Source organism: Amblyraja radiata, chromosome 7 (assembly GCF_010909765.2).
Source record: "Amblyraja radiata isolate CabotCenter1 chromosome 7, sAmbRad1.1.pri, whole genome shotgun sequence".
NCBI classification, from domain to species: Eukaryota; Metazoa; Chordata; class Chondrichthyes; order Rajiformes; family Rajidae; genus Amblyraja; species Amblyraja radiata.
The window spans coordinates 42,809,546-43,097,903 of record NC_045962.1 but is presented as its reverse complement, the minus strand read 5'-3'; the positions used below and the strand labels follow the sequence as shown (position 1 = coordinate 43,097,903).

The 288,358-nt window shown below is 44.4% G+C and overlaps 2 protein-coding genes across 2 annotated transcripts; one reads left to right on the top strand and one right to left on the bottom strand.

The window, feature by feature from the left end:
- The first annotated feature begins 126,463 nt into the window (after nucleotides 1–126,463).
- On the top strand, nucleotides 126,464–221,453 carry fn1 (fibronectin 1). The gene is made up of 48 exons (XM_033023497.1): nucleotides 126,464–126,703; nucleotides 129,007–129,135; nucleotides 130,538–130,675; nucleotides 131,749–131,880; nucleotides 133,841–133,978; nucleotides 134,903–135,040; nucleotides 135,596–135,613; nucleotides 135,677–135,694; nucleotides 138,054–138,221; nucleotides 140,653–140,832; nucleotides 141,589–141,768; nucleotides 142,713–142,865; nucleotides 144,525–144,653; nucleotides 146,809–146,946; nucleotides 158,380–158,492; nucleotides 160,937–161,105; nucleotides 161,895–162,047; nucleotides 167,455–167,580; nucleotides 167,676–167,765; nucleotides 168,592–168,786; nucleotides 173,075–173,347; nucleotides 175,604–175,870; nucleotides 176,525–176,619; nucleotides 177,412–177,580; nucleotides 178,231–178,311; nucleotides 180,383–180,574; nucleotides 181,531–181,803; nucleotides 183,090–183,269; nucleotides 184,731–184,820; nucleotides 186,350–186,616; nucleotides 187,649–187,765; nucleotides 188,771–188,935; nucleotides 192,120–192,269; nucleotides 193,515–193,628; nucleotides 197,601–197,788; nucleotides 197,902–197,989; nucleotides 198,450–198,626; nucleotides 202,608–202,697; nucleotides 204,042–204,221; nucleotides 206,743–206,832; nucleotides 209,887–209,981; nucleotides 210,069–210,389; nucleotides 211,200–211,338; nucleotides 212,824–212,991; nucleotides 214,248–214,373; nucleotides 216,371–216,477; nucleotides 218,823–218,903; nucleotides 220,748–221,453. The coding sequence occupies exons 1-48, from the start codon at nucleotides 126,622–126,624 to the stop codon at nucleotides 220,811–220,813; spliced, it is 6,936 nt and encodes a 2,311-aa protein (XP_032879388.1). The 5' UTR covers nucleotides 126,464–126,621; the 3' UTR covers nucleotides 220,814–221,453.
- Nucleotides 221,454–224,569: 3,116 nt separating this feature from the next.
- On the bottom strand, nucleotides 224,570–258,118 carry atic (5-aminoimidazole-4-carboxamide ribonucleotide formyltransferase/IMP cyclohydrolase). The gene is given in 17 exon segments (XM_033024332.1): nucleotides 224,570–224,834; nucleotides 227,062–227,217; nucleotides 228,375–228,554; nucleotides 229,280–229,372; nucleotides 230,271–230,399; nucleotides 230,881–230,970; nucleotides 232,090–232,175; nucleotides 233,303–233,410; nucleotides 236,981–237,098; nucleotides 237,100–237,107; nucleotides 238,182–238,338; nucleotides 240,847–240,998; nucleotides 243,051–243,139; nucleotides 248,321–248,387; nucleotides 248,526–248,602; nucleotides 250,048–250,174; nucleotides 258,046–258,118. Coding segments are annotated over 17 exon segments (1,776 nt in total). The 5' UTR covers nucleotides 258,065–258,118; the 3' UTR covers nucleotides 224,570–224,714.
- Between the last annotated feature and the right edge of the window lie 30,240 nt (nucleotides 258,119–288,358).

The following is a 288,358-nucleotide window of genomic DNA, read 5'->3' as shown; positions in this document are numbered from 1 at the left end:
GGGCATTGTCCAGTGTGAGGGCATAGCTTTTAGATGAGGTTGTAAGGTTTTAAAGAGAGCTATGAGGCAAGTTTTTTTACACATAGTAAGGCCTGATACACACTGTTTGGAGAACTGGAGCCAGCAGATGCAATGGCAACATTTAGACAGGCACATAAACGCTGGGAATAGAGGGATAAAGACCATGTGCAGGTTGGTTAAATTTGTATCGGGGTCACCACAGACATCATGGGCCAAAGGGTCTATTCCTGTGCTGTGTTCTATCATGTGAGGTGTGTCAGTTCCAGAACATGGTGTCAGTCTTTGAAGCTATCCCATTGCCCAGGGCTGAAAATGCCCAGATGGCCCTTTGTAACATCTGGATTGATCAGAGCCAGGTGTAGTCTGAGTCAACAGACATTAGTCATTGTTGACAGATATATGTTCTTCTCTTCTTCCCTCAGGTACAGTCTCTAATATGTGAGGTTGATAAAATCAGACTAGACAGGTTTGTTTTCCCTTTGATCCCAGATTACAGATGTTTTTTTCCCCTTTGGGCGCAGATTATAGGCATGGTTTCTTTCTGAGCACAGATTATAGTTTAATTTCCATTTGGGCCCAGATTGAGAGTCTGTTTTCCATTTTAACCAACGTTGCAGGTTTATTTTGTTTGGAACACAGTTTCCCTTTGGTCCAGATTGTTTTTTGTTTCCTTTCTTTCTGCTTTCTTCCTTTTCACGTTTGCAGGGCACCCAAAATCCCAAATCACTTCACAGCAACCAATTTGTGCCTAGTAACATTTTGCAAATTTGTTCATAGACATTGAGGATTATTTTAGCTAAACCCAGATGAATTATGTGAGGACTAAGGCAAAGATTAAATTACCCCTTCCAACTGGTTTAGTTGAGAGCAGTAAACAGTCAGCATCGTCCACAGTTGCACCTGGTAACAGGTGGCCAGTTATTATGAGTGCTTCTTTACGATGATCACACCCTTAAATGCACTAGTGTACCACGGCCAAAGGAAGTAGCAGGAGTTTTCTGAAAAGTGCATTGAACCCATGTGAGGATTAAAAGAGGGGGTACAAAGATTTCTGATAATACACAAGGTCTTAACTGGAAACAAAGACATCCTTTATCCACAAAAAGCAAGAATTAATGAATTTATATAAGGCCTCGTGAAGCTACATCAGAAGAATACCCTGGTCTTCTTATCAGAGTAATAGATGCATTTGCCATAGCGTGAGTGTAATGAAGGTTCACCAGGTAATTTCTAAGCTTGGTATATTTAAGTGGATAGCCTATTTTTTTGAAATTGGAGATGAATGAAAGGATACCGGAAGAGTCAAAAGACAAGGTTTCAGTAGCATAACAGGCCTGTAATCACAGTACTCATATACAACATAATAAAGAAAAAAAGTAGACAAATTAAAAAACCCAATATTAGTCCAAAAAGCCCAAAGTCCTTAGTGCAATCGAGACAGTTCACATTTCATAGCTTGGTTAGTGTTTTGTAGTATACCAGAGCCCAATGGTTGTTGGGAAGAAGCTGCTCTTAAATCTGGAGGGCACAGTTTTCAGTCTCCTACACCTTTTTTCCCGATGGTAGAAATGAAATGCGTGCATGGCCATGCTGATGTGAGACCTTGATGATGCTGACTGCCTTTTTAAGGCAGCGTCTCCTATAGATCCCTTCAATGGTGGGAAGGTCAGTACCCATGATGGACTGGGCAGAGTTCACCACTTTTTGTAGTCTCATTCATTTGGGGCATTCAGCTTGTGGGACCAGACCGTGGTGAACCAATCAATATGCTCTCTACCGTACACCTGTAGATGTTCATAACTATTTGTCAGCATCCAGAATCTCTTCAATCTGAAGTTCAAGTTCAAGTTAAGTTCGTTACATTTATTGTCACATGCACCAATTGGTACAGTGAGATTTGAGTTACCATACGGCCATACGAATAAAAAGAACACAATACATGATAGAATTTAACATGAACATTCCCACACAGCGGAATCAACGTTTCCCACTGTGAGGGGTGGCAATAAAGTTCAGTCATCTTCCTCTTTGTTCACCCGTGGTCGGGTGCTTTTGAGCCCTCTCCGCTACCTTCTCAGGAAATAGAGGTATTGATTGGCTTTCTTTATGATTGTATCAATGTGCTAGGCCCAGGGCAGGTCTGCAGAAATATATATGCACACCGAGGTTGAGGTTGAAACGATTAAAAGTCTTATAGGGTCAGATAGAATTGATACAGAGAGGATTTTTTCCCATGCTGAGGAATCTAGAGACGGGGATATATTTTCATAATTAAGGGTGGCTGTTTAGGGGCAAGATGAGGAAAAAAACTCCTTCATGCTGAGGGTAATGAACCTTTAGAATTCTCTGCCTTGGACAGCTTGCAAACTCAGTCATTGTGCCTTTGATGGAATTTTGATGGCTGCCTGAGTAACAGGAGCTTAAATGCTGTGCTGACATGGCAACTACACATTGAATGAGTGGAATATCTTTTGGTCCATGAAATGGCAGAATCTGCAAATACATATGCAAGGAAGGATGCCGTCTTGTATCATGTAAACTGTGCAAACATTTATTTTTGCTCTGCGGCTTCCACAAATGGAAATAAAACTGAAATGCTTCACTATGTATAGTGAGGCTCATTGACTTCCTTTTTTGGACAGAGCATTGCAACTATGAGATAATGCTTGTATTTCTTTCAATGGTTGCTCGGAAAGATCTAATCAATCATGGTCACCTTAAGAGATAAAGACATGGTAGTCCTTGTCCTGCTCTGGGGCTGGTGGTATCACAACAGTGGCCGGCAGATTGTGAGCACAGCCATACCCACAGTCATCTCACACATTTTTCCTTACTGAGGTGAAATATAGAAAAATAGTGATAGTTATATGGTGTTGATCAGGTTGCATCAAAGAATTTTTCAGCCACTGAGGAATATTTGAAGCATATTCACAATTATAATAGCTACCAGCTTGCACACAGCAAATTCCCACAAATATCAATGTAATTATGGCAAGTTCACTGTTTAAGAAATGCTGGGTGAGGGACAAATGAGCAGGACATTGGGGATAACTCAAAACAAATTAGAAAACTACTTTTCTTGGAAATTTAAAACAAAAGCAGAATGCTGAAAATTTTAGCAGGTCAGGCCACATCTGCAGAGAGAAACAGATTTAAAATTTTGGGTTGATGATATTTTTCATCAGAACTGGAATTTTTTAAATTAAAACAAGCCTTAAATTCTCTAGAAGGGGGAGAGATGGACAGAGCAAATGGAAAGTATGTGATAGGGTAGAGACGAGGTTGACACCAGTGGAACCAGCTGAGAATGCATGATAAAGGCTAGAAAATAGCAAAAATAAGAAGAGACAAACTGGAGGGAGAGAAAATACAAACGCCTTAAGTGTGAGATTGCAAAATTAGATTGTCAGGTCATCTGAAATTGCTGAATTCTTTGTTGAACCCTAAAGGCTTTAATGTGCCGTGTTGGAAAATGAGGTGTGTTCCTTGAGTTTACATTGAGTATTGATGAAGCAATGTAAAGCGGCCTTTTCACGGGGCGAGTTGACGCAAGATGTCACCAGAGTGAAGAGGTCGTGGTCCAGCACGAGTCTCGCACGATATACCGGCAGTAGATAAAGAGTTCCCACGGTACTCGGCATTTCTGCTATTTGTGCGAGTGACTTGTCCGTTTCCCGAGCTTTCCCGTTAAATCTTGAATGAACATCGTGAACTACACGTGACACAAATGATGTAACTTTTTTTTTCACACACTATATATATCCTCCCTTGGTTGAATTGGCTCATTTGGAGACATATTTTACTGTGTATGTGGGAGACACAGATGGACTGAGCACAGTACCTCGGTCTTACTGTGTGTGGGAGAGGGGGAGAAAGAGACGTACACTCACAGAGGCAGAGTCTCTCAGCCTGTGTAAGAGGGAGGGAGAGAGAGAGAGAGGCACACACAAGGTGGATGTGAAATCTCACCTGCCTGTTTCAGTGACAGACACCCGCCGTCAGTAAATGAAGACACCCCCATCTGTCTCCCCCTCCTCTCCCTCGACTCCCCCACCTTTCTCTCCCAACTCCAGTCCCGTCCCGACTCCCTGGGAAACTGAATAGAGCAACAGTCAACTGCTGCCTGTGCGCTGATATGACAATAAAGGCTACTTTACTTTACTGAGTTAAAGAGTTCCCACGGTAGACTGTAAAACTGGGACCCTGGTTCTGGACTCCGCCAACACCGGAACCCTTCTTCAGACAGCCTAATCGGAATTGAGTCTGAAGATGTGTCTCGTCCCGAAACATCAGCTTTTTTTCTCCAGAGATGCTGCTTGACTCGCTGAGTTACTCCAGCTTTTTGTGTCTGTCTTCGGTTTAAACCAGCATGTACAGTTCACTCCTTACACGGGTCTCTGTACAACATTGATTGGTAGCGTTCCTGACCCCTGGACCCGAGGACTCCGACCTGTATCTCTCAAAGAAGTACATGTGAAAATTTTCTCACGGACCAAAAAAATGCATAACCTTTCAGTAAAGTCCCTTTTAAAGTCCCTTTTAAAGATTATAGTTATTTTCTTGAATCTCATTAACATAACTCATGAATAAGTTGATGTCCATATGCGGATGCAAATCTTTATTTTTATTTATTTTTTTAATTCAATCCCACATAAGATAATTTTAACTCACCTTCTGTTCCCTCTGTCCAGCTTCCGGGTTCACCATTCGCAGGAGTTCCCACGGTACCCGCAAGAGTTATTACGGATATCGCACTGGCCACTACGTTCATATAATGTTGCAATACTCAACCACAAGTGTACAAGTCAATCTTGGAGAAATTCAAACTTTCTTGAATTTTCTCCCGAGTGACCAAGTTACACGATGACCTGCCGTTAGCGCTACGGTGGGCCACGGTGGTCCACGAATGCCGCACTGTTATCGCACGAGGTTCCCACGATGTTAAACTCCGGTTAACTCTTGCGTCAAGTCGCCCCGTGAAAAGGCCGCTTAAGGGAGCAGATTGGGAATCTAAAGTGACAGGAGACTGAAAGTTCAGGGTCACCCTTGTGGACTGAATGATGTCAATGATGTTCTGCAAAGTGGTCACTCAGTTTGTGTTTGATTTCTTTTATTGAAGGAGACCCCATCATGAATACTGATCCACAATCTAATGCAAAATATTAAATTAGGAGTGCAATTGAATCACTGCGTCATTTGGTGTGTTTATACTCCTGGATGATGAAGAGGGAGGTGGTAAAAGACTAATAATGGTTGCACATGAAGTTGCCATGAGGTGGAGAGTGAGTATAGATGGAGATAGAAAAGTGAACCATCTAGTCATGGAAGGAACTGTCCCTTTGCAATACTGAAGGTAGAGGAAGGGGAAGGAATGAGTAGACAGGAACTGCAGATGCTGGTTTATACTTAAGATAGACACAAATTGCTGGAGTAACTCAGCAGGTCAACCAGCTTCTCTAGAGAAAATGGATGGGTGACGTTTGGGTCAGAACACTTTTTCAGACTGAAAGTAGAGGGAAGGGTACTGGAGGTAATTTTCCTACCTCCAATTCCCTCCCCTCTACTTTCAGTCTAAAGAAGGGTTCCGACCCAAAACGTCACCCATCCTTTCTCTCCAGAGATGCTGCCTGACCCGCTAAGTAACACCAGCACTTTGTATCTATCTTCAGGAAGGGAAGTTACTGTATGTTGAACGGTGAAAATCCATAGCAGATGATGGAATTAATGTGACCCATTGAACATAGGAACTAGTGGGCAGGAGTTCCCTGGTTTTATTCACCAGTTAGGACAGAGGTGAGGCTTCAGTTAACCCCGTGCTTCTTTGCTGCACTGGAGGGTCAGTCTGGGTATGAGTGCTCAAATCCCAAGCATGGAACATGACTGGGCAACCTTGACTTAGAAAACTATCAGGGAGGTACAGCTGACACTGGAAGAGAATTGCTTCATAAACCGAGGGTAGGTATGGCACCCTGCTGAGAACCCTGCTCCTTCTCCATCCATTACCAACACCCCCTACCCTTTACGTTTCTAGCGCTGCAAAGCCTCTCTTTATTATCAATAGACTCCGTCACTTTAAATCCCAGAGGACGATGGATCAGGCCACCAATGTCTGGGAGTAACTTCTCTCAGCATGAGCATTTAAATGAATAGAAAAGCCCTTCAATACCAGTCAGACCACTCCTTGTGGATTACTCAAACCTTAGCCAAGTACAGCAAAGCTCCAAAAACTTATAGAATTCAATCACCAGCCAGAAAAAATAATCCATCCAGTAACTAGTTCATGATGCCCATAAATAGAGCTATGGAGGAGGTGGAGTCAGAGGTGAGGGTGCTTTTTATTTTGCTTCATGTCAAGCTCATTTGTGCAAAGTAGGATAGGCTGTGGTCAAGCGTGAGCACTGAGGAAATGACAGAATTGACATCTGTATAGTGTTGTACACTGATTTGCAGGATACCCTCGGTACAAGAACTGTTCCAGAGCCGCTGTCTGAAAAAAGCTCTGAGAATAGCTAAGGACAAACTGCACCCCTTCCACACACACCTGGATCTCCTGCCATCAGGCAAGAGATACCGTAGCATCAAAGCCCGGACTACCAGACTGCTAAACAGCTTCCTGCCACAGGCTGTGAGGCTGCTAAACAGTCACTCTGTACTCACAGTCACCTGATTCTGCGGCTTTGCACTGACATTTTAATAACTCTGGCACTGGCCACTCAAATCAGCTGCCCTGGACATTTTAATGATTGTTTTTACTGTATTTTAATGTTGCTGTTTAACCTGCTTTTAACTATTTATACTGTTTCATCAGGGACTGGATTGTTTTTACTGTTATTATGTGTGAAATTTTTTAAGTTTCATGTGCGATGCTCCAGTATTCCCTGGGAAACGTCTTCTCATTTTGCACTGTACAACTGTTGCTTTGCAAGATGACAATAAAGGTTGATTGATTGATTGATTGATTGATTGATTGATTGATTGATTGATTGATTGATTGATTGATTGATTGATTGATTGATTGATTGATTGATTGATTGATTCAGTACAAATACCTTAGAGGTATCGAGTCTATTTTCCACGAACTTTGTGTACACCCACCATGGAATCTATTTATGAAAGTTACATAGTCTCGCACCTACATAGCAGGCCTTACGCAACCAGTCCATTAATCTCTACCAGTTCTGTTGGCTGAGGCATAAACATTGGATAGGTCACTGGGAGAACTCAAAAATGGTGGAATGGGTCATTTTCTATCTTTCTGAGTGGGCCGACTGCGTGTCAGTTTAACATCTCATTTGGATAACACCTTGCCTCGGGCTTGCACTGGAATGCCAGCTGCTGATGAATGCTCATTGATCCAGTAAAGGAATCACACCCACAAATTGATGGAATATTACCAACTAAACCACAATTGATCCCTCGGTACAGCTGCTTGTGCGAATATTTCAGTACTTCTCTTCAATATTTCAAGATTCTGTCTCGCATTCACTTTACAGGATATTCCAAGAACTCACAGCTAGCAGAGCTCTGAATTCCAGATGGCCTTGTTCATTTCTTGATGATTTGGCATGTTACACTGGTTGGCTGGTTAGATGTTTCGCTGATGTACTGCTCCCTAGTGTCTTTCTGCAGATGTGCATGGATCCTGGAGCATCCATTACATTGGTGACTTATGACTGCAGCTTTTTATTATTATGACTGTCAAGTGGATAATCTTGGCACAAGGATAATCCTAGAAGGTAAGAAACTTTTCAACAAACCTGAATACTTCTTCCAAGTTTACACTTAAAAAAAATTCAACTCAGGTTCATCTTTACTGATTTTTAATGAAAAGCTTCTCTCTGCCCACATCACCCACCATTAAATTCCACAATATATCTGCTGATGGTCACTGAGCAACAGGCTCTTACCTCAATTTTGAAAGGTTGTGGGTTAATACCCAGTTCCAGTGACTGGGCATTAAGCCTAAGGCAACAGTTCACTTTAGTATTGAGAACATGCAAGGCAGTCAGCGGTACCATTTCCATAGATGAGATGTTAAACTGAGGTCCATTCTATTCTGTCTGATGGGTTGAAAAAGTTAAATGCACTATTTTAGTCCCACTATTCCCATTTTTCTGGAAAAATATTTGCCCCTCAATCGCCAACATGTTTCTTTGCTGTTAGTAAGAATTTGCCACAGAAATTGGTATGCTTCTCAACTGCAATGATTATAGTCACATTAAAGCACTTTGAGAAGTCATCAGGCTGTGGGACCTGTACAATTGCAAGTTTATTTTATTTTAATGGTCGGATATTGAGCATTTAAATAAACCAACAACATTATTTTAATTGTGGTGATGAGAGCTGCCTCTATATGTAGTTAAACTCTTTAACTGTTAATATGGCACACTCAGTATTTGTTAGTGCTCGTCTAGCACCTTCCAGTACAAATGTAACTCATTTTTCTTTAAATGTTTCACAACAGAATGACTTTTCTTTCAGTGAAAGGTTAAATTGAGCACGGGATACAAAAGACTGTGGAAATAGAACCAGGTGGGTACAAAGAGAGTGTAGAAATTGGGGGCCTGCTAAAAGCCCTGTCCCACTGTACGAGTTCATTCAAAGAGTTCTCCCGAGTTTGCCCTGATTCGAACTCGGAGATTTACGGTGATTTACATGTTGAAAAATCTTCCCGAGTCTTCCCGAGCTTACTTGCCATTAGCGAGTCTTCCCGAGTACCTGCCGTTAGCGTTACGAGCCACTAAGAGACGTCCCCGAGCTCCGACTTACCCGCTACGTTCATTCTACGTGCTTACCACGAGTTTGATTTTTGTTTAAACTCGGGAGAGCACTTGACTGAACTCGTACAGTGGGACAGGGCCAACTAATGTACGGGGCCGCAGGAGCTGGTGCCCCGGTGACTGGATGAAAAGTGTGGGAGCAAGGATCCAAGTAATTGGACTGGGACAGTTGTAAATGGCTCACTGCTGAATAAACAAAGATCACAAGAGTCAGTGAATGGAAGGAGAGCATGGAAATGCAGTGCCCTGGTGAGTTGAAAGGGAATGTGAACTCATCAAAACTACAAAACTCATCTCGTAGCCAGGTGCTGAACCATCAGGGTTTTCGAATAATCAGATTTAATAGAGTAGCTTTCACAATCTCAATCTATTCCCAAAATGGTTCACAAAGATTTGTCAATATTTCAAAAGTAAACTTAATTCATAAAAATATATTCAAGAAAACAGAAAACTGTGCATGGCTTGCGTCATTCAGTCCATAATGCGTTTGGTTCTATTCATTGATAGTGTGAGCGCAGTCTGTATACAAAGCACCATTGCCACCTATGTTGCTCTCTTTGGGCAGTTCAAAACATATCATATTTGGGAGGTTTTTAAAATTCACCCAGCTCATCATTGTCTAGTGTCAGCAGGACCTTCTACTGTAGTCCTTCCCCATGAAGCCTCTGCATTAGCTGCACCGATTTTCAGTGCATCCCTCAGCATGTATTCACATAGTGGGATGTGCTAGTCGACAGCATTCCCTGATAGTCATCTAACTATACTAGAAAACCAATGCATTTCAGGTGGAGAAAAGGGTGTCTGTCGCCGAATTGATGATCTTCTTGCAGGATTTGTTGTTTGTGGGACTCGACATCCCAGAAAACAACCCATGCATACTCTGCAACACATCTGCTCGGATGGCCCTCCACAAAAATCAACCCCCTCCCCCCCCACCACCACCACCTCACCCTCACTGCCAGACAAGAAAGGCTTTGGTACTTGTTTGAGAGTTCTGAAAACAAAATAGTTTACAAAGTCCTGAAGTGCTTTTTGACGTGAAGACACTGCTATAAAATGGAACCACTACCAGGTAATTTAGGCACAATTTTGTCCTCCTATAGTAATGTAGTAATGAATGACCAAATCATCTGCTTTAGTGAAGCTGGTTGGCATGAACAGGCTGTTTAGGAATAGCTGCCCTGTTTCTTTTCAAAATAGTGGCATAGGGAATAAGAGGACAGAGAACGTCTCATCTGAAAAGCCACACCTTCAGTAATGATGCACTTCCTTGGTACTGCACTGCAAAAGTTTTTGTGCTGAAGAGGAGAGAGTATTGAACCCACAATCTTCTGATCCAGAGATAAGAGTGATGCCCTCTACATAACAATGATGACTGAAATTCAAGGAAGAAATATAGAACAAATCTGAGAGCTCTGCTATTAAATCTGTACCACATAATAAGCACCGACCCAATGGAGATATTAATTCCCCATCCCCAATGTTGCTTCTGGTACCTGACCAAGGAAAACGTTCAATTAAAATAACAGGTAAATAGCACTTTATGTATCCCCCTTATAACATTTTGGACACGATCTTGTGTTGATTTAAAGTATAAAGTTTGCATTCTTCATATCAAATACACGAGTTCCAACCACTCAGTCCCAAATCTCATTTGCAATTCTGAGACTTGCAGTGTTTTTCTTGGAAGCTGACCCATATGTCAGACCCTGATATGCATTAATGGAGATCCTGGAGTTTGTATTCGAAGAGACATAACTTACAGCATTGCACTGAAAACTGGGAACTGGGATCAAACTTACGTCCATTTTTGATGTCATGAGCACAATTGCCTCCTGTATAATAAATTCTTTGAAATTCAAGAACTGAGCTGCAAATTAAGTGTTAGTGGGATCAGACCTCTTCAGTCATGATATGTGGCTGACTGAAGGAGAATTTATAGCCAAATGGCCTCTTTCTGTGTTTTCCCATAAGACCAATTAACACTGGCCTTGCCAGAGTGCCCAGGTCATGAAAATAAAGAAAGCTTTCATTGCAGCACAATTTGTTGCTGTCAGCTGCTCTCCAATATCCTATCCGGAGGCCAGACAGTGAAGCATCTTTGTGGTACACAAAATTGCTGGGGAAACTCAGCGGGTGCAGCAGCATCTATGGAGCGAAGGAAATAGGCGACGTTTCGGGCCGAAACCCTTCTTCAGACTGATGGGGGTATCTGGCTTGGGGGTGAGATCACATCAGCATTGTGGCTGTTTCTAACGTTACTTGATTGCCACCTAATGTACCTCTGACTCAGAAAGAAAACAAAAAGAACGCATACTCCAAAACCATGTCCTGTGTCAAGAGAATGGGTAATAGATACAGATTTAAGCTAATATGCAAAATGCAAATGACATGATTGAAAATGCATCTAGAGTAAATTGTTGTGATCTGTAATCATTGCCTCAAATGGTAACTTATGAAATGCAGAGAAACGTGAAGGAGAAAAGTTTGCACGGTTATGGGGAGAGATTTAGATTAACTTCATGAGCATGTTAATAGATAAGCTTTGACTGATTGACAATGGGAAATATCTGGGTAGCGGCCAAAAAAACTTTGTCAAAAAGGTAGTATTTAAAGGACATATTATGGAATGGGGAAATAGCAAGATTCAGGAAGGGACCTGGAGCAAGATGATTCCAGGCAAGATACTTAGCTCTGCATCAAACTAGTCTCTCTTCACAGCACTACAATGTAAACAGCACTTTTGCATTAATTATCTTCTCATCAATGTCGTTAGGGTTTCAGCTGGAGCACTTACCTCTAGACCTCATCACAGACTTGGTCCAAATCTGGGCAACTTCCAGATGTGGTGGAACAGCTTTTGACCAAATGTTGCCTCAAGGATCATTGGTAAAACTTAATTCAAATGATATCAATGGAAAACTCTCCAATGACTGGTATAAAAGTTAACCCACAGGAAGACAGTTATGCTTGGTGGAAGTGAGCTATCCTGAATGAATGAATGAATGAATGAATACGTTTATTGTCATTGCACAATACTGTGCAACGAAATTCCATTACATCTCCTCCAGTTAAAAAAATACGAACACGACAACCATTAACACATATGTACACTTATTAGTAAAAAATAAATAGGTATTTTAAAAGAATTTAAAAGAATTTAAAAGAATTTGGCGTCATTTCTTGGAATTACATTTTGCTTCCCCAGCATTCTCTGTTGGAATTTAGCTCTTTTATCGCACATGGGTAGAAACTATTTTTTAGTCTACCGGTGCGAGCCTTCAGAGTCCTGAATCGCCTCCCAGAGGGTAGCAGAGTAAAAAGGTGGTTGGCAGGGTGGGATGTGTCCTGCTTGATATTTGTGGCCCGGCGCAAGCATCGGGCCCTATATATGTAATCCAAGGAGGGCAGTTAGGCGTTTGTAATGTTCTGCGCAGTTTTTATAATTCCCTGCAACGCCCTCCTCTCAGCCACAGTACAGCTAGCAAACCACACCAGGATTCCATAGGAGAGGATACTCTCCACGGCGCATCGGTAGAAGGACAACAGCAGCGGCTGTGAGACGTTTGCTCTCCGCAAGATTTAGTGGCAGGACTTCATCAGTGGTGTCCTCGGCTCAATCCTCCACAACTACTTTCATTATGTCAGTAATGTAAATGTGCAATGGTGATTGCACAGTGTTCATACCACTGACAACTTCCCAACAAATCAAGCAGACCCAATACCTGCATGCAGCAGGACCTAAACAACATTTAGAATGGGCTCAGAAGTGATCAGTAACATTTGTGCTGCAGAAGTAGAGAAGTTGGGAGGTCATGTTGCAGTTGTATAAGACATTGGTGAGACTGCATTTAGAATATGGTGTCCAGTTCTGGTCACCATGTTATAGGAAATATATTGTCAAGCTTGAAATGGTTCAGAGGAGATTTACGAGGATGTTGCCAGGACTAGAGGGTCTGAGCTATAGGGAGAGGTTAAGTAGGCTGGGCCTCTATTCCTTGGAACACAGGAATAGAGGTGTATAAAATCATGAGAGGAATAGATCGGTTAGATGCACAGTGTCTCTTGCCTAGAGAAGGGGAATCGAGGACCAAGTCCAAGTTCAAGTTCACATTTATTGTCACATGCACCAATTGGTCCAGTGAAATTTGAGTGACCATACAGCCATATGAATAAAAAGAAGACAATACACAATTGAATGTAACATAAACATCCACCACAGCGGAATCAACGTTTCTCACTGTGATGAAAGGCAATAATGTTCAGTCATCTTCCTCTTTGTTCACCCATGGTCGGGGCCTTGAACCCTCCGCAGTCACCGCTACGGATGGCCCAATGTACAGCCCAATCATCTCTCATCAGGATGATCGAAACTCCGCCGTCGGAACGGATCGGAACACACACTACGGCTTGGAGTAGCTTCTTACCGGAGACCGCCGCTTCTTACCGGAGACCGCGGCTTCCAAAGTCCACAGGCCCCGCTGGGCGGAGCTCCAACACTGGCGAACCTCGGCAAAAAATCCCAGGTCTCCGCGATGTTAAAGTCAGCGCCGCGCCTGCGGCTAGAAGCTCCGCAGATCACAGCTCCACGGTGCTAAAGTCAGCAGGCCCTGCTGGACGGAGCTCCAACACTGGCGATCCTCGACAAGGATCCCAGGCTCCGTGATGGTAATACAGCGCTGCACCTGCTGCTGATGCTCTGGGCCGGTCTCCGGTAGGAAAGGCCGTGCCAATCCAGTTGGCAGGCCGCGAGTGGGGTACGAAGTGGCGACACGGAGAAGAGACACATCTCCGTCCAGGTAAATGACTGAAAACGGTTTCCCCCTATTCCCCCCCACCACCCTCCACATAAGACATACTGAGAAACATTAAAACATACGTTTAGACGCACTAAAAATAACAAAAAAGGCGAAAGGACTGACGAGCTGCTGGCTAGACAGCTGCTGCAGTGGTGCCCACCGATGGACCAGAAGGCATAGGTTCAAGGTGAAGGGGAAAAGATTTAATAGGAATCTGAGGGGTAACTTTTTCACACAAAGGGTGGTAGGTGTATGGAACGAGCTGCCAAATGAGGTAGTTGAGACTGGGACTATCCCACGGTTAGACAGGTACATGGATAGGACAGATTTGGAGGAGTATGGACCAAGCACATGCAGGTGGGACTAGTGTAGCTGGAACATGTCGGCGACTGCATCTATGGATAGAGTCATCTCAGCTATCAGTCCATCTCCTGTTTCATGGTAGCAACTGTGCAACATGGAAGCAGATACTGTGCCAGCAATCATGTTCCTTCTGCCTGGCCTTCAATGCTTTTCAACTGATCCCCCTTAAAATCAACTTTGCAATTTGCCTCAACTACTCCACGTGAGAGCTTGCCCCACAGAAAATCACACCTGATAACTTCCCGCTACTGCATCAGAGTTGCTTAGTGCTATTTTGGAAGAGGGGGGTTAGGCAGGAAATGGAGTGCTAACCTTGACCTCAGAACTCCCTAATGCCCTTTTCATCGTTTATTTTGTTTGCCCTGTGGTTGTGTGTTTCTGCTCGAGGAAAATGGTGTTTGAGGTTGGATACTTTAGTGACAGAGCTGGAATAGCTCTGGGAACCCAGCGAACAAATATTTTGGGTGTGAAAACAAAAAATTAAATTCCCATGTTTGTCAGAAATTTGTCCAAGATTGAACAGATCGATTCTCTTTCCCCAAGGTTATTCCTCATTTTCATTAATCCTTTTCGCTTTTTGTTCCTCTACATTCTCCCTGTTCCATACATTTGCTTTCAAATACCTAGCCTACATGGCACATGTAGATATGTACCTAACATTTAGATGCTAGCTACTAGCCCGCTATTTCTTCACTAAAGACACATAACACATGTTACATAACATATGACACATGTAGCTAACATCTAGATGCTAGGCACTAGCCAGCTATTTCTTCACAAAAGACTTCGGCATCAAACCCTGGCATGTAGTAACCTACCCCTGCCCATTTTCCGTGTTGCACTGAGTCCAGTTACAGGATATAACCAACCGTTACTTGGGATGTGATCAGGGTTGACCAATAATTAGGGCTGGAGCCATGCAACCCATGTGGGTTGATAATTGGAAGCTGTCTTTATTCAGTTATATCTTTTGGGAGAATCAGAGCGAAGCATTTTTTGAGTCTGGCAGCTACAGCAGCAACTATTTCATCCTGTTTTTCCCTCAAGAATTCTTGAGGTTAAACAATAATTTCAAGCATGATTCTGTGTAATATTTTCTGTCATTACCTCAATATATAACACTTACAGCATGTTTCTCAGGAATTACTTAACTGTTTCAATCCCCTTCATGAAACTGCAAACTGGGAAGTGTAAACTTCAGTTATATCTTCCCTTTTACATTTAACATGCATAAATTAAAAGCTAACTAATTGGCATGAATTGAACATTGGCTGGCTGACAGGAAAGAGAGCACGTACAAATAAATCTTTTTATGGCAAGACATATCGAGTGGATCTGTGCTGTGGCCTCAACTTTTTACAATCCTCCTAAGGCACTAAGGTAGGAATTGTTGCTAAATTTGCTGATAATAAATGTTAAATTATGAAGAGGATTTAAGGAAGCTACAATAAAATAGACACAAACTGCTGGAGTAACTCAACAGGTCCGGCAGCATCTCTGGAGAATAGGAATAGGTGACATTTCAGGTCAAAACCCTTCTTCAGACACTGGGTTCGAACCCAAAAATGTCACCTATTCCTTTTCTCCAGAGATGTTGCCCGACCTGCTGAGTTACTCCAGTATTTTGAGTCAATCTTCAGTATAAACCAGCATCTGCAGTTCCTTCCTATACAAAAACATATAGACAGGTTAGTGAATGGGCAATGCTCAGGCAGATGTGATATGAAATTGTCCATTTCAGAATGAAACATATTAGCATATTACCTAAATGGTGAAAGATTATGCACCTCTGAGTTTTAGAGAGATCTGGGTGTCATAGACTATGATTTGCAAAAGGCTTGTAATTACAAAAACAACAGAATGGTATTCTTTATTGAGAGGTGAATTGAAGACAAAATCAGAATCAGAATCAGAATCAGAATCAGATTCTATTCGCCAAGTAGGTTTTGCAACATACGAGGAATTTCACTGGCCAGGTCAGTCATACAATTAAAAGCAACAGACTCAAAAACACATTTTAACATGAACATCCACCACAGTGACTCCTACACATTCCTCACTGTGATGGAAGGCGAAATAAAGTTAAAGTCCTTCCTTTTGTTCTTCCTCGGTCGGGGGCCTCGAGCCCTCCATTGACAGGACGGTCTTGACTCCCGTAGCTGGCGGCGTTCGTGCCCTCCGCGCCGAGGCATTCCGCTCCTGTATCAGGGGGTTGTCAGCTCCCCCGCGCCGGGCGATCGAACTTCGCGTCGGGGCTGGTCGAACCATCTGCGGCATTGGAGCTGCCGACTAGCCTCTCCCGAGACTGCGAGCCCTTGATGGTAAGTCCGCGGTGGGAGCGATCCCAGGCAAGGGATCTGCTCCGATGTTAAGTCCGCGCCTCGCGGTGGGGCCCACGACAGTGGGGTTACGTTTGCTACCCGCCAATCCTCAGGAACTACTCCAGAATCTAAAGAGTTTTGAAAGATTATTACTAATGCATCCACTATTTCTGGAGCTACTTCCTTAAGTACTCTGGGATGCAGCCTATCTGGCCCTGGGGATTTATCTGCCTTTAATCCATTCAATTTACCCAACACCACTTCCCGGCTAACCTGGATTTCACTCAATTCCTCCAACTCCTTTGACCCGCAATCCCCTGCTATTTCCGGCAGATTATTTATGTCTTCCTTAGTGAAAACGGAACCAAAGTAGTTATTCAATTGGTCCGCCATATCCTTGTTCCCCATGATCAACTCACCTGTTTTTGACTGCAAGGGACCTACATTTGTTTTTAACTAATCTCTTTCTTTTCACATATCTATAAAAACTTTTGCAGTCACTTTTTATGTTCCCTGCCAGTTTTCTTCCATAATCTATTTTTCCTTTCCTAATAAGCCCGTTGTCCTCCTCTGCTGGTCTCTGAATTTCTCCCAGTCCTCCGGTATGCTGCTTTTTCTGGCTAATTTGTACGCATCATCCTTCGCTTTGATACTATCCCTGATTTCCCTTGTTATCCACGGATGCACTACCTTCCCTGATTTATTCTTTTGCCAAACTGGGATGAACAATTTTTGTAGTTGATCCATGCAGTCTTTAAATGTCTTCCATTGCATATCCACCGTCAACCCTTTTCGAATTAATTGCCAGTCAATCTTGGCCAATTCACGTTTCATACCCTCAAAGTTACCTTTCTTTAAGTTCAGAACCATTGTTTCTGAATTAACATGGGAGAGGGAATGGTAAAGAGATGGAACCAGATAGGAGAGAGAGAGAGAGAGAGAGAGAGAGAGAGAGAGAGAGAGAGAGAGAGAGAGAGAGAGAGAGAGAGATATGATAGAGACGATATGAGTAGAGAGATCGATCTCGACTCACTAGTCCGCGTCTATGCTCTCTCTCTTCTCTCTTCTCCTCTCTCTCGCTCTCTCAGTCTCTTCTCTATCTCCTCCCTCTCTCTCATCCTCTCTCTCCTCTCTCTCTCCCTCTCTATCCCGCTCTCTAATCTACTCTCTCTCTCTCTCTCTCTCGCTCTCGCTACTCTGCTCTCGCTCTCTCTCTCTCCTCTCTCTCTATCTCTCTCTCTCTCTCTCTCTCTCCCTCTCCTCTCTCTCTCTCTCTCTCTCTCTCTCTCTCTCTCTCTCTCTCTCTCTTCTCTCTCTCTCTCTCTCTCTCTCTCTCTCTCTCTCTCTCTCTGGGCGCTCAGAGCCTGTTGAACTTGGAAAGAACACAAAGGGTGTCAATGATCTGAAGTTGGAAAACTCAATGCTTATGGCATAGGGTTGGAGGCTACTCAAATGGAATGTGAGGTACTGTTCTTCCAGATTGTGTTTGACCTCACCGTGGCAGTGGTCTATGAGCTCCCTCATCGAGTTCCAATACGCAGACGACAACTGTGTTGCAGCTCTCTCAGAAAATCATCTGCGACAGATCCTGCCTGCCTTCGACAGTGCATACACGAAACTTGGACGTACCATCAACTCCAAGAAGACTCTGGTATCTACCAATCGTCACCAACTGAGACAAATTGGAAAGAACCGTCAATTCAACTTGGTGAAACAACCCTGGAAAATGTGGATCACTTTCTGTACCTTGGAAGTCACCTCTCCTCCAATGTCGACCTTGATGACGAGATCTAACATCGTCTTAAGTGTGCTGGAGCAGCTTTTGGACATCTACGAACGATAGTCTTTCAAAATCGTGACATCCGAACAGACACCAAAATGTTAGTGTACAAGGCCGTGTTGATTCCAACACTCCAGTATGCATCAGAAACCAGGACACCATACCGACGCCACCTGAAAACACTTGAAAAGTTCCATCAACGATGTCTTCGAAGCAGCTTAAATATCAGTTGGGAAGACAGAAGAACCAACGTCAGCATGCTGAATGAAGCAAAAACATCTAGCATCGAAGCCTTCGTCATCAAGAACCAACTAAGATGGGTCGGTCATGTTGTTGGGATGGAAGATGAGCATCTACCAATGCAAACCTTCTACTCCCAGCTTAAAGAAGGCAAACGGAAAAGAGGCTGACAAAAGAAAAGATTCAAAGACGCCTTAAAAGCCAGCATGAAGAAATGCGCAATCAACATCAACAATTGGGAAACCAATGCCAAGGACAAGAAACTCTGGCGAACCATCATCCAAGAAGGACCAGCGACCTTCGAAGCCAAGAGATGCGCATAATTAGAAGAAAAGAGAAGAAAACAGAAAGAGAGGCAGCAACAACCAAAACCCGATCTGCCATCCGGAATTATCTGTCCTGAATGTCGAAGAGCTTTCAAAGCCAGGATTGTACTCATAAGCCACCTGAGAGTCCATAAAAACAGCAGAACATCCTCAACCTCGAGGGATAGCTATGATGGCAGTGGAGAAGGCCAAGGGCGCACAGGTCTGCGTGGGAATGGGGAAAAGACATTGAAATGATATGCAATCAGAAGCTCAGGATAGCCTTTGATTTGCAAATTGGTCACCTAGTCTGCAATTGGTGTCGCCAATGAGGAGAACAGCACGTCGCAAGCACTGAATAAAATAGACCAGGTTGGAGGAGGTGCACGTGAACATCTGCCCCACCTGAAAGAGATGTTTAGATCCTTGGATAATGGTGAGAGATGAAGCGCAGGGTCACAAGTTGCATTAGCTACACATGCATGGAAAGTGCCAGGGGATAGGAGAATGGTCCCTGTGGAAGGCAGAAAGTGGAGGGGGGAGTGAGGAGGGAGGAAGGTGTGACTGAAGGTGAGATTATGCCTCCCTTTTACAGACTCACCCACAATCAGAAATATTTGCGCACTATCCAAGCTGTCAAATCCTCCAGTCATCTAAAGCACCTCAATTAGAGCAGCCTTCAATGTTCCACAGCACCTGATTTGGCTGCAGGCGACCTTGTCATTTAAACTGAAGCACCACAAGGAGGAGCTCTCGGTTTGGAGTCTGTTAACATTAACCTTTGAACTGCCTCTCTCAGCAAACCCAGTTTCAGACACATAATACGCTCACTGGCGTCTGGGTTTGACGGAAAATAAGCTCCAGCTCCTCAGTCTGAAAGGAAATGTCTCATTAGTGTTTTGGCCATGGTCTGCTTGCTCGGAGTTACAAGGGAATACACTTCACACAGAAACAACTAATATTGGCAGGGACAGAGTCTGTCAAGTCACTTTTTTTGCCAGTCAGGAAAAAACAACCTCAGAGCCGAGTCTAGCCATTTCCTCTCTCACTAAAGATCGACAAGTCCACCCAAGAGAACAGACATGCTCTCGGGTTAAATGTTAAGGGTGTAAAATGGGTTCCATCAACATGCCATTCTCCCAATGCTGAACTGAAGCTTTGGTCTTGACTGTGTGGTTAGATCTCTGGAGTGGGTCTTTGGATGATATTTTGTTTCAGCAACGTATTGTATCAAACATTGCTGTGTAACTGAAAACTTAAGAATGGAAGATTGTATTTACTGTTGGGATCTGAACATCATTGGCATGGTCAGTGTTCATTGCTCATCCTCATTTGTGGCTGATATTGGTATTGATTTGTTTTTATCACTGTGTTTTGCATGATACCAAGACAATTCATAATAAACATGAGTACAATGATACCATACATGAGTAGAACAGGTAGTGGAGAAAGTAGGTATGTTACAAAACTTACCTTCGGCGGCGCTGCAGTTCTGCCACTGGCCGTGTGCGCGACTTTGGCGCCTTTAAGGGGGGGGGAGGGCGGGGTTAAAATGCGTTTTTTCTCCTACCTGTCCTGGATATATTTTCTCGGAGTGCAAGCTTTTGCTGAAGAATTGTTCCGACGGCCGTTCTGTGAATTTTTTTTTTTAAATCGCCCGACAATTTCAGCACTGGAGTAATTTAATAATCAGCTCCTAAAGCCGCCAACGCCGACAACGGGGACGGATTTCACGTACGGGACAGGTAAAGGAAAGCTGTTTATTTTACATATAAACGTGCTTCTTAGGATGCCTTTAATCCACATTTTACGTTGCGAAACAGTAATTTAGGACCCATACGAACCGGCAGTGTTTTTCCTGGCGATATGGGGTTTAAACACTAAATTACTTCCATTTGACCTATAAATCCATGACAATGAGATTTAAAAATCATGTTATATTGTGAATTCTTGTGTGAATGTTATTTGGACACTTAGGCTATTTAAAAATGTTAATCTTTTCTTAAGAAATGGATAGATGTTTAGATCTAGTAATTGAATTTTGTAATTAGCTACAATTGGGTAACTAACTAATTATATGCTTTAATTTCAGGTCATCCAAGTAAGATTGTTTCATATTTGTTTCAGAATGCTTCAATCTAAATTAACTGAAAATTTATTTCAGTTCGCTTAATTTAAAAAAAAGTTATGGGCTTTTGACTGTCCTCGATCACAGCTTTTGTGTTAAGTAAATGGAAAAGCAATAGGGAACAAGATGCTAATTTCCGAGTATGCAAATGGCCATAACTTTCTTAATACTGAAGATATGAAAGTGAATTAGGTGTCAAATTAAACTTCTTTTTATGCTATATCTGATGGGATAAATTGCAGACTTGATTTCTAAAATCTCAAAATGTTGTAACATTGCTAGAGAAAGGGAAAGAAGTGGAGTATGTCTGTAAATATAGATACAAAAAGCTGGAGTAACTCAACGAGTCAGGCAACATCTCTGTAGAGAAGGAATGGGCAATGTTCCGGGTTGAGAACCTTCTTCAGACTTATACAGCGGCTGAGAAAGAGGCGACCTTAAAAATTCTCCCCGTTGGGTTGCAACCTTGTCGTGGTCGGGGAGCTTGTGTGTCTCAGTGACCCCTAGAGCTATGCCAGTGGGAGATTCGTCTCCTGTTAGGGCCGCCCGTGATGGACTGGTCGAAGGGTAGAGGCGAGACGAAGAGCGATCCACTGGTCCACCAGGTTGGAGGTTGAGCACAGGGCTAACAACCCGGTCTCGTAAAACAAATATGTTACGGAAACAGCAACTGAAGAAATCAACGCTACTGGGCATGATGGACTTCCAGGGATATCGACAGGTGCTAGGATGAATGTCAGTGGTGAAAGCCGAAAGGTAGCCACTGGCAGGAAGGTGGAAGTTACAGAGTGGCAGAGACCAGACAGCATCCCAAGAATAGCCCTGCATTGGACACCGGCAGGGAAAAGGACAAGAGGGAGACGCAAAACCACCTGGCTTTGAACTGTGGAGGAGGAATTGGAAACAATGGACCTGACCTGGGGTAGTGTCCAGAAGCTAGCCCAGAACAGACAGGAGCGGAGGACCTTTGTTGCTGCCCTACATGCCAGGAGGCATAATAGGCAGTAAGTAAGTAAGTAAGTAGGTTAAACATTTGCAAGAGCCACAACGAGGTAGATTGAGAGATCGGGAGCATATCATTAACATATGAGAGGTCAGTTTGAGAGAATCTGATATCTCTTCTTTTGAGAAACTGATCATGAGCTAGTTACTTAACAGAATAGCTTCTCAGGCCAATTCTGGGCAAGGCACATCTGTGTAGATCTGGAGTCAAGTGTTTACTCCAGGCCAAGTAAATTAATGGTGATCTGACAATATTAATGGTGGGGGATTTAGTCACAGCAATGGCATTATGTGCCAATGATAGATCAATGAACCCTTGGACTGGCATTTTTTGAAGTTTGAATATTACTTGCCAGTTAATAGTCAGGCATCTGGATTAGTGTTGATTTACAGTTACAGTTAATTTACTGTAATTCAAATTACAGTGGTTTATCAATTATTGAACATTGTCCTTACCCTGTGGGTTCCATTGGTTGAGTTTTGTCTGGACGATGAACTCATTGTTGAATTCACTCACCTTTAATTCCTATTGATGCTGAATTAACTCTTCTTGGTTGGGATGGTGTGAGTGTCCTGGCTATGAATAGAAATGTCAGCTACTGTTGTTACTCCGATTTCTATAAGGATGTATAGTTTAGTGATACAGCAGGGAAACAGGCCCTTCGGCCTACCTAGTCCATGCCAGCCACCGACCAGCGATCTCCACACATTAACACTATCCTGCACACACTCGGACCGATTTTCACAATTACCAAGCCAATTAACCTACATTACTGTATGTCTTTAGGATGCGGCAGGAAACAGGAAGATCTCAGAGAAAACCCACGCAGGTCACGGGGAGAACGTACAAACTCCATACAGACAGCACCCATAGTCAGGATCGAACCCAGGTCTCCGGCGCTATGATGGCATACGATAACCCTCTTTTTTGTAATTTTCTCTTTGGGATTTCCTTCATTTTGACTCATGCTTTCACAGTATATTTTACATCTACCCAAATGTCACTACAACACATAATTATGAGTAAACCAGGGTCATTTTAAGGATTAGGCTTACACAGAGTTATGCTTTTAACCAATAATTAGGTAATAGTTTGTAATAATTTACTGTCTCAGAAAAGACTACTATCATGGCAATGCAGCAGTTTACTTTTTTGAAGAGGGTGTTGCAGATTTCTGGTGAAAAAGGTGCTTCCAAGTTTCACTTTTATATGGATAACCTCTCTCTTCAACTTTCCAAATTCATGGAAATGTGAGTCAAGTTAATGTATTCTGTTCACATTATCATTCTAGTGAATTTTTCATTGTCACTAATCAAAGAACGATAATTTGATCCGAAATCTACCAGTCGGGCCAAGGGTCCATGAAACAAACATTGTAATCCGCAGTTTGAATCCCAAGTCTCTTGAGTGAAAGGCTGGCATTCGTGAGTATCTTAATTTAAAAGTATTTTTATGGTGAATTAGCTCATGACAACATGTGTACACATACACTAGCTTTCCTTAACTTACCAGGTTCAGAGATTAGAGTGAAAATTACTGTTAAAACACAAAGCAGGTGCTATATCACCAGGATAGTTGCCTTTATGGGGGCATACAAACAGTTCGAGGAGATCTATCGCAGTCGCTGCCTCAAAAAGGCTGGCAGCATCATCAAGGACCCACACCATCCTGGCCACACACTCATCTCCCCACTACCTTCAGGTAGAAGGTACAGGAACCTGAAGACTGCAACGACCAGGTTCAGGAACAGCTACTTCCCCACAGCCATCAGGCTATTAAACTCGGCTCGGACAAAACTCTGAACATTAATAGCCAATAATCTGTTTATTTGCACTTTATCAGTTTAATTATTCATGTGTGTATATATTTATGCAATGGTATATGGACACACTGATCTGTTCAGTATCCGTGCCTATTATGTTCTGGTGTGCAAAAACAAAGCAAGAATTTCATTGTCCTATCAGGGACACATGACAATAAAACTCTCCCTTGAACTCTCTTGTGAACAATGGGATTAGATGAATTACAAAGTGCAAGTTTAATACAAAAATTAATTTAAACACAGGACATGAGCCATTTAAAAATAAAATAAAAAAAACATTTAAAAACACACAAACTGTTACCCCGCAATGCTGATTACAGCAAGTTTAATACAAAAATCGATTCAAACACAGGACATGAGCCATTTAAAAAGAACATTTAAAAAAACATTTAAAACATTTAAAAACACACAAACTTCCCCCGCAATGCTGATTACACTGTGAGAGGCATTATTGAAGTTGGGTCGGGTTTACTGAAATGGCGGAAGTTACGCTCTGTAGCGTACTGCACGTCAGTCCATTGCAGGAATGGTCTATCTTGCTCCGCAATAGTATCTTTTGACTAGTATCTTTGGGCATTTTTCCAGTTCCATACATATGTCAATTAAACAGTCTGTAGAAAGGTCCCAACCCGAAATGTTGTTAACCAATGTTCTCATGAGTCGCTGAGTTACTCCAGCATTTTGAGCCTTTTTTTGTAAACCAGCATCTGCAGTTCCTTCTGTCTGCCAATTAAACTCTCTTGATTAGATCAGGATTTGGAATGTGAGAAAGTTGTTGGAATTTGGTTATTTGGGGATATTGGAATGTTTGCTTGTCCGTAATCAATAAAGTCCAGCATTCTTTTGTTTTCAACCTTTAGTTTAAATAGTCTCTTTAAAGAGTGTATAATTATATTTAATTAAATTATGTCAACTCTTTAGCCCTTAAGCGTAAGCCATTTACTAAGTTTGTTTAAAGCATGAATGGTCAATGAGATGGTGAGCAAGATCCAAGTTATTTTTGATTTGCAGAAGTAGAGAGAGAGAATGTAAGTCAATCAATCAATCAATCAGAGTCTGAAGAAGGGTTTCGGCCCGAAACGTCACCTATTTCCTTCGCTCCATAGATGCTGCTGCACCCGCTGAGTTTCTCCAGCATTTTTGTGTACCTTCGATCTTCCAGCATCTGCAGTTCCTTCTTGAACAATCAATCAATCACGTTTTATTCATCACTTGCACATTTGCCAGCAGCGGTACAATAAAAAAGAACACACAATACACAATTTAAAACAAATTTACACAGTGTGAGTCAGAGAAAAGTCTGTTAGATGCTTGTTAATCCTTTGTTAGGAAGATATTTGAACTAATCCTATGGTTCTAGTAATTAGGAGGTTACTGTGCATAAGATTCTGTTACTTAACATGAAATACATTTGCAGGACCTCTTTTATTTTCTCCTTCATCTCCTTCAGAAGCTGCATGTGTGAGTTGTCTTGGGCCCCACCCAACCATCATTTTGTCTATTCTTTGGAATGTATGTTAAAGTTTTCACTATGTTTATTCTGTGTCTATATCAGTTATTTACAAAGGCTCAGAAAGAAGAAAAGTGCAAGCAAGAATTTTGATTTTCTCCTTACCTCTGTTTTAAAGTGCATTCTTTTAGGACCGGGGTTTTATTTGCATGAGTATTGGGTATTATTAGTTTATTGAATTTTTGTTTCTTATACTTTATCTATGTGTATTGTTTTTATAGGCATGCTCTGCTGCTGCAAGTAAGAATTTTATAGTTCTGTTATTGATACATAAAACTATTAAATACTCTTGATTCTTAAGGGCCTGTCCCACTAACGTGACTTTTCAGCGACTATCTTCGACCTTCAAGCTCGAGGGCACTCGCCTGAAAAATATCGAGCTGGATCAACCGTCAGTGATGAAACCGCAAGCCGGATCGACTGTCTGCACACACACAAGCACACACACATGCACACACACACGCAAACACATCGCAAAGGCAGCCAGGGAAAGCGGGGGAGCGCTGTCTGAAATTCACACCCGTGATGAACAGAAAGGTAAAAGACGGCTGGCATAGTTACGGTAAGTCCTTTAGAGAGGGCGGCGGGGGGGGGGGGGGGGGAGAGAAGGGGAAAGAAGGGGGAGAGAGAAGGGGAGAGAAGGGGGAGAGAAGGGGGAGAGAAGGGGGGAAGGGGAGAGAAGGGGAGAGAAGGGGGAGAGAAGGGGGGAGAGAAGGGGTGGAGAGAAGGGGTGGAGACACTTTTAAGAAGCCAGACAACTTTTTATAAAGTTTAACGGGCATTTAACATTACCGGTCGGTTTAATTACCTTTTTTTTCTCAACGAGCTTTAACTTCGACTACCTTCGATTATCTTCGATTGCCTTTGATTATCGACGATAGCATTACGGCTTACTACAACCTATCTCGACTAAACCTACAAGTAAAAAATATTGATTTTTTCCATGGCGACCTTTTTTTACTTGCGGGCATTTCTAGCTTGCTGAAAAAAACGCCGTGACCTAACTGAGCCCTCAAGTACGCGGGGACTACTCTCGAGCATGAAGGAGAGTTACAAAGACCTCCTAGGACCTTGTGTCGACCATGCTGCGAGTATGCGTCTAGGGCAAACTCTTGTAAACTCGCGAATTAGGTCGCCGCAGTGGGACAGGCCCTTTATTTTATTTTTCCTTTGGAATTGATATGGGAAAGAGAGAAAGGCTTGGATTCTGCAATGGCCATGTAAAGGTGTGTGATGTAAAAATATGAGTGTCTCCAAATATAGACATATGATTTCCACATTCTGGACAGAAATTGGTATTTTGGGAAATTGGTAATTAGTGTACTGTATACATATTGTACAATTTAAATTTGATATTTTTTCAGTTTGAAATATGGATTTAATCTCAAATGTTGCTTTTCTCAACAAAATATTTTTCTAAAAAGTTAAAAGATGTAATGTATTATCATCAAATTAATTTTGAAAATCTTGGTTTTGATTACATTACTGTGCTCTATCTAGTAAAATGCAGGAGGATTAAAATAATCCTTGTCTCCTAGAATGCAAATGTGTTATTTGAATGAAGTTCAGCCTTTATCTGGTAGAATGCAATTAAGGAATCAGTTTAGATAAGAACAGGGCCAAACGGTAGCAATCCATTACTGGCCAAGAGACGCCACTGGCTGTCTTATCACAAGACACTTGCATAATGTACATTAATCTCCTGCTTCTTTCTCATCTCACTGCTCCTAATAGAAGAGGATGTATGCAAGAAAACAAGAGAATGCTAACATGAAAGACGGGTGTCAGAGGCTGTGGGGAGAAAGCAGGGGAATGGGGTTAGGAGGGAGAGATAGATCAGCCATGATTGAATGGCGGAGTAGATCGAATGGCCGAATTCTGCTCCCATCACATGATCTTATGACAATGAGAAATCGTGTTGGCACACCATGAAGGAAGTGCTAAAATGTAACTGTACTTTCAATAATTGTGTTTTGTAATGAAGTCTTGTCCTGGTTGTCAAATATTGAGTGGGACAGATAGCATTGGAAAGCATTGAAAAACAGACAAAGGCAGGGATTTAAATTTAGACAAGAGATACCAGGCTCCCCAACCTTGAGGGCCAGGCAGACTGAGCCAGGAGAGAATAGAAAGTGACTTTATGTGACTTCTGTCATAGTAGACACATTCCAATAACCAACCAAATCTAACAATACTGGAAAGTGACACATCATAGAGTGTCAGAAATCTATCGCTCCAGCTTTGATGCAAGTGAATACCAGTGGTGGGGCTATCTAGCAAGAAGACTCCCTATTTCAGGGAGTGCCATAGGGATAGCTATTCAAATATCTATTGCCTCAAACTCCCCCGTAGACAGATAAAAGGGACTAGAACACTCCCTCTATCATGGCACGCAACATGACTTAATACCTATGATCCTCAATCTGAACAATTAAGTTACTCATGTTGTGCTCCTTGAACACCAAACAGGCAAAAGAAAGAATGAGAGGTAAAGATGTAATGCATGCTGCAACAGAAAAACTGGTGAAATGAAATGAATAACATAGCAACAATCTTTAAAAAGGGCACACTAACTAGTGTATATAAAATATGTACCTTTAAAAAAAAATGTTGTTGCCATGTTTATGAATATATATAATATATATGTATGTATGTGTGTGTGTGTGTTTGTGTGATAAATACCAACATGGAAATATAGCCACACCTGAAACATGGAGAAGATGAATCACAATCATGAAGGGGTCCAGAAGAGGATGCTGTCAAACCACAGGAGAAACACACTGTCACTATCAATACTAGATTTGACTTATTCCTCCCACATTCTTATAGGTATTCAGTTTGGGATGGTAGGTAGTGTACGTGGTTCACACTGGGACATGCTTTCAGAGTAAATTATGGCATTTGTGGGATGTGGAGCTATTGAAGTCCATTGCAACCTTTTTAACCAAACACCCCAGAGTTTGCCCTCTTGAGATAGATTTTTGTCCAGGAGTTTAACAGAAGTGCATGATGAGGAGAAGCAGCTGCTGAGTATTAAATGTAAGATATAATGGCCGTTAATACAATTGAGAACAAGCTTTCATTAACTATTTTATAATGGCATAATTTGAACCACATTGGCTGGTCAAATCATATCAGACACAAATGCAAATCATGCCAAGAAGAGCCCAATTGGATTTCTGGAGTCCTGAGAGCATTTCATTTCTATCACTAACACAGTTAACTAGTGAGCATTCCCGAGGTATCATGGCCCCAAAGTGAAGGGAGGTAACCACTTGATAATCCCAATCATATACTTGCATCTGCACGATCATTTTTTACATGCTTGCTAACATGTTAACATGTAGGTCGCTGATTATTGCATATGGAGTTAGTTATTGTCCTTAGCACTAGTTTGTATAATCAGTTTAGATAGTACTTTGGCTTTGGGCTTGATTTTCTTAGTTGAGAGCTTATATATATTGTATGTGTGTGTGTGTGTGTGTGTGTGTGTGTGTGTGTGTGTGTGTGTGTGTGTGTGTGTGTGTGTGTGTGTGTGTGTGTGTGTGTGTGTGTGTGTGTGTGTGTGTGTGTGTGTGTGTGTGTGTGTGTGTGTGTGATGCATATACATATGTGTGACATATACGTACATAAATATATAACACACATATATATATATTCTCTTGTTTCTTCGCTTTTTCGCAGAGTGGACCATCTTGCTCCGCTCTAGTATCTTTGCTCTAGGCTAACAGGCCCATTAACACAAAAATAAATATGTATTTATCAATAATTCAATGAATTCAAAAAGTAATACTAGGTGGGTATGGTGGACCAAAGGAACTGCTACTATGCTGTTCTGTAACCAGAACATAATAGTGCAAAATCAAAGTCCATGTGCAACCAAAAATAGTTCATAATAGATCATATTTGCTGAGATGGTGGTCAGTGTCATGCAACGTTCAAGAGCCGGATGTTGCTGGGAAGGAGATGTTCTTTGAATCTGGAGGTCATAGTCTTCAGGCTCCAACACTTTCATTATAATGGTAGAAACGAGAGCGTGGCAATGGTGTTGTGGCTATTTGATAATATAAACTGCCTTTTTGAAGCAGTGGCTCCTGTAGATCACTATGACAGTGGGGAGGTCAGTACCTGTGATGGACTTGGCAATGTCTACCATTTTCTAAAGTCTCCTTCATTCATGCTTGTTTGAATTACCAAACAGGCTGTGATGCAACCAGTCAATATGCCCTCTACCATATACCTGTAGAAGTTCCATGGAGTACTTTAAGCCCCTGAATATTTCCACTGTCATCCTGTTGATGAAGACAGATTCATGGATCCCTGACTTTTCCTTCCTGAAATCAACAATCATCTCTTTGGTCATACAAACATTGAGACCAAGATTGTTGTTCACACACCATTCATTAGATTATCAATCTCCCTCCAGTATTCTAACTCATCATTGCATGTTATTTGTCCAACAATGGTGGTATTGTTGGTGAATTTAAAGACGGTTTTGGAGTTTGATGATAAATTTCAAGGGTATGATAGTGTTGGATGCCAAACTATAGTCAATGAACTACAGTGTAGGAGCCATTCTTGCTTAAGCTAGTTACTGTTAGCATATTATGTTATTTTGCCTAGATATTTCTTGCAGAATTATTTTGTACGCTTGGGGGTGGGCATTTGAAACGTAGATGAACGTTACATATAGCGTAGTCACAGGGAGTGGCTAGATCAGATTGAAGCGAGCATGGGAGAGGGAATATAGTTTTTTACAAGTTCAGATAGAAAGAACGGAAAGCTACAATTGTATATGAATAAAGAGGATCTGGCATGTTCACTTCTTTGTTTTTACAACAACTTCATTAAAGAATCAATTAAACAGAAATAACGCCTGGATGATTCATTTTTGTTATCGACTGCGTAAATTCGGTCACTCCTTCCTGCCTGTGTAGTAATGACAATGGAAGGATTGAAATTGCCATTACATACTGTTTAATGTACATTCTTATTGTCCATGTGGTCCAGTGCAGAGTGAAAAGTCAGCAAGGTCACATCTCCTATTGAACGGTAGTGGCAGTAGGCAAATTATAGTCCGTTCAGGCCTTTACTAAAGCAGGAGTTGATATGCATCATAACGCACTTGATCACCACGGACATTAGTGCTACCAGTTGGTCGATAGTCATTGAGGTATGTCACCTTACTCTTCATGGGCAGCAGTATTATGGACCTATGATACTCAGATTATATGACCTGTTTGTCTCACAATTTTGTGCAACATGTCCGAATTTCGAACAGTTAAAACTCCCCATTCTAGCGCAATCTTTAATTTCTGGCCCTTGCTTCCACTATGTCTGGGAAATGTGCGTAGGTTTTTGTGCCATTGTATCCTATTCGGGGCCTTTTCTCACCTGCTCACAGTCTGTTTATGTTGGGCTCATACACCTGAGAACTGCTGACATGGTGCTTAACTATTGTCTTGGCTCCATCCCTGCTGATCATCACTGCTGCAGGTAGTTCTATCGTATCGTTCTATCGTATCGTAAGTTCTATCGTATAGTATCGTAGGTATGTGAGTTCACATTGTATAGGAAGGAACTGCAGATGCTGGTTTAAACCAAAGAGAGACACAAAATGCTGGAGTGACTCAGCGGGTCAGGCAGCATCTCTGGAGAGAAGGAATGGGTGACTTGTTCCCCATTCCTACTCTGCAGAGATGCCGCCTGTCATGTTGAATTACTCCAGCATTTTGTGTCTATATGTGAGTTCACATTGTCTGCTTTGTGGTTGTATGTGTTCATTAACCCTGACATATATTTTTCTTCAGTAATAGTGCCAGCCTCTCTAAGTATTTATATTCATATGATAATACCTTCACTGTATGGGCATATCCAGAAATGCACTGGAAGACACACTCCCTCCATCTCAAGCATCTGAGACTGGTTTCTCTTTGCCCTCATTGTTTTCCCTCCTAAACTTGTTATATAGGTCAATGGCAACGGGATGGACACGTAAAAATACTTCTCCTCCTACACCAGTATTGCTTGCCATATAATAGCTTGAGAAGGTATCATGTTTGACTGCATCAAATGTCGTGACTTTGGATAAGCATAGAGAGACTAGAACTGCATATGTAAAAGCTATGTAACAAGTATTTACACAGACCCGATGAAAGAATCTCTCTTAACTCTCTGTACATCAATAGGGTTTAATAGTCTTTAAACAGGAATATAATAGCAGGCGATTTCAATTATTATAACTGCACAATTCACTGCAATATTGTGTGTATAGACAAATAATTCCCTGGAATTACATATTCACAATGGGGGCATTTCTCAACTAACAAGTACACTTCTGAATATTCAGACATCTTTATTGGGAATCCAGCACCCAAAAGAACATTTTTTTAAATAATTGCACTGCAAAATAGCTCTCAAGATACATAAGCATTTCATATATTGGCTGAATACAAATATGTTTATAACCATGTGTTAAGTGTTAGGACAGCCAGTCTGGACCTCTTCCCTGTTCTCATCCTGGGGGTTTAAATGTATTCTGATTAACATAAACATTCATCAATTGTTTCCTCATGCGTTTTGCAATAGTAAAAACCAGGATCTTACACTCCCAGTGATCTCAATGTCCTCAAAGTAAAGTTCAGCAGTAGATTATTTAGCAAAATATATTTGTACAATGACAACATAGGAGATTATCTTCTCAGTATGTGATCCCATAGTATGAGTTTGCAGCCTACAGTATTTGCATACAATGTCTGTTTGAATACTATGTAATTACAAATGAAATAGTTCATGAAGACTGGTTTGCGTTTGTATCAGTGGCTACTGGAAATTATACTTCATACTTCTGATTATGTGCTTCTCCCTAATGTTTACCCTTTCTTCCCTTTTTCCCTCTTCTGCTTCCCCTCATCCTCTATGTTGTCTCCCAGCAGACCAGATGTCGGTCAGGGAATGTTGCCGACTGGCCCATTCCAGACAGCGGGAGTACGCGCTGAGAGGCTCGCTGAAGCTTGGTGCAGCCTACAACTCTCAGAGGTGGCACGGTGGCGCAGCGGTAGAGTTACTGGCTTACAGCGCTTGCACCTGGTTTGAATCCCGACTATGGGTGCTGACTGTATTGAGTTTGTACGTTCTCCCCGTAACCCTGTGGGTTTTCTCCGATACAGTATCTTTGGTTTCCTTCCACACTCCAAAGATGTACAGGTTTGTAGGTTAATTGGCTTGGTATAAGTGTAAATTGTGCCTAGCGTGTGTAGGATAGTGTTAATGTGCAGGGATTGCTGGTCGGTATGGATTCGTTGGGCTAAAGGGCCTGTTTCCGCGCTGTATCTCGAAACTAAACTAAAGTATGGTACCAAATACAGGAAAAACTTGTACACTTATTAATATGTAGGATAAGTGGTACAAAAGGGATTTTACTTCGGAGTCACGTGAGTGACTACGTGAAGAAGACCCCGTCCAGGCGCACACTCGTCATATCGTCAGACGCATAGTGGCAGCGACCGTGTTGGGAGGAGCAGAGCCCTCCAAGCGGTGAGTGTAAAAAGCCTGAAGGTAAGTGCTTTCACTTTCGCTTTCAGGTCGCTTTCTTCCGGGAGACTTTGTGCTGTGTTCAGGCAAGTCTAATCATGGAGAAAGTGGGAAAAGGCAAAGGGAGGCGTATCGCAGGTAAACCTCAAGAGGACCTCGGGTCTGAGAGTAGCGGGCGCCCGATTAAAAAGTCAGTGACAGAAAAGCCAGCGACTACAGAAACGGCTACAAAAAGTACCGTTTCAGCACCTTTAGGGTGTAAGGCCAAAAGAAAAACTGATCGGCCAGTAGACTCGGAAGAGTCAGACCCGGAGGTCACCCCACCTCAGGAAGACGTTATGTCTACTCGGGTCGCGAACCTGGAATTCCTCATGGGGAAAATTATTTATCAGGACTCACTCCAGGAGGAGTACAGTCCGCGTTGGCCTACAGGAGAGCCAGCGCAGGGAGTGCCTGGGAAAGGCCCTGGGCAGCGTTGGCCTACAGGAGAGCCAGCATCAGAAATGTCTCATGAAAGACAATATATGTGTTGGCCTACAGGAGAGCCAGCACCAGGAATATCTGAAGAAAGACAATATAGGCGTTGGCCTACAGAAGAGCCAGCGCCAGCAGCACCTAAAAAAGGGCTGCCAATGCGTGGGCCTACGGGAGAGCCCACGAGGGGAGCACCTGCAAAAGAGTTTACCATGTGTAGGCCTATGGGAGAGCCAGCGCTGGAAACACCTGAAGCAGGGATACCAGATCAGCCCCACTATGAGGAGGAATTTCCAGGGCAGCAAGATTCGGATGACGAATCATATGAGGACCAAAGCCCAGTAACAGAGCCCAGAATACCAAGTCTGGCCCAAAAATTCTCCGGTCCCAGACTGAAAGGGGAACCGTTGGCAGATGAAATAGCAATGACAATAAATTACTTGCTTTCCCATCAGTTGGAGGAACTGACTATGGATGAGACTGTCAAAAAATATGAAACCCCGCAGAATTGTGCACTGCTAGCAGTCCCAGCAGTAAATAATGTAATATAGGGCTATTTGGGCACCGCAGTATGCGCACAAGAAATGAAATTGCAGCGGGTGTTGAGATTGCTGGGGTCAAGTATTACAGCTTTTGCCAGAGACCTGGATGAAGAACACGTGACTGCGTCACAACAGGATGTCTTAGCACTTATGTGTAAGCGCACTTTGAAATAAACTGTATTCGTAAAAGTGTTATTAGACCTAACATACATCCTAAGTTTGCAGGGCTCTGTAAACCATCTAATATACAATTGCCTAACCTGCTTTTTGGAGAAAATCTAGCCAAAAGGGTGAAAGACCTGAATGAAGAAGCGAAAACCGTGGGAATGATAAAAACACCGGTGCTTGGCAGATCGGTTCGAAGGCAATTTCCCTACCGAAGGGCGGTAACTGGGGCTGGTGAAGGAACAAATCGATCGTTCCCGTATACGCGTTATTGGCGTACTGCTCTGGGGGCACGAGGAGGTTACAGTGTTCCCACTAGGAGTAGGGGACAACATTTGACACCAGCAAACCCTGAGGTAGGTGGGTCTGGTCCTGGAAGAAACATATTAAGTGTTTCACATTTGCAAATTGGGGGAAGGTTACAATTCTTCCTAAAAGAATGGCAAAAAATAACATCTGATGCATTTATACTGTGCAGTATTATGGGGTTCCGAATTGAATTATACCCACATTTGGATCCTCCTACTCAACATGTTCCAAGTCGGACACGTATTTTCTCAAAAGAAGAGAATATGGACATTCAAGCGGAACTTGAAATATTATGTGGGAAAGGGGTTATTGAAAAGTCAGTTCACCAACACCACCAATTTGTATCAAGCATTTTTCCTAGAGCAAAAAAGGATGGTGGCTGTAGAATTATTTTTGATCTGACAAGTCTTAACCCTTTTGTACAGTATAAGCATTTTAAAATGGAGACATTTGCCAATGCTATACAGCTAATTTCAAGAAAATGCTATATGGCCAGCATAGATCTGCAAGATGCATATTACTCTGTGGCTGTGCATGGTAATGATCGAAGATACTTAAAGTTTAACTGGATGAATCAATAATGGCAGTTTAAAGCATTGCCTAATGAATTAACCTCAGCCCCTAGACTATTTACAAAATTGTTAAAACCAATCCTAGCGTTACTAAGGGCCCAGGGCCATTTGGTAATGGCTTATTTGGATGATATTTTAATTGTGGGTGACACTCGGGCTACAACAGAAGCATCGGTGTCAATAGTCAAACTCACATTTGAGAGGTTGGGATTTGTAATACATCCAGATAAATCAAAATTTTCTCCAAGCACAATAATTGATTACTTGGGGTTCACTATTAATTCAGAACACATGATAGTGACTTTACCCAAGGATAAAAGGCTGCAGTTAATTGAGGGTTGTATCAAGCTCATTACACAGCATCAACCATCAATTAGGCAAGTGGCAAGCTTACTTGGCAAACTAATCGCTTCATTTCCAGCTGTGCAGTTTGGTCCACTGCATTATCAGCAACTGCAGCGAGCAAAGGTACAAGTGTTGAGGAGACATTTGGGGCATTTTGATAGGCCCATGCAATTACCAGTAACAGCAATTGCTGATATACAATGGTGGACCAGGAGCGTCTCATATGCTTTCAGGGAAATTCTGGTCGAAACACCTGCTATCATTCTGCAGACTGATGTAAGTGCTCTAGGTTGGGGCGCTACTGATACTATTACCAGCTGTGGAGGTAGATGGAATGTGGAAGAAGTACCTTTGCTCGAAACACATGGAATCTATTATCTAGAATTGTTAGGTGCATTTTATGGGCTTAAAGCTTATTGCTCTAATGTGCAAAATCTGCATGTGCAGGTTCAGGTTGACAACACTACGGCTGTAGCATAAGTTAATCACATGGGTGGAATCAAGTCAGAATCTTGTGATAGATTGGCAAACGTTATCTGGAACTGGTGTATTAGCAGAAACATTTGGCTTTCGGCAATCTACCTACCAGGTAGATTCAACATAATTGCAGACACCAGGTCACTTAAATTCAATGACAATACTGAATGGATGTTAAATCGTGACAACTTTAATGAAATTGTGGCACAATTTGGGATGCCAGAAATTGACTTGTTTGCATCTAGACTGAACCACCAATTACCTAAATATGTTTCATGGGAGCCAGATCCAGGTGCAACAGCGGTGGATGCATTCTCGCTACATTGGGGTGGAATGTTTTTGTATGCATTTCCTCCCTTTTGTCTCATTAGTAGGTGTCTACAAAAGATCAAACAGGACTCCGCTTCAGGAGTGTTGGTGGTACCAGATTGGCCTACACAACCATGGTACCCACTAGTGTTAAAAATGGTCACAAAGCCTCTTATGGTTATTCCAAAACAAGAAAACCTACTTGTGCACCCTGTATCTGGTGATTCGCATTCTTTACATGATCGTATTGGTTTGTTGATTTGCAGATTCTAAGAAGGCCATATCTCGGAAGAGGACTATCAGATCGCACTGTGGATGTTATTGCAGCAGCCTGGAGGGATAGTACCCAGAAGCAGTACATTTCTTACATAAAGAAATGGGAGGTGTTTTGCTTGGTAGAATATGTTATACCACACTGCAGACATCCCAGATGTATTAGAGTTTCTATCAACACTCTATTTTGATTTGAAATTAAGTTACAGTGCGATCAATACTGCAAGACGTGCCCACTCTGCATATCTATGGAGAGAGTCCGAACAATATCTTGTAGGATCACACCCTTTGGTCTGTAGGTTTATGAAGGGAATTTTCAATTCCAAGCCTCCTAGACCCAGGTATACAGAAATCTGGAATGTGAGGGATGTGCTGATGTTACTTCGTGAATGGAGTCCCATTTCAGCTCTGTCTTTGGCCAGGATTACCATGAAGGTAGTTATGCTCATGGCACTAGTTTCAGCACAGAGAGTACAGACATTGCAGAAATTACGAATAGATAGGATGGTAATAGCAGCAGATGCAATGTCTATGATTTACTCAAACAGAGCAGACCTGGAGTCACGGGGTGTAAGTTGATTTTTTCAGCGTATCCTACGGATCCAAGACTATGTGTAGTGGCACATTTAAGATGTTACATTGAAGCCACCAGGAACTTAAGAGGTGCAGAATCAGCATTCTTTAGCAGCCATAAAAAAACACATAAGAAAGTGTCAGTGCAGACTATCTCTAGGTGGCTGAAGCAGGTGCTGGTTGATGCAGGGATTGATACTGACAAATTTAAATCTCATTCCACCAGGGCGGCATCAACATCGGCGGCCCAGGATTTGGACGTCGCAATAGACCATATCCTCGATGGGCAAGTGAACGGATGTTTCCCAAGTATTACCATAAAGAAATAGCAGACCCTGGGGCATTTTGTGGTGCTGTCTTGGATTCAGTATTAAGTTTCCCTTTGGGATAAAGGGGGAAAATTTTGTTATGATAAATAAACCATTAACTGATTGCATCAATGTTATGGCTGTATATTATTGATGTTTTCACTCATTCAGAGTCAATCAATGCAGTGAGACGCCTGGATTTGAATCTACGGCATGAAATCACAGAGCTTTGAAATCTTCACGTAGTTGCTCACGTGCCTCCGAAGTAAAATAGTAAGATTAAATGAGAACTTACCAGTTTGACGTTTGATCTTTATTTTATGAGGAGTTACGATGAGGGACTACGTGCCCTCCGGTCCCACCCTCATAAAGATCAGCTGGAAGTTATGTTTGTCTCATGTATCTTACTATTATGCTTCGGTAATTATTATCTGTGATTTCACACCGCTGCTTTGAAGATTGACGCGTGTGCGCCTGGACGGGGTCTTCTTCACGTAGTCCATCATCGTAACTCCTCATAAAATAAAGATCAAACTTCAAACTGGTAGGTTCTCGTTTAATCTTACTATTAATTCTTGTTAATTCAGTTTGAGCATCCAAGAATGAGACACCAGCCATCAGGATTGCCTTTCACATCTCATTACCCAAAGTCTTATCTCGCCTGTAAGTGTAACTGGGAGATGACCAGGGTTATTGTTCCCTTATGGGGCTCCTTCTGCAAACAACCTTAAAGCAAATGAGGTCAACACAAAAATCAAATTACTATGAAGCAGCGCCGCAAACCCACAGGAGCATGACAATTTATAACTTTTTTAAGTGTCTACCTTTTGCGTTTTCCAGTTTCTTAGATTCTATGCTCTGAGCAATTTTGTTTGATTTTCAAATCTGATAGCCAATGCAAACAGCTTCAGTTTGTTTAAAAACATTAAATTTAGGCTTTCCTGCATTCCATGCAATATTGCACACACACTAAAAACAAATATTAAAATTGACAGCAAATCTTGGAGAGACGGAGGAGCTCTACTCCTATGTCAGGGAGGATGGATTTCCCGTCCAAGTTTCACATCGCCCCAATATGGCCAGGTTTTGTATTGTCACTGGGTGTAAATCCCAGGGAGCACCTTCACCAGAAAGACTACAGTGATTCAAGAAAGTGAAGGGTAATTAAAGATGGATTATAATTCTGGCCCTACTAGAAATGCCTTCATCCCAAGAAAAGGTAAAGTATGTAGAGAGATTAAAGAAACTGGTATTTATTGTTTCATGGAACAGAGAAGGTAAATGGGAAGTTAAATCAAAGTCATGAGATAGTGAGAGTTTCTTCTGACAAATAGATTTGTTAACTGGTGTATATATATTGTTCATAGATATGAGTTGCTATATGCAAGATATAAAATGGTGGGTGTAGTGAATATCTTGGGATTTTGATCTTAAAAAGGAAAAAAATTGGAGGAATCTGGGGAAATATCAGGGGAGGAGAACTGATTGATATCTCTTTCCCAAGAAATGTAACAGCAGCTAAAAGTTGGCATCAAAACACATGAGGAGATTTTGGAACAGGAGATCTAAGCTTGATTAAAATAGTTGACTGGCACTTCTTAAAGGGGTAGAGATTTGAAGGCAAAAGATGAGATGTCTAAAGGCATTGTTACCAATAATGAGACAGAAATCTAGGTAGGCAAAAAAAGTCAGATTTAGGGGAACCTCAAGGTTGTTTTGTTGCACTGGAGAAAAGTGCAGAGACAGGGAGGACATTATCACAGAGGGACTTGAATGAGTTAAAGCCCACATTAGACCTGTATCCGTTACAGACCTCAAATGGACAATATAATTAAACGCAGGTGGTATCAAGGTAAAAAGCACTGAGCATAGCAAAGGACAGATTGCACCCACTCCACACACATCTAGATCTCCTGCCATCAGGAAAGAGATACCGCAGCATCAAAGCCCGGACAACCAGACTGCTAAACAGCTTCCTTCCACAGGCTGTGAGGCTGCTAAACAGTCATTCCACCTGATTCTGCTGCTTTTGCACTGACAATTTAATAACTGGCACTGAGTAATAACTCTGACACTGGCTCAGCTGCCCTGGACATTTTACGACTTTTTTAAAATTGTATTTTAATGTTGCTTTTTTACCTGCACTTTTTTAAAAAACTATTCCTACTGTTTTTATCAGGAACTGGATTGTTTTTATTTATGTGTGAAATGTTTAAGCTTTTATGTGCGATGCTCCGGTATTCCCTGAGAAACGTCTTCTCATTTTGCACTGTACAATTTGTTGCTTTGCATGATGACAATAAAGAATGATGATGATGATGATGATCAACATTACACAATTGACATCTCTGTATGTGCCCTATGAGCTATGCAATGGAATATCCTGCCTTTTGTACCTTGCCAGTGTTGTTCTTTAGCTCTGGCTCACTGCAGTTTAAGCATTTCCTCCCTGAGTGGCCATGTCTTCAGCCGTCAAGGCCCCAGACTATGGAATTGCCAGCCTAACCTTACTCCTCTTTTAAACCTTTAATAAAAGTTTCTATTATGACAAAATTAAGTTCTCCCATTCAATTTCATTGTTATATGCACGCAGATGGTGAGGTAGACTTACAATGAAAAATCTAGCTTCAAGCTGGATCATTTGGAATGGCATAGTAGAACTTTGTAAGTATATATCTCAGGAGCACAAAGAAACATAGAAACATAGAAATTAGGTGCAGGAGTAGGCCATTCGGCCCTTCGAGCCTGCACCGCCATTCAATATGATCATGGCTGATCATCCAACTCAGTATCCCGTACCTGCCTTCTCTCCATACCCTCTGATCCCATTAGCCACAAGGGCCACATCTAACTCCCTCTTAAATATAGCCAATGAACTGGCCTCGACTACCCTCTGTGGCAGAGAGTTCCAGAGATTCACCACTCTCTGTGTGAAAAAAGTTCTTCTCATCTCGGTTTTAAAGGATTTCCCCCTTATCCTTAAGCTGTGACCCCTTGTCCTGGACTTTCCCAACATCGGGAGCAATCTTCCTGCATCTAGCCTGTCCAACCCCTTAAGAATTTTGTAAGTTTCTATAAGATCCCCTCTCAATCTCCTAAATTCTAGAGAGTATAAACCAAGTCTATCCAGTCTTTCTTCATAAGACAGTCCTGACATCCCAGGAATCAGTTTGGTGAACGTTCTCTGCACTCCCTCTATGGCAATAATGTCCTTCCTCAGATTTGGAGACCAAAACTGTACGCAATACTCCAGGTGTGGTCTCACCAAGACCCTGTACAACTGCAGTAGAACCTCCCTGCTCCTATACTCAAATCCTTTTGCTATGAAAGCTAACATACCATTCGCTTTCTTCACTGCCTGCTGCACCTGCATGCCTACTTTCAATGACTGGTGTACCATGACACCCAGGTCTCGTTGCATCTCCCCTTTTCCTAATCGGCCACCATTCAGATAATAGCCTACTTTCCTGTTTTTGCCACCAAAGTGGATAACCTCACATTTATCCACATTATACTGCATCTGCCATGCATTTGCCCACTCACCCAACCTATCCAAGTCACCTTGCAGACTCCTAGCAACCTCCTCACAGCTAACACTGCCCCCCAGCTTAGTGTCATCCGCAAACTTGGAGATATTGCCTTCAATTCCCTCATCCAGATCATTAATATATATTGTAAATAGCTGGGGTCCCAGCACTGAGCCTTGCGGTACCCCACTAGTCACTGCCTGCCATTGTGAAAAGGACCCGTTTACTCCTACTCTTTGCTTCCTGTTTGCCAGCCAGTTCTCTATCCACATCAATACTGAACCCCCAATGCCGTGTGCTTTAAGTTTGTATACTAATCTCTTATGTGGGACCTTGTCGAAAGCCTTCTGGAAGTCCAGATACACCACATCCACTGGTTCTCCCCTATCCACGCTACTAGTTACATCCTCGAAAAATTCTATAAGATTCGTCAGACATGATTTACCTTTTGTAAATCCATGCTGACTTTGTCCAATGATTTCACCACTTTCCAAATGTGCTGCTATCCCATCTTTAATAACTGACTCTAGCAGTTTCTCCATTACCGATGTTAGACTAACTGGTCTGTAATTCCCCGTTTTCTCTCTCCCTCCCTTCTTAAAAAGTGGGGTTACGTTTGCTACCCGCCAATCCTCAGGAACTACTCCAGAATCTAAAGAGTTTTGAAAGATTATTACTAATACATCCACTATTTCTGGAGCTACTTCCTTAAGTACTCTGGGATGCAGCCTATCTGGCCCTGGGGATTTATCGGCCTTTAATCCATTCAATTTACCCAACACCACTTCCCGGCTAACCTGGATTTCACTCAATTCCTCCAACTCCTTTGACCCGCGGTCCCCTGCTATTTCCGGCAGATTATTTATGTCTTCCTTAGTGAAGACGGAACCAAAGTAGTTATTCAATTGGTTCGCTATATCCTTGTTCCCCATGATCAACTCACCTGTTTCTGACTGCAAGGGACCTACATTTGTTTTAACTAATCTCTTTCTTTTCACATATCTATAAAAACATTTGCAGTCAGTTTTTATGTTCCCTGCCAGTTTTCTTTCATAATCTATTTTTCCTTTCCTAATTAAGCCCTTTGTCCTCCTCTGCTGGTCTCTGAATTTCTCCCAGTCCTCCGGTATGCTGCTTTTTCTGGCTAATTTGTACGCATCATCCTTCGCTTTGATACTATCCCTGATTTCCCTTGTTATCCACGGATGCACTACCTTCCCTGATTTATTATTTTGCCAAACTGCGATGAACAATTTTTGTAGTTCATCCATGCAGTCTTTAAATGTCTTCATTGCATATCCACCGTCAACCCTTTTAGAATTAATTGCCAGTCAATCTTGGCCAATTCACGTCTCATACCCTCAAAGTTACCTTTCTTTAAGTTCAGAACCATTGTTTCTGAATTAACAATGTCACTCTCCATCCTAATGAAGAACTCAACCATATTATGGACACTCTTGCCCAAGGGGGCACGTACAACAAGACTGCTAACTAACCCTTCCTCATTACTCAATACCCAGTCTAAAATAGCCTGCTCTCTCGTTGGTTCCTCTACATGTTGATTTAGATAACTATCCTGCATACATTCCAAGAAATCCTCTTCCTCAGCACCCCTGCCAATTTGATTCACCCAATCTATATGTAGATTGAAGTCACCCATTATAACGGTTTTGCCTTTGTCGCACGCATTTCTAATTTCCTGTTTGATACCATCTCCAGCTTCACTACTACTGTTAGGTGGCCTGTACCCAACACCCACCAGCGTTTTCTGCCCCTTAGTGTTTCGCAGCTCTACCCATACCGATTCCACATCCTCCAAACTAATGTCCTTCCTTTCCATTGCGTTAATCTCCTCTCTAATCAGCAACGCTACCCCACCTCCTTTTCCTTTCTCTCTATCCCTCCTGAATATTGAATATCCCTGGATGTTCAGTTCCCAGCCTTGGTCACCCTGGAGCCATGTCTCCGTGATCCCAACTATATCATAGTCATTAATAGCTATCTGCACATTCAACTCATCCACCTTATTACGAATGCTCCTTGCATTGAGACACAAAGCCTTCAGGCTTGTTTTTACAACACTCTTACCCCTTATACAATTATGTTGAAAAGTGGCCCTTTTTGATTTTTACCCTGGTTTTGTCTGCCTGCCACTTTTACTTTTCACCTTGCTACCTATTGCTTCTACCCTCATTTTACACCCCTCTGTCTCTACGCTCACACATTTAAGAAACCCTTTCCCTTTAACTCCATCCTCCACTATCCCATTCGACACCCCACCCCCCTTATTCAGTTTAAAACCACCCGTGTAGCAGTGGCAAACCTGCCTGCCAGAATGCTGGTCCCACACCTGTTAAGATGCAATCCGTCCCTTTTGTACAGTTCCCCCTTACCCCAAAACAGATCCCAGTGATCTAAGAATCTAAATCCCTGCCCCGTGCACCAGTTCCTCAGCCACCCGTTCAGGTCCCGTATCTCCCTGTTCCTGCTCTCGCCAGCACGAGGAACTGGAAGCAAACCGGAGATAACAACCCTGGAGGTCCTGCTTTTCAGCATTTTTCCGAGCTCTCCAAAGTCACGCTGCAGAATATTCATCCCCTTCTTTCCAACATCGTTTGTGCCGACATGCACTACCTCTTCCGGATGTTCACCTTCGCCCTTGAGAATTTTCTGCACTCTGTCCATGACATCCTGGATCCTGGCACCAGGAAGGCAGCACACCATCCTCGCATCCCGTCTGTTGCCGCAGAAAACCCTGTCCGTACCTCTCACAATGGAGTCTCCCACTACAATGGCGTTGCCTGCCTTAGGCCTTTTTGGTTTTGGCTCAACAGCCCTATTCGCATCACAAGCCAGTCCGCCGCCCAGTGTAAACACCTCTTCTGTCCCGACAGCTTCTAAGTGGGTGAACCTGTTCACAAGAGGTACAACACCCGGGGACGTTGGCATTCCATGCTTCCCTCCCATTCTCACTGTCTCCCACCTTCTCTCTTCCAGTACCTTAGGTGTAACAATCGTACTGTAGGACTTGTCGAGGAACGACTCAGTTTCTCGGACGAAAACGGAGGTCATCCACTTGCTTCTCAAGTTCCCCAACACGGCCCTTCAGGAGCTCTACCTGGATGCACTTCTCGCATTTGTAGCAGCCAGAGGCACCAGCGGTGTCCTTGACCTCCCACATACTGCAAGCATCGCACTGAATCAGCTTGCCTGACATCTCCTTCTTTCGTCTCTACCTCTCAAGCGTATTGCGTGGTCTCCTCTCCGAAGACTCTTGAGCCAAAGACTCACACTTTTCTCACAGGGCCGCTCACTCACTGCCGCTCGCTAAGAGCCGTCTTGCTTAAATTGATCGATAAATTGCCTGATTTACCAATTTACAAACCAAATTCCTCAGTTTTCAACTGTTTTCCCAGTACTGACTCACTTCTCTCCTCCCACTTGGGCTAGAGCCAATCAGTCGTATCTCTTGCTAAACTCCTGCTGCTGTTGCTCCCAAAACTACAGCAGTTCTGTAGCCCTGCAAGAATAGTGCATCACCTCACAAACCAATACTAACACCCCACTCCATCTTTGGAAATGTCTATATTTCCCGCACTCATTGGGCAGCACAGTGGTGTATCTGGAATTGCTGCTGCCTCCTAGCTCCATTGACTCAGGTTCAGTCCTGACCTCTGGTGCTATCTCTAGACTTTAGGCTTTAGAGATACAGTGTGGAAGCACGCCCTTCGGACCACTGAGACCCCGGCGACCATAATCACCCGGTAAACTAAAGGGCCTGTCCCACTTATGTGTCCTTGGCACGCAAATTATGCAACCTCGTGGTCGCATTAAGGCACACGGGCATCGTATGGCCGCGCGGGGCCGGTCCCACTGTGAAGAGCGGGGAGATATGTAGTTTTGCGCGATATGGCGCGGGTCTCCGAAATTTTTGTCGTGAACGAAATCTTTGCACGCCAAAGGCCTGTCGCTGAACTGACGGCCAAAGTGGGACAGGCCCAAGACCCCGGCGCGACGCAACGTCTCACCTTCAACAGCAGCAGAAGCAGGCACAAGATCGCCAAACTCGGCCTGGGCTCACGGCCGTTGCGGTCCGGAACCGCCCCCACTTCTACGCCCAGAGCGGGGCCAAGAAAATTGAAGATAGACACAAAATGCTGGAGTAATTCAGCGAGACCGGCAGCATCTCTAGAGAGAAGCAATGGGTGACGTTTTGGGTCAAGACCCTTCTTTTCAGACTGAAGAAGAGTCTCGGCACGAAACATCACCCATTGCATCTCTCCGGAGATGCTGCCGGTTCCGCTGAGTTACTCCAGCTTTGTGTCCATCTTCAAATGTCACGCGCTCCAGACGGCTATACGTACGCATCTAATTGCGCCCGACCTTCGCGGGAACATCTCGGCTCAACGCGACCACGAGGTCGCGTAATTTGCGTGCCAAGGACACGTAAGTGGGACACGCCCTTTACACTATCCTACACACTAAGGACAATTTACAATTTTTACTGAAACCAATTAACCTACAATCCTCCCTGTGGGAGGAAATCAGGGCACACGGAGAACGCACAAACTCCACATAGACAGCACCTGTAGTCTGGAACAAATCCGAGTCTATGGTGCTCTAAGACAGCAACTCTACTGCTGCATCACTGTGCAGCCCTCAAACATCTATGTGGAATTTACAAGTTCTCCCTGTGACTGTGAATTTGAGTGCTGCGGCTTCCACCCACATCCCAAGAATGCGCTTTGGTTGATTGGTCCCTAGTGTATAACTAAGTGGTAGAATCTGGGGAGAGTTAATAAGAACGCGTGGAGGACAAAGTAGGATTAGGTTGTTGGTAGTTGCCACAGACTGAGTGGGCTTGTGCCTGTTTCCATGCTGTAGGACGCAGCTAGTACTTCTAATCTACAAAACTAGAGTAGTACTATCATCCTCAATCCCATGGGACCACCTAAGAAGACATACCACAATTTGTTATTGTTGGTGATAACGTCAATAGTCAGCATTTTATGAATGTTGATTTTGGTAATATTCTTATTTTTAACGATCTTTTTTGTTTATTTTTGTACAAACTCTGACTCAGTTCATAGCACTCTTATGTAAAAGGTTCAGGCTTGCTCCTACTGTAAAAGCCCAGCAGAAAACTAGGCTGGGCATAGTGTTTTCTCTCAGGTGGACATAATAGAGCTCTGGGATGCTCTTGTTTTAAATGCAAGAGAGAATTCACTTTTACTTTGATCAGCAGACAGCTCTGACTCAGCATTGCTAAACAAAAGCACATCATGTTGAAATTTATTGTTGGCTAGTCGTGAGGTCTTACTGTGCACATATTATCTGTCATATTTTCTACATTGTTAAAGCAATTATGCTTCAAAAATAATTAATTAACTATAAAAAACTTTTTTTACATCCGGAAAAAATGTATAATTTGCAGAATGCCGTGTTCAAGAGTTGAGAATTCTACTGAACATCTCCAGACAGCATAATACTTGATGTAAAACAGGCCACTTAAAACAAAATGTTCTTGAATCAAATGAGTTCCCTTTACTCAAAAAATAAAACATATTATAAGGTATATATCTTGAACATATATATTAAGACTCAATTACTAATAAGCAGGCATACACATAATATAACCCCCAAACTAATAATTACTGCAAAGATCTGATGGCATACAATAAACGATCTCTAATTATAAACAAACATGCAATGTCCCAGTATTACTCAAAGCACTCACAGCAAGTTACATGTACAGTAATGCCTAATAGTAAGATTAAACGAGAACTTACCAGTTTGAAGTTTGATCTGTATTTTATGAGGAGTTACGATGAGGGATTACGTGAAGAGCCCGCTCAGCACGCATGCGCGGCATACTTCAAAGCAGCGGTGTGGAATCACAGATAGACACAGTTATTGAAGTAAACATAGTAAAGAAAAGGAGACATCAGTTTATCAGTTTGACCCATATTATTGAGGGTGGGAGCGGAGGGCACGTAATCCCTCATCGTAACTCCTCATAAAATACAGATCAAACTTCAAACTGGTAAGTTCTCATTTAATCTTACTATTTTACTTCGGAGTCACGTGAGTGACTACGTGAAGATTTTAAAGCTCTGTGATTTAAAACTGTGTAACAGTTATTACTTCACTCACTGCCGAAGTCCTTGAGGGAGGAAGTGTGTTATCGTAATCAACCAATGAATCTGTTTGTAGAAAACAAAACGGTATTTATTAACAATAACAACAAAATAAATCGTTCCCCCAGGCTTAAATTAAATATTTGCAGTCTGTAAAATCTTTTCTGCAAATAAAACACGTTTTGCCAATGGCTTGTTATAAAAAGTTCTGAACGTGGTTTCCCTCGACCATCCTGCTGTAGCCAGGATGTGGTCCATCGGCACGTTCATTCTTTCAGCCGTTGATGTGGATGCTGCCCTGGTGGAGTGAGATTTGTACAAGTTAGTGTCAATCCCGGCAGCTTCTAGTACCTGCTTGAGCCATCTCGAAATGGTTTGGCTCGTCACCCGACCATGAGGTTTTTTATGACTGACCCACAAGGCTTTTTCACTCCCGCAAATATTATTAGTTGTGTCTATATAGGACAGTAGGTGGGTCATGTCACATAACCGTGGTTCTGGCGGGTAAACCCGGAATTCCACGACTGGATTGGGTGTTCCTGGCCTGCTCTGTTTGATCAGTCCCTGGATAATAAAAGAGATCTGGTCTGGAGCTGTAATCATGTTGTCCAGTCGCAATCGATGTAGAGACTGGACCCTCTGTGCAGACACAAGTGCCATTAACATGAGCGTTTTGAGTGTCAATTGTTCCAGGCAGAGGGATCTGGCTGGTGGCCATCCCCTGAGGTGTGTCAGGACCACACTGACATCCCATATATGGGTGTACCTTGGTCTAGGGGGGTTGGTATTGTAAATGCCCTTCATTAATTTGATCACCAGCGGGTGAGATCCCATGGCCTGTTGTCCTGGGCTAGTTTTAAATAGGCAGACAGGGCACTTCTTGCTGTGTTGATGGCACTGTAGCTGAGTCCTTCTTCGTAGTGAAGTTTGGCCAGGAATTCCAGTACATTGGTGATTGATGCAGTTGTGTATCCAGGCAGTACTTTTCCCATTTTTTAATACTGGTCAAGTACTGTTTTTTAGTGGATGTTCGGAGGGATGCTGACATGGTGTCGACGGTTTGTTCTGATAATCCCAGTCCCAGAAGTGGTCTGTTCAGAATCTGCAACCCAGGAGTTTGATTTTTTCATGGCACGGGTGGCTTATGCCTGACACTGGGTGTGTTAATAACTCTGGGTCACTGGAGAATACCATCGGAGTTTCAACAACCATGTCATGGAGTATTGGGAACCATGGCTGCGTAGGCCAGTCGGGTACTATCAAAATACCTGAAGCAGAGTCAATTTGTATTTTGCGTAGTACCCGACTGATGAGGCAGAAGGGAGGAAATGCATAGAAGAAGAAATTTCCCCAATCCAGCGTGAACGCATCTACCGCTGCTGCCTCAGGGTCTGGTTCCCAAGCGACATACATAGGTACCTGGTGATTTAGCCTTGATGCAAATAAATCGATATCTGGCGTGCCATATTGCTTGATAACTTTTGAAAATATTTTGGGGTTTAACATCCATTCGATGTTGTCATTAAATTTACGTGACCTGGTGTCTGCCACTGTATTTAGCTTACCTGGCAGGTAAGTTGCTGATAGCCAAATATGTCTTTCGACACACCATTGCCAAATTGTGTTGACCAACTTGTCGCATGATAACGATTTTATGCCACCCATATGGTTAATGTAGGCCACCACCGTAGTATTATCTATTTGTAACCGTACATGCAAGTGATGCATATTTGATGCATATGCTTTTAAACCATAAAAGGCACCCAACATCTCTAGATAATTAATGCCCAGTGTAAGTAGTAATGATGACTCTGGGTTAGTCCATCTACCACCTGTGCAGGATATGGAGTTAGTTGCTCCCCAGCCTTGAGCACTGGCATCTGTTTGGATAACTAACGTAGGGTTAGTGATGATAATAGGGCTGAAACTATGCCAAATGTTTTTTGCCCACCACTGTAGTTCTGTTATTGCTTCAGTGGGTAACTTCATGACACGATCATAATGACCTGCATGTCGTTTTAGTGCCTGTACCTTTGCTCTTTGTAAGTTTTGATAGTGCAAAGGTCCGAATTGTGTAGCCGGAAATGCTGCTACCATTTTCCCAATTACTCTAGCTACTTGTCGAATAGTTGGTCGTTCGTTGACCATTAAATTGTTGCATGATTGTGCCAATTCAACTGTTTTGTCTCTTGGCAATGTTACAGTCATGTGGACTGAATTAATTGTGAAGCCCAAGTAGTCCATGGTTGTGGATGGCTTCAACTTAGATTTATCTGGATGTAAGACAAATCCCAGAGTTTCGAACAACTGTTTGGTAGCTGATACAGCTGACATACTCAATTCCATGGTCTTGCCTACTATTAAGATATCATCAAGATATGCCATGACAATATGTTTTTGTCTTCTTAATATTGCCAGAGCTGGTTTTAGTATCTTGGTGAATAATCTTGGGGCTGATGTGAATGCATTGGGTAACGCTTTAAACTGCCATAGCTGCCCCATCCAGGTAAATTTCAGGTATCTGCGATGATCCTTGTGAATGAGTACTGAATAGTAAGCATCTTTGAGATCAATGCTTGCCATGAAGTATCCTTTGGAAATTAGTTGTTTGGCAGTAACAAACGTTTCCATTTTGAAATGTATATACTTAACAAACATATTTAGTTAAGTCAATGATGATGCGACATCCACCATCTTTTTTGGTTTTAGTGAATATATTTGATACGAATTCCAAGGGTTCATGTTTTGTTTTTTCAATGATACCCTTTGTAATTAGTCTCACCAGTTCAGCTTGTCCCTCTTGTTTTTCTTTAACTGAGAGGGAAAATACCCTCTGGGGTGAATGTTGAACTGGTGGCAATTTTTCTAGTATGAATTGTATTTTGTATCCACTAATGCCACTGAGTATATACTGATCACTCGTGATAGACTCCCATGCTTCTTTAAACAGGTGTAATCTCCCCCCTGTTAGTATTAAGCCCCTACTTTCTATATGCTGGTAGGAACCAGACCCACCTACCTCCATGGTTATGGGTATTTCTTATTTTTCCTCCCGGTCCAATGAGTCTTGCGTGTTGTCTGACGTGGCAGTGATGTTGGAGGGTGGCGCATTTTCCATGAGGTCCGCTCTGGGCCCTGGTCTAAAAAAGACTTCCGGTGATAGAATGCGGACCCCGAGCTTTCACCAGTCCCATATGGTAGACGTCGACTGGTGGACGCGATGGGGTGCTGCCGCTTGGGAATTATTGTTTTTGGTTTGCTCGTCCCGGGGCCTGCCCTCATGAGACCAAAAGTTTTTGAGGCCTCTTCCATATCCTTCATTTGCTTTGTGAGGTCTTTGCCAAAGAGCAGTGTGTCTGGCTCAGTGGCTGGGGTTTTGCACAACCCCGCAAATTTAGGATTTATGGCAGGTCTTATGATTTCTTTACGAAGGTTGTTGATCTCGAACTGCGTGTTGCACAACAGAGCGAGAGTATCTTGTTGATTAGTGGTCATCTCCGTATTGTCCACGGAACGAGCAAACGATGTGATGGCTGACGTCAGGAGCCTGAGGATCCGCTGCAGTTTTAGCTCCTGGTTCCGAATATTAGCCCCAACGTGCCCCCAGATTTGGCTGTTTACAGCCGGCACTTTGAGGGACTCACAGTTCTCTGGAGCTATATACGTTTCTGAGGCCTCATTGACCACCTGCTCCTGTAGGGGCCTGTTGGAGAGGTGGTTAATGCTGGCCGCTAGTTTGGCCTCTAACGGCCTTCCTGCACGTGGGGCTGCCACGTAGCGGTCCACCACACCCAGCAGCTCTTCCTGTTCCTGCACCCCTTGCATACTCCCGACATCTTCAGCCAGCGTCCCCTCTTCTTGACCAGCCCAGTCCTGGTCACCAAAGCTACCCTCGGGTAAGGAGGAAGCAATGGACAGTGCACAAGACACTGTGGAGGGAGTGCCTGAACTCCCCCTGCGAGAGCGCCCCTCACGCGGCGCGTCTCGCTGGAGCACCTGCTCCAGGAGCCACTCCATGTGGCTCATGCGGCTGTCTCTCCCCCGTGCGGGTGGAAAGACGTCCCCGTCCGACGAGTCAGAAACCTCCGGCCGGACGCTTTTCCGGGTAGCTTTACATCCAGCCCGCTGCTCAGGCGCTAGCGGGACTGGGCTCGGCACGGTGTCTGGGATTGCAGAGCGCCCGGTAAGCGGTCCTACCGCCTGTTGCTGCCCCCCCCTGATGGAACGCTCCTCCGTTGGAGTCGAACGGGGGACAGATTTCTTTGAGAGCCTCTTCTTAGTTGTACTCATTCTGAAACAGAAATCGGAAGGCTCTCATTTCGCAAGTAAAGCCGACCTCAGTTTAACTTACCTGACGGTCCGTCTTTTAAATTGCAGCGGGAGCGCCTGACTCCCGCTGCAGCCGCTGTTGCACTGCTGGCGTAATGCCGCGCATGCGTGCTGAGCGGGCTCTTCACGTAGTCACTCACGTGACTCCGAAGTAAAATTATTAACCAAAGTAATAAAATACAATGATCTCTGATTACTATTAAGCAAATGTAGATTCATACATCACCTGTATGATAATCTGGTCACTTCAACTATGACTGGATGTGCATCTTGAACTGATAACTGACCGTCATCTCCAACTGCATTTCCAAGTATTATTTTCAAAACTTTATGCCCTAAAACCTGACTATTTTTCATGTGGTATAACTTTCCTTTTAATAAGTATAAGGGATGGTGGTTGTTTTCCTCTTTTTTATGTCTTTGTCCCCTTTCCAGCTTGACAACATCTTTCCATAACATGGTGCCCAAAACAGGACACAATCGTCTAAATGTGGCCTCACCAACATCTTATGTAACTGCAACATGATCTCACAACTATATTCAATATATCAAAATATGTCAATATATATCAATTCATCAAAAGACTGATGATGGCCGATGTGCCAAAAGCCTTTTTGAACACCCTATCTACATTGATTATCATCAATGGTGCTGAATTAAAAATAGTTGAGATGCAACTGTGTAGGAAGGATCTGACCAGAAGGGCTCCACTCAACACCATCCAAGTGAGGTCCTGGTGCTTGTTGGTGAGTATTGGTTTTGCAGCATTTTTCCAGCTGATCTGGACGGTCTTTTCAAGGAACCATCCACAGGATTCATTGAGTCCTTGTTCCGCCACATCTGCAGAATATTCTGTGCAAGCCATTGCCAATGAATGTGACCATAGGTGCTGGACTGGAAGAACTTTTCCATGAAGGACAGGTGGCATGGCAATAGCAAGCTGACTGGGACATGTGCAATATTGGGATCAGGACCATCCTTCGCAACACTAGGTGCAGGTAGAGTCTCAGCAAGTGGTGATATTTGATATGGTTGAACCATGCTTCAAATGCTTTCTCATTGATAACATGGCAGGACCAGAGTTAATGAACAAAAGCGCGCCATTTAACCTTCAAGGCCGTTTCAGCCACTTGGAGAAACATGGCTGATCTGTGAACTTCATTTCAATTGCCAGATGTAGTCAATGTGCCAAAACATTCCGATTTTATTGCTTGCTATTCATCATGTTAAAGAATAAACTGTTTGACTGTCAAATATTGAAGTGATTCTACCCTGAATTAAGCAATTTGTTTCACTTGTGGTTCTGTTCAGACCACACCTGAGTTATCCGTTTAGTTCTGGCTGCCATGCCCAGGAACAGTATTTACATCTTGGCGGTTACACAGTATATATTTACTTGAATTAGGTATTGGATAGGAAGGATTAAACATTGTTCGTGTAATGTCGAATTTATTGGAATTTAGGTGAATGAATGATTTCATCAAAGTTTCCAAGTTAGTGAGGGGTTGCTGATCGGAAAAGTAAGAGAAAAACTATTTCCGCTGTTCAGGGAATCAAGGATTTGGACACACAGTCTAAAAATTAAAGATAGGTCTTAAAATGAAAATCTATATGTAAAGGCTAACTCTACTTCCCATCAGCTGTTATGAGGAATGAATTATCAATTTACATCTTAGACAGATAGATTGCTATTAACTGCTGCTTTTAGGGGATATGGGGATAAGGCAGGTATGTGGAATTAATGCATAGATCAACCTTGTTTTTAATGAATGTCAGGACAAGCTAGAAGAGCTATGTAGCCCAGTTACTGCTCCCATATTCCTCGCTACAGAAAAACAACTTGAGGTTGTGTCTTCATTGTAAAAGCATTTGAAGTGTGGTTAGAGCATAATAAAATTACCTTAATAATGATTATCTGGATAAGGAATTGCATCAGCCATTTACTGCCATCTGTATAACTAATATGTCTGAGTAAGCAAGAACCTGTGGGCTGTATTTTATTGATGTCATGTCTTTCTATATGAGACAGACGTTCTTCCTGCCTATGACTGTGAGCAAATGAACTCTCTGCTCAGTTAAGCAATAATTGTTTATGACATTGGATCAAATAAAGCCGCAGATGCTGGAAATCCCAGACAAAGATAGAAGATGCTGGTAATGTCAGCACGTCAGGCAGCAACAGTAACTTGAGAATTAGCCTTTGCTTGTAGTTTTGCAGCTTTCATTTTGAGGATCCTATCAGATAAATGTTTAATTTCCAGTGAATGCTGCTAGACTTGCTGAGAGCTTACAGCATTTTCTGTTTTAGTTAAACTGAATGAGAATAAAGTGATAAAAGCCTGTCTCTAACACATTATAAAATTCTAATTGTATTCAAATGTGTCCAGAGCCTGACTCCAGATGTTTGTAACCTCCTCCAACCCAATGACCTTCTTATGTTCTTCTCCAATTCTATTTTTTTGTGTAATCCCAATTTCTGTTTATTCATCATTATTGACAATGACTGTGTCTGCGACAGTCTAAGCTCTAAAACACTCAAATCACCTCGCTAGCACTCCATATTTCATTCCAAATTTCCTTCTGACCACGGAGTCTATGTCATCTCACAGAGCAGTTCCCATTCCCAGAACTGCATCCCCGCATGGGTTTTCTCTAGGTTTCCTCCCACATCCCCAAAATGTGCAGGTTTGTAGGTTAATTGGCTTCTGTAAATTGTTCCTAGTGTGTAGGATAAAACTAGTGTACGGATGATTGTTGGTTGGCACGGGCTCAGTGGGCCAAAGGGCTTGTTTCCACACTGTATCTCTAAACTAAACTGAAACAAACCCTGCATTACATTAAAGTCACTATATAATTCTATATGAATGCAAGTTCCAATTGTAGCAATGTAGCCTTTGACATCACATGATCTATGGATTCATTGGTGTCTAAACCATTAGAGATTGTTGGGTTTTACTTAAGATAAAATAACACCAGAAACATCTGGGCAGAGATGATTAAGCAGCTCCAATTACAACGTTTAAACATATGCTGAACTATATCATAGATCTGGCATTGTGCACGTAATAATTTCAGACAGGAGAGGGTTAATCTTTGTGCAAATTAGTTAAACATTTCCCCTTTTTGCTGTTGACCTCCTTGCTCCAGACCTCTACCCTCCAACCCCCATATATAGAAAAACATCCAGAATGTCAGCTGTGAGTATGACATCATGCTCCTCTGGCAAGATCCTAAATTGGAAACACTGGGAGAATCCTGATTGACTGAAAATGGGAATTAAAAGAAAGGAGGAAATAAATGTCAGATGAAGTAAAGGCTTGGATTTATAAGGCGAATGCTGGAGGCATGGAGCGGGTGAGTGTTGGACTGGGGACCAGGATTGGATTCTTAACTGGAAATGACATGTTAAAACTTGTACAGGGAGGAACTGCAGATGCTGGTTGACACCGAAGATGGACACAAAATGCTGGTGTAACTCAAAGGGTCAGGCAGCATCTCTGGAGAAAAGGAATAGGTAACCTGCTCTGCCATTAGCCTAAAGGAGAATCATGTCTGCCAGTATCAATAGGGTGTTTCTTTGGGATTGGTTTATTGCTGTCCCCTTTCTGTTTGGGAATAAAAGAAACCTGATGATTTTCCATTGCATGTAGCAGACCATGACTGAATGTTGGGGTCAAGGAAAGAGCGTTCACGTCGCGGCCCTGTTTCAAATAATCTTTCCACCACCACGCACAAGACGCACAAGAAGCGCAAGACAGACACCATTGTGCAGATGCCGAGAAGTGTGTTCATCTCTGGCTGAACAACTTCTAATCTTGTGTGTGGACTCGATAAGAAGAAGATAAACTGAATGTTGCAGCCTGGCGCATTTCAAGCCACAGTGCTACAAGCAGAGGGATGCACTGAAGCTGAGGTCACAAAGGACACGGTTTAAGGCCCTCCCACCATTGCGCATAGAGGGTCTGAAAATGATGGAAACACCCTTGGAGTTAGTCATATAAGAAAACTGATTCTATGCTGATGTAATGCAAATCTTATAAGCAAAAGGAATGATCTGTCCTGAGCTGTGAATGGTGACATAGTACACCCTATATTATACATCTGCAAACTTTATGTATATTTTTGAGGAAATGTTGAAAAAAATGCATATGCTCAAAAGAATGTATGTGCTGCATGAGACGACCACAGCTATTATTCATCTAGCTGTGTGGGTTATGTATAATCCTTACTTCTGCTAGTTTCTCAAAACATAATATACAAGTCTTTCCTAGATTTTGAGCCACATGTTTTATATTCCCTCTCAATCACTTCCAATTTTGGTCCTCGTGTTTCCTGTCACTCACGGAGCAGAGAGAAAAGCTCTTTTGCAGCCTCAGAGTCTATAGGTATCTGAATTCAACAATAATACAAGCACAATCTTGATGGAAGTCTGACCATGTGTTATCTCCTTATATGCCTAGGGGTGTCAAATTATGTTTAATGGTACTTCAGATGTTATACAAGCTGAAAGGACAATGTAACCTATTTTATTGTGAAAAGATCGGCAAAGCTTTTTTGCTCCTTACTGCACTGCAGGTCAATGTCACTGCCCAGTGGAGAAGAGTCACAGCACATCTACATTTATACTTGGTCCTTAAGCCGCATTTAACTGGTCAAACCTCTCAGCTTCCTGTTCCTTCCATACAAGCACTGACTAAATGCCATCAACTCCCCTGTACTTCATTCAATGATGTCTTAACTATTTGCCTGGGCATCCAGGTAACTTTGCATGGACCATTAGTATGACAAGTTGGATCAGGGGATGGAAGTCTTAGATCCATTTGAATAGAGATCCATTTGATGGAGCTAGGTGTTATGGCATAGATGTTTCCGGCATGACCCGAGTGGTGATGCTGAGGGTGAGGGCATGAATCAATAAGGTGGTTGACTCTTTATGTTGGATATCCATGATCACATGTTGGAGCATCCAAGTCTGTCATTTGTGCAATAGGTAGCCACCTTCTGCCGGTCTGACATGGATACTATCTACAGGGGATTTAGGGCCTTTTGCTGGGGAAGTGTTGAGAAAAATGCATCCTTGGTTGTATCTCGGATACGGTATTAGTTTCTGAGGTTGCTGTGGGTCTGCTTCTAATGGGTTATCAGAGATTGACTGCACATGTGGTTTCTCATGGCGGACCAATAAATTGGTAAATTTTCGAAGAGGTATAGTAAGGCTTTGTTAATTGGATGGTGAATGGGCCATTGTGAAGGCTGTTCAAAATTAACCTGATCTTGTTCTTACCTCATTTTACCTTCCCGGCCCTCCCTCAATCCCACAATAACAATATGAAGATATATTACATTAAAGTCAAATGGTCCAGCTTACAATGCAATCTAAATCAGTTAGATGAAATGCAGTATACAAGCCTCCATAGTACCTTAAACCACATCCCTTTCTCCACAATATATGCTTCATTGATAAAGTTTGCAAATATGTTATAGTACATTCATAGATCCACTCAGTATAAGGCGTATTGTTCCATTTGTTTACGAGATTCGAAACATATCAGCACAACATTATTTAATATTTCAGACAAATTCCATGAGTGATATCCAACAAGTTTTACATTGGTTCCAGCTCCTTGGTGTGTAGATTTGAGAGGGCCTTAAACTGTGACCTTTCCCAGTGGATATTTGTGGTGTCTACATTATATTTCAGTGCATGCTTCAATATGTAATCCTGTACCTTGGAATATGCCAGTCTGCAACATTTGGATGCAGAGAAACTCTTACACTCCAAGATGAGCAAGTTGTCAGGCAGACTAGGGGGATTATTCACTGAGTTTATGGTCCTCCAGCAGTAACTGATGTATTGTTATTGGTTTATTATTATCACGTGTACCGAGATATAATGAAAAACATTTTTTGTGTGCTAACAAGGCAAATCTTACCGTTTCTGAGTTCATGACAGTGCAAAAGAGAAAAGTAAACAGAGTGTAGAATATAGTTTTACAACCAAAGAGAAAAATGCAGCTAAAAATATCTGTAAGGGTCATAACAAGGTTGATTGGGAGATTGGGAAGTCATCCCTATCTTAGAAGAGGTACTGTCAAGAGTCTGATAACAGTTGGGAAGAAGTTGTTCCTGAAGCTGGTGTTACTTTCTTTCAAGTTTTTGTACAGTCTATCCAAGAGGAGAAGGGAGAAGAGAAAATGACCTAATAATAATGAAGGTACACAAAAATGCTGGAGAAACTCAGCGGGTGCAGCAGCATCTATGGAGCGAAGGAAATAGGTGACGTTTTGGGCCAAAACCCTTCTTCAGACTGATAGGGGGTGGGGTGGGGGGGGAGAAGGAAGGAAAAAGGGAGGAGGAGGAGCCCGAGGGCGGGGGGATGGAAGGAGACAGCTCGAGGGTTAAGGAAGGGGAGGAGACAGCAAGGGCTAGCAAATCCAGGCGGAATATGAGGTGTTGTTCCTCCAATTTCTGGTGTTGCTCACTCTGGCAATGGAGGAGACCCAGGACAGAGAGGTCGGATTGGGAATGGGAGGGGGAGTTGAAGTGCTGAGCCACCAGGAGTTTAGGTAGGTTCTTGCGGACTGAGCGGAGGTGTTCGGCGAAACGATCGCCCAACCTCCGCTTAGTCTCACCGATGTAAATCAGCTGGCATCTAGTAATAGTGAAGTATGAGTGGGTCTTGATTATGTTGGCTGCTTTCCAGAAGCAGAAGTGTACATGGAGTCGATGGTGGGGAGTCTGTTTTACGTGATGGACTGGGCTTGATAATCCTCCAGCAGCAATTAACGTTTGTCTCAGTGCTTGTCCCCAGGTTGCAAAGCACCCGAGTCCTGTGTTACACAGCTGTTATTTATTTATTCTGTTTATTTATTCATGTGTATATATATTTATATAATGGTATATGGACACACTGATCTGTTTTGTAGTAAATGCCTGCTATGTTCTGTTGTGCTGAAGCAAAGCAAGAATTTCATTGTCCTATCAGGGACACATGACAATAAACTCACTTGAACTTGAACTTGTTAGGAAGCAAACTCGATAAAATCTTTCGTGACCTTCTTAACAAACCCACACCCCACCAGACCACCCATCTTCTCACACCATGTATTGTGCACACAATAGTAGAACACTGAGTCTAACCTCCTGGAGTTCCAACATGGGTGGGCCCTAAACTGTGGCCTCTCCATGTTCCAACTCAGTAGCTATGGTGATTTAAGCTATTTGAAGCATATACTGGATTTTATCAGGCATCCAAACGTTAAAATCATAGGCTCCTGATGTAGATGAAGAAGGAGCGCATGAACATGGCGATGATGAGCCTATTGGGACGAGGAAACTGAAAATGCCAAAATGGCAGAGGGCATCAAAGGTTCATGATGTAAGTGGTGGAGAAAGGGTGGTCAAGGTAGGATGTATTACATAAGGCAACAGCAGACCAAGCCAACATTCTGCTTGTGAATTCTAGGGAGGAGGTAGGTAGTAGGATATGTAGATATGTGGGTTTTGCAGTTGTGAGGCTGGAGACTATGGAAGGAAGTTCTCGAGTGGACATAAGAATGGTTATTTTACTTCGGAGTCACGTGAGTGACTACGTGAAGAACCCGCTTCCAACGCATGCGTGCCATATCGCTACACGCATTGCAACGAGTCACAGCAGGGGGAACGACGTTCCCCTAGTGGAGAATTTGAAAGTCGGGAGCAGCAGGTAAGAGACTCTGCGTTCCTTCCACTTACCTTTTAGGTGGAGACATGGACCGGATCCATGAAGGCTGCGGAAAACTGGCGGGGGAGAACCGTGGAGTGCGGGCAGCCGGCAGCAGCAGCAACGGCACGCGAAACTTCCGGAGAGGAAACAGCTGTGCCCGACTTCGCTCCCGCACCGGCAAAATTCACTTCTCGGCCGGGCGGGAAGCGAAGCAAAAGACGTCCCATATGCCAGTCTCAAGCGAGTCTGGCTTGGAGCAGTCGCTAGCGGCCAGTGCCGAGATTACCGGGGCCGGTTGTAGCAGCTCGAGGACAGGGAACAACCACGAGGGACCAGTGCTGTAAGTACCGAGGTTGGTCCGAGGGGTCCTTGCGGCAGCCGGGAGCGGCCAGTGCTGAGGGCATTGGAGCCGGTTTGACCGGCTGCGGAACTACCGCGAGGGACCAGTGCCGTGAGCACCGGGGTCGGCCCGAGCGGTTGAAGCTAACGAGCATTGGAGCAGGTTTGACCGGCTGGAGAACAACCGCAAGCGACCAGTGCCCGTGAGCACCGGGGTCGGCGGTTGCTCAAGGAGATCCTCCGTGGCAGACTCCGGGAGATGGAGGCTGCCACAGTGGGCAACCAATAAGCCCCACAGCGGTACCCCTCGGGGGCTGCACAGTGTCTCTTCCTCATCAGAGGAGAACACGGAGGATCAGTTCTGGGCAGACCCTGAACGGGCCGCAGAACTACTCACCCCCAGCAGACCCTCCGTGGCAGACTCCGGGAGATGGAGGCTGCCACAGTGGGCAACTAGTAAGCCCCACAGCGGTACCCCTCGGGGGCTGCAGAGTGTCTTTTCCTCATCAGAGGAGAACACGGAGGATCAGTTCTGGGCAGACCCTGAACGGGCCGCAGAACTACTCACCTCCAGTAAGTCTGGGGTGAAAGGAAACATGTTGGAACTCCCTGAGGGATGCTCAGGCCAACGGTGTGCGGGCGGCACAGTGCCCGTGAGCACTGCACCGCGCTGGAATTGCAGTTGCAGCGCCGCAGGGAAGTACTGACGGAACAGGGGCCGTGAACACTGCACCGCGTTGGCACTGCAGGACCTACACCTGGGAGAACATACCTCGTTGGAGGGATGCAGGTCCAAGAAGAAAGCCTCTAGTGGGTAAGTCCCGTGGCAGCACCTTTTTACAGGGCTGTAGCTCACTTCTATTACTACAGGGAAGTGCTTGAGGGAATGACAGATCCAGGAGATGAAAGCAGCACCTTCTATAGGGCTATATCATGCTTTCTCCCTCCCCAGCAGACTCTTCTATCAGAAGAATGCTGGGGTCAAGTCCTGGACAGGTAATAGATATATTGCTGTAACTATGAGGTGATGCCATTCTCTAGTCACCAAGTCATAGACTGCATTATTGGTCATTTCCTGATAGAAATACAGGAATTATATGTTGAGATGAAGGATTTAGCAGGCCAAAATTGATGGCATATTCCATCCTCATCTGGCAGTCACAAGGGAGTGTCTGTTTTATGTTTCAGGGGAAATCAACAGGGATAAGTTAAAGCTAACTGGGGAAGATCTATTAACCAGATTAGAAGCTAGCATAGACCACGTGGCTTGCTATCAACTGGTGGGGCTAACATTAGCCATAGCTGTCGCTGGCCACCGAGGATTGTAAATCCATGAATGTGCTAACCATTTATTTATGCTCCTGGAACATCCAACCGGGATTGACGCGGGCCTGCGTTAACCCCAAACCTCCAAGCAAAACCCTTTATTTAGAGGTGACCCAGCTAGAAGGTCAAGGAGTTGGACGATGAAGCCAATCTGGAGCTCACCTAGACGTCCAAACATCGTCCTCAAAGGTATTGCCTTATGCTGGAAGATGTATACACCCACAACACACGGCCTTGGGGATCCAGAAGGAAACAGAAACCCACTGGTAACTAAGGAAGTCTGGTTCTTACTAAATTAAGGCAGGAAGAAGGTTGGTTCACATGGCAGTGCCTTTGCCGTAAGGAAGGGTACAGCCTTAAGGGATGCTTGCAGGGAACTAAACCATCCACCAGACTGGGAGTAGAATATTGGCATTAGGGGCTGTGTGTGCCAGCCACATGATATCGTGACCTTTACATAATCAAATTACTGAGCGCTAACACGCGTCACTCAATAATTTATGGATCATTCAGACAGTGGAGGTGGCATATATATTAATTATATGGGTGGAAATATATCGACATCTTGTGATCAATTGGCAAAATTAATTTGGCAATGGTGTATCCAAAGAAACATTTGGATATCGGCAACATACCTACCAGGGAAGCTAAATTCAGTGGCAAACACCAGGTCACGCAAATTTAACGAAAACACGGAATGGATGTTAAATAAAAAAGTATTTGCTGAAATTACAGCAAAATATGGTACGCCAGATATTGATTTTTTTGCATCCAGGTTGAATCACCAACTACCAAGGTATGTGTCCTGGGAACCAGACCCTGGGGCAGAAGCTACAGATGCTTTCTAACTGCATTGGGGGGAAATGGTATTTTTATGCATTTCCTCTGTTCTGCCTCATCAATCGGATACTAAGGAATTCAACAAGATTCGGCATCTGGGATTCTCATAGTACCCGATTGGCCTACTCAACCGTGGTTTCGGTTATACAGGGGATGGTGTTACAACCATGTTCCCTTACTGGACATAGCCAAAATTTACTAATTCATCCAGTGACTGAGGGCAGTCACCCATGCCATAAGAATATGGATTTGTTGATTTGTAGAGTCTGAAAGACCCACTACACGGCATGGGGCTGTCAGACAGGACTATGAATCCCATCACATCAGCACAAAGACTGTCAACACAAAAGCAGTACCTCGGACATATCAAGAAATGGGGCAAATACTGCTTTGACAACAACCTAGACCAAAGAGCCAAGAACATTCCGGCCGTATTGGAATTTCTAACAAGCCTCCATTGTGATAAACGATTGGGCTACAGTGCCATTAATAGTGCCAGAAGTGCACTCTCCAATTACCTATCGCAAGGAACGGAGCGGCACACGGTGGGAACGCACCCCCTGGTAACAAAACTTATGAGGGGCATATTTAATGCAAAACCCCCAAAAACCAGGTACTACAGAATCTGGGATGTGGGTGTCGTTTTGACCATGCTGAGAAGTTGGTCGCCCATAACATCATTATCACTTCGGAAACTGACCATGAAGATGGTTATGTTCATGGCGTTAGTTACCGCACAACGAGTCCAGTCATTAAACAAACTGAGGCTGGACTGCTTGATGATCTCACCCGAGAAACTGGTATTTGTCATACATGATTTAATAAAACAAAACAGACCAGGTTCATCGGGGCAAGTGATCGAATTTATGGCATATCCAAATGACGAAAGCCTGTGTATAGCCAAACATATCCTATTATACATGGAAAATACCAAGATCATTCGAGGCCAGGAAATGGCTCTGTTAATTTCTTACAAGAAACCGCACAAAAGGGTCACGACCCAAACTATCTCAAGGTAGCTGAAATATGTCCTAAAGATTGCAGGAATAGACACTAATGTTTTAAATCTCATTCCACCAGGGCTGCGGCGACGTCCGCAGCAAAAAATTCTGGAGTTGCCCACAGACCAAATCCTCAGAATAGCAGGATGGTCATCGGGAAAGACTTTCCAAAGGTTTTATAACAAACCAGTTTTGGATCCATCATCAATTTCTGAAAGCATGTTACGTTCAATAATATAATTTGCCCGAAAGGTTACAGGGCTATGATTTCAACTTAATCAATTTATTTTTCGTAATATCACACAAGTTTTTGTATGGGTGTGTTCAAAAATTGCTAACGATACCTTTCTCCCAATACTCAAGGGAGTTGTGAAGCATGGACTCGTTCCACGGCATGAGGTCACAGAGCTTTGAAATCTTCACGTAGTCACTCACGTGACTCCGAAGTAAAATAGTAAGATTAAACGAGAACTTACCAGTTTGAAGTTTGATCTGTATTTTATGAGGAGGAACGTTGAGGGAATACGTGCCCTCCGCTCCCACCCTCCTATGATCATATTAAAAACTGGTATCTCTTTGATAATCTTACTATGTTAGGTCATTATAGTTTCTGTGACCTCACACCGCTGCTTTGAAGAATGACACGCATGCGTTGGAAGCGGGTTCTTCACGTATTCCCTCAACGTTCCTCCTCATAAAATACAAATCAAACTTCAAACTGGTAAGTTCTCGTTTAATCTTACTATTCTCTGGAATACAATTGCCTTGTATTGAATAGTGGTGTCATAGTCCAGAGGGAGAGGAGGAAGTCAGAAAACAGATGTTTGACCTCTGTGATTGAAAGTCAGTTTGCCAAATCACAACAGCACTTTCCTTTGTCAACAGGTTTGATGACAACATTGAGGTTGGTTCTTAGAAAGTGGAGCATTAAAGTTCAGAAGGGACAGCAACACAAAGGTCGGATGGCTAATTTATGCTGTATGTTTCCATCACAAGCTAAAGATTAGAACTCTGTGTGGTCTGAATATGACAGCCCCATCTGATGAATTCTCATTTTCTCTTTTTTTTTAACAATCCTTTGTGATTGTTTTCAATATGTTTTCCACCTGAATCTGCCACACTTTTGGGAAGGATTAATTTTGTTCTTGCATTGGTTGATCACAGAAGAGTAAAGAATGATCAAATGGTGACCCCTTCTCCAAGAGCTTGGTAATGTGCCCAAGTCCAAATTCTTTCCATCTTGAAACCTTGAATTTAGTCAGGAGAGCACAGCAAGAATTTCATGGATAACCTCTCTTGGACTTGTATCCATTCCCCAGACTGTTATGTGAGGCCCAATTTCATAAGTCAGTAACTTTCCACCCACCATTATCCAGTCATCACAGCGTGACTAGGCGTGATATTTACTTGTTAGGTCCCATTTGTCCACCTCACAATGATCGGTCTCTTTTCCTTGGGAAATGTGTAATACTCAATGCCAGTAACAGAGGTGCTGAACAAAAATTGCACAGCAACGTTACACAATGTCTTTCTGTTAACGGTACAGGCTCTCCCTGCCAAGGAAAACCATTTGCAGTAAATAGGTGCAATCCGAATCGCATTCCCATTCAGAAGAAGAAACCGTTGCTCGTGCTGAAACAGTTGGCCACAGCTATCTACGCTATCATTAACTTGGAACATAGGAAGGCTCAAAGGAACAGAAAGAGGTCATTCAACATCACAAGTGTGTTCCAACATTGAATTAGATAGAGGCCGATCTGTGCCCTAACTCCATTTATCTGCCTTGTTCCAATCACCTACTATACTCTTTACACATTCATGACTGTGCAGCCAAATTACACTCTAACTCCGTTTACAAGTTGCAGATGACATCACCATAGTGGGCCAGATCATGAACAATGACTAGAGGAATCAGAACAAGATCATTTGGTGTCAGGACTATAACTTCTTCCTCAACATCAACAAAAGAAGGAGCTAGTTATTAATTTCAGTGTACACACCCCAGTCAGTATCAATGGGGTTTAAATGGAGATGGTGGAAAGCAAAAGGTAACCATAGGTGACAAGGACATGGGACCAACGTGCTGTGTTGGAATTAGACCTTCAACCTTTTGTAGGGTTACACTGTACAAACATAAGCCCAATTTCACTGCAACAAATGTTTCCTTCACTTCTCTTCACATTTCAACTTTCCTCTGCCTTTTTTATCTTAAGGATCCCTGTGCTGCTCAGGTAATCTGTTCCTGGTGTTATGAGTTCCACCATCCTCCAGCATTATACAACTGCAATGAGTATTCCACTCAATAGTTGTGTTACGACCTAACATGGTAAAATTCATGCAACCTCTGACTGAGTCAGTGCAATGCTTCAGTTGTTTGGCTTCAATGCATCTGGGGTTAGAAATTAACTATTGCAATGCCCAGTTTCTGGAAGTCACCAATATTTTTATCCCTGTGCTGAACCTTCGCAATTTTCTCTTCAAAAAGTCCTTTTAGTTCCAGCTCTGCAACATTGCCTCTCTACCTTCCGTACAGCCACTGGAAAACCTCCAACTAGACTAGGTCAAAGCTTTTCAAGCCAGCCTCCATCTTCCATCCTTCACAAACAACTTGTACAAACACTGCTGCCCACTTCCTTGTTCCCTCCTACTCCCAATGCCTAACTGTAGAACCAAGGAACTGCAGATGCTGGTTTACAAATAACAGTCTGAAGGGTTCCGACCCGAAATATCACCTATCCATCTTCTCCAGACTCATGCTACCTGACTCGCTGAGATACTCCGGCACTCTGAATCTTCTTTTTTCCCCATTGCCTACCTGTTAAGCAATACCTCAATTTTAAAATGCTCTCCTTTGTATTCCTCTCCTCTATTCCTTAGGTGCTTTATCCAGCCCTATTCTGTACTCCAATTCTGATGTCTTGGGCATCCACCACTTCTTTCACCCCTCCAGTACCTCTGGCCCATTACTATTCGAAGCTCTGACGTTGGTCCCTAAAATTCCCAAACTGCCTACACCTTTCTCATTCTTTTAAACATTCCTGAAAAACCTACTTTGGAGCTTTTGGTCACCTTTTCTAACACGTTTCCTTAAATAAAAACAGACATTCCAGGAAGTACTAACCAGATGTGGCAACAGCGTTAGCAAGAGAGCTAATGTTTCAGTTCAGTGATTGAAGGGCCGGGATTTTTTATTTTTGTTTCATATTTCCAGTATCTACAGGTTTCTGCATCTCAACTGTGTGGCTTAGTGTCATGTTTTGAATGATAAATGCTCCTATGAAATGCCTTTGGTCGTTCTACTATGCTGAAAGTGTTTTAGAAAAGCAGGTTGCTGTTCTGCCTGGTTTCCATGTTAATTTGCTCACTGTGACTATCTCCAGCTTAGACGAGTGCTGGAATAAAGGCCTGCTTCCTGCCAGCCAAGGTGGTTGATGAAAGAAACCAGTGAAAAAACTCTCAAGAACACACGCAGGACAACACAACAGGAAATGCACTTTGAGCCAGAACCCCTGTGTTCATGCCAGGAACACAAAGCTCATGGAAGTTCACCTCAATGAACATTTCCAAGCCCCGTCTGCCAGTGGTCAGACTAAACGTGCTGTTTCTGCTGTTTGCAGAACATTCCCCAGAATAGTCTCATCAATTGGCATCACCCATCTTTCATACTCATCAACTCTAGGTACAGATTTATCCATTAACTGCTGAGAGAACTGCAAATTTAGACAAGCTTTCACAAATTCTTGCTCTGGTCACTTCAGACTGGTGACACGCCTATCATTGTTATCAGAACTTTAAAGTTGTTTCTAATTTTCCTACATTACAAAAATACTCCTTCATTGTTCGTAAAGCACTATGGCACATCCGAATATTGTGATGGGCTGTTGTTGAGTTGGCGTCGGTTAAAAGTAGTTGTTATGATGTCCTGCTTAAAAGTAAGGTTTCATTGAAGCTACATTCACTCTAAGGGAAGAAAAGACTTGAAGAGTTATGGGTGTTGCATGTCACTGTAACTCTCTTTCCCGCTCCTGCATTGACCTGTCTGACCTCGGACATCTCTGTTGCTAAGGACAAGCAAAATGCAGATTGGAAGAGTAACATCTTTCTTCCGCTTAGAAACTATGCTGACTGACTGTGTCATAGCCTGATACACCACAGAGGAATGCAAGTTGCTGCAGTCTGTGGTGAACTGAGCCCAGTCCATCAGAGGCAGGGTTCTCCCCACCATCTAAAGTATCTACATGGGGCCCTATTTTAGGAAGACGGCATCTATCCACAAGGATCTCCACCATCCATGTCCTCTCATCACTGCTACCGTCAGGCAGGAGGTACAGAAACCAGAAGTCTCACACCATCACATTCAGGAACAACTACTTTCCTACAACTATTGGGTTCTTGAACTGACCTGCACAACCATAATCTGACCTTGACAGATCACCTCTTGCACTACATGGACTTGATTTATTCTAATTGTGTTTTGCACTAATGTCCTGATTTTTTGCATGGTTTGCAAACAAACATTGTTTTCTCGAGTGATCGATAGTCAGCAGGAATTGATAGACCGAAGGGTCTGTTTCCACGTTGTATTTTTCAGTTAATTAATTTAATTTTTGCTGGCTTGCAGAATGTATGTATAAGTTATGTTCTTGTGTGTTGTCTGTCTGTATGCTTGTGATGCTGCTGCAGATAAGATTTTCATTGCACCAGTATCTCACCGCATTTGTGCGTACGATACACTCGTCTGCCCACCTACCTGTTTCTCCAGTTGTTAATTCCTCCTGTCGCTCCTTCCACCTGGTTCTATCAACTCATTATCCCTTCCCCATCAGCCTTTGCCCAATGTCTTATCTTACTCTGGTTCCATCTGCCCAACATCTCCTCCTCATATGGGTTTACCTATCACTCACCTGTCTCTATCTTCCCCCCCCCCCCCCCCCAACCCCCTATGTACTGCTACATATTAGTCAATTTTTCCATTTCTCTCTTAGACCTGATACAGAATCTTAATCTGAAAAGTCGATATATACCTTCCCCCCACATATGGTGCTGATTTCATCCTGCATTGATTTCTTCTAGATTCCAGCACCTGCAATCTCGTTTGCCTTCTTTGTTGCCTATCGTGTTACATGGCTGTATCTTCTTGCACAACCTCAGGCGATCACAAAAATACCACCTATTACATACTTTTGAGATGTATTATCTATGTATTTAGGAAACATTGCAGACAATGTGCATTCAGCAAGCTTCCACAAACATGTTTTTTACACAAGGGTGGTGTGTATTTGAAACAAGCTGCTGGAGGAGGTAGCTGAGGCAGGCATTATCACAATGTTTAAGAAACGTTTAGACAGGTCCTTGGATAGGATAGGTTTAGAGGGATATGGGCCAAATGCAGGCGGGTGGGACTAATGTAGATGGAACATGTTGGTTGGTAAGGGCAAGTTGGGCCGAATGGCCCGTTTCCACACTCTATGGCTATGACAAACAGCAATATAAAAACATCTGATTTTGCTTTCTTTGGGAAAATCATGGATCTTTTACATGCATCCAGACAGAAATATCCAATTTTAGATTTCATACACAGTGCAGTGCATAGATTTATGCATACATTTCGTTTTCAAGTCTCTGCAATTGTCCATTTACTTTCTAACGTAAAAGTAAGAGAACCAGAACAAGTACAAAACAGCAATGGTGCAAAAGCATTATTTGCGTGTTCCAGTTAGTGCTGCAGCTAAAGTGCCAAACTCAATGGGCAGAACCACTTCATTGCACCTGGTAGATGTTTCAATCCTGTCTAGAATTTTTTTTTAATTTGCAAGTGCAGTGTGGTCGGAAAACACAATAGTCTATCAGTTATAGACAATGAGTCAGGGAATTGCTTCTCAAAGCTGCACAGAGAAAGGCAGTTCCATAGTCAGACAGCGGTCTGCTGCTAGTGGTTTGCAGACTAGAGCACAATAAACAAAGGAAAGGCAAGTACACAGATGAGCTGTGGTCAGACACGGAGCACCTGATGTTTGATCAAGCACAGAGCACCACTGTAAAGGGAAAGGGAAAGGGAAGGAAACAAGACAGATGTCTTTCTCAGTAGCTGTACTGAGGTTAGTAAGCAGTACCTGAAATATACTCCAAATGTACCCAGGAGGACGGTTTTCTCTCCACAGACTGTTTAATCTACTCATGAACATTTTTTTTCTATATTTAGACAAACTGAGTATATTTGAGAAGATAAAGAACTGCTGTTCCTCGCTGTTCTCACCTTAAGGGAATCAAGAGGAGTTTTCTTCATTAAAGGTTCTGGGTATATTTTTCTGCAGCAGCAGTTGTGGGTAGTGCAGTTTGCCCTGGTAGGGTCAAGACGAGAATGGAAGGTAGAAGATGCTCATCATAAGCATGACCAGTTTTCTAACTTCAGCTTCCTAACATCCCAGAGCAGGATTTTCATACTGGCTTAAGGGGATTACAGTCTGACTGCCGCTATAAAGGTATTTTGTTTGTACAAATAAATGAAAGACTATTTCCAGAGCAGGCCAATTTAAGGTAATAATTTTATCAAATGGACTGAGAGATTAGGCCGAATGGCCTACTTCTGCACCTATTTTCGATGTTTCTATGTTTCTATTAATAGTATTAAATCTAGAGGAACTTAGATGTGCACGGATCAGTAGCATGTTGATACAGCAAGTAATGAAGAAGACAAATGGCACAATGGTCTTTATTACAAAAGGGTTGTCATTTTAAAATCAAGAAATGTTGTAACTATTGTACAGGGTGTTGGTGAGAATGCACATGAACGTCTTTATGCAGTTTTAGATCCATTATTGAAAGAAAAGATCAACTAGCTTTGGAGACATTTCAGAAAAGATCCAGTGGGTTAATTCTTTGGATGAGAACACTTTCTCAGTAGCTGTGCTGTGTTCAATGTGCAGGACCTATCACAACTGGCTCAAAATGTTTGATTTTTGTTGTTGTTGCATTTATAAGATTGATGTATGATTTAATTGAAGCATGTAAAATCCTACGATTTTATGACAAGGTAAATGTTGAGATTAATGCACTGGTGAGATATGGTTACAAGATAAGAAGCCAATCATTTAAAATGGAGTTGCATATGAATTTCCTTCTGCAGGGGGTGTTGAATCACTGGACTCCTCTATCCTGAAAGGTTGTGGAGACTTCACAGTTGGAGGGATTTAAAAAAGAAGTAGATATATTTTTATAGATTGGGGAATTGAGGTCAATGGAGAACTGGCACAGAAGAGAAGATGCTCAGCCATAGCAGCAAGGCTTGAGTAGCTGCTCCCATTTCCCTAAGTTCTTGTCATGAGGCCAGGGCAAAATGTAATGGAAATGGACGTCTTTCAATTTTTAATCGTCTTGAATATTTAGGAGTGGAAATTTTTGCTCCATTTTCCACGTCCAGTGGTGTTGAGGTCATTCATCCCTGCCCTCATTTTTTGGATTGCATTTTCAGGCATTACTACAGCCAAAACTTTTTAAGCTGCAAAGATTCACTTTTGTGAATGGGCCTTCTTATACCAACAAGTTGTTTCTCTCTGCATCTTACCTGCATTTCAAAGAATATTTCATGTTGCTTAATCTATCACAGTTTTTTAAACATTGGCCTAAAAACTGTACGAGCCAGCAAATGAGGGCAAAGCATGAGCTTACTCATGGCCCAACTATCTCATCACCAGAGCAAGACCAACGTCCTGCAGATGCTGAAAAGCTGAAATAAAAACACCAGATCACAAGACAATTTTGTGTACAATTTTGTGAGCAACATTAGGGATTTGCCCTAAACTAATATCAAAGAAAGAGATTGTCAAGTCAAGAGTCAAGAGGATTTTATTGTCATGTGTTCCAGATAGGACAATGAAATTCTTGCTTGCTAAAGCACAACAGAATTGTATAATTGTATTTATATAGTACCTTTTTATACCTGACAATACCCCAAAGAGATTCATTGTAAAATATATACTTTAGAACATTTATAAATACAAGCAATAAGGATGGGTAGAACACCAATTTGATCTTTATAATTCAGATGTAGTGTTCATCGGATTGGTCCAGTTTCTTCATGTTCTGGTGTTTGGTCCAGTTTCCTACAACATTGAATAAAGGGGAATGGGGAGTTAAAATAGCATCATAGGCACTAGAATTCTCTAGAGAGTATATTTGTCAAGGCCAGTCCTGCCTCTCAGTCTGGATGGTACAAACTTTTGGTTTCAGTTAGACCAAGGGTCTCTTTGCTCAATCTTCATTCAAAGCACAGCTGGATCTTTCTGCATGTTTATCTGGTTCTTCCGGACGCCACCACCAATGGACTTCTGGGCCAACAGCCTCTGAACTGAAGAAGGGTCTCGACCTGAAACGTCACCCATTCCTTCTCTTCACAGATGCTGCCTGTCCTGCTAAGTTACTCCAGCTCTTTGTGTCTATCTTCGGTTTAAACCAGCATCTGCAGTTCCTTCCTACACACAACAGAGAAATTAGGTTTATTTTATGCATTCTTTATTTATTGTATAACTGGAGCTTAGCCCTGAAGAAGACAGTCAATGTCACAATTTGGCCATACATTGATTGAGCATAGTAGACCAGACACTGTTCTGCATTGAATCAGAAGAGTCTGTGTACTTGATGGACAGTATAGATATGGTTGAATGCACCTTATCTGTGCTGTGTGACTCAAAACTCAGGCTGATGCCAGTGTATTGATTGGTAGGAAAAGGAATTCTCTTTAGTCTTGCTGTGCTGCTCCCAGCAAAATGTGTCGAATATCATCAGCTCCTAATAGGCACAAAGCTCAGAGTTGTGTTGGGCTTTCCATTGTATTGGCTAATGTGGCACATCAGGCTATCAGTGCTCTTACACATAGACTTCAGTCATAAGGAACAGTGAGTCTATTTTTGTGAGGACATTCATAATGATTTGCTTCAATTGGGAATATGTGGTAAGTGGTAAACAGTGGGTGAGGTGGACAAATGTTTTACAGAGATGTAGTTTTACAGAGATGGTGAGCCTCAGCCAAGTTCTCACTGCACTGTGTTGGTGATATTACATTGACATGGTTAGGAGTCTGAATAGATTTGTGATGCATAGTCTTTTCAGACTGATAATCAGTAACTGATGGTGTACCACAGGGATCAGAATTGGAGCGTCAACTATTTTCAGTCTGTATTAATAACTTATTTTATATCTTCTGCCCTTACCAGAAATGAACTTTAACCCTTATGAGATGGTTATGTACACAGTAATTATTTTCACATAAAGAAGAGGAGAGATCTGAAATGTTTCCATATTGTATGAAATAGGGAGCTTTCAAGAGTATGTGGGATGTTTTGTTTCGAGGACACTAAGGATATGGAACAGGCCAGGTAAATTGAATGGCGGAATCCATTCACAGGGATAAATGGGATCCTCCTGTTGTCTGGCACTGTAATTATTTGTTTCATTATTGGGGTTTTTTGGTCATGATAAAAAGTTTAGCACAGGTCAGCAATGCAAATGGTACAGAGGAGACATTTGAGCAAATCATGAACTTAATCAGTTTTGCGTTAGTCCTCATACTTAATCGGGTTTAATTGTGACTTCCTTGCTGTTAGTGTGGAGTTGGTAGATACTCTGCATCTACATCTGTTTCCACTGAGTGCTCCAGTTACCTCCCATGTCCCAAAGATGTGCTATTGATAGATTAACTGCCGATTATAAATTAGTCCTGGTGTGTATGTGAGATGTTGAATGTGGGGGGAGCTGATGGGAATGTGGGGAAAATAAAAATTGGATTTGTATATGATTAACATAAATCAATGCTGAATGGTTGGTGTGGACTGAGTGGGTTGAAAGGCCTGTCCACATGCTGTATAACTCTATGTTTGCAAAAAGCTTTTGACTAATCTAGGCCGAAGACTCCCACTACCCCTTCCAACCAACTCCTCCTGCTCTTCCCACTCCCTCCTCCCCAACTGGGGGGGGAGGGGTGATCAAGGTGTCAAATGAAAACTGGAACAACCCAAAATGTCCTTCTCTTCAGAGATGCTGTCTGTCCCACTGAGTTACTCTGGCATTTTGTGTCTATCTTCGGTGTAAACCAGTATCTGCAGTTCCTTCCTACACTGATAGTTGTTTCTTGGGTGCATTTACTTAGGATATGTAACTTAAGAGAGCAAATGCACAGAGCCTTGAGAATCTAAGTTCATGCCAGTATATGTTCGGCCTGTTTCTATAGCCAGTAGTGAATTTACCTGGTGAGTGGAGTAGCTTGTAGCATGCATGAGGTCACTCAGGAGCAGGGACATGGGCTGAATGCCATTATTCTTTGTAAGGCTGATGTTTTGGCCCTGGGGTTACAGCTAAAATGCAGTCTGGCACCAGTCTGGTGCGAATCAACAGTTTTTGCTACTTGAATAGGTGTGGTAATTGAGAGCACAATTCTGTTTCAGTCTCGTCTGGCTTGATCAGCAATGGTGTTTATTCGGTCTTTCAGAGGAGAGAGAGAGAGAGAGGGTGCATGTGTGCCCCCAGAATAATCCGAGACTTTGCTAGATTCACCGTGTTCCAGTTTAAACTAAGTGTAAATATCAGGGGATGGGAACATTTTGAGGTCAGTTTGCCTCTGACACTTGGAAAACAGGGAGCTGGGCTGTTGCCAGCAAACCCTGCTTTGGATTTAAATCCAAACAACTACTTCCTCTGCAGTTTCCTGCTTTGGTTGTCGGCCTGATTTCCACCCTGTACATGATTGGAGTTTCATGTGGAATCTCTCAGACTGTATTTGTACTGCTCCCCAAAGAGCTTCCTTTCTAACGGTGAGGAAAAGCCGTCAGCCAGCATTGATCGATGTGGAATGATGATGGAATCTCGAGAAAAAAACAAAGTACTGGAGGCTCAGCAGGTCAGGCTGCGCCAGTGAAAGAAAGAACTTTCTCCTCCCTATCAGACCAGAGGGTCCCGCCCTGAAACGGCATCGTCCATTTCGCTCCACAGATGCAATTTGACTTCAGCTGTCAAATCCCAATTGATCATTGGGATTTACATGAGTAGTATTAGAGTGGAATTCCTCAACCCTACTATTGTTTGCAATAACACACCAAGCAACTCAAGAAATACCCCCAAAACCACATTCTTACCAATTTCCAAAATTACACCAACCAATACTACTGCAAATGCTACCACAACTACTATTTGGACCACAATAACCAATTCCATAATAAATAGTACAACCAAAACCAATACTGGCAAGCACTATCCATATCATAAGTATCAGAAATGAACACCTTCGCTCAGTGTGCCTGAAAGAACATCTTCACTCAGTCTGCCTGAACATACCTGATCTCCCGGTTGCTAAACACTTTAATTCTCCTTTCTATTCCCACACTGACGTTTCTGTCCTAGGTCTCCTCCATTGTCAGAGTGAGGCTAAAAGCAAATTGGAGGACAGCATCTCATATTTTGCTTGGGCAGCTTACAGCCCAGTGGTATGAATATTGAAGATAGTCACAAAAAGCAGGAGTAACTCAGCGGGACAGGCAGCATCTCTGGAGAGAAGGAATGGGTAGCAGTGGCTCGGAAAGGCAGATGACGTTGCTGGTGGTGCCTCACTTCCTATGTTTGCTGCTCAGGCCGGGAAAAGCTCATCTTTTGTCCCATTGTTGATTTGCTGATGTGCCATCAGACTGCAAACTCCATACAGTCAACAGCAAAGATCAGGATTAAACCCAGATTGCTGGATCTGTGAGGTAGAAGCACTTATTGCTGTCCACTGGCCATCACAGGTATAATGGATCACACAGAAGGCTGATTCCATACAAAATGCTAACCAATAAGTATCAATGTACCTTGTTTGGCAGCAAAGTGGACTGGATGGCCAGAGGTATTAGAAGTGATATGAGTCTTCAAGTCCAGTCTATGTTTTTTCAAATGGTGTCAAGGGCCAACCTGCAGGTGGAAATGACTAGGTATACATCCAAACAACTCTTGAGGAAGCAACTATTTCTCAGTCCCTTTGGCCTAATATAATATGCAATGTAACCTACTTTTCTTGCCTTTATCTCAGTGTCTGAAATATAAATATAAACAGCTCCTCTCCTGTTTATCCCAGATTTATAATCCTCTCCCTTATATCTCATTATCCCATCAGTGTGTAATATAACCTGTTTCAATACCCTCTATCTCACTGTCTAACCATTGTGTAATACAAACTGCGCCTCTCCATCCGAGGAGAGTGTCGAATCAGTATTCCTTACAATTTGTTCTTCTGATCAACCTGGTTCTTACTCTTCATGTCTAATCAGTCATGTTTAAACCATCTTCTCTCTATTTAATGTTCAATCAGTGTGTAATATAATTCAAGATAATCTTCTCCTATCACTTCTATTACAATATCTAAATAGTGGGCAATATAACCTGGTCCTCACCCCTTTATCCCACACCTGTCCTTACTGTTTTATGTATTAATGTCCCGCTCTGAGCTGTTTAAACTGATCCGCTGCTCATTGGTCCTTGAAAGCTGACCTCAGTGCACCATTCCCTCTTACATATCATTCTTTCCAGTTTCCCTGCTCTTTCTGCAGTTCTTCAGTTTATCGTGTACTCAGCAGCAGTGCCAACAATCTTGAACAGAATGGGCTTTGTTTGGAAACTGCTGCTTTATTTGATGATGGATTGGTTTATTAGGGATATAATTAGTTGGCCCTTCTCATTCATGACTGACCATGGGTGATGCATCCTGGTCGGATGCAAGCATGGGCAATGTCATATGGAGGACAGGCTGTTGCCCATGCAGCACGTCCCTCCTCTCCATGTCGCTGATCAATCCAAAGGAACAGCAGGGCCGTTACAGTTTGGCATCAGTGCCGTTGCAGGAGCTGCCAGAGCGAGGTTGTAGACAACGATGAACTGCCTTAGGAGCTCCGACTCCGGATTTTTTTGAGGTTTACTCCTGGAGCCTTTTTCATGACTGGATATGGCCACAAGGCAGTAGAGGTTTTAAATCAGAGTTTTCCCTCTCCTAGATGGACTGGCCTCCCAGGCTGACGAGCTCCATCTGCCCGAGGGGATATAATTATAGGCTACATTTTTAACAACTGTTCATTGGAAGCTATCAATTCTTCCCTTGTGCGATGCAACATTCCAGCATCATTTAAAGATGATCTGCTAAATATTCTGATGATATCACTGGTCCCACCCTTTGCTTTGCAGAACGTTGGACTCAGCAACTTCCAGGAGTGAATCACGATTCTTTCTTTATAGTTTGTTTAAATTGACTGACCTTCTTCCAGATCTCACCAAACCTAGACAATCACAAGCCATAGCATTTGCACGTAATCTATCACTGCTATCCTATTTTGGGAGATTGGCTGTGTTTTATTTTATAATTCTGTTTCTTTACCATCTGACTGTCAAATTGTGGGTGGAAAATTCATTTGAACCGGATGGTAAGAGAAACCTTATTTCAAGTTCAAGTTCAAGTGAGTTTATTGTCATGTGTCCCTGATAGGACAATGAAATTCTTGCTTTGCTTCAGCACAACAGAACATAGTAGGCATTGACTACAAAACACATGAATAAACACATTTCATAGAACTACATGAAGACACTGGGAGTGTACTACATTATTTCAAGAGTCAAGAGGGTATGAACATTTTATTGTCATATTCCAAAAGGGAACAATTAAGTTCTTATTTGCATAAGAAGGAACTGCAGATGCTGGTTTAAACCGAAGATAGACACAAAAAGCTGAAGTAACTCAGCGGGACCGGAGAGAAGGAATGGGTGTAGTTTTGGGTCGAAACCCTTCTTCAGACTGATTATGGATAAGGAAAACAAGAGACATAGACAGTGATGTGGAGAGATAAAGAACGATGGATGAAAGATATGCAAAAAAGTAACAATGATAAAGGAAACAGGCCATTGTAAGCAGTTTGTTTGGTGAAAATGAGAAGCTGGTGCAACTTGGGTGGGAGAGGGATAGGGAGAGAGGGAATGCTGGGGCTAGCTGAAGTGAGAGAAATCAATATTCATACCACTGGGCTGTAAGCTGCCCAAACAAAATATAAGATGCCGATTCTCCAATTTGCATTTAGCCTCAATCTGACAATGGAGGAGACCGAGGGCAGAAAGGTCTGTGTAGGAATGGGAAGGAGAATTAAAGTGATCAGCAAACAGGAGATCAGGTTGGTTCATGCAGGCTGAGCAAAGGTGTTCCGCAAAACAATTGCGCAGTCTGTGTTTGGTCTCGCCGATGTATAAGAGTCCACATCTTGAACAACGAATACAGCAGATGAGGTTGGAGGAGGTGCAAGTGAATCTCTGCCTAACCTGAAAGGACTGTCGGGGTCCCTGGATAGAGTCAAGGGAGGAAGTATAGCAACAGGTGTTGCATCTTCTGCGGTTGCGGGGGAAGGTACCTAGGGAGGGGGTGGTTAGGGTGGGAAAGGATGAGTTAACCAGGGAGTTGTGGAGGGAACGGTCTCTGCGGAAGGCGGAAAGGGAAAATGTGGCTAGTGGTGGGATCCCGTTGGAGGTGGTGGAAATTTTGGAGGATTATGTGTTGTATTCGACAGCTGATGGGATGGAAAGTAAGGACGAGGGGGACTCTGTCTCTGTTGAGTGCAGGATAAAAATTGGTGGTGAAGTTGATGAAGTTCGTGAGTTCTGCATGGGGGCAGGAGGTAGCAGTCATCAATGTATCGAAGATAGAGTTCGGGGATAGGGCCAGTGTACAGTTTGCAGCAGCATAACAGATATGTAAACACAGTACTCTGTATACATCATAATGAACACTTTGTAAAGACAATAGGTAAGATGTTTGCTCAATAAACATTCAGGATCCTTAACATTTATAAAGGCATGAAATACAGAAGCAGCTAAACTATTGAAGACTTTATAAAATGTTGTATTGTCCAAGGACTGTAATGTGTCATTTCTAGCCTGCACAGTTTACAAAGGATGTTACAATAGACAATAGACAATAGGTGCAGGAGTAGGCTATTTGGCCCTTCAAGCCAGCACCACCATATTCAATGTGATCATGGCTGATCATCCCCAATCAGTACCCCGTTCCTGCCTTCTCCCCATATCCCCTGATTCTGCTATGTTTAAAAGCCCTATTTAGCTCTTTCTTGAAAGCATCCAGAGAACCTGCCTCCACCGCCCTCTGAGGCAAAGAATTCCACAGACTCACCACTCTCTGTGAGAAAAAGTGTTTCCTCGTCTCTGTTCTAAATGGCTTACTCCTTATTCTTAAACTGTGGCCCCTGGTTCTGGACTCCCCCAACATCAGGAACATGTTTCCTGCCTCTAGCATGTCCAAACCCTTAACAATCGTATATGTTGCAATGAGATATCCTCTCATCCTTCTAAACTCCAGTGTATACAAGCCCAGCTGCTCCATTCTCTCAGCATATGACAGTCCCACCATCCCGGGAATTAACCTTGTAAACCTACGCTGCACTCCCTCAATAGCAAGAATATCCTTCCTCAAATTAAAATGTCCTTCCTCAAAACTGCAGAAGGACCTCTTTGCTCCTATATTCGATTCCTCTTGTTATAAAGGCCAACATGGCATTCGCTTTCTTCACTGCCTGCTGTACCTGCATGCATACTTTCATAGACTGATGTACAAGGACCCCCAGATCCCATTGTACTTCCCCTTTTCCCAACGATGCCATTTAGAAAGTAATCTGCCTCCCTGTTTTTGCTACCAAAGTGGATAATCTTACATTTATCTCCATTAAACTTCATCTGCCATGCATCTGCCCACTCACCCAACCTGTCCAAGTCACCCTGCATTCTCATAGCATCCTCCTTACAGTTCACACTGCCACCCAACTTTGTGTCATCTGCAAATTTGCTCATGTTACTTTGAATCCCTTCATCCAAATCATTGATGTATATTGTAAATAGCTGCGGTCCCAGCACTGAGCATTGCAGCACCCCACTAGTCACTGCCTGCCATTCTGAAAGGGACTCGTTAATCCCTACTCTTTGTTTCCTGTCTGCCAACCACTTCTCTATCCATGTCAGCACTCCATCCCCAATACCATGTGCCCTAATTTTGTCCACTAATCTCCTATGTGGGACCTTATCAAATGCTTTCTGAAGTCCAGGTACACTACATCCACTGGCTCTCCCTTGTCCATTTTCCTGGTTACATCTTCAAAAAAATTCCAGAAGATTAGTCAAGCATGATTTCCCCTTCGTATATCCATGCTGACTTGGACCAATCCTGTTACTGCTATCCAAATGTTCGGTTATCTCATCTTTTGTAATTGACTCCAGCATCTTCCCCACCACCAATGTCAGGATAACTGGTCTATAATTCCCTGTTTTCTCTCTCCCGCCTTTCTTAAAAAGTGGGATAACATTAGCTACCCTCCAATCCACAGGAACTGATCCTAAGTTTATAGAACATTGGAAAATTATCGCCAATGCATCCAGCTCCTCTTCGCTTTATCTCCGTGTCTGATCAGTGGATAGTATTTAAAATCAGACATTACATCTACATCTGTAGGTGGATAGAAATGACATTACTTCAGGGAGAAAAAAAACATTTGAGTTCTCTCAGGAACCCAAAAAGAATGTTTAATCCTCAAACCGTATCAGTTAAACTGATGCTCACATTTGTTTACTCTCTAATGGGATCTTACTTGACTTTATTGCTATTTCTTGTATTACAAAGTGGCTACACTTATGGCTACCAACAACTAGAGAGCAGGCCTGAGCTACAATCAACCTCATTGGAGACCCTTGGACTATCATTGATTAAACTTTACTGGACTAAACTTTTTACTGGACTGGCACTAAACATTATACACATTATTCTTTATCATGGGTGGCTCGATTGTATTCATGTATTCTTTCCACTGACTGGTTAGCATGCAACAAAATCTTTTCATGGTACCTTGGTGCCCATGACAATAAACTAAACTCAAACTTTAAAGTTAAAGTGTTTTGAAATGTCTCGGTGTCAAGAAAGGTAATGGATAAGCAGAAGTTTCACTGTTCCAAAATATACGGCAAAGCAAGCCGGAATCACCCAGTCATCAACTGGAAAGATGGGTAGACCATACTGCATTAACCCTGGGCCTTGTCTATAAGTGCACATACCCAGCATGGATCTTTGGACAGCTTCCAAATTGGTTGAAGAAAGAAAAGCAACTGGTGGGAAGTCAAGCAAAACTCATTTCCATGACACCAGGGTCAAACTTCTGATTGAAGAGATATGTAAAGACCAGGAAAAAATATATAAGCAATGTGTGGACACCTTCTTAAAATGGTTCCTCACACAGCTGTGAAGGAAATTGACCTGGGAAGAAACTATAGATGAAATGAAGCCAATGTGAAAGCACCATCCCGGGTCAATAGGTTGGGTGGTAAGAGTGAGAAGCAATGGAGCCCCAGACATGACTTGTCACTGAGAGGCACAGGTGGTCACTTTCCAATTGCAAGTCTGTTTGAAAGGGCCTGATGTCTTTTTTTAATCAAACATGTGATCTTTGTTAGATCTCTGCTACACAAAGATCCCTGTGGAGAATTCCCAGGCACATTTGGGAAAATGAGTTGTAATACGAGATTAAAGCAACCCATTATGCAGGGATGTCAACGAAATAGCAAGGGCATTAACTTAGGTCACCAAAAGGAAAAGAGGATTTTAAAAAGGTTATTCATGTCGCCACAATCTCACAAGGATGTTACCAGACCTGTAGAGTTTGTGTTATAAGGAGAGATCAGAGAGATTGGGGTTTTTTCCTTGGAGTGTAAGAGGTTAAGGAGTAACATATATGAAATCACGAGCAGCATTGATAGCATGAATAGTCACTTTTTTTTCAGAGGGTAAGGGCGTCTCAAATTAGATGGTGTAAATTCAACTTAAAAGGGGAAAGATTTAAAGGGGCAACAATTTTCATAAAGAGGGTGGTGGGTATATAGAACAAGCTGCCAGAAGAAGCTGTAGAGGCATATAATAGTAAGATTAAACGAGAACTTACCAGTTTGAGGTTTGATCTGTATTTTATGAGGAGTTACGATGAGGGATTACGTGAAGAACCCGCTCAGCGCGCAGGCGCGGCATACTTCCAAGCAGCGGTGTGGAATCACAGATAGACACAGTTATTTGAAGTAAACATAGTAAAGATAAGGAGACATCAGTTTATTAGTTTGATCCATATAATGAGGGTGGGAGCGGAGGGCACGTAATCCCTCATCGTAACTCCTCATAAAATACAGATCAAACCTCAAACTGGTAAGTTCTCGTTTAATCTTACTATTTTACTTCGGAGTCACGTGAGTGACTACGTGAAGATTTCAAAGCTCTGTGATTTCAAACCGTGTAACAGTTTCATTTCACTCACTGCCGAAGTTCTTGAGGGAGGAAGTGTTATCGTAATCAACCAATGAGTCTATTTGTAGAAAAACACAATGGTATTTTCTAAACAATAACAACAAAGAATTAAATTGCTCCCCTGGGCTTAAATTAAATATTTGCAGTTCGTAAATCTTTACTGCAAATAAACCAGGTTTTGCCAACGGCTTATTGTAAAATTTCTGAACGGTCCTTCCCCCCCCCCCCCCCCCCCCCCCCCCGACCATCCTGCTGTAGCCAGGATGTGGTCTATAGGCATGTCCATTCTTTAGCCGTCAACATGGATGCTGCCCTGGTGGAATAAAATTTGTACATGTTAGTGTTTATCCCAGCAGTTTCTAGCACCTGCTTGAGCCATCTCGCAATGGTTTGGCTCGTCACCCGACCATAAGGTTTTTTGTGACTGACCCACAAGGCTTTTCATCTCCCTCGATTATTTTGGTTGTGTCTATGTAGGATAGTAGGTGGGTCATGGCACATAACCGTGGTTCTGGTGGGTAAACCACGACTGGATTAGGTGTTCCTGGTCTGCTCTGTTTGATCAGTCGCTGGATAACGACAGATCTGGTCTGGAGCTGTGATCATGTTGTCCAGTCGCAATAGGTGTAGTGACTGGACCCTCTGAGCGGATACAAGTGCCATCAACATGAGCGTCTTTAGTGTAGCTTGCTCGAGGCCGAGGGATCTGGATGGTGGCCATTCCCTGAGATATGTCAGGACCACAATGATATCCCAAATATGGGTATACCTGGGCTTAGGGCTTGATATTGTAAATGCCCTTCGTCAGTTTTACCACCAGTGGATGGGATCCCATCGCCTGTTGTCCTGGCGCTGGTTTGAGATAAGCAGAAAGAGCACTCTGCGCTGTGTTGATGGCACTGTAGCTGATCCCTACATCGTGGTGTAGATAGGCCAGGAACTCCAGTATGTTTGTGGCTGTGGCTGTTGCGTATGTTGTCCCTGTTTCCTGGCAGTACTTCTCCCTTTTTTGATGCTGGTTAAGTACTGCCTCTTGGTGGATGTTCGAAGGGTTGCCGACATGGTGGTGATGGTTTGTTTGGACAATCCCAGTTCCAGGTAAGGTCTGTTCAAACTTGCAACCCAGGCGTTTAATTTTCTCATGGCATGGGTGTTTAGCTTACCTGGTAGGTAAGTAGCTGATAGCCAAATATGTCTTTCGACACACCATTGCCAAATCATGTTGACCAATTTGTCGCATGATAATGATTTTATGCCACCCATATGGTTAATATAAGCCATCACCGTAGTATTTATCAATTTGTAACCGAACATGCAAGTGCTGCATATTAGATACATATGCTTTTAAACCATAAAAGGCGCCCAACATCTCTAGATAGTTAATGCCCAGTGTAAGTAGTAATGATGACTCTAGGTTAGTCCATCTACCACCTGTGCTGGATATGGAGTTAGTCGCTCCCCAGCCTTGAGCACTGGCATCTGCTTGAATAACTAAAGTAGGGTTAGTGATAAAGATAGGGCTGAAACTATGCCAAACGTTTTCTGCCCACCACTGTAGCTCTGATATTGCTTCAGTGGGTAATTTCATGACACGATCATAGTGACCTGAATGTCGTTTTATTGCCTATACCTTTGCTCTCTATAAATTTTTGATAGTGCAAAGGTCCGAATTGTGTAGCCGGAAATGCTGCTACCATTTCCCCAATTACTCTTGCTACTTGTCGAATAGTTGGTCGCTCGTTGACCATTAAATTGTTGCATGATTGTGCTAATTCAACCATTTTTGCCTTTGGCAAGGTAACAGTCATATGGACTGAGTTAATTGTGAAGCCCAGGTAGTCCATGATAGTGGATGGCTTCAACTTAGATTTATCTGGATGTAGGACGAACCCCAGAGTTTCGAGGAGCTGTTTTGTAGCTGATACTGCTGCCACAGCCAATTCCATCGTTTTCCCTACTATCAGAATATCATCCAGATATGCCATGACAATATGTTTTTGTTTTCTTAGTATTGCCATGGCTGGGTTCAATATTTTGGTGAATAATCTTGGGGCTGAAGTTAGCCCATAGGGCAATGCTTTGTACCATCCAGATAAATTTTAGGTATCTGCGATGATCCTTGTATATGGGTACTAGATAGTAAGCATCTTTAAGATCAATGCTTGCCATGAAGTGTCCTTTGGAATTCAGTTGTTTGGCAGTAACAAATGTCTCCATTTTGAAATGTATATACTTAACAAATTTGTTTAGTGATGTTAAGTCAATGATGATGCGACAGCCACCATCTTTTTTGGTTTTAGTGAATATATTCGATACAAATTCCAAAGGTTCACGTTTGGTCTTTTCGATGACCCCCTTTGTGATAAGTCTCACCAGTTCAGCTTGTCCCTCACGTTTCTCTTTGATGGAGGGAGAAATACCCTTTGGGGCCAATGTTGAACTGGCGGCATTTTTTCTGACATGAATTGTATTTTATATCCACTAATGCTGTTGAGTATATACTTGTCACTCGTGACCATACCCCATGCTTCTTTAAACAAGTGTAATCTCCCCCCTGTTAATAAAGCACCCTTATTCTCTATATGCTGGTAGGAACCAGACCCACCTACCTCCATGGTTATTGGCGATTCTGTTTCTTCATTTTCCTGAAGGTTCTGTTCTGAAGTGCTGGCGATGTTGGGGGGAGGCGCATTTTCCAGGGGGTCCGCTGCGGGCCCTGATCTAAAAAAGATCTTTGGGGATAATGTGTGGACCCCAAGCGTTCACCAGTCCCATATTGCGGACGTCGACTGGTGGATGCCGTGGGGTGCTGCCGCTTGGGTATCGGAGGTCTTGGTTTGCTCGTCCCGGGGCCTGCCCTCATTAGGCCGAAGGTTTTTGATGCTTCCTCCATCTCCTTCAGTTTTTTATTGAGATCTTTCCCAAATAGCAGCGCGTCCGTCTCCGCAGCTGGGGCTTTACACAAGCCAGCAAATTTGGGATTGAGGGCAGGTCTTATGTTTCCCTCCGGAGATTGTTGATCTCAAATTGTGTGGTACACATTAATGCCAGCACATCCTGCCGGCAGGTATCCATCTCCGTGGTCTCCACGGAACGAGCAAAGGCTGTGATGGCCGACGTCAGGAGCCTTAGGATCCGCTGTAGCTTGAGTTCTTGGGTCCGGATGTGTGACCCCACATGCCCCCAGATTTGGCTGTTGACTCTTTTTACTTTGAGGGCCTCTCAGTTTTCTGGTGCTGTGTGTTGTTTCAGCACCTCAGCGAGCACCTTTTCCAGTAATGGTTTATTGGATAGATGGTTGATGCTGGCCGCCATTCTTGGTTCCAGCGGTGCTCCAGCCCGTGAGGTTGCTACAAAGCGGTCCACCACACCCAACAGCTCTTCCTGTTCCTGCACCCCTGGCATACTCCCGAATTCATCCGCCTGCCCCTGTTCCAGACCAGCCCAGCCCTGGTCACCAATGCTAGCCTCCAGTAATGAGGGAGCAGAGGGCAGTGTACAGAACACTGTGGAGGGGGTGCCTGACCTCCCTCCGCGAGAGCGCTCTTTCTGCGCATCTCGCTGGAGCTGCTCCAATAGCTGTTGGATGCAGCTCAGGCGGCTGTCTCTCCTCCATTTAGGTGGAGACATGTCCCCGTCCGACGAATCGGACGCCACCGGCCGGATGCCTGTTCGGATGGCTAGACATCCAGCCCGCAGTTCAGGCACTAGCGGGACTGGGCTCGGCGCGGTGATGGGGATAGCGGAGCGCCCGGTAATTGTTCCTACCGCCTTCTTCTAGAGCTTTTGTGCATTGTAGATGCGAGAGCGCCCCTCAAGCAGCGCGTCTCACAGGCACCTGCTCCGAGAGCCGCTCCATCGGCTCTGGCAGCTCTCTATCCCCCCGTGCGGGTGGAGAGACGTCCCGTCCGAAATCGCGAACACCTGCCGGATGCCTCTTCGGGTGGCTATGCATCCAGCCCGCTGCTCAGGTGCTAGCGGGCTGGGCTCGGCACGGTGTCGGGAAATTGCGGAACACCGGGTAAACGCTCCTACCGCCTGTTGCTGCCCCCCTCCCCGACGGAAAACGTTCCTCTTCGAACGGGGGACAGTTTTGTTCCAGAGCCTTTTTCTCTGCCTGTAAAACATAAGCAGAAAAAAGGCTCCCCTGTAAAAGAAACCCGACCTCAGGGTACTCACCTGACGGTCCGTTTCATTCTGTAGCGGGAGCGCCTAAGTCCCGCTGCAGCCGCTGTAGCACTGCTGGCGTAATGCCGCGCCTGAGTGCTGAGCAGGTTCTTGACGTAGTCACTCACGTGACTCCGAAGTAAAATTACTGTGTTAAAAAGACATTTGGACAGGCACATGGATAGTAAACTTTAGAAGGATATGGGCCAAATGCAGGGAAATGGAAGTAGCTGAGTTGAACATCCTGGTTGGCATAGGCGAGTTGAGCTGCAGGGCCTGTTTCTCAACTGTATAACTTTAGGACTCTGATCTCAATGTCAAAGGTATCTTAAAACTAATGTAATGCTCATGTAATGTTTTTAAAAAATAGTCTTTCAATTTTACCCACGGGATGTAAGGTTCCACCAGCAGACTTTGCTTTTGACCAAACAGTACATTTTAGCGAGAGGCATTGGGGGTTGATTTCTGGGGCACCTCGGTAAATGCAGTTATTCATAAAATGGCAAATGAATTTTTGCCTTTGCCTTAGATATATTCACCATCACAGATGATGAGCTTCTCACCTGGAAATTGGCACCTCTGATAATGTAGCAATCCCTCTATGCTAAGGAATCAGAAAGTGAAAGTACAAACTATTGGAAAGACTTAGTGGACTGAGCAGAATCTATGGATGGAAGAACTCAGTTAATCTTTCAGGTTGAAAACCATTTGTCATAACTGGGATAAAGAGAAAATAAATTAGTTTTAAGCTGCAAGAAATGGAATAAATAAAGGGAATGTTGCTGGTAGGATGCTATGAGGATAAGTAGTTTCTTCAGTCGATGGGTTAATGGAGAGAGAGGAACACAATGGACATAAACTATGAGGGAAGGCAATTGGAGAGGAGGAATACAAGCAAAGAAATATAAAACATACAAAACACTTGACAGTTCAGGCTGTACCAATGGAGAGGGAAACCTCAAAACAATATCACAAATGGCTGAGGTACAGTAGAACTGGTAAGTTCTGAGACAGACCAAGAAAACAAGTTTTCTCAAGTTGTATAAATGATATTGAGTCTGGAAGACTGCAACATGTTCAGTAAAATGATAAGGTGTTGTTCCTCAAGCTTACGTTGGGGATGGTTACAGCAGGAGGTCATGGACAGAAATATCGAGGTGGTAATAGGATGGAGAATTAAAATGGTTGGCATCGTGGAATGTGGATGAGTGAGCCAAGGAGTTGCGGAGGGAGCAGTCTGTGTGGAAGGCTGAAATGGATGGAGATGCGAAGATGTAACTGGTGGTGGGATCACATTGGAAGTGACAGAAATGTCGGAGGATGATATGTTGGATGTGGAATCTGGTGGAGAGAAAGATGAGAACAAGGGGAACTCTATTCTTGTAGGGGGAACGTGGAGTGAGATCAGAACTACTGGACACAGAGGAGACAAAGGTAAGGAATTTCTTTGTCTCCGCCGCATCTACTCCCAAGACGATGCTTCCCATTCTAGGACATCGAGATTTTCTCGTTCTTCAGTGAAAGTGGATCCCCCTTCTGTCTTAGCTGAATCCCTCACCCACATCTCCCCTGTGTCCCATAGTTCAGTTCACGCTTCCCCTCCCCCCAGACAAGGATGTTCCCCTGGTCCTCACCTTTCACCCCATCAGCCTCCATATCCAACACAACACACTGCAACATTTCGGACACCTCCAACATGATCCCACCACCAGTCACGTCTTCCCATCTTTACCACTTTCCGCCTTCTGCAGCGACCACTTCCTCTGCAACTACTTGGTTCACTCATCCCACACAAACCACCTCCTCCCCAGGTACATTCCCCTGCAACCGTAGGAAACCAGGGACCACAGCAGTCCTTCTAAGTGAGACAGAAGTTCACGTGCAGTTCTTCTAACCTCATCTTACTGCATCCAGTGTTCCTAATGTGGCCTCCTGTACTTCGGCGAGACCAAGCGTAGACTCGGCGATCGTTTCACTGAACACTTGCTCTCGGTCTGCCTAGGCCAACTGGAACCCCCGGTTGCTAATCATTTTAACTCCCCTTCCCTTACCCATACTGACCAATCTGTTCTGGGCCTCCTCAATTGCCAATGCGTGGTTCATCATATTCTGCTAGGGTAGCTTACACCCCAACGGAATGTACATTGAATTTTCCAATTTTAGGTAACTGCAGACGCTCCCCCTTTCCTCCACCACAAATGGCTCCTCTCCCTCACTTGAGCTCACCTGGACTCTCACCTATTTCTCCACTCCTCCCCTTCCACCTACATTCCTTCTTCTGACTCCACAATTTGCAACTCTTCCATCCTTTTGTCTGACATCTTCTGTCTTTTCACTTTTAATCTCTGACCTTTTCCAAACCATCTATCCCAGTCTGAAGAAGGGTTTCGGCCCGAAACGTCGCCTATTTCCTTCGCTCCATAGATGCTGCTGCACCCGCTGAGTTTCTCCAGCAATTTTGTGTACCTATCAATCAACACCCCCCCCCCCCACCCCCCTCAGTGATATCAACAACTGAGGTGCCTTTGTTCTGCCCTTTCTCTCCTCCAGGTTTCTTAACCACCCCCCCCCCCCCCCCACAATCAGTCTGAAGGGTCCTGACCCGAAACATCACCTATCCATGATGCAGCCTGACCCATTGAGTTACTCCCCACTCCTTATTGCCTGACACTTAATACATTGCCCAGCACATAAGAATATTAAATGGATGGGTTCAATGTCTTCCCAACAAACAGCATCTCTGGCAGTGCAGCAATTCAGCACTGCGCTGCTGGGTCAGCCTGTGCTTTTAAGCCTGAATTCTACTTGCTCAGGTGTGATGGTGGCAGAGCTGCAAAAAGGTAGTGCAGGTATCTCAGTATCTCCCTTAATCGCTGTCTAAGTTATGACTGCTAATTTAAATGATCAACAATAATTTCGTTTTGAAACAGTTTATGTGGCCAGCCATCATTCTTGCAGCTGTTCCTTTCAAACATTGTTTCAACACAAGCCAGCAATAAATCAAATTAAAAACCCTTCAAACAGTGGCCAATGTTATATCTGGCACATATTTTACCAGCAGCACTGTTAGTCTTGAAGTTCACAAGAGACAAGATTTTGATTCACTGCGGTATTTGAGCTATCTACTAAATGCTGCAGTAACTCATCGGGTCATCAAGAACATGGATAGGCAACATTTTTGTTAGGGGCCTTCTTCAGACTGATAATTTGGGGGGGGAGAAAACTGAAAAAGAGGGGGTCTGGTAAGTGATGGGTGAATACAGGTGGGGGGTGTTTGGTTAGTAGATGAGTAAAGGCAGACTAGAGATGAAAAGGAGTTAAATGGTTATCAAATAAAAAGAGAAGAGAGTGGGACATAGGTGGAAGGGGAGGGTGGGGGAAAGGGACAGGATAGTAGGAGAAATGGGTGCGTACTGGGTTGGGGTGGGCACAGGAAAGAGGCGAGAGGGGGGAGGGGGGGGGGAGAATGTAATGTTTATACATTTGGGTTATAAGCTACCCAAGCGAAATCAGAGATGGATTTCCTCTCATTTATGTGTGGCCTCACCCTGGCAATGGAGGAGACCCAGGACAGAAAAGTTGATACGGGTATGGGAAGAGGAAATAAAATGGTTAGCAAATGGGAGATCTTGGTGGATCTAGTGCATGTGAACAGCAAAAGAGTCCCAAATATAACCGTTCCTGATTCACCAAGCTCAGTGTTGGAGGTATCATCAAATTATTGTGACCTATATGAAGGAACCAACAAACACAAGCACTCCTCTCAAAAACTTTGCCATTAATCTAACTCTAAATGCATCTGGACGTTGAATGTGTATGTCGCTCTTTGCCCTTCCTAGTAGTCAACACAATTTTGATCATCTTTGATTTGAATTGTGCCTTATGTGAATCAGATACCCCCAACCAGCAATGATGATAGAACTGAGAGGTTACATCAAATAGGAAAGATTAAACAAGCCACAACTCTTACCTCCATAAAGGGAATGATGTGGGTGGGGGAGGGGGTGGGTGACCTGAAAGAACTTCAAAATTATAAATAGGTTTAATATGGTAGACATGGAGAGGTTTCCAATGAGTCAAGCTGTAAGTATGACAATGATTACTATGGTTATTGTGTGGTGCACTAACACCAGCACTGTCCTGTAAGGCTGACTGGCCCGTTTTTTGGTTGTATATTCTCATAATTCTATGAAAATGGTTTCCTTGAGTTTGAAGAGTGGAGTGTGAGAGCAGCTTGGGTAAAATCCTTAGAGGTTTTGACAGAGTGGATCTGAAGAGGATGTTTCCTTTTTGGGACAATCTGAATGTGGCGGTCACTGAACAACATTAAAACGCTGTCCATTTAAGACCAAGATGAGGCAATGTTTTCCCAGAATGTTGTGGGTTTTTAGAACTGTCTTCAAAGTGTGGTGGAAGTGGAGTATGGAGTTTTGATAAGCAAAGGGGAAAAGATTACTGTGGGTTGTCAGGAATGTGGAGTTGAAGTTGCAGTCAGATCAACCATCATCACAATAAGATAGAGAAGCAGGCTGGAGGAGTCAAGTGGACTTCTCCTGCTCCCAAATCATGTCATACATACACTGTTATGCCAGAAATTGAAACACTGCAACAAAACCAAACATCAGCAATAGAGAGGACATGCTATGAACTTGTGTTCTTCATATAAACTCTTGGTGTTTGGAAGTCAGGTCATGAATAAGACTGAGATCACATTATATATCAAGAACTATCTTTACTGGGATAGGACCAGTTTACATAACAAGCACATGTTTATCTTCAACTTTGGATATTTTGTCGGATACTCAACAAGATAAGACCTCAGGCCATAGCATTGAGAGTCTGTGGACCTCTCTAAAACCGCAGCAAAAAATGACTGTTTATTTTTATTACCAAAAATAGACTTGTTCTAAGTTATTGTCGTTGTATTTTCATGACTCATTTTGAGTTCATATATGAGCCAGTTAGTTGATTATTGTTCATGGCTTCTATCCAGTATTGTACACTTATCTCTTTTCCTTTAGCCTTTGTCGTTAATAGTAGTTCAATTTAAGGTGGGGCAGTGAAAAATTAATTTCACAAAGCCAATAACAACATTTCTGAAACTGAGATCTAAAATGGAAATCTACCAAACTGGTAAAAACAATGACAAGGAAATAACTGAATAGTTTTTTCTCCCAATAAGACGTATTGCTTTCTGTTTTTTCAGCCTAATCTATTTTTGTATTTATTATTTATATATTACAAACAGTTGACTGGACTATCCTGAAGCCTTACTTACAGTTGATACCCCATTCCACATCTCACATTTCAGAATCTGTGCTGAATTAAAATAACCTTTAAATCAATGGTGCCAACGACCGACATATCCAAGTCAAGTCAGGTCAAGAGAGTTTATTGTCATGTGTCCCAGATAGGACAATGAAATTCTTGCTTGCTGCAGCACAACAGAATATAGTAAGCATAAATACAGAACAGTTGAGTGTGTCTATGTAGCATAGGCCATATATATACACATAAATAAACAATAGGCTGTTATAGTTCAGTTTGTTTGATGGCGAGTTTAATAGCCGGATGGCTGTGGGGAAGAAGCTGTTCGTGAACCTGGATGTACCAGATTTCAGGCTCCTGTACCTTCTACGTGATGGCAGTGGAGGGATGAGTGTGTGGCCAGGATGGTGTGGGTCCTTGATGGTGCTGGCAGCCTTTTTGAGGCAGCGACTGCAATCGATCCCTTCGATGATGGGGAGGTCAGAGCCGATGATGGACTGGGCAGTGGTCACAACTTTCTGCATTCTTTTCCGCTCCTGGACGCTCAAGTTGCCGAACCAAGCCGCGAAGCAACCAGTCAGCATGCTCTCTACTGTGCACCTGTAGAAGTTCGAGAGAGTCCTCTTTGACATACTGACTCTCCGTAATCTTCTCAGGAGGTAGAGGCGCTGATGTGCTTTCTTTATAATTGCATCAGTGTGCTGGGGCCAGGAAAGATCTTCGGAAATATTCACGGCCAAAGATCTTGACCATTGCACCATTGTCCCGTTGATATAAACGGGGTTGTGGGTCCCTATCCTACCCCTTCCAAAGTCCAGAATCAGTTCCTTAGTTTTGCTGGTGTTGAGAGCCAGGTTATTGCGCTGGCACCATTTGGTGAATCTGTCGATCTCACTTCTATACTCTGACTCATCACCATCAGTGATTCATCCCACAACAGTGGTGTCGTCGGCGAACTTGATGATGGAGTTCGCACTATGACCGGCTACGCAATCATGAGTATAGAGTGAGTAAGGTAGGGGGCTGAGCACGCAGCCTTGAGGTGCTCCCGTGCTGATTGTTAACGAGGATGACACATTTCCACCAGTACGGACAGACTGTGGTCTGGGAATGAGGTAGTTGAGGATCCATTTGCAGAGGGATGCGCAGAGACCCAGATCTGAGAGCTTGGTAACCAGCTTGGAGGGGATGATCGTATTAAACGCCGAGTTGTAATCAATGAATAACAGCCTGACATATGAGTTTTTGTTGTCTAAGTGGTTCAGAGCGGAGTGGAGAGCCCGTGAGATCGCATCCACCATTGATCTGTTGTGGCAGTAAGTGAACTGCAGTGGGTCGATGTTCTTGTCAAGGTAGGAGTTGATATGTGCCATAATCAACCTCTCAAAGCACTTCATCACCACATACGTTAGTGCCACTGGTCGATAGTCATTGAGGCACGTCACCTTGCTCTTCTTGGGCACCGGTATTATTGATGCCCTTTTAAAGCAGGTGGGAACCTCAGACCTCAGAAGTGAGAGGTTGAAAATGTCCATAAAAACTCCAGCCAGGTTTTTAGAACATGACTGGGTATGCCATCAGGTCCAGGCGCATTCCAAAGGTTCACCCCCTGAAGGATCTTCTGATGTCGGCCTCTGTGACTGTGACTGAAATACCATCACGGCGAATGGGGGCTCGGGAAGGCACATCAGTGTTCTTCCTATCAAAGCGTGCGTAAAACGCATTGAGCTCGTCAGGGAGTGATGCTTCGCTGACAATTGAGCTGCCTCATGATTTCGCCTTGTAGGGGTTGATGACATTCAAGCCCTGCCACAGTTGCCGAACATCCGTCTCATCTTCCAACCTCTCATTTCGATGGTCTGAGATTCCCACATGCTTTAAAAGGACATCAATAGCACTAGAGCCAAAGAAGAGTAAGGTGACATGCCACAATGACTACCGGCCAGTGGCTGCCACTAACTTCCATGGTGATGAAGTGCTTTGAGAGGTTGGTTATGAAGCAAATCAACTACCACCTTAGCCCGAACCGGGATACACTACAATTTACCTACCGCTGCAATAGATTAAACGGGATGCAAACTTGATGGCTCTCCGCTCTGCAATGGACCACTCAGACAGTTAGAACACATGTCAGACTGTTGTTCATTGGCTACAACTCAGTATTCAACATCATCATCTCCTCTAAACTTGTTATTAAACTTGGGTCTCTGCTCATCTCCATGCAACTGGACTCTCGATTTCCTCGTCAACAGACCACAATTAACAACAACACTTCCTCCTCAATAGCATCAGCACAGGAGCACCTCAAGGCTGGGTGCTCAGTCTCCTGCTCTACTAACTCAATACCCATGACTCAGTAGCCAGTCACAGTTTTAACACCATTTTTAAAATTGCCAACAATACCCCAATTATTGGATGCATAACAGGTAATGATGAATTAGGGTACAGGAAGGAGATTGATAACCTGATTAAATGGTGCCAAGAACAACAACCTTGGGCTCAAAGACACTGAGATCAATGAGGTGATTGTTGACTTTAGAAGGGGACAACCAAGGATCCATTAACCAGCCTTTATCGATGAGACGCTGATGGGGAGGGTCAACAACTTAAAGTTCTTGTGTTAATCCTGACTAAATTGGAGGAGCTAGGACTTCAAAATGGGGTTAAGTTTCAGGGTTGCTGGGAGATTTGGTCAAATTGGAATTACTCTCTGCAGAGCTCAGACAAGCTGCAGAGAGGTGCCAATGTGTCTGGGGCTTAGATACAATTTGCAAGCAAAGAATGGGAAGATCTGCAAACCCTGTCAATCTGGTGCAAATTGCATAGAATGGATTGGATGCCTCCAAACCAGACATACACCTTATAAATAGTTGTAAATAATGTTGCAGAGTTTGACTTTGCCAAGTGTTGATTGGATGAGGTGTTGAGCCTTGTCTAGGTTTTCTGTAAATCAGGGTAAATGTTTCTAAGTTGACTTCCTCTCGAAGGTTCGTTGTGAATACAATGTATTGAACTGTTGTATCTTTGGATTAGGGGAATGCCTGCTATGTATGGGGCTAATCGATATCTAAAATTGGGTTATTGAAAGACCACCCCCATGTGGCTTGGCCCCTCGAGATCCCGGGACATATAAAAGTCCGCGATCACAAGGCTCAGCATCGATCTTCTGGTAGAGCGCTTGGGACTGCGTGAACTTCAGGAGTGTTTCTGTCTGAGCGAGGCCTAGAGGGCTTGACAGCAAGACGCAAGGATCGAACCCGCGGTGGGATAGTGGTACAGTGTTTGATCTGTGACGAGCTTTTGGTTAAATAAAATTGAGTTGTTTCAAGTGCTTGATTCAGTGTTTTTACTGAAACTAGACTGGGGGGAAGCTTAGAAATGAACAATTATAACTTGGGCATGCATATCTCTGAAAATCTCTCTAAGCATAGTGATTGACGCAATGCTAAAGAAAGCCCATCAACACCTCCACTTCCTTAGAAGATATAAGAGTATTGGTATGTCGACAAATATGCATTTAAACTTCTACAGGTGTACGGTGTACTTCTACAAGTAGAGAGCATATTGACAGGGTGCATCACATCCTGGTTCAAAAACTCGAATACCCTGGAATTAAGAAGATTATAACTTAATAGCAATAGGCAATAGACAATAGTTGCAGGAATAGGCCATTCGGCCCTATGAACCAGCACTGCCATTTTGGAGTGTTTCTATCTAAGCGAGGCCTAGAGGGCTTGAACAGGCAGACGCAAGGATCGAACCCGCGGTAGGATAGGTACAGTGTTTGATCTGTGACTCGCTTTTGGTAAAATAAAATTTAGTTGTTGCAAAGCTGATCATCCACAATCAGTACCCCGTTCCTGCTTTCTCCCCATATCCCCTGACTCTGCTATCTTTAAGAGCTCTATCTAACTCTCTATTGAAAGCATCCAGAGAACGGGCCTCCACCACCCTCTCAGGCAGAGAATTCCACAGACTCACAACTCTCTGTGTGACAAAGTATTTCCTCATCTCTGTTCTAAATGGCTTACCCCTTATTCTTAAACTGTGGCCCTTGGTTCTGGACTACCCCAACATGTTGCCTGTCTCTAGCGTGTCCAAACCGTTAATAATCTTTCATGTTTCAATAAGGTCTCCTCTCATCCTTCTAACTGCCAGAGTATACAAACCCAGCCGCTCCATTCTATCAACATATGACAGTCCCTCCATCCTGGGAATTAACCTTGTGAACCTACACTGCACTCCCTCAATAGCAAGAATGTCCTTCCTCAAATTTGGAGACCAAAATTGCACACAATACTCAGGTGTGGTCTCACTAGGGCCCTGTACAACTGCAGAAGGACCTCTTTGCACATATCCTCAACCCTTCTTGTTATGAAGGCCAACATGCCATTCACTTTCTTCACTGCCTGCTGTACCTGCTTGCTTACTTTCAGTGACTGATGAACAAGGACCTCCCAGATCCCGTTGTACTTCCCCTTTTCCCAACTTGACACCATTTAGATAATAATCTGCCTTCCTGTTTTTGCCACCAAAGTGGATAACCTCACATTTATCCACATTAAATTGCATCTGCCATGCATCTGCCCACTTACCCAACCTGTCCAATTCACCCTGCATCGTCATGGCATCTTCCTTACAGTTCACACTGCCACCCAGCTTTGTGTCATCTGCAAATTTGCTAATGTTACTTTTAATCCGTTCATTTAAATCATTAATATATATTGTAAATAGCTGCGGTCCCAGCACCGAGCCTTACAGTACCACACTAGTCACTGCCTGCCATTCTGAAAGGGACCCGTTAATCCCTTTTCTTTGTTTCCTGTCTGCCAACCAATTTTCTATCCATGTCAGTACCCTACCCCCAATACCATGTGCTCTAATTTTGCCAATTAATCTCCTATGTGGGACCTTATCAAATGCTTTCTGAAAGTCCAGGTACACTACATCCACTGGCTCTCCCTTGTCCATTTTCCTAGTTACATCCTCAAAAAAATCCAGAAGATTAGTCAAGCATGATTTCCCCTTCGTAACTCCATGCTGACTCGGACCGATCTGGTTACTGCGATCCAAATGTGCGGCTATTACATCTTTTATAATTGTCTCCAGCATCTTCCCCACCACCAATGTCAGGATAACTGGTCTATAATTTCCTTGTTTTCTCTCTCCCACCTTTCTTAAAAAGTGGGATAACATTAGCTACCCTCCAATCCATGGGAACTGATCCTCAGTCTATAGAACATTGGAAAATTAACACCACTGCGTCCACGATTTCTAGAGACACTTCCTTAAGTACCCTGGGATGCTTAATAATCCCCAGGCCCTGGGGATTTATCAGCCTTCAGTCCCATCAGTCTACCCAACACCATTGGGTACATTTCCTGACTAATGTGAATTTTGTTCAAGATCCTCTGGCCACTAGTATATCAGGGAGATTGTTTGTGTCCTCCTTAGTGAAGACTGACCCAAAGTACCTGTTCAACTTGTCTGCTATTTCCTTGTTCCCCATAATAAATTCTCCATTTTCAGTCTTCAAGGGTCCAATTTTGGTCTTAACTGATTTTTAAGACCAAAATTGGACCCTTGAAGACTGAAAATGCATCAGGGAGATTGTTTGTGTCCTCCTTAGTGAAGACGGACCCAAAGTACCTGTTCAACTTGTCTGCTATTTCCTTGTTCCCCATAATAAATTCTCCATTTTCAGTCTTCAAGGGTCCAATTTTGGTCTTAACTAATTTTTTCCTCTTCACATACCCAAAGAAGCTTTTACAATCCTCCTTTATATTCTAGGCTAGCTTATCTTCGTACCTCATCTTTTCTCCCCGTATTGCCTTTTTAGTTATCTTCTGTTGCTCTTTAAAAGTTACCAAATCCTCTGGCTTCCCGTTCATCTTTGCTATGTTATACTTGTTCTCTTTAATTGTTATACTGTCCCTGACTTCCCTTGTCAGCCTCAGTCGTCCCTTACTCCCCTTGTAAACTTTCTTCCTCTTTGGAATGAACTGATCCTGCACCTTCTATATTATTCCCAGAAATACCTGCCATTGTTGTTCCACTGGCATCCCTGCTAGGGTATCTTTCCAGTCAACTTTGGCCAGTTCTTCCCTCATGGCTCCATAGTCCCCTTTGCTCAACTGAAATACTGACACCTCTGATTTACCCTTCTCCCTCTCAAATTGTAGATTTAAACTTATCATAGCAACTTGATGGAGATTGGTAGACACAGCCCAGTCCATTATGGTTATTTACAACCGTACCATTCAAGGGATCTAGAGGAGGAGGTCTCAAAAAAGACAGCCAACATCATCAAAGACCCACATCTCTTTTCTGCATTTATACAGTCTCACCTTGAGGGTAGTCCTGCTTTTCAAATCTCTCACATTGACAATAGTCCTGCATTTCTTTGACCTCTTGTTCAAGAAAGTCTTGCATTTCTAAGTTTTCATTTTGATAGTAGTCCTGCTTTTCTAAACTGTCTCGTTCAAGATGTCTTTCATTTATGTTCTAACATTGAAAGTGGGCCTGCTTTCGTGGGCTAGCAAATTGAAGATAATCCTGCACGTAAACTGTCTTGTTCAAGATAGGCATACATTAAACTTCCAAGTTGAAGATAATATTGCTCTTCTATTGCTCTCAATCAACATAGTCATGCATTTCTATATTCTCACTTTGAATGTAGCCTGATTTCCTAAGCTTTTACATTGAAGATAGTTCAATATTTATAAGTTCTCCCATTCGAGATAGTCATGTACTTGTAAGCTCTTACTGTACATTGAAGATAGTCTTGCATTTCAATGATGTCATGTTGAACGTTGCCCGCAAATCTATACTCTGTTGTAGATAGTCATGCATGTCTTGTTCATGATAGGTCTGCATTTCTACCTCCTCATATTAAAGAAAGATCTGCATTTCTATGCTATTTTGTTTGAGATAGTTCTGCATTTCTACATTTTAACATTGAAAATAGTCCTGCACTTTTATAGTGTCTCTCCCAACCTGATATTATAAACCACTTCTCTGTTACTGAAGTCTTGTTGAGTCTAGTGATTGTTGTAAGGTGGTGACTTGCGATAGAGAAACTGGACACCCAAGTGTTGAATATAGCAGGAAAAACATACGATGCAGATATATTTTACTACTTTTGAATTAGAAGAATGTACTCTGAATTTGGATTAGATTGAGAGGGTTCCTTCAGCATTCATGGAATGTCAACTGAAAACAATTAATATTTCATACGATTTGCAACCAATGTGTTTCTGTCTCAGCTGTTATTATGGTTGGGCTTCAATTTTTATAACAGTGCTAAATAAATTAATTTTCTGTGCCGAGCTGAGATTTCAGAGAGAGGTGTGTGTGTGTGTTTGTGTGTGTGTGTGTGGGTGTGGTACGACATCACCATCTGCTGGTTCAGCAATACATCATGATGACATGACAATTATCAGTGAATTGATAGGTTTACAGCAGGGCAGCTGATTTCAACAGCCCAGACATGTAAACTGAGCAACTTCCAGCAATTCTGTAAGATTCGGTCCTAAGGTCTTGTTTAGACTTTAAGTATAGATGGAGACGGTTGGATTTTAAACCATAAAACCAAGAGACTGAGTTTTTTAATTGGAAAATAAATCTACAGAATTTTTATTTTTCTAATCAGTTGTTCTAACAAATATCAATGTGATAAGTGAGCAACATTTTTAAAAGTGTAGTAGTACAATGTACAATGTACATTCGCCGAACACCTCCGCTCGGTCCGCACCAACCAACCTGATCTCCCGGTGGCTCAGCACTTCAACTCCCCCTCCCATTCTGAATCCGACCTTTCTGTCCTGGGCCTCCTCCATGGCCAGAGTGAGCACCACCGGAAATTGGAGGAGCAGCACCTCATATTCCGCTTGGGCAGTTTGCACCCTAGCGGCATAAACATTGACTTTTCCAATTTACGGTGGCCCTTGCTGTCTCCTCCCCTTCTCAGCTCTCCCTCAGCCCTCAGGCTCCTCCTCTTCCTTTCTCCTTTCTTCTCCCCCCCCCCCCCCCCCCCCACCCTACATCAATCTGAAGAAGGGTTTTGGCCCAAAACGTTGCCTATTTCCTTCGCTCCATAGATACTGCTGCACCCGCTGAGTTTCTCCAGCACTTTTGTCTACCTTCAACTTTTTTTAAAGTTGATTCAGCAGTAATATTGACCAAGAGACTGGCAAAAACAAACGTTATTTTTCGAAGTAATTCCACCGTACATTGTATATCAACACATTTCTCAACACATTGAAGAAGGATATGACAGCTCTCTGAGCAAGTATATTGTCCCCCCCTCCCCCAATTCCATTTCCCTTTCTCACACCAGCTTCTCACCCCACTCTGATTCTTTCACCACCCATCTACCCATCCAGGGCAATATACAGTCATCAAAGTCGACCAGTGCATGCATCTTCGGGATGTTTGAGGGAACTGGAATAATCAAGGAAACTAACAGGAAGAATGTCTGCAAACTCCACACAGACTGCACCAGAAGCAGGATTAAACCATTGATGCTGGAGCAATGATCATAAGGTCATAATTCTGAAGAAGGGTCTCGACCCGAAACACCACCTTTTCCTTCGCTCCACAGATGCTGCCTCACCCGCTGAGTTTCTCCAGCATTTTTATCTACCTTCGATTTTTCCCTCATCTGCAGTTCCGTCTTAAACATAAGGTCATAAGTGATCGGAGCAGAATTAGGCCTTTCGGCCCATCAAGTCTATGCAATCATGGCTGATCTATCTCCCTCCTAAACCTATTCTCCTGCTTTCTCCCCATAATCCCTGACACTCGTACTAATCAAGAATCTATCTTCCTGCTGTGCCCTTTTCTTTCCCAAGGCGATTCTCACTTCCTCTAAATCATGTCAATTTTTCCTGCTATATCATTCCCCTTTCAACTCCTGAATCTCCTTTTAAGAGTATTTACCTTAGAGTGAAAGCTTCAGTTTAACATTTCATGCAATAAGTCAGTTCCACCTCAAGCTATGTTGCAAGAGTTAACTTAAACCATGGACTCTGGATGGTGATTCGAATCCATGACCCATGCATAATGGAATTTCCACTAAGCTAAGATTGCCACTGTAGATCACAGCTAGGATAGGAAAAATCTTGCTACATACAGTATGCACTGTTTCCTTCCCCCCTTGAAGACTGGTATCAATCATGGTTCCTACTGACGTGGTGGATGTTAATTTGTGTTTATTGTGTTTTGTTATTATTACATGTATGGCTGCAGGCAACAGCATTTCGTTCAGACCGAAAGGTCTGAATGACAAATAAAGGATTCAATTCAATTCAATTCAATACTCCCAATCACTGTCCAGTGATCCTTGAAGGAATGTGGGAAATGCAAAGGATTAGATGAGGTTAACCATATAACCATATAACAATTACAGCACGGAAACAGGCCATCTCGGCCCTACAAGTCCGTGCCGAACAACTTTTTCCCCTTAGTCCCACCTGCCTGCACTCATACCATAACCCTCCATTCCCTTCTCATCCATATGCCTATCCAATTTATTTTTAAATGATAACAACGAACCTGCCTCCACCACTTCCACTGGAAGCTCATTCCACACCGCTACCACTCTCTGAGTAAAGAAGTTCCCCCTCATGTTACCCCTAAACTTCTGTCCCTTAATTCTGAAGTCATGTCCTCTTGTTTGAATCTTCCCTTTTCTCAAAGGGAAAAGTTGATCCACATCAACTCTGTCTATCCCTCTCATAATTTTAAAGACCTCTATCATGTCCCCCCTTAACCTTCTGCGCTCCAGAGAATAAAGACCTAACTTATTCAACCTTTCTCTGTAACTTAGTTTTTGAAACCCAGGCAACATTCTAGTAAATCTCCTCCGTACTCTCTCTATTTTGTTGACATCCTTCCTATAATTGGGCGACCAAAATTGTACACCATACTCCAGATTTCGTCTCACCAATGCCTTGTACAATTTTAACATTACATCCCAGCTTCTATACTCAATGCTCTGATTTATAAAGGCTAGCATACCAAAAGCTTTCTTTACCACCCTATCTATATGAGATTCCACCTTCAAGGAACTATGCACAGTTATTCCCAGATCTCTCTGTTCAACTGTATTCTTCAATTCCCTACCATTTACCATGTACGTCCTATTTTGATTTGTCCTGCCAAGGTGTAGCACCTCACATTTATCAGCATTAAACTCCATCTGCCATCTTTCAGCCCATTCTTCCAAATGGCCTAAATCACTCTGTAGACTTTGGAAATCCTCTTCATTATCCACAACACCCCCTATCTTGGTATCATCTGCATACTTACTAATCCAATTTACCACACCTTCATCCAGATCATTGATGTACATGACAAACAACAAAGGACCCAACACCGATCCCTGAGGCACCCCACTAGTCACCTGCCTCCAACCCGACAAACAACCATCCACCATTACCCTCTGGCTTCTCCCATTCAGCCACTGTTGAATCCATCTTGCTACTCCTGCATTTATACCCAACAGTTGAACCTTCTTAACCAACCTTCCATGAGGAACCTTGTCAAAGGCCTTACTAAAGTCCATATAGACAACATCCACTGCTTTACCCTCGTCAATTTCCCTAGTAACCTCTTCAAAAAATTCAAGAAGATTAGTCAAACATGACCTTCCAGGCACAAATCCATGCTGACTGTTCCTAATCAGACCCTGTTTATCCAGATGCTTATATATATTATCTCTAAGTATCTTTTCCATTAATTTGCCCACCACTGAAGTCAAACTAACAGGCCTATAATTGCTAGGTTTACTCTTGGAACCCTTTTTAAACAATGGAACAACATGCGCAGTACGCCAATCCTCGGGGACTATTCCCGTTTCTAATGACATTTGAAATATTTCTGTCATAGCCCCGGCTATTTCTACACTAACTTCCCTCAATGTCCTAGGTTGGCTTGGACTTCATGCTGCCTCCCTGGTCACACAGCCATCTGAAACACAATTTTGAGAAAAAAGTCCCCTCCCCTGTACCTTCGCTGATCAACTCTATTGCTTTTGCAAAGCTGTACTGAGTGCTTTCATAAGGTCATCGGGTCATTAGGATTAGGAGTAGAATTAGGCCATTCGACTCATCAAGTCTACTCCTCTATTCAATCGTGGCTGATCTATCGCTCCCTCCTAACCCCATTCTCCTGCCTTCTCCGCATAACCTCTGACCTGTACTAATCAAGAATCTATCTATCTCTGCCTTAAATATATCTGCTAACTTGGCCTCCACAGCCTTCTCTGGCAAAGAATTCCACAGATTCACCACCCTCTGACTAAAGAAATTTCTCCGGAAAACGGAAGTAACAGAGGTTTGTGTGGTTTCAGTTTGAGCCTAGAGAAGCGTCTATGTGATAGCACAATTGACACTGCTTGTGCTACTTTGTCATTCTCTATAGTACCATAAATGGGACAATAAATGATTGGTTATTCACCCGCTGTTCACTAATGTTATGCAGGGTGTCTTTTATATGACCACTCTAGTAGCCTACATTCATTGTAGTGTGCGATGTATATCAGGAAATTATTATGCAAATATTCTTCTACTGTATTCCTAATGGGAGCAGTCTTTTTAAGATGATTATGTTTTCAGCAACTGATCTCAGCTGAAAGAACACAGTCTTTACCCAATCTCTGGCTCGGTCTCTGGGTTATAACTGACATTAGGGTAGCTTGTTATGGGAATGATCTCATAAGCAAAATGGGCATGATTGCGTACATTTGAAGTTGACAGCATACCCACCAGAGCAGAGATTGGGGGTGTCATTCGGTATACAAGTGCACTGAGCTTGCTAGTACCTTTTGAGATGAAAGATAGTTTCTTTATTGTAATTCAATACTCAAGATATTGCTGATGGCTCATTAGCAGCCAATAGAATGGATATTTCCCTTTCATCATACAGCAAGAGGCTTACATAGTGCGTGTAAATAAATTATAAAATTTGGCTGAATATGTCTGGATATTTGCAGATAGAATTCTGCACAGTGTTGCATGAGTTATTGTCTAACTCAAAGTCAATTGGGACTATGGTCCAGTTAAGAACAATGGCCATGTATGCAAGTTAGCATCATGGTTTTAATAACCCATGTTTTTCTACCATTAATGGTTTATCTGTTTAAGTGTTTCACACACAGATTGGGTTACTGCATGAAACCACAGAGATTTGAAGGCTTCACGTAGTCACTCACGTGACTTCGAAATAAAATAGAAAGATTAAACAAGAACTTACCGTTTGAAGTTTGATCTATATTTTATGAGAAGGGAATACGTGCCCTCCACTCCCAACCCTACTTCTCATAAAGATCATTCGGTAGTTCTAAGGTCGTTAATCTTTCTATAGTTTAGGTCAGCAACTATTCTGTGGTTTCATACAGCTGTTCTAAAGATTGATGCGCATGCGGACTGGCGGGCTGTTCACGTATTCCCTCACTTCAACTTCTCATAATATAAAGATCAACTACAACGGTAAGTTCTTGTTTAATCTTTCTATTTTATTTAATGCTTTTACAATTGATGGTATCAAGAATCTGGAGATCAGTTCTCAACAGGATAATCCAGGAAAGTAGGCAGTCCTATTGCAGATCAGTATTCCTGGAAGGTGGAGTTCTAGCACATTTGGAAAACTTACACAATGTACTCCAACAACCCATTTCATCTAATATCATGAATGTAAATTATTGTTTACTAATCACAAATATTCCACAAGGCAACTTGTTTTTCTAGTCAGCTCCTAGAGTCAGCCACTGAAATATAATGACCAAAATAGAATAGAGGAGCACAAAGAATGGCCACATGCTTCGTACTGCCTTTGCCAACTCTTTGGGAAAATTTTCTAATTAATCCCATTCTTCCTATGCTCTAACTCATGATGTAATGTAATTATCCAAACCCCTGTTAATATTGACTCTGATTCCACCATTAGGCAGTGAATTCCAGATCGCAGCAACATGCTGAGTGAAAAAAATGTCATCATCTTTCCCCCGACTTTTAGAGTCACTTATTTTAAATCATTGTTTAATAACACCTTAATATCTTTTCCATATGTGGATATTTCATTGGTTTAATGGGAAAATGAGCAATGGAATTTTGTGAAACTAATCTCAGATGGTGGTGCCCCTGTGCTGGTTCCTTTTGGACTGCTGGCTCCTCGGTCATGAGAGACACATTTGTAAATGATTTATGCTTATGGTTAAAAGAACAGTAGGAGCTCCCAGCTGTGAGCATGGTGCAAGACAGGCTCTGTTTCATGTCATGCATCTCCAGCAGTGTCGTATTTTTCCAGCCTCAAGGCTAACAGTGGAGTCTGGCAGTACATGTGAGGTTACTGTGTTAGGCAACTTTATCATGGGGATTGGTGGTGAAGTGAATTTGGAATTTTAGAATGCAATGACCGTATTTCATCTCCCTTCACCATTGAGTCACCCAAGCAGTCGTTCCAGGTGCGACAGAGGTTCAACTGAATCTCCTCCAACCTCATCTATTGCATCTGCTGCTCTAGATGTTAGCTGATCTACATCGGTGAGACCAAGCGTAGGCTTGGTGATCGTTTCGCCGAACACCTCCGCTCGGTCTGCTCGGTCCACATTATCCTGATCTCCCTTTGGCTCAGCACTTCAACTCCCCCTCCCATTCCGAATCCGACCTTTCTGTCCTGGGCCTCCTCCATGGCCAGAGTGAGCACCACCGGAAATTGGAGAAGCAGCACCTCATATTCTGCTTGGGCAGTTTGCACCCTAGTGGCATAAACATTGACTTCTCCAATTTCCGGCAGCCTTTGCTGTCTCCTCCGCTGCTCAGCTCTCCCTCAGCCCTCGGGCTCCTCCTCTTCCTTTCTCCTTTCTTCTCCCCGCCCCCACCCTACATCAGTCTGAAGAAGGGTTTTGGCCCGAAACATTGGCTATTTCCTTCGCTCCATAGATGCTGCTCCACCCGCTGAGTTTCTCCAGCACTTTTGCCTCCCTTCACCATTGACGTGATTTCAACCCACTGTTCAAACCTGTCTGGGCAGAGTTTGGGCTCACACCTCCCATACATCCTAATTCCTACTGGGCAAAGTTTCCATAAGGTCTGGGTTCCGAGAAGTGCTTCACCAGGTTCCTGTTGATAATAATGGGTGGCTGGCAAATCATGACATGAGAATCTATTTATACACAAAGGAAATCAAATATAACTTTCTCCCACATCCTCAGCTCCAGCACACACATGTAGACCGTTGAACTGTGAATATTTGGGAACAATTGGAAAAGAGAATTTTAACTATGTTTCTCTGTATTCCCCACAGAAGTCAATAGATCCAATCCATCGGTAAATCCATTGGTTCATTGAATGTGAATCTAAGAAAAAACATAAGGACATACAAAAGGTTCCCTTTTCGAAGAAGGATCCCAACTAGTAAATGTCAACTGTTCATTTCCCTCCACAGATGCTGCCTGACCTGCAGAGTTCTTCCTGCACTTTGTTTCTTGCTCAAGCGTTTCACAAACTCTGTTTCCCTCTCCAGTCTAATGTGCTGAGTGTTTCCAACATTTTCTGATTTTATTATAAAAACTTAAGGAACATAGGCCAATTAGCCAATTAAGCCGGCACTGTTTAATAAGATTTTGGCTGATCGAACTTTGGCTTCAACACCATTTTCCTGCTCTCTTTCTATACTGGTTGATTCTTTTGAAGTTCATAGTCATACTATGGAAACAGGACACATGACCAACTGAGTCCATGATTACCACAAGCACCCAGTTACACTAACTCTTTTTATTCTTTTCACATTCCCATTAACATCCCCCAGATTCTACCCCTCGACTTCACACAATGAGCAATTTACAATACCAATTTACCTACCGACCTATACGATTTTTGAATGAAACTGGTGCACCCACAAGAAGGAGATAACTGCACTCATATTGCATCAGAGGTCAGAATTGAACAAGTCACTGCAACTGTGAAGCAACTGCTCCACTAGGCACTGTTTGTTAACAATGCATGATGAAGTTCAATAGTCTGTCAAACAGTTTGAGGCATCCAAGATCATGAAGTCAGCTTTGGAAGTTTACTTTATTCCTCCAGATTTTATTCCTGCAAGATACAGAACTCAATGAACCCTTCTCCCTACTAACCCATCCCTCAGTAGTGAGGCAGGTGGGAGGCAGTAAATCGATTCAGAAATTAATGACAGCAAGTTTAGTAAACAGGATAGGCATGAGCACAGCAACGGGCGAGGAGAGATGGTTAGAATAAATTGCATTTATTTCAATAACAGAGGTCTGACAAGTAAGGCGGATGAACTCAGGACATGGATAGGTACATGTGACTGGAATGTTATAACCATTGCAGAAACTGGGCTCAGAGAGGGACAGATCTGGCAGCTTAATGTTTCAGGATACAAGTGTTACAGGCAGGATAGAGTTGGGTGTAAAAGAGGAGGGTGTATTGCTTTATTGATTAAGAGAAACGTCTGGACAATAATCCGAGATATTATTGAAGGATGGTCCAGAGAGGCTATATGGGTGGAGCTGGGAAATAAAAAAACAATAATCACCTTGTTGGAATTGTAATATAGCCCCTCAAATAGCCAAGTAGGTGCAATTGCAAGATTAGTGACAGCAGATTGTAGACAGCTGCAAGACTAACAGGGTTGTTTGGATATGGGATTTTAACTGTCCCAATATAAACTGGGACTGCATAGGGCCAAGAACTTGGATGAGGTGCAATTTGTCCAGTGTGCAACCAAGAAGTAACCAATAAGGCTGATTAGAGTTACGCCGTGGATAAAGTCTATGTGGATTTCAGCATGTTTCATGATGTTCCACATGTTATGCTTGTCTGGAAGGTTAGATTGCATGGGATCCAGGGAGCGCTAACTGACTAGATACAGAATTGGCTTCTTACTAGTACAGAGTGGTGGTGGGAGTTTATTATTCAGACTATAAATTGTGACTAATGGTGCACCTTAGGGAATGGTGCTGGACAGATTGCTGTTTGTCATTTATATCAACAATATGGATGGGGAATGTTCAATCCCCACCCATATGATTAGTAAGTTTGCAGAAGAGTAAGTAAAACACGTGTGATATCGTAAACGTTGAAGATCGTTATCACAAATAACAGCAGTATTTTGATGAGCTAGGCAAAAGCGTCAAGAAATGGCTCGGAATTAAATTTGGATAAGTGTGAAGTGTTGCAATTTGGCAAGTCAAACCTGGCCAGGACTTTCACAGTGAATGCTGTAGAGCGGAGGGATCTAGGAGTACAAGTACATTGTACTCTGAAAGTAACATTGAAGGTATTGTAGATAGTGTGGTGAAGAAGGCAATTAGTATGCTGGCTTTCATCAGTCAGTGCATTGAGTATAAAAGTTGAGACATTATGGTATACTTTTATAAGATGTTAATGACGCCACGCCTGGGGTATTGTGTTCGGTTTTGGTCACCCACTTTGGGAAATATGCTATTAAGCTGGATGTTGGGCAGGCTAGAGCTTTATTCTTTCCAGCAGAGGAGACTAAACGTTAACCTTATGGAGGTGTATAACATTATTAGGGAAATAGATGAGATGAATACATTGGGTATTGTTCCCAGGATGGTGGAATCAAGACAATAGATTTAAGGTTAGAGAGGGGAAAGATTTAATAGCAACCTGAGGGGTAACTTTTTTACACATAAGGTGATGAGTGGGTATATGGAATGAGTTACCAGAAGTAGTTGAGGCAGGTACAATAATAACATTTAATGGACATTTGCACAGGTATATGGATAGAAAAGAAATAGAGGAATATGGGCCAAATGCAGGTAAATAGGATTCACTTAGATGAGACATCTTGGTCTGTATGTACGAGTTGGGCCAAAGGGCCTGTTTCCATGCTGTATGACTATAATTGGTACAGTAAAAGTCCAAGACATGCATTTCAGTTCCTATTATCAGGTTCGGAGAATGTACAAAGTCTCAGGCCTCACACTAACGTAGTTGGCTGGAAGAAAAATCACTGTTGCAAAGTAGGAAAGGCAACAGCCACTTTTTCCACAGTAAGTCCTACAAATAGCAATGTGATCATGAACCATGATTCATTTTTTATATGGTATTAGATATGCAACAAATATGGGCCTGGACGTGGAGGAGAATACCAGACCTTACAAAATCACTGCTTTCTGGTAGAGGAGACAGTAACTCAGTCTGAATTGCCAACCATAGCATGTCCACCTCCCTTAGTCTTGTGTTGGTGCGTCAACTAGATTTAGTGCTCAAGATTGGAGTGGTGAAGTTATGGCAAGAGAATCATGCACAGTTTTACAGCGAGCAGAGCTGCTGTCTCAAGCTCCAGTGCCCAGGGATCTCCAGCACATTCTCCTTGGCCTCTTTCACTGTCAGCACCTCATATTTTGCTTGGGGAAACGTATAACCTAGTGGTACGAGTATTGATTTCTCTAACCTCACGTGGGTTTCCGCAGGGCGCTCGAGTTTCCTCCCACACTGCAAAGACAGGCAGTTTGGTAGGCTAATTGTTTGCTCAGAATTTTCATTAGAATATAGGTGAGTGATAAATTCTGAGGAGAGTTGATAAGAGAGGGGTAGGAGAATAAAATGGGATTGGTGTGTGTACATGTGTGCTTAGTGCACAGTGGCCCAAAGGATTTGTTTTCATGTTCAAGAAAGAACTGCAGATGCTGGAAAAATCGAAGGTAGACAAAAATGCTGGAGGAACTCAGCGGGTGAGGCAGCATCTATGGAGAGAAGAAATAGGTGACGTTTCGGGTCGAGACTCTTCAGACTGATGTCGGGGGGGGGGCGGGAAAAAGAAAGGAAGAGGCGGAGACAGTAGACTTGTGGGAGAGCTGGGAAGGGGGAGGGGAAGGAGGAAGAAAGCAAGGACTATATGAAATATAGAGAAGTCAATGTTCATACCGCTGGGGTGTAAACTATCTAAGCAAAATATGAGGTGCTGTTCCTCCAATTTGCGCTGGGCCTCACTCTGGCAATGGAAGAGGCCCAGGCCAGTCAGATTTGGAATGGGAGGGGAAGTTGAAGTGTTGAGCCACCGGGAGATCAGGTTCGTTAGTGCGAACTGAGCGGAGGTGTTGTGTGAAGCGATCGCCGAGCCTGCGCTTGGTCTCGCTGATGTAGAGAAGTTGACACCTGGAACAGCGGATGCAGTAGATGAGTTTGGAGGAGGTGCAGGTGAACCTCTGCCTCACCTGGAAAGACTGCTTGAGTCATTGGATGGAATTGAGGAGGGAGGAAAAGTGACAAGTATAGCATTTCCTGCAGTTGCAAGGGAAAGTACCAGGAGAGGGAGTGGTTTGGGTGGGAAGGGACAAATTGACCAGGGAGTTATGGAGGGAACGGTCTCTGCGGAAAGCAGAAAGGGGAGGAGATGGGAAGATTTTTTGTTTTTTATTTTTTTTATTAAGATGTGGCCAGTGGTAGAATCCCGTTGCAGGTGGCGAAAATGTTGGAGGATTATATGTTGTATGTGACGGCTGATGGGGTGGACGGTGAGGACAAGAGGGACTCGTCCTTGTTATGAGTAGGGGGATGGGGAGTAAGAATGGAGCTGCGGAATATAGAAGAGACCCTGGTGAGAGCCTCATCTATAATAGAAGAGGGGAACCACCGTTCCCTCAAGAATGAGGACATCTCCGATGCCCTGGTCTGGACACCTCATCCTGGGTGCAGATGTGTCGTAAATGGAGGAATTGGGAGGAGGGGATAGAGTCCTTACAGGAAGCAGGGTGGGAAGAAGTGTAGTCCAGATAGCTATGGGAGTCAGTGGGTTTGTAGTAGATGTCAGTCAGTAGTCTGTTGCCTGCGATGGAGATGGTGAGATCTAGAAACGGTAGAGAGATGTCGGAAATGGTCCAGGTGAATTTGAGTGCCGGGTGGAAATTAGTGGTGAAATGGATGAAGCCAGTGGGTTCTGTATGGGTGCAGGAGGTAGCACCAATGCAGTTGTCAATGTAGCAGAGGTAAAGTTCAGGGATAGGGCCACGGTATGCCTCGAACAGGGATTGTTAGACGTACTCTACAAAGAGGCAGGCATAGCTGGGTCCCATGTGCGTGCCCATAGCTACACCTTGGATTTTCAAGTTCAAGTGAGTTTATTGTCATGTGTCCCTGTATAGGACAATGAAATTCTTGCTTTGCTTAAGCACACAGAAAATAGTAGGCATTTACTACAAAACAGATAAATGTGTCCATATACCATGATATAAATATATACATACATGAATAAATAAACTGGTAGTGCAAATAACAGAAAGCGGTTGCTAATAATCAGAGTTTTGTCCGAGCCAGGTTTAATAGCCTGATGGCTGAGGGGAAGTAGCTATTCCTGAACCTGGTTGTTGCAGTCTTCAGGCTCCTGTACCTTCTACCTGAAGGTAGCAGGGAGATGAGTGTGTGGCCAGGATGGTGTGGGTCTTTGATGATACTGCCAGCCTTTTTGAGGCAGCGACTGCGATAAATCCCCTCGATGGAAGGAAGGTCAGAGCCGATGATGGACTGGGCAGTGTTTACTACTTTTTGTAGTCTTTTCCTCTCCAGGGCGCTCAAATTTCCGAACCAAGCCACGATGCAACCGGTCAGCATGCTCTCGACTGTGCACCTGTAGAAGTTTGAGAGAGTCTTCCTTGACAATCCGACTCTCCGTAATCTTCTCAGGAAGTAGAGGCGCTGATGAGCTTTTTTGATAATTGCGTTAGTGTTCTCGGACCAGGAAAGATCTTCAGAGATGTGCACCCCCAGGAATTTGAAGTTCTTGACCCTTTCAACCATCGACCCGTTGATATAAATGGGGCTGTGGGTCCCCCTCCTACTCCTTCCAAAGTCCACAATCAGTTCCTTGGTTTTGCTGGTGTTCAGGGCCAGGTTATTGCGCTGGCACCATATGGACAGTTGCTCGATCTCTCTTCTGTACTCTGACTCATCCCCATCAGTGATACGCCCCACAATAGTGGTGTCGTCAGCGAACTTGATGATGGAGTTCGCACTGTGGTGTCGAGCTGTCATGTTCTCTGATTCTAAGGGTCGTCTAATAAACAAAAACTCACCTTTCAAAATTGTGCAGGTTTAATTTAATTGTTAATAATCTGTAGTATGTCAATTTGAGCATTTATGATAGCATCAGGAATCCGTGCATTTTGGGGCAATGTTGTGCGCAATTGTTGACTTCTGAAGAAAAGGAATCCACATCACAAGCTGGAATGCGAAGCATTGCTTCAAGGACTCGATGACTCAACTCTGCCTAGGTAGACAGCTTGATGAGTTAGATGCAAAGTTTAAACAGGTGTTAAAAATACTAAACAAGATCAAAAGATCTCTTATCTTCTGACTTTAGCAGTCTATTTCATGCACAGCAAGACCTTCCAATTCAGAGCCCCCTCACTAATAGTGCCTGCATTGCTGGGGGCTGGTTTATCAGATGGACAGTACTGCTTTGTCTTGGAAGTAAGTCGAGCTAGAAACAGACTTCAAAGGGCATTTATCTTCAGTTTACATCTCATCAGTCAGTAGATTCCTGAACTGATGATAGGAACAGGAAACCTTCCAGCCTATTATGCTACTTAACTGGATTGTGGCTGACCTGTATCTGATTTCCATTGAACTTTTTTGGCTGCACCCATGTTTTGCTGGACAAAATAAAACTCTGAATGTGCCTATTTCCATAGACTCTGAATGTGTCTATGACATAAAACTCTGAATGTATCTATGATACAGAATGGGGGCTAATTGTCCAACAGGTTCATGCCAGCTCCCAGCAGACCAATCTCATCAACCCTAACTTCACTTCCTCATACTTCCCTTTAATCCAGCAATTTATTCTCTCAGATTGACATAATATGCTGGAGTAACACTGCGAGACAGGCAACATCTCTGGAGAGAAGCAATGTGTGATGTTTCGGGTCGACCCTTCTTCCTTCCTATACAATTTCTTCTCTCGCGTATCTATCAACTTCCCTCTGAATCTTTTGCCACTTCACTACACTAAGTACACTTGGAAGTTAACCTTCCACAAACCTACCTACTGTCCTGGGAATGTGGGAGGAAAACAGAACACCTTGTTCAAACTTACACAGTCATAGGGAAACCATGCAGTCGACACACAGACAGCATGAGACGTCAGTATCATATGCTGACACGTCACTGGAGCTGTCAGGCCGCTTATTTTAATTAACCTCTGCCACTTCAGTCCCACACTAGACCGCAGTGTTTTTTGGAGGAACTGAGTCTGGGACCTCCACCACCCATGTGTGAGAAAGCTTTCTGAAGAGATTGGCTCCAGTTTTACTTGTCCTTGTTCTAGAAACTCACCAATGGATAAGGGGCACTTCATCAATCTATATCCAAATACTTATTAAAAGCCTAATCTTGTATATATGCGTGTGCGTGCGTGTGTGTGTGCCTGTTTCCGTGTGTGTTTTTCTACCTTTGTCAAAACGCTACGCGCCAGTGCTTACATTTTTTACATATTCTGACTCACATTTTTTCCCTTCCACGCAGTAAGCAGGTTCACTTAACATTTTGTCCTATATTTCACGTTAAATAACGATTCAAGTTTTAAAAAAAGGCAAAAAACGGTTCTCACACACAGCCTTTTTCCAGGACCTTCCACTGATGATGTCACAATCCCACTCACAGTGCACCAATCACAATGGGTTCTCAAGCTGCCGAGTGCCACAATGACATCACAATGTGATGTTGCCAATGGTAACCGCAGCTTCTCACAGACAGCCTGTGATGATAATCACAACCGCAGTTTCTCACAGGAGCTTCCTGTGATGATAATCACAATGGGTTCTCAAGCTGCCGATTGCCACATCCCCGCCCCTCCCCCCCACAAGTTATTCACCCCGGTTATTCACACCCCCCCCCCCCCTCCTCCCCCACCCCCAGTTATTCACCCACCCTGCCCCTCCCCCACCCTTCCCGGTTATTCACACCCCCCTCCCCCCCACGGGTTATTCACACCCCCCGCCCCCTCCCCCCCACGGGTTATTCACACACCCCGTCCCCTCCCCCCCGGTTATTCACCCCCCCCCCCGCCTCCTCCCCCCGGGGTTATTCACACACCCCGTCCCCTCCCCCCCCACGGGTTATTCACACCCCCCGCCCCCTTCCCTCCTCTGGTTATTCATGATTAAAGTTTCAAAAAAGCCAAAACCACCTTTTAAAACACCAGCTTCCAGTGACATCACAATGCCCCCCCCCCTCCCCCAAACGGTACATGAAACAGAATATTCCACCGCTTTCCAGTGACGTCAGGGGGAGGGGCTCATTTCAAAAACAGCTTCATCAACTCCCCAGAGCACATTGTTGGTCTAGTTTCTATTAAAGCGATCAAACCCTTTGACCTTTTTGATTTACTTACCCTGTAACAGGGATGGTATGTTATGGATTTCCTAGTTTAACCTATCACATTAATAGTGGGTGCTGATGAAGGGGTGAGGTTTACGTTTTTCTCCAAAAAAAAGCCTTGCGACCAACACTAGTTATTTTAAATGTTGCTGCAAAATTCGAACACGTGCCTGATCTCAATATGTTATAATATTCAATTGGAGGTGATTTTCATGTCAATCACATGCATTTCTTCAGTCTCCTTAACATAGCAAAATCTCCCAAGGACTTCACAGGAATGACATTAGACAAAAGCTTACATTGCCTCAGAAAAGATAGAAGGAAAAGGACTTTATTAAAGCACTATTAAAAAAACACTCTTAGTGAAGAATTCTCAGAGACAATAGATGGTTAGGAAATCTGTCAGTTATTGGGTGATGAAACTTGGGGATGTACAAAAAGGCAGAATTGGTGTGGGCTGGAGTCTATTGGAATGTGAACATAATGAGAATTGGAAATTTGAGGCATTTAATTGGTTTCAGGAATGTTATTATATCCATTCTATTTACTTTTTGATGCATTTATTTTAACTTCTTAATAGGACTGCATAGCGTGCAACAGAAGTGCTAGAATGTTGTTTGTCCCTTGAGTTAGTGGTCTTTGAGGCTCAACTATTAGCATGGATCTCACAGCTCCAGTGACCCGAGTTCAATTTTGACCTGTGGTTTGGATGTTCTTTTTGTTACTCCAATTTTCTCACAAAATCCCAAAACGTGCAGATTGGAGACTTAATTAGCTGCTCTAGTCGGTAAGAGAATGTTGAAATCTTGGACGAATTGATGGGAATATTCGGGGAATATAAAGGGATTGTTCCATTGAATTGCAGGCAGATGTGGTGTAAGTTTATTGTAAATGTGCCTCAAAAGTTGGTGTTTCATGGGCTGAAGGCACATGTCTGTGCTAAATGACTCTGTGATAGTCACCATGAATTAAAAATCCCATCAAAATATCAAATCAAGCAATCTCACAAATTGAGCATTTAATTGTATCCAGGAAGGGAAATCTTGCAGATGTGACCCTGGCCCAGGCACATTCAGGACGCTGCCTCCATTTTAAAGCCATTTATTTTCTATTTGAACATCCTAGAAGGGCTCTGGAACTGACTAGATATTGCCACCCTACACAAAGCACCTCCACAGGAACATAAGGAATAGAATTAGGATAATGTAATTTAACCCCTCATTCTTGCTCTGTCATCCAGCAAGATCATGGCTGATCTTTAACTACTTTCCTGCACAAATCTAACACCCTTAAAATCTTAAAATGTATTGGGCCCGTGCCATGAATATAGCTGTATTTAGCTAGAGAAATAGCCATCCAGGATAAAGAATTATAAAGATTTTCCCTCTTCTGAGTGAAGATATTTCTTGTCATCACTGTCCTGAAAGAAGAGACTCAAACTTCTGGTTCTAGCATAGAAACAAAGAACTGCAAATGCTGGTCAATACACAATACACAATTCTCGATTAGTAGGGGTGTCAGGGGTTATGCGGGGGAAGGCCCAAGAATGGGGTTGAGAGGGAACGATAGATCAGCCATGATTGATTGTTGTAGATTCAATGGGCCGAATGGCCTAATTCTGCTCCTATAACTCATAAACAAATGAGCTTATTAATAGGTGGAGTAACTCGGAGGATCAGGCAGCATCTCTGGAGAACATGGATAGGTGATGTTGCAAGCCAAGACTGTGAAGAAATCTGAAGGCCTCAACTTGAAACACCACCTTATCCATGTTCTCCAGAGTTGCTTCCTGACCTGCTGAGTTAGCCTTGCACTGTGTAATTCTAGTTCTGGAATGTCTAGCCAAAAGAAACGTTAACTCCTACTGTTCCTTAACAACAACAGCAGAGGTAAACATTGACTGGATCAGGTAAATTTGCAGACAATGGTAGTGACTAACCCACAATGTTTAAATGAGGAACCTGTAGAACATTTTAGAATAATAAGCAGCAAGCTTAATATCCATTGTAACTTCAAACAATCACAATATTACATTACTGTAACAGTATTATATGCAATAGGTTCTTAGTGTCTTTCAATGGGCAAGATTACTTTGGGAGCACTGTGAAGTGATGTTAGGACAGGTGATGAAATGCTTGACCACACGGTTAAGTTTTAGAAAGATGCAGTGAGACGTAGGAAGTGAATTTCTGCGTTCAGGAGATGAACTGCCAAATATCCTGCGGCCATTGATGGAGCACTGCAAATTGAAGATGCACAAGAGACCAGAAATGAAGAATCACTGTAAACGTGGAGATTTGTAAGACTGAATGAGGTTAAAGAAATGAGGGAGAGGGGAATGGATATGAATCAGAGTTGAGAGTTTTAAAATGGAGGTGTTGTTGTTCTAGACAGGTAGGTCAATGAACAAAGAGCTAAAGCCATTCAATGGAAGTTAGGGTACAGATGGCAGAACTTTGGATGAACATACATTTATGCAAGCTGAGGATTGGATGCTTCATAGTTCTAAAGAAGAGCTACACTTGATTGAAGATGAGCTACACTTCATTTTCTTGTTGCTCTAAGGTACAACAGAGATTATATGAGTCAACAAAATGGCTGTCTGACCTCCCCAACATCGAAGGGATCAAGAAGAGTCACTGCCTCAAAAGGTAGCCAGTAGCACAGAGACCTACACAACCCTGGTCATGCTCCCATCAGGAAGAGGGTATAGGTGCTTGAAAACTGTTATGTTCAGGAGCAGCTTCTTCCCTACAACCATCAGGCTATTAAACGTTAATAATAATAATAATAATAATAATAAATACTTTATTGATCCCCTCAGGGAAATTCAGGTGTCCAGAAGCCCCCAACCAACAAACCCACAGATTCAAAACGAACGCAGACAGAAAATACATAGAATACAATGTGGACACTACCTGAGAGCAATAAATACTTAAAAAGACCAATAATTAACAGTTTAAAATTAAAAATTGCAAAATGCATCCCCCTACAGCCTAGCGGTCTGAATTATAAAATCTAATGGCTGCAGGGGTGAAGGATCTCCTGAACTGCTCCGTTCTACAAGGCAGGGAGAGGAGCCGGTTGTTGCTCTTTTGACTCTCCAGAATTAAATGGAGGGGACGCCCGGGGTTTTTCAGGATGACCTGCACCTTGTGCCTCATACGCCTCTCAAGCACATCCATCCCAGAGTCTACTCTCCCCTCCAGCACTGAGCTAGCTCATTTAACCAGTTTGTCCAGCTTCTTGTTGTTTTTTGCACTAATGCTGTTGCCCCAGCAGACAACTGCGTAGAAAATAACACTTGCAACCACAGTGTTGTAAAACATGTGCAGCATATCATTACACACATTGAAGGATTTGAGCCTTCTGAGGAAAAAGAGTCTGCTCTGGCCTTTTTTGTAGAGGGAGTTACAACCTCCAATTAGGCTCTGAACTACAGTATATAGACTTAGGGACGTTAATTTTGACTTTGCACTACTATTGTCTATACATTTGTTTTGTTTTTTAATATTAAACTCTTTTTGTTGTTTATTATGGTATTTACAGTTAAAATATCTGTTGTGCAAGTAAGAATTTCATTGTTCCATTTTGGGACATATGACAATAAAACATTCTTGACTCTGGACTCTTGGTCAAGGGGAATCCATCTGCTCCATAGACCTCCTACGAAATGCATTTTAGTTATCTGTCGGCTGTTTATCTTCCAGTCGATAGAGTTGCAACCTCAATTAGTTTCCCTCAATACACAAGCACAGAGATATTAGCCTGGGAATTTCATCTTTCACAATGATTGCATTAATGTATTATCACTTACAGTGGAGCTCTCACGACTTCAGGATCTCCCCCCAGTTGCCCCTTTCTTGAATTGCTGCTCAATCAGCTGAGTCTTTCGAGCAGTTTTTATTTTTTGCTAATACATCCTCAATGTTAAAATGGTGGGATAATTATCTGCCAGGAATCAAGGAAGACTCTCCTGCTCTTGTCCAAAATAATGCTGTGGAGTATCATTATATCCAATTTATAGATCAAACGATAAAGTAGTTTTATTTTTCATGTGAATGCACGAAACACTGGTTTTGACCGTCAATTTTGTGCTTTTCTTGACTGGGACTTGAAATCAACTAGTTTGACCATGCATGCATATTAAATGACCCATTCCAATGCCAGCATTTTATCTACGTCTGAAAGCGAAGTCTGAACGATAGCTCCTACCTACTGATAGTATATAACATTTAAAGGAAACTAATGAAAATAATTTAGACTTAAAATGTTGGAGTAACTCAGCGGGTCAGGCTGCATCTCTGGAGAAAAGGAATAGGAGTAATTTTGGGTCAAGACCCTTCTTCAGACTTTGAACTAACTTGCCACAACTAAGTATTCTCTGTGTGAGCTCAACACAGTCAAATACGCATCAAATTTAAATACCAGGTGGATCAAAGCGACCGTGCTTCCCTAACTTCAATGAGCGGGTCTTTAGAATGACAAAAGCAAAGATCCAATAGCAAGCCAGATAGATCACTCAACGAAAAAGACGTAGTTCGGTCATGGGCAGATTCATGAGTAATTTTCAGCCCCATTTCCGTAACCGGCTTCCGTCTCCGCACGAAAGATCCCATAGCGGAGCAAAGATACGAGTGCGGAGACGGAATTCGGTTACGGAAACATCCTCGTAAAAATAAAAGTTCTTTGGTAAAAATCTTCTCCTCATTTTCAGAATTATAATTTATTAATACAAACTGTTCCCCCGCAACGTTGATTACATTGCGAGTCGTGTCGGGTCGGGTTACTGAAATGGATGAAAAAAAGGCCCACGGTCTGCTCCATTGTGTACTACATGTCAGCCCATTGCATTTAGAAGGAGTGGTCTATCTTGCTCCGCTATAGGATCTTTGGACAAAAGGGCTTTTATATATGTAGTGCAGTTGATGGTAGATGCACAGCTTAGCTCTTAAACAAGACACAACAGCGTAACCAGGCAAAAGATGTACCAGCCCATTAAATCTGTTCTCAGGTTAGAGCTACCATAGAGCTAAATGAGATGGTTCATTACTCCTCTGACCCTACTAACCCCCCCCCCCCCCCCCCCAAAAAAAAATGTATTGGATCTGTACAACAGATTCCCCGACTTCATGTTATCCAAAAGTGCTTTATACCAAATTAGGTAACTTCAAGGTGTACTGTAATGCAGGAAATGCATTACCTAATTTGTGCACAGTAAGCTCTCACAAACAACCTCCTTGGTCGTGAACAGGGCAGGTTGGATTGCATCAATCCAATTAGTCGTGTTGGTTCAGAATGACTATTAGCTGGGATACAAAGGATAACCCCGCCCTTTGAATTAGCGCCATGAGATCTACAGCAAAAAACAGATTGCTGGAGGAACTCAGCGGTTCAGGTAGCATCTGTGGGGGGAAATGGACATACCGCATTTCAGGTCAGGACTGTTGTTCAAAACATTGTTCAGTCCATTTTCCTCCACTGAGTTTTTCCAGCAGTTTAATTTTTGCACAAGGGTCCAGCATACAATGTCCTGTGTCTCTATGAGATCTATGTCGTTAGGAAGGTAGTTAGGTTTTTGCATCGACCCCTCATCCAAAACTCAGCACTTGCCCAACACTGTGCAGGGATTGTCCCAATCTTGACTGTGTTCAGATCTCAAGAATGTGACCTGAAACTGATGATCATCCTACTCAAATGTGTAAGTGCTACCGCGGCTGACCATTATAACCAATTAGCGTAATGCAGTGACACAGAATAACTCTGCCGAACATGTAAAAGGAAAGAGGCGTGACGTAGAGGTATTGTCACCCAGCATAGGAACAGGCCTTTGGCCCACCAATTCCTTGCTGATCATCACGTACTACTTGCATCATGTTCCACCGGGTGCCGCCATCAGCGATGGCAGCCTCACCAATGGTCTGTCTGTCTTTTTGTCTTTTTTGTTATTTTTAGTGTGTTTTTAAAAGTATGTGTTAATGTTCTCTGGTTTGTTTTATGTGGAGAGTGGGGGTGGTGGGAGGGTTAGGGGAAACTTTTTTATCTTGCTGGAGATGTGATTGTTTTCCTGCTTGTATCTCCGGTCGCTCTGCGGCCTAACATCATGGTGCTGGTGGCCTTGCTCGAGACTGACTTTGAGCCCCACCGGGGGGGCCGTGGACTTACCATCGGAGCCTGCGATCCCTTGGCTGGGATCGACGCTCCAACCGCGGCCTGCGGATTTCACCATCAAGTCGCTCGCAGTCTCGGGTAGAGACTGATGTAGGGAAGCTCAAAAGTCGGAAGAGATTCGACCAGCCCCGACCCGAGGTCCGAATGCCCGATGCAGGGGAGCTGAGATCCTCCCAATGCAGAAGCTTGATCGCCCTAACGCGGAGGGCCTGACCGCAGGCTATGGGAGCCAAGATCGGCCGGTCAACGGAAGGCTTGAGGCCCTCGACTGCAGGAGAATAAAGAAGGGAAGAAGATTGAACTATTTTTTTGCCTTCCATCACAATGAGAAAGTGGAGGAGCCACTGTGATGGATGTTTATGTTAAAATGTATTTTGTGTATTTTGTTGCTTTTATTGGTATGACTGTATGGTAAATCAAATTCCTCGTATGTTACAAAACATACTTGGCTGATAAAGTATGATCATGATTATGATTTACCAGCACTTGAACAAAAGGCCTAATATGCTTTGGTGATTCATACTCGTCCAGATACTTTTTAAATATTGTGAGAGTACCTACCTCCACCTTCTCCGGCAGTGCATTCAGGTTGCAACTATCATCTGGGTGAAAATAATTATTTCTCACATCCAACTAAACTTCTGGTTCTCACCTTAAGCCCTCTGGTCTTAAGACACATCTGCCAAGGGGAAATGTTTGTCACTATTCCCTCACCCTTTTTTGCTCTGAGGAAATCAAACTCTGCTTTTCCAGTCTCTCTTCATATCTGAAACATTGCATTCCAGTGTAATCATGTCAGTTCCTCCAATTTGGTGACCAGATGTCCACACAACATTCCAGCCTAACCAATGGTCTACAAAACTTTACCAAGACATCCTTGTTCTTTTATGCTATGCAACCACAATGCTCTCTTCACCACCCTTTGTACCTGTGCAGCCACATTCAGGGATATGTAGATGAACAGAATCCATTATCACTAGCCTCTCAGGGCCTATTCATGATAATTCATGTTCATCACTAGCCTCTCAGGGCCTATTCATGATAAATGCCCCATTCTTATTTGACCTCCAAAAATACATAATCTCGCACTTATCCAGATTAAATTTAGTCTGCCTTTGCCCTTCACAATTCACTAGATGATCATTGTCATTCTGTTGCCTAAACTACCCTCTCCACTAGCAACAACACCATCAAATTTCATTTCATCTGCAAATTTACTCATCTTACCTTAACATCTAAATAGTTGGTCTTTAACTTCATGTGTCTGGTAAGCAGGAACAATTAAGAAATTGGTCGGTTAAAAGCATCTATTCAGTTCCATTTTTTTTGCAGTGTCATCCTGGATGAACAACAACTTGAATTAATACAGCACCATTAAAGTAGGGAAGTATGTCAAGACCCTTCACAAAAGTGTAAACAAAACAACATTTCATGCCATCACATAATAAGATATTAGACTAAAGGTTTTCTTCGGGAGGTATTTCCATCTTTCCCCTGAGGCGGAGTGAGGTAGAGATATTTATGGAGGGAATTCCAGCGGTTTGGCCTAAAGGCGCAGAAAAATGCATTTAACATTTCAAGAATAAATTTCCATTTTTATAAACATTCTGTCTCCCCACTCCACTCCCTCTGTGTACTTGAGTCAAAATATATAAACAAGGATTTGATTTAATCAGTTACAAGGATGTTTATTTTATATAATTAAGTGTGTTTAATTCCATCCCAACTACATTCACACAATAGTCTCTGGCAAGGGATTGTAAAATACTTTTGCAATATAGTCTGTATCCTTGTAAACTTATAACCAGAACTGAGAAGTATTATGCATTTTTTACTGGAAGGGAATGGTGAGTTACATTGTGTTCAGGATAGGTTCTTCAGTCTGAAGAAGGGTCTCGACCCGAAACGTCGCCTATTCCTTCGCTCCATAGATGCTGCCTCACCCGCTGAGTTTCTCCAGCATTTTTGTCTACCCAAGAACTTTAATGGTCTCTTTCTCTCCAGTAAATTCCTATGATTCTATGAATCCCAGGATTACTTTCATTCTGTCTTTCTGTAGTTACTGTAAGCTATAGACCGGCAGATCACAGCCAAGACGGTGTCCTGTTACAACTTACTCATCCCAACACTTCTACCCGCCACCCTATCCCCCCCCCACTTCCTCCAAAACTCCTCCCCCACTGACTTCTGACCGCCAGCCGATGAGTCAAAAGGGAAAACTAAAGCTTTCACACTCAGGGCTGAAAACAGCTGGAACATTCCTACCAAAACACCAGAGCTGATATGATTCATTTGCACAATAACAGCCCACAACGGTCTGTCTAATGCCCACTGCACAGTGACGCACAGGACCTACTTTTAAATGTTGCTTGTGAAATACATTGGCACATTGAAAAAAGTGCATTTAAATACCAGCTTTATTATGGAAGGCATGAGTATAGACATATTTTGGCTCGAGACCTCATTAAGCTTGAAAATTAAATGAGGTAGTTGTGCAAAGTGCTTTAGAGGTATTGATTTACAAATATTGTGGGTGACAAGGTTATAGCATGGTGGGAAGAAAATGGCAAGATTCGCACAGAGGAATACACAGTAAAGCAGGGAAGTTGGTTAACAGAGGCTTGGTTAGACCACACTTGCAGTACTGTGCTGAAGTCTGAATTAAAGCATTGGGAATGGTGTAAAATAGATTTGACAGAGGAATTTTTTGAGGTAATCTCCCGGAATGGGTGATGGCTTACTTCAACTCTGGACATGTGAGTTTCTAAAGTGGCTGATGTGGGTGAATGGGTAGTTTGCAAAATAGTGTGTTCCTTCCACCACTTATGCAGGGCTTCTCTGCATTCCTGATTCAATGTCATATGATTCTCAATAGCATCCTAAATGCTCCTTCTACACTGAGCGGTCCAGGGGTTCTAGAAGTCATTGTGGAAATTGCATTTCATCAAAGATCATTTTAGCATCTCCATGAATCCCTTCCTCTGTCCATCCGGTAATCTTTTTCCACGACAGAGCTGGGAGCAGTGTTTGATGTTGGGGATGCAAGTGAGGTGGCTGCTAAAAGTAATTATTGCCTCAGTACTCGGAATATAGGCCAAGGATAGAATGATACCCGGTTATAACTAATCGGAAAAATTAAACAACCTTACAGCCTCTTCCTTTCTGTGAAGACTGAGGGGTTAACTTGATAAGTTATTAATGAAAAGGATTGGTAGAAAGTAATTGTGGAGAGGATTATCAGATGCATGGGGTCCAAATTTGGGCTGATTGAAGTGTTCGGCAAAACTGTCGCCTAGTCTATGCTTGCTCTCACCAATGTAAAGGAGGCCACATTGGGATCGTCTGTCCCACCTAGAAGGGCTTCTGGGACACAATGGAAGTGAGAAAGTTGTAGGGACAGATGTTACATATCTTGCAGTTGCAGGAGAGAGGGCAAGGATAGATGAGGGCGGGAGGGATGAGCGACCAAATGAGTTACGGAGAGATTGGTCTCTACGGAGTGCGGAATGCAATGGGAAGGGGAAAATGTGACTGCTGGTGGGATCACTCTGAATGTGATGTAAATGTCAGAGAATGGGGGCTGGTGGGGTGAAAGGTGAGGATCAGGGGAATTTGGTCTCACCGATGCAAAGGAGGGGGCAGCAGGACCATAACTACGATACACAGAGGACATATGGGTGAATGCTCCATCCACAACAGCAAGATGGAAACCATGTTTACAGTTTCCATAGAGGCGACTTTCTCCACAATTCTTGATTCATTCATCCCTGCACTGTGCTCGCATATCTTACCCTATTTAGTTTAGTTTACTTTCATTTAGTTTAGTTTACATTGTACCAGGGTACAGTGAAAAGCTTTTGTTGTGTGCAAACCAGTCAGCGGAAAGACAATATATGATTACAATCGAGTCATCCACAGTGTACAGATACAGTACATGAATAACATTTATTGCAAGATAAAGCTCAGTAAAGTCCGATTAAAGATAGTTGAAGGGTCTCCAAGGAGGTGGATAGTAGCTCAGGACTGTTTTTTGGTAGCTGGTGGAATGGTTCAGTTGCCTGATAACAGCTGGGAAGAAATTGTCCCTGAATCACACTTCTACATCTGTTGCCCGATGGGAGAAGGGAGAAGAGGGCGTGGCCCAGGTGCGACTCATCCTTAATTATGCTGGTGGCCTTGCCGAGGCAACGTGAGGTGTAAATGGAGTTAATGGAAGGGAGATTGGTTTGTGTGATGGTCTGGGCTGCGTCCACAATTCTCTGCAATTTCTTGCGGTGTTGGGTGGAGTGTTGCCAAACCATGTTGTGATGGGTTCTGCGGCGCATCTATAGAAGATGGAGAGATTTGTTGGGGACATGTCGAACTGCCTAAGCTTTCTAAGGAAGTAGGGGCCTTTGTGTGATTTTTTAGCCATTGCCTCAATATGGGTGATCTAGGACAAGTTGTTAGTGATATATACTCTTAGGAATTTGAAGTCTTCAGCCATCTCTACTTTGGTGCTGCTAATGCATACTGGACACCAGGCCACATGGTTGTCAATCTCTTTCCTGTACTCCATCTTGTTATTATTTGATATCCCTCCCACAACAGTGGTGTTGTCTGCAAATTTGTAAGTTGAATTGGATTTGTACTTGGCTGCACAGTTGTGGATGTACTAGGCGTAAAGAAGGCTGAGAACGCATCCTTGGGAGCACTAGTGTTGAGGATTATCATAGAGGATAATTTGTCCCCTATCCTCACTGATAGGGCTCTATTGGTCAGGAAGTCTAGGATCCAATTGCAGAGATGAGTGCTGACTGCAAGTTCCATGTGTTTGGTGATGAGCTTGGATGGGATAATGCTGTTAAACGCAGAACTGTAGACAATGAATTGGAGTCTGGCATAGTTGTCTCTCTTATCCTGCAATAGGAGGAGATGTAACAACTGTCCCAACACCTCCTCTCGCACTTCAATCCAGGGACCACAGCAACCGTTCGAGGTAGACAGAACTTCGCATGCACTTCTTCTAACTTAATCTCTTGTATTCGGTGCTCCCAATGTGGCCTCTTTAGATTGGTGAGACTAAATGTAAACTAGGCGATAGTTACGTGGAACCCAAAGGTCAGTATAGGGATGATTGTCGGTTGCCAAACATTTTAACCTTCCCATTCCCACACTGACCTTTCTGTCCTGGGCCTCCTCCGCTGTCAGAATGAGGCACTGAGTGAGAGTGTCATTTGTTCTGTACCTTCCATACCTCTAGTTTCTTTCTCCCCTGACTCTCATTTTGTAGAAAGGTCTCGAACTAAAACACCACCTATTCCTTTTTCCAGAGATGCTGCCTGACCCCCTGATTTACTCCAGCATTTTGTGTCCATCTTCAGTGTAAACCAGCATCTGCAATTCTTTCCTGAACATAATAAATAATGTCATTGGTTTTACATTTTCGTTGGAAGAAAGTGGAAAGGCAGCATAAATTAAAGTGCATATATTCAAGCTAATTATGCTATAAGCTTAAAAGCAGCATTGAAATTGTGAGATAAATGGCACAATCAAAAAATAGTACAGTTTAGTTCATGTTGTTGAAGCTGGTAAGGCAGGTTGAGAAAATGGTTAGAATAGTTTATAGGAACTTGGGTTAACATGTACAAAGAGTACAAGAGCAAACATAAGTCATGGAGAACCTATATTAAACACTGGCTCAGCCGTAACTGGAGAACTTTGTCCCTGGTTCTGCAAAAATCTCGGCTGTGGCGAGGGTGCCGAAAAGACTTACTAGAATGATTTCAGTGATGAAGGACTGTAGATGTGACTGGAGAAGCAGTGTTTGTTCTCCTTGAAACAGGGGAGATTGTGAGTTCTGTTTAACATACATAACATATTTTAAGTCATGAAGAGTACTGATAGAGCAGAAACGGTTCCCACTGGTGAGGGGTCAAGAGCCACATAAGATCAAGGGACAAAAAGATTAAAGTATTTGACAAAAAAATAAAAGTGACGAGGTAAACCTTTTTTGAACAGAGTGGGGAGGGTCGAGAATACATTGATAGAGGGAACAACGGGGGTAGTGATGCTCAGAGAGCTGAATAACAAGCTAAAATTTAAAAAAAATGTGCTATGGCTGAGAAATGGGATCTGCTCTTGTATAGAAAAGGTACAAAATGTGCTCAATGGCTTCCTTCCATGCTGAAGCCGTTTTGTGATTCTGGGTTGGGAAGGGTTTCAGACTGCATTAAGAACATATCGGATGGGTCAGAACAATGTCAGATCTTGTGATTTATAATGAGTAGTTATGAATTTATTGAACATTCTTGGCTGGGCATTTAATTTTATACTGGTTGGGAGAATTAGCTATTACCCAGAGATGCATAAACACAATTCAGGATCGACAGTAAGTATTTTTTTGTTTAAGTAGTCTGTAGAGTAAATCAGTTCCTGTCGTTTCAGGGACTGGGTTCCTGCAGTTCTGACCGAGCACGGGAGGGAAACTCCTGATTATGTTTTGTAACCAGGCCATTGGGAGAGCCTTCCCTCTCAAGGAATTGCACACCAATCAACACTTTTGCAACATTGTCCTCCGACTAATCGGTAACTAACGGCGTCTCGTCTCATACGCCTCTTATCGAGGGACCCTGCACCGCACTCCGAGGCACTGACGTTAGACCTATAAATCAAAGATACTAGCCCTCTAGGATCTTTGCTATAAATCACATGCTGTTGCAAATAAACTTTGCTTGAAGACCATCTCTTCTCTTAACGTGCAACCTCCCAATTTTGCATGAGGCCACCCTTCGCTTATCCAGAAGCATAAGATTGCGATCAATAGGCTTTATTCTGATTGAAGGAGGATTTATATCAAACTAAAACCGTTCTATTACATCTTCTATCAGTCTTCATATTCTTCTTGAAGACTATGCATTCGCTCTAATCCATTTCTTGCTGATATTGTTAGTACAGATGTAAAACGTGTGCCTTGCAAGAACCACTTGAATATTTTGGGTTTTTCTAATTTAAGATTTTCATTTTCATTTAGCATTGGTACATAATTCAGACCGAGCAGCATTGGATGTGTTGAAGGGGTTGTGAATCAGCGTCCCCTCATTCACTCTGTCTTGGGACTATACAGCTACATAAATCCTAACTGTTTGGAAAAGCTGAGTTTGATAGTTCGGTGTCTTCCGATAGTCAGTGACGGCTAGATTACCAATTCAACATAAAACCCGCATCTGTCAACAGTGCTGTCGACATCAAAGGATCTTTGGTCCACATTGCAACAACCTCCTCCCCCTCACCCCGTCCCCTCGTCTCCGCAAACTATCTCCAAATCGTCTGCACCTCATTTGGAACTGCTCACTGCATGCAACTTAATGCAATATTGTACAGCCTGCATTAGAATTGCATGCATTTTGCTTGGTTATTTATGTCTGCATTGTGCAAACGGTCCGTGGATCTGATCAAATCTTTGTCATCGAGCAAACTTTTCCGCGCGATGTTCGTGAGGTTCGCGGCTCGTTCGCCGACCGAATCCAAACACATGGGCTCAGCGCTACCGCTGCGAATTGGCGCCCATTTTAGCATCGCCTTTATATGAAACATTCTTCATTGCGAATAAGCACTTCCCAGTAACGATGAACCAATCTCTAAATTCTTGAAAGTTTTACCTTCTCATAAAGTTGAGCCAGAAATAGCTGGCAAGAGTTAAATAAAATCTGACTTTATGATTAATATATGTAAACATTTTGTCATCAGTGTTCTTTCTTTGCATGCAGAGCGGTGATGCATTTCACATAATGACTTTCTCTTCTATTTGCACATAGTTCATTTATAATGGAGGGTAAACGATGCAATAGCCATTTAAGAGAGACGCCTTGTGTCTGAATTTTTTTTTTAAGTCCTGCAGTTGATGTCAGCGGCAGACTTGTAAATATTATTGATGCGACCACCCTCCTCCCCCCAGGCTCCACCTCTCCGCCCTGGCTGCGGTGGAGAATGTTATAAAAGAGTAGGAGGGACAGCCACTCATTCACTCACTGACAAGGTGTAGTGAGAAGAGGGCTGAGGATCGGAGCATCCCCTCCCTGTTCTGGCCAACCGTCCTTGGAGCATAGAGGGTCTCCAGCGGCGTGGGTGCATTTGAGTGAGCTGAGCGGGGGACAACGGTGCAGAGAAGATGCATCGCTCCATGCTGTTCACCGGTCTCTTGATAGCCGGCAGCATCAAAGTGGCAGACTCCGCCGCATCGGATCCCCAAAGTAAGTATTAGCAAATAACTTAGTTAAACCCTGGTGAAATATTTCCATAAGACTTTAACATTCGTTAAAAAAAAAGCTTGTATTTCAATATCTCAAACGTTTTGAAGGCACACATTAAACTTAAGCATTGACGTCCTGGTTACATTATTCCAACCGCAAATAAAAGTTTTTTTAAGATATGTATTACAAAACTTTTTTTGAGTTTTTTAAAAGTTTATATTAAATTGATGTGATGTTTTAAACTTGTAATACAAATCCTCTGGATTTCAGTTTCAATTTTAAAGTTGTACTATCACCGTTCAAATAACTTTTAATAAACCTGAAACTATCTTAAACTTCCAAAATGTTTTCTTTCAACATGTATATACATTTCTTAATATATTAACACGCCGGTGTCATAGTAATTCTTGTTATTCCGCAAATGTGAGTAGATAGCTGTTTTAAAAAGGTAGACAAAAATGCTAGAGAAACTCAGCGGGTGCGGCTGCATCTATGGAGCGAAGGAAATAGGCAACGCTTCTTCAGTACCTTCGATTTTCCAGCATCTGCAGTTCCTTCTTGAGCTGTTTTACAAACCCATCTTGCGTTTATAAACAACACATTTTATAGGAAGATGCTTCTTGGTTTGCACTTGGAGTACATCGACTTTATGTAGAAAATTACGCGAATAATTTCGTTGAGTGCGTTTTCAAAGTGGCACTTTCAATGGCATGCATGATGGATTGTAAGTGCCATTTGTTTGAAGATTAATTGGGAGGCGAAACTTGGGCTCACACGGTAAGGTGTCGGCTAGGAATTCATAATTTAAGTTGCTTTTTAATCCTATTTTCTGGACCTCACCCCCTTGCTTTCATACTTATCTAATCTACAACACATTTTAAGGATAGTGTTGACAAAAGACCCAACTACTAATTGCCTTTTCCCTTCCCCCTTCTACAGATGTTTCCTGACCTGCTGAATGCTTACAGCATATTGTGTTTGTTTCAAAGAAGCGAGATCAGCAACATTTTGCACTCTTTTGGTCCAATTCCATTTTCCTACACGGAAGATCAATTGCGACACAAGAATTTCATTGTCCTATCTTGGACATATGACAATAAACTCTCTTGACTTGACGACCTTCACAATGAAGAAACGTTTACACTGGGAGTTCATTTGTCTTTCCCACAGTGTGTTAGGCTTTAACACTGAATATTGGCTCAGATGTTTAACAATGGCTAGGGGAGCTGGATTAGGGATCAAAAGCCATTAATTTGCTCATTATGTATTAAACCCATCCCAATTTCATACTGCCCAGTCAGGAATTAAACCTCAGATCGCCCTTATTGTCTTTCTAAGGCTGTGTGGAGTATATTGCACTGGTAAATTAACCCAAGAGTAATCCTGACAGACACATCAAGTTCAAATGCAGGACCTGGTAGGCACTTGGATTTAGTTATATGCGTAGAGGGAGCAGCTCAGCAAAAACTATGCAGAAACAGGTCACTATTCGCCCACTGATTGGTAACTGGGAGAGTGGAACAATACTGCCCTACTGAAGCTATTTAAGCTTCACTGCTTCTTTTTAAAATGACACTCTAGGTATATGAGCTGGGAGTTACGTGGATAAGGCAACAATTGAGTTATTGTGAAAGAATTCTTAAAGATCAAAGGAATACAAGCAATAAAAACATACTGCAAATACTGTAAATCTGCAAGGACAAGGATCTGAAAGCACTCAATGGTGATAGAGAAAATAAATAGTTTAATTTCATATTGTCTTTGTAATGCTGAAAACCTGTGTTCTCCAAGACTGTTATTGGTGCCTCATTATTAAATACATGTGAAGCTAGGTTGGAATATAAATTGGATTGATGTTTGGGTCGAGCTATGCAACTTGCTAAGTTGAAGTGAACCATCTGCGAATAGAACAGATTAGTTGGAAGATGGAAGATGGTGGAAATCTGAAATAATATAGAACGCTGGAAATATGCAGCAGGCAAATCACCTTCTGTGGAGAGAGGAGAAAGGAATGCAGTTAATGTTTTGGGCCAAATTCCTCTGATAAAAAAGAAATGGACCTGAAAATGTTAAGCCTCCTCCTTTGTCCACACATGCCATCCAAGTGTCTAGAAATCTCTAGTTTATTTCAGATGATATTTCAGGAATGGTCCCATCAAAACCCAATCTGAAATGGAAACTTCCCACCTGACCCACTGGCTGACCCAATGTGTATTTAGAGAGTTATTCAAGATATCGCAGTGCACCTTTAGTCTCTTGGGAAACAGTTTGATTTGACCTCTGCATGTTTTCCCTCTGTTCAGATTCTTGCTATGACAATGGGAAATATTACCAGATAAACCAGCAGTGGGAGCGTGCTTACTTGGGTCGAGTGTTGATATGTACCTGCCATGGCGCAGGTCGAGGCTGGAACTGTGAATCCCAACGTGATGGTAAGTAACTAGTTAGTAACCCATTTTCCTGAGTCCTGTGCAAACTATCTTGAGCTCTTGAAAGCCTCAAGCAGCAATCATCAAAATATTGTCTCCCAATTTTCATTGTAAATTTGAATGTAAATAACCTACAAATTCAGTAGCTGCATAACTAGAAATGGGAACGCCACACGTTTGCTTGGGAAGTGTGTGCAGTGATAGCACCCAAACAGGGGCGGAAAACTCGGGGGGGGCAGAGGGGACACGTCCCCCCCATGTTTTGAGAGGTGGGGGACATCCCACCCAAGTTTTTGTCATCTGGATTTTAAAATCTCCGCTTTCCGCGAGACAGTGGAGGTGGGACTGCTGATCGAGGGCGCCGATTGGACGAGAGAGACATTGGTCAGCAGGCAATGGGGGTGGGACACGATGATTCTGCGCGATGGTTGGACGAGGGAGGAGTGGGGGGGGGAGGTGGGACTGAGGATAGAGTTCGGTGACTGGAGGAGGGAGACGTGGCACAGACCTGCGCCTCATCCGCAGCCAGGATCGATCCCGGGTCTCCGGCGCTGCCCCATCCCCACCCGAGTGCCACCCCACCCCTCACGGGTAGCCAGAGAGGTCGGGAGTCAGTTGGGCGCGGCGCCCCCAGGCCCACAGCTAGCGCAGAGAAGCAGTGCTAAACCCAGCTCAACTCTGCCTGTCCCGCCAGGTTAACCTGCCTGGGGTTGCGTGAAATATGGCCAGCGCGGAGAAGCAGCGCTGGTGTCCCGTCAGTCCAGTCAGGGCTGTAGGTTAACCCGGCGAGACAGGCAGAGTTGAGCTGCATTTAGCGCTGGATTGAGCCTCCGAAGCCTCGCGCATGAGTGTGAGTGTCCGCATGCGCGCGCGGCCACCAAAAAATTGTGTCCCCCGGTCCCCTCCATGTTTTGATAGCGAGTTCCGTGCCTGGCACCCAATGCATGTTGAGGTTCCTCAATTGCACATGAACTATGCAAAGTCCTTTTGTAATGCTCATTTGGAGGCTCTCGTGGATCTATAAATATCACCCCGCATGGACAACGTGCAGGGATGCATCATTCTGCAACAGTGCCCATTCCTTGCTCTTCTGCTTTTTAAAGAGTTGATTAATGACTTGTGGGTTTGTTGAGTCACTTGAAAACGTGTGGCTTAATTGGAAAGGTTAGAAGACACTGGTGCAATCTATAATCAACTTGGCACATATAATCAACCAAACACCAGCTTGTAGATTAGTAAGCACAAGGAGTGAGCTTGTGCATTGAAAATGTGCCTGGCTACTGGATGTTTGTGGGTGGGTGGTGATGGTACAATGGCTCGCAAGAGTGTTGAGCGGACACTTGCTCCTTGTTTGGAAGGACCTTAGAGTTCACCGACCTGACAATAACCGTTTTGTTCGATGCAGAGGTGGAGAAATGCTTCGATCAGTACACTGGGGATAGTCACCTTGTTGGTGACACATGGGAGCGCCCGAAGGATGGCATGATTTGGGACTGTACCTGCATTGGAGCAGGCAGAGGAAGGATCAGCTGTACTATTGCAAGTAAGGATAAGTAATTACAAAGAATAAAATGCGGAAATGAGGATGATGGGACAATAACTGCTGAGAATTTAATGGTGCAATTAAACTCATTGTAATCGTTATACTTTAATTCCAGCCCTGGTTCAGGTATACAATGGACCTATCACAATTCACTCTGTTATCATCAGGCTGACGGGCATCTGTTTTGTACATTTTAAACTGTCTCAGTGCAAATGTACCTTAAAACTTTAGGGGGGGGGGGGGGGGGGTTCCGAGTGAGCTGGGATTCGGATCTTTAAGAGGGTGAAGATCAAGAATTTCATTATTCTATCTGGGACATAATGATAAAATGTGTGGGAGAGTTGGGCCGAAGGGTCTGTTTCTGCACTGTATTACTCTATGACCCGTGACTCTTGAATATTAAAGGGACACCAGCTGAGATCATATTTACAGTGAGTGACATATTTCTCCCTTGTTAGAAACCCTAGGCCTCTTCCTCTTACAAACCTCTCCAGATTCTATTCTGGAATTCAGCCAAGATTGTTGTACCACCTCTTCTCTATGTGGATGTCCTGTCCATTGACATTATGACTCTACTGTCCATAAAGCCCATCGTTGCCCTCTCTCTAGATTCCTCTGCAAATCTCCTGAGATGGAGCCTCCATTTCCCCAGGTCACCACCCCTAAGCTATGCTTCTCCCAGGCATGTTTCTTAATGCTTGGGGCTCCAGCCCATTCACCAGACCCATGCACAACACACCCTCCTCATGATTCCCCAGGTCCATCCCAATACAATTCTGAGCTCCTATTCCAAATCCTCGCAGCATTCAGTCCATGATTTAATCCCTCTCTGTACATTCTCCTTAATACCCAGGGCTTGCAACTCCAATACTCATTTCATCCTGACCCTTCCGTAATAAACCTGGTTCAATTTAGCATGATGCAGAGTGAAGATCAAATGGCTGATTATAGCCTTGCCCACTAAGTCAACCAAAGATTGTCGCAAGTTTTTCTGAAAATGTTAATGATATGTAGGATCATGATTTTTGGCTTTATGGCCAGTTCCAAGCACTGAGGGCATGTCTATCTCACAGATCGGTGCCATGAGGGAAGTCAGTCCTACAGGATTGGTGATACCTGGCAGAGACCTCATGAGGAGAGTGGCGATATGCTGGAGTGTGTCTGCCTTGGAAATGGGAAAGGAGAATGGACCTGCAAAGCACTAGGTACAGTAAACGGTTTTGTGTTATAATCAAAATCCCATTCCCTTTGCTCAGCACAGTACTTGTTAACCCACCATAAAACATTACTCTATTGAAGGTTGCATTTAATTTTGAATTACACAGAGAATGACATCACAATATTGGGAAATGAGTTGTTACATTTCCAGAGCAATATGAAATGGGTTTGATTATCATATTGCTTCACCCTGGGAAAACATTTTCATTTGCTTAAGAGTTGAGTTGCTACATTCAAGGACCCAAAGTGCTGGAGTAACTCAGCAGGTTAGACTGCATCTCTGGAGAACATGGATAGGTGATGCTTCAGGCAAGATCCTTCTTCAGCCTGTAAACTCGCTTTGTCTGATGCCTTTTGAATACCCAGGTGCTGCAGAAAAGGAAATCTTTCTTTCTTCCTATTTGCAAAACGAGGATTAAAACCTCCTAAGGTGAAGAGAATCTATAATCAAAGGGTTAAAAGGGAACTGCTTATAGTCTGCCAGTGTATTAATTGGCCCTTATTCTCACTGGAATTACCTAAATTCAATCTTTCTGTTGATTTTAGTTCAAGCATGAGAACTAGCTTCAATTCCTGAGAAAAGGATAAAAGCAGGCACATATGCAGCCAATGGGTGACTATTATCTGAATGGTATCAAGTTAGGAAAAGGGGAAGTGCAACGAGATCTGGGTGTCCTTGTTCAGTCACTGAAAGTAAGCTTGCAGGTACAGCAGACAGTGAAGAAAGCTAATAGCATGCTGGCCTTCATAACAAGAGGAGTTGAGTATAGGAGCAAAGAGGTCCTTCTACAGTTGCACAGGGCCCTAGTGAGGCCACACCTGGAGTATTGTGTGCAGTTTTGGTCTCCAAATTTGAGGAAGGACATTCTTGCTATTGAGGGAGTGCAGCATAGGTTCACGGGGTTAATTCTCGGGATATTGGGACTGTCAAATATTGAAAGAATGGAGCGACTGGGGTTGTATACACTGGAATTTAGAAGGATGAGAGGGACTCTTATTGAAACAAGATTATTAAGGGATTGGACACGCTAGAGGCAGGATACATGTTCCCGATGTTGGGGGAGTTCAGAACCTGGGGCCACAGTTTAAGAATAAGGGTAGGCCATTTAGAACGGAGACGAGGAAAAACTTTTTCATACAGAGAGTTGTGAATCTGGAATTCTCTGCCTCAGAAGGCTGTGGAGGCCAATTCTCTGGATGTTTTCTAGAGAGAGTTAGATAGAGCTCTTAAAGATAGCGGAGTCAAGGGATATGGGGAGAAGGCAGGAACAGAGTACTGATTGTGGATGATCAACCATGATCACAGTGAATGGCTGTGCTGGCTCGAAGGGCTGAATGGCCTACTCCTGCACCTATTGTCTATTGTCTATTTACCCTCCTCTTCCCATTGACACGCCCTGCCCAAGCATGGACACATTGATAGTTAACCCATGCAACCAGGAAAAGAGAGAAAAATAAACTGGTGCATCAAGTAATCCGTCGCCTCACAGCTCCAGCAACGAGGGTTCAACCCTGACCTCAGTGCTTCAGGGTGCAGTTTACACCTTCTCCCTGTGACTGTGAGTTTCCCCCGGTTGCTCGAGTTCCCTCCCACATCCCAAAGACAGTGTGTTGCTTGGTTAATAGAGGCCGCTGTAAATTCCCACTAATATGGTGGTTAATAGTAGAATGGGCTGATAACAACGTGTGCATTTTCATGACAATGCGATTGGCAAAATGGCTTCCTTCTGTGCCATAAAGGTAAATGGAATGTGAAATGTGTGTGAGCATAATTTGGGGGGGGGGAAGGATGGTGGGTGGGGAATATGGAAATGTAGGGAGAATGAAAATAAATAGTATATTATTGTATGTGGCTGGTTGGCAATCGGCACAGACTCTTTTTTTTGTGCTCAATGAATCTGTGACAACACAATTCTGAGCCTAAATTTGTACTGTGTGTCCATGCAGCGGAAAAGTGCTTTGATGGTGTGTCCAAGACTACCCACGTTGTTGGAGAGACCTGGGAAAGGCTGCACCAAGGCTGGATGATGATTGAGTGCACGTGTCTGGGAGAAGGCAATGGACGCATCAGTTGCAGTTCACGAAGTAGGTTCGACTTTTGACCATGGGATCCTTTGATTCGATGTTGAACCATCTCAACAGAATTCTGCTGAATACAGACTTGGCTATTTATGCAATCTAATTGAAGTGTTTACGATGATTAAAGAACCTGATGTTATTGCTAGCGAGAAACTATTTACTCTGCTGAAGGAATCCAGAACGAGAGGGCGTAACCTCAACGGGCCACTGAAGGGCTGCTTGAGGTACTTCCTCACACACGCAACAAATAGAAATTTGCAAAACTCCCTTCCCCAAAAGTAAAGCTTTCAAAATTGAGAGACATATTTTTAATCTTGGTGAAGAATTTCAATGAAAAATATTGATCAGATACAACCACCATGTTGTAATACCCTAGACAGCCATGAGAGCTGAGTGGTCTCCTCCAGTTTCTAATTTGAGTGAAGGAATGCATGACCTATTTTTGGTATGCATTGAACTGTTTTTAATGTCCGGAGTGATCTTACTGCAGTAGAGAGTTTTGATTTTCCGGCTGCGGAATAACATCTGATATCCCAGAGAGTTTCACATACCCAATTTATAATGTTCACCACTCAACTAATGCACCAGACCTACATTGGATACCATTCCAGTTGTGCCTCAATTCAAATTCATTGTCAATCTCTCTTTGGCATTGCTCTTCCTTGTCTCTGGCACCTCCACATAAAACCTCTGAACCAGATCTCAGGGGCTCCCCAATTTTCATTGGAGATGAGTGCTTGAACTATCTTGGACCTAAACACTGAACTACTCTTCCTCACTTTTTTGTCCAAAGCACACCTTAAGGCCAACCTCTTTGCTTTTGTCTTAACATGATATATCATTTTCTTGTGCAAGGACCCTGCATGTTCAGTGAAAAAATTAGACTGCTTATATGGTGTTATGGCAATGCTCTTCCGCCAACTGTTACAGACCGGTGCAATGAACAGGATCTCATGAAGTCCTTCAAAATTGGTGAAACCTGGACCAAAAAAGACAACAGGGGAGCAGAACTTCGCTGCACCTGCCTTGGCAAAGGTCGTGGAGAGTGGGAATGTGAAGCTTATATGGGTAAGTGTGGGATGCCAGCCAGTGTCTGCCTTTTGTAATACCTGTAAGTGCATGTCATTGGCACAATTGCAGTGCTTTGAAGCATCTGATATGACAAATGTACTAATTATCCAATTATATTTCAAGAGCCAGGCAGATACAGGCGTAAGAACAATGAGTAGATTAAATTATCCCTGTTTCTTGAATAGTAGACTTGATAAAAAACCTGATGTTCAGACACAGGCTTCTTCGAGACCGAGCAATGGACACACTTTCAGTATGTCCGAGCAGCTTGCTGAAGATGATGTCACACACTTGGCTATTTCTTTGCATGGAATATCAATGGCAGGATGGGGGGAGATAATGAGATTTGGTTGGGGCAGTTGCCACTGAAACATTGGCCAGGTTGGAAGCAAGTGTGCAGGCAGTGATCCGTGAAAATCATTGAGGAGCAACAGCCTGAGTCAAGGGTTTTATTGTTATACTAGACCAAGTGCAGATCCGTTGGGTCTGCTCCCCCAACACAGCCGTTCCCTACCCATAGCCCCCACGGGAGACGTGGTCCTCCAACTCAAGCGGCTCAGGAGTACGGCTGTTTTTAAATGGCGTCTTTGAGGCGAGATGCGGGCGCCAGTAGCCGTTATGGTCGCTGGCCAGCAGGAGGCGACAAAATTAGTGAGTGGGGGGGAAGGATTTTATTAAAAATGTGTACATAAACACGACAAAATTTAATGAGGAGTGGATACTTGGAATGAAAAGTCAAAACTCTACCGAAATGGAAAAAAATCGGCGTTTCTGGGTCTGACGTTGGCGTAGCAACGAATCAAAGGCTGGCAGCCACAAGTCAGAAACACACACAGCCAGCCAGCCACAGAGTTTTAATATTATATAGATATAGATAGATGTCCCAGATAGAACAATGAAAATCTTACTTGCATTAGCACAAAATAATATGTAAACATAGTATGCAACAAACAATATAATAAACTAGAAAAAAATGTTCAGCGTGTGAATATATATGTATGCTAGACTTGAGTGGGACACACGGGAGGGCTCGTCCCCCAACGCAATATTCCACCTCTCCATGAATCCCAATGTTGGTGGCCTGTGGGGGGGGTGATGGGTTCTGGAGTATTAGTATGGGTGCATGAGCCGAAGGGACTGGTTTCCAGAGGGCTAGCATGGAAATTGTGGGCTAAATGGATTCTTGGGCTGGCAGCTCAGTCACTCAGGCCTGGTTTGCTGGCAGCAGTCACTCAGGCCTGGTGGGCGGGCAGCTCAGTCACTCAGGGCTGGTGGGCTGGCAGCTCAGTCACTCGGGGCTGGTGGGCTGGCAGCTCAGTCACTCAGGGCTGGTGGGCTGGCAGCTCAGTCACTCAGGGCTGGTGGGATGGCAGCTCAAGTCACTTGGGGCTGGTGGGCAGACAGTTCACTTGCGGCTATTCCTTGAAATTCCATTTCAAGCAGAGCGCAGGCCACCAAATTCAATTTCATAGCATCTTTAGCAGTGTGCAGGCCACCAAATTCAATTTCATAGCATTTCAAGCAGAGTGTAGGACACCAAATTCAATTTCATAGCATTTCAAGCAGAGTGCAGGCTACCAAATTGCGTGGTCAAGATGAGACTTTTAGTTATATGGATATATATATTATACACACATACATACACAAAAATACACAAAAATAAACAATAGTAATGCAAAAAGACAAAACCAATGCCACGTCATTGTCGTCGTTCAGAGCTTATTTGTAGTGCTTAATAGCCAGATGGCCGTAGGGTAGAAGGTGTACTTCATAGTTGTTAACATTTTAAAATTGGTCTGCAAGGGCTTCGGTATACGTGGCATTCAGTGCAGCAGCAGCAGCCTCAGGTTAGTTGTCGACCTATTATTTTCCTTGTACAAAAAGCTTAATGTCTTTTACCCCATTCCATTTGAGGGCTGTCACTATAGAGCAGGAGTATGCAAATCAGTCCCTTGTAGCACAATGCTGCATTCCTTGATTTTTTTAATATCTAAAAGTCTGTTGATCTGCATCTTGAATATGCCCAAAAACGGAGTCTCCCCGGACTGCTTGGCTAAAGGCTTCCACTGATCCACTGCTCTGTAGATGAAGACATTTGTTCACCTCTGTCCTGATGGCAGAGCTGTGACTTTGCTACTGCGAACCAGATACCCCAGGGATTTATCTCATACATCTGTCAAGCGCAGTAAGAATTTTGCATATTTCAAAGTTTTGGAACTTTAGAGAGAAGGGTTCCAGTCTTAATGGTAGGAAGAAGCCATGAACAAATAAATACACAGCCTTAGAATCCACAGCCTGTTCTTCATTGAGTGGGAAACAATGTTCTAAAAGACCACAAGTAGTAGGAACAGGAATGGGCCATTCAGTCATCGCGTCTACTCAGTTAATCAATAGATCATGTCTGATTCTTTAGCCATGCTTATACAGCAAAGGTTTAGAGACACCTTAGTGCCCACTACTCACTTGAAACTTCAGCATTGATTCAAATTGGATAGAAAGGTAGGCATAATGCTGTAACCAGGGAGTTAGAGATTCTGGTAAAAGTCTGTGAAATAGCAAGTGTTTAAGAAATAGCTACCACATCAGAATGCACGGCATCAGCTTGTGTAAAGTTTGCAAGCTCTCCCTGTGACTTCTCGAGTTTCTTCCCAAATGCCAAAATACATGCTGTTAATTAGTTGCGGCAAATTTTCCCTAGGAGAGCTAGTTGTGAGAGCAGATGAGCATATAAAAGAGAAAAGGTTATGGAGAATTCGATAAATATTTAAGAAAGAACTGCACATACTGGAAAAATCAAAGGTAGACAAAAATGCTGGAGAAACTCAGCGGGTGATGCAGTCTGAAGAAGGGTCTCGACCCGAAACGTCACCTATTCCTTCGCTCCATAGATGCTGCCTCACCCGCTGAGTTTCTCCAACATTTTTGTCTACCATGGACAATTGGATGGTTTAAGAAACAGAATGAACAAAATGGGCTGAATTGACGTGCAAAATGTGTTTTCTGGAAATAGCTAACTTATTAAAAAACAATTTTTCTTTTCTAGAAAGGGAATTCAAGAGTCAGTGCATGAGCGAACCAGGTGTTTACTACTCTGATGGAATGCAGTGGATCCACGTGAAAGGCAACACCCGAATGTTATGTACCTGCCTGGGTACTGGTGTGAGCTGTCAGGAACAGTGTAAGTATTAACGACCTCTCTCGTCACTCAAACATTGGTTACCTCCCTGAACATCACATTGGTCACAACCCTGTTCATTTGTGTAAAAATTGTTAAGTTTAAAGTTGCTGTCTATTACACAAGATGGAGTGCAGAGATCTGTAGAAAGGCCCTGTCCCAAAATACCCAGAAAGTATTTTAGCGCTATCGTGTATTGTTTTGGCAGAGTTTTGGAATATCGCATGCACGCATACACACAAACGAACAAACAAGATGCGAGTTTTAGTAATATACTAGACCAAATGGGACCCGTCGGGTCCCTGTCACAGGGGAGGCCTGGTTCCCCAACGTAACCCATTTCCCCAACGCAATATTTGACCACTTACCCATAGCCTCCATGGGTGGCCTGGTCCCCCAACGCAACCCATTCCCCAACACAATATTCCACCACTCACCCGTTCCCCCAATGCAATAATCCACCACTCACCCATAGCCCCCAACTGTGCAAGGGCCTCTCATTTCCCTTATTCACCCTCCCTCATTTTAAACTTTAAAAAAAATGCAATTGCACCTGCTGCCAGGAAAAAAAAACAATTCCACTTGCTGTCAGGACTCGGTGTCCTGGGATTGTAACGTTGTAGCAGGCAGGGTTACAATCCCATTGTTAAGTCATAGCTGTAACTGCCAGTGCAGATGGAAGAATTTTTTATCAAGGTGGGATTTTGATATAGATAGGCCATGCTTAAGGAATGTTAATGCTTTAATTGAACATTACAAGTATCTACATAGGATCAATAACAATATTCTGACCTCCTTTTAGAGTCTTCATGGAGAATCTCTTTGCTAGAATGAAATATTTGACATGTAGGATTGTAACCACCAAATGAAAAGGTTCACCAGATGCATTAATAGCGTCTGAGTTATTCATCCCAAACTCCATTGGTTAATCTGCCCCATTTAAGCACAATTCCCACTCTGTATTACTGTGCATTTAAGTGGAAATTTAATTCAGTTGGAGAATACTGTCAAATTTGCACCCTCTCATCCTCTTCACAATCCCACCTCCCTCAATAGAAAAGAGGGATTTTGCATTTTTTTCCCTGCTGAATTAGGGCTTTTGTCTGGTCCCGTAACTTGCATTAACATTCAATGAAATTATAATTAGGAACTATTATGTAATCAGGATGTAGATTCAGGAAGTTCTATCATCATCCAGCTCCAGAGACCTGAACACTGAAGTCTAGGCAGATCCTGCAGTGCAGTATTGATAGAGTGCAACATTGTGAGGATCTCGACTGCTTAGATCGAAAGCTAAATGGGCTGTCCCACTGCGGTGACCTAATCCGCCAGTTAAGAAGAGTGTGTTCGACCTTCAAGCTCGAGGGCACTCGCCTGGAAAACCTCAAGCTGGATCGACCATCAGCGAGGAAACCGCGAGCTGGGTCGACCGATCGCACACACACACACACACACACACACACACACACACACACACACACACACACAATCACACACACACACACACATACACACACACACACACACACACACACACACACACACACACACACACAATCACACACACACACACATACACATACACACAAACACATCGCAATGGCGTGGCAGGGAAAGCGGGGGAGCACTGTCTGAAATTCAGACCCGCGATGAAGTAAAGGTAAAAGACGGCTGGCACAGTGTGCGGTAAATCCATTAGAGGGCCCAGTGGGGGGTGGGGGTGGGGGTGGGGGGGGGGGGGGGTGGAGAGAAGGAGAGAGAAGGGGGAGAAGGAATGGAGACACTGTTAAGAAGTATAATAAAGTCTAGTGGGCATTTTACCTACCGGTCGGTTTTCCTTGGTCCTGAAAACTCTAATGAGCCAATCAAAATGCCCAGTCTGCGAAGGAGATTTCCTAGGGCTGCCCTCAACTGCCTGTAACTAAATAGCGACCCCACACCACTGCACTACGAGTTCAAAAGAAACATGCCGACCAAATTTTACTCGCGGAAAATGTTTCAACATGCTGAAGATTTTTCCGCGCCTTAGCTGAGGCCGCGAGTATTCGGGAACTTCCCTTGAGCATGAAGGAGGGTTCCAGTGACCTCATAGGACCTCCTAGGACCACGTGTTGACCATGCTGTGAGTTTGAGTCGAGTGCAAACTCATCTAAACTCGCAGATTAGATCGCCGCAGTGGGACAGCCCCTTCACCAAGACGTTTAATCATATTTGTGGAAGGGCTGGTGGATTCTCCCGGCTATACTGGTCAACAAAAAAATGATTTTCATGAGATTTTACTTTGTACAGTTTGAATGCCCTGTTTCCCATATTAGAATAGTGATCATAGTTTAAATGTTCTATTTTGGTTGAAGTGTTTTGGAGTGTCTGGGATTGGGAGCATCCTGGAATTGAGAGGAGTTTTAAATTCTTGCCATTGCTTTATGTTGAGTAGCAGAGCATACTTATGGGGGAAATAGCAATGGACGACCCTGTGCGTTTCCCTTCACATTCATGGGAAGGACCTACAAATCTTGCACCACCGACGGACGACAAGACGGCACATACTGGTGCAGCACCACAAGCGCAGAATTCGTCAAAGGCGGCATGTACTCTTTTTGCTCCAAACCAATCTGTAAGTGAAGTTGTCTTTTCCCAATTAAATGTTTTCAAACATATTTGGTTTCTTTAGATAAGCTTAACTACCTGATGCTTAGTAATCCATCAAAGGCATTGGTAGGTTAACTAAATTGGAAGAGAATTACAAGCCAATGCTGCCCGTTCCCCATATCCCCAGCAGTTGCGGTGGAATTTGGCCTGACTTCCTTGTGCTTGGTTGTAATCAAAAGAATAAATGTTATTTTGTTATTCATTACTGGGTTAGTTGATTGTTTACGGCACAAACATGCAAGCAGGGAAGCCTCACCTATATCGAATAGCGTTCCAATTTTCACATGATGGAAGACTGAGATCCAGAATAGGATTGTAGGTGATGAAGTGAAGTTGAATTGCCTGAAAAATAACACGAGAAAACACTTCTGAGTTGGATGGCTCAAGCCCTCTTGTATTTAAACCCCTTTTTACTTAGTGGGCAGCTGTTTGATATCCAGCATGTGTGACAGATAATGAACAATTTCCAGACAGCAGCATAATTTGGACAGCTATTATGGCTGTCACTCTGATTTTTCAGGGAGACCCATCAGTTCTATATTTCTTCCAATATAACAGGCAGACTGTTGGGCATGGGGAATAGGTCAGGGGTAGCGAAGAAGCTGGGAGACTGAGCAAAGCCTTTAAATTTGAAACATGTAGAAATCCTAACCTTTTTTTTCCATCTACCCTCTTCACCACCCCTCTCTCCATCCTTGCCTCGACAATTTGCTGCAAACAGCCACTTTTATCCATACTAGAGGAGGGAACTCAAATGGTGCATTATGCCACTTCCCCTTCCTGTACAACAGACGGAACTACAGTGAGTGCACATCTGACGGGAGGAAGGATGGCATGAAATGGTGCGGGACGTCTACAAATTACGACGCTGATGGAATGTTCGGTTTCTGCCCGATGGCAGGTATGGCTTATGGGCATGGCTGGAGACCAGTTTATGGGATTAGATGCCCAGATATGCTTTGGAACAATGAATATTAAAGTCCCCCAACAAATCCTTCTTACTTGCATCATATGCATCCTACTTGCATGCCTTACTCTTGTTCTAGCCTCATCAAATGGTTACAGTAGGAGGAAACCATTCTGCCCCGATCATGTCTGAGCTCGCTTTCTACTCGACTCAGCAGCTTCCTAAATACACCCGTCCACTGCCCATTCTGCAGGCCTTACAACATTTATGCATGCCATATATTTATCATGAAAATCTCCAAAACATGACAGCCAAATAGAAAGCTTTTTAGGAATCAAATGAGGCAACTGGATTGTAAAGTGTGTAACGTATATCCTGTATTGGAAATAATCAGTTATACCAACTAGGAATCTAGTCTGGAGACCATTCAGCCTCTTAATCCAGGACTGTAACTGTTAAGATGATTTTGGATCAGTTTCTTGTCCATTTCCTTGCCTTAGTTACATATCTGATATCAAGTGTACACATCACATAAAAATGGACAACTGAATTTTTTTTTAAATCTCAGTTAAAAAAATTCTACTGCCCCCAGACAGGAGTTTGGATTTCCAGCATGTTTTGACATCATCCCTAACCAAGCTGCCTCAAATTCTAAGAACATGACTGTTCTAGTTTATCATGGTGATCAATCTGGACACTCTTAATCTGCACAAAGCAATGTACCATGCTTGTATAGCTCCTTGAATTTAAAGTCCTCATATCCCTACTAAGATTATTTGGAAGTATTCAGATCCAATGAATCACATCTCTAGTGACATGCGTGCATGTATGTGTCTAAGTGACAACATTGTGCAGATTTCTGTTTGATTTCATTACTAGCTCTTTTAGATTTTCATTGCTACTCATATTGCCACATGATTTGTATCACTAATTTCCAGAATCGGATGAAGTGTGCACCCCCTCTCCAGGGGATATGTTTCGCGTTGGAGAGCAGTGGGACAAACGTAATGACGAAGGAAAAATGCTGAGATGTACATGTGTAGGAAATGGCCGTGGTGAATGGAGTTGCATAGAACATACTCAGCTTCTAGGTCAGTCAAGTTGGTTTCTACAGCAAGCTACCTGCACAAACCCTGTTTCTTCTCACAGCCTATGGGCATTCTCCAAGAGTAATAAGGGTCAATATCATGTAATCATTGGAAATTGTATGTGATCTATCCATGCTCTTTTCTTTATTTGTATAACATACTCTGCGCCTGCTTCCCAATCTCAATCCCCATATTCTATTTATTATTTTCTACTGGCCACTCTTCTATTTCTGCATGTGTTTGTCTTATTTTGTCCTGGTTCCATTTCTTCACCCGTTCTCTTCCCTCCCTTTCGGTGTTTCCCTCCCCCTTTTTCACCCTTTCTCCCTCTTTCACTCTCCTCCCTCTCTGAATTATTTTCTCCCTCTCCCTCTCTGTCCCTTTCAGCTCTGTGTCAGCTTTGTCCAGCTTGGAACTCACATGTTGAACCACGCGCAGATAAGAAATAAGATGTTTAATTTTGAGTTAATGATTATGAGTAGAAATAACTAATAGAAATAACCCTAACCCCAATGCAAGTTTTTTTCTGAAATATCCAAGCAGTAAGCCGGTCCTCCACCATTGAAATAAGTAATTGAGGTGAATGTTTGGAGAAGCTTCAACAAAGGAGTCTTTATTTCTAGGAGGATTATGTTATAAACATTGACTTCAGGTGCACCACCATAACATGCACAATGCCAATACATGTGAAAGCAGTAGTTGATACAAGAGCACTTCCAGAGTTGGGGTAGATAAACCTGTACACGGCTATTGCAAACTGTAATATTTGCCGTAGACTAAGGAAGCCCAAGATTTCATAGATACTATTTCAGTGGGATTGGGGAGCAGAGAGATTGGGGGTGCAATGTATAAATGATTAAAAACAGCAAAACAGAAATGTAAGTCCTTAAGAAAAAAAGCTCCTGGGTTCATATTCAACATGATGCTTTTGAAACATGATTTCGCTTTGGAGAACAGTACTGCTTGCCATATATTGGAAATGATACAAGAGAGAATGCAAGACAGATATAGTATGATGATGCCAGGATTAACAAAGCACAGCCTTTTGGGAAAGATGGAATAGTCTGCGATAGCTTCTTTCTACAGTAGTGATGAAACAAACAATGCTCTTGAAGGATGTTTTCCTTGCCTAGCGAGAGCAGAATCAGGGGTTAGAGTCTCAGTGTATGGTTTGCTGTTAGGGATGCTCGGATCCATGAATGTATTCAAGACAGAGAGGGAGGAACTTGGGATCTATGGTGGTGGACATCCGAATAGTGGACAAGGTGGTGGATGGACATCCGAATAGTGGACAGGGTCAAAGGGGTGGATATAATTATTCTGCTCTTATCCCTTGCTTAGGTCCTTCTAGGGAAGTTGCTCTTCCGTGCAATAGACACAAAACCAGAAATATGTTAATCATTTCTAAGGCATGCTGGATATACCTTATAGCCAAAGAATATTTGCAATGTGGAACTAGAAACCACTGGCAATGACTGAAGCAAATGTAATTTGGATGCCCTAAAAAAGAAGCTAGGTATGCGAGAGGGAAAACAAGAGGGAACACTTTCACTGTGCGTGCTGGGTGAACCCTGAACACTGACATGTTTTGCAAATGGTCTGTCTTGGTGCTGTAATGATGTAAATCAAAAGGATCTTTTTATGTTTTCTTTCTGTTCACAGACCAATGTACAGTGGATGGAGCAATCTACCAAGTAAACCAGAAATTTAACAAGCAGCATAAGATGGGTCACCAGATGAACTGCACTTGCTTAGGGGAAGGCCGAGGGCGTTGGAAGTGTGATGCCATTGGTATATATCTCTACTTATAAATAGTATCAGCTAAGGTTTGAGATGGTGGGGAGCCACAGAATGGGCTCCTTTACAACCCAGTCCACAGGGTTGCAACAGATAACTCAAACCTGTTGTAATTTGGGATGACATCACTGAGAAATGGGAACAGATCCAGAGGAGAGAACACAAATGGTGATGTTTTGGGCCCAAGTGCTTATTCTCTGGCTATGACAGAATAGATACGTGAAAGTAGTTGAACGGCAACCCACACAGCTGGGCAGTAGAGGAGAAGCATGAAAGGGCCAATTTGGTTGGAAATTTGAGATGGGTGGGTCCCATTGTCTGGAACCAAGAGACATTATTTATGGTTTTATTATAATAAAGGCTGCTTCACAGAATATGACAAGACCAGGTGGGGATGTTAATGTGGAGCTGGAGGAAGCTTGGGCACAGGTATGGAAAATATTGGAAAGGGAGATTAAAAGTGGGAGGATGGAGAGACCAAGGGGTTTCCGAGACAAATTGATGGACAGTAATTGAGGACAAAATTGATGACCAGCTCATCTCAAGCAGCATTTTCTTTCATTTCTATTCCAATGAACCTATTGATTGCTGTGTGTCAACAGCGCTGGTCTAGAGGTCCTGGGCAGTAGCTAGACAGAGGTGAGAGTGTGGTTCACAATCTCATCTACTCAGGCATTTTGGATTGTAAAAAAAGTTTTAAAAGTTTCAGCTCATTCCCACTCACTACACCAGAGACCCTTTGGTTATCAATCCTCCTCCCTTGGTAAACTATCGCTGTTAATTTCTTCTTCAGTCACAAATCGAGTCCTCATTTCACAGCAAAGTACTGCTCAGGAAGTGGTTGTGTTTGATTCCTTTTGAAGTTTCATTCCAAATTGAAATGTATACCCCTTAGAACCCTTCACCACTACAGCCTGGTGTTCCAGACAGCGGGTAAATCTTAAAGCAAATACTGATCTCTAACATTAAAGGTGTTGAAGAAATAAATGCAATACATGTTTTTTGAAAGGAGAAAGGTGGGAATTTTCAAGTCTACCCATTTTCTGCTGGCTCTTGCCAGCTGTCTTTGTCCCACTCGCTGGAATTGAGTTCCCGAGGTATGTGGCGAGCCCAGGCCCAGTCCCAAGTCTGTGACATCCAGATATAAAACATAATGGCTGCTATATATATATATTGTGGGGGATGATTTTGGGCATAATCCAAATTAAAGACATCACTCAACAGGTTTTTGATTGTTTTTACCTTTCTATTTCCTCTGTGGTGAGTTTGCCAGATTGGGGCTGAATCTTCCTAGCACTAAGTAAACTGAGTGCCCCAGTGGATTTGACTAAGACCAGATTGCACCCTCTTTTGAAAATGATGTGTGTTCAGTGGAGCCTGGAGCCTGCATTGACTGAAGGTGCAAAGCCATATTGACGAGAATAAAAGGAAAGATTGAACAGGCTGGGTTTTTTTAACCTATATTTTTAATTTCTCTATGACATAGGAGGTCATTTGGCCAGTAGCAATCCTACTTGCCCTGTAACCGATTTTCCCCATGTTCCTATCAACACCCCCAGGATTTGACCACTCACTTACATACTAGAGGCAATTGATCCGGCAACCCTCTTTTTCTTAGCATGTAGGAGGAATCCTGGCCAGCTGGAAGAACCCCTTGTTGTCACTGAGAACATGACTATGTGGGTTTCCTTGCAGCACCAAGGGTCAGCACTAAACCCAGGTTGTGGAAACTGAGTCATCAGCTGAAGTTGTTGTGCCACTGTGTGACTGACGGCTGTAAAAAAGTGAGGCCTGAGGAGTGACTTGATAGAAGTTATTTGTCATGCGAGAGTATGTTGGAGTAAACTTGGAGAAGATGGCTGATTAATACATATATATATATGTATAAGGTATGTCACCAATTAATCAAATGAGGAATTTAGGTGAAATCATTTTACTCTTGAGAGTGATGAAAATATGTGGAGTGGTTGAGGAATATTTTACAGGGATTACAAGAAAGCAGGAAAACTCAAGAGGGAAAGTTATAGTGATGGGCTTAGTTGAAGGATGTGGGAGGAGGCTTGTTGGAACTATACACTGGGGCACAGCAATTGGAATAAATGTCTTGCTGGTGTGCTTCATGTAACCCTGTGTCTGCTTGTTCCTCTAGACCAATGCCAGGACAACGATTCGGGCACGATTTACCAGATTGGTGATACATTTCAAAAGACAATGAACGGGTTGACATATTCGTGTCATTGTAACGGCCGAGGAATTGGTGAATGGACCTGTGAATCAAAACAAGAGGGTAAGGATGTATCTGTGCTGAGCCCTGTCCAGTTGTGATTCAGCGATGGCCAGCAATAGGAATGCTGTTTAACCACCACCGTCACTGTCCCAAGAACACTAAGCAGATTGTTCATTTAGTTTAATGAGCCAGCTTGGCTTAATAGAAGTGCTCTTGCCTCTGGGTTCAGGGATCATTCTGGGCTTCAGGCCCACTGCTTCAGGCCCACAGTACCATATTTTGGATGACATGCCTTTCTTCAGAAGTTATTCTGAAGAAAGGCATGAGTGTTCACAAGCTGCTGCTCATTGCTCACTCAGTATCGCAAACACAAGTAATGGAAATGAAGGTTTTTTGTGGATGTTATGAAATGGGAGTTCTTTATTCATGAAGGAAAATGTACTACCAAGACAAAGGCCAAATCTAGGACATCAGGGAGGCAGATACACACAAGCATGTCTCATGCTAAAAGTGCTCTTTAAAATTCTAGAGTTCCACAAATAGATCTGGATATTGTTTAAGAAGGAACTGCAGATGCTGGAAAATCGAAGGTACACAAAAATGCTGGAGAAACTCAGCGGGTGCAGCAGCATCTATGGAGCGAAGGAAATAAGGGTTTCTGAAGAAGGGTTTCGGCCCGAAACGTTGCCTATTTCCTTCGCTCCATAGATGCTGCTGCACCCGCTGAGTTTCTCCAGCTTTTTTGTGTACCTTAGATCTGGATATTGCTGTTTTTAGCATTTCACGCATTGGTAACTATGTTGCCAGTCATCTAGTGCTAAAATAAATGGCATTCAGCAAGCATTCTTGGCTGCTGTGTGGCGACAATCATCCTCGGTCTGATCTTGTTATATAGAATTTTGTGCTCAGATCTCCAAAAGCAGACGTAATGCCACAGACATCGCCCTCGGGATGGTTGCCCTAAATCAGTTGTGGTGATGGACCATCCGATCCACTGAGATTGTCGAGCTGCACTCCTTTTTCATTTCAGATTCCAGCATCTGCAGTCTCTTGCGTCCCATTTCCCCATGAGAAGTAGTGGTGATAATGACCCCTCTCTCCAAATCCAATTTCCATTGAGTTGACTGAGTCTTAGAGGGCTGCAACGATGTACTACTTCATATACAATACAATACAATACAATCAGTTTTATTCGTCACATTGCACATAAAGTGCAAGTGAAATGAATTTGTCAGCAGCGGTACAATGATAAAGAACACACAATACACCATAAAAATGTAACACAAATATCCACCACAGCATTCATCACTGTGGTGGAAGGCACAACATTTGGCCAGTCCTCCATTTCCCCCCGTGGTCAGGACCAGAATCCAGAGTCAGTCCAGGATCGGCTCTTCCCCACCTGATTTCCCCACCGCAGCTTTAGGTTGGTGCAGGCCGGCAGTCGAAGATTTAAAGTCCCCGCCGCAGTCAAAAGCACCGCAGACCGCAGGGCCGGTAGTCGAAGCTCCCCTCTAGGGGTGATGGTAAGTCCACGCCGGGTCCGCGGTGGAAGTTGGCCGCGGGCCGGTGGAGGAAGCTCCTTCTTCTCCCGGGTCCCCCACGAGGGATCCCGGGCTGCGGACGCCGCGCCAGCTGGAACTCTGCAGACCGCGGCTTCAGGCTGCCGGCTGCCGTGGGCCAGCGAAACGGAGAGCTCCCTTCCAGCGAGCCCCAGCGAGGGCTCGCCCGCCCCACACCGAGAGTCCACGCTGCGCCCGCCGCCCGGGCGCGTCTCCGGGAAAGGTCGCCCGATCCTCATATAAAGGGTCATCGAAATCTGGGACTACTTCCTTCATTTGAAGGCTGAAATTGATGGGTTTATTTGTTTGTTGAGTAAGGGAGATGGATAATGGGGCTAAGATTCAGCTCAGCCATGATCTCAGTGTTGCCAAATAACCTCCAGCATTTTTGTGAACCTCAGTTGAACTTGTGCTTTATGAAGTGCTGAATGCCTGAGAATGAATTTGTTAGTATTGAATATTGGTTTAGGGAGAAAGAAATAATAGGATCGTACACCACCAAAGAAGGAGGTGACTTGGCTCCTCAAGCATGTTCTAATGAGCAATCCAGTGCCGTTTGCACTCTGCTCTTTCCCCATGGAGTTGCATGACATTTCCCTGTTATTCCTGCCCACTTCCAGTGGGGAAGTAAGGCGGCTGATTATTTGTGCTGTTTGGTGGAAAGTGTGTATCATATGGAGCAATAATGTTTAATTGTTGGCAATCATCCTTCCTAATCTAGTTGATTTATGCAATGTGGCAGGGCCAAGCACTTTCTTATCACTTTCTCCTGTTTTCATAAACTTTAAACTTTATTGAGTGGTTCAACATGCAGTATTAATCTCTTGCCAGTGCACTCTTATCTAGATAGAACATGCTGTCATATCCTTTAGTTTAGCTCAGTTTGGTTTATTATTATCATGTGTTCGGAGAAATAGTGAGAAGTTTGTTCTGTTTGCTATCCTGTCAAAATCATACAATACACGCATAAAGTAAATCCTCTTTTGAAACAGCATGCAGAGTGTCACCACTATCCGGTGGGGTCCTGCAGTCCCTGAATTGTCCAATTATGGCCTAAGGAGATACATTTCTTATTCTCACTTTGCCCAGTGTCCTGATGGCACTGGATTGATGGAGTAAGGGTACCTTTGGCTCCTTTGGCTGCCATTCTGTGCAGGTGAATTCTCTATTAGCTGGAGTCTAACCTTACCCAGAGGAAGATGTTTTATGGTGATGGAGGCCAGCCTTTGTGACTTCCTTAGGGCTGCAACTTTGTAGACACTCCCAACTTTCTTTCAAAATTCGTTTCGGCACTTGGCTATGATTGCAAAAAAACACTCTACAGGTGTAATGGTTCAGTTCCCGGTCTGTTCCTTAGAACCTCGGGTCACCTTGAGAAACAGTAGAAGATGGACACAAAAAGCTGGAGTAACTCAGCGGGACAGGCAGTATCTCTCGAGAGAAGGATTGGGTGACGTTTCAGTTTGAGACCCTCAGAGAAACACTGGCATGGACTCTCTTTTGCTCTCTCTCTCCCTCTTTCTCTCAATCTCTCTTTCTCCTTTGCTCTTTCTCTTTCGTGTTCTCATTCACTCTCACTCCTTTTATAGTTTATTCTTCATTTTACTTCGGAGTCACGTGAGTGACTACGTGAAGAACCCCGCCAGGACGCATGCGTGTCATATCGCTTTCACGCTTGCGAAACGACAGGCGGGGTGGAGCGTTCCCCCGCAGCGGTAAGTTTGAAACCGCGACCTGCAGGTAAGTGACTTACTCTGCGGTAGTTTTTTGTCCCCGCGCTGTTATTACACAGGGGGGGGAAGCTGAACAAAATAGTGTCCACAAGTGCTGCGAGTAAAGCTGGCTGGGGAGGACCGCGAAGTTACGGGAGCCAGCAGCAGCTGAAGGCACAAGCCCCGTAAGTGGAATCAGCTGTGCCGACTTTTGGTCCCGCGCCGGCCAGAACACCACGGCCGGGCGGGAGACTATTCAGAATGGGGCCGTCGACTTTGACAAGTCGAAACGGCAGGAGACGGGGTGGAACGACGTTCCCCCGTAGTGACAGTTTAAACCTGGACCTGCAGGTAAGTGAAACTGCGGTCTTTATTCTCCCCATACTGTTTCACAGGTGGGGAAGCATGGAGATCTGTGCAAACAACAGCAGGCGGCACAGGAATCACCCGTAAGGGAACAGCTGTGCCCGACTTCGCACCCGCACCGGCCATGTAAAACCCACAGCAGCACCTCTTGTAGGGCTGAACAGTGCATCTCCCTCGTCAGAGGGGAGTACTGGGGGGTCAATTCTGGGCTGACCCTGAAGAGGGGTTTGATGAACAAAACTACAAGTGTGCAGGGGGTGCAGGAAGGCAAAATCTACTGGTCATGGTGTCCAAATACATACAGCCAGACCACGATGGACAGCACTGCAAAAATACTTGGGACCAGGAAACGGCGCATCCCTGAATGTTCCAGTCGTGGAAATAGCATCTGGAAACATGTCGGAGCAGGACTTAGGAAAGGCGACAACATTAAGGATCTCCTACAGCCAAAGACAGCACCCTTATGCACCCACCAGCAGAACAAGAGAAGCTGGTGAAATCTCAAAGGCCAGGCATACAGGACAGCGGTCTTTTAGACCATAGCCCAGACCGGCCTTTCTGGAAGATGTGCAAACCCCCAACCCAAATTCTACTGCTCTGTTTGATCAGTCGCTGGATAACGACAGATCTGGTCTGGAGCTGTGATCATGTTGTCCAGTCGCAATAGGTGTAGTGACTGGACCCTCTGAGCGGATACAAGTGCCATCAACATGAGCGTCTTTAGTGTAGCTTGCTCGAGGCCGAGGGATCTGGCTGGTGGCCATTCCCTGAGATATGTCAGGACCACACTGATATCCCAAATATGGGTATACCTGGGCTTAGGGCTTGATATTGTAAATGCCCTTCATCAGTTTTACCACCAGAGGATGGGATCCCATCGCCTGTTGTCCTGGCGCTGGTTTGAGATAAGCAGAAAGAGCACTCTGCGCTGTGTTGATGGCACTGTAGCTGATCCCTACATCGTGGTGTAGATAGGCCAGGAACTCCAGTATGTTGGTGGCTGTGGCTGTTGCGTATGTTGTCCCTGTTTCCTGGCAGTACTTCTCCCTTTTTTGATGCTGGTTAAGTACTGCCTCTTGGTGGATGTTCGAAGGGATGCCGACATGGTGGTGATGGTTTGTTTGGACAATCCCAGTTCCAGGTAAGGTCTGTTCAAACTTGCAACCCAGGCGTTTAATTTTCTCATGGCATGGGTGTTTAGCTTACCTGGTAGGTAAGTAGCTGATAGCCAAATATGCCTTTCGACACACCATTGCCAAATCATGTTGACCAATTTGTCGCTTGATAATGATTTTATGCCACCCATATGGTTAATATAAGCCATCACCGTAGTATTTATCAATTTGTAACCGAACATGCAAGTGCTGCATATTAGATACATATGCTTTTAAACCATAAAAGGCGCCCAACATCTCTAGATAGTTAATGCCCAGTGTAAGTAGTAATGATGACTCTAGGTTAGTCCATCTACCACCTGTGCTGGATATGGAGTTAGTCGCTCCCCAGCCTTGAGCACTGGCATCTGTTTGAATAACTAAAGTAGGGTTAGTGATAAAGATAGGGCTGAAACTATGCCAAACTTTTTCTAAAGGTGTCATATAAAGATGCCATGAGAACACCGCTAAGGAAACTTAGATGGTGTAGTGCTAGTAACATGTTTGTGACTGCAGGGGTCAGTACTTTAGAAGCTATCCTAAGCTTCTAAATTCATTTGCAGGATAAATGACTAAAAATGTAATTTTACTTCGGAGTCACGCGAGTGATTCCGTGAAGAACCCGTTCAGCACGCATGCGCGGCATTACGTCCAGCAGAGCAACAGCGGCACAGCGGGAGTCGGGCTCTCCCGCTATGGAGATGAAAGAACGGACCGTCAGGTAAGCTGACGTCGGTTTCCTTCACAGGGAGCCTTCTGATGTCCGGCAGAGAAGAAAGGCTCTGCAACAAACCTGTCCCCCGCTCGACTCCACGGAGGAGCCTTCCTTCAGGGGGGGCAGCAACGGAACAGACCTGTCCCAGCTCGACTCCATGGAGGAGCATTTACCATCTCGCAGGGGCAGCAACAAGGCGGTAGGACCGCTAACCCAGCGCTCCGCTCTCCCGACACCGCGCCGAGCCCAGCCCGCTAGCGCCTCAGCAGCGGGCTGGAAGTAACGCCACGGAGGCGTCCGGCCGGTGGCTCCGACTTATCAGACGGGACGTCTTTCCACCCGCACGGGAGGAAAGACAGCCGCCTGCACAGAACTGCCCCACGCTCGACTCCACGGAGGAGCGTTTCATCTCACGGGGGCAGCAACAAGGCGGTAGGACCGTTTACCGGGCGGTCCGCTACCCCGACACCGCGTCCAAGCCAAGGAAGAGGCGTCCGGCCGGTGGCTCCGACTTATCGGACGGGGACGTCTCTCCACCCAGGCGGGGGAGAGACAGCCGCTTGGAGCGGCAGGAGGGGCGCTCTCGCAGAGGGGGTCAGGCACTCCCTCCACAGCGCCTTGTGCACTGTCCATTGCTTCCTCCTTTCCAGAGGATAGCTTTGGTGACCAGGACTGGGCTGGTCAAGAACAGGGGCAATGGCAGAAGATCTCGGGAGTATGCAAGGGGTGCAGGAACAGGAAGAGCTGCTAGGTGTGGTGGACAGCTACGTGGAAACCCCACGTGCAGGAGGCCGTTAAAAGCCTGACGACAGCCATCACATCGTTTTTTCTCCTCGTTCCATGCACAAATACGGAGATGACCACAACCTTCGTAAACAAGTCATAAGACCTGCCATAAAATCCTACATTGCGGGGTTGTGCATACCCCAGCCACTGAGCCAGACCCACTGCTCTTTGGGGAAAACACCTCACAAAGCATATGAAGGACATGCAAGAGGTTTTACAAAACTTTCGGCTCATGAGGGCAGGGCCGGGACGAGCAAACCAAAAAGAGTAATTCCTACGCAGCAGCACCCCATCGCATCCATCAGTCAACGTCTACCATATTGGACTGATGAAAGCTCGGGGTCCGCATCTATCATCGAAAGTATTCTTTAGACCAGGGCCCAGAGCGGACCCCATGGAAAATGTGCCACCCCCCAACGTCACCGCCACGTCAGACGACGTGCAACACTCGTTGGACCGGCAGGAAACAGAAGAATACCCATAACCATGGAGGTAGGTGGGTCTGGTTCCTATCAGTATATAGAGTAATACTAACACATGGGAGTCTATCACGAGTGATCAGTATATACCCAATGGCATTAGTGAATACAATTCATACTAGAAAAATTGCCACCAGGTCAACATTCACCCCAGAGGGTATTTTTCCCCTCTCCATTAAAGAAACAAGAGGGACAAGCTGAACTGGTGTGAATAATTACAAAGGGTATCATGGGAAAACCTGAACTCTTGCAATTCGTATTAAATATATTCACTAAACCCAAAAAAGATGGTGGATGTCGCATCATCATTGACTTAACTTCACTAAATATGTTTGTTAAGTATATACATCTCAAAATGGAACCGGTTGTTACTGCCAAACAACTAAATTCCAAAGGATACTTCATGGCAAGCATTCATCTTAAAGATGTTTACTATTTAGTACCATTCACAAGGATCATCGCAGATACCTGAAATTTACCTGGATGGGGCAGCTATAGCAGTTTAAAGCGTTACCCAATGGGCTCACATCAGCCCAAGAGTCACCCAGACACTAAAACCAGCTCTGGCAATATTCAGAAGACAAAAACATATTGTCATGGCATATCTTGATGATATCCTAAATGGTAGGCAAGACCATGAATTTGACTATGTTAGCTGTTCAGCTACCAAACAGTTATTCGAAACCCTGGGGTTGTCTTACATCTAGATAAATCTAAGTTGAAGCCATCCTCTATCATGGACTACTTGGGCTTCACAATTAATTCAGTCTACGTGACTGTAACATTGCCAAGAGACAACATAGTTGAATTGGCACAATCATGCAACAATTTAATGGTCAACAAACTACCAACTACTCGACAAGTAACAGAGTAATTGGGAAAATGGTAGCAGCATTTCCGGCTACATAATTTGGACCTTTGTACCAAAAACGACATACAGGTCATTATTTGATCGTTTCATGAAGTTACCCACTGAAGTAATATCAGAACGACAGTGGTGGGCAAATAACGTTTGACATAGTTTCAGCCTATTATTATCACTAACCCTACGTCAGTTATCCAAATAGATGCCAGTACTCAAGACTGGGGAGCAACTAGCTCTATATCCAGCACAAGTAGTAGATGCACGGAGAGGACGCTGGCGCTGTTTGTTCGCCGCTTCTCCGTTTGCTATTGTCTGTTACTATTGTAAAGCGACTTTGAGTCTTAGAAAAGCGCTATAAAAATAAAATTTATTATTATTATTATTATTATCGTTACCACTTACACTGGGCATTAATTATCTAGAGATGTTTGGGTGACTTTTATTGTTTAAAAGCATATGCATAAATATGCATCACTTGCATGTACGGTTATAAATAGATAATACTACGGTGGTGGCCTACATTAACCAAATGGGCGGCATAAAATCGGTATCATGCGACAAGTTGGTCAACACAATTTGGCAATGGTGTGTCCAAAGACATATTTGGCTATCAGTAACTTACCTGCCAGGTAAGCTAAATACAGTGGCAGACACCAGGTCACATAAATTTAATGACAACATCGAATAGATGTTAAAACCCCCCCAAAAAAATGTTCACAAAAGTTATCAAGCAATATGGCACGCCAGATATCGATTTATTTGCATCAAGGCTAAATCACCAGGTACCTATGTATGTCGCTTGGGAACCAGACCCTGAGGCAGCAGCGGTAGATGCGTTCGCGCTGGATTGGGGAAATTCTTCTTCTATGCATTTCCTCCCTTCTGCCTCATCAGTCGGGGACTACGCACAGTACAAATGGACTCTGCTTCAGGTATTTTGATAGTACCCGACTGGCCTACACAGCCATGGTTCCCAATACTCCATGAAACTCCGATGGTATTCCCCAGTGACCCAGAGTTATTAACACCCAGTGTCGGGCACAAGCCACCCGTGCCATGAAAAAATCAAACTCCTGGGTTGCAGATTCTGCACAACCCACTTCTGGGACTGGGATTATCATAACAAACCGTCGACACCATGTCAGCATCCCTCCGAACATCCACTGAAAAACAGCACTTGTCCAGCATCAAAAAATGGGAGAAGTACTGCTTGGATACAGGGACCACCTACTCAACCGCTTCAGTTACCAACGTACTGGTATTCCTGGTGAACCTTCACCACGATGAAGGACTTCAGCTACAGAGCCATCAACACAGCTAGAATTGCCCTGCCTGTCTATTTCAAAACCAGCTCCAGGACAACAGGCCATGGGGTCCCACCAGCTGGTGGTCAAACTAATGAAGGGTATTTACAACTCTAAACCCCTAGACCAAGGTACACCCATATATGGGATGTCAGTGTGGTCCTGACTTACCTCAGGGGATGCCCACCAGCCAGATCCCTCAACCTGAAACCATCTATGCTCAAAACATTCATGTTGATGGCACTTGTAGCTGCACAGAGGGTCCAGTCACTACACCTATTGCGACTGGACACTATGCTCACAGCTCCAGACCAGATCTCTGTCGTTGTCCAGGGTATGGTCAAACAGAGCAGACCAGGAACACCTAATCCAGTCGTGGAATTCCGGGCTTACCCGCCAGAAACACGGTTATGTGCCATGACCCTATTATCCTACATAGACACAACCAAAATATTCGAGGGAGATGAAAAGCCTTGTGGGTCAGTCATAAAAAACCTTATGGTCGGGTGACGAGCCATTTCGGGATGGCTCAAGCAGGGGCTAAAAGCTGCTGGGATAAAAACTAACATGTACAAAGTTCATTCCACCAGGGCAGCGTCCACGTCGACGGCTAAAAGAATGGACGTGCCTATAAACCACATCCTGGCTACAGCAGGATGATGGGGGGGAAAGACCGTTCAGAAATTTTATAATAAGCCGTTGGCAAAACCTGTTTTATTTGCAGGAAAGATTTTCCAGACTGCAAATATTTAATTTAAGCCCAGGGGAACAATTTAATTTCTTTGTTGTTATTGTTAAAAAATACCATTGTGTTTTTCTACAAACAGATTCATTGGTTGATTACGATAACACACTTCCTCCCTCAAAGACTTCGGCAGTGATGTAGTAATAACTGTTACACGGTTTGAAATCACAGAGCTTTGAAATCTTCACGGAATCACTCACGTGACTCCGAAGTAAAATAGTAAGATTAAACGAGAGCTTACCAGTTTGAAGTTTGATCTGTATTTTATGAGGAGTTACGATGAGGGATTACGTGCCCTCCGCTCCCACCCTCAATAATATGGGTCAAATTCATGAACTGGTGTCTCCTTATCTTTACTATGGTTACTTCAATACTGTGTCTATCTGTGATTCCACACCGCTGCTTTGAAGTATGCCGCGCATGCGTGGTGAACGGGTTCTTCACGTAATCCCTCATCGTAACTCCTCATAAAATACAGATCAAACTTCAAACTGGTAAGTTCTCGTTTAATCTTACTATTATTGTGGCCTTGTCAAACATAAAGTTTAGCAATACACGCTACGAATCCCAGCTGTGGAGACACTGGTATCGTTGTCTCGTTGTAGGACATTGATCATTCTTTTATTCTGGATTTTAATTCATGTATTGTGTTTTCTTTTAATATATAATTTATGATGCTTTTATAAGTGATATACTAAGATTTTATATGTACTTTATGATATTTTTTAATATGCAATGCATTTTTATGTAATGTTGCCCCTTGAGTCCGAAATAAAGTTGATTATTATTATTATATTAGTAATGACATCATACTGATCTTGATAAGATATGTAACTTTACATTTTCACTCATTTGTTATTAGTAATTAAACAAGATTAATAACTGCATTGGAATGTACCAACCAGGTTAATATTTATACATCGGTGTACATCTACTGGGTGAATTATTAGTTTAGATGGGTATTGATTTCAAATGTTATGAGTAACTTGGTAAGGGCATCAAAAGTTCGATGATACTTAATTAGTAACTGAAATTGTTGCATTATAGTACCTAACATCTTGGTGAGTGGAATTGGAACCCCCCCATCCCGCTAAAAATACTAAAGTTGATATCTGCATCTGTCGTGCTATGGAACTGGAGAGGTCAATCTGCTCCTTCAGCCCTTGAATTCATTTATCCAGATAAATCATGATTGTCTCACATATTTACTTAGGTAAATCTTGGTTTCAATCAGTTTGTCCATCCGCCAATCAGTTGTCAGTCGGCCACCAAGCACATCATTTTGTGGGAGAGGCTTCCGGGTTTACATTCTCTCCCTGATATTGCCCCTTAATGCCCTATCCTTGAAATTAAGGATAGGCTCTCTGCCACTGGAGAAATTATTTCCCCAGATCAACTCTTTTACACTTGGTAAATCATGATAAATCGTGATAGACTATGGTAAATCGTAACTGGAGTTGACCTGTGTCCATACAGCGTACCGGCACCTCTGAAGAGTTGAACGTAATTATTTTGTTTTCTGCCCACATAATAGGTATGTTTATTAACCTTGCGTACTGGCACCTTTTTGTCTACAGTAAAAGCACTAGTTCAGTGTATCATTTGTACAGTGACGATGTACTATTTATTGCACTGAAAAATAACTTCATGAATCTTAAGTATTAATGTATTCTCTTAAATCAAATATGTGTAAATCTGCATATTTTTAATAGATAAATGTAAGAAACAAACATTATGGCAATCTAAGCATATTTTCTGTCCTGTGAATGTTGGGCCATTATAATTATGAATAAATTGTCTGACAGGAAATGTACCCGTCTTGGTACCCAAAGTGAGTAACAGGACAGATGCCCATCCCGTTGAATGGATCCCAGCACATGCTATTCCAGCCAAACAGTACATTGTGCGTTGGAGGCCTGTAAGTAAACAATTCTACCAGTGATTAATGCTAGTGGAGAGTCTTGGCTATCCTCCATTGCCTTGAACTGGAGAGAAAGTACCGGTATTGATTGGTGTTGGTTTATTATTGTTACCTGTATCAAGATACAATGAAAATATTTGCTTTGTGAGGCATCCAGGAAAATCCTACCACGCATGAGTGGAATCTTATCACGCATGAGTACAACAGGTAGTTTCAAAGGGAAAATAAACAATGAAGTGGTGGAGCTGCTGCATCACAGTCCAAAGATCTGGGTTCAATCCTGACTACAGGCGCTGCGCTGTCAGTGCCATCTGTGTGGAGTTTTTGCATTCTCCCTGTGACATCCCCGGGTACTATGTTTCTCTCCAACATTACAAAGACGTGCAGGTTTGTAGGTTCATTGGCTTCTGTAAATTGTCCCTAATGTATAGGATATGAAAATGGGATAATATGGAACTAGTTTACGGTGATTGATGGTTAGCTTGGACTTGATGGGCCAAAGGACCTATTTCCACACTGTATCTGTAAACTAAATTTAAAAAAATGTGGAATAGTGTTTCAGCTACAGACAAAATACAAATTAAAAAAGTGCAAGGGCCACATTGCGGTCTGGAGATCAGGGATTCATCCTTTAAAAATTAGATACCCTTTCAATAGTCCGATAACGGTCGGGAAGAAACTTTTCCTGAAACTGATAGTACACGCTTTCAAGCCTTCGTATCTTCTGCCCAATGAGAGAGAGAAAAGAGAATGAGTAGTCCTGATATATTGGCTGCTGTCACGAGGCCATATGAAGTGTAAATTGAGTTAATGGGATAGGAGAGGGTGATTTGCGTGATGGACTGGATTGCATTTACCACTCTGCAATTTCTTGCAATCTTGGACAAAACAGTTGTCAAACTAAGTTGATGCATCTAGTTAGAATTGCTCTCAGTTCAAAGCAAGGAGACTGCAAGGCTGTGCCCCCAGACAATGTGCTCATTATTTCCTTTACATAGGGTGTTAACCGGTGTGAAATTTCTAATCCCTTTCTGCGCCCTGTTAGCTGGTGTGAAATTCCTGATTCCTTTCCATGCCATATTAACCAGTGTGAAATTTCTGATGTGGAGCCGGTCATTTAAAAAGGGCTGAATATTCCAGAATCCAAGCACCCTCTGTAAGAAATCTACTCCTTCCACCTTTCCTGAACCACGTTGTAGCTGACCTGCCCTTTGACCTCAAAGGTTCTATGCAAAAGAGTTGGTGACTTGGTGAAAACACGATGGAGCTTGTACAATGTTCCATTGCTCAATCCATTGTCAATAAAGAGGTTGTCATTTCCAGCTCAGTATTGGCATAAAAACAGCCCTAGAAAGCAGCCAAATGTGTTAAAACTTCCAAGGCTAATACACCGCAACATTGTCACACATTTCCTTCACATTGGAAATTAAGACCCAAGACAGGCCTTTGGTACATGGCCAAAATATTTCATATCTCTTGAGTGTTTTTTTGTTGCCTGTGCTACCTTTTAAATCAGACAGCCTCTCCTCAGCCATTCCTCCCTATGAACCTCCTCAATCCCCACTCCTTTCCAAAATGTGCACCTGGCTGCAATTTCCTTACTGCATTTTCCTGGATCATCCACCATCTGATTCTGAACCATCACATGATGTAGGTTTCTCCCTGCCACCTCCATCTACAAACTCATCTGATTTCAACAAGGCCGGTGCTTCCTCTGACAAGAGAAATGGTTTCATACTCTGCCATAATTTTCAGTGGTCTACACAACACCATGACATTCCCCACAAGTGCTTTGTGCACTGGAGATAATATATGATCTTGGGTTTCTTGAGCAAGGTAAAAGGTACCCAATATCCCAAAGTGAATAGTCGGATGGTTTTAAAGAGATGGCTGAAAACCAGAGGAATATTTATTGTGTGAAAAAGTTGTCAGACTGAGAAAATAACGATTATATGCGCAAAAAAGATTGCTGGCAATTGATTCCTGATTGCATGCTTCCTGCTTGACATGTTTTTAATAAAGCCTCAGGAATGTTAAAATAGTTTATTAGCCTGCAACAGTTTGTGATTTGGCTCGAACAGCTAATAAGCAGATCAGAGATTGGAAAAATACATTTTTTAATATAGTTTTTTGAAATCTAAGGCCGTTACAGGCACAGGAATCTGGGTTGGTGGTAGGCTGGACAGAAAGACCCAAGAACATTGCATGGAAAAGTCGATGTGCATGCATGTGTATGGGTCCGCGTGTTGATAATCTGCAAGCAACACGCGGACCCATATATATAAGCACATTTGTATCTATAAGGATGTAAGTTCTATATCAGCACATGTACAGATCTGCGCATGCACACCACACACAGCTACATATACAAATATCCACACTTAGAATTTCCTTTTGCTGCCCGTTAAGTTAGTTTGTGTGTATGTGTGTGTTCTATGCAGAGAAACTCAAGGATACAATGGCGCATGGTGACCATTCCAGGCCACATGCATTCCTACACGATTGGTTCGCTGCGCCCCGGTATCACCTATGAGGCCCAGCTGATCAGCATCATGCACAACGGCCAGAGACAAGTCACCGACTTTGGATTCACAACCTCGAGTGGACCTCGTAAGTAAAACATCTAGATGGGGGCTCTTTCTCCGACCCCTAATCCAGCCTTCTTTGGTGGCCCATTTACCAATGGTGCAGAGCATGGGTACACCGCGGTAGCACACCTGTCAGGAAAGACCCTGCTACTGGCAGTAATTTTTTCTGTGATTTAAGAAATGTAGTGATCACAGTACTTTCACCTTCACCACAAACCTGTGATTATTGCCCTGCAAATGCTTCTCCCCTGACCCTCAATTAGGTGCAATGTGGGGAGGTTTTGCACAGTAATAGGACCAACCAGTTTGATCTCTTAAATAAAGTTACCTCTTGAATATCCATCAACATCCACAAAACCAGCCATCTTGAAACTTCCAAATGGCTACCAGCCTCGACAGTGTTCTGCAGAAAGATGGAAGGATCCCCATTCCCTTTACAGTGAGATTCTGACACCACTTTGCGAATGGTCTTTTTCAAGTTTTAAAAGTTGTGTCTCCTAATTATCAATTTCAATCCTTCATTAAACGCTTCAATTCAATCTGAAACAGAATCCTTTTCTCTCTGTCTCCATTCTGACAAAGGGTTTCTGACCTAAATAATTAATTTTGTTTCTTTTTTAACAGATGCAGTCTGACATGCTGCGTGTTTTAAGTATTTTGCATCTAGTTTTTTTTTTTCAACTCAGTTCACCTTTCATAATCAGGAGAATGCAAGCCTGTCCCCTGAAACCTGGCCTCATAAAGCTAACCCACATTTGTAACTCTAAAATTGCTATTGGTATTGTCACCAAGTGTTTTTCCCGCTCAACAGCTCCAGGCGAGGACAGGTACCGGAGTCCTGAGTCCATCGCTGAAGTCACTTCCAACAGTTTTGTGGTGTCCTGGTCATCTGCCTCCAACTCGGTGTCAGGCTTCAGGATCAAGTACACGCTCAGCGAGGATGGCGCGGAGCCCCAGTACCTATGTAAGCCCTCCTCTGGCAACTGTCCCTTCCTAGCTTGTCGTACGCGTGAGCTAGCACCAAATGAAGCTACCGGGCGACCATCTTGAGCACTCTCCTCGGTTCATTTTAGGTCACTGAGATGGAATTTAGTCATAGAAATCATACAGCATAGAAAGGCTCTGCAGCCCACCAGATTCTTACACCAATCTACTTTGATATTATTCTATTATTCCCATTTTCCCATTAACTCCCACTCTCTCCAAATTTTACCAGAGTAAGGGCAATTTACTGTGGACAGTTATTCTATTAATCACTACATCTTTGGGGTGTGGGAGGAAACTGGAGCACCCAGGGAAAACCCATGTGGTTACAGGGAGAACAGGCAAGCTCCACAGATAGCATTCAGGAACAGGTTTGTGCCCAGATCGCTAGACCTGTGAGGCAACACCGCTACTAGGTGAGCCTTTTGAGCCATCTCCTGTATGTCTTCTTGGGCCAGGAAATATTCTTTGTGAACCTGTTTGCCCCCCTCCCAACTTCCCCAAACTCTCAGTTCTTCCCTAATGGCCCTGAATGATGCTTCTCCAAGCTTCTGAAGACCTGTGGACTGGGAAGTTTCTTTCTCTTTAATTGGAGGGATAGGGTAGTGCGGGACCTGCATAATGGAGGATAAGGGTATGTGGGACTGAAATAAATTGGAGCATAATCATCACACGTCACACAAAAGGCAAACACTCACACTATATCTGTTTTAGCATTGTACCTTCAGTGACCTTTGCAACAAGGTCAAGAGACAACCTGCTTGGTGTAAGGAGGAGCTTGCCTGTTTGAATTGGATCGAGGTACAAATTTTGCAATAGTTGCAATGTGCAGATAGCTATTAATGACTATGATATAGTTGGAATCACGGAGACATGGCTCCAGGGTGACCAAGGCTGGGAGCTGAACATCCAGGGATATTCAATATTCAGGAAGGATAGACAGAAGGAAAAGGAGGTGGGGTAGCATTGCTGGTTAGAGAGGAGATTAACGCAATAGAAAGGAAGGACATTAGCTTGGAGGATGTGGAATCGATATGGGTAGAGCTGCGAAACACTAAGGGGCAGAAAACGCTAGGGGGAGTTGTGTACAGGCCATCTAACAGTAGTAGTGGAGTTGGGGATGGCATCAAACAGGAAATTAGAAATGCGTGCAACAAAGGTAAAACGGTTATACTAGGTGACTTCAATCTACATATAGATTGGGTGAATCAAATTGGCAGGGGTGCTGAGGAAGAGGATTTCTTGGAATGTATGCGGGATAGTTTTCTAAACCAACATGTAGAGGAACCAACGAGAGAGCAGGCTATTCTAGACTGGGTATTGAGTAATGATGAAGGGTTAGTTAGCAGTCTTGTTGTGCGTGGCCCCTTGGGCAAGAGTGACCATAATATGGTTGAGTTCTTCATAAGGTGGAGAGTGACATAGTTAATTCAGAAACAAGGGTTCTGAACTTAAAGAAAGGTAACTTTGAGGGTATGAGGCGTGAATTGGCCAAGATAGACAGGCAATTGATTCTTAAAGGGTTGACGGTGGATATGCAATGGAAGGCATTTAAAGACTGCATGGATGAACTACAATTGTTCATCCCAGTTTGGCAAAAGAATAAATCGGGGAAGGTAGTGCATCCGTGGATAACAAGGGAAATCAGGGATAGTATCAAAACAAAAGATGAAGCATACAAATTAGCCTGAAAAAGCAGCCTACCAGAGGACTGGGAGAAATTCAGAGCCCAGAAGAGGAGGACAAAGGGCTTAATTAAGAAAGGGAAAATAGATTATGAAAGAACTGGCAGGAAACATAAAAACTGACTGCAAAAGTCTTTATAGATATGTGAAGAGAAAAAGATTAGTTAAAACAAATGTAGGTCCCTTGCAGTCAGAAACAGATGAATTGATCATGGGGAACAAGGACATGGCAGACCAATTGAATAACTACTTTGGTTCTGTCTTCACTAAGGAAGACATAAATAATCTGCTGGAATTAGCAGGGGACCGGGGGTCAAATGAGATGGAGGAACTGATTGAAATCCAGGTTAGCCGGGAAGTGGTGTTGGGTAAATTGAATGGATTAAAGGCCGATAAATCCCCAGGGCCAGATAGGCTGCATCCCAGAGTACTTAAGGAAGTAGCTCCAGAAATAGTGGATGCATTAGTAATTATCTTTCAAAACTCTTTAGATTCTGAAGTAGTTCCTGAGGATTGGAGGGTAGCTAATGTAACCCCACATTTTAAAAAGGGAGGGAGAGAGAAAACGGGGAATTACAGACCAGTTAGTCTAACATCGGTAGTGGGGAAACTGCTAGAGTCTTTTATTAAAGATGGGATAGCAGCACATTTTTGGAAAGTGGTGAAATCATTGGACAAGGTCAGCATGGATTTATGAAAGGTAAATCATGTCTGATGAATCTTATAGAATTTTTCGAGGATGTAACTAGTAGAGTGGATAAGGGAGAACCAGTGGTTGTGTTATATCTGGACTTTCAGAAGGCTTTCGACAAGGTCCCACATATTGAGATTAGTATGCAAACTTAAAGCACACGGTATTGGGGGTTCAGTATTGATGTGGATAGAGAACTGGCTGGCAGACAGGAAGCAAAGAGTAGGAATAAACGGGTCCTTTCTGAATGGCAGGCAGTGACTAGTGGGGTACCCCAAGGCTCAGTGCTGGGACCCCAGCTATTTACAAGATATATTAATGATCTGGATGAGGGAATTGAATGCAACATCTCCAAGTTTGCGGATGACACGAAGCTGGGGGGCAGTGTTAGCTGTGAGGAGGATGCTAGGAGGCTGCAAGGTGACTTGGATAGGTTGGGTGAGTTGGCAAATGCACGGCAGATGCAGTATAATGTGGATAAATGTGAGGTTATCCACTTTGGTGGCAAAAACAGGAAAGTAGGCTATTATCTGAATGGTGGCCGATTAGGAAAAGGGGAGATGCAACGAGACCTGGGTGTCATGGTACACCAGTCATTGAAAGTAGGCATGCAGGTGCAGCAGGCAGTGAAGAAAGCGAATGGTATGTTAGCATTCATAGCAAACGGATTTGAGTATAGGAGCAGGGAGGTTCTACTGCAGGTGTACTTGGTGAGACCACACCTGGAGTATTGCGTACAGTTTTGGTCTCCTAATCTGAGGAAAGACATTTTTGCCATAGAGGGAGTGCAGAGAAGGTTCACCAGACTGATTCCTGGGATGTCAGGACATTCATATGAAGAAAGACTGGATAGACTCGGCTTGTACTCGCTAGAATTTATAAGATTGAGGGGGGATCTTATAGAAACTTACAAAATTCATAAGGGGTTGGACAGGCTAGATGCAGGAAGATTGTTCCCGATGTTGGGGAAGTTCAGAGCAAGGGGTCACAGTTTAAGGATAAGGGAGAAATCTTTTAGGACTGAGATGAGAAAAACATTTTTCACACAGAGAGTGGTGAATCTCTGGAATTCTCTACCACAGAAGGTAGTTGAGGCCAGTGCATTGGCTATATTTAAGAGGGAGTTAGATGTGGCCCTTGTGGCTAAAGGTATCAGGGGGTATGGAGAGAAGGCAGGTACAGGATACCGAGTTGGATGATCATCCATGATCATATTGAATGGCGGTGCAGGCTCGAAGGGCCGAATGGCCTAACCTGCACCTATTTTCTATGTTTCTATGTTGAGCTGATAGCTAAATGAACCTTATCACGGAACAGACTTTCAGAAAGGTATGAGGCCAAGGGGAGACTAAAACCTGAACATATTTTCTTGTTGCAGGACACATCTAATAGGGAAATATAACTGGAGTGTAATCAGTGTTGTCACAAGGGCAATACAGTGCTGCAGCTGGTAGAGCTGCTGACTTATTGGCCAGAGTTCGATCCGGATCTCGGTCACAGTCTGGAATTTGCACGTTCACCATGTGACCGCATGCATTTCCTCCTGGTGCTCCGATTTCCACCCGTATCCCAAAGACATGCGGGTTTGTAGGTTAAATCACCTCTAAAATTGCCCCTAATTTGTATGAAGTGGATGCAAAAGAGGGATAACATAGAACTAGTGTGATTCACCCCTTTGGGTGATTTATTGCCACATGGTCTATGGTCCTTTTTCTATGCTGTATATCTAAACTAAACTAAGATAGAGGCAAGCAGTGGTAATGACCAAAGTGTATTGTAGTAATGATGGTTGAGGGTTAAACATTTGTTGACATCAGTGGGAACTTCCATTCTCTACGCTGACATCTTTTACACCCACCTGAGAAAGCAGATAGTCCCTCGTTTTAATGCTTCATTGTTAAAATCTGTGAAAGGTGGCGGCTCTGACAATGTTTGACATCTTCTAGTATTACTTTGGAAGCAGGAGTCAGAAATTCTATATTTGTTCACTGCAGTGGAGCATGAATCTACATTCGTTCATGTCACCCAATATAAAGGTGAATAGCTAGTGTATTCCCCAGGTAATGGGAGTAAAACTAGAGTGCATCGATTCAAGGTGAGCGGGAAAGATTTGAAAAGAACCTGACAGACAACTTTTTTGCACCGTGGGTGGTGAGTGCATGCAATGAGCTGACATAGGAAATGGTTGAGGCAAGTACAAAAGGAAATTTTGGAGGGAAATGGATCAGGCACAGGCAAATGGGACTAGCTCAGTTAGACAACTCTGTCAGTATAGACGAGTTGAGCCGATGGGCCCATATCTGTGTTGCATAACTCCTTGACTCCAAACAACACGCAGGTAGCCACTGTTATTAATGGCCTATCTCTTTTGACATTGACCAAGCTTGTTCTGGCAATATGAGTTGTCAGCATACCAACAAACTCTGTGCCCAATGTCCAGGGCAACATTCACCCAATATCTGGCCAACATTTACCCTGAAACACCTAAAAAAAAGAAGATTTCAGCTAGTTGTTGGCCTTGTGTGGGATGGTTTGGGAATGCTGTTCAGGCAGAAGGCTGGTCTAATTGGCAGCACAACAATTAGTTTCAATAGTGCACCCTTAACACAGACTAAAGTTGATGCAGTGGGGTATTAGGACTGATGGCTAAGAGAGGTTTAGGGAGGGGATTTTTGAAGTCATGATCCTTGTAGCTGAAGGAAATAATCTGGGATGAGTAAGAGATGAAAATTCTAGAAGCACTGAGATGTTGGATGGTTGAGAGGCATTGAGAATGTTGCAGATGGAGGAGAAAGAGGACACAGCGAGTTGAAAATGTGAATGAAAGCTGTATACTGGAGCTGCTGCTGGAGTGGGAGCCAGTGTGAGTCAGCAAGTGTCTAAGCATTCTAAAATATATCAGAATAACAATCAGACATGAGAGGCCTTAGGTGGACTATGGAGGCACATTTATCGGGCAATTGTAAAATGTATCTTTCTTACTTTAACAATCTTACTCTTTCTATATCCAGATGCTCCAAAGACAGCCTCAAGTTTTACCATTCCCGACCTGCTGCCTGGGCGCAAATACGTTGTGAATGTTATTGAAATTTCGTCAGAAGGAGAAACTGTGATTCTAACAACGACGCCCAAAACAGGTTGGTTACTAAGTGGGGACATCTCATGGGCAGTTCTTTTGCACAACCTGTAATATTTCTAGATTTGTTCAATAATCTTCTGCCTTTCCTTGCAGCACCTGATGCTCCCACTCGCCCCAAAGTGAACAAGGCGGAAGACACCTCAATCACTATCAGTTGGTCCAAACCTGAAGCCCCCATCTCAGGTACCTTGAGCCTTGTGCTTTGGTTGACACAACAGGCATCATTATCAAGACAAGCATTTTGAGATAAAAAGGACCAAAATTACATGGGCCTCAAATCCCACCATGATAGCTGTCACCAGATTGGACACATACATACACATACACACACACGGTCTTCTGGGTTACTCGTCTCAATACCTTAACCACTGCACCAGTAAAGTGCTAAAACGTTTCCAAAACAGTACTTTCTTTTTAATGCAAGTTCAAGTTTTATAGAGAGATACAACTTAATTAAGAGACCAATTGAGAATTACCAGCATGTCACAAAGACCTAAGTGGTTGCTCATTGATTGATATTTTGTAGCATATCTATTACATGGCCTCACTTTTCTCTTCGTCTCCAGGCAATGAGGGGATTTTTTGTGAGAACAGCAGGGCTCTGATTCCCAGTAATGCACCACAGTATGGTTAGGCAGAGATGATACCTCTTGCTGTTTAATAACCTGTGACTGGCTTGTAGGCCATTTGAACAATGACTACCTTCTAGGAGGAGAGGTTACAGAATGGTAGAGACTAACCAGCTGGGGTGGACATGGGGCCAACCAAAGATGGTGGAAATCTAAAATGAAAAGCAGAAACAGCTTAAAATACTCATCCGGTCAAGCATCTTTTGTTAGAAATGGGAAGGAGCGAAAATATTAATTTCCGGTGACAGAGGGAGGAGGGGATTGGAGATAAACAGCAAGTGGGAGCGCTAAGCATTGCTGATCGCTTACAACAATAGTATGAAGAAGGTGCAGCATGACTAATGGCATGGTTAACGTTTTATCTGGGCTTCTCTCTGCAGGTTACCGGGTGGTGTACAAGCCCTCTGTGGAAGGGGCCAGCACCGAGATCAATCTGCCTAGTACCACCACCAATCTGACCCTTACTGACCTCAACCCTGGCACCAAGTATAGCATCAACATCTACTCCGTGGAAGAGAACCAGGAGAGTGCCCCTCTGCTCATCCTGCATTCTACAACGGGTAATCCAATCCCAGGTACAAAGCACTCGTCCGTGCGGTTTAGGGCAAGGCAGACATGAATCTCTAGAGCACAGGCTGTTTGCAGAGAGATAGATAGATAAAGAGAAGGAACTGATTTGGGGAAAACCAACTAATGGAAAGATGGTCGCTGAAGCTAATCTCAAGGCTCTGCAGGCTGGGAGTCCTGCAAAGTGTCCATTTCTGCTCATTTCTAAACTCTGGAGGAACAGTGGAGGATCTTGCATAGAGATAGGAAGGTCTTGGGGCTATGCCTAGCAAAGGAGCAGCACCCAACCATACAGTTGGTACAAAGATCCACTGGTACCAAATTCTTTACTCTTCATTTAAGACACACCGGTTAGAGTAGTCAGCTGATTCTCACCACAGAGCCAAAAAAAATACAGTGAATAAATTTAACGAATGGCCACGGAGTCCAACTGGCTCGTTCAAAATTTCACCCTATTAGAAAACTGTTTCCAAACACATATCCACGTGAGTACATCCAATTTCTCACGGTGTATTTTTTGACAAGTATGAACTCACTGAAAACATGTGCAAGAATATAAAGAAGAAACTAAATGTGTACTTCAAAACTTACTTGAACAAAGTTATCAGTATTGTGCACAATACTCCAATGTGCTACTTTCAGGTATGTTGGCCCTGTAGATCTACCGAACTGAGAAATCACAATCCACTTGTAGCAAGGTGATATCTTTAAAGGGCCTGTCCCACCAGCATGCGATTGCATGCGTCTAGCACGACCAAACGTGGTGGCTTGAGGTGTACGGCCTCGCGGGGCCCGTCCCACTTCCAACCGCGGAGCCGTCTGGAGTTGTGCGGGGCTGGTCCCGACATCAAACTCACCAATCAGCTGGGCAGGAGGCAGGCCAACTGAATTTAAACGTCGCACGGCGTCGGGTGGTGACGTCATTGCGCAACGCCACGCGCTAGGCGTACACCGTCAAGACGCTGCGTACGGCGTCGAGACGCTGCGTACAGCCTCAATGCGGCTGCAGGCGGCCTCAATGCGGCTGCGGGCCGACAGGCCGTTGCTGCACGGAATTGTTGGACAGTGTCAGTTTTTCGGAGCCTCGCGCGATGTTGGGACCAGTCCCGCATAACTCCATATGGCTCCAGCGATCGAAGTGGGACCGGCCCAGCGAGGCCGTATGGCTCAAGCGACCACGTGACATGGAGTCGCATGCTGGTGGGACAGGCCCTTTAGGCACTGAAGAATTGCATCTTAATGCTAGTCTCAGCATATCAAAAAGATTTTCAAACCGAAGAAGGTGCTACATTCTTTGAAATGGCAAGAATTACCAATCATGTTCCATCTGCACTTCCTCTGTAGCTGTAATACTATATTCTGCACACTTGGTTATTTTTTATTTTGTGCTCCTTGATGCCATTTTGTATGGTGTGATTTTCCTGGATTCACTGTATTTCAGTACACATAATTACTCAAATATAAATACCAATACCAAAGGACACTTGCCTCTCAAGGCTGCTCCATTTTCAAAATGCCTGTTCATACTGATCCCATTTTATTCTCACCACATTCCTATCAACGCCCTCTTAGATTTTACCACCTCACCCACACAAACAGGGGCAATTAAACTGGCCAACCAACCTACCAATCCGAACATCTTTGCACCAGGGGGAAACTAGAGGAAACAATGAGATCATGCATGCGTGATATTCTTCTGATTTAAATCGGAATTCCGATTTTTTTGATTTTCCTAGAAGTTTTCCTAGATTTTTTCACCTCGACTAAATCCCTTGATTAGACTAAACCTCGTCTTGCCTAAAACTCGCCTCACAACTCACTACGAAACCTCGCGTCGACTAAACTTCACCTCACACTTAAAGTCACTAAAACCTCCCACCTCACGACTAAACTCCACCTCACACATAATCGCCGCCTCTCCGCGCCTGGTCCCGCCCCCCTGGTTGGAGCTGCTCCGCTAATGTGAGGCGCTGCCAACAGGAGCGAGTGAGAGGCGGCGAATAGTGGAGGCGCGGATTAGGTGTGAGGTGTGGTTTAGTCGTGAGGTGGGAGGTTTAGTTAAATTGAGGGGAGGTGGGATTAAGGTGTGAGGTGAAGTTTAGTGAGGTTTATTTAAGGGGCGAGGTTTAGTGAGGTACGGTTTAGTCGAAGTGAGATTTAGGTGTGAGGAGAAGTTTGGTAGTGAGGTATCAAGGCGAGGGGTTTAGTGAGGCGATGGATTTAGTCCAGGTGTAGGTGAGGAGAAGTGAGTGTAGGTGAAGTGGGTGTCTGAGCTCAAGAAGGGAGACCGAGGTGCTGCTGAAGGAGATGAGACCACTGCCTTCTGTGGCAGAGAATTCCACAAATTCACAACTCTCAGTGAAAAAGATTTTCTCATCTCAGTGCTAGGCAAAGAGACATTTCAGGTAACATTTTTTGTAAAGATATTTTTAGCTGTATGAAGTAATTTGTTGAAACATATAAGATTATTAAGGGTTTGGACACGATAGAGGCAGGAAACATGTTCCCAATGCTGGGAGAGTCCAGAACCAGGGGCCACAGTTTATGAATAAGGGGTAGACCATTTGGAACTGAGATGAGGAAAGGCTTTTTCGCCCAGAGAGTTGTGAATCTGGAATTCTCTGCCTCGGAATGCAGTGGAGACCAATTCTCTGGAGGCTTTCAAGACAGTTAGATCGAGCTCTTAAAGATAGCAGAGTCAAGGGATATGGGGAGAAGGCAGAAACGGATAATAGTGAATGGCGGTGCTGGCTCGATGGGCCGAATGGCCTACTCCTGTATAACCATGTAACAATTACAGCACGGAAACAGGCCATCTCGGCCCTACAAGTCCATGCCGAACAACTTTTTACCCTTAGTCCCACCTGCCTGCACTCATACCATAACCCTCCATTCCCTTCTCATCCATATGCCTATCCAATTTATTTTTAACTGATACCAACGAACCTGCCTCCACCACTTCCACTGGAAGCTCATTCCACACCGCTACCACTCTCTGAGTAAAGAAGTTCTCCCTCATGTTACCCCTAAACTTCTGTCCCTTAATTCTGAAGTCATGTCCTCTTGTTTCATGAAATATATACCCTTTGGCGGTTATTTTACTGGTTATGTGTTAGGTAAATTCTAAGCTTTGGTTATGTAAACTACCAGCAGAAAGCTTGGGAATCACTTCAATTTATTCAAAGTGCAGGAGCTTCAGGGGGCGCTGCCCCTAGACCCTGCCCCTCCTGAACCCTCGGACAATACTACCTATATTTTTTCTGGAGGTGAATATCATGCCCGGTTCATGGTAAATTTCAGATGATCAGCATTGGAGATCAGGATGGAGCCAGCAACTCTATCAGTTGCACACTAACATTTACAACCTGTTACAAGTCTGGACAGTTACAAATAACAGTTTTATAACTGTTACTTGTGCTATATAAATGCAGTTTCTTTTTTTTTCACGCTGAAAATTCTGTGGGAGACAAATCTAAGTGCCAATATTGAAGAGTTCAATATTGCGCATCTGTTCCAAAACCCTGCCAATGTGGACTGTTTCTCGTCTCTTACGTCTTTTTAAGTGTTTTTTTCATTTGAGACACTACCAAGAACTGCACAAACCCTGCTTTCCCAGAAACAGTGGCTGTGCAGAAGGTTAATTGACAGAATTGAGGTCCAGAAGTTGTTGTTGGGGCCCATCAGTGGACAGAGAGCAGCTGGATGTGTTAGCAGTGGCGGAGATGTCTCTTGAAACCTATCTAGAGGGGGACAAGGGGGAAGGGGGGGGGGGGTCAACACCACCCTAAATGCCATTCAGACCATGAAGGAATCCATGCTGTGCCCTGGGTAACTACTAAGATTATCCTAAATTATTGGCTTATAATATTTGAATATAACATTTCCAGCCAACCCTGCGTCAGACTGAATCAATCTGTCCATAATTGACCTAATGATATTACGGGTTTCCTGTCAGTCTTCCAAGGGAGATTGTTAAGGAGAAAGGGGGTCTGTCTGCAAACAGGATTCCACAGAGAATCTTTGACCAGATAATAAGATCTTGAGGGGAACTGTTGATAACCTTGAGGATTGACAGATGAGATGTTGATACTTGGGACAAACCTCTTTCACATTCCCTGCCATAAAAGGTCTCCTTCAATCAGCCTTCCTTTAGTTTTAGTTCAGAACTGTCCACTTCGCATGATCAGTGCTGCAGCCTAGATGCCTATGCTCAGGTTTTGGGAATGGGAGGAGGATGAGACAAGGAGGGTAATGTTGCTGTGATCCTACCTTGCTCATATCCATTGTTTCTTCCAGATATCACGAAGCCTCCTACAAAAATAAAGTTCAGTGCCATCACTGACACCACGTTTATTGTCTCATGGACACCACCAATCGGCAAGAAACCAAACTACGCGGTCACAGTCCAACAGATCAGCGATCGAGGCCGGCCAGTCATCTCCCTGCCTATTTCTAAGAGTAGCTACGTTCAGATCACCAACCTGGAGCCGGGGTCTACTTATCGCTTTCGTGTGTACGCAATGGACGATGGGAGAAAGAGCAGCCCGCTAATCGGGGAGCAAGCCACCAGTAAGTCTGAGCAATGCAAGGTCAGGCCAGGAACCTGTTACAATTGTCTCTGTCACCAATTAAGTTGGGTGTAGATGAAACCCTAGAATCACCCCAGTGGAGTTCTGCTGCTACTGGTCTTGGAGATGCACAGGTTAGCGCCGTCACTGGATTGGGTTCAGGCAGGTTCTCAGCCTCAGTTATGTGGCATCTCCAATGCAAACGCCGCGGCTCCCTCAAACTACAGAAAAAAAGAGGTGTCAATTCCATGGAGAGAGGCTTCATTCCCCTTACTGCCCTAAAAAGGATTCCAGTTAATCAATTCCAGTTAAATAAATTACTATTGTTTTGTCATTCAATTGGTTTTAATGACATCCCCTTTATTTCTCTTGGCTCAGAGTACCTGTCACACGCAGTATTGCATTCCTCTTCTGTCAACAGGCTGGTCCTTCATCCCCACCCTCCTGGGCTCCACTATTTCCAAGTTTTTACACTTATTATGAATTGTCGCAAGCAGACTGCACAGCATGATGGGATCCTAATAAGTATCAACCAACAACCTCCTAAGGGAATTACAACTGGGACTGCACACATGTGGGAATAGTGTTCAAAGAAAAAAAATCAACTTATAGCGTGCTTTTCATGATTTCAAGATGAGCTTTACAAGACAGTTGGGGCCAGTACCATTCTTGTATATTGGACATAATATATCAGAGGCAATCTGCATGCAACAAACTCCCATAAGGATCACTGTCATATTGACCAGGTCATCTTGATGTCATCATATTCATTGAAAGATGAATGTAGGCCAGAAGGGAATGGCACAGGTCAGAGGTAGCATAATAGCGCAACTAGTTGAACTGCTGCTTCTCAACTACAATGACCTGGGTTCAATCCCCACCTCCTTTGCTCCTTTGCACTCATACTGCAATGCAACTGGGATTGGGATGGCCTGAGTTAGTGATGGTTATTGTTGGAGGGCATGAATATTTCCACTGTGTATGGGGTTTCTTCCAGGTGTGCCAGTTCACTCCCACATCCCAAATACATGCAAGATGGTAAATTAATTGGTCACTGTAAATTACCCCTAATGCATGGTAAAATCTGGGGAGAATTGGTGAGAACATGGGGAGAATAAAACAGAATTAGGATTAGTTGAATGGATGGTTACTATGAATGCAGTGGGCTGAAAGGCCTGTTTCCATGCTGTGTAGCTGTTTACAGGAGAGTTTGCCTGCTATTGAGCGAGCCTGGTCAATCCACCCCATCCGGTTTGCTTTAGAGTCGTGCGCCTGTGTGGACGGTTTAGTGGCATTGTTTCATGATAAAATCTAGGGAAGGCATGGAAGCCTAATAGGGTTCATAGAAACATAGAAAATAAGTGCAGGAGTAGGCCATTCGGCCCTTCGAGCCTGCACCGCCATTCAATATGATCATGGCTGATCATCCAACTCAGTATCCTGTACCTGCCTTCTCTCCATACCCCCTGATCCCTTTAGCCACCAGGGCCACATCTAACTCCCTCTTAAGTATAGCCAATGAACTGGCCTCAACTACCTTCTGTGGCAGAGAATTCCAGAGATTCACCACTCTCTGTGTGAAAAATGTTTTCCTCATCTCGGTCCTAAAAGATTTCCCCCTTATCCTTAAACTGACCCCTTGTTCTGGACTTCCCCAACATCGGGAACAATCTTCCTGTATCTAGCCTGTCCAACCCCTTAAGAATTTTGTAAGTTTCTATAAGATCCCCCCTCAATCTTCTAAATTCTAGCGAGTACAAACCGAGTCTATCCAGTCTTTCTTCATATGAAAGTCCTGACATCCCAGGAATCAATCTGGTGAACCTTCTCTGTACTCCCTCTATGGCAAGAATGTCTTTCCTCAGATTAGGAGACCAAAACTGTACGCAATACTCCAGGTGTGGTCTCACCAAGACCCTGTACAACTGCAGTAGAACCTCCCTGGTCCTGGCCAACATTTATCAATTTTACTGACATGGGTTATGTAGTCATAATCGCATCTTTGATGGTACCATTCACAAATTGACTGTTATATTTCACGCCCCCTACAACTAGAACCACACTCATACTGCAATGCAGCTGGGATTGGGTTGGCCTGAGGTAGTGATGGTTATTGTTGGAGGGCATGAATATTTCCTCTGAGTGTTGTGTTGCTGTATCTAAATCTTGCCCCTGTGATTACTACGGTCTGCTCCTCAACTCTCTGTATGTTGTTTCCATGATGTGAGTTTTGACGTGTATTTCACTTCCCATGCAGAACTTGATACTCCGACTAACCTGGACTTTGTAGGCATCACAAATTCGTCGGTGCTGGTGACCTGGAATCCTTCCAGAGCAAAAATTACTAACTATTTTCTCACCTGGAGCCCGACGATCAACAATAAACCCAAAACTCTAGGACTCCATCCAAGTGTCACACGCCATCAGCTGAGCGGACTGCTGCCCGGGACCGAGTACAGTGTTGCTCTTGTGGCAAAGCAAGGCAACATTGAAAGCCCAAGGATTCATGATGTTGTAACGACTTGTAAGTCCTTACCCCTTTGTGTCTCCAAACCTCAATATTTCTCCTCTTCCTTCCCTACCCTGGCACCAAACACCGGCACCAACTATGCCACAGATAAAGCCCTTGCATTCTTCCTTTGGCTCAATGCCAGCCTTATCCATCCACATTAGTCGAAGTTTAATTTATGCACAGGTGGGTGTGGGGTGAGCAGAGGAAGTGGCTTGCAATCATCGTGCAGCTCATCCCACCCAGAAGCACGAATCAATGTGCAATCTTCCAAGATCATTCCTCATGATATTTCCTGGGTTACTAGCACCAGACTGTGGAGGTTAAATGCCTTTGTTTGCTCTGCCACTATCTATTTCCACTGTTCCTCCCCATGACATCTGGGATCTGGCTATATTGCCATCTCCTCCCACTACACAAGGCAGACAATTCAATGGGAAGTTGCCCAATCCTCAGGTGTGGGGGTGATGAGTCTGCCTTCCAACTAGTGCTAACAGCTGTTCCTGACTGCCAATGGCAAGGCCTGGTTTATTTTTATATTCAGCTACACTAGTTAATATGGTACTGAAAATTTGAGATGAATAAATCTGCCCCTCACCCCACCTCAAAAAAATCAGAGTAAAGTCCATCAGAGATGTATATTTAATTCCGTTTATTTGTATTTCACAGTAGAGACACTGGGGCCAGTACCTAACTTCAACACTGAGGTGACAGACACATCTATTAGAATTACTTGGACGCCAATGCCCAGGGTATCATTCAAGGTAAATGATAACAAACACATATGTTCAGTAATGATAAAGGGGGGTTGGGCAGGTGGAAGTGAGAATACTTTCCTGCAATTGGGGGGACAGCAAGAACCAAGGGCCAAAAATAAATGTGTATGTGTTAGAGAATTTAGAACAATGGATCACTGCAGTGGGTGCACTTCTATTCTCAGTTGGAGGGACGGCAGAGAATAGCAGCAGTAGTTCTACTACCTTATAGCTCTAGTGAGATGGGTTCAATCCTAATCTCTAATGCTGTCTGTGGAATGTACACATTCTGCTTGGAAGAAAAATACATGGTTCCTCTATTTTCCTGTGCCAATGATGTGTGGGTTGGAAGGGTAAATGGCCACCAATAATAAATTGCCCCAATGATAGAATTTGGGGGAAGTTGATGGGAATGTGGGGAAGATAGGTTGCAGGGAAAATCAGTGGGGAATGTGTTTCCCTCTGTGCCGACATAGATTCAATGTCATAAGGGAAAATAATTCTAATACTGTAGGTTCATGTCTCAGTCCAGTGACGAGCGCCAAGCATAATTGGCTATTCTTGTGCAGAATTGATGCTTTGTTGTAGTTTTGTAGTTGTACATGTTTACACAGCCAGGAGTTATGGTCTGCAACACAGCTTCAAAGTATAATTTGAAGAGATTCAATAATAACTTTCACAATGGAATTTCTTGAATATCAGGGTTTTTGAGAGTGGACCCAAATGAATAAACACCACAAACACTGTGGACCTAACAGTCATTGCACAATTTTTGTTCACTGACTAATTTTATTCTTAAAGGTTAATGTCCGGCCCTCCCAAGGTGGAGAAAGTCCTCGTGAAGTAATCACAGACAATGGGAATATCCTCATCTCTGGCATGACCCCTGGGATAGATTATACTGTATCCATTACAGCACTTGTGGATAACCAGGAACAGGGGAGTCCCGTTGTCAAGAAGGTTGTAACAAGTAAGTCTCTCTGATCGCGGCCACTCTAAAGCAAGAGTGCGAGATAATCTTCTTGGGCTCATGGGGTAATTACAGTTAGACTTGTTCCTTTTGCCCTTGCCTGGCCAATTCCAGCCCTATCTGTCATGGAAAACTATGCACTCCTTTAATATGAGTTACATCTCCTACTTCTTTCACTCCAACATTGGTGGGCATGCTATGGTCTGCCTAGTTCTATGGCTTGCTATACTCCTCGTGATGCTATGTGCAAACCAGACTTTACTACCAAACCATTGGTAACCTGCCTACCTTGTACCAGATCTTGTCTGCTCGTCGTCCTGAGATGTTTCACTGAGCTGTGTTCCCAAATCTTAAAAGCTCCTAAGATCCACACATTTTGAAATTCTCATATCTAATAACCCCAGTGGAAATTAAACAAGCTGTTTTTTGTGCTGTTAATTGAGATGTTACCAAGCACTCTTATCAACTCCAAACCATCTTCCCCAAACTTCACACCAATGCCAAACCCCAACCTATAGTATATAAGACACGGGAATGCCTCTTTATGCATATTGCAAAATGGTGCCATGTGGTGGGATCAAACATGCCTCATAAATAAAGCAATTTCGGGTTGGCATTCTGTAAACTGAATTATTTTTGTGCTCATGCAGAAATCGCCCCACCAATCAACCTGCAAATTTATTCGGAAAGATTGGGGAAGAAAATGTATTGGGAAGAAGGACGGACACCAGGTAACGTCCACCAACAATTCAAATGGTTTACTTTGGGCATGGTTCGGGAATGGATTGAGCTTGGAATCTTATAGAAGTACCTTCAATATAACAGCATTGTCCTTGATCTAGGAGCTGTTCTGAATATCTGAAGCATTACACAGTAGCCTAGGTTTCAGAACCATCTTAGTCAATCCCCTCACCTCACAAAGCCCACGGCTGTGATCTCAAATCCAAGCCCAGGTATGTGTTTTAAAAGATTGGAGCAGGAATAGGCCATTTGACCCCTTGAGTATGCTCTGCCATTTTATAATTCCATGGTGGAGCTACTAACTCTGAACCTCTAGCACCAACCGCACCCCCTTCCATTCCTTTATTCAAAAATCTTGCTCTCCGATTCCCCCGTAGGTTTCACAAACCTATCCCCGGTCATTAGAAAACATTGAGTGTTATCAGTCAGACCATGTTTCTGGCCCACCATTTCCTGTCACATTCTACAGCTTCCTATCTTCACACCACCACCCTCCCCGCCAGGTTGCAATGCCAGTCAACAGGTCTTTGTATCACGCAGCTGCCTCCTTCCTCATTGCCGACCGTCAGCCAGAGGCCCTATCCAGATCCCTTCTACACCAACCACCATAGCCTGATGGATATTTAAACTTGTAACTTGCCCCTGTTCCTTCCCTCTATCTGGCAAGCCATATCGTGAAAAAGTGCTTTCTCTTGTTCTTCAATGTAATGACTATCCTTGCCTTCCCTGCACATGTATTCCAGAGATTGTGAGCCACGTAAGCTTTAATTCTCCATAATAAGACTACTGTAACCGATAAAAGTGACATGTGAAAAGTCCCAACTCTTTCATGAGCATCCTTTAAAAAGGAAGCTCCCCTACATGAATCAGCCTGGCTGATTGTGACTCTAGTCCACCTGCCTTTGGTTACATGGAACCATCGCACACAATAAGAATAAAATTGTTGAGACTCTGTAAATGATAAAGAACAGTCATTTCACTGCTTTGTGGGAACTTGCCATGTGAATATTGGCTGCCATGCATCCCCTCCATCACAACAGAGACCACCTTAAATAGTAATTCATTGACTTTGTGAGGATGATGAAGGTGCTATAGGAGTTTAAGCCTCGTCTTTCATTCCAGCATTCCTCAACTGTTTTAAAACAAGGCAGGACTCGCACACCATTTGTGCCGCCTCACAGAATCAATTGTCTGGCATCGGGATGCTTTTGGCCTCCAGATTCCCATCCCAAAGGGCCGACTGGAGACAAAAGGAACTGCTAATGCTGGAATCCTAGGTAGAACTCAAAATGCTAGAGTAACTCGGGAGGACAAGGATAGGTGGCCTTTCTATGTTTCTATGTTTCTATGTTTCTAACCCTTCTGCACACTGATTGTAGTAGGGGGCAGAAAGTTGAAAGATAGGTGGGTGAGGGATAAAGCCTAGCAAGTGATCGGTGGAAACAAGCAAGGAGGCTCTCTGATTGACAATGGATGGACAAAGAGATGAAAATGAGATGAAAGGATGACAGATGGGGATAAAAAGACAAAAGGGAGTGGAGAGTGAAATATAAATCCAGAGGGAGGGATATAGATGGAGGGGCCAAGGGATGAGGGGGAGAAAAACTGGGATAGTAGAAGACATTTTGATTAGTACTGATGTCTGGTTTGGGGGAGAAGGCAGGAGAATGGGGTTAGGAAGGAGAGATAGATCAGTAACGATTGAATGGCGGAGTAGACTTGACCTAATGCTTATGACCTTATGGCTTAGGAAATGGGTAGATCACAGGAGAAAAGAGGGGGAGTGGAAGGGAGCGTTTTACCTGAAATTGGAGATTTTGGTGCCCATTTGTAGGGTTGTAAGCTATCCAAGCCGGCTGTCAGTTTATCAGGGCGACAATCCCTCATGGATTAACTTCCCATTAACACGATTGGCAAATCCATTGAGAACAATCAGGTAATGGAAGGCCATAAATTAACACCCCTGTTCTTGAGTATTTTACATGATGAAATAAATCTGCCCTGCCATATTTTACTGAAATATTCTATATGTCTGTTTGCGTGTGTGTGCATTTGATCCAGGTGTCACGGGCTATCGAGTAACAGCTACTCCAAAACCAGGCCAACCTGGTAACATGATAGAGGAGATCCTGGAACCTCACATCACTTACTGGACCCTGGACAAATTGGCCCCTGGTGTTGAATATGACATCAGTGTTTTTAGCCTCAAGGGCCAGATGGAAAGTTTGCCATTAACCACGGAGATAACCCAAGGTAATTAAGACAGAGGCCTGGTCACATGATGGTTGTGTTTTGTCCTAAACATAGATTTGACAGAGACTGATACACTGCAAGATCCGACTAAGGCAGCCCCCTACCTTAGCTTCTGAACCACCACGCTTGCTTTCTCCCAACTCCACAACTGAAGTACTATATTTTCATGCTTAAAATGCAGATGCCAAGGCCACAAAATGGCTTCCATTGACAGCTGGGCTTATTTTATTTGCTTCAGATTTTTAAACCTCTGTCGCCTTGAGCTGTGCCTTTCACTAACTTTGATCATTGGCAATTGAAAGCTTTCCATTACGTTATAAAGGTGATATGAGGAAGATCTGAATGTTATTATATTGTCAAACAAGGCATCATCCAAAGTTTGGAGGCTGTTGAGAACAGTTGGAAAAAGGCAAGTGTGTTATAGTCTGTAATAGGTCTGCCCAACAGACCACTTGCTGCACCTCATTGTCTGACTATCTGCTCTTGAAGGAGAGGGTTGCCGGGCTGATGGCTATTTGTCGCATTTGTGAAGGATAGGTCTGTGCAGAACATTCCTTCAGCACCACTTTGTGGATGACACCCAGCAGATGGTTGAGCCATGGTAGAGTGGAAATCCCACACATTGACGTGGAAATATCTCCAAGAATTAAACCCCACAATAGCAGACTGCCTGTGTGGTAGACAGTCAGATAAACTGCAGATTCTGAAAACCCAAAATAAAAATGGTCAACGCTAGAAACTAGGTTAGGCAACCCCTGTGGAAAGAGAAAGAAAAGTTATAGTTGGTTCTGTTATAATGGCTTGTATTCCATCTGCACAATTAGGAGATCCTGTTGCATATCACCTTTTGAACGCTTGCAATTTTCACTCTTTACAAACTATATCACGCTGTGCTGCATTCAGATTTTTTTTGTTTTGCATCTTTAATGCTTCCTTGTTGCCATTCAACCGACCAGAAATCCCCCAACTCACTGACCTGACCTTCGTTGACGTAAGTGACACGACCATCGGCTTGAGGTGGACGCCGCTTAATTTTTCGGCCATTACTGGCTACCGCATCACTGTCATAGCGGCGGGGGAGACCGTTCCCATTTTTGAAGACTTTCTGAGCGCATCGACGGGATACTATACTGTGCACGGCCTGGAACCCGGAATTGATTACGACATCAGTGTCATCACCCTGATAGAGGGTGGTGGGAATGTTGCAACTACTCGGAAACAGCAAACCGGTGAATTTTTAAGCTAATTTTTCTCCTCATTCTAATACCCCCACCCAGCACTGCATTTTCTCGCGGAAAACAATGGACTCTCTTTGAGTGCGTCAGGCGCCGGGGTGGTTTTTCATCCACCTGCACTTTTTCCCCCCATCCAGCACTACCCAACCCTCCCCAAAGTGTGCATGACATGATGGTGGGCCTGAGATGTATATGTTTGGTTAATGCATGCAAGAGCGGCATTGGCCATGGCACCCGACAAAGGGGGTGCACATTTTAACGTAGGATCCGTGTCTTCACACAAAGTGCAGTGGAAATCTGCACCCCCAGGGGGGTGGGCATGGAGGGGCATTTGAAGATTGTGGAATCAGGGCGGCACAGTGGTGCAGCGGTAGAGTTGCCTTACAGCCAATACAGTCGGAGACCCGGGTTCGATCCCGACTACGGGCGCTGTCTACGAAGTTTGTACGTTCTCCCCGTGACCTGCGTGGGTTTTCTCCGAGATCTTAGTTTTCCTTCCACACTCGAAAGACATACAGGTAAATTGGCTTGGTAAATGTAAAAATTGTCCCTAGTGGGTGTGGGATAATGTTAAAATGCGGGGATCGCTGATCGGCGCGGACCCGGCGGGCCGAAGGGCCTGTTTCCACTCTGTATCTCTAAACTAAACTAAGATGGGGCTGGTCTTGTTTTGAGTGACTAGATGTCCCAATGGTAATTGAGGGCATGATCCAAGCAGTCCAATCCTGTTAAATCCTGAATTTAGGTAAAATTAGTAAAATCTCTCCTCCCAAGTGACTGACCCACCTGATGTGATACCACAGTTTTCATTCTTATCTCAGTCAGTCCCTGCTGTCCATACCCAATTCCAAGTTCCCACACCGAGTAAAAAGCATTCTTGAGCTGCTAGTTGAAATGCGATGCTTGAAAAAGGCTGAAAAGAGTAACTTTCAACCTTGCTGCGGAAGGTGATCTGTCCCCATCTCTCCTGCATTTGAGGTGGATGGGGCACACAACAGCTGGGGGAAGGATGGATAGGGTACTGAATGTGGGTTAGGTTTGAAAATGCACGACAGCTAAGAGTTTGGATGTGGTTTCCAGCTCCTTTCTGTGAAGACACGGTTCTGAAGGGGATATTTGTAACCACCCCTTCCGAATGCTTTCTTCCAAGGAAGGGAATGGGCCCAGTGTTTGGGTGTGTGTGCATGCAAACCCGACGATCTGTATCGGCATGTGTCTGTGTTGGTCGAGCTGCTTGTTCACACCTAGAGCTGTCAGTGACTGTGTCCATTCCCTCCTAGAGGTGCCATCTGCTACCAATATGCAGTTCACCAATGTGGATGCAGACAGCATGAGGGTCAGCTGGTCACCACCAGACTCCATCGACCTCTCCAACTTCATCGTACTTTACGGACCGGTGACAGATGAGGCTCACACCAACCTCACCATCCACTCAAGTGACAGCATGGTGGCCCTGACAGGTGGGAGCACAGCTTCAGGGGAGGTGCTGTACATGCATGTCAGTGTGTACACACACATGCTCATTTGTTGGTTTGTGTTTGTGAAGGTTTGAGTGAGTGTGTATCCAAGTGTGTGTGTTAGAATAAGTTTGTGTGTTTGTGCATAGAATCATTTCAGACATCGCAGCAGCCTCTGCAGTCTGTCTTTTTTTTTTTTGTCCCGTTTTGTCCTAGTTGGTTTTTAAATGTGTATGTGTGGGGGGCGGGGGGTGGGTGGGGGAAACTTTTAAATCTCTTTCCTGCACGGGGACCCGACCTTTTCCCTGTCTGGTCTCCGTTGTCGTTGGGGCCTAGCACCGTGGAGCGGCCTCCAACCGGAACGACCTGGGGGCTCAAGTCACGGAGCCTGCGGAGCTGCGGACCTATCATCGTGGAGCTGGCCAGCTTCGAAGCGTGGAGAGTTCGGAGCATGGAGAGCTGCGGTGGCGCGCGGCTGCGACCCGACTCCGGTGGATGGTGACACCGGGAGCTCGCGGGTCACCGGTGGAAGACTGCTTTGCGGGGCACCGGCAACGGCGACTTCTCCCGCCCGAATTGCGGGGTTGAAAGTGACCTGGAGCGGGGCCTTACATCGCCCGGCGAGGCTTTAAATGGCCGCGGACTTGCTAGCGCCCGCCGGGGGCTTTGACTTTGACATCGGGAGAAAAATGGAGAGCAGGGGAGAGACAAGACTTTGCCTTCCATCACAGTGAGGAGGAGATTCACTGTGATGGATGTTTGTGCAAATTGTGTTGGTGTGTGTCTTGGTTCTTTTCTTGTATGACTGCAGAAAACAAATTTCGTTTGAACCTCATGTGAGGTTCAAATGAAAAATAAATGGTATTGTATTGTAATTTGTATGAGTATAGAATGGTGTGGGTATGTGTATAGAATGGTGTGTGTAGCCATATGTGTGTAGACTTGTGTTATCCATGTCTTTAAATTTTTGTTTAAGTAATTTTTCAGTGGAGAGAGGAAATTTATTGCATTAGAGCACTGGACAGTGTCTTATTGTCTGGTTCTGCCTCACTCCCTCTCCCACCGGTGTAGTGAGTTCAGGATATCACAGTTACACCAACCACACCAACATGGTGGCCTAGTTAAAAGCACTGGGACTTAATTTCTGGGAGACAGTGACAAAGCCACATGATGAATGCCTGCTTGGCCCAGTGATCTCACTGCTACACAGACCTTGAAACAGAATTCCCTGGCTGAAGCCCTCCATTATGAGAGTCCTAAACTTTGTCCTGTCACATACAGTGTGATCCCCAACCCCTGCTTTGTGCACCAGCTCATGTCAGTCCACCAGTTTCACCTTCCTGATGGAGCAACTTGTCCATAGGTACATGGTGTCAGATCATCTGGGAGCTCATTTACAGGTATCCGGCCGCTGTCTAGGCACCCTTGGTTTGATGTACTCTAATGAGATTGTCTGTTCCTCAGATCTCCAGCCTGGTACTAACTACATGGTGCATATTATCTGCGTAATTGGTGAGAGTCAAAGCGCCCCATTGATTGGAACCCAGCAAACAGGTAACTATTGTTCCAGGCCTCAAATGTGTACAATGGATTGCATTATAATAAGGGATGATTAGAAGTCATTATCATTGTCTGATATTGTTCATTTTAAAGGCCAAGTGAAAAAACATGGGGGTTTGGATCACCCTTGGTTCTGCAGAATGTCCCCTTGTTGCTTTCAATGGAACCGCTCTTCTGCATCAATACAAACACATATCTGTAATCTTGCATCCCATCAAACCTCACTGTCTTTTTAAAGATCTCCCCCAGCTGTTCTTAGAGGGGAAAAGCCCAGAAATTCAGGGCTGATGCAGCTTCTCAGCTAAATCTCCCCCCTAAATCTTTATTCCGGAGGCCCCAAGAACGTGTGCAGGTAGTTATTCCCAACAGTGCCACAAGCATTTGACTTAATAACAGACATTTTCCACTCTGCTCCACTTTCTCTGTTAATTTCCCATGAGCAAGGGTTGCCGAGAAGCGAGGAGTTTGTAATCCAGCGTGTGAGCTGTTTGACAAGCAGACAATTCCAAGTGCAGTTGCTGCAGAAACTGAAGGGAAACGAGGCCCAGATTTGATGGCAGTGTGTGTCAAGTGAGGAGCCATAGTGCCCCCTGGTGAACACCGATATATGCTGATGCTGGGTGTGGACTCCAGGCCTGCATTCTACCCCAACTATGCGCCACTCACATCTTTCTCAGGGTGCCAGCTGTACTACAGTTACGTTTAAAATCCATGGCTGTGGACAGCTGGAGACTGATCCAAATATCTCAGTCTAAATCTCAGCAATTCCATGTATATTCCTTATTTTCATAACTCTTGGCTCGGAGGGGTCTACAAACATAGATCCTGCACTATCATTGCTACTGTATTGTCCATGATGTTATTGCATTATGAAGCAGATTCAAGGCACCACCAAGTGGCTATTGCTGTTCTTAAGTCATATGCTCATATGTTACATTTAGTAACCTGTATGTCGGGGGAAAAAAACAAAATGCTAGAGACATTCAGCATGGCAGACAGCATCTTTAGACTAACAGCACAGAAACAGGTCCTTTGGCCTTCGAGTCCATGCCGACCAGCGATCACCCTGTCCACTAGGGATAATTTTACAACTTACCAATGGCAATTAACCTACAAACTTGTAAGTCTTTGAAGTGCAGGAAGAAACTGAAGCACCCAGAGAAAGACAAACGTGGTTACAGGGAGGAAGTACACACTCTGTACAGACAGCACCCATAGTCGGGATCGAACACGGTTCTCTGGCGCTGTAAGGCAGTAACCAATGTTGTGCCGCTCTGTGGAGAGAAAACGTTTGGGTATATTCCGAAGAAGGGTCTCTTCCTCTGTTTTTCTCACCATAGATGCAGCCTGAACTGCTGAGTTGCCAGTATTCGCTCTTTTTCTTTCAAATTTCCAGCATCTACAGCTTTATGATTTTGAAGAGATACTTAATTTGGTAGAAGATACTTAGGTGGGAGATGACACTAGATAAAGGGTTTCATGTTTTAGCCTGCTTTAACCCTTGCTTTTTATCTTTGTCACAGCCATCGACTCTCCAAGTGACATTCAGTTCTCTGATATCACCACCAACTCCTTCACTGTGAACTGGCTTCCACCAAAGGTCCATGTCACTGGCTTCAAAGTACAGGTGCAGCTTGAGAAAGGGGGCGCAGTGAAGACTGAGCGGGTGCCAACTACCCGCACATCCCACCACCTGACCAACCTACTGCCCGGCTCGGAGTACATTGTCAGCATCTCGGCCTTGAGCCGCACGCACGAGAGTTTGCCTGCGATCGGACAGCAATCCACCAGTAAGTGTAGGGCACCCATCTGTGTGGGTGTTTGGTTCAGACACTGTGCTGTGTGTTGGGATTCTCTGCAGCCTTGATGGTGGTAGGTGGGCCTCAGGGTAGGGCCACAGGTTAGCTGTGCTTTGCCAAAGGATTTTCCAGCTGGATAAAATTGTTCTCTAGGGGGTGGGAGGTTGTTGTGGATGTATGGGGTCTGGAAACACCACTATCCTTTAGGCTGACATAAAATAAATCAAGCCAACGCATTGATGCATTCCTAGGTTAAATAACTGGGCAGCTCCCGGCGGGAAACCCAGACATCTTGATTCCTTCTTGGGTGAAGGTGGGGGTTCTGTGATGCCTCTTGTAGTCAAATAGCTTGTCCTCTCCTGAGCAATGGCAACTGAGAACAACTGGAAAGTGCAATGAGTGAAGATATGATTTGTCTACATGGAAAAAAAACAGGTGTAACTCGGCAGGTCAGGAAGCATCTCTGGGGAACCTGGATAGGTGACATTTCGGGTCGAGACCACTTCTTCAAAGATGTTGCCTGACCTGCTGAGTTTCTCCAAGCACTTTGTCTGTTTTAGTAAACTAGCATCTGCAGTTCCTTGTTTCTATATTTGTCTATGTGACACCCCCTACTGTCAAATAACTGCCTTAGTAATGGTCTGGCCAAGGACTGGCCTCTTTATTGGCACTTTGAGCACTGCAGAAAACACGCGTGATATTGCGACCATGATGAATTGTGACCATGAGGTTAAGACTGTACCATTCAGACAGGATATCAGGAGGTACATTAAAGATTCTGGGCAACTTTGAAGAGCCAAAGAAGGTTTGCAAATCAAATTTATCACTCAGCCAATGTCACTGAAACAAGCGGTCTCACGTTTGGGCAGGTGAGAACATGATGTGCACCTACCTCTACATTGTTTGCAGGATTTACCAGGCTGATTTCGTTGCGAGTAAAATAGTCAGGGTAGGGTGTTGAACATTTAACACTGATTAATTCCACTGTTTTTTCTCCTTCCAAACCCATTCCCTGCTCTGCAGTCTCAGACTCCCCAACCAACTTGGAATTCACCAAGTCTACAACTGACAGCCTAACCATCAGTTGGACCCCACCACCCTTGACTGTCAAATACTACCGCATCGCCTATGGAGAGACTGGTAGGTCCTGGCTTAATCCCCAAGCGACCTGTCGGCAGAACATTCCTTCATCTAATGTCATCAATGGCGACTGAATACCGTCTTTGCTGCCTTAGGGAATCTCGAACTAGAACACCAATCTGGCACCGCACTACACCCGGATTGTGGGTGCAACAAATGCAAGCAAGGCCAATACTCGACCCAATTAGGGTAAAACCTTGGGGACTTTGAACCTAATGAGTGTGCTGCGATATTGAATCTAGCTCGTGCCCAGAGTGCCTACTGGAGGGAGAGGGTGGATATTGTCACACCTTGGTTTTGTGGAAAGTTGGAGAGTGTTAGCAGGGATGGAGGTAATTGGGAAGATGGAAATCCTTAAAGCCCTGTCCCACGGTACGAGTTCATTCCAAGAGCTCTCCCGAGTTTGCCCTGATTCGAACTCGGAGATTTACAGTAATGACCACTCGTCGGTACTCGGGGCTCTCGTGGCCATTTTTCAACATGTTGAAAAATCTTCACGAGTCTTCCCGAGCTTACCTGCCATTAGCGAGTCTTCCCGAGTACCTGCCGTTAGTGTTACGAGCCGCTAAGAGACGTCCCCGAGCTCCGATGTACCCGCTACGTTCATTCTCTGTGCTTACCACGAGTTTGATTATTTTTAAACTCGGGAGAGCTCTTCAAATGAACTCGTACCGTGGGACAGGGCTTTTACATTTTGGCAGATCACAAAATAAACCTTTAACTGCCTTTTGGCGGCCCTCTAGTGGTTGATGAAAGCTAGTACACAACTCTGATCCATTGACCTGAAAGCCTCAAACAGGCTGTAGTGTGGGCCTGGACCTCATAATATGGTTGCAGTGACCTTGAATTGTATCTTAGATGTCCATTCAAGGCATGTGATATGAGTTTTCGCTCACTGTATATGTGAAATAAACAAGATCACACAGTTTCGCATTGACAGTTTCTAGCCCGGTGTTACAGTCCCTGCTTCATTATTTTCTCCTAATTCCCCCCGCCCCACAACAGGAAGCCACAGCCCAGTGCAGGAGAAGACGGTGCATGGATCTGACTCAACGACCACCATCACCAACCTCCGCCCAGACACCCAGTACACTGTCACTGTGTATGCAGTCACCGGCCGAGGTGACAGTCCGGCAACCAGCAAACCCGTTGTGGGCACCGACTGGACAGGTAGGAGGATGGTAACATAGGAGGCCTTGCAGCCCACCGGGTCTTGTCAGCTCCCACTAGTCCTGCTGCTTATGCTCTCTCGCATGTCCATCAACTCTCCCAGGATACTTTATGCTACCCGCTCGCACAAGGAGCAATTTAAAATGACCAATTAACCCAGCCAACATCCTGTTTTTGGAAATCTAGTCCAGAGAGGATAGATTTTTTGGGAAAATATAACACCCATGTAACACCTGAATAACTGTGCATAGTTCCTTGAAGGTGGAATCTCATATAGATAGGGTGGTAAAAAAAGCTTTTGGTATGCTAGCCTTTATAAATCAGAGCATTGAGTATAGAAGCTGGGATGTAATGTTAAAATTGTACAAGGCATTGGTGAGACCAAATCTGGAGTATGGTGTACAATTTTGGTCGCCCAATTATAGGAAGGATGTCAACAAAATAGAGAGAGTACAGAGGAGATTTACTAGAATGTTGCCTGGGTTTCAGCAACTAAGTTACAGAGAAAGGTTGAACAAGTTGGGTCTTTATTCTCTGGAGCGCAGAAGGTTAAGGGGGGACTTGATAGAGGTCTTTAAAATGATGAGAGGGATAGACAGTTGACGTGGATAAGCTTTTCCCACTGAGAGTAGGGAAGATTCAAACAAGAGGACATGACTTGAGAATTAAGGGACAGAAGTTTAGGGGTAACATGAGGGGGAACTTCTTTACTCAGAGAGTGGTAGCGGTGTGGAATGAGCTTCCAGTGGAAGTGGTGGAGGCAGGTTCGATGGTATCATTTAAAAATAAATTGGATAGGCATATGGATGAGAAGGGAATGGAGGGTTATGGTATGAGTGCAGGAAGGTGGGACTAAGGGAAAATAATTGTTCGGCGCGGACTTGTAGGGCCGAGATGGCCTGTTTCCGTGCTGTAATTGTTACATGGTTATACCACAAGGAAGCCCATGTAGTCACCGGTTGAGGTCAGGATTGAACTTGGGTCGTTAGAACCGAAGCAGGAATACTATCTGCTGCACCACCATGTCTCCGCAATGGTGTTTATCTGTGATGGTGTTATAAACCGATGGAGTACATACAGTAAGATAACCTTTGGCAGGTTCTCCAATAATAATAATAATAATATATTTTATTGTCATTGCACATAAGTGCAACGAGATTTGGGTTTGCAGCTTCCATCCGATGTCATAACTTAAATAACTAATAAAATTTAGATTTAGATACCCCGAGAAACATGGTTTGTAAAAATGATGGATATTTGAAAGATCTATCCCTCATTGCTGGCAGATGATGGGAAGCGGCTGTAAAGTTTGAAGCGGCTGTAAAAGGACAGCGCCTCTGGGGGGGAGAGAGTTCCTTTCACAGCGTGTGGGGAGTTGGCCCGGGAAGGGAAGTAGCTCGGATGGCTGTGAGTGGCCGGCGGGACCGGACAGCGGAACTGGCCGCCACCGCAACGCCTTCTGCCGCCCCCGCCAGCCACAGTGTCCTTCCGCACAGGCGCAACCGGTGGAGGTGGAGGTGGTGGTTAGTCGGTAGCTACTGGGCGGAAGGCTGGCTGCTCCGTCCCGCCCCGTTCCGTCCCGCGACCTGGATGCTACAGCCAGTTCCGGAGCACGCAGGCAATGTTGCCAACCCCTGGACTAAACCAAACCCTTGACCCTGTCCCGCCGTCCTTTTTTCAATATGTAGCAATTTCATTGCCGGGAAACACGGTATATATCTATTTTCTCTACCTTACCTTTCACCACACAAACATTTTTGCCTCAAATCTTTACCCATCTCCACTTTGAAACTAGCTATAGACTCGTGTGTGTGTGTGTGTGTTGCCCTTTCATCATATTCCTCATTCGGCAGAAACAATTCCACAATTCCCCTCTGAACCGTTTACTTTTAATCTGCATTATTATTTAATGTAAATTCAGTAGACAGACTATCTGGTTATTAAGCAACAGAACGCTGGAAGAACTCAACGGGTGAAGCAGTATCTTTTGAGGGAAAAGCTGTAAGTCAACACTTTGGATTGAGAGCAGTAAATGAAAGCACAGGAGATTGCAAATGCTGAAATTTGGACCAAACAAATGGAGAGCTGGTGGAAGAATGAAGAGGAGTAGGCAGCATCTGTGGAGGGAAATGGGCAGTTTTGGGTCAGGACCTCCACAGGTGCTGCTCAACTCACTTTCTTTCAACATTCTGTTTTGTAATCCAGATTTCAGCAACTGTACTCTCTTGTCTTCACACTATCTATTCTTATAAGAAGAACAACATTCTTGTGGGGCTTGAACCTAAAACATTAACTATTTCTCTATCCAGCATAACCTCTGCCTGCTGTTTAGATGAGAAGCATGATGTTTCCCCTGTTATGGGGTTTCTAGAACTGCGGGGGGGTCACAGACAAAATAAATGGTCAGCCATTCAGGATTTAGTTGAGAAGAAATACCTTTGCTCAGAGCGTGGTGAATCTTTTTAATTCTCTACACAAGAAGATGGAGGCTGTCGATAAATGTATTCAGGGCAGAGCTTGATAGGATCTTGTACATATTAAGAGAATGGAGGTTATGAAGTTAGTGCAGGAACATAGCACTGATATAAAAGGTGATCTAATTGAATTGAATTGGGAGGCAGGCATGAGAGGCCAAATGGCCTACACCTGATTAGTTTTTCCTGCTAGAAAACTGAAAAAAGCAGTAGGTGCTGGAAACACAGCAGGTCAGAAAGAATGAGGTGGTTTTAATCCTGTTTCTTATGATTTGCTGCTGTCAAAAATGAGTGTCATATTATTTTGTCCCTCTGATAACTAGTCCAAACAGGTTGAGTCATGGAAACAGGTTGGAGGTTAGGAATCCTGCCCTGAGAATCACACTGTGTGCTGCTTGCAAGTATTTTCCAGACAGGGTGAAGAGGCCTTTGACTGGGGGTGGAGTACTTCACCCAGTTGCGTCTATTTTGGAGAATAGCTTTCCTGGTTTGGCATGGCTTTTAGGTGTAAAGCCAGGACAAGCCCGATAGCAGCTTTGTGGAGATGGGATTGGGAGCACAACAAAATAGCTGATGGTGCCCACCGCTGTCCAGCAAGTCATTTGGCCATGTCTTAAACCACCATTTCTCGGGCGTCTCCAAGCTGCTCCTGGGACGCGAGTGGCGTGAGGGTAACCACCTCTTTACCTGAGAATCTGCCCTTCCTACAGATCGAAGCGGGACGAAGGTGGAGATGGGGGAAAACAACAAGCTGACCATCAGCTGGAACACCCCACCTATTGCACCAGTTAATGGTTACAGGATCACCGGCGTACCGTTGAACGGGGATGGCCAGGAATTAACTTGGACTGCAACATCAGGCACGTCTCCAGTCTGCTCGACCGCGAACTATTGGGGGGCGAGGGTGTCGGGTTTGTTAGTGTGACTCATGCCATTTGTCTGGTGTTTATATCTGCGTCATGTTTTTAAGTGGCTTTATGTTGTTGCCCCTACAAGGGTCACTCCTTCATGAGTGGAGGTAAAGGAACTGATACATGGAAAGGCTTGGGGAATGGCTTGTGCTTTTTTATTCCTATTTTAGGATCCCTCAGTCTGGCAGGAAGCAAAAGGGAGCCGTAGACAAGTTATACATTAATTCAATGTAAGAGGCCAGACAGGTAAGCCTGGTGAACTCATGGCATGGATAGGCCCATGGAACTGTCTGAGGGAGGACACACCTGACAGATCTCTGATTCTGGTACAAATGCTCCAGGAGGGGTAGAGGTGGAGGAGTTATGTTTTTGATCAAGGAGTACGTCACAGTGGTAATTAGACAGGATATGCATGGAGCATTGTCCAATTAGGCTATGTGGGTGGAACTGAAAAATAAGAAGGGAATGATCCTTTGATGAGATTGTATCAGAGCCCCCACCCACCACGAATAGGAGCAGGAGTTAGTGGAAGAAATATGTAGGGAGGTCACAGATAGTGCAAGAATAATAGGATACTGGACAAGTTCTGACATGCCAATAATCTGTCCCCCGCACACACACACTGTTGATCCAGACCTAGAAGATTTTCCAAAATACTGGAGGTTACTCATTACCCCAACACCCTTTTTTTAACGTGTACTTACAATAAACTTTCCTTTGAAACAAGTAAGTTTAGTTTAAAGTCTTAAACCACAGGGCTTGGTGAGTTAAAAGGGAGTGTGGCGAAGGGTTGAAATATTAAAAGCGAACAAGGAAAACGGAGGCCCGTAAGTTTAAAGGGATGAATGGGTAATGGGGCACGGTGATAGGAAATGGGGCCTGCTGGGTTAAAGCAGGCATGAAGAATGAGGGTGAAGAGTGTTTGAGGATTGGAAAAGAGGCTGTCTGATGGGAGTTGGGACAGTATGAGAGAGCTGATCATTTGATGTCCTACGGATTAACTCCAGTCAGAAAAGGCAGCCAAAATATGGCAGCTCCTGACAGAAGGGGATTAACATGGGAACCTTTTCAAATGGGCAGGCAATTAATGAAAATGGTTGGCTCTGGAACTTAGAATAGTTCGTGGCATGAACACCGAGAAGTACAATGGAATTTTCAGACGGAATGTCACCTTTCTATGACGTCTACTTTCAGGTCAGAACCACTTCACTCTCGATGGCATGTCGCCAATGGTCCGGTACATGATCAGTGTGTACGCTCTGGGAGAGCATGGGGAGAGCACACCCCTCATTGTGTCAACAGTCACCGGTAGGTGCTTTGGAAAGTGTGCGATACTGAGCATGGTGGGAGTGTTACAAAGCACCCAAGTGATTGGGTCAACTGAACATTGCAGACAGCCCCTTGGCTAGTCCTTGGCTAGCCATGGTTTATAAGTGTCTTAAGCAGGCTTGCTCTCTCTCTCTCTCTCTCTCTCTCTCGCCATTTCGGCTTCACCTTTGATCAGCGGGAGTGGGCTTGCTAGACAAGGAATTAACAGATGGGCGTTAGCTGGGATCCAATGCCAGAGGGGAGTGTGCAGGAGAGGACGGAACCTCTAATGTTGAAGCCCTGGTTCCTGTGAGGGGACCCTGGTCCCTACGATGCAACAAGAAGTTGGTCGCAAAGCCCTTCCTTGACCCTAGAATGCAGCCTGGTTCCTGGCAGATTGAGTCTGGTCCCTACCGGAGAGGCCAGGTTGCTGGTGATGTGGAGTTGGCCTCACTGAAATCTAAACTAGACACTGATTGAGATCGGTGAGAGCCTGCCCTTTTGGTGTTCCTTGTTCTCAAACGTGAAAGGAGATCCAGTATTTTACACCCAACTGCTGTTATCCTGCCAGATATTTGGTTACCTATTGATGTTTCCTGGCACTTTGCTTTGCTTTAAAAAGGCACTTTTACACCAGACACCCTCCCTGAACAAGTCTAGCACTGGCTTTCAGATGGACTGCAGGGTCGAAGCCCTTCCCTTCCATTGATCAGCTGTGTAGAATTTTGATGTGGAATGCCAATGCTTTGCAGAGAAGGGGAAAACAAATGTGCAGGAGTGGTCTGTAACTGTTTGGGATGGGGTGGGCACTGGAAAGGGCTGCCTCATAATCACAACAATATTCCTGTTGAATTTTGGGTGGTCTCTTTCCTCGAGCCATGATCCAGCCCCGGCACAAACTATGCAGAGCATCCTTAGGTCCCAAGAGAAGACGTTACACAATTTTTGTTGCTTCCTCTTATTTCTCACCTGGCAGTCCACGCCCAACCACTGTCCTTTATGGATGTAGAGGAGGATTCCATGTGTCTGCAGTGGGAGAGTCCGGACAGCAAGGTCATTCCCTACAAAGTAATCTACTTCAATCCCGTGGATGGAGAATGTATAATCACACCCACCTCCCACTCCAAGGATAACTCCATCCAGCTGACTGGCTTGCACCCAGGCATGGAGTACACAGTGCGGGTGTACAGTACAACTGGAGACCAGAACATCCCCATTTTTATGCTACAGATTGGCATCTACAGCTGATGAGGGCTTGAATCGGGCACGGGGCTTGTTCTCGCGGAGACCCAGGACCGTTGGAGACAGCGGTGGAGGGTCAGAGCGGTGAGGGCTTGAATCGGGCACGGGGCTTGTTCTCGCGGAGACCCAGGACCGTTGGAGACAGCGGTGGAGGGTCAGAGCGGTGAGGGCTTGAATCGGGCACGGGGCTTGTTCTCGCGGAGACCCAGGACCGTTGGAGACAGCGGTGGAGGGTCAGAGCGGTGAGGGCTTGAATCGGGCACGGGGCTTGTTCTCGCGGAGACCCAGGACCGTTGGAGACAGCGGTGGAGGGTCAGAGCGGTGAGGGCTTGAATCGGGCACGGGGCTTGTTCTCGCGGAGACCCAGGACCGTTGGAGACAGCGGTGGAGGGTCGGAGCGGTGAGGGCTTGAATCGGGCGCGGGGCTTGTTCTCGCGGAGACCCAGGACCGTTGGAGACAGCGGTGGAGGGTCAGAGCGGTGAGGGCTTGAATCGGGCACGGGGCTTGTTCTCGCGGAGACCCAGGACCGTTGGAGACAGCGGTGGAGGGTCAGAGCGGTGAGGGCTTGAATCGGGCACGGGGCTTGTTCTCGCGGAGACCCAGGACCGTTGGAGACAGCGGTGGAGGGTCAGAGCGGTGAGGGCTTGAATCGGGCACGGGGCTTGTTCTCGCGGAGACCCAGGACCGTTGGAGACAGCGGTGGAGGGTCAGAGCGGTGAGGGCTTGAATCGGGCACGGGGCTTGTTCTCGCGGAGACCCAGGACCGTTGGAGACAGCGGTGGAGGGTCAGAGCGGTGAGGGCTTGAATCGGGCGCGGGGCTTGTTCTCGCGGAGACCCAGGACCGTTGGAGACAGCGGTGGAGGGTCAGAGCGGTGAGGGCTTGAATCGGGCACGGGGCTTGTTCTCGCGGAGACCCAGGACCGTTGGAGACAGCGGTGGAGGGTCAGAGCGGTGAGGGCTTAAATCGGGCACGGGGCTTGTTCTCGCGGAGACCCAGGACCGTTGGAGACAGCGGTGGAGGGTCGGAGCGGTGAGGGCTTGAATCGGGCGCGGGGCTTGTTCTCGCGGAGACCCAGGACCGTTGGAGACAGCGGTGGAGGGTCGGAGCGGTGAGGGCTTGAATCGGGCGCGGGGCTTGTTCTCGCGGAGACCCAGGACCGTTGGAGACAGCGGTGGAGGGTCAGAGCGGTGAGGGCTTGAATCGGGCACGGGGCTTGGTCTCGCGGGGACCCAGGACCGTTGGAGACAGCGGTGGAGGGTCAGAGCGGTGAGGGCTTGAATCGGGCACGGGGCTTGTTCTCGCGGAGACCCAGGACCGTTGGAGACAGCGGTGGAGGGTCAGAGCGGTGAGGGCTTGAATCGGGCACGGGGCTTGTTCTCGCGGAGACCCAGGACCGTTGGAGACAGCGGTGGAGGGTCAGAGCTTACCAAATCCCGTGACGTTCCACACTCCATAGGGAGGGTTTCTGGGGAAGCCGCTGATTGGTGGGAGCAGACTAGAGGAAGCAGCTGATTGGGTGCAACCTCAGGTTAGCATTTCTGCTTTTTGGTTAAGGGTACAGTGATTTAGTAAGGGTACAGTGAGCTAAGGGAGGCTAGGGAAGCGGAAAATCAAAATGTGACAGGAGGATCCAGAATGTGTGAAGATAAAGCTCTAGATGTAAAAGGGGCAAAAACGGAAGGAAGGGTAGTAAAAATCATCTGAAAGTGCTTTATCTAAATGCGCTGTACACGGTATTAGTGAGACCACATTTGGAATACTGTGTACAGTTCTGGGGTCCATACTTAAGAAAGGATGTACTAGCCCTGGAGGCAGTGCAGCGAAGGTTTACAAGATTAATTCCTGCAATGAGGGGATTGACATATGAGGAAAGGTTAAGTAAGCTGGGACTCTACTCTTTGGAGTTTAGAAGAATGAGAGGCGATCTCATTGAAACGTATAAGATCGTGAGGGGCCTTGATCGGGTGGATGCACCGAGGATGTTCCCAATGATCGGGGAGGCTAGAACTAGGGGACATAGTTGCAGAGTGAGGGGGGGCTCTTTTAAAACTGAGATGAGGAAGAACTTCTTCACCCAGAGGGTGGTTAGTTTGTGGAATTCACTGCCCCAGGGAGCAGTGGAAGCAGAAACGTTAAATTTATTTAAGTCAAAAATAGATGGTTTTTTAGCTGCCAAGGGGATAAGGGGCTACGGGGAGAGGGCAGGGATATGGACCTAGGTATGGTTAGTATAGTAGACCTGAGTGATCTCCTGGACAAGTGTCGATCGCCTGGATTGGGGTCGGAGAGGAATTTCCCGGATTTTTTTCCCAATTTGGACCTGGGTTTTTATCCGTTTTTTTGCCTCCCCCAGGAGATCACGCGGTTCTTGGGGTGGAGAGGGGTGATAGCGGTATAGAGGGGAGGGTAGTGTCTTGTGTTCTGTGTCTTGTGTCTACTGTTTGTGGGTAAGTGTGTCTGTTTAGTGTTCAGCCATGAGTGAATGGCGGTGCGGGCTCGACGGACCTGATGGTCTACTCTCGCACCTACTTTCTATGATTCTATGATTCTATGATGATCTGTAAGCAACTGATGGTGAAACTAAGGTTCTCAAATTAGCTGCCCATGACCTATAGCACAGGGATGAGTGCACATCAGAAGTCCTTTGTTGGTTAGAAAGCACTTGTGCTTCATAATCTTGCTAGGGGTGAGGAATAAATGTAACTCCCTTTCTTTCTTACCTTGCAGCCATTCCAGCACCAACCGATCTTGAGTTTATGCAAGTCACTCCAACAAGTATGACGATAAGCTGGCATGCTCCTGCTGACCCAGTGACTGGTTATATTGTGATAGTGAGTCCAAGGAAGGTGACAGGTCCAAGCCAGAAACTGACCTTTGGCCCAGATAACACCAGCGCCACACTCTCTGGCCTCATGGTAATTCCGCCCCATCCCTGCAAAGACCATTGTTGATTTGTTGTGTCAAAAGTCCTGTTCCATTCTGTGTCATTGCTATGGACTCACCTGCATAATCTTATTTTTAAACGCAGGTTGCGACGAAGTACGACATTATGGTTTACTCCGTCAGAGATACCATGACGAGTAATGCCTTGCAGGGAATCAAAGCAACACTAGACGGTGAGTCATCTACTTCATCCTAACTCCTGCTTATGTCCACGGAACCTTACCTCCAATTCCACTCTTCTTCCCACTGCCTTTTCTCATTGTCTTGTGAAACTCTCAGCCTCCAGGACTTGACTGTTACCTGCTGGTTTATACCCACAATAACCTTGAGCATGCCCTCATGTCTCCCCAAACCTCAAATCTCTGCTACCCACTCCAGCTTGCCGCCCTCCTCCAACTTTGGCCTCTTGTATATCCGTGATTTCCGTCATTCCACTTGTTTGGCATCAATGCCTTTGGTTGCCATGGTTCTCAAACTGCCCCTTCACTCATCTAAGAACCGCAGCAAAAACATCTACATCTACTCGTCCATGCCCCCAGTCACCTCCCATTGTGCATGAATCAGCATGTCCGGTAACAACTCACTGAGGGCTTAACCATGTACCTGACAGCTGATGTTGCACCCATGTTCCAGGCGTTAGTTCACCGCGCCACATCAAAGTGTCCAGTGTGACGGCGAATACCATCACCCTTCAATGGCGCACCAAGGCAGAACCTATCACTGGCTTCCAGATCAACGCTGTGCCTTCTATCATCGGTGGCACCGTCCAGAGGACCGTGGGACCCAACACTCGCACCTACACCATCACAGGTAAAGCCCACTACATCTGCTGTTGCCTTCAGGTTAAGTAATTCAGTTCGTAATACTTCCAGCACCTTTTACCAGACACTCCTCATAGACAGATGCAGCACACACGGAGATTGTTTGGCCCATCTTGATGCTAGCTCTTGGAAAGTGTCCTCCATTCATCCTGCTCTTCATCGCACTACCCTCAAAGATTTATCCTTTTTTCTTTGTAGAAGTTACTACAGCTTCATCCTTGATTTCACAAAAGGGAGGTGTACCAGGAAACAGTTAAATTGATTTTTTTGCATCAGGAAGGACATTTTGATTAGCATTTGAGTAGCACATTTTGATAACGTGAGTTTCTATTCATGGAGATTGGCGTGCAATGCATTACAGCAAAAGTGAACTCTATGGAAGACATACTTCAAGGAGTCCAAGGCATTTGAGTGAAAATGTGTGAATCAAGGAATTAATGTATTGAAATGTCTTCCATTGACATTTCATATTTTGCATTTTAGCTCATGACAATGTGTAAAAAAATCTTCTCTCTTATTTACATTGCTACTTACCATCAAAGATCTTATAGCAGAGCAAGATGGCCTGCTCCTACGCAAAACACGTAGTACGGTCATGGGCAGATTCATGGGTGATTATAGGACCCATTTTAGCAACCATCTTGTTCCGCCATCTTGCTTCCGGCCAAAGATCGGATCTTTCCTTCTGCCTCCGCTCCCGTATCTTCGCAAGTCTTTGACTTGGGCGGGGAGAGGGGGGTGCGCGGCCCGGGGCAGCGGGGAGAGGGGGTGTGCGGCCCGAGGCAGCGAGGAGAGGGGGTGCGCGGCCCGGGGCAGCGGGGAGAGGGGGTGCGTGGCCCGGGGCAGCGGGGAGAGAGGAGGGGAATAGTGCAAGTGGGGTAGTGGTGGCGCAGGAGGGTTGGGTAGGGCCGGGTGAGAGAGAGAGCAAAGATCTTTGGGAGAGAGGTGGGGTAGGGGCCGGGGTGCAGAGAGCATGGGGAGAGTTGTGGTGTTGGGGGCTTGTGGGTTAAAGGACTACAGCATAGGAGGGGGGGAGACATTGTAGTGTGGGGGGGGGGGGAGGCAAGGGAGTGCCGGGAGTTGAGGGGTGGGATAGGGCCGAGTGTATATGAAGTTGCGGGGAGGTTTACAATGTTTATTATTTAATGTCCCTTGTCTAGTCTGAAATAAAGTTCATCATTGGATATAAAAATCAGAAGAAATAGAATTGTGTGTGTTATATGATTATATACATTTGTATCACATTCACGTATGTGTGTTTATAAACATTTTATTCTTTAACAAGAATTAACAGAAGTATGAACTAACAGAATTATGAATCTAACCCTATATCACGCACAATAACTGTTCTCCCGCAATGTTGATTACCCTGCGAGTCGGGTCGGGTCGGGTAGGTTCCGGTTACTACAAAATCAACTCAAACACAGCTTATGAGCCATTTCAAAAGAAATGATTTAAAAAAACATTAAAAAAGACAATTACCAGTCAAATGTTATTCTTGACAAGAATTAACAGAAGTATGAACTGACAGAATTATGAATCTAACCCTATATCACACACACAAACTGTTCCCCCGCAACGTTGATTATACTGTGGGTCGGGTCAGGTTACCAAAATGGGCGGGGAAAAATGACCAGGATCCCCTCCGTAGCGTACTACACGTCAGCCCATTGCATTTCGCAGGAGTAGCCTATCTTGCTCCGCTATAGGATCTTTGCTTACCATAACACCTGTTCTCCCAATTACTGACTTGCCATTGCAGTCAGTCACTCCTTGTTTATCATTTTCAATCCTGCAGTAATTTCTACCTTGTTTGTGTTAATCATCAAGCGACCATTTTACTCAAACCCCATTTTATTCTACCCAAATTCCAATCAACTTCCCCCATATTCCGTCACTCACCAGCACTCCAGTGGCCAGTTAACCTATCAACCTGCATGTTTTGGGAAGTGAGAGGAACTGGAGATCCCAGAGAAAACCCCTGCATACACAGGGAGTTTGCCCAAACACTGCAGACCGCACGGGAAGTTGGGATTGAACACAGGCCCCAGACACTGGAAGACAACGGCTCTACTAGCTGCGCTTCTTCTTGCGTATATGGCGTGCACAGCCTAAAGTTGTAGGACAACTTGTTCTATTTGATCTTATTTGATTGTGCACACCAGATTGATTGCATTCGTCAAAACAGGGCAGACCACGTGATTTTGCAATCTTCCACCCCTGCGCTGCTGTGCTATTGTGTTAAATCTTTCCTTTGCTCTCTCTCCTTTACGAAATGCAGTTAACGGCCATTTCTTATTCATGATACCCTTCTGCACATATTTGTGTCCTTTCCAAGGCCCCTGGCCCCCTATTCACATGTGGTGGTCTTAGAAAGTAATGTATACCATGAGTTGCGAATTACATGTGCTATATAACCATATAACAATTACAGCATGGAAACAGGCCATCTCGGCCCTTCTAGTCCGTGCCGAACACGTATTCTCCCCTAATCCCATCTACCTGCACTCAGAGCATAACCCTCCATTCCTTTCCCGTCCATATAACTATCCAATTTATTTATAAATGATAAAATCGAACCTGCCTCCACCACCTTCACTGGAAGCTCATTCCACACAGCTACCATTCTCTGAGTAAAGAAGTTCCCCCCCATGTTACCCCTAAACTTCTGTCCCTTAATTCTCAAGTCATGTCCTCTTGTTTGAATCTTCCCTACTCTCAGTGGGAAAAGCTTATCCACGTCAACTGTCTATCCCTCTCATCATTTTAAAGACCTCTATCAAGTCCCCCCTTAACCTTCTGCGCTCCAAAGAATAAAGACCTAACTTGTTCAACCTTTCTCTGTAACTTAGTTGCTGAAACCCAGGCAACATTCTAGTAAATCTCCTCTGTACTCTCTCTATTTTGTTGACATCCTTCCTATAATTAGGCGACCAAAATTGTACACCATACTCCAGAATTGGCCTCACCAATGCCTTGTACAATTTTAACATTACATCCCAACTTCTATACTCAATGCTCTTGATTTATAAAGGCCAGCACACCAAAAGTTTTCTTTACCACCCTATCTACATGAGATTCCACCTTCAGGGAACTGTGCACAATTATTCCCAGATCCCTCTGTTCAACTGCATTCTTCAATTCCCTACCATTTACCATGTACGTCCTATTTTGATTTGTCCTGCCAAGATGTAGCACCTCACACTTATCAGCATTAAACTCCATCTGCCATCTTTCAGCCCACTCTTCCAACTGGCATAAATCTCTCTGTAGACTTTGAAAATCTAATTCATTATCCACAACACCACCTATCTTAGTATCATCTGCATACTTACTAATCCAATTTACAACACCATCATCCAGATCATTGATGTACATGACAAACAACAGTGGACCCAACACAGATCCCTGTGGCACCCCACTAGTCACTGGCCTCCAACCTGACAAACAGCCATCCACCATTACTCTCTGGCATCTCCCATTCAGCCACTGTTGAATCCATCTTGCTACTCCACCATTAATACCCAACAATTGAACCTTCTTAACCAACCTTCCACGAGGAACCTTGTCAAAGGCCTTACTGAAGTCCATATATACAACATCCACTGCTTTACCCTCATCAATTTCCCTAGTAACCTCTTCCAAAAATTCAAGAAGATTAGTCAAACATGACCTTCCAGGCACAAATCCATGTTGACTGTTCCTAATCTGACCCTGTTTATCCAGATGCTTATATATATTATCTCTAAGTATCCTTTCCATTAATTTGCCCACCACTGACGTCAAACTAACAGGTCTATAATTGCTAGGTTTACTCTTAGAACCCTTTTTAAACAATGGAACAACATTGTATGTGCTGTTAAACTGACCCCTGATTGGAGGCATTTGAAGAATCTTGTATTTTATTCCCATGATGGTTCTTCATTTCCCCTTGATCTTGATGGTAAGAATGTTCCTTCCCTTTTCACAGGCCTTAACCCTGGCACGGAGTACAAAATCAACATCTTCACCCTGAGTGGCAATTATCGCAGCCCACCTGCCTCCGTCACAGTCCAAACCGGTGAGGATCCCTCCAGGGCAAGTGCCTAATTCTGTTTGCCTTGATGTTGTTCTAGTCATTGAGTTGTAAACACAGAAACATGCCCTTCAGCCAACCCCGTTCATACTAAACATCCAGCTATACTTGTCCATTTAGTCTGTAGCCTTCTAAGCAATTCACATGCTTATCGAAATTATTCTTAAATGCTGTGTGAGTATCTGCCTCCACTGCCCATTCAGGCAGCACATTCCAGATTCCAGTTACTCCCTGTGTGAAAAAAAAAATCATCTTCAGATCTCCGAACCTCTAAATTCTCCTGTACCCTTACAATGGGTAATAGCATCCAATTGTCTACACTGTCGACTGCCCCTCATGATTGGGTGTGGTTCAGGTTCCCCCAACAGTCTTCTGCAGCAAAGAAAACAATCCAAGCCTATACCCAGTCTCTCGTGAAAAATGAAACTCTCCAGACAACATTGTATTTTTTATGAATTTTTCTTCAATTTGGTTTAAAACTGAACAATGTTAACTCAGGGCAGAACTTTTCCCCAGCAATCCCTAGGTTGTTGTTCTCAGGAGTTGCTAACACTGGACTGCTGATCTCACCTGACTGCTGAAATAAGCACTGGTAAACCATGGCCAGGAGGAGCACTGCAGGAAGACCGTGTTTGAATGGTACCTTAGGGTAATCACCACTCACAGTTAATGCCTCACTCTCTTATAAAGGACCTAATGCCTTTTGAGTCTGTGCTTGGAATAATCCCCATCATTTCTATACCCTCCCCCCAACTTGGCTCCCTGTGGGCACTCCTCTCTCATACGCCTTCCCAATTCTTCAGTCCACCACGCATGTCAGGGACAATTTAAATTGGCTATCCCACTGGTCCTTGGGATGTGGAAGGAGATCAGAGCACCTGGTAGGGGGTAGACCACGCGATCAGAAGGTTAACGATAGGCAGCACCTCTCATCCAGACAGCACCCACGGTCCGGATTGAAAGTGGGTCACTGGAGCGGCAGCACTGGCTGCTGCGCAACTGTGTCATTACTGAGGTGTGCCTCATCCGACATAAATATTGCAGCGCTCAGTGGGCTATATTGAAGGGGACAGAGAATGACTCTACACCCATTCGTCTATCCCCTCCTTATTTTGATGGTGACTGATCCCTGAAATCAAGGCCTGAGGTGGCGGGACTTCAGGAATAGAGTGCAGTCTGGAGGCCATGCCAGCTGCTCTGTCTGGACAGGAGCTGCCATTCAATATGCGACAGTGGTTGCATGCAGGGAAATGGGATAGGCATCAACATCCGAACAAACTGAATGGAATTAATGTCTTCATTGTTTCAACCTTGTACCCTTTAACCCAGTTATTGATTCTCCAACGAAACTCCGATTCATCTCCACGACGCCCGACAGCATCATGTTCCTATGGCAACGTCCCCGCTCCCGAATTACACGGTATCACATCACCTACCAACCCAAAGGAGGGCAACTAATGGAGCTCAACCCTCAGCCGCCAACCGTGGCCGAAGAAGCGATTATCACAGGTAAAGGTTGCCCATAAAAAAAATATTGTCCACAATTGGCAATGATGGCTTCTTCAAGGATCCATCAGCTGGCAGAGAACTTTGGCATTCACAGCATGCCCGTCATAAGACTATCTGGACAACTCACAACCATTTTATACGGACAATTCAATGGGATCTTACATTAATCGGCATGCACTAAGCACTTCTCCTGTTTGGCACATCAGTGAGCTTTGTATGGAGAGCAAAATCAACAGTTGAGGTTCAGGGGGAGATGCAATCAAAGGAGAGGAAGTTTCACAAGGGATTTTAATAGAGGAGAGTCTAGGAATATCTTACTTGCTCAGCAAACCATGATCTGGAATGAAATCAGTCTGTTCTAACAGCATAGACAGGTATGAACAGGAGAATTAGATTAATTGGAGAGCTTTTTGAAGAGTAGGCATGTGCGCAGGATAATACTAAGTAATTTATAATAAAAAGAATTATGCCGATACACAGTAGATCAAACGGCTTCTGTGGAAAAATAAATTGAAATAACATTTCTGATTGATTATCAGATCTGGGAAAGAAAAAAACGACAGTTGGTGAGGAGGGATGACTAGAATGGAAATATCTCTGAGAGGCTGAGGCTAGAGTCTCTGAATAAATTTGTTTAATAAGTTTATAAGGAATGGATAAAGAGAGAGCGAGGGAAAAAGAGGGAAATGCGACAAAAGAATATGGTGAAAGCTATGAAACGCAGATCAGAGCTTTAGGAAATGCCCAGCAGATCAATGGGTGTCCGGAGAGAGAGAAAAACAGATATTACAGAATGATTATTGTATGCAGAACTACCCTGTTCTGACACAGAGAACGCAAGTTAGTTGAAGGTGTAGATTGGGAATGCTGCAACTTGTACAGATGGAAGATGAGATGTACAATGCAGGAGGCATTGATATGCAGGATTTTGTGGGAGTGGGGTGGAGAATTAAACTGACTAGCAAATCGGATGCTCAGGGCTCACTCCTGTGGACTGAACACAGGTGCTCCATACAGTGGTCACCCGAATTGTGTTTGTTTTCTCGCTCATATAAGCACCAAATGTAGTACATTAGATTGAAAGAAGTGCAAATGAAACACCAGTTCAAATGGAAGCTGCTCACATCCATTATGTCCTCTCTGGTTTCCTGCACTGTAATAGGAAGGCCAAGTGCCAGCATGAGAAACAACAACTCATCTTCCAAACTGTTTACAACAAAAGCAAAACTTTGAAGTGACAAAACAAGAAAGTACCATGGATAATATTCCTATATGTGCGGTGCATTTCAACAATCTAAACCAGGGGTTGTCAACCTACGGCCAACGGGCCGCATCCGGCCCGCAGGCGTAAAAGGGCTGTCCCACTGCGGCGACCCAATCCGCGAGTTAGGAAGAGTGTCTTCGACCTTCAAGCTCGAGGGCACACGCCTGGAAAACCTCGAGCTGGATCGACCGTCCGCGTTGAAATCACGAGCTTTATCAACCGACCGCACACACACACAAACACATTGCAAAGGCGGGCCAGGGAAAGCGGGGGAGCACTGTTTGAAATTCACACCGCGATGAAAAGGAAGGTAAAAGACGGCTGCACAGTGTATGGTAAGTCCTTTAGAGAGCGCGGAGGGGGTTGGGGGAGGGAAGTGGAGGAGAAGGAGTGGAGACACTTTTAAGAAGTATAATAAAGTTTAGCGGGCATTTTACCTACCGAGTCGGGTTTTCCTATTCCTGAAAACTCCAATGAGCCAATCAAAATGCACGGTCAGCAAAGGAGATTGCCTACGGCTGCCCTCGACTGCTTGTAACTAAATAGCGACCCCACTCCACTGCACTACGAGTTAAAAAGAACCATGCCGACAAAATTTTACTCGTTGAAAATTTTCCGCAACCTAGCTGAGGCAGCGAGTATTCGGGGACTTCACTCGAACATGAAGGAAAGTTCCAGTGACCTCATAGGACCTCGTGTCCACCATGTTGAAGGTGGAAGACACTCTTCTAAACTCGTAGATTAGGTCGCCGCAGTGGGACAGCACCTTAACACAAAACACACACAACACTTATCCGAGAGTAATTCTCACACACACACAACAGCCAATTCCATATCACAACACCTGTCGACTCACTCTCTCCCCGTCTCTACCCTCCCATCCCCTCATCCATCCTCCCGACCACCTGGAGTAAAAGCACCCCCACTCAGTACCGAGGCATGTGTGAAACTGAAGCGGGCCGAGAGCAGTTTCCTTCGGGAGCCCAGCGGCGGGCGGGCTGGAGGAAAGCAAAGCATCAGCGGGGTCAGTGAGGAATTCCACTCCGGCCACAGTGTTGTGCTTTAGTTGTTGTTTGTCCTATATCAGGATGACCAAAGTCATTTTTATCACGATTTAAAAAAAACTATCATTAGTTATTTATTAACTATGGCGATAGATGTGGCCCGCCATCCGCTCACAGGCATGGGTCCTGGCTCCTATGCAGAACAAGGTTGCGTCCCCTGACCTAAACTATTACACTTCTTCCCTCGCAATAGGACTGCAGCCGGACACCGAGTACACCATCCACATAAAAGCTTTTCAGAATTTGCTGCAGAGTAAGCAACTGACTGGGACGAAGAAAACAGGTGAGGGACTACAGACAGCAAATGGAAGGTTGAAGCACACCAACCATCCCTTTTTCCTGTAAATGACCAAAGCATTCAGCATGTTTTAACTTCATCCTGGCTGCACAAGGCTTTGTTGTAACTTCTCACTGCTTAAAACGTGGCCTTGTCATTTGTAGAGTTTATTCCCTTGAAGGCAAATCGCAAATAGAGTATAACTACTTAGAATTTTATTTTAACTGAAGCCAGATGTTTGGACTTCAGAAAATGCTGCGTTTAATCAGTAAGACTTTCTGGCAGCTTTTGGTAAGGTTCTATTTAATAATGATCCATGTTTCCGACTGCCCAGTAGCCATTGGAGAAAAGGGCTGATTTGTTTTCACCGAATGCCTCAAGGCAGCAAAATCAGCCAGTTGACGAGACGGGGTTTAATAGACAATAATAGGTGCAGGAGTAGGCCATTTGGTCCGAGCCAGCACCACCATTCAATGTGATCATCCCCCAATCAGTACCCCGTTCCTGCCTTCTCCCCATATCCCCTGACTCCGCTATATTTAAGAGCCCTATCTAGCTTTCTCTTGAAAGCATCCAGAGAACCTGCCTCCACCGCCATCTGAGGCAGAGAATTCCACAGACTCACCACTCTGAGAAAAAGTGTTTCCTCATCTCTGTTCTAAATGGCTTACTCCTTATTCTGTGGCCCATGGTTCTGGGCTCCCCCAACATCGGGAACATGTTTCCTGCCTCTAGCGTGTCCGTTTCAATGAGATCTCCTCTCATCCTTCTAAACTCCAGAGTATACAAGCCCAGCTGCTCCATTCTCTCAGCATATGACAATCCCGCCATCCCAGGAATTAACCTTGTAAACTTACGCTGCACTCCCTCAATAGCAAGAATGTCCTTCCTCAAATTAGAGGACCAAAACTGCTAGTACAAACTGCTTGGCACTGAAGTGTGGAGAGTGAAGTGTGTAGGGTTTGGGTGTGTGTGCACACATTTATTTATGTGTATGCTTGTGGGTGTGCTAATGTGTGAGCATGCATGTAAGTGCTTATACATGTGTGGACTTGTGTGTACATGAGTGTATACACATATATGTGTGTTTATACACACGTGCATATGGAGGAGGTGTCGGTTTCCTCTCAGGTGTAGACCATTCAGACTCAACTGTTACTTCATCAACTCGGGTTCAGAATCCTCAAACTGCTCACCTGTGAGAATTATGTCACCACACCCAGGACAGTTCAGCAAGGCTCTCTCCTCTTTGTAGGGATGATAGGAGACATTGTTCTTTATGGAGTTATGGAAAAACACCACTCGGTCCAATTTGTCAATGCTGACCAAGATGCCCCATCTAAGCTATAACCATTTGCCTACATTTTTCTCATCTCCCTCTAAATATTTCCTATCCATGTAGCTATCCAAATGCCTTTTAAATGTTGTTATTGTACATGTCTCAACAACTTCCTCTGGCAGCTCATCCCTTTTCCCCAACAGCTTCTGTGAAAAAGTTGCCCCTCAGGTTCCTATAAATCTTTCCCTTCTAACCTTAAACCTATGCCCTCTAGTTCTTGATTTTCCTACCCTGGGGTTTCATTTTATCTTCCTTCTAGATTTTATACACTTTCATAAAATCACCCCTCAGATTCTTGCCCACCAAGGAATAAAGTCCTATCATGTCTAGTCTCTCATTATAGCTCAGGCCCTCAAGTTCTGGCAACATGCTAGTGGATATTCTCTGCATTCTTTCCAGCTTAATGACATTCTTCCTATAACAGGGTGACCAAAGTTAAACACAATTTTCCAAAGTGCAGCCTCAACAACATCTTGTACAACGATAACATAATATTCCAACTTCTAAACTTAATTCCCTGACTGATGAAGTTCAGCATGCCTAAAGCTTTCTTCACCAACCTGTGCCACAATGTTCAGGGAACCATGTACCTTTACTCCTAGATCCCTCTTTCAAAAACACTTCCCAGGGCCTTATGGCTGAAGACTGCTGCCCTTTTGAGTTCCCAAAGTGCAACACCTCACACTTATCTGAATTAAACTCCATTTCCCATTTCTCATTCCTTGGCTCATGTCCAGTTGATCAAGGAAGTGTCGTTTTTGAAGATGCCATGTACATTTTCAACCAATGTCTTGTACATTCTCATCCTGCGGAAATAAGATTTGTAGTCCCGACTGATATACCCCCCCCCTGAGCAGTCATTAAAAAACAGTAAAACTTGATACGGCTGTGTCTTTTTTCCAGCACATTTCCCAGGAGCAGTGCAGGAGTGGGGAGAAGACATACATGTCCATGGCCCACCTAGTCCGCAACCGACCAACGATCCCCACATATTAACACACACCAGGGACAATTTACACTTATACCAAGCTAATTAACCTACAAAGCTGTAAGTCTATGGAATGTGGGAGGGAACCTCGAAGATCTTGGATCTCGGAGAAAACCCACGCAGGTCACGGGGGGAACGTACAAACTCTGTACACATCACACGTTGTAGGGATCAAACCCGGATCTCTGGCACTGCAAGCGCTGTAAGGCAGCAACTCTACTGCTATGCTACCGTGTCACCCTGTGTGTAACTGCGTAATGTGCCCAACGAGGGGTGAAGGAGCCCTCAGTGCTGTGCTTCCGTAGTGCTGCGTTGTCGCTATTTCCTCATAGGCGGGGCACAGGTGAGGTGAGATGAGGTGCAGCGAGAAGGATTTCTTGAAGGAATTATTTTTGGAATGTCTGGAATGCACTCAGATTGTGTGCATATGATTTAAATACATGGAAGCACATTTAAGTAGTTTACTTTTGGAAGTATTTTTAGTTTAGATACTAATTTAAGTTTAAGTTTGTAAATGTATTTCTAATGTTAAAAGCTTTGCTGATGTGCAGATTAACCAGTTGCGCATGACAGTTTAACCAGCGTCTGATGCCTTTCAACAAGTTGTCAGATGCCAGTTTAACCAATAACAGACCAACCATGCTGGTTCTGAGCTTGTTGCTCTGCACACCCATTAAAACTAATTACTGCTGCTTACAGCTTATTAACCTCCCATTGCTTTTCTGCTCTCAAGGCCGCAAGCCGCAGCCTGTCACTGAAGCCACTCCTGTGCGGCATCCGGATAAACCCCCAATCACTCGGAAGCCAATGTCACCTGCAGAGGGCAGAACAAATGGCGTTCCAGGATCATTTCCCACCTGGAATCCAGTTAACCCCACAATCAATCGGGGGCCAGGGCATCGTGGACCGGGCATTCATGGCGCAGGATATCCCCTTCCCGTTACAGAAATACATCGCGGCCCCTGGAAGCCAGAAGGATCAACCGATAAGAGACCCACCACCCACAAGAAGCCAAAGGACGGAAAGATACCCCATTCAGGGAACCATGAACCAATGGGTGAACACCCCACCGTGTCCACCCATTGGCCTGAAAACCCTGACGATGAGAATGGATCGCCACCTAGCACCCGACCATCAGGACCGGAGAAGTCCAGCGTCAGCTGGTCGCCATTTCCTGGCACCATCGAATACCTGGTCACATATTACCCTGTTGGTCATAGCGGACAAACCACGCAGGTAATTGATTGCATGATCCATAGATACTCTTCCATAGAATCTCAGATACTAATTATTGACTGAGGAAGAACTTCCAATTATTATCTTGGAATAGGTGGGGATGATCGGGTGAGCTGAAAAACACCTTTACTTTGGTGTGCAACACAGACAGGCCCTTAGGCCCACATGTCCATGCTCTCCATTACATTTATCAACACTGAAGCACTGAGACACATTTGGTCCCTCATCTTCTATATCTTGGATATTCAAATGCTTGACTAAATGCTTCATAAAATGTGAGACAGCCTCCACTATTCCCCCAGGAAGCACACCATATCCCACGTGGTTACAAGGAGAATGAGCAAACTTACTGTGGTCAGGATTGAACTGGATCACTGGAGCTGTGAGGCAGTAGCTCTACAAGGTGTGCCACTGTGCTGCACTGGAGATCCACAACTGAGATCAATAAACTTGTCTATCCTAATCTATTTTTATTGAGGCTCCAACCGTATACCATCCAAAGCGTGATCCGGGTGTGTAAGGAAATAGAGGTGCGTTTATTTGAAGCCCTCAATGAGAGCCCAGAGTATTGCCCTCCACAAATAGAACAGGATATCCTGTCCTCAAGTTTTTGGAAAAACCAAAGTGGTTGAAAATTCTGACAGGCAGCTTTTGTGGAGAATGAAAAAGAAAACTTCAGGTCAAAAGGAGAGAAATCCAAGTTTGCAGACAGGGTGGGGGAGAGAAAGGATAGGACAGCACATAGGAAATAGTTCTGATAGGGTGAGTGGAGGGTTGCCATAGTGATAAGCTGTTCTGTCTGTCTTCCAGGTGCGTGTACCAGGATCCTCACACTACGCTGTGCTTCCTGGCCTTGAGTCTGGAACTCATTACAAAGTGATAGTGGAAGCTGTGAATGGTGATAAGAAACAAATGGTAAAGGAGACGACAGTCACTGGTGGGTATCCAAGTAAGTCTATGAATGACTGCTGCAGCAACACAAACATTCAGGTGGGAAGAAACTTCTACACATTCCTGATGTAATATCTTCCCCCATCACTACCCCCATCTCCCTCAGCAGCTCAGCCAAACAATCTGGCTCCAACAGGTCTGTCTCCACCCCCTCCTCAACTTGTTAATGTCTCACTACCACGATGGCCTTCCCCCTCAACCTTGTCATTGAGTGTCTCACCTTTGCTGCTCACTCGCCTGCCTCTCTGCGGGACTCTCCAGCCCCTAACTAATTCTGCCTTAACTCCCCCACTCCCCCTCCTTCAGCTAACTATGACTACCTCAACGCATGAGAAAGTTAGATTTAGCTCTAAGGGCGAAAGGAATCAAGGGATATGGGGAAAAAGCAGGAACGGGGTACTGATTTTAGATGATCAGCCATGATCATATTGAATGACTGGCTCGAAGGGCCGAATGACCTACTCCTCCACCTATTTTTCTATGTTACTATGACCATACTTCAGACTGCTCCCTGTCTTCACCGAGATTGCTTCTTCCTCTTCTGCCCACACACAAGGGCGCTTCATCCAACTCCTCAGACAGTCTCCTCTTCACATCCTGCCTCACTCTGCTTCACAAACTAGGTGTCGCCATCATGAGAAGGTATTCCATTGCTTGCACTCTTGTGGAAATGTGGCAGTGTGCAACACAGAAACTCAGTCTATTCATAATCCCATCATTCATTTGACACCAAATTTTCCCCTAAAAATATCCTTTGAGATACCACTTGCCATGACAGCCCATTGAAGGGGATGTTCGGACAGACCTGAGACTAAAGCTCCTGCTAAACAAATCTGTCTCATGACCCAGTGCCTCTGCGATTATTCTTGTAGGGTTACAGCTCTTTTGGCACAACAACTGCCAGATATGTTGGGCGATTCACAACCCTGGAACATTGCACCACAAATTTCCCCTTTGTGTTGTTTATACTAGAGGTGTAGATGGGGCCATTACTGAATAAAAGAAGGATGTGAGATCTCAGAGTAATTATAACCTGGAACTATAAGTGGAGACAGAATATATCTGATCTCCAAAGAGAAATTAGAGAAGCATTTGAGACAGAATGACTTTTAGGACAGTAGGGAAAGTGATGGAAATGTGATTCTACCCAGAGGCTGTAGCCGATGGACTGAATTGCCCTGAGCCATCAACTTCTTCAACACATCACTTTGTTTCCACCCAACGGTTAAATAAAAAAATAGTGTGCGTGGGATTGTACCTGGGTGGGTGTGAGGCTGTGGAAAGATTGGCAAAGCCTTTGCTTGGTGACTCATCTGTGAGGCAGCACTTGAGACAGTACAAGAGTACTGCAATGTGGTATTCCTGCAGATTTACCACAGTGGATAGTGGTCACGGAAGGCACTGAAAGGTTTTGGGTTTGGTGAAGCGCGATTGCCAAGATGGTTCCAGTTTCTTGCATTAATTCTTTGTTTCTCGCCCGCAGTTATCGAAACAGCCAATAACCCTCGGAGAAAATGCCATGACACCGTCACCAATACCCATTATATAATTGGACAGGAGTGGGAAAAGTTGTCCGAGACTGGATTGAAAGTGGTGTGCACTTGTTCAAGTGAAAGCGATGGAATTGGTCACATCAGTTGTGACTCACCTGGTGAGTAGTCTGCACCACATTCTCCAATCCTCCCTCCAGATGTCCCGCCCCTTCACACATACATCTCTTGGCGATTTTGAGGCCGATTTCAAATAAACACTAAAATAAACAGACAGGCGTGTTAGATGGCACCCACAGCGAGTACAAGCTTTCAGAGTTGACACTTGACATGTGAGCTCACTGTCACAAGGGTAATGCCTTGATTCCAGAGCTCGATCAGGAATTTGCAACTGTGGCCAAGATCCACTTAGGAATGGAATGAATTTTCTGGGAATTTAGGATGCACATGATTTACAGTATGTTCACATCTGCTTTCTCCTGAGTCTTGAGTTTATTGAAATGCATCTTGGACATATTGTATATTACTTCATGTAAGGACAGTTATATTAGTCTGTCGAGTGACATTGTATTGACCATTCCTTTTATCACTGGCTTTTAAAGTTCATAAAATCTGCCCAGGGTTTATAAAGGAACATGAGGCAAAAAAGTTGTACTTGACCCAACTCTATTTATGATTTGTGCTCAGCTGGGATATTGCATCCAGTTAAGGTGCAGATTTAATACTAATGATGAGGTATAGTAGATAGGGATTGTATTCCTGAGAGCAGAGAAGGACAGCGAGTCTTATCCGAGTTTGGCTGATTTCGTTGAGGGGAAACTTTCTACTGGCAGGACCTTCTAGAACCAGAAGAACCAAATTCAGGGGCAATTAATGTTTTTGTTATCTGGCATGATGCAGATAAAGTTGTAATTTAAAAAAAGGGAATTGGATACATTACTACAATGGAAGATGCTGCAGGCATGGAACTAATGTAGTAATGAGTAAGCACATTGAAGCAATATCCTTCATTGCAGCTATTCTAGCAGTGGAAGGATTACATTGTGTTGGCCATTTTCCCACAGAACACAACCCTTCAAGTACAGGATTGTGGAGTCTGTAGGTTACCCAATCAGATGGGGCAATGTGCGGCATGGCAGGAATTTCTCCTGGTCTCTCCCACTCCATACGCTGAACGATATAGAACCATATCTTGAATTTGGTTATTGAGCCACTGATCTTGGTTAGCTTGGTGGTGATTATGCAGCTGTGTACAACCTTGTCTAACCTTTGAGAGCACTGTCATCTAAAAGGCGAATGCTAAGGAAAGAAACCTCACATAAATTTTGGGCACAGAAGTTGAATTGTTATTTTCTTGTGTTAACTAGAGTTATTCAGTAACCATCAATAACCATTTCCTTTACTCCCTCCTGTCCAGTGTCGTGCCACGATGGCAACATGAACTATCACATGGGTGAAAAATGGAATCGGCGCAGTGAGACTGGCCACTTGCTCAGCTGTACTTGTCTGAGCAGCAGAAATGGAGAATATAAATGTGATCGACGTAAGTCAATGGTCAAATGTCAATGAGGCTGTTGTCATTCTCTACGTCATTTCCAGCTTTCCTTTTTCCTTGATGTTCCACCTGCCCCAAGCCAGCAGGTGTGCATTTGGCTAACACTGTCCCAGAAGACAAGGTCATACAATCAGGCCCTAAAAAGCACAGAATCAGGCTCTACAGCCCAGCGTCCATGCTGGCCAAGTTACCAACTGAGCTAGTACCTCCATCTGGCCCATATCTGATCCATGTACCTTTCATCAATTTGTCCTATATCTCTCCACATCATCATCTATCTCTCGTTTCCCTTTCCTGTAACTTTCAGTCTGAAGAAGGGTTTTGATGTCACTCATTCCTTGTCTCCAGAGATGCTGCCTGTCCCGCTGCGTTACTCCTGCATTTTGTGCCTACCAGTCTTTAGTGTCTTTAATTGTTTTTTTATTGAACCCGCCTCTAACACTTTTTCAGCAGCTTATTCCTTGTACTCAACATCCTGTGTGAAAACGTTGCTCCTCAGGGCCCTTTTAAAACCTATATTTCTCACATTAAATCTATGCTATCTAGTTTTAGACTCACTAACCTTGGGGTAAAGACTGGGTATTCACCTTATCTATGCCCTCAAAATCTTACAGTATATGCCTCTCCAGGATAACTCTTTAGATTCCTACGTTTCGGCGTATCTAGCCTCAGACCAGAAGGGGCCTTAGTTGGTGTACTGTAGACATTTTCACCCCACCCTGTCCTCGTGTCACCACCTTCATGGAACCATGTATCTGTACATTCTGACAAATCAGTACAGTCAGAAGAAGGGTCTCGACCCAAAACGTCACCCATTCCTTCTTTCCCGAGATGCTGCCTGTCCCGCTGAGTTACTCCAGCTTTTTGTGTCTACCTTATCTGTACTCTTAGGCTTCTTTTTCTACCACTGTGCAGGGTATTATCAATTACTCCGTAGGTGCTGCTCTGGTTTGTCCTACCAAAATGCAGCACCTTATATATAAATATATATATATATAAACAATTTTAGTGTAATCCATGCCAATGTTACTAACACATCCAAATCGTTAATTAAATAATCGACATCAATGGACCTATCACCAATCCCTGCAGTGCACCACTTCTTACAGGCCTCTAGTCAGAAAAATCAAACCCGTTTCCTACCTTCAAGCTAATTGTGCATCCAATTGGCTAGCTTGCCCGGGATCCCATATGATCTATTCTTCCAGACCAGCTTACAAAATGCAGTACCTTGTCAAAATCATTGAATGTAGATACCATCTTCCACTCAGCCCTTATCAATCTTCTTGGTCACATCTTCAAACACAAAACCATGCTGACAATCTCAGTCCTTGTCTACCCAAATCCTGGTAGATACTCTGCAAGGAATCCTCTCCAATAATTTACCCACCACTGATGCAAGGGTAATGTCTGAATTTCCCTGGCTTTTCCTTGCAGCCTTTCTTAAGTGGGAGCCATTGGTAATATTTGGGGCAGTCAGCTAAACTCAGCAAGGTGTTCTGGTTTGAGAACCAGATTCCAGTCCCACCTGCACCATGATGGGAAACTATTCCACCTTGAAGCTGAGATCAGCTGCCAAGTCCCTAAAATGGACAATGAAACCAAAGTAGCAGGCATTTGGAAGCATTGTAAACATCCTACGGACAAAGGTATATTTTACATCTATCTAATGACCAAGGATTAATTTCCATCCTATGGCGCAAATTCTTAAACTACTCCCTCTATCTCCAAGTTCCCATCTCCCCTAACATTCACACTTCCAGTTGGTCACATGCCATGTTTGCATTAAGAACTTCACCAGGCCTCTGCCCCCCCCCCCCCCCCCCAAAACACCCATTAAGATTTCTAAATCTCCACAACTGGGGAGCTTCCCTCCATCTGACATACTTCGCAAAATCTTTTGACTGTCTCTGACTGACCATCTTAGACAATGTAGCACTGTGGCAATGTGTTTGTACTAACAGCCTGTTTTATTCAATGCACAGTTGAAGGATCATGTTACGATGAAGGGAGCATGTACAACATTGGAGAACAGTGGCAGAAGGAATACCTTGGCAACATTTGCTCATGCACCTGCGTGGGAGGATTCCAGGTACCTTGGTTTAATATCTAAACCTTCTTGAAATCGTGGTTATATTGTCACCTGCTCATTGTTTTACCAGTCCTCTCCCATTAACTACAAGGATCCTTGGGGAAATTCTTGCACTTTCACAATTCTTGCACAAATCTAACTAGAATTCCATCTTTCCGAGGGACTGTTAACAGATTTCCACTGGTACCATTAGCTGGAAATGTTAAGGTGTAAGATGCTTTCAATGCCTGGTGTCCCAAACTTCAGCCCAGAGATGGAGTGCAAGACCCAGGTTAATACTCCAGTGCAGAATGGACGATGTGTTGAGGAGTAAGTTGCTAAACAAGTCCCTGTTTACCTGTGGTTTTGATGTTAAAGATTTAACTAAGCAAATCTGGACCTGCAAAGGTTTAAAAAGATTCTGGGAATTACTTGGAGACAAGAGATTGCAGACGTTGAAATCTGATAACGATCTGCTGAGGAAACTCAGCAGGTCAAGCAATATCTTCGGGGGGGGGAGGGGGGTGGGAATGGGCAATGTTTCAGGTCAAAACCTTATTGACCCTGTCAACAATTCATCCCACGCCCAGCAGCAAGAGGAGTTGTTTGACCCAACGAGTTCCTCAAGCAGATTGTTGTTAGAAATATTTGTCTGGAGAAGCAAGATATGGTTGGGAACGTAAGGCTTTCGCAAATGTACAACATAACCAAGAAACTGCAGGGCTCTTGTGACCTCCTGATCAAAGTTGTTTGTAATTTAAGAGAACTTTCACTCCTTATGTGTTTTCACAACCTTGGGATACCCAAATAGGTTTACAGCTGCCGATTTGTAATCTAGAAACACAGCAATTTTATTCAAATGCTGGTGACTCCTTTGGGTGCAGATCTCTAATTTATACAGGTATTTTTGCTACATCAAATTGTGCACAGTCTACATACAAGGATGCAATAAATACCCATAAAATGTTTGATTTATAGAATTTCACCCGGAATGTATCCCAAGGGCACATTTCCTCATTAAATCCAGAAATTCTCTGTATATGGTTTTTGCTTTTTGCAGGATTGTGCTCCTCTGTTTCTTAAATCGGAAAGACAGCTGCATTTCCCAAAATAAGACACCAGGTGTAAACCATTCTGGATTTCCCCTAGATGGTGATGGGTGCTATAGGAATGCAGGTTCTATTTTTATGAACTTGGGAGAAGCAGCTGGCACTCCCATCCCCACCAATCTGGCACTGCACGGAGTAGTGCACGGACACGACACAGACTAGTCATAGAAACATAGAAAATATGTGCAGGAGCCGGCCATTCAGCCCTTCGAGTCAGCACCGTCATTCAATATGATCATGGCTTATCGTCCAAAATCAGCACTCCATTCCTGCTTTCGCCCCATATCCCTTGATTCTGTTAACCCAAGAGATATATCTAACTCAGTCTAGACTGTATCTAGTCTTGATAATGACGGGTACTGAGGAGGCGAAAAATTATTGCAAATGCACGCTCCACAAACATTAAAATATATCACTTTCGGATAATCATATCCATATCAAATTGAGCTCTGAATCTGTACATCTCTCAATGTTGGCAACATTAACAGATTAGACTTTTAGACTTTAGAGATACAGGGTGGAAACAGGTATTTCAGCGCATCATGTCCATGCCGACCAGCGATCACCCCATATGCTACCATTATCCTACACACCAGGGATAATTCTTTTTTTTTAATCAAAGCCAATTAACCTGCAATTCTATACCTCTTTGGAGTGTGGCAAGGAAACCGGAGCACCGGCAGAAAACCCACGTGGTCACAGGGAGAACGTACAAACTCCGTACAGACAACACCCAGTCAATATTGAACCAGGGTCTCTGGTGCTGCAAGGCAGCAACGCTACCACTGCGCCACTGTGCTGCCGATTGGAAGGTGAAAAATTACAAGGAGGTTCGGCCGTCATCCCAACGTCGCAGAGGGGTGCATTAAGGGGATGGAATTAGAGAACAATGGAATGGCTACAGCTTTTAGCATTCTAAAAGCAAATTGAGATGATCTAATTCCTTGAAGAATCGGTCAATACTGTTCACCTTCCCTTAGTATCTGCTGACTTTCCCTCCACAAAGGAGGAGCGGCGTGCTGTAGTTGGCCACTATTTACATACCTTCAGTACGCAAGCAAGGAATTTCACTGTGCCTGATCACGTGACAAAAAGTATTTCATATTCCATTCCACACTTTAAAGTCATTATGCCAAAATTTCCATTGGTCAGCGTTCACAGCACCAGATGTCAAATTTGATTTGAAAAGGGATGTTCAATAATGTTTGAAGCCACAGGCCTCTATTGCCTCTCATGCACATGTTTCTTTAATTCCAGGGCTGGCATTGCAACAACTGCCGAAGGCCTGGATATTCCCCAGTAGATACGGAAGAGTCTGATTTTGTGACCAATCCAAGGGTGAGTACGAGCCCGGAGGGGGCAAGGGTTCTTTTAAATACATGATGGTACCAGCATCACAAACAGCAGCTTTATAGAGGTGATCACGTTGCAGGGTGGGCTGACCACCAGGACAGGAAAGTGCAAGATTCCCCCATGGTCATTAACCCCAGTAACAAGCATATTGTTTTGAGTACAGATGGTGGGGGATGATGACTTTTCAGAAGAGAGCAGCAGCAACAGCCCCTGGCATCCCAGCTAGCTTGGCCACAGAGCAGGGGAATTTTAGTCTGTAGTTTTAGGAAACACATTAGTTAGGGGGATAGTGCCAGCGAATGAGATTCCAAGGTGGTGCATTTCCTCAATGGCAACCCGGGTCATAGATGTCTCCAAGGAGGACTCCTCTTAAGGGGAAGGGCAAACAGCCAGAGGTTGATGCACATATTGGGACCAATGACATAACGAATAAGGGTTATATACTGGTTTACTCCTGACAATAAGGAAAATGAATATGTGACAGAGCTGGGACAGGCAGAAGGGATTCATTTTGCACCATTGGGACCCCTTCTTGGGACGAGGTAACTCCCATAAGTGAGACTGATCACATCTGAACTGAAGCGTGTGAGTCAACATCTCTGGAGAACATGGATAGGCGATGTTTGTTTCAGGGTCTGTATTCAGCCGATATCCTGGTAGAGATTTGCTAAGCTGGCAGGTGAGTGGGACCACAGTAGTTGTGTGGCAGATGACAAAGATGAAGCAGTATCAAGCTTAAGAAAGTAATTTCAATGGGTAGGCAGGCGGGAAATGTGGAAGGCCTGATAGGCTAAATTTGCATTTAGTTTATGCAGGAAGCCAAACAGGTAAGGCAGATAATCTGAACACGATTGGCACATGCGACTGATATAGTTGCCATAGCAGATTTGAGAGATGGGCAGTACTGGGAGCTCGATGTTCCTGGGTACAGAGGTGGAGGTAAGAGAAGGGGGAATTGGACTGTTCATTAGGAACACCACATGAGTATTTTGGAGAGGTTATCCAGGGAGATCATCAGCGAGGCCATTTGTGCAGAACGTAGAAATATGCAGACGATCACTTTAATGTGATTATACTACAGGCTGCCCAGTTGTCAGCAGGACCAAACTAAAGAAATCAGATGTACAGGGATAATAAGACTACAATCTCAAGCGATTTTAACTTCCTACTGACTGGGAAGGCGTTGTTAGTACTAATGGATTAGATTTCCTGTGTCCAGGTAGTGGAGGTGCATACATTTACATAATTTAAAACACATTTGAACAAGGTTTGAAGGTTGGATCCCATGGGCTTCAAGAGATAGCTAAAATGATAGAAAATTGGCTTCACGGAAGAAAGCAGAAGGTGATGGTGGAAGGTTGCTTTTCGGACTGGCGATCTGTGACAAGTGGTGTGCCTCAGAGTTCTATGCTAGTCCCATTGCTGTATAGCATCTATATCAATGATTTGCATGAAAACGTACATGGCATGATTAGTAAATCTCCTTTAGTAGATTTCTGTATTGGTTTTTCCTTCCTTGAATGCACAAAGGCATTATTTATTTATTTTTAAAACATTACTCAGAAATATAATAAATTTTACAATAAACCCGGCAAGTTTAAGAGGAGCAGGAAATATATAATCACTCCAAACCCTCACTCCTGCTGCAAATCTGCCTCCATTTCCAGCAGCTGCTGTTCCAGACCCCAACCTTGGCTCTGAACACAACTGAGACTCTGGCTCACATTCCAGGCAAATAACCTGACCAACTGAGTTTTACTATAGTTAACTGTACTGATAATAGCTTGTTTGATGTCAGCTTGTTTCTAACCATGTGTATTGCTCCCCAGTATGTGCACTGTCCGTTGGAATGCGGTGGCCCGAGGGACGTACTGGCAGTGTCCTCCTTGGAGTAAGATGGCAGCCAACAAGATCAAAGTAGCAAGCAATGGACACTTCCCAAAATCACAGGAGCTGCTGGCTGCCTGGGTCTAACCTTCCAACACTCTCCTGGCTTCGATTCGCAAACTCTCCACTTCCTCCATCCTACCCTATCACCCGCTTCATCTACAATCGCCTGCCAACAAGAGCCAGCGGCAACTCAAGTCGTCTTAATGGAAATTGTAATGGGCTGGTTTTAAATCCACAACTGCAATGGGGGGGGGGGGGGAAACGCCTCACAGCTTCTGAAGAATTGCAACCCTCTCTCCCTACTACATATAAGCTATACATGGGTTAAATGAGCGCACTGCTAATTAATAAAATGCACACCCTTCTCTTCAAATGCCCCTACCCCACTATCAAATGATCAAAGTTGTAATTGTGTAACTGAATCAGCTGTTATTTATCAGTACTTTCTTCCTTCTTTTCCCCAATATAATGTTGTTATTCTCTAATTCTTATACTGTTGAATAAACATGGATGCTACTGGTGCTGGAAGATGTTAATCCTTTGCTGGTATATTTTGTGTGAACAGTGATTGTTTACAGATAAACAGCAATTGCCTTACCGGCAATGGAGAGATGAACCTCGTTTCAATAAAACGTTTAAACACGACAGAGAGCTATGTGGTCTTCCCCTCGCGTACACACCGCGTGAAGCAGCAAATTTCAGTAAGCGAAAGGAAATTCTGCAGCATATAAATCTCTACGCGTATCAGCCAGAACAAATCGCTGTGAGCCCGCTTCAAGGATTTTCTGGCACACTGGCCTTAGAGTAGACACAAAATGCTGGAGTAGCTCAGCGGGACAGGCAGACAGGATTAGTTAAAACAAATGTAGGTCCCTTGCAGTCAAAAACAGGTGAATTGATCATGGGGAACAAGGACATGGCAGACCAATTGAATAACTACTTTGGTTCTGTCTTCACTAAGGAAGACATAATTAATCTGCCAGAAATAGCAGGGGACCGGGGGTCAAATGAGATGAAGGAACTAAGTGAAATCCAGGTTAAGCGGTGTTAGGTAACTTGAATGGATTAACGGTCAATAAATCCCCAGGGCCAGATAGGCTGCATCCCAGAGTACTTAAGGAAGTAGCCCCAGAAATAGTGGATGCATTAGTGATAAATTTTTCAAAACTCTTAAGTTCTGGAGTAGTTCCTGAGGATTGGAGGGTAGCTAATGTAACCCCATAGCAGAGTTGAGCGATGGGCAGCACTGGGAGCTCGATGTTCCTGGGTACAGAGGTGGAGGTAAGAGAAGGGGGAATTGGACTGTTCATTAGGAACACCACATGAGTATTTTGGAGAGGTTATCCAGGGAGATCATCAGCGAGGCCATTTGTGCAGAACGTAAAAATATGCGGACGATCACTTTAATGTGATTATACTACAGGCTGCCCAGTTGTCAGCAGGACCAAACTAAAGAAATCAGATGTACAGGAATAATAAGACTACAATCTCAAGCGATTTTAACTTCCTACTGACTGGGAAGGCGTTGTTAGTACTAATGGATTAGATTTCCTGTGTCCAGGTAGTGGAGGTGGATATATTTACATAATTTAAAACACATTTGAACAGGGTTTGAAGGTTGGATCCCATGGGATTCAAGAGATAGCTAAAATGATAGAAAATTGGCTTCACGGAAGAAAGCAGAAGGTGGAAGGTTGCTTTTCGGACTGGCGATCTGTGACAAGTGGTGTGCCTCAGAGTTCTATGCTAGTCCCATTGTTGTATAGCATCTATATCAATGATTTGCATGAAAACGTACATGGCATGATTAGTAAATCTCTAGTAGACCCAGATTTCTGTATTGGTTTTTCCTTCCTTGAATGCACAAATGTATTATTTATTTATTTTAAAAACATTACTCGGAAATATAATAGATTTTACAGTAAACCCGGCAAGTTTAAAAGGAGCAGGAAATATATTATCACTCCAAACCCTCACTCCTGCAAATCTACCTCCATTTCCAGCAGCTGCTGTTCCAGACTCCAACCTTGGCTCTGATCACAATTGAGACTGGCTCACATTCCAGGCAAATAACCTGACCAACTGAGTTTTACTATAGTTAACTGTACTGATAACAGCTTTTTTGATGTCCTCATTTCACTTTTTAAAAAGGGAGGGAGAGAGAAAACGGGGAATTACAGACCAGTTAGTCTAACATCGGTCGTGGGGAAACTGCTAGAGTCATTTATTAAAGATGGGATAGCAGCACATTTGGAAAGTGGTGAAATCATTGGACAAAGTCAGCATGGATTTATGAAAGGTAAATCATGTCTGACGAATCTTATAAAAATTTTCGAGGAGGTAATTAGTAGAGTGGATAAGGGAGAACCAGTGGATGTGTTATATCTGGACTTTCAGAAGGCTTTCGACAAGGTCCCACATAAGAGATTAGTATACAAACTTAAAGCACACGGTATTGGGGGTTCAGTATTGATGTGGATAGAGAACTGGCTGGCAGACAGGAAGCAAAGAGTAGGAGTTAACGGGTCCTTTTCAGAATGGCAGGCAGTGACTAGTGGGGTACCGCAAGGCTCAGTGCTGGGACCCCAGCTATTTACAATATATATTAATGATTTGGACAAGGGAATTGAATGCAACATCTCCAAGTTTGTGGATGACACGAAGCTGGGGGTCAGTGTTAGCTGTGCAGAGGATGCTAGGAGGCTGCAAGATGACTTGGATAGGCTGGGTGAGTGGGCAAATGCATGGCAGATGCAGTATAATGTGGATAAATGTGAGGTCATCCACTTTGGTTGCAAAAACAGGAAAGTAGACTATTACCTGAATGGTGGCCGATTAGGAAAAGGGGAGATGCAACGAGACCTGGGTGTCATGGTACACCAGTCATTGAAAGTAGGCATGCGGGTGCAGCAGGTTTGCTATGTTAGCATTCATAGCAAAAGGATTTGAGTATAGGAGCAGGGAGGTTCTACTGCAGTTGTACAGGGTCTTGGTGAGACCACACCTGGAGTATTGCGTACAGTTTTGGTCTCCTAATCTGAGGAAGAACATTCTTGCCTTAGAGGGAGTACAGAGAAGGTCCACCAGACTGATTTCTGGGATGTCAGGACTCTCATATGAAGAAAGACTGGATAGACTCGGCTTGTACTCGCTAGAATTTAGAAGATTGAGGGGGGATCTTATAGAAACTTACAAAATTCTTAAGGGGTTGGACAGGCTAGATGCAAGAAGATTGTTCCCGATGTTGGGGAAGTCCAGAACAAGGGGTCACAGTTTAAGGATAAAGGGGAAATCTTTTAGGACTGAGATGAGAAAAACATTTTTCACACAAAATGGTGAATCTGGAATTCTCTGCCACAGAATGTAGTTGAGGCCAGTTCATTGGCTATATTTAAGAGGGAGTTAGATGTGGCCCATGTGGCTAAAGGGATCAGGGGGTATGGAGAGAAAACAGGTACAGGATACTGAGTTGGATGGTCAGCCATGATCATATTGAATGGCGGTGCAGGCTCGAACAGCCGAATGGCCTACTCCTGCACCTATTTTCTATGTTTCTATCTCTGGAGAGAAGAAATGGGTGATGTTTTCAGACTGGCCTTAGTTGGCTAAGGGTGAGGAACAGGACAGTGAGATTTAAGGATACCTTCACTCCGGGTGGGGTGAAGTCTAGTACGTCGGTACAAACAAGGCATCAACTTTTCTAACGTATTGCCACGTGGCTCCCATTTTCAATGTAATCCAAGACACATGTTTGTTCATTTGACTGGTTTATTTATTTATTTATTTATCTATAACAATTGCCTCCAGAGAACAATTTCCAACATCAATAACAGCAGTGGACACATTTAAAAAACCCCACAAATCATCAATGTGGCCCAATGAATGAGCTGATAATAGAGTGAGATTCTAGTGGTGGAAAAGTCTCAGGTTGGTGTGGAACAGAGTTATACCCAGCTGCTCACATGCATCGGCCACTACTCGGTCAGCGGCTGACCCTGATGGGGCAGCGATGAAATTTACTCCACTCTGCAGAAAGGAAAGAAAAAAGGTGAATTTAATGTGATTACAGTATATATATGAAAGATTTTAAAAGGCAGAAGTGTCTAAAACTAGAGGGTATAAGTTCATAACAGATCAGAGAAAGATTTCCCCCCCCCCCCCCCCCCCCCCCCCCCCCCCCACCGATAGAGTGGTTGGAATCTGGAGCACAGTTCCTGAGAGGGTGGTGGAGGCAGTACTCGGTCTCATAAGATTTAAAAAGCACCTGAATCACCTAGGCATAGAAGTCTACCGAACAAGTGGAAAATCAGATTAGTACAAATGATTGGTCTGCCACAGGAAAGAAGTTCCTGTTTCTATGCTCTATGATCAGAGCCATTGAAAGTAATTAGAGAGCGTATATGAGGATTTGCAATAAGGATTCACAGCACTCGGACATCAGGAGTTTGAATGCACGATTAAAGGAATAAACGGATACATTTAAGGTTGGCAGACTGATGTGTAGGAGGGTAAAGTATCCCAATTTGCTGATGTTACTTGGGAAAGCAAGCTATAAGTGAGGTGCAAATCTCAAAAAGGAATTCATACCAGTTAAAATAAGTGGTGGGTGAGTAGAAAGTGGGGAATTTAAATGTAATCATTCCCTTAGGTGAAGACCTTTCAAAAGGAGAGTAATTATGCTGACTAGCGAGACCTGAGTGAAAGGTGGAGGGCACTTTGCAGATAAAACAATTTTGAAGAATGAAGATGGCACGACCAACCTCACTGAAGTCTACAATACTTATAACTCTGAAAAAATAGTCTTTGATGGACTCCTGCATAAACTCAGAACATAAATAGCAGCTACAGGTCATTCAGCCCCTGATCCCCGATTCCCCATTCAATTAGATCATTGCCTTGGGAGCCAAAGTGTAAAGCACAGAAACGGGCCCTTTAGCACAAATCAATGCCAATCATTTACATTAATCCCATTTTATTCTTCCCACATTTCGACCAACTCGCCTACACAATAGAAGCAATTTGCAGCAGCCATTTAATTTATCAATCCCCAAGTCTTCCAGATGTGGGAGCAAACCAGAGTATCTGGAGAAAAGTTGCAGTCACAAGGAGAATGTGCAAATTCCACACAATAGCAGAGCAGAGGTCAGGATTAAACCTGGTACGTGGTTCTGCAAGGTAACACTACCAGTTCTGCTCCTGGGCCACTCTGTGATCGCTTACCTTGTGGCACCTTCCTGCACTTGTTCCATAACCAGTTACACTGGTTCCAGACATTCAACTTGTGAAACCTTCCATACATCTCTCATGCAAGTACCTTTATATGTTTCATTGAAACATCCTCTTCTACTTCTCTTTAGGAAGCACAGGCCTGATCTACTTAATAACTTCTTACATAAATCCTGGAAACCTAACCAGTGGATCCTCTTTATCTTTCTCTCGTGCAAGAGGCACCAGGACTGTACACAGTATTCCAGATAGTCTCACCAGGGTCCCATATTCTAATTGAAGCAAGATATCTATTATTGTACTCAAATCTCTTTGCAATAAAGGCCAGCAAACCATCCAAACTTGCCTTGTAAATTGCTTGCATGTTAATTTTCCATAATTGCTGCATTCCCAAATACCAATATCTTTCAATCTAATTGATAATAATTTAATAACTATTCTGGATTTTATATTTTTAGATAAATACTAGGATATCAAGAGTTCCATCAAGAACTTTACTTGTTTCGCTTCTCCCACCCCAAGGACCATCATATGGTCAACAGTGTTAAGTCCAAAGTGCACTCTTGACTTCTCAGCTGCCAGCAAGGCTGGCCAAGACAGGTGGTTACCAGGGGTGCTGAGCCCACAATCGCAATGTGCCACAGGATGCTGGTGAAGACCGGTCCCTCAAGTCCCACCAGAAAATCACCATAACCATCATCCCATTAACACTCCATTCACCACGGTGTTAATGGGATGATGGTTATGGTGATTTTCTGGTGGGACTTGAGGGACCGGTCTTCACCAGCATCCTGTGGCACATTGCGATTGTGGGTTCAGCACCCCTGGTAAGCACCTGTCTTGGGCAGCCTTGCTGGCAGCTGGGAAGTCAAGAATGCACTTTGGACTTAACACTGTTGACCATATGATGGACCTTGGGGTGGGAGAAGCGAAACAAGTAAAGTTCTTGATGGAACTCTTGATATCCTAGTATTTATCTAAAAATATAAAATCCAGAATAGCAGTGGCCGATCATTACAAAACTGACCTTCTTGGCTCGTTCAACGTTGTCCCGGAAAGGAAAGAATGCATCGGAGCTGAGAGCAACGCCGCTCAGCCTGGAGATCCAGTTCCTGCGCTCCATCTCCGACAGCTGCTCTGGAGCCTCCTCAAACATTCCCTGCCACTTGGGCAGCTCTGTGACCTGAGGAGACAATAAGAGGACATCCAATCATCTCTGGAAACACCTCACAAGTGTGGGCAAAATAAGCAGCTCCTGACTGGCCAACTGGACCAGAGTGGAGACTGTCTCCACAGAGACTGCAACCATGTTATAGGAAAGCAACCATGTTATAGATGGCGCCATGTTATAGGAAAGATATTGTCAAGCTTGAAAGGGTTCAGAAAAGATTTACAAGTATGTTGCCAGGACTAGAGGGTGTGAACTATAGGGTGAGGTTGAGGAGGCTGGGTCTCTTGGGAGTGCAGGATGATGAGGGGTGATCTTATAGAGGTGTACAAAATCATGAGAGGAATAGATCGGGTAAATGCACAGTCTCTTGCCCAGAGGAGGGGAATTAAGGACCAGAGGACATAGGTTCAAGGTGAAAAGATTTAAAAGGAATCAGAGGGGTAACTTCTTCACACAAAGGGTGGTGGGTGTATGGAACAAGCTGCCAGAAGAGGCAGTTGAGGCTGGGACTATCCCATCGTTTAACAGTTAGACATGTACATGGATAGGGCAAGTTTTCAAGGGATATGGACCAAGCGCAGGCAAGTGGAACTAGTGTAGCTGGGACAGTGTTGGCCAGTGTGGGCAAGTGGGCCCAAGGGCTTGATTCCACATTGTATCATTCTATGACTAACCAGGCTGGCTCTGCACTGGTCAAGCAGATGCCAAAATGCATCTCTCTGCTACCATCACTGAAACCTTCCCTGTAAATTCTGGTGACGATTTCTGAGAGAGCTTGGTCCACATAAATTGGGTTCTGCATTGTTAGAAATACTATGGTAGTAACGTGCTTTGAGGCCCTCAGATCACAGGAGGAGCAACACAGATACTAACTTACAGAGAAGTGCCCAATTCGCGTTATTTTCTGTGCATGTACATAAAGTGAGGCACAACAATTCCCATGATCACACTGAACCATCAGATCAAGGATGGAGACTAGTTTGTATAATCAGGAGAAGCAAACAGAGGCAGTCCCCCCCCCCCTCCCCCCTCCACCCCCACACAGTTTCAAGGTAATTAAACTTCCAAAGCTTCTGGAAGAGCTAGACCCCAAATAGAGCACCATGACTGTGGCATCTCACCGTCAAGTCTATACAGGTTACCTGCAGGGGTGCTGCATTGTACCTTACCTCAATCATCCCGCCTACATACTGGTCGATGGCATTGGCAATCTCAGCCCGCTTGACACCCGCTTTGAACTTCATGGCCAGCACTCTGGGGTGGTGACGGAGCCACCAGTAATCGGTCTTGTCCCCTGCCAGTCTAGTGCAGTGAATGCGGGACTGCTGACCTGCACCGATGCCCAGGACCTTGGTAAAGCATTCAAGAGATTAGTGAGGGCACAGGTACACAAACAAAAATGATACACAACATCCCCACCAATTGTTCCATCCCTTCTGTGGCAAAGGAGCAGGCTTAATATCCATGGGCAGTTTGATTCACAGCAGCATCTCATTTCTAATCCTCTACCGTCGTCTTACATCCCCTGGTTAGAGCTCACCCGACCTAGTCGCTCATAATTTTGGAATACAGTTGTGTGGTGGGTACAGGGAAGCAAGAGTAGTGGAGGTGCAGAGGAATGGAGCCTGCAATCGACTGCACAGGGAGCAGGCAGTGGGAAGGGCTCCAGTCTCAAAGGAGAAGGCAAGAGGGAAAGTTACAGAGATCAGGTAAAAGAGAGCAAATCAATATAGGTCTTGGGAAATCATAGACATGGTGGCACAGCAGTAGGGTTGCTGCCTTACAGCGCCAGAGACCCGGGTTCGATCCTGACTACGGATGCTTGTCTGTACAGTTTGTACCTTCTCCCCTTGACCTGCATAGGTTTTTCCGGGTGTTTTATGGCAGGGTATCAGCAAACAGGGGGGCGTATTAAGGCTGGGCTGGGATGAATTAGTTGCTCTCACTGACAAATACTGGGACCAAGCAATGCACTCGAGTCCTCGTTGCAAGGCTTGGGAAGGCATGCATCCTGATGACCGCCTCTGCCGCACTGCCTCAAACCCACCCGGCACCTGCTCAATGCAACACTCACCTGGCCATCCTTCGCGTAACACACCGAGTTGGACTGAGTGTACTTCACCGCAATGCTGGCCACAATCAGGTCACGGATGGCAGACTCTGGCAGCTGTAGGGAGAGAGAGGGGAGGGTCAACGCCAGTGAAGTAACCAGATGTCAGTGGCCGTCCCCACCTGTAAATCATTCTAGACCCCAGGCCAAGGAACACTGCGGCATTGGTCTGGCTGAATGAGACCAACTGACCGTTCAGGGAGGATACGGGAAAGAACAGACATCTACTGGACATAGCAGATGGAGATTGGCTTATTCTGCCAATACTGCCCTCACGAGGTTTGGGCTTCAGATGCGGAATGTCCCACCGGAATGATGCCCCATCACACCCAGGGATAGTATCCCAGATTTTTCCAAAAGAGTCTGTCACGGGAGCCACAGCAGACTGGGGATATTAGACATTTCTTGGATGAATTAGATAATATGCGAATTATCAAAGGGGAACTACTGGCAAGTTTAAAGCACATTAAGGTGGATGAATGCCCTGGGCCTAACCAAGGCTTACATTCTCAGACCTTGTGGGAAGCAAGGAAAGAAATTGGAGAAACCCTTGCAGAGATATTTGCACCATCTTCAGCACAAGTGAAGTTTCCGAAGACTGGCGGGTGGCTCATGTTGCAACATCATTTAAGATGGGCCGTCAGAGCAAGCAGTAGACAGGGCAGGTCAATGACCTTGTGTGACGTTGATTCGGATTGACAGGGTGTCAAGGTATTTCTGAAGCGGCTGAGCTATCCCACAACCCGCTGCTTGCAAAACGCACACCAATTTACCCTGTCTTGATTATTTAAATCACCATTTCAGAAACTTCCGCACAAGCATTTAGCTAGTACACCATCACATTCAGCTGTGGGAGCATCAACCTTTGGGCAAGATATCAAACCAAGATCATGTTTGCTCTCTGCACTGGGTATGCAAGGAATCCCATCAGAACGGATGCATTCCAATCACTTACATCCTTGGGTGAGGTGACCTGGTGCTTAAACAGCGAGCGATCGATGGGTACGTTGTTCCTCTTCTGGGCCAGATGCAATCCAAATATTGTCCGGGTTTCAAACTCATCTGGTTCATATTCTGGATCCATCTAAGAAAAGAGTAGACACAAAAAGCTGGAGTAACTCAGCAGAACAGGTAGCATCTCTGGAGAGAAGGAATGGGTGACGTTTCGGGTCGAGACATCTTCTTTAAAAGAGAAGTCTTTACATCTGCGCATAGTTCATTCTTACACTATCTCCTGTGCCACACCCATTAGCAATGCAACCTTAATGAAGCCATAAATGCGCTTCATAAAATATTTGGCCTGCATTCACAGACCGTACGTGACCAGATTTTTAGTCCCGAGGCCTGAATCTAAGATTAATAGGCTTGCCTGGTCCAGTCAACCCCTTGGGTAGTTCGTGTAAAGATAAAAGGACAAGCAAGATCTCCCTTCCTCCAACTCATCTTCAGCAAACTCCCAAAAGAGAAACAACCTACATCCACTATAAAGCTGCACAGCATTATGAAGGTCAAGAGGGGAAGCGGGATATCACATCAGAAGAGATGGGGCCAATTAATCCACTTACCTGCAGAACACAGTAATTCCCATTTTTCTTCTTGGATAAGATTTTCAAAGCCTCTTCCTCATAACCGGGAGCAATGATTCCATCCGACACCTGTAACATAGGTATGGGTAGATTAGTTTCAGGAGACTAGACAGGCTTTACGAAAGTACAGTTTATTTAACAAGGAAACTACAATTCCCTATCCCATCATCCGTTCCCTATGCTTTCATAGCCATTCATAAGACTTATGAACTTAGGAAGCAAAATTTGGGCATTCAGTCTATCGAGTCTGCTCCACCATTCAATCATGGCTGATCTATTTTTTCCTCTAAACCTCATCTCCATAACCTTTGACACGCTTACTAATCAAGAACCTCTCAATCCCTATTTTAAAAACACCCATTAATTGAAATGAAGTTTCACCACCCTCTGGCCAAAGAAATTCCTCCTCATCTCCAATCTAAAGCTACATTCTTTATTCTTACTCTGTGTTCTCTGGTCCTCGACCCTCCCACTACTGGAAACATCCTCTCCACATCCATTCGATCTAGGCCTTTCATTATTTGGTAGGTTTCAACGAGATTCCTCGTAATTCATCCAAAATCCAGTGAGTACAGGCCCAGAGCCATAAAATGCTCCTCAGACATTAACCCAATCATCTATGGGATCATTCATGTAAACCACCTCTGGACCCTCTCCAATGCCAGCACATCCTACCTCAGATATGGGGCCCTAAACTGCTCATAATATTCCAAACCTGACCTGACCAGCGCCTTATAAAGCCTCAGCATTAAATCCTTGCTTCTATACTCTAGTCCTCTCGAAATGAATGCTTATATTGCATTTGCCTTCTTTACTAGTGAAATTAACCTTTTAGGAATCCTACACCAGCACTCCCAAGTTCCTTTCTGCCTCTGATTTCTTAATCCTCTCTCCATTTAGAAAATATAGTCTATGCTTTTATTGTTTCTACCAAGGTGCATGACCACCCATTTAAAACCACTGTATATTTCCAAGTGCTGTGGTAAAGATTTGTAAAACTACAGATCTCTTCAGATAATTTCTAATGAACAGTGGGGGAGACCATTTTGTTTTGCCTCATACTCCCCTTCCCCCTCTCCCTTCCCCCTCTCCCTTCCCCCCCCCCCCCACCCCACCCCAACAAGGTCCACCTCAACTTTCTTAGTCTTGGTTTCACGATCCACTGAGCACCCTGCTTCTTGGACTTGCCTCTCTGGAGATTATCCGGGCTGTCTGGACATCACACACATCTGACAAGGCCACAAAGTCACCAAAGGAGGACATCCTGTCAGCACCTGCAGAGAACAAGGGTACAGTTGGGTTGGATTCCAAACCACACCTGCGGCTCTCCAGTGACAATCAAGTAACGAGACTCACCAGATCAGAGAACAGGCTGTCTTAAGATTCGTGAGGGACAGTGAGCAAAAAATAAACAAAGCACACCCGGTTGTTAAATACATTGTGCTGAAAAAAACACAGCTTTGGTCACTGACAGAATCGACAAGAGCGAGGGTGCGATGAAGGAGACGGGACAGAGGAGCAAGTGCCTGGTCAGCAAGTAGGCTGGAGTGAGGGTATGGAGGGGTTGGAGGGTTCAGCTAACAATTTGCAGAGTGAAATAGTTGATGATGTTGAGGAGAAAGTGTTTATATTTTAGCTGGTGAACTAGGACAAAGTAAAGAAGAAACAACCCAAAGCACAAAAAAGGATAGTTAAAGCTCGGGAGTGAAAGCAATGGGCTGTGGAAGCGCCGATTGTGAAGGTTAAAATGCCATGACTGGCCTTTCCCTGCTGGTTCGTATTAATGACATGGATTCAGCCACAATAAGCGAGTTCGGTATTCTGACTGCGCATGTCCAGGTCAAAGGTCACTGCATAAACATTGCTGGAAGCAGTGGAGTTGTTTACTTATAGACCTTCATTTTATCCTTTTCAGCTTTGATTCTTCTAGGTAAGAAAATACTTTCAAACTGTGGATTAGATGTATTTATTGTTCCTTTGTTAAAAGCTAAGATTATTTTGTCATTTTTATTGCTTTATGCTTTGGTGAGTGAGCGAGATCGTGCTCGTCCGTGGTCGTGGAAGGAGGCGCTAGCCTTCCTTATCCAGTGGCTGTTGGTTGGCCCCCTCGGTGCCGGCGGGGGCTGGAGTTGGCGCTTCTTCCCCGCGCTGGCTGTGGGCCTGGGGCCGCTGGTGACCCGTCATTCCGGGGCTGTCGGTTTTCTTAATTGTGAATGACCTTTGACAAATCCCACGATTCCTTGTATTTTTCGGAATACCGAACTCGCTTATTAACCTGAAATGTGGGACAACCTCAAGAAGTTGACTCGGTAGCTCTAGTTGTTATCATTCTTCCACAAACAAGCCCCATTTTTCTTTGTTCCCAGTTAATTTTGTGGCGGACTGGAGGGCGTGTACTGACCTCTGGCTCTGGCATACGCTGTGGCCAAAGGAGTGAGATCACCGTACTTGTCATGGACCATGCAGACCTTGGCTTCCTCCTCTGTAAGCGGCACCCCAACAGCTGCACCTAGTGGCAGAACAACAACAGTACAACAAAGAACACAATGTACCCCGCCACCCACTGCACCCTTCCCCACAAGGGCTTGCAATTTTACAATCAATAATAAAAATGAAAATGCACATTCACAGCTGATATACAGGCTGGCTGTGAAATGTCCAAACAAGTTAACCTGCATAATTGATTATTATAATTCCTTCTCTGTACAGTATACAACAATTATTTCAATGACACAGTTTGATGAGGAAGCAGAGCTGATGCTTTCCCTGGCTTAGGATGGTGAGAATCAGGTGGTCGTTCTTAAAGATAACTGGTAGCTCTTTATAACAACGACACGAAGAACATATCTTCACCCAGAGGGTGGTGAATTTTTGTGATTCTCTACCCAGATCCCTGCAGAACTCCACTGGTCACAGCCTCAACATTGTCCTACCACCACAACCCTGCCTTCTATCAGTAAGCCAGTTTTGAGTCCATACAATCAACTCTCTTTCACTCCCATGCATTTTAATCTTCTGGATCAGCCTACCATGGGGAACTTTACCCAGTATGCCGTACTTAAATCCACGTACACAATGTCCTACCCTACACTGCCCTACACGCATCGATCACCTTCGTCACCTCCTCACAAAACTCGATCAAGTTAGTAAAACACAACATCCTTATCCCTCCTCAACCCATCTACCCATGAAAAACTTTCAGGTCTTTGTGCTCTACAACAATCTCCAGGGCCCTACCATTTGCTTGGTTTGTTTAAACCTTATACTTTTCAGAATAAATTCCACCTGCCATTTCTTGGCCCACCTTCTCTAGTTGATTCTCACTGTCCACGATACCCCCAAATCTGGTGTCATCCGAACATTTACTAACCATGTTAACTGTTAATACAGATGACAAATAAACAGAATTGAGGAGAGATCCCTGTGACACACCACTGGTGACAGGCCTCCATTCAGAAAAAATAACCTTCCACCTTCACCCTAGGACTCATTCCAACAAGTAGATTTTGAATCCCTTTCCTATCCAGCTCACTCTGGATCCCATGTGATCTAACTTTCATGAAACAAACCTACCATGTATGACTTGTAAAAGACCTTGCTGAAGACCAAATGGCCGGTTTACTGCCCTACTCTCATCAATCCTCTTGATGACCTCTTTGAAAGTTTATCAAATTTGAGACATGATTTCCCACGCACAAGGGAATGAAGACATGGGGTTAGTCCAAGAAATTGGTGCTAAAGTACCATGACATTCAGCAAAGCAGGCAAGAGAACCCAAATAGTCTGTTTCTTATGGAAGTTGGAACATGGTGTCATAAAGCACGGAAACAGGAACTTTGACCCAACTCGTCCATGGCGATCAAGATGCCCCATCTAAGCTAATCCCATCTGCCCTCATTTGGTCCATATCCCTCTAAACCTTTCTTATCCATGTACCTGTCCAAGAGTCTTTTAAATGTTGTTATTGTACCTGCCTCAACTACTTTCTCTGGTAGCTCAATCCATACACAGACCAACCTGAGTGGAAAAGGTTGCCCCTCAGGATCCTATAACTGATCTACAAGAGGATAACAACAGATCTTTCCCCTCTTACTTTAAACCCGTCTTCTGATTCTTGATTCCCCTACCCTGGGTAAAGTGATCTGTTCATTCCCCCTATCTATTGCCCTCATTATTTTGTGCACCTCTATAAGATCACACCTTAGCCCCCTCAACTACAAGGAATAGTCCTAACTTACCCAATCTCTCCCTACATTCAGCCCAAGAGCTGCCAACATTCTCTACAGCTTAGTGACATTCTTCCTTTCACAGTGACCAAACTGAACACAATACTCCAAATGCAGCTCACCAACATCTTGTACAGCCATAACAGAACATCCCAATTTCTATACTCAATACCCTGACATTGTGACCAATGAACCGGACGCCTTCTCGACCTTCCTATCGGTGACACCATTTTCATTGAACTGTGCCCCGTACTTCCAGATCCCTCTACACTACAATACCTCCACAGGATCTCCCCGCTCAGTGAAGGTCCTGCCTTGATTTGACTTGCCAAATTGCAACACTGTACACTTACCTGCATTAGCTATTCTTCAGTCAATTTGCCTACTTGATCGAGAATCTGCTATAATTTTTGATAACCCACCACTGTCTAAGATACCACTACTTTCGTGTCATCTGCAAGCTTACTAATCATGCCTTGCACATTCTCATCTAAATCAGCATCAATCCCCGAGGCATACCACTAGTCCCAGGCCTCCAGTCCAAAAAGCAGCCTTCCACCGCCACCTTCTACTTCCTTCTGCAAAGCCAATTCTGTATCCAGGCAGCTAGCTCTCCCTGAATGCCAATTGATCCAACATTCAAGGTCAGCTTATTGTCAAATGTACTAATTAAGGAAATTTGAGCTACCATACAGCCATACCAAGTGAAAAGCAACAAGGTAAGACTTTGATAAAACGCCCCCCACACATAAAACAAACCAAGAAGCACTAAAACATACTTTTTAACACACCAAAAATAACAAAAAAGGACAGACAGACTGTTGACGAGGCGCCACCCGCCATTCCAGAGCAGCCTACCAAGCAGAACCTTATCAAAGGTCTTACTGAAGTCCATATAGAAAACATTTAAGAGGGAATTAGATGTGGCCCTTGTAGCTAAAGGGATCAGGGGGTATGGAGAGAAGGCAGTTGGATGATCAGCCATGATCATATTGAATGGCGGTGCAGGCTCGAAGGGCCGAATGGCCTACTCCTGCACCTATTTTCTATGTTTCAATGTTTCTATCTATGGCTTTACCCACATCAATCTTCTTGGTTACTTCTTGAAAAATCTAATCTGCTCTGAGAAGCATCATTGAAGGAATCGAGCTTTACTGAAAGGGTTAAAATATGCAAAATAAACATCAGTGACTGGAATTAGAAACAGACTGGCGAGCATTTTTTGGAATATTACAATCTCAAGAAAACTGTTACGAGAACTATTTGTGCTCCCTATCCAAACTGGAAGTTTACTGCCAGCTTAAGAATTACAACATCACTAGCATGAAATGCAGAGCAGCTAGAGGAACTCAGTGGGTTAGGTAAAGAATAGTCAGCGTTTCAGGGTGAGCCCCTTCATCTAGACTGCTCCCCTAGATGAATGGTCTTGACACGATCGCTCGACTGTCCATTTTCCTGCACAGATGCTGCCTGATGCTGAGTTCGGCAAGCTGTGCTTATTTTTGCGAGATGACAGTGTCTGCTATTCCACTAATTATGAGCTTTGATTTCCTGCAGTTGAGCAATGAATTAATGTCAAAGGCCGGCTCGACCTAACAAGTAGGGTGACAATTAAGATGCCTTTTCTATGAAGAAACAGCAGAGTTTTGCAAATTCTGGAGATCTACAAGCCAAGATTTAATAGATGTGCATGTTAGTAATGGGAGAGAGCAGTTAACATGCATTGTTCTGCCAGTGCTATCTGGCCCTTTCATATTTGACTTTTACATGTGTAGACATCCAGCAATACGCACTTTAAATCGACCATTTGCAGTATTCAAGTTTGTGAAGTACCAAGGAACCACAGTCCTTACCTGCAGGGCTGACATGTTTGAAGGAGGTGGCAGCAGGGAGACCCAGGGCCTGCTTCAGTTCCCTCACCAGCTGCCAGGCATTCAGAGCATCACACAGATTGATGAAGCCAGGTGATCCCATTCAGAACTGTCACGTGAGGGGGACATAATGAGGGTCAAAGACAGGTAGCACATCCATAGGCTCCCTTAACATAATAACCAATTGATTGATTTATTCATTGAAAGAAACAGCATGGAAACAGGTTCTATGGCCCACCAAGTCCACACCAACCAACAATCACACTTACACACTAGCTCCATTTATCCCACGTTCACATCCACTTCCTATTCACAAGGGGCAATTAAGAGAGGTCCACATAAAGAAAACATACAAACACCACACAGAAATCACCTGCGTTCAGGATCAAACCAGGCCTCTGGTGCTGTGAGGCAGCAGATCTAACAGCAGTGCCACTGTGCTGCCCTGGGTGTGAGTCAAGGGTAAAGGTAGATTGTATGTCACAGCCTCATCTGGCATTGAGTAGGTAACCCAGGCTGATAGGCCAAGGACTCATGCAACAAAGGTCCCAGATTTTGCGAAAGATTCTAATCCAAGTCCTGATCACACCACAGTAATATTTCAAAGATCATCAAGCTGACGGTGTAGAGTGATGGGCTCTCTTGCCCAATATTTATAGTTGTCTTAAAGTACAGAAAAATACACTTTGGCTCATTGAGTCCATGTCAACCCCCCCTCCTTTTATGCTTATCTCATTATATTCTCAACTCCTGGCAGAATCCACCACTCACCTACATATGGGCAATTTACAACAATTAACTGATCTACATCTGAAGGATGTGTTGGGAAACCAGAGCACCTGGAAGAAACCCACACAGTTACAGGGAGGGCATTCAGACTGCACAGAAAGTACCTGAAGGAGAGAATTGCAAGGTGGCAGCTCGACTGGCTGAAACATGTTGTGCCCTCTGTTGTTTTAACGAAGAACACCATATTTGTGGTTGTGGTGCATGGGTTCTTGCTCTGCACACACAAGCTGCTGCTTTTCCAACATCACAATAGTAGCTATACCTCAGAAGCCCCAAAACAATTTGGGACATTCGAGATCACCAAAAGGCACCGCATAAACTAACTTTGTCCAACATGCTCAAAGCAGGTTCCACCCACCCTACCTCTACCCGGCTGAAGAAGCTGCCGATTCACCTTTGAACGGAAGCTTGGGCCTTAGCGTGTAGACCTGGGCAGGAGTCTGGTGTGGATTCATCCCATATCTCAGCTGCAGCTGGGACTCTCCTTGGCTGCATTCCTTCCGGAGGTAATCAGAAATCGCTGCATCATACTGGGCTGTGTGGGTAAACGCCTAGCGAGAGAGAACACAGCAGAGTGAAAGCCACCATACTTTTGGCTACACATTTGGCAACAGTAAAGTGCAGCTGGTCACTGCAGATCAAAACCGGACTGCAATGCACTGAGGATTTTAAGTTAAATCAAAATGTCAACAATGTCAAACAAGGAGTAGCGATGATAGAAACATAGAAAATAGGTGCAGGAATAGGCCATTCGGCCCTTCGAGCCTGCACCACCATTCAAAATGATCATGGCTGATCATCCAACTCAGTATCCTGTACCTGCCTTCTCTCCATACCCCCTGATCCCTTTAGCCACAAGGGCCCTTTTCCTAATCGGCCACCATTTAGATAATAGTCTACTTTCCTGTTTTTGCCACCAAGTGGATAACCTCACATTTATCCACATTATACTGCATCTGCCATGCATTTGCCCACTCACCCAGCCTATCCAAGTCACCTTGCAGCCTCCTAGCATCCTCCTCACAGCTAACACTGCCCCCCAGCTTCGTGTCATCCGCAAACTTGGAGATGTTGCATTCAATTCCCTCGTCCAAATCATTAATATATATTGTAAATAGCTGGGGTCCCAGCACTGAGCCTTGCGGTACCCCATTAGTCACTGCCTGCCATTCTGAAAAGGACCCGTTTACTCCTACTCTTTGCTTCCTGTTTGCCAGCCAGTTCTCTATCCACATCAATACTGAACCCCCAATACCATGTGCTTTAAGTTTGTATACTAATCTCTTATGTGGGACCTTGTCGAAAGCCTTCTGAAAGTCCAGATATAACACATCCACTGGTTCTCCCTTATCCACTGTACTAATTACATCCTCGAAAAATTCTATAAGATTCGTCAGACATGATTTACCTTTCGTAAATCCATGCTGACCTTGTCCAATGATTTCACCACTTTCCAAATGTGCTGCTATCCCATCTTTAATAACTGACTCTAGCAGTTTCCCCACTACCGATGTTAGACTAACTGGTCTGTAATTCCCTGTTTTCTCACTCCCTCCCTTTTTAAAAAGCGGGGTTACATTAGCTACTCTCTAATCCTCAGGAACTACTCCAGAATCTAAGGAGTTTCGAAATATTATCACTAATGCATCCACTATTTCTGGGGCTACTTCCTTAAGTACTCAGGGATGCAGCCTATCTGGCCCTGGGGATTTATCGGCCTTTAATCCATTCAATTTACCTAACACCACATTATACTGCATCTGCCATGCATTTGCCCACTCACCCAGCCTATCCAAGTCACCTTGCACCCTCCTAGCATCCTGCTCACAGCTAACACTGCCCCCCAGCTTCTTGTCATCTGCAAACTTGGAGATGTTGCATTCAATTCTCTGCCACAGAAGGTAGTTGGGGCCAGTTCATTGGCTATATTTAAGAGGGAGTTTGTGGCCCTTGTGGCTAAAGGGATCAGGGGGTATGGAGAGAAGGCAGGTACAGGATACTGAGTTGGATGATCAGCCATGATCATATTGAATGGCGGTGCAGGCTCGAAGGGCCGAATGGCCTACTCCTGCACCTCTTTTCTATGTTTCTATGTTTCTACCACTTCCCGGCTAACCTGGATTTCACTCAATTCCTCCATCTCATTTGACCCGCGGTCCCCTGCTATTTCCGGCAGATTATTTATGTCTTCCTTAGTGAAGACAGAACCAAAGTAGTTATTCAATTGGTCTGCCATGTCCTTGTTCCCCATGATCAATTCACCTGTTTCTGACTGCAAGGGACCCACATTTGTTTTAACTAATCTTTTTCTCTTCACATATCTATAAAAACTTTTGCAGTCAGTTTTTATGTTCCCTGCCAGTTTTTTTTCATAATCTATTTTCCCTTTCCTAATTAAGCCCTTTGTCCTCCTCTGCTGGAATTTCTCCCAGTCCTCTGGTAGGCTGCTTTTTCTGGCTAATTTGTACGCTTCATCTTTTGTTTTGATTTCCCTTGTTATCCCTGATTTCCCTTGTTATCCACGGATGCACTACCTTCCCTGCTTTATTCTTTTGCCAAACTGGGATGAACAATTGTTGTAGTTCATCCATGCAGTCTTTAAATGCCTTCCATTGCATTTGATAGTGGAGATCCCTTCAACACACCATCATTATTCAGGGGAGCATACGTTGACCTTAACCCTGGGCTGCAACAAACCTTAGATTCCCAGCAGAACGACAGTGAGGCAATAGTGCAAGAAAAAACCACAAGCTCTGTTCTGACTTCCATCATGAGAAAACAGATGACGCCAATGTGAAGACTCTTGGCCACACCAGTTTGCAGAAGTCAGACCACAACGTACCCCCACTGAAAGACCGACAAGGCCTGGTGTGTGCCTGTCAACCAAGGGCCACAATCAAATGGCATGAGCTTGGGCCCCAGAAATAGGGCACTTAACAGTAAGCTTGAGCTGGGACGGAGCACGGTAAGAGGGGAAGAAATAACTCTAGGCCCCATCCAACCCCGTTCCCTTTTGAGAAGTGAAATAACAAAAGTCACCGTTGATTTAGAAAGAATACCTTCAATGCCAAGGCACTCCGGGTCTCTGCACAAGTGTCTTTCTGCTCGGAGGCCTCCATTTCCTTGGTAACAGTCACGTAGTCAGCGGGATCGCACACTATGGTCACACGGGCCTGGTTCTTTGCTGCTGCTCGCAACAGGGTTACGCCACCTTTGGGAAGATAAACGGCACATGCAGCATGAACAACATTACACATGCCCAACACAGTCAGTGCAGTGGGAAGGGTCGCCCTTGCCACCTGTCACCTGACGCTCTGAGACACACATGCTGCATTGTCGGACATGCTGGGCAACTTTAATTCCCAACTTTAATGGCCTCTGGTCAGGAAATGTATTAAAAAATCTCAAACTCAAGCACAGCTCGCCAAGAATCCCCTCTCCCTTCTGACTGAGGCACAAAACAGGAAACAGAATACCTATTTAATTATCGCAGTGAGGTCACTTGCTTCAGATACTTCTACAGGTTAAAGCTTGCCCAATGATTCTTCCTAGGACCCAGCCAAGGGGAGTTAAGAAACATAAGAACCAGGACAGTCTATTCGGCCCCTCCTGCCTACTCCAACATTCAACAGGATCTTTTACCTCTGCACCACTTTAAAAATTAAACCATATCCCTTCTTGGGCCCCTTCGGTCATGGCTGACCATGGGTGTCTCCAGGGTGCTATTCCCTATATAGAGACGCCTGTGCGTGACTTGTGGGGAGACTGGTGCACAGGCAGCCACCCCACGGTCCTTGACAGATCTGGGTCAGGATCCAGTGGCATGGAGTCCAAGACGACCAGAGACCCTTTTCTGCTGCAACCTTCATCCGCCTTCCCAGCCGTTGTGACGCTCCACTAAGGTCAGCCATCGTCCTTAGCCTGTTCCACCTTTGAGATCTTGGTTGGATTGCTCTTTGTTAGAGATCTCCCCCTCGACCTTACCGCCATTGGTGGCCCTACCAGGATCATAGCTCCAGACAGCATCGCTCTCAGGATATCCCTTAATTCCCTTATTATCTGTGGCTGAGAAGCCATGGTCCTTCAGTAAAGAATCCCAGTGATGCACCGTTCACTTTGTAAATAAATTTCTTCCAAAAATTCTCCCCTGAATGATTGACCCTTTATTTTGTGATGGTGACGCCGCCCCCCCCTCCCCCCCCCTCCCCCCCCCTCCTCCACTACCATAAATATTCCAGTCACCCCAGCCACAGGGATCATTATCTACCCTTTCAAGACCTGCAAGAACTATTTACATTTCAATTAGGTTTTTCTTATCTCAAGATGGTCACTGGCTTCACAAACACAAAGACTGCAGATGCTGGAATCTGCAGCAAAACACAAACTGCTGGAGGAACTCAGCAAACCAGTCAGCATTTGTGGAGAGAAATAACAATTGATGCTTCCTCTGAACTTAACCGGAAAAGTCAACAGTGAGTTTCCCTCCACAGATGCTGCCTGAACCAGAGTTCTTCCAGCGGTTTTGTTTTTATATTAGTTACCAGTCCAGTTTTTTTTTTAATGTTTTACTGTAGAGCAAATTTCCTCCCAGGAATCAATCTAGCAAATCTTTTGCTGCACCCACTCTATCAGGCATATCCTTGCTCAGATAGAAAAATACACTATGTTCAAAATATTATGTCTGCATAATTAGAGCTATGATCGCTACCCATGAACTCAATTCCTTTGGTAATAAAGATCAACAAAATGTTTTGCATCCCAGCCACTTGCTGAACCTTCCTTTCCATGCTGCTAGTGAGGCGGGAGGCCTTCTGCCAGGCCTCTCCAAAACATCCAGCGAGGGGCTTGAGAGGGTGAATGGGGGGGGGGGGGGTGATGGTTCCCCTGGCCAAATGCCCAGAGCCAGTCACAAAAGTAAAAGAACATAACCCATTCACCTTCTCACTCACCCACCAATAACATGGCTGACTACATTTTCAAAGAGATATAAAAGAGATTCCCTCCTGGCTGGCAATTATTTAGTCAGCGTCACTAAAGCAGATTTACATGAACATTTATTTCCTTGCTGTCTGGGAAAGATTGTTCTGTACCAATTGGGTGTATTATTTTCAATGTTCCAACATTAATGCAAAATGCTTTTGGATCCTGGGGTCCATAGAAATAAAATTATTTTCTTACGAGGAGGGGCGCAGGTTAGCGGCAAGTTAAAGAAATTTCAAAGCTGCTCCTTTCCGAGTAAATTAAACTCCAGTTAAAAACCCACCAATGTCGATTTGCTCCACAGCCTCTGCCAGGGTCACATCTGGAGTGGAGACAGTTTTCACAAACGGGTACAGGTTGCAAACCACAACTCTGAGGGAGGGAAACACAAAGACAGAAGTGAAAGGCAAGTGGAGCCACACATGGTGCCTGCCCATCAGCAGTTGACAGCTCTAGAGTAAGGATGGCGTAATAGGCAAGTTTGGACCAAGTACTTACTGTTTCCGACATATCTCCTACTAATGTTTCACACTGGCACCCAACACAGAGGAGGGAGGAAACTGGGACTTGGTTTAACCTCTCATCTGAAGGCTAAATGGCAAAAGGCAAGATTCAGGAAAATGAATGTTTATGGTCAGGTTAAGGGCTGTTTCTGTACTGTATTGCGATAAAATTAAGACTGGTCAGTGAAACAATGTGGATGCTGGCTTTAATCAAAAATCTTCACTCTGGCTCATGAAAACTCATCCCACATCCTAAACCCCCTCAATACTGCACCCAGCGTTTGTTGCTCAACTATCTGCACTAGGACTTGAATCTGATGAACAAGGAAGACGTAGACAAAGACGAAATAAGGATGTACAGCAGGCAGTGAAGAAAGCTAATGGAATGTTGGCCTTCATAACAAGAGGATTTCAGTATAGGAGAGGTTCTTCTGCAGTTGTATAGGGCTCTGGTGAGACCACATCTGGGGTATTGTGTACAGTTTTGGTCTCCTAATTTGAGGAAGGACATCCTTGTGATTGAGGCAGTGCAGCATAGGTTCACAAGATTTATCCCTGGGATGGCGGGACTGTCATATGAGGAAAGATTGAAAAGACTAGGCTTGTATTCACTGGAGTTTAGAAGGATGAGGGGGTATCTTATAGAAACATATAAAATTATAAAAGGACTGGACAAGCTAGATGCAGGAAAAATGTTCCCAATGTTGGGCGAGTCCAGAACCAGGGGCCACAGTCTTAGAATAAAGGGGAGGCCATATAAGACTGAGGTGAGAAATAACTTTTTCACCCAGAGAGTTGTGAATTTGTGGAATTCCCTGCCACAGAGGCCAAATCACTGGATGGATTTAAGAGCGTTAGATAGAGCTCTAGGGGCTGGTGGAATCAAGGGATATGGGGAGAAGGCAGGCACGGGTTATTGATTGGGGACCTTAGACTTCCCCTCCCCTCACCCCACTCACCATCAACACCACAGTCACATCTGTGGAGTCTTTTAAGTTCCTGGGAACCATCATCTCCAAGGAGCTTAAGCGGGGGGGGGGGGGGGGGGGGGGGGGGAAGGGAAGATAGATAGATAGATAGATAGATAGATAGATAGATAGATAGATAGATACTTTATTAATCCCCTTATTCAGGGGAAATTCTGATGTCCTTGCAGCACACTAATAAAAATACAACACAGTATTCATAAAGAAATTCAACACCAAAACATCCCCTCACAGTGATTCCCACTGTGGGGGAAGGCACAAAGTCCAGTCCCCATCCTCTTGTCCACCCATAGTCGGGCCTATTGAGGCCTCCACAGTCGCCGCCACGGCGCCCGATGTTCTCGCCGGGTGATGGTACCCCGGCGTCGGGAGAACCCCCAGCGGCTTGGGGTGCCAGGAACGGCCGCCTTCCCACCGGAGCCTGCGGCTTCCAAGCCAACAGACCACGCCAGACGGAGCTCCGCACACTGGTGATCTCGGCGAGATGTAAGTTCAACGTCGCAGCTGGCCGCTCCGCAGAACCGCGGCTCCACGATGTTTTCCTCGGCGGTACCAAGCATACTGGAGTCCCAGCGCGGCGACCCAGGAAAGGCATCGCCCGCTCCGCAATAGCGCTCCAGCGCTGCACTGCCGCCAAAGCCGATGTTCTGCACCGCCGCCGCCAACGCCGATGTTCTGGCCAGGTCCCCTCAGGGAAACGTCGCTCCAGGACCCGCTGGTAGGCCGCGAGGACAGGTCGAAGACGCTGCTCGGGGGAAGGCAACCCCTCCGACCAGGTAGGGACTTAGAAAAGCAGTTTCCCCCTTCCCCCCCACCACCCCCCACACATAAAAGATTTAGACCCCCTGACTGCACACTTAACGAACTAAAAATAATAAAAAAGAAGGGGAAAAAACGGACAGCTGCAGGACAGGCAGCCGTTCAGGACAGCGCCTCCTCCTCCATCAACTCCACAGTCAAAAAGGCACAACAGAGGAAGCGGCAGCTGAGGAAGCACAATCTACCACAGGCAACAATTCTATATGGCCATCGTAGAGTCTGTCCTCACCTTCTCCATCATGGTGTGGTTTGGCTCAGCCACCAAGCACGACACCCAGTGGCCGCAGCGAATCGTCCGATCAGATGAGAAGGTTATTGGCTGCAACCTCCCCTCCGTTGACGAACTGTACACTGCAAGGGCCAGGAAGCGAGCGGGTAAGATCATCTCTGACCCCCCTCACCCTGGCCACAAACTCTTTTAATCACTTTCATCTGGAAGGCGACTCCAGACTGTCAAAACTCTCACAGCCAGTCATAAAAACAGCTTTTTTTTTCCCACGAGGTAGCTCTACTTAATAACCAAAAATCTGTAGCCTCCTTTTGCTCTGGTATTTTATTTAATTCACATGTTTAATCAATAATGTTTTATTAATAATGTTTAATGTTTTATGTATCATTCTTAACTGTCACTGTATGTCACTGCGGGCGGAGCACACGCAAATTCCTTGTATGTGAATACTTGGCCAATAAACGTATTCATTCATTCATTCAGCTACCACTGGACAAGAAGAGAAAATACCCCATTAAACTATTACAAAACAGAGAAACATTGCTTTCAATTGTCATTTGGTCATCTTTTAACTTTATTCAGCATTCAATTTACAATCAGTCCAGTGGCAAAACACATCTTATTCAAAAGGACGCAGAAGGCCCTCTAAGCCCATCCAGTCTACGCCCACTCTCAGAAGATCTAATTCAGAAGATCTAATCCATTGGTTCCAATAAGTCACCTTATTTCTCTTTTACTTTTTGCAACTTATTCTCTTCAACAAATGGTGAACAACCTCCTGATCTAGATTATGGATAATTTACAGCAGCTATCATAACAACCAGCATGTCTTCATGATGAGAGGAAACCAATGTGTGGATATCACCAGAGACCAAGATCAAACCCAGGTTGCAGGAATTGAGAGATAGTAGTAGAGTTCCCAGATTTCTTTTTTGGAATATCCAGTGCCTCGATGTCAAATTTACACCCTTAAAGATGCATGACCCACTTGCTCCCTAATGCTCACTGCTTTGGGACTTTAGCAGGCCCCTGTACAGGCACCTGTGAACCCTCCACCAAGTGATTAGTGAGGAGGATTATGAATCAAAATGGTGAAAGAGGAGGGTAAAAGAGAAGCACTGAATTTCCCAGTAAATACAGAGGGACAAAGTGAAGGGGAGAAACAAAGCCCGCATTGGTAGATATGCAAAATGCCAAACTCTTGGGAAGCCTCTTGAACCCTGAACTCTGTGCAATGTACACATTGAGAAACTTGAAAAACAGACACCCTATCGTGCTTGTACATTAACCAGAGTGACTTTCTGATAGAGCCAGTGTCCACATTGCTTCACTGACCAGTCGTAATCTTACAGCAATACATCACAGAAACAGCCTGTAACCTGACCAGAAACACTCATTTACACAAAACCCACATTTTTGCCTTTTTTTTTTGCTATCCCCACATTCCCATCAATTCCCTCCAGATTGCACCAGTCATCTACACACTAGGGGCAATTTAGTGTCCAATTAACCAACTGACCCGCACACCATCACAATGTGGGAGGAAACTGGGGAACCCAGAGGAAACCCAAGCAGTCACAGCGGGAATGTGGAAACTTCACACCAACGGCGCCCAAGGTCACGATTGTCAGTGGGTCTAATGGCTGCGGCACTCTGCTGCCTGGAATCAGCCCTAGGCCAGTTTGCAGCTTTTGAACCTCAGGTTCAAAAGGATGCCAGTTCATTCCACGCTGATATCCCAGTTTGTACAAAGAGCTGTGCTATTATATTGTATATTGAAATGTCTCTATACTTCCTGCTGGCTCAATATTAAATATTTCAGACACTTCCCCACCTACCCCCATAACCACTAAAATGCAGGCATTCCTAATCACTTGACCATGAGTGTGAGACTGCTGTTCACAGACATCTGCTGTAACAATTTAGCCTTTAACAGGCAATTTAACATTTCAGTTAAGTGTGCTATGGAACTCCCTTCACTGAGTGAATGGATAGAGGAATTCTGAAGTAAAGGCAAGTTTCTGAAATTCCATACCCACTAAATTCCTTTTGGCTACCTTTGCAAGCAACATTTGCCAAATTAGGATTTGCTGCCAACAAATCTATGCCAGGAACAGAAACCCATGAATTTCATCTCTGTGTGCTCACACAGCAAAAATAAATCAAACGGATGGTGGACACTGAAACAGAAACTGCTGGAAACACTCGTTGGTCAAGCAGCATCTGTGGAAAGATAGATGGTCAACATCTCAGCCCAAAGACTCTTTGTCAGGGCGAGTTGCACATGGTTCACGTGACCCTTGGCTTATCTGGGAAGTCAGCTCAGGTTGTGGAGTGCTGGAGGATTAAATCTTACTCAGTCACTGCCACCATTTACAAACCGTGACGATGGGCCACAGATGTCAACACTCTAGATTCTACAGAATCCACCAGAGCAGAGAATTCAAGCAGGATTTTCCTTTCATGCATCAATTTACAGGTCTTATTGGTCTTACAGATCAATTTACACACCTTATCAAGCTGAAGACAATTTACAGGTCTACAGTACATGGAACTTTTCTCCTGGACAATTCACGTGTTCTTTCTTCATGACTCAGTGTGGGCGGGCACGCTCACCAGAGTCACGGGCTTGAGGTCATATTCGAAGCAACATCCAATACTCCAGGAACTGATGGATCTCTGCACTGTCGGAGGAGACTCCTTTCCCGCGAGTGATTAAAATTTAGCACCTCAGCATAGCTCTGCTCTCAGGTTCCCAGAGAGGCAGATGACAGAAGTGAGTAGCAAGGAATGGCTGGACTGACCCAACCGTGACTGTTTCTGAAAGGAAGGGACACAGTCAGCCTTGTGCCAGCATCAGCACTGGAGGGGGTGGGTTTCTGAGCAGCTGGAAGACATAAACTTCTCCCCCACCACCCACAATCTTCTTGTATCACAGCAACACCACTGTTACCTTTAGCATATGACTGCGACACACACCCTCAAGCAGAGTATCTCCATCACACAACCATCTCACCTTATCAAGCTGAAGCCAAGTTTCTCAACTTCAGACTTGTCTTCTGGAATGTTCTGGGCCAAAATACCTAAACACAGAAACACAAGGACAAATCCTCAAAGAACATTGCAAAACCTCTCCTTGTGAATACGTAGCGATACATCTGTGGCAACACAAAGGGAGATATTCCACCCTCCCAGCATCTCAACAATGGGACTTCACTCACCTCCATGTACCACAGGATGCAGTGTCTTCACTCGCCCTCCCAACATTTCGGGAAACCCAGTAATCTCCGACACATCCCTTGGGGAATAAAGCAAACAGCACCAATTAATAGCGTAGGAAGGAACTGCAGATGCTGGTTTACACTGAAGATAGGCACAAAATGCTGGAGTAACTCAGCAGGAGAGGTGGCATCTGTAGAGAGAAGGAATGGGTGATGTTTTGGGTCCAGACCCTTCTTCAGACTGACAGTCAGGGGAAAGGGAGACAGAGATTTGGAAGGGCAAGGTGTGAAAACAGATCTAAGGGGATGGTAATCACGGAAATGTAGAATGGTTCATTGTTAGCTTGACCTGAAACGTCACATTCCTTTTCCAGGGATGCTGCCTGGCCCACTGAGTTATTCCAGCAATACGTGTCCATATTCAGCACCAGCTAATTGGTTTCCACAAGCCGGGCAGTTATGTGATATGGCGGGACGTGGGGGAGGGGGTGGGCATGTGAGTTTCAGCTGCCCACATTTGGACCCCCCCCCCCCCTAATCAGAAGGTCGTGGGTTCAATCCTACTCCAGAGACAAACATAAGCTCCTAGACTGACAGCGTGCTCCAATGTTTCTTAGCTCAGCAGCTAAGGCTCCAGGACAATATTTTATACTTTTTACTTTACATTTGGATCCCTCTGTTACTCAATCCACCTGCTTTGGGGGGGGAGGGGGGAGGGGGGGGGGGGGAGGGGGGAGGGGGGGCTACCATTCGTGATGTATATCCCTGCCTTATTACACCTTCCAAACTGTAATTGTCAGGATTACTTCCCATCTGTTGTTGGTCCATTCAACTTGCCTGCATTTGTTGGTGAATATCATTCTGTAATCTAAGACAATCCTTTTTACTATCCAAAGCACCAATTTCTGTCGTAGGCAAACTTATTTCCAATATCTCTGGCAGATAAGTCTCCACATTATACATCAAAGATCACAGACGAGTGCAACTTAACAGCAACGCAGTTTATTGCATTAGTGTCAGTTTATTGAAAGATATTTGTTTTTTTTCTTTCATTTGAGCCCTTGCACCTTTTGTCATTTTAAGTATTTAGTTACTTCGTGAGTGCTGCAGAGAAACATCTTGCAGCTAGTACTTATCAATGACAACCCATTTATTCCCAATAGTACTTTGACTGATACACTTCAGCGCACACAGTTTAAAGATTTCCACTACACTTCACCGAGGACCTTATGGATGGTGGAAAAATAAACTGGTGCAAGAATGATAAAATGACTTGCACTTCCCAGTTCAAAATAATACTAATTGTTATGATTTGATTGAACATTTCCAAATTTTGAAATTTGGACATTTCTAATTATTTATTTAACAGCTGATTGAACCACGGCCTTAGTATCTACTTAAAACAGAAAGGCTAAGCTGGTCTACTGCACACGATTACGGGACACAGAAGTTTGTTCCATGCTTGAGTATCTGAGCAGAGCCATGCGTTAACAAATGGCTCGCATCTCTCCTCATCCTTCACCTGACAGTGAGCCCAGCATCGCGCAGAACCTTTGCTGTCCCGCCAGATGCCACCAGGGAGAGACCGATGGAATCCAGGCTCCGGGCAAAGTCCACCAGACCAGTCTTATCAGAGACACTCAGCAACGCTGCAAGACAAAAATAACAGAGTCACACAAGTAGCAGAGGGGTAGGCCATTAAATTCAAGTCTTCTCTGCATTGGGCCAAGGCAAGGCTGATCTGTGATCCATACTCCTGTCTTTACTCTGTATCCCTCAATAAAATTGGTTAACAATCTATTAAACTCAGACTTAACATTATCAACGGACTGGTGGCACAGCGGTAGAGTTGCTACCTCACAGCACCAGAGACCCGGGTTTGATTCTGACTAAGGGTGCTGTCTATACAGAGTTTATACATTCTCCCTGTGGGTTTTCCCCAGGTGCTCCGGTTTCCTCCCACACTCCAAAGACGTACAGGTTTGTAGGTTAATTGGCTTTGGCAAAGATTATAAATTGTCCCTGGTGTGTAGGATAGTGCAAGTGTATGGAGATTGCTGGTTGGCATGGGATTGATGGGCCGAAGGTAAGGGAGGTTTGTTAGAAATATGGTTGGACAAAGGACAGTGATGAAAAGACAGAAGGTGTGAGACAAAAGGATTGACGAACTGCGAATTGTGAAGAAATGGAAGGGGAGAAAGAGGTGCAAGTTCAGGTGGAGCACAGGAGAGGCAGGGGGAGGGGTGGTTTCGTTAGTAACCTAAATTTGAAGAATTCAACACTCATGCTACCAAGGCAGAATACGAGGTTCTTCCAGTTTGCATGTGGCCTCCCTCTGGCAATGAAGGAGGCCCTGGACAGAAGGATCAGTATGGGAATGGAAAGAGGAGTTAAAATGGTTAGCAACTGGGATATCTTGTAGACCATTTGCAAGTGTTCGGCGAAACGGTTGCCGCGTCGATGCTTGGTCTTGCCAATGTAAAGGAGACGACTTTGGGAACACTGGATGCAGTAAATGAGGTTAGAGGAGGTGCACATGAACCCCTGTCTTACCTGGAAGGACTGATGGGGTCCTTGCATGGAGGTGAGGGAGGGGGTATCGGGACAGGTGTTACATCCCCTGAAATTGCAGCGGAAAGTACCTAGAGAGGGGTGGTTTGAGTAGGAAGAGATGAGTGAACCAAGGAGGAGAGGTCTCTGTGGAAGGCAGAAAGAGATGGGGCTGGGAAGATGTGACTAGTGGTGGTATCACGTTTGAGGTGAAAGAAATGTCAGAGTATGATGTTTTCGATGTGGATGGTGGTAGGGTGAAAGGCGAGGTCCATGGGGAACTCTATCCGTGTCTGGGGAAGCACGAGCAGAACTACGGGACACAGGCACCAGTGAGGGAATCCATCAAGACAACAGGGCGGAATACCATGTTTACTAAAGAAAGGATATCCCTGATGTCCTGGAATGGAAAGCCTCATATTGGAAGCAGATGCAATGGAGACGGAGAAATTGAGAGTAGGGTATAGTGTCTTTGCAAGAGGTGGTGCACGACGGCGGGAATAGGTGTAGCCCGGATGACTATGGGAGTCAGTGAGTTTGTAGTAGGCGTCAGTCAATCGACTGTTCCCTGTGATGGAGACAAGAGAGGTCAGGAAAATAGAAAGAGGTGTCAGAGATAGTCCAAATTAATTTAAAGGCAGTGAAAATTAGTAGTAAAATTAATTAAACCAACGAGTTCTGCACGCCTGCAGGAGGCAGCCCTGATGCAGTCGCCAGTGTCGTGGAGAAAGAGTTAGGGGATGGGGCCAGTATGCGTTTGGAAGACTGTTCAATGTAACCAACAAATATGCAGGCATAGCTGGGACCCACGTGAGTGCCCATTGCTACGCTTTTAACTTTAAAAAAAGTGAGATGAGTCAAAAGAGAAATTGTTGAGGGCGAGGACAAATACCATCAAGCGGAGGAGAGTGTTGGTAGAGGGAAATTATTGGGTCTCTGTTCAGGGAAGAATCGGAGGGCCTTGAGGTGCAAAGGGACATTGGTAAAGATGAGGCACGAGGGCCTAGGAATTGAAATTTATTGAAGATGAAGGGCGTGTGAGGTATCTCGGATGTAGATTGGAAGAGATTGGACAAGGGGGGGAGGGATAGGATGGAATTGATGTTTGTGGAGAAGAGTTCAGTGGGGCAGGAGCAGGCACAAACAATGGGTCTGCCAGGGCAGTCCTGTTTGTGGATTTTGGAAAGGAGATAGAAGCAGGCAGTGCGGGCTGGAGTATAAGATTGGACACTGTGGAGGGGAGATTGCCAGAGGTGTTGAAATAAGAAACAGTCTGGGACACGATGGCCGGGTGTTCATCTGTGGGGTCATTGCCAATGGTAAGTATGAGGAAGTATCTGAGAGCTGACGCCAGGCGGAGGAGGAGGAGGAAGGGTAGACCTGCCTAACAAATCCACATGGCTATTTCTGCACAGGCTATTTGAGGTACTGAAAATTAATTAGCTTCATTATCTCTTAGATTCCCAAAAATAGACATTTAACAAGATTTATCCAAGCCTGTTAATGAATATTGCCATTAACCCACAGTACACTGATGGGTAATTTACAATTGCCATTTAAACTACCAACCAGCATACCATTGGAATATAGAAATATAGAAAATAGGTGCAGGAGTAGGCCATTCGGCCCTTCGAGCCTGCACCGCCATTCAATATCATGGCTGATCATCCAACTCAGTATCCTGTACCTGCCTTCTCTCCATACCCCCTGACATATGGCAGGAAAGTAACAGCCCGAGGAAGACGTGCAAACTCCACACATACAAGGAATAGCTGAACTGGAGTAGCTCTACACATGAAAACTCTGAACATTTCAGTAGGAGGAAAAGTGTTATTCTTTTCTACATGGTGGGGATCTGGAATGAACTGTTCGTAATTACGGTGCAGAGGATCCTGCCTTTATTGGTTTAAAAGAATGACCAATCTCATCGAGCAGATGTGCAAGGATCACTGTTTAAAAATAACATTGATCATTTGGTCCTTGGAACTCTGTTCCTCAATATGCATTGAATTCAGTCTTAATATCTTAATGCAAAAAAATAGAGCAAGAGAGATTCTAGCTAAGCAATAGGTGGCAGTGAGAAAGGAAATGTTTCAAGATTTGTGCAATGTGGTTTATATTCAAGCCAAATGAGCCACGATCTGTAAACGGTAGGACATGCTCAAAAATTGAAGGTCTGAAGAAGGGTCTCAACCCAAAATGTCACCCATTCCTCTCCAGAGATGCTGCCAGTCCCACTGAGTTACTCCAGCATTTTGTGTCTAACTTCAAGCAGATGAATGTTCTACTCCAACTACTAATTTTAAAGTCGACGGTTTAGATGGAGTTCTTCCCACAACCATCAGACTATTAAACACTACGAACTCTAACTAAATTCTGAAATGCATTGGTTGCATTAGAGACTTTGTTTTATTTTACACTATACTGGATTTTGCTAAATTTATAGAACTCTTCCTTTATCATGTTGAGTATTGTGTTTACAAACCTGTTGTTACCAAGTAGGAAGTCATTGTTCCATTTTGGTACAATAAAACACTTGACTCCTAATATTAGTTAACGGGCTCAGATACATTTTGTTAGAGGTCTTTTTCGGAGTCAAAGAAATAATGATGCTGTCGCCGATCAGCACTCCTTGGAACAGAAGACAGAAAAGCCGGAAATCTACAGGACCGGACAAAGTTTCCCCCTCTACTCTCAAGTTCTGTGCCGAACTTCTAGACATTTTCAACCAGTCCCTGCAAACTTGTACTGTCCCTGCCTGCTTCAAAGTCTCCACTATTGTCCCTGTACCCAAAAATGCAAGGATTACTGGTCTTAATGACTACAGGCCTGTCGCTCTAACCTCTATAGTCATGAAGACCTTTGAAAGGCTTGTGCTAGCAAAGCTGAAAAACATCACAAACCCCCTGCTGTTTGCATACCAGGCCAATGGATCTGTGGATGACGCAGTCAACCTGGGCCTGCACTTCATCCTCCAGCACCTAGACCGCCAGGGCACCTATGCGAGGATTTTGTTTGTTGATTTTAGCTCTGCATTCAACACTATTGTGCCAGAGCTACTACACTCCAAACTTTCCAAGATGACTGTGCTCATGAAAACTCATCCCACATCCTAAACCCCCTCAATACTGCACCCAGTGTTTATTGCTCAACTATCTGCACTAGGACTTAAATCTGATGAACAAGGAAGACGTAGACGAAGATGAAACAAGGATGTACAGCAGGCAGTGAAGAAAGCTAATGGAATGTTGGCCTTCATAACAAGAGGATTTCAGTATAGGAGAGGTTCTTCTGCAGTTGTATAGGGCTCTGGTGAGACCACATCTGGGGTATTGTGTACAGTTTTGGTCTCCTAATTTGAGGAAGGACATCCTTGCGATTGAGGCAGTGCAGCGTAGGTTCACGAGATTGATCCCTGGGATTGTGGGACTGTCATATGAGGAAAGATTGAAAATACTAGGCTTGTATTCACTGGAGTTTAGAAGGATGAGGGGGTATCTTATAGAAACATATAAAATTATAAAAGGACTGGACAAGCTAGATGCAAGAAAAATGTTCCCAATGTTGGGCGAGTCCAGAACCGGGGTCCACAGTCTTAGAATAAAGGGGAGGCCATTTAAGACTGAGGTGAGAAAAAACATTTTCACCCAGCGAGTTGTGAATTTGTGGAATTCCCTGCCACAGAGGCCAAATCACTGGATGGATTTAAGAGATTAGATAGAGCTCTAGGGGCTGGTGGAATCAAGGGATATGGGGAGAAGGCAGGCACGGGTTATTGATTGGGGATGATCAGCCATGATCACATTGACATGGCGGTGCTGGCTCGAAGGGCCGAATGGCCCCCTCCTGCACCTATTTTCTATGTTTCTACGACATTTTCAAACAGTCCCTGCAAACCTGTACTGTCCCTGCCTGCTTCAAATTCTCCACGATTGTCCCTGTACGCAAAAAGGCAAGGATTACTGGTCTTAATGACTACAGGCCTGCCGCACTGACCTCGGTAGTCATGAAGACCCTTGAGAGGCTTGTGCTGGCCATGTTGAAAAATATCACAAACCCCCTGCTGGACCCTCTGCAGTTTGCATATCGGGCCAATAGATCTTTGGATGACGCAGTCAACCTGAGCCTGCACTTCATCCTCCAGCACCTAGGGGACCTATGCGAGGATTTTGTTTGTTGATTTTAGCTCTGCATTCAACACTATTGTGCCAGAGCCACTCCAAACTTTCCAAGATGACTGTGCCTGAACCCCTCTGTCGGTGGATCACCAGCTTCCTGACAGACAGGAAGCAGCATGCGAGGCTGGGAAAGCACATCTCAGACCCGCAAACCCTCAGAATAGGAGCACCGCAGGGCTGCGTACTCTCCCCTCTCCTCTACACCAACGACTGCACCTCTACTGACTCCTCTGTCAAGCTTCTCGAGTTTGGGGATGACGTAACCCTGATTGGACTGATCCAGGATGGGGAGGAATCTGCCTACAGACAGGAAGTGACACAGCTGGGCACCATCAACTCCAGTCAAAAAGACACAATAGAGGATGTACTTCCTGTGGCAGCTGAGGAAGCACAATCTGCCACAGGCAATGATGGTCCAATTCTATGCGGCCATCGTAGAGTCGGTCCTCACCTTCTCCATCATGGTCTGGTTTGGCTCAGCCACCAAGCATGAAGGCTGCAGTGAATCGTCTGGCTGCATACCTCCCTCCATTGACGAACTAAACACTGCGAGGGCCAGTAAGTAGGTATGTTGCAAAACGTACCTGAAGCGTAGCTGAAAATCTGTCCCAGCCCATGTGCGCGATTTTGGCGCCGTTTAGAGGGGGGCGGGTTTAAAACGCGATTTTCCCTAGGCTGTTCAAATCGAGGTTTTTCAGCCTAGTTAATTATTAACGAAAAATCGCTGGAAGATTCCCTCCCATAGAAACATAGAAATTAGGTGCAGGAGTAGGCCATTCGGCCCTTCGAGCCTGCACCGCCATTCAATATGATCATGGCTGATCATCCAACTCAGTATCCCGTACCTGCCTTCTCTCCATACCCTCTGATCCCCTTAGCCACAAGGTCCACATCTAACTCCCTCTTAAATATAGCCAATGAACTGGCCTCGACTACCCTCTGTGGCAGAGAGTTCCAGAGATTCACCACTCTCTGTGTGAAAAAAGTTCTTCTCATCTCGGTTTTAAAGGATTTCCCCCTTATCCTTAAGCTGTGACCCCTTGAGCTATTATTAGTTTTAAGGGCTTTATTTACTTGTTATAGTAGGTTAAAAATTAACCTCTAAACCCCCGACCGCCGGCAACCGGCCGGATCTCATACAGGGGAAAACGGAAGGTAGGCTGTTTATTTTTACGTTAAAAAGGGCTTCTTAAGATCCCTTTATACAAAGTTTAATGTTGCGAGTAGCTAATTTTGGGCCCATTATATCCCGCAGTATTTTTCTGGGCATTTGAGGGCACAAATCTACCGCAATGTGAACGTTCTAAACCAGCGCGTTCACAGGATCCCACTAGAAAGCTGATTTAAATGAACTTTAATTTACAGCAATTAAACACTAAATTCCTTCCATTTGGCCTATAAATTAATGTAAATGAGATTTAAAAATCATGTTTTATTGTGAATTATTTGTGAATATTATTTGGACACTTAGGCTATTTAAAAATGTTAATCATTTATTAAGAAATGGATAGATGTTTAGATCTAGTAATTGAAGTTTGGAATTAGCTACAAGTTGGTAACTAACTAATTATATGCTTTAATTTCAGGTCATCTAAGTAAGATTATTTTATATTTGTTTCAGAATGCTTCAATCTATGATAACTGAAAAATTCATTCAGTTCTCTTAATTTTTAAGAAAGCTATGGGCTTTTGACTGTCCACGATCACAGCTTTTTTGTTATGTCCATAGAAAATCAATAGGGAACAAGATGCTAATTTCCGAGTATGAAAATGGCCATAACTTTTTTAATACTTGAGATATGAAAGTGAATTAGGTGTCAAATTAAACTTATTTTTATGCTTTATCTGATGGGATAAATTGCAGACTTGATTTTTAAAATCTCAAAATTTTGTAACATTGCTACAGTAAGCGTGCGGGTAAGATCATCTTTGGCCCTGGCCACAAACTCTTTGAATCACTTCCCTCTGGAAGGTGACTCTGGACTGTCAAAGCTGCCACAGCCAGACATAAAATCAACTTTTTTCCACGAGTAGTAGCTCTACTCAATAACCAAAATCTGTAGCCTCCTTTTGCTCTGGTATTTTATTTAATTCACATGTTTAATCGATAATGTTTTATTATTAATGTTTTATGTGTCATTCCTAACTATCATTGTCAGTCATGTTGTCACTTGCAAGCGGAGCACCAAGGCAAATTCCTTGTATGTGAATATACTTGGCCAATAAACTTATTCATTCATTCAGTACACAATAGGAACCCCAACCTCAAAAAGGGGTTTATTCCCACGTGTACCAAGGTACAAAGAAAAGTTTTTGTTGCGTCATAACCCCCCCCCCCCCCCCATAAAAAAAACTAAACATTTCACACTCCCAAAACCCAGGTAACTGGCCAAACCTTTCCTCTCGCTCCCAAGTGTCTAACAACCCATGCAAACCCAGCTCATGTGCCTAGAAATTCAAGCAAACCCACCCCCCGCCCCGGAAACAGAGAGCGATTAGTATTGATTTGCAAATCCATACTAATCGCTCTCTCCATTTCCAGGTATCCCGAGATCCAGACAAAACCCTCTCGATTCCCAAGTGGTTAGGAATCTCGATGCCGGGGAAACAGCACAACCCCAGCCCAGGGTAACCGGGGAGGGTGTGCGGACTCCTCTCCCAAACTACAGAGAGCAGACGCGCGGTGCAAATTCCTTTCCGCCTGCGCCAGAGGGTCAGCGCAGACTCCATCTCTGCCCCCCCCCCCCGAGTCCCCCCTCCACCACCCAGGAACCGTGCAAACGCCGCCTCACCCAGCTCGGAGGATGCCATCGTGACGCTGCCCGCTCTGCTCCAGCTCCAGCTCCGACAACACGTGGGCGCTGCTGGGCGGAGCAGCCAGCGGAAGGCTGGGGCGCAGGCGGAGCCGGGAGAGGCCGGCGTGCTCAAAGACACTAGAGGATCCTCTAGGCGTGCTCTATGATCTTTGGGCGTGCTTGCATTTGCGCGCATTATGCTGTGTGCATTATTACACCAAAACTTTAACTCATCCATGTAACTCAGCAAAAAATAACTGCAAGAATATCCTTTTGGTCGCACGTGGCAGTGAGTTAGGGACAGAAAAACAACGTTGCAGGAAAGAAATGCATTGCCTGAAAAGCTTAACAAATAGGTAGCACAGTAACCCTGTTACTCCAGCATTCTGTGTCCATATTAGGTGTAAACCAGCATATGCCGTTTCTTCTTACACAAGTTTAGCAAATAGATCTACTGCACCGAAGGTAAACTTGGTGAACAACAAATAACCCTCTGCACCGCTAATAAATTCATTTATACAGAAAATAACCAACTGTACCGCAAATAAGCTAATTTATACAGTAAATAACCGACTAGCACAAATATGCTAATTTGTACAGCAATTAACCAACTGTACTGCAAATAGAGTTGATGTATAACGAATAAACAACTATCTCGCAAAAAAAGAAAAACAAGTAACTAGATGCTGATTTGCAAAAAAAGATACGTTGGAGTAACACAGCAGCTGACCCGTTCTATCGCCAATAAATCAGCCATTGCACAAAATATAACTGATATACAACAAATAAACCAACCGTGCAGCCAATAACCTGCACATTAAATACCTATTTTTGCAGGAAAATCATCTACACTCCAGTAAATAAATAATCATAGAGCAAATATACCTATTTTACAGCATATAGCCTATTGTACAGGCCTAGTAAACCCATTCTATATTATGGCGAATAGACATAAATGTGCTCCTTTTCATTTGCAGCATCATTGGCAAAGGCAGCATTTATTTATTTTTACTTGAAAAATAAACTTTATTCAGAATAAAACCAATGTACAAAAAACCCATGCAAAATCTCTTAATATATTCTTAGTCAATATATTAAATAGTGTTGTACTCAGTGTGCACCCATCTTCAAACAAAATGCCATTGCCACACATGTGGTTCTCTGTGGTGATATTCCTTCCTTTATTAGAGGGGTATCCCCACCAGACTCTACCTCTCAATGGCCAGCAGTGGAAGGATCCAAGACTGTGGTCCTCCCCCCAGAGCCTTTGTGTCGTCTGCATCAAGCTTCGGTGAGTCCTTCAGCATGCACTCCTGATGTCTGGTATGGGCCAGTCGCCAACATTTCACGATGGATATATCGCTCTACTGGGAGATCAACAAAATGAGAGCAGACCAAAGAGTGTCTTTCACAACTTGATGGTCTTCCCGTGGCATTTGATACCCTTCTCTAAATGTGTCCCTGGGAACAGTTCATTAAACTGTTATGGAGCTGTTGAGGATTAACCGTGACAAGGACCATTGCATCCTTCTCTAGACCCTCTCCACAAATCCACAGTCTCCTCTCCATAGCAGCCGTCCCAAGGGCAATGGGCATGAGACTTGGACGGTACAAGAAGGATCTGACTGAGAGTCCCTGTTACCACCAACCAAGCTTGTTGGTGTGTTCTGGCATTGAGGCATTTCACCAAAATAACTGCTCAGGGAACCACTCCACAGGACCTATCATGTCCCACAGTGCCTGTGCAATGTTCCAGGCTGAACACTACCCAATGACTTATGGTCAAAGGTGTTGGGCTGGAAGAACCTTTCCAAAAAGTACAGTGGTGCGGCAATGTCCAGCTGACTGACACATTGTGTGGTATCAGTGCCAGATCCATCCTTTGCAACACTGGGGACAAGTAGAACCTCAACCGGTAGTGATACTCAGTGCCCACCTGATTTGGCTCTCCACTCAGCCTGATGCAGCCATATACTAAGGTGAGCATTAGGATGAGGGTGATGATGGGTATAACTTTGTCCCCTGTGTCTGTGGAGTTTGATGTGCTTGATGACCTGTCGGATTCACTCCATCTTTGCTAACCGGCCTTTATTGTTCATCCCAAATGGCCCTCGAGAAGGTGATAGCAAGCTGCCTTCTTAAATTGCTGCAGTCCTGTTGAAAGTGCATCCTCAGTTCGGTTGTGGAGAGAGGGAGTTCCAGGAGTAGACCCAAACATTTAAAGACCGATTAGATAGTCCAAGTCAAGGCATTATGCAACTTGGAGCATGTGGAAACTGGTGATGCCTGTGCTGTTTTTCTTGTTCTTTTGGCAGTGGGGATAGCAGGAGATGCTGTTGCAGTAGTCTGGGCAAGTCACTGCAGTGCATTTTGTATATGGTGCACAATGTGTCCAGTGGTGGAGGGGATGGATATTTAGGATGATGGATGAAGTGATTATGGGCAACATAATATGTGAGCAAACATCAATGTCCATTTGCAGCAGCAGACCATGATCTCTTGTTGTCTGGAATCTCCTCATCAATGTATTCAGACATCATTATATGGTCACTATAAGACTATGAGGTAACTGTTGTGCAATGACCATTACACTTTGAAATAATTCACCCAGAGACATCTTCCATTCACCAGAAATAATGAAGTAAGTCATCCTCAGCACTGAGGGCCCGAGGGAGAAACAAACCCCTTGCAGCATAAGTAGGTAAGTCCCCCTATGCATCCTCTAATGTTACACCTTTCATACTCTGAAGGACCTTAAAATAATTTCCGTACAATTTTAAGGATAGCAAAGAAACACATCTACAAATGTTGCGTTGCACGATCCCACAATGCATCAAAGGACAGAAAGCCTAACACTCCAAAATACTTCCATTGGGTCATTCTGTCCACAAGGTTGGGTGCCCCAGATTAACATCTCATCAACTGGTGAGATCTCGGATGTAACACACTCTAATTTCTAGGTTTAGTTCAAAGCTTTAGATGTTTAGTTTGGAGGTACAGCATGGATACTCTCATCCATTCCCTACACACCAGGGACGATTTTCAGAGGCCAATTAAATTACAAATCTGCGCGGATTTGGGATGTGGGAGGAAAACGGGTGAAACCCACACAATCACCAGGAGAACATGCAAACTCCACACGAACAGCACCTGAGGTCAGGATCGAACCCTGGTCTCTGGTGCTGTGAGGCAGCAGCTTCACCAGCTGCACCAGCTGCACCAGCTGCACCACTATACTGCCCCTTGGGTGCATGAATGTGGATTGGATGCATGATCTTATAACAGTGATGATAGTGCAACCCACTGAACCTACTTTTTCCACAAAGACTCTGGTCATCTAACATACCATTTCCTTAGAGCACTCTGAGAAATTACAAAGTACTATATAAATGCAAGATTTAAACCCAATGCATCCGTCTGCACACATTCCTCCCAGTTTACCAATTTTAACTTCGAAACGAACACCCTAATAATAGCAAAAGGGTTTAAGTGAATTATTGTGTGGGACAATTCGACTATATTCCACTTATGGCTCACATGACTGAATTGCAATAAGTTTATCCCATTAGCTGAGGCTCATGATCAAATCATGCACTGTCCTGTTTTTATCAATAGCAAATAAGATTCACAAGATAGTGCCTCATGTCAAAGCAATTATATTTCTTCGCACTGCCATGTTACTAGTCTTTCAGGAGCAGCAATCATTTCCTCTGAGTGAGTTTATTTGGCCATGATCCCACCTCGCATGATCCCATTTGCTTCACTGTCCCCCTGCTCCTGGTCAGTGCCCACCTGAATGTGGATAAATCAAAGGATTTTCTCCTGGGTTTGCACTTGGGCCTGGACAAGGGTGTGATCTGCTCTTTCCTCAGATTCCAGTAAGAACTTCACATCCTCATGTATTTATTCAATTATTCTTGAAATATATTATTGAACCAGCTTTCACAGCCCCTTCAGACATTGTTGAACATAGCAAAAGCAATTCTCCTCATTCACCTTACTGGTCTTCCTAATGTTGTTAATATTTATTGCCCTTCTCAATAGAAAATAAATCCACTGCACAATATCTGGCCCAATATGTCCTAAATAATCATGGAGTAAATATATGCACGCTACAGCAAAAAAAAAAAAATGTGTTGGAATATATTTTTATGCCACTCAAGCTTTGACCGTGGTATAAAATATGTTGTAAAAGAACAAATCCTAATGCAGAATTTAGACCTGTTTTTTATAACTGAATTTGGGCGAACAAATTACCAATCAAGGTTATCTGTAAGGAACGTAAACATGTAAGGAACATACACATGATTCTGAAGCAGATATCCTCCGTGGGAGAGGCGAAAGCTCTGTTCACTAGAGAGAATATGGCTATCGCTCATAACTAGCCTGTTGCGTAAAAGTGACTTTTAAAGGGATGTTTTATTATGAGCACATACTGACCAGGGGTAGGAGTCTTATCTCTGCGAGCAAGACCTAATTAAATGTTTGAAGATTGGTCAAAAGTTTGCTCAGTGATAGAAATATAAAATAAAAAGATACATTTCTGAAAATACTCATCTAGGTCAGAAGCAAAGATCTAGAGGAGCTTTGGTCAGAAGGGATCTGCGAAAAGAGAAAAGGGGTTAATATTTCAGGCCAATTATTTTTCTGATGAAGGATGTCATAATTTGTTATCTTTTCTTACAACATAGAAGAAGGCTATTGGGGCAGATTATCTCAGAGAGGCCTCATGTTTTGACTTGAAATTATATATAAATACCTTGGAGTGGACCTGGACAGTAAACTGGACTGGTCCAGGAACGCTGAGGCCCTGCGGGACAGAGCCAGATGTACTTTTTGAGAAGGCTCTGCTCCTTCAACGTCTGCAGTTCTACCAACCGGTGGCAGCTAGTGCCATCTTCTTTGTTGTTGTGTGCTGGGGCAACAGGGCGAAGGCTGCGGACGTCAATAGGATCAACTAACTCTTCAGGAAGGCCGACTCCATCCTAGGGGTGGAGTTGAAAAGGAGTGGAGGTGGTCTTAGAGGGGAGGATGCTCCTCAAACTGCGGAAAGTCCTGGACAATACAGCTCACTACCTCCATGACACAGTGATCAAACTGAGGAGTACCTTCAGCAACAGACTGGTTCAAGCAAGATGCAGGGCAGAATGCCACAAGAGATCCTTCTTCCCTGTGGCTATCAAACTTTACTAACCCCCTTCTGCCGTGGGTAAACTAAGACTGACTCCCCCCCCCTCTGCCTCAACTACTTCATCTGGAAGCTAATTTCATATACATATCAACCTCTGTGTGAAAAACTCACCCTTCAGGTTCCTTCCTTTCGCTTCTCACCTTAAACCTAAGCCCTCTGGTTCTTGATTCTCCAACCATGGGGGAAAAACTCTTTGCATTTAATCTATCTATGCTCCTCACGATTTTATAGATATTGTGAAGATCACTCTTCAGTTTCCTAAATTCCGGGCAATAAAGTCCTAACCTGCCCGACCTCTCCCTATAACTTAGTCCCTCAAGTCCCGGAACAGCCTTATAAATCTCTTCTGAACTTTCCACCTTTGACTCCCAGATTAACCATCTATATAATTAAAAGTTTCAGCTTGACCACTTCCTGGCTGCGCTGTATATTGATTTTAGAAAAACGCTACTATATATCGCTATGATTTTTGGCCATCGTACTCACAGTCCTCCTCCACTGAGCAGGCCCCGAGGATTTTTCCCATCGATGAAAAATTAAAAAAATTATGAGTGTTAAAAAAACCTTGAGATCCTCTTGCCTGTCAATCACCACGATTAAGGTAACGCTCATTCTGTGGGGGGGGGGGGGGGGGGGGGGCAGGACTATAAAACCCCTGGAATGCCTGAACATGACTCAGTCAATCTGCAAGATCACGAGGGAGAGGTCACAACTCTCATTCTAGGCTGTGAATCAACTGAACTCTGAGTCTGCAATGTACTTGCAGTAAATGATTTGTTAGCCCTTAACGAAAATGAAATGAGTTGTTTGGCCTGTCCTGTGCTTGAAACTGCAATGACAATGGAAATGAAATGAAAATGCAATCAGCTGTTTGACTTGGCCTGCCCTGTGCTTGAAACTGCAATGGCCATGGAAACGAAATGAAAATGCAATGAGCTGATTGGCTTGGCCTGCCCTGTGCTTGAAACTGCAATGGCAATAGAAATGAAATCAAAATGCAATCAGCTGTTTGGCTTGGTCTGCCCTGTGCTGCAATGACAATGGAAATGAAATGAAAATGCAATGAGCTGTTTGGCTTCACCTGCCCTGTGCTTGAAACTGCAATGGCAATGGAAGTGAAATGAAAATGCAATGAGCTGTTTGGCTTGGCCCGCCCTGTGCTTGAAACTGCAATGGTAATGGAAATGAAATGAAAATGCAATCAGCTCTTTGGCTTGGCTTGCCCTGTGCTTGAAACTGCAATGGGAATGGAAGTGAAATGAAAATGCAATCAGCTGTTCGGCCTGCCCAGTGCTTGAAACTGCAATGGCATGGAAGTGAAATGAAAAAGCAACTAGCTGTTTGGCCTGCCCATTTGCTTGAAACTGCAATGGCAATGGAAGTGAAATGAAAATGCAATGAGGTGTTTGGCCTGCCCTTTGCTTGAAAATGCAATGGCAATGGAAATACAAATGAAAATGCAATGAGCTGTTTGGCTTGGCCTGCTCTGTGCTTGAAATGAAATGGAAATGAAATGGAGTTGTTTGGCCTGCCTGAAACCACAAATTTCGGCCCACAAGGCCCCTATTAGCTGAGAAACCAGTCCCTTTTGCCCAAAATGCCGGTATTAGCCCAGGAGGAGCATTTTGGCCCAAAAGGCCCATGCCAGGCCACGAAAAGTCCAGAAAAAGTGCCTTTCACTGAGATTTCACTCTGATTTTTTAAGCCCCTTCGGCCCATCAGGCCTGCACTAGCCCTGAAGGAGTCTCTTCGGCCCATCAATACGTATTTCCCCTGCAAGTATTAAACCTCACCCCAGTATTTTTCTCAGCTAGCCCACCAGGCTTGAGTGACTGAGCTGCCAGCTCACCAGGCCTGAGTGACTGAGCTGCCAGCCCACCAGGCCTGAGTGACTGAGCTGCCAGCCCACCAGGCCTGAGTGACTGAGCTGCCGGCCCACCAGGCCTGAGTGACTGAGCTGCCAGCCCACCAGGCCTGAATGACTGAGCTGCCAGCCCACCAGGCCTGAGTGACTGAGCTGCCAGCCCACCAGGCCTGAGTGACTGAGCTGCCAGCCCAAGAATCCATTCGGCCCACAATGTCCATGCTAGCCCTCTGGAAACGAGTCCCTTCGGCCCACACCACCCATACTAGCACTCCAGAAAGCACCCCCACTGGCCACCAATATTGGAATTGGTAGAGAGGTGGAATATTGCATTGGGGGACCAGCCTTCCCGTGTGAACATGGGACCCAACGGGTCCCACTTAGTCTAGTAGAAGTCTAAAATTTAAAGCTACACAAGAGGATGAAATAGAAGCAGAAGTAGGCCACTCAGCCTTCATGCCTGTTCCTTTACTCAGAATGATCATGGCTGATATTCTACCACAGAGCCATCTTCCCACATCAATGGCACAGTACATCTATTGAATCCCTTCATGTCACAAATTCTATCAATCTCCATTCTGAATTTCTTTAGGGTAGAAAGATTCATCATACTTTGGGTAAATATATGATTTCTCATCTCAGTCCTGTATGGGCAACCTCCTTTGAGATCGTGAACACTGGTTCATGACACCCGGCCGATAAAGACCCAGACTCCACAAACACCCCCATCAGGCTCCACTAAAGTCTTTCATGTGTTGAGGAAGCCACCTATCATTCTTCTAAACTCATGTAAGTCAAAATCCAGTTGTTGTAATCTCCCTTCCTTATGACAAATCCATCTTCAGGGAATTGACGATGAAAGTTCACCGCACTCTCTCTATCACAAATGTATTCTCTGTTTGATAGGGAGACTGGACATGCAGAAAAGATTGCAGATGAAGTATTACTAATTAACTGGAACAAGCTGTCTCTACTGTTGTACTCAAATTCTATTGCAATAAATGTCAACATGCCACTTGATTTCCTAGTTGCTTTCCATACCAGCATGTAAACTTCCAGTGTTTGATGTATGAGATTAGATTAGATTAGGTTCCTTTATTTGTCATTCAGACCTTTCGGTCTGATCAAAATTTAATTGCCTGCAGTCATACATATAATAATAAATAACAAAACACACAATAAACACAAATTAACATCCACCACAGTGAGTTAACCAGGCACCTCCTCACTGTGATGGAGGCAAAAGTCTTAAAGTCACTGTCTCTTCCCTCCTTATTCTCCCTCTGCGCTGAGGCGATATGGTGTTACCCCACCGGGCGATGGTACCCCATCGGGTAACCGAGCTCCGCGAACGACCCAGTTCAAGCGGACTAAGCTGTTGTCGCGGGAGCTCCGTAAAAACAGGTCACCAGCCTGTGACCTGCGAGCTCCCGACGATGTCATCCACTGGCCCGCGGTTGAGCCCCGGTTTCAGGTCGCCGCCGCCGGAACGCCGCCTCAGACACCAGAGCACCGCCTCAGCCCCGAGTCGTGCCGCCGCCACCGGAGCACCGCCTCAGCCTCGAGTCGGGCCACCGCCACCAGAGCACCGCCTCAGCCCCGAGTCGTGCCGCCCTCACCGGAGCACCGCCTCAGCCCAGAGTTATGCCGCCACCATCGGAGCACCGCCTCAGCCCCGAGTCAGGTCGCCGCCACCGGAGCACCGTCTCAGCCCCGAGTCGTGCCACCGCCACCGGAGCACCGCCTCAGCCTCGAGTCGGGCCACCGCCACCGGAGCACCGCCTCAGCCCCGAGTCGTGCCGCCCTCACCGGAGCACCGTCTCAGCCCCGAGTCGTGCCGCCGCCACCGGAGCACCGTCTCAGCCCCGAGTCGGGTCGCCGCCACCGGAGCACCGTCTCAGCCCCGAGTCGTGCCGCCGCCACCGGAGCACCGTCTCAGCCCCGAGTCGTGCCGCCGCCACCGGAGCACCGTCTCAGCCCCGAGTCGTGCCGCCGCCACCGGAGCACCGTCTCAGCCCCGAGTCGTGCCGGGCACTCAGAAGACCAGCACCTTTTAATCTCTTACCATTTTAACATGCACTATCTTTCCATTATTAACTTTAAAAAAACAGAAAATGCTAGAGGCACTCAGTAGATCTAGCAAAAGCTGTGGAAAGGGAAACAGGATCAGTGTTTCAGGTTTGACAGCATATATCAGACATGAACCCCATCTCTCCACAGATGCTGCCTGACCTGCTGAGTGTTTCCAGCATGTTCTATTTCTTTCAGATTTCCAGCATCTCGTTCTTTTATTTACATTTCCATGAGGAAAGCTCCTACTACAACCAAGCGAAAATCTCTCCTGACTGGCTTTTGTTCACTACTCTCATTCTGGCATTTGGAGGTATCCGCCCCCTCCCCCATCCCCTACTCCTTTGATATCACCCCTCTATGTCTCCATAAACCACATCCGCTCCAAGACCTTAGCCGCCCTCCATTGCTGCACATTTGTGCAATCCTCCATTTTCATTACTTCAACAATAATGGACCTGCCTTGAAGCCAAGTGCTGCAATTCCTTCTTAAATCTTTCCAACCTGTCTCATTTTTTTAAAGACTATTCTTAGATCTTGCCATCTTCATAAAACTTTTATTTTACAAGGCATCGTTCATCTCCCCTACCCCCCATCCACAATTACAGCAATATCTTCACTGGCTCAGAAGCCATTTCTGTCTGACTGTGCATCTATGAAGCGCTTGGGGCTTTTCTCTATTTCATTATAAGCATTATATAAATCCACAATGTCAGCTGGTTATATTTTGGTAGACATTGCATTATTCATGAATCCCAAGATTTGTGTCTTCATCAAACCTAAACAAATGCAGATTGCAGATGCAAGAACGAAGAGACACAAGGAACTACAGATACTGGAATCCTGAGCAAAAAAGAAAGTACTCTGTAACTAAGTGGGTCAGGCAACATCTGTGGAGGGAAATGGACAGATGCCATTTTAGGCCTCTTCCTCAGAGTAATTAGAGTCGTGGTGGGAAAAGCTTGGCCAGTGATAGAAGGATACAGGTGAGAAGAGGGGTTGATTGGCAAATGTGTGGAATACGTGACAAAGGCTAACGGTGGAAAGGAGGCAAAAGGATGTCAAATAAGGAAAGAAGAAGAGTGACGTGTGAAGCAGAAGGGAGGGATATGGGTGGTAGGGGATGAGCGGAAGGAAAAAGAGGGGATAAAAGGAAAATGTGGACTGGGGTGGGGGTTGAGCATATGAAGGAAGGGAAAGGAGTAGGGGGACTGGGGTGGTGGAAGAAATATGTAGGCACAGGGGTGGGAGGGGGCAGAGCATGAGAGTGGAGGGAGGAAGGGTTTAACTTGACATTGAAGAATTCAGTGTTCATACCTTTGGGTTGTAAGCTACCCAAGAGAAATTGAGGTGCTGTTTTTCCAGTTTGCGTGAGGCCTTACTTTAGCAATGGAGGTCAAGGACAGAAAGGTCAGTATAGGAATGCGGAGGGGGAGTTAAAATGGATAGTAAATGGGAGATTCAGCAGCCCTTGGCGTACAGAGTGCAAGTGTTCAGCAAAATGGTCACCTACTCTACTCCTGGTCTTACCAATGTAAAGAAAGCTACACCATGAGCACCAAATGTAGTAGGTTAATTTAGAAGACGTGCACATGTACCTCAAGCTCACCTGGATGGGCTGCTGGAATCCCTTAATCAAAGTGAGAGAGGAAGGTTAGGGACAGGTGTTAGATCTCCTGTGGTTGTCAGGAAAAGCACCAGGGAGGGAGTGGTTTTGATGGGAAATGGTCCCTATGGAAAATGGAAAGATGTGACTGACGATGGGATTACGTTGAAGGTAGTGTAAATGTGGAGAATAATGTGGAGGCTGTGGGGTGAAAGGTGAGGACGAGGGTAATCAATCCTCATTCAATCTTGGGAGAGGAGGGAGCGAGAGCAGAACTGCGACACGGAGGAGACATAGGTGAGGGATTCATCCACAACCGCAGGGTGGAAAACGACATTTACTCAAGAAAGAGAACATCTTGAATGTCTTAGCATGGAAAGCCCCATTTTGTAAGTAGATGCAATGGAGGTGAAATTGAGAGTAAAGAATGGAACATTTGCAAGAGACTGGGTGGGAGAAGGTGGCATCAAGATACCTGTTGGAGTGGGTTTTTCAAAGTTGGCACTTGATAATCTATCCTCTGTAGTGGAGACAGTGAGACTGAGAATGAGGGGAAAGATGTCAGAGATAGTCCAAGTAAATATCAGGGCAGGATGGAAGTTAGCAGTAAAGTTGGTGAATTCAATGAGTTCTGCAAGGTGTAGGAGGCAGCCCCGAATCAGTCATTGAGGTAGCAGAGAGAGAGTTGATAAATGGAGCCAGGGTAGGTTCAAGGAGTGTTCAATATAACCAACAAGTCAGGCATAGCTGGGGCCTATGCAAATGCCCATGGCTGCACCTTTGAGTGGGAGTAGTCAAAAGGAAAGTTCTTGGAGATGAGAACAAGTTCCATCAGGTGGGAAATAGTGTTGGTTGAGAGGATCTGATTGTGTCTCTGTTCCTGAAGCTTTCCTATGGGGAATGGAAGTGTAATGATAAAGATGGTGATTAGGCTTAGGAATTGAAAGTCATGGTGAAGTACGTCTGAGGTATCTCAGATGTAGGACAAAAGGAAATAGACAAGGGGGGACAGGATAGAATCAAGGAGATGAGTTTCGTGGGCTTGTGCAGGCAGAAATAATGATTCTGCCAGGACAGTGCTGCCTGTGGATTTTGGGAAGGGGATAGAATGTACAGTATGTTGTTGAGGCATGGGCGGAAATCAATGGAGGGGACAGGGGTAACACATCCTCTCCATGTTTTGAGAGGTGGGGGACAATCCCCCCCATGTTTTGTAATCCGGATTTTTAAATTCAGTGAAAAAAAGATCTATTAAAAATCTCCGCATTCCGTGAGACAGTGGGGGCGGGATCGAGGGTGCCGATCGGACGAGAGAGTCGTCGGTCAGCAGGCAGTGGGGGGGGGGGGGGGGGTGGGCATGATGATTGGAGGAGAGAGGTGTCTGTCAGAGGCGGAAGTAGGGGAGTGGGACTGAGGATGGAGCGCGGTGATTGGAGGAGGGAGACGTCCTGGTGGAACAAATATCGTAGAGTGGAGCTTGAATCGACCCGTTCGCAGGGCCTTTCATCGCCCGGCCCGGCGCGGCTTAAAATCGGCCGCGGGATCTTCTGAAGCCCCCGCCGGGTGATGGAAGATCCCGCGCCCGGTTTTAAGCCACGCCAGGCGATGAAAGGCCCCGTGAACAGGCCGATTGAAGCCCGATTCGGGGCGGAAGAAACTGCTGTTGCTGGAGTTTGGAGTCGGTCACCAACCAGGTCAGCTCCCGATGTTACCGTCCACAGGGCCCTCGGCCGAAGCCTCAGAAGTCTCGTGTGTGTGTTTGAGCGCGTGCGCGCGCGGCCACCAAAAAAAATTGTCCCTCCCCCCCCATGTTTTGACAGCGATTTCAGTCCCTGGGTTGAGGAACTATGGGGTTGGAGGCTGTGAAGGTGATAAGATCAATAATGGAATGGGAGATGTGGCCTAGTGTTTGATCGTGGGCTCATGGTCAAGAGGCATGTATGAGGAGATGTCCAAGAGATGATGCCCGGCCTTGTAAGAGTATAGGTCAGCCTGTTAGACGACCACGGAACCACATTTTTCAGGGGTTTTGAAGACAATATTGGAATTGTTACTGAGTGAACATTTGGAGGGGGTTGAGAATGGATTGGGAACGACCTTGCCAGAGAAATAGGCATGGAGGCACAGGAGATGGAAAAAGAGTTTGACATCATGGTGGGCTCAGAATTTGTCAGGGTACAAATGTAAAGCCTCTACTGAGGATGGCTGGCTCTGCATTGAAGAGGAAGAAGTAAGTGGGATGGTGAAAATAACAGATTTGGAGCTGGGGTCAGACACGGTTTAAAATGGGCAGAGTGGGGAGGGGGTGTAGGACTACCTCGTGCTAAGATTGCGCCTGCCTGTGGCGACGAAGATGGCAACTAAGATGGCGCCTGCCTGTGGCGACATTTTGCCAGCAGCTCAACAGAAGATAATTATTTATAGCTTCACTCAACTCACCTGGATCAAAGAAACGGCAAAAATCAGCGCCGTAACGGACAAGCTGCTAGTGCACTTGAAGGCACCAGCGATATCGCGAGCTATGCAGCTGCGGGAGCCCCCGACTGTCAACGATCCCTCGATCGCTGGAGAGCACCCGACACGACTGAGGATCACAGGTACTGTACCTGGAAACACCGGGAAGACCTCCGGAGCCGATAGGTAGAATCTCCCAGGAGCAACGGAGCTGGAGCTGCTGACTATGAGGGAATCCCCGATCGCAACGGAGCTGGAGCTGCTGTCTGCAAGGGAATCCCCGCTCCAGCACAGGTTCGCAGAAACAGCAGGTACAGTAAACGCAGTGTTTAAGAAGGAACTGCAGATGCTGGAAAATCGAAGGTAGACAGAAGTGCTGGAGAAACTCAGCGGGTGCGGCAGCATCTATGGAGCGAAGGAAATAGTCAACGTTTCGGGCCGAAACCCTTCTTCAAACGGCCAGAAACGTTGCCTATTTCCTTCGCTCCATAGATGCTGCCGCACCCGCTGAGTTTCTCCAGCACTTTTGTCTACAGTAAACACAGTACCTGGAATCAACGGAGAGGCCTCCATTGTGTCCGGAAACATGACTGACGAGCAGGACTTCAGGTCAGACTAAAGCGCAGGGGACTTCGACCCCCTCTCCCTACCATCCTACTAGCCAATGTTCAGTCCCTTGAAAACAGTGGAGGACTTAAGGGCAAGGCTGCTTTAACAAAGGGAGCTGAAGGAATGCCCTGTGTTCTGTTTCACAGAGACATGGCTCACCCCCAGCTCCCCAGACTCAGCGGCCCAGCCTGAAGGGTTCTCCATCCACCGTATGTACCGTACGCAGGCATCTGGGAAAGGGATAGGAGGGGGCGTCTGCCCCATGGTCAACTCAGCGTGGTGCTCAGACGTGGCAGTCCTATCCTGCTCTCCACACATGGAACACCTGGCTGTGAAGTGCCGTCCCTTCTACCTACCGAGGGAATTCATCTCCATCATCCTGACCGCGGTCTACATCCCTCCCCAGGCTGATGTCCATCTGGCGCTGGGGGAGCTGCACGCCGTGGTCAACAAGCACCAGACGGCTTACCCCGAGGCGTTTACCACCATAGTCGGGGACTTCAACAAAGCCAACCTGAAGAAATCGCTCCCTAACTTCCACCAAGATGTCTCCTGCAGCACCAGATGATCAAACACCCTCAACCACTGCTACACGACCATGAAAGGCCTATCGCTCTATCCCTCGCCCTCATTTCTGAAAATCCGACCATACTGCGGTACTGCTGCTTCCTGCCATCAGGCAGCAATTGAAGAGCCCACCCCAAGAGGTGAGGACTGTACAGAGCTGGTCGGGGGGGGGGGGGGGGGTGGGGGGGGTGGGGGGGGGGGGGGGGGGGGGAAGAATGTGTGGAGGACTGCATCCCAACAAAAACCTTCCGAGTGTTTCCTAACCAGAAGCCTATGATGAACCAAGAGACCCACACTCTTCTGAAGTCCAGATCCCAGGCATTCAGGTCTGGAAATGCGCAGGTCTATAAGATGTTCAGATACGACCTTGGTAAGGCCATCAAAAAGGCCAAAAGAGACTTCTGATCCATGCTGGAGGATGGGACGGATGCTCGGCAACTGTGGCAGGGCTTAATTGTCAGTGAAGCATCACTCCCTGACGAGCTCAATGCATTTTACGCACGCTTTGATAGGGAGAACACTGATGTGCCTTCCCGAGCCCCCATTCACCGTGATTTCAGTCACAGTCACAGAGGCCGACGTCAGAAGATCCCTCACTCGGAAAGCGCCTGGACCTGATGGTATACCCGGCCGTGTTCTAAAAACCTATGCGGACCAACTGGCTGGAGTTTTTATGGCCATTTTCAACCTCTCACTTCTGAAGTCTGCGGTTCCACCTGCTTTAAAAAGGCATCAATAATACCGGTGCCCAAGAAGAGCAAGGTGACGTGCCTCAATGACTATCGACCAGTGGCACTAACGTCTGTGGTGATGAAGTGCTTTGAGAGGTTGATTATGGCGTCGATTCCTACCTCGATAAGAACCTCGACCCATTGCAGTTCACTTACCGCCACAACAGATCAACGGTGGATGCAATCTCACTGGCTCTCCACTCCGCTCTGGACCACTTGAACAACAAAAACTCATATGTCAGGCTGTTATTCATTGACTACAGCTCGGCGTTTAACACCATCATCCCCTCCAAGCTGGTTACCAAGCTCTCAGATCAGGGTCTCTGCGCATACCTCTGTAATTGGATCCTCGACTTCCTCATCAGCGCCTTTACCACCTCAGGCAATTGAGGAAATTCAGAGTGTCTCTGAGGATCCTCCAGTGCTTCTACTCAGCAGCTGTGGAAACCATCTTGTCCGGAAACATCACAATTTGGTTTTGGAACTGCTCTGCCCAGGACAAGAAGGCTCTGCAGAGAGTAGTGCATTCGGCCGAACGCACTATGGGAACTACACTCACCCCCCTACATCAGGTGCAAATCCAGAGCAAACAAGATCATGGGGGACCCCTTCCACCCCAGTAACAGACGGTTCCAGCTGCTTCGGTCAGGCAAACGCCTCCATTGCCATGCTGTGAAAACGGAGAGGATGAGAAGGAGTTTCTTCCCAGAGGCCATTAGGACTGTAAACTCCTATCTCACCAGGGATTAACTTACTGTACCAATTTACTGTTGTGTGGTGTCTTTTTAAAACAGCTGTTTTTTCCTCCCACAAATATGTAATATGTGAATATGTGATGCTGTTCCATTCTGTTTTGTAGTTGTTTTGCACAATCCGCAAGCATTGCCACTTTTCATTTCACTGCACATCTCGTATGCGTATGTGATGACTAAACTTGACTTGACTTGACTCATCCACAGACCACAGTCTGTCCGTATTGGTGGAAATGTGTCATCCTCGATAACAATCAGCACGGGAGCACCTCAAGGCTGCGTGCTCAGCCCCCTGCTGTACTCACTCTATACTCTTGACTGTGTAGCCGGACATAGTGCGAACTCCATCATCAAGTTTGCCGACGACACCACTGTTGTGGGACGAATCACTGATGGTGACGAGTCAGAGTATAGAAGTGAGATCGACCGATTGACCAAATTGTGCCAGCACAATAACCTGGCTCTCAACACAAGCAAAACCAAGGAACTGATTGTGGACTTTGGAAGGGGTAGGATAGGGACCCACAATCCCGTTTATATTAACGGGACGATGGTAGAAAGGGTCAGGAACTTCAAATTCCTGGGCGTGCCTATTTCCGAAGATCTTTCCTGGTCCCTGCACACTGATGCAATTATAAAGAAAGCGCATCAGCGCCTCTACTTCCTGAGAAGATTACGGAGAGTCTGTATGTCAAAGAGGACTCTCTCAAAGTTCTACAAGTGCACAGTAGAGAACATGCTGACTGGTTGCATCGTGGCGTGGTTCCGAAACTTGTGCATCCAGGAGCGGAAAAGAATGTAGAGAGTTGTGAACACTGCCCAGTCCATCATCGGCTCCGACCTCCCCACCATCGAAGGGATCTATCGCAGTCGCTGCCTCAAAAAGGTCTGCCACCATCATCAACGACCCATACCAACCTGGCCACACACTCATCCCTCCACTGCCATCAGGTAGAAGGTGTAGGAGCTTGAAATTTGGTACATCCAGGTTCAGGAACAGCTTCTTCCCAACAGCCATCAGGATATTAAACTTGCCATCAAACAAACTCTGAACTATAACAGCCTATTGTACTTTATCAATTTATTTATGTGTATATATATGGTCTATGCTATAGAGACACACTGAACTGACTGTATTTATGCTTACAATACTCTGTTGTGTTGAGCAAGCAAGGAAGAATTTCATTGTCCTATCTGGGACACATGACAATAAACACTCTTGACTTGACTTGACTTGACTGTGGTGTGGGGGAAGTGGTGCTGTTAGCATGAGAAGAAGGTCAGCAGGACACAATGTGTCAGTGAAGTGCCTGCTGTGCAGGCAGCCGGGGGAGCAGTAAGACCCAGGAGAGTCAACAGTCCTGGGCTGTGGGCAGCTGGGAAAGATGTAGGAGCTAGCAGTGCTGACGACCCCAGCATGAGGGGGTGGGGTGGGGTGGGGTGGGGGGGATACAGACAGATCCAGTGGTCAGCGACCCCAGGAGAGGCAGCCAGGGAGGATGTGAGCACAGGCAGTGTTGTCCTGGTCTGCGGACAGCCGTGGGATGAGGCTGGGTTCAGTGCCAATGCCGTGGGGGGCCATAAAGTCATAAGATCATACGTACTAGGACCATAATTAGGCCATTCGGCCCATCAAGTCTACTCTGCCATTCAATCATGGCTGATCTATCTCTTCCTCCTAACCCCATTCTCCTGCCTTCTCCCCATGACACCCTGGCCCTGCTGTATCTGGTGGTGAAGGTTTCACGGGTCCCGTCCTGGAGCTGGTCAGGTGGTGGGGCCTCCAGCCTGGGGTTGGTTAGGACTGTGCTCTGGTGGGGGTCCCTGTCTGGAGGTGGATGGGCGGGCGGGCATGCGATCCTTGGTGGCCGTCAGGTTAGTGAAGGAGTGCAGGTTTTAGGTGTGGACCCGGCACAGGATGAAGTGGAGAAGGACACACCACATCTGGGAGAGCGAGGCCTGGAGCTGCAGGGGCTACTGAGCTGGGAAGGCCAGAAGGTAGCGACACATGTCAGAGATTGCAGAAGGGAGAACTGTTGGGAAGAGTGATGGATGGAACAGTTTATGAACAAGAAGGCAGCTTGGCAACTGTACTTTGGGAATCAATCGTTCAATTAAGCATTTAATTCTGTCCGTTAAAAGTTAATTGCCACTCTGTTACATACACTGGTAATGTTAACCGAATTCTCATCAGATCTGGTTCTCTAATGCACCAGCAGTTGTTTAATTGTGTGATATATTTTAATTAAACCAAATATATTTTAAGCATTCTTTGTTTTAATCCATGTGCTGCCCTACAATGGTTTAATTAGAGTCAATGAGAGTCTGTCTTGTCACCACTGCGGCCAGCAGTCACCCATTAATGTGGGAACAGTCATTTGATGGTAATAACTGAGTAAGATGGTGCACATGAATAAACGATAAGGATAGTATAACTTGACTGCTTCTCGGGAAATATCAGAGGCTTTGCTAAATGTTAATTGATTTGAAATCTAATTCTTATCCATTGGGAGGATTTAGGTAATTTCTCTGCTAATGTGATCTACGGAAACAGGCCAGGCTCCAAAAGCTTTATACAAAAAGGGATACAAATTGCTCGGCATTAAGCTCACTTTGTCAGGTGTTGGCCAGACAAGACTGGTAGCTCATAGTTAAGTTGTTCAAGTGCCAACCTGGCTCCTTTGCCTCAGGGAAAAAAACAGTGTTAGGGTGCTTAAATATATCAGTTAGGGGCTTACAGGCAATTGACTGAAAATAGAGAGGAAATAGTCTTAGAGCTCGTTACCTGAACCAAATTGGACAAACCTTCAATGTGTTTGGTTCATTTAGGTTGGAGCAATGTTCTGATGAAACATGCAGGTTGGGTCAGATATACTTGTAGGTCAGCACTTTATGGGTCAGGGTGATTTGTACAGTATTGCCACATATCCTCTGCTTTCAATCAATATTCAGTGCTTCATATTCATACAGATCCATGACATGTTTGAAATTGCTATTTTGACATTGGTGGTCGGGCCTGTATAGAAATAAAATCAGAGTCCTCACGCTCGGGAAGCGGTTAATTCTGCTGGGTTGGGATTTAATTCTATTCTTGAACAGCCTGTAACATGGGCAGCTATCGGGCTAGCTTTGCTCAACAACAAACAGACACAAATTCATCTGCTGTCCCTCACCGTTACAATTAAGTCTAATCCCCATTTCCTATAAGTGATTGGGAGTGGGGTCGGCTGCTCAACATCAAATTTATCTCCTGTTGAGCAACCAGTGGTGATGTGACAATGATGTGACAAAGTGATACCTTGCATTAAGAATTGTACTGGTTTCTATCCATCACTTGCTCCAGGTCTTGACCCGAAATGTCACCCATTCATTCTCTCCAGAGATGCTGCCTGTCCCACTGAGTTACGAGAAGGAATGGTCTCTCTCTCCCATTTCATTTGAAAATTCAGGGGGTTAAATGAGTTGTTGTGAAAACAGGTTGCATAATCCTGGCTGTGCGAATTAACAGTAGACACAAAATGCTGGAGTAGCTCAGCGGGACAGACAGCATCTCTGGAGAGAATGGGAGAGAGAGACCATTCCTTCTATCCAGAGATGCTGCCTGTCCCACTGAGTTACTCCAGCATTTTGTGTCTACCCTCGATTTAAACCAGCATCTGCAATTCCTTCCTACACTAAGCAGTAGAGGAGATTGTTAAGGTTGTGTTATTCAGGCTCTGAACAACTGAGAGACAAGGAATTCAGAAGGTTTGAATTAAAGCCATTGTCATGTCCATGGATAGAGTACAGGGTGATTAGAACACCACAGATTAGATGTTTTTAGTCTAGATGGAATGAGAAGCAGAAGGGGACATTGGAGCAGTTTATTATGGCGATGACAAAGCCATGGACGAGGAGATTAATGTAGGGAGCCTAAAGTAATGGCAATAAGGTATGGAAGGGATAGGATTCAAGTTTTAAATGTAAATCCAGAATGAAAAGATTACCAAGATTTTAAAATAGGATGAATGTAAGATTAATATAAATAGTTGATGGTCGATGCAGAATCAGAGCGCTGAAGAGCCTGTTTCTGTGCTGTATCTCTCTATGATCCTTATGATTCCTTAAAGGAAGGAAGGCTTGTGGCTGAAGATATTTTTGGTCTTCAATATTAAGTTAGAGGAAGTTGTGCATTGCCTAAATTTGGTTTTGATGAACAAAGTATCAACACAAAGGGTAGTGCATGCCTCAGAGTGGCAGTGTAGAGATGGAGTTGGATGTCATTGGTGTACAAATGTAGCAATGTTACAAAATTTTGAGATTTTAAAAATCAAGTCTTTAATTTATCCCATCAAATAAAGCATAAAAATAAGTTTAATTTGACACCTAATTCACTTTCATATCTTCAGTATTAAAAAAGTTATGGCCATTTTCATACTCGGAAATTGGCATCTTGTTCCCTATTGCTTTTTCATTGACTTAACACAAAAGCTGTGATCGAGAACATTTAAAGGCCGATAACTTTCTTAAAATTTAAGAGAACTGAAAGAAGTTTTCAGTTATTATAGATTGAAGCATTCTGAAACAAATATGAAACAATCTTACTTAGATGACTTGAAATTAAAGCATATAATTAGTTAGTTACCTAATTGTAGCTAATTACAAAATTCAATTACTAGATCTAAACATCTATCCATTTCTTAAGAATAGATTAACATTTTTAAATAGCCTAAGTGTCCAAATGACATTCACACAATAATTCAGAATATAACATAATTTTTAAATCTCATTGTCATGGGTTTATAGGCCAAATGGAAGGAACTTAATGTTTAATACCTGTAAATTAATGGCCATTTAAATCAGCTTGCGAGTGGGTTTTACTGGAACGGGACCATTTAGAACGTTCAGATGCGGTGAATTTATACCCCCATATCTGCAGCAAATACACTGCCGGCTCTTCGGGGGGGAAAATCACCGTTTCGCAACGTAAAATGTGAATTAAATCCATCTTAAGCAACACTTTTATACATAAAAATAAACTACTTTCTTTTACCTGGTCCTGCATAAAATCCGTCCCAGTTGTCGGCATTGACGGCTTCAGAAGCTGCTTTTAAAATCATTACAGCGATTAACTTGTCGGGTGATTTTTTTTAAAAAACACACAGAACGGCTGCCGGAACGATTCTTTAGCAAAATCTTGCACTCCAACAAATATAATTCAGGACCATGTCGGGAAAAAACCCCGTTTTAACCCCGCCCCCTCCCCCCCCCCCTCAAACGCGCCAAAATCACGTACACGGCCAGTGGCAGAATTACTGCGCCGCTGAAGGTAAGTTTTGTAACATACCTAACAAATTGGAAATGTTGGAATTGAGTTGGAGGAAATAAAAGGAAGGACCACAGAAGAGGATAAATCTCTGAGGTAAATTATTGTCAATAGCGTTAGACGATACATGAGTTTTAATTGATTCTCTTAGGTACTCAAGCAAATGGTTTCATTGTTACATTTTACCATGTGCTGATGCATTGATATAGTTATTGTTTTATTAGCAAAAGCACGATAAGCACAAGTCCAATTTTGTTGAGAAGAGAGAATTTTGCAGAGATATTAATGAATTACCCATTATATGTTACATTTTAAGCGTTGATTTATGCCTTGAGAGCAATTTATTGTCTGCTTCACTGGAAATTAGTTTTTTTTAAATGACAAATTTTTAATTTGGTAGTTTGAAATGTTGCAATAGTATTAGTCTAGTGAGAGTTCAAGAGGGCCCAGAAAATGTTCAACAGGAAGAAACCACATTTATATTGCATCCTTCACAACTGTAGGATATCCAAAACCACTGAAGTATTTTGGAATGGTAGACACTGTAATGCAGGAAATGTGGCAGCCAAACTGTGCACAAAACGGTTTACGGTGCTCATGGCCTTGGGGAGATGGCCAATGTGGGCAAGAACCTGTTTCATAATTTTATAGATATAATGGAAATTGAGCCCACAGCATTGCACATGACAAGAACACTGGCACTTTTTCATGGACCATTACTTGGATCTCTATATTTTATAGTTGTGGTTGGTTGCATGGTTCCAGCAACTATTCCTTTTCAGATGCAGTTCAATATTCTTTATTTCTACTATCTGTATTTTAAAATGTTATTCTCCTCTCTTTTTACATCTTTAAGAAAATGCCAAAGAGCTTTGCACTTGCAAAATGTGTCTGTCGGGCTGTGGAGAGCTAAATCTACTTCACATTTTAAGACTAACCCAAAACATATTATCCACCCTCATACTCCCACAGCCCCTCACTGCATGCACCCCTCTATAAACAGGGACATGACAGCACAAGTTATTATCTGTGGCTGACTGGTAAGTGAGTGGAGGTTAGCAATTATTCAGCTGACATTGAGGCAGGTGGACTGGTCCAATTGATTGTATAATCAGAGTATTTCAAGTCTTCCAGACATTTTGAAGTGCTTCACAAAAGTTCCACTGCTGCTTTCCAGTGAAGTAAATCAACAATCTATAAATTACTTCAAACAAAAAATCGTTACTCACATTTCAGTCGTCAACTTTCAGGTTTGTCACAGGTTTAATTTGGAGAAAATTTAGCTGTGAGATGCGGAGATGAAAATTGTAAATTGCCATTGATTCTTCATCATGAAATATACTCGCATTGCATTTACTGACTATTCACCAACAAAATAACAGCACATTTAAAGCACTTGCCATTTTAAATGTGGAAATTATCTGACATTTGGATTAGGCAGAGATATGTTTTGAGTTCTGGATGTTCTGGATGATTTGCTTTGCTTTATTACTAGCAGGTAAAACTGTCAATTTCACTATTCAACCTTTGCACATTAATTACTAGTTAACACCGCAGAGTTCTGGGATGTAGTTAAAAGGGTAGATGCCCTTTTCCCAATGTGACAATTGATAACTCTCCAAGTCAGAAAGACATTATATTGCTAAATATATTGGGTTTAGAAGAGGGATTCTTGGTCCAACAAATGTTACTCCAACAGCCGGTTGCCAGAAAAGTTGACTGATAGCCGCATTCTAGTAAGATTAGGGCAAATCCTAATATCGACAATATCGTGATCGCAGCCTAGATCAAAGACATGTTGTTAACCTGAAAAGTGCAGTCACCAACCTGTTGAGCAAAGACTAATTGGTTTTTCTTTCTGCTTTCATAGAAAAAGTCAATTTAGAAAAATAGGCTGTTTTATTCTAGTTCATAGCAGGACAGTTTTCAACCATGTCAGAGGATCAGAATTCATTTTTAGTGCTGGTGCTATAATACAGGAGTCATTTGTCAACAGAGACGACCAGCGTACAATTCTTCCAACTCAGCTCATCAGAACGAACCAATTTAACGTAATTCATTATTTTCCTCTGTGATTAGATCACCAGCTGTTTTCCTGCCCCCATATTCTACTTTTCTAAACATACTTAAGTATTTCCTTATCCTTTGAACTTAAGTGCTAATAAAGAGCATACATTTGAAATATTATCTGCTCTTTTCACTTTTTTTTTCAAAACTGATCTGCAGAGAGAAAACAACATTTCCATTACGAAATGGCTTCAATGGCCAAAGCAATATGTGACCATTTTAATCAGTGCTGGCTTCACCACAGCTTACTCCATTCTGAAACCTTATCAATCCTCATCGCCAACAAGAAAGTCGAAGGTGATTTTTGTTTCAAGGATGCCTATTGGGCCTTCAATTGTAATAAAAATAGAAAATGCCAAGAATACTCAGCAGGTCAGGCAGCAACTGTTGAGAGGGAATCAGGGTTAGCGTTTTAGGTTAATCACCATCAGGTTGAAAAAGGGAGAAAACAAGGCTGTTTTGCATTTTAGAGGGAGGGAGGGAGGGTGGTCACTTCTTCCCCACCCCCTCATCCACAAGGCAAGACCACTAAAGTTCCCTACTGCCGAACCTCTACTCTTCACTACCCCAACCTGTCTTCTCTCTTATCTTGTGCTCTACATCATGCACTTTCAGTGCTACACCTATGAAATACAAAGCCACAACCCTTCATAGCCCCCATGTTACCTGTTATACTTAAAGTTCCTCTCCTCTGATAATATCCTATTCCTCTCCTATTTGTCATCACTATATCTTCAAAAAGATCCTCACTGAACCCTCACAGCTGCCTATTTCCTAATTAATTGAATGTGTTGCCACTCCCAAAGATGTGCCTCTGTAACCTACAATTCATTAACTGATTCAATTGAGTTCCTGGCATCAGCACTAAACTTTCCTTGGTGCTGCGCTGGAATGTCATGCAGCCTGTTTCAAAGACCCTGGAGTGGATCTGGAACTCATGACCTTCTTCCTCAGAGTGGAGAGTGTTGTCTAACACCTTGGAATTAACAGTCATTGTTGGACGGCATTTGATACCTGTGGTGCTTTTATATCCTTGAACCGATATCAACTTTATAAATGTTAAGGAGGGAACTGCAGATGCTGGTTTAATCCAAAGACAGACACAAAGTGCTGGAGTAACAGCAGAACTCAAAGATAAACACAAAATGCTGGAGTAACTCAGCGGAATCGAAGATAGACACAAAGTACTGGAGTAATTCAGTTAGAGTGAGTACTGGACAATAAGTACCTCAGCTCAGGAGTATAGGTCATATGAACCAAAAAACATCACTGTGAAGGAATCATGTGCATATGCCTAATATATCCCAATCCAAACAACTGTTACACTTCCAACTTAGTCAAGAAGTAAGGGTTCAAGATAGGTAGTTTGAGGGGTCGGAGGAATTCATTTAACAACAGCCGAGGCACCATCTCATGAGAAGGCACTCGACCAGGTGCGGACCTGTTGGGCCCCGTTCCTCCAAGGCAATATTCCACCACTGACCCATAGCCCCCAACTGCGCAGGGCTGAGGGGTTCCCGTTGTGACACCAGAGATCCCTGCTGTGACGCGAGTCATGGCAACCCTCCCCAAACTGCACCTCGCCATCCCTCTTCCTACCCGTATCCTCCTCCATTCCCCCTCATCCCCAGCACTACCTCCCCCTCCTCTTCACCCTCCCTCTTCTTTCCCTACTTCCTCCCTCCCTCCACAACCCCTCTCCCCTCCCTACCCCCCTCCTCCCTCTATCTCCCTGCTCCCCCACACCTCCCTATCCCACTCTCCTTCCTCACCTCCCCCACTGCCCTCCTCTCCATCTATCCCTCACTCCCTACCCCCCTCCTCTCTCCATCCATCCCTCCTCCTCCCCTACTCTTTCTCCTCACCTCCCCCGCTTTCCCCTCCCTCTCCCCTCCCCACCCCTTCCTCTCCCTCTATCTCCCTGTTCCCCAACTCCTCACGTCCCCCCTTTCCCACCCCCCCACAATGAAAATTGTGATGTTGAGCGCGGCTGATGGGCAGGGTAAGTAGAAAAATGGTTTGAAAGGTTTTGTAAGGTTTAAAATGTCAATAACTTGTAAAATATAACATCAATCCAAACAAAACTTGTTTCATTTACATCCCAGGACAATGGTGAGTAAGGTGGGCCAAAGATTGTAGTGCTATCTGTACCGTTTTGGCTGGGTTTTGGGATCTCACGCACACACACGCATACACCCATGTGATGTCAGAGATCCCCATTGTGATACGAGTCATGGCAACCTTCCCCAAGTGTGCCTCGCCATCCATCTTCCTACACCTATCCTCCTCCATTCCCCCTCATCCCCAGCACTTCCTCCCCGTTCTCTTCACCCTCCCTCTTCTTCCCCTCTCCTCCACCCCTGCCCTACTCCCTCCCTCACCTCTCCTTTCCCCTACCCTCAGTCACTCCCTCCCTCCCTCCATAACCCCTCACCCATCTCTACCCCCTCCTCTCCCTCTATCTCCCTGCTCCCTCACGTGGCTGACGGGTTCCCGTTGTGATGCCAGAGATCCCCATTGTGATGCGAATCACGTCCCCCTCCCCAAGTGCACCTCGCCATCCCTCTTCCTATCCCATCCTCCGCCATTCCCTCTCATCCCCAGCACTTCTTCACCCTCCCTCTTCTTTCCCCTCTCCTCCTCCCTGCCCCTACTCCCTCCCTCACCTCTCCATGCCTCTCTTTTCCCCCACCCTCAGTCACTCCCTCCTTCCATAACCACTCTCTCCTCCCTACCGCCCTTGATGTCATTGTGAGGTGGAAGCTGCTGTGTTTTTAAAACGGATTTTAAAAAATGTAAATGAGATCCCATTGTGATGACATTGTGGGGTGGAACACTATGGACATGCAGTTTATGTAAATGAGCTCCCATTGTGACGTCATACACTGCTAACTGCCAGTGCAGTTGGAAGAATTTTTTCTTAAAGTAGGGTTTTGTAAAGTTTTAAATATGAATAACTTGTAAAATATACCATAAATCTGAACAAAACTTGAGACAACACACCACAGGACAATGCTGAGTAAGGTTGGTCAAACAGTGTAGCACTATCGTATACGGTTTAGATGTAATTCAGGACATCACAGACAGACAGGTAGACAGACATAGAAAACCCTCTTCCCTCCCTACCCCCTCCTCTCCCTCTTTCTCCTTGCTCCCCTGCTCCTCACCTCTCCCCCATCCCACTCCCCTACTAAATATAATGTTTAAATAGCATTTCTCCTCCTCCCCTCCCCACCCTCCCTCTCCTTACAGCAATGTAACAAATCTCTCATTGCATTGGAAGTCCTGCCTCCCCTCCCCCACTCCCTCTCTCTCTTTACAACAATGTAACAAATCTCTCATTGCACTGGGTGTTCTGCCATTTGGTAACATGTTAACAGGCAGGGCAAGTTTTAAAGTGAAAAGTTTGATTATTTAAAATGAAAAGTTATTTTTTAAAGTTTATAATGCGAATATCTTGTAAAATATAACATCAATCTGAATGGAACGCTGCTGTGTTTTATAAAACAGACTTTAAAAAAATGTAAATGAGATCCCATTGTGACGTCATACCCCATTATGACATCATATGCTGCTAACTGTCAGTGCAGATGGAAGAGATTTTTTCAAAGCGGGTTTTTGTAAAGTTTAAACTGTCAATAATGAAAAATGTACCATCAATCTGAACGAAACTTGCTACAACACATTACAGGACAATGGTGAGTAAGGTGGGCCAAAAATTGTAGCGCTTTCGTGTACCGTTTTGGCATAATTCAGGTCATCACAGACACACAGACAGACAGACAGACAGACAGACAGACAGACAGACAGACAGACAGACAGACAGACAGACAGACAGACAGACAGACATAACAAACAAGATGAGAGTTTTAGTAATATACTAGACTAAGTGGGACCCGTTGGGTCCCAGTCACACGGGAGGCCTGGTCCCCCAACGCAACCCATTCCCCAACACAATATTCCACCACTCACCTGTTCCCCCAACGCAACTGGTGTGTGGGTGAGGGGGGAGTGTGGGCAGGGGGTGTGTTGGCGGGGGGTCTGTGGGCGGAGGTGTGTGAGCGGGGGTGGGTGTGTGTAGGCGGGAGGGATGTGTGGGTGTGGGTGGGGGTGTGTGTATGTGGGTGGATGGGGAGTGTGTGAGTGGAGGTGTGTGTGCGTGGATGGGGGCGGTATGTGGGCAGGGGGGCTGTGGGGGGAGGGGTGTGTGGGCGGGGGGGTTGTGTGGGGGGGAGGGGGGAGAGGGGTGTGTGCGCGGGGAGGGGGTAGTGAGCTCGGAGAAAAGAGGGGGAAAAGCCATGGGGAGAGGGGGGGGGGGAGAAGGGGGGGGGGGAGAATGGGGGGGAGGAGCCAGCAATGGAGACCAGAGGTGTAGTGGCTGGAATTGGCAGTGCGATGGGGACTCACAGCAGCGCTGGTCGCTGGTCGTTCTCATCCACCGTTTTCCATTTAGCGACATCGGTGACATCTCCGACTCTGTCTGGGATGGGGTGGGTCTTCGATTCAGGGCTGGGCTGGGCAGTGTCTCCCACACTGGGCTGGGCTGTGTCGGGTCTCTGACGCTGGGCTGGGCTGGATCGCGTCTCCGACGTTGGGCTGCTTGGGCCTGGGCTGCTCATGGTTGGGCTGCTTCGGGTGGCTTCGGATCCCTCCGAAAATTGTGTCTGGTTGGAAACCTCTGCCTGCCATCCTCAGCTACAGTAAAGACGCGATGGCGCAGGAAGGGGTGGACCGTCCCGGGGAGTGACAGGGGAAGAGACTAATCCGTGCGGCGCTGACTGTCAGGAGAAGAGATCGATCGGCGCACGCGTGTTTTACGACATTCAGCCGATCGGAACGAAATTTAGCACATTTGCAGCACAGGAGAACGGTGAGTGAACTGGCGAAAAATCGTAGTGCTATCGCTACCGTTTTTGTGCAAATGGAAAGACCGCCAAACCGGAAGATAACAAGTTCAGAGTTTTAGTTATGTATAGATAGATAGATATGTCATTTTCACGACAATCATCTCACTTGGAAAACAACAAAAAAGAAAGGGAACTCTCCATCGAACCAGCGTATTGGTGTTGGCCAAAGAGGCGGCAGCACAAGGATTTTTATTTTACAGCCACCGGATTGATATTAGTTTATTGTCATATATACACCAGGGTGCCTTGTTCCCATGAAGCAGAGTATACAGGATACATACAGCATGCTCACCTACATGATCCATACAGGAGGGTCATCCTCACCCATGAGGGATCATCTGATGATGATGAACATTGTGCCACAGTCAGCAAAATCTGAGTCTTTCTGAAGTGATATCACAGCAGCACTTTCTTTAAAGATTCTTTTTTTCAGTAAACCTTCCAATTCCACAATTTGTAGATATATTACATTTGGGACGAATCTAATTAGAATTGTGTTTTATTTTCAGTTACTTCCAGTAAGTAGCTTCCTCTACTTGATAATTCTATTGATTTATCCATGCAGTATTTGTCTGCTTCCAAAATAATGTATTTAATCTCTCAGTCAGCACAATATAATGATGTCAAGTCAAATATGGTTGATTACAAAGATGTCCGCCAAGCCGGCACCAGCTTTTCTTTCAGTAACCTGAGCTTTAATTCCAGTGACCTGACCTGAGCTTTAATTCCAGTGTCGACATGAAATGATAAGAAGGTGTTATGAAACCTCCAGGATGGTCTTGGAGTCTCCAGGAAGTAAAAATTATTCTCAATAACCTGGGAGCAAAATCATGGCCATCAACAAGATTGTTTCTTATGCATTCCAACAAAAGCCTGATGGAGTAACACTCAAGTCCCAGTTTATGAAGGAACAAATAAACCATTTACTTTACAAGTGTCAGAGCGAGGATGGGTGTGTTGGTGATGAATGACAGGTTTAGGTTTAGATTTAGTATTGTCACATGTATGGAGTTACTGTGAAAAGCTTTGTTTTGCATGCTATCTAAACAGATCATTGATTAGATACAACTGTACAATAGATAGAGAAAAGGGGAAGATAAGGAGTGCAGAATATAGTTCTCAGAATTGCAGCGCATAAGTTCCATAGACAAAGTCAAATGTCCTTAATGGGATAGAAGTGAATCAGACATGACCCTAGCTTATGGAAGGACTGTTCTGAAGAGGGGAAGAAGTTGTTCCTGAGTCTGGTGATACATGCTTTCAAGCTTCTGTGCCTTCTGCCAGATGGGAGCAGGGGGAAGTAGGAACAACCGGAGTGGTTCAAGTCATTGATTTTACTTCGGAGTCACGTGAGTGACTACGTGAAGAACCCCGCCAGGACGCATGCGTGGCATATCGCTACACGCATTGCAAAACAGTCAGGCAGGGTGGAACGACGTTCCCCCGCAGCGGCAGTTTTAAAAGCCGGAACCTGCAGGTAAGAGTACTCTGCGGTCTTTTTGTGTTTTCCCATACTGATTACAGGTGGGGAGCATGGACAAGTCGAAGAAAGCAACGAGGGCTGCGACAAAGCTGGTGGGGGTGGGCAGCCAGCAGCGGCCAGCGGCACTTGAATCACCTATAGTGGGATCAGCTGTGCCCGATGTCACCTCCGCACCGGCCAGATCCACTCCGCGGCCGGGCGGTAAGGCAAAACAAAAAACCAACAAAGTCGTGGACTCAGATGAGTCCGACTTTGAGCAGCCGCGGGCGGCCAGCGACCGTGAGCGCTGGAGCCGGATAGATAACATTCGGTTTTGTTTCAATCCAATCATTATCAGCAACCCTTCTATGGTGCTACAAACTGATGCCAGTGCACTTGGTTGGGGTGCCACCAATTCCATCTCCAGCTGTGGAGGTAGATGGACTGCACAGGAGGCATCATTATTACTAACACTGGGCATAAACTACCTGGAAATGTTGGGTGCATTCTATGGCCTAAAGTCATATTGTACTGGGTCATATCACCAGCATGTTAGACTACAGATTGACAATACCACTGTGGTAGCATATATCAACCACATGGGTGGAAACAAATCGACATCATGTGACAATCTGGCTAATACAATTTGGCAATGGTGTATCCAGAGACATATTTGGATATCAGCTACTTACCTACCAGGTAAACTAAATTTAGTGGCAGACACC

Coding starts and splice junctions, on each gene's coding strand:
- fn1 (XM_033023497.1), top strand. CDS start 126,622: ATGCATCGCTCCATGCTGTTCACCGGTCTCTTGATAGCCGGCAGCATC. Junction 140,833..141,588: donor TTTTTGCTCCAAACCAATCT/GTAAGTGAAGTT, acceptor TGCTGCAAACAG/CCACTTTTATCCATACTAGA. Junction 198,627..202,607: donor TCGCACCTACACCATCACAG/GTAAAGCCCACT, acceptor CCCTTTTCACAG/GCCTTAACCCTGGCACGGAG.